General features: G+C 42.5%; 1 protein-coding gene across 13 annotated transcripts; it reads left to right on the forward strand.

Moving 5' to 3' along the window:
- Positions 1-13,803: 13,803 nt before the first annotated feature.
- Positions 13,804-217,088, forward strand: TRAK1 (trafficking kinesin protein 1). 13 transcript variants are annotated; one of them, XM_033930399.1, is made up of 17 exons: positions 39,889-39,906; positions 52,915-53,109; positions 117,710-117,786; positions 125,981-126,097; positions 137,638-137,738; positions 143,276-143,384; positions 146,679-146,757; positions 149,003-149,133; positions 155,943-156,017; positions 158,925-159,062; positions 160,017-160,093; positions 166,535-166,765; positions 175,944-176,260; positions 185,237-185,557; positions 199,080-199,182; positions 211,844-211,952; positions 214,162-214,296. In XM_033930399.1, the coding sequence occupies exons 1-16, from the start codon at positions 39,903-39,905 to the stop codon at positions 211,935-211,937; spliced, it is 2,169 nt and encodes a 722-aa protein (XP_033786290.1). In that variant the 5' UTR covers positions 39,889-39,902; the 3' UTR covers positions 211,938-211,952; positions 214,162-214,296. The 13 variants fall into 13 exon arrangements, with proteins under 13 accessions (XP_033786288.1, XP_033786290.1, XP_033786287.1 ...); XM_033930402.1 differs by having other exon boundaries at positions 39,890-39,906; positions 185,237-185,443; XM_033930397.1 differs by lacking the exons at positions 39,889-39,906; positions 211,844-211,952 and adding an exon at positions 13,804-14,075 and having other exon boundaries at positions 214,162-217,088.
- The last annotated feature ends 71,270 nt before the right edge of the window (positions 217,089-288,358 follow it).

The following is a 288,358-nucleotide window of genomic DNA, read 5'->3' on the forward strand; positions in this document are numbered from 1 at the left end:
TCCTTCTTTCTCCCTGCCCTCCCCCAAGCCACTGCCACTGCCATTACCATCAGGGACCAGGACCCAAACGTCACCAATAACAGGCCCCAAGCTCTCCCTGCTTCGGCCAACCAGCATTCCTCTCCCCGACGTCAATTCTGCCGTCGGGAAGAGGAAGGCTGATCAGCCCAAGATCGTGATCAACCTATTGGGGGAAATGCTGCCGGGTCCTGCCTTCGCGGAAACAGAAAGTAGGCAGGACCCGGCAGGAACAAGAACAAATGCTTCACTAACCTGTCTCCCGCATTAGCCCGTAGCGAACGCTTGCTTCAGGGCTCTCAACATATGCGTGCAGGCTTCCCTTCTCCCCCCTCCCCCTCCCCGGACATAACTTCCGGTTTCGGAGGGAAGAGAAGAGAAGCCTGCACGCACACGTTAGAGCCCGGAGCATAAGTTCGCTAGGGGCTGAAATCTCCAAGCCGGTTTTTTTGGTTTTTTTTTTTAATGTTCAGCAGCGGCAGATGACAGCTGGGCGGACCGCCCAGCTAAAAGGCCCTAGGGAGAACACTGGAGAGGAAGGCTGATCGGCCCGTAGATCAGGACGGCAACACGAGTGCGATCGACTCGAGTTGCCTTCCTGAGCTACTGGTCGATCGCGATTGACGCGTTGGGCACCCCTGGGCTAGATTCACTAAGCAAACCAATCGTGTACCGATCGGTTTGTGACCCCGACCCGATTCACTAACCTTCTGGCTGATCCTGTCCGCACTCGATCCGATCCACGCATGCAAATGAGGGAAATGACATGCCAATCTAGGAAGGCAGCGATTCACCAACATTTTTCAGGCACACCGACTGGGCTGGCCGATCCAAAACCAAGCGACTGATGAGGACCAGTTGCTCACGGTGTCAGGTCAAAACCGCGGAAGACAAAGGCGCGCGCCGACAACTGAGTGCAGCGTGGAGGCGCGCGCTGAAGAAAATAACTGTTTTTAGGGGCTCTGACGGGGGTGTGGGGGGAAACCCCCCCACTTTATATAGATCGCGCCGCATTGTGGGGGCTTTGTGGGGGGCTTGGGGGGTTATAACCCCCCACATTTTACTGAAAAGTTTACTTTTTCCCTAAAAACAGGGAAAAAGTTAAGTTTATAGTATAATGAGGGGGGTTACAACCCCCCAAACCACCCACAACGCCGCCGCGATCTGTATTAAGTAAAGTGGGAAGGCTCCCCAACAAAACCCCCCGTTGGAGCCCCTAAAAACTGTCATTTTCTTCGGCGCGCGCCTCCGTCTTGTGCTCAGTTGTCGTCGCGCACCTTTGTCTTCCGCGGTTTTGTCTATGAACCGTTGCTCACTCCTTTCCTGCTCTCTCCCGCCCTGAAATACCAGCCCTGCAGCCCTGAAAAAACCCTACTCTCTGCCGCCCTGCCTGCCTTGTGTGTTCAAGCAGCAAGCCTGCCTCTCCGTCCGTTAAACCTTTGTGTGTGGGGGGAAAAGTGTTGCCCCGACTGTCCTGCTCTCTGCCGCCTTTTCCTGCATTGCAGCCCCACTTTAAACCTGCGGGTTAAAACCACGGGCTCGCACTGCGGGAAAGGGCAGCAGAGAGCAGGAGAGTCGGGGTGGGTTTCGTGTTCTGTTCCATAATCAAACTATCCCACAGGTAAGCTGGACAGTTCCCCCCACCCTCGGCTTTTTTAAAAGAGGCTGCAGCAAGTCCTGTCGGGAGACGAGATCGGGCCTGGCTCAGCCCTCGACCATATCTGCCTTTGCCTGCCATTACTTCACCACCCCTTCCTCTTTGTTTTGACCTCGCTGGTGCAGGAGAGCGGCGCATGTGCGGATCGCATCTACAGCCATCAATGATGGTCTACGCATGCGTCACAATCAGTCTTCAGCGATCTGTGGGATTGCTTGTGGGCGTGTTTCTGATTAGGTCATTTGCATGGGGAGCCTTTAGTGAATGGGTCACCCAGCAAGACTAGGAAACGGATCGGACAGGTAAGGGGGCTTTAGTGAATCTAGCCCTAGTTCCTAGTTGCACTAAAGAAGATTGGAAAGACCATTTGGGTCTCTCCGATCCAATTTTTTGACTGATTCAAAAAGAGCCATCGATGCACTAAAACGCCTGCATGCAAATGATTCACGTGCAGATTTGTCATAATCTCCCTCTCTCCTGTCCAACTGATGGCTGTGAGAGCGACTCTCACACATGTGCAGAGCCAGTAGGGAAAGCCTGAACAGCTGAGAGGCAGGGGAAGCCAAACCCTAGTCCCTTGGGAGCCAAAGATAACACCCTCCCCCCCAATTTCCCTCCAAAGGTGCCTCTTCATACTGCTGTTTCCAAGTGGAAGGAGCAGCACTAGTTCTTTCTGGAAACTGACTGAACGTTCTGAGTCAAAAGTTCACACTCCTTACTTTGGTTGAGACCCAGTGATTACTGCCAAGTTGGCCCTGGCATGCAGAATCTGTATGCCCTATATAAATGTTTAAAGGAACATAAAACATGCCTAGATTGGAGTACTAGTCATTCTGTCAATTACAATAACTTGCCACAATGAAAATGTCTATAAGCCTTTTGTTTAGAGTTGTTTATATAATTGCCCTTTTGAAGGGTGTTAAATGTCTGAGAGCTTTCTGCACTGGTGATAACACTATACAAAGCAAACATTTAATTTAAGGTTCAGAATTTTGGAGAGAAAATAAATTGCTAGTTAGACTGAATTTTTTTTATATGATAAGGGATGGATTTCCCTTAGGCCAGTTCCAAATGTGGCAAGGTTTTGAGTGTTGACTGAATGCTGCAGTGCATTCACAGGGCCCTTTTCCTTGCCTATTTAGACAATATTTATTCATTTATTTCATTTTCTATCTCGTCTTCCCCAAAGAGCTCAGGATGAATTACAGGTTAACATACATAATATACAGTTAACAGATTACAATTTGCCATAGTTGTTACAGTACAAGTCTTTTTTTTTTAAAATCCTAACTCTACACAATAAAATTACACCTTTCTGTTGAGGGAAGCAGAGTAGTTTCATGTTTGTTGGTTTATTTATTTAAAGAGAAAAAAAATAAATTCCTGCACTTGTTAGATGCGGGTGTAATGCTTTTGATGGGTATTCTAAAATCATTCTATTTCATATCTTAAATAAGTGTACCTTCTTAAAGGTAGGTTCAATTAAAGCACATTATGCCAATGGTTGCTCCTGTAATATGCTCGCCCTTTTTTCAGTGGTGAGTTTTCAACCACACTAGGTATTTTCCCTGTCCCTAGAAAGCTTGCAATGTTATATTATGTTATGTTGTGGTACAATCTTATATCCCGCTCAGCGTATTGTTACTTCTAGTTCAATAGGAACCTCAGTCTTGAACCACTAGGTTTATGCACCTTCACCTGTGGGCTGTGTGTAGAGAAACTCATTTGCATTTTTCTGCTCTGCCTTCCTTCCCCCTGGGCTGTCCTGTACTCCTCCGTTAAGTTCCTACCACCTTGCGTGTAGAGAAAATATCTGTTCTGCTTGTGTTTATTTTATTTTGGGGGGTTTTCTAATCATCTGGTCGAAAGGCTTTTCAGTGCTGCAGAAGCTTCTGGCCTCGGGGCATCTCCGACTACTGGAGAACACAGAATTTCAGGTCAGAAGTCTGTAGTCAAGGGACTGACCGCCTGCATTGCATGGCACCCATTTGGCCAACCTGCACTACGAGTTCGGGAGCTTGAGTACTGGTCCCCTTGGTAGGCTTGCCCCATGTTCTATCCACAGTGGGCTTGAGCGCAGGCTGAACAACTCTGGGGCGGTTCTCCAGGATTGGGAATGACTGTGTTTCCTACCCCCAGCACGTGCGGTGAGGGGCTGAGATCTCAGTCTCACCGGAGGGGACTGAGAGTCAGTTGGAAGAAGAAAGCAGTCTGGTTTTCACACAGAGGTTCTCCCCTCCAGCTGGCTGCATAGTCAGCCTATGCAGCTTTCAACACAAAGCATGGCACAATTAATTTATGTTAAATTAATTGATCAAAGAAGAAGTATCTTAAGATTATAGAACAAGTTGCTAAGTAGTGTGTGTTTATATAATAAGACTGATAGTGCAGTTATTTGGGAAGGTTTTCATTATGTAGATGGATTTTTTTTTTTTTACTGCATCAAGACTTACAAAGACTAGGGGACACTCAATGAAGTTACTGAGTAACTTTTAAAACCAATAGGAGGAAATATTTTTTCACTCAGACATGGGGGGAAGCCATTGCTGGCCTTGGATCGGTGACATGGAATGCTGCTATTATTTAGGTTTTTGCCAGGTACTTGTGACTTGGGTTGGCCTCCGTGAAGACGGGGATACTGAGCTAGATTGGCCATTGGTCTGATCCAGTAAGGCTATTCTTATGTTGTTTTTATGAGGTAGTTAGATTGTTTATGTACACATAATTTAGGTATGTTCTATTTTGTAACCTGCCTAGGTATATGTAGGATATAAATTTTGAAATAACATTTCTCCGCAATTATTTATTCTTAATGTCAGTTAAGCAATAGAAGGACTTCATGTTGGCTGTGCGAAGGACTTTAGCTGGTCTTCATCCAGCCCTGATTAAGGTTCTCACATGTAAATTTTAAATATATTTATCATTGATGGGTAAATGTTTACTAAAATTATTTTGCTTAACCCTTAATAGCTGGAACAAACTCTTTTTTTTAGTAGTACTGATGGCCCGCTGGTGTGAGTGGGAATGGTTCACTCCATTCCTTCTCCCCTTCTTCAGTCACTGGCTCTTTCTATCCTTCACCCCCCTGCCTTCCCTCTTCTTATCCTCTTCCTTCCTTTCACACTCCGCTTACCCCTCTCTTACTTTTCTCCCCTCCTCTTCTCACAGCATTTCCCCATTTCCTGTTACTTCTCTTTCTTTCTTTCTCCTCTCACAAATGTCAGTTTAATAAAATGTAAGGATGGTCGCATCCCCACAATGTTAGGTTGGAGGGGTTAAGTGAAAGGCGTCCTGACAAACGCTGGTCCCAGGTTCAGTTCCCTCACCGATGACTCACCAGAAAGTAGAATAAAGAAGGCATAGCCAGAGGTGTTTGCATAAAGAATATATATTATAGAAATAGTCTTACAGAAAAGTAATATTTATAAGCATTACAATTAAGCAGAGAGCATTACACTTAAGCAGAGAGCAAAGCAGTCTTGCTGCCTTACAGAGTCCAGAAGGAAGTGTGAAGTTTCAGGGAAAGGCAGAGAGAAAGGGGGATGGGGTGATGTTTCGTGTTCCATAGATAAAGAGAAGGATAGACAGAGAGATAGAGAGAGCTCAAGAGAGAACCAGAGTGCCAAGCCAAGAGCCAAGAGATAGCTAGATAGAAAGAGAGAGAGAGGGCCAAGACCCCTCTCCTGATAGCTTGATAGAAAAAGAGACATATTGATAGAGCAGAGAGCAGGCTTTTATACCTTGGAATCTTATTCTGACTAGAGAAAATATTGTATCTCCCAGTATCTTTCTGTTTAGAACTTGCAAACTGTTTGAGACAATGGTCAATTTAATTGACAAAGGAGAGTGTGACATCTGCAAGCATGGTGATGGGATTAAGTCTCTGGCTTGATCTGTGCACCATGGTCCTAAGCACCCTCTTAATCAAACATTAACACCTTTTAGCTAGTCATGATTCAATCAGGGAAACTTAAAACATATCAGGGATACTTAACACAGTCTCCCTGCACTAAGGGTCTATCTGCCTTCCCATGCCAGGGTCAGATTGATATAATTTCCCATAGGCCTCTAGGCTGACATCTCCCATACTTTTTTTATTTTTATTTTTATTCTTTGAAATGAGGGCGAGCTTGTGGTACCCTTCTTTAAACAGCCTGCAATTAGCAGATGCTTCTTTTACCTCCAACAGTACGTCCCCTGTCTTGCAGAAATCTCCAAGCTATGAAGATAGGTTGTATAGTCCTTAAACAGTTCCCATTACGAGTTCAAACCTCTGTCTTAGGTCGTATAGGCCATAATCTGGGCGGGGATCCCAGTATGCTTATATCTTACCCGTCGTTGAGCGAATGAACGGTGCATAAGGGATGCAGGAAGCTTTTTCAGGAGGTTCAGGTATAAAGGTACCAAGATGTCATAAGAGAGAGTATCTAAGTATGGGATATGGGAAAATATTATGTCTGACCCTGGTAATGGTAATGCAATAGGCCATGCCAAATTAAAACCAAATTAGAAAGTGTCAGAGAAGATACTGGAAATACATGTATAACAGCCTTAAAAGATAGAAGGAACTTGGTATGATAAGCGTTGTAAAGAAATGTACACGTGTTTCACTTTACAGCAAAGGAAAATCATAATAATACATAGCAAAATGTGTACAATAATTAAGATAATGATAGGGTGAATTAAAACATTAAATACGTGGTTTGCAGTGGGCGAATCCCAAACTGAGACATGAGTGTCTCATAGCAAATTTTGAAATAAAGTCTGGAATGTCCATAGAATAGGTTAAATAGGTGGAATTATACAGCAAAGCGTTCTTAGGAAGGTGGCTATATCCGATGAACAGGAAACATTGTGTACAGCGTGTGTGGAAAAGTCTTTGCAGTCAGGGTGCAGGAAGATGAATTAGTCCAGCAGGAACCGGCAGTCTCTTTAAACTGGTGAGATGCACACTTGGGATGAAAGGATGTTTGCACAGGATCTGATGTTTGCACAGGATCTGTCAGTCACTGGACACCCTTGAGATGAAATGATGTCTGTGCATACAGGGAGGGATTTGAAAAGAGTCCCGATATCACTCAGCAGCTGTACTCCAGTGTGATCCAAATAAGAGATAGAAAATGGAGTAGAAACCATGTTGCCAGTACTGAATGTATAGAGAGAAAGAGAGAGAGAGAGAGAGAGACCAGTTGCCTGTACTGAATGTGGCAACATGTAACAATATTAATGCATTTACTTGGTATAGTTATGGCAAAAGAGAGGCAATATTCAGGTACTTAAGGTTCTTAATCAGACATTCCAAAAAGATATGTTTTTGTGTGCTGCATATAACTATTATGGCACTTCAGAGAGACCATAATTCTGTACTGAATGTATATATAAAAAAAATGATGTCAGAAATATGCACTGAATCTAGTGAGGATCATAGAATAAACACTGTATAAAGTGAAACCTTTACTTAAAAATATAACCCCTAAACTAAACTACATTTAGGATATGAAACAATAGGTATAAAGAACATTTGCGCAATTGGGCTAGTTAAAAAAAAAATGGGGAAATAGAGAGCACTAGAAATGGCCAATGTTATGTATCCTGGGGTACCCCCTAAACTAAAACAAATAGACAAAAGACAGACCACATGGCACAGACAACATAAAACACAAATTTTTAGGCGTCCATCTGTCAAGTGTTCAGGGCTGAATTTAACTTTGCAAATAAACACATAGTTATAGAAAAACACAGCAAAGATGAACACCTGAGTAGTAGAAATAATGCATATTATAACCATCTCATATTCAGAAAAGGCATAAAGCTAATATCTTCTTTGGAACGTCTCTATCTCTGCAGTGATAAAGAGGAACCTTGGAAAACATTAGAAATATCTTTGTGCCAAAATTGGTCTGGGGTGGCTATGTATATATATCCGAACTGATGCTAAGAAAAAGAAAAAACATTTTAAATTAGCAGCAACCTCAAGATCACTTAAAGCAAATTTTGTCCATGGTCCATTCAGGCCGACCTTGACCACTTGTCTGCCACCTGGGTCCCACTGCACTCGGAGGAATGGGCACTGCGGTGCAGAAGTCAGGTGCAGGCTAGATTTGTCTTCTTTTGTCTGCACTGTCGTGTCCTGGTATTCAGAGGCAAGGGGCAAATTCCGAAAATCATTAGTCATGTCTAGGACAGAGAAAAATGCACATTTAGGGTTAAATGTCACAGTAATGTCAGAGCAAGAGGCAGCCACTGGCACTACAGGCTTTGAAATCTTAGTTAGGGCCTGAGAGTGTATAGTGAGCCTAACAGAGCCCTCTGATTTAGCACATGACCCAGTTGGAGTGCCACATGCTAAAGAGCTAGGTCCCCTCAGACCTCTCTCCTCCATCTTGGGCACCAGTTCTGTTGCTGGAGGAAGTACTGGATGCTGTGTTTGTGGTTCAGGATCTTTGCCCTTAAACAAAATTTCTGTGTACCTTTTCCCACAATCTTGTGCCCAAATTGAAAGATCTGCAGCCTCTGAGTGAGTTACACGACGATCATGCTTCTGCATTAGCATGCTACACTGTGTGGCTAACTGCACAGGAATAACCTCATGAACCAAAGGTTTAGAAGCATTTAGAATTCCTGTACCTAATGCAAGACCAGCCACTTCAACTATTTCTTTGCCTGTATTCTCACTCGTGCTGGCAGTAATTTCTACAATGTCTTTCATTTGTTCCTTTTGTGGGATAGACACACACTTTTAAGATTTGTCATTTAGACCCTGAATCTCACAAATTTCTACATTTTTCTGATCTCCAGTAGGAGGCGCTCTATCTGTGAAACTGATTCTAGCCCCTGTATCAATTAAAGTTAATTTATCCTGACCCTCTAAGGTAGTATTAACATTGGGGCAGTCGGAAGTGTCCAATATCAAAGGTGCCACATACCTCAAGCTGAATTCTGAGTCTGACATCTTTCCCTTATCCTGCGTCTCCAAAAGTGAGTCCACAGGTAAGCGAAAGGAGTCTGGCTGGGCTGTGAAGGCCTGAGTCACCTTGGCATTCGGACACAGAGAGTCAGGACATTCCTATGCACTAGCACTGTTTTTCCTGGCTGTCAAATCACTTTTTACTCTGTCCAATTCTATCTGCATTGTGTGACGATCCTGTTCCCATTTCATTTTCTCTTTTTCTAATGCTTCTGTCTGTGCTCTGAGTTCATGGAAAGGAATGTAAGTGGAGGCATTTCTGTAACTACCTCTGCCATGCCCTCTATTTCCTGTGTGTGGTGTTTTCTTGTATTGGGGTGCTCCCTCAGCACGCCACCTTCTAGCTTCTGATACTGAAATAATTTGAGCTGGTTGGGTCTTCCACACAGACCCAATCCTGAGTAGTAAAGTGTCAAAAGGCGTAGTTTTAGGGTCCTCTGAGAACAACAGAAGGTGTTTAGTAATCTCGGGAGATAATAATTCTAATAGGAATTCTTTATGTTCTCTCTGACCATAATCTGAGGAACTGGGCCAATGTTCATGTTCCTTAAGTACCGCGTTGATTACCCACACTCTATATGCAAACTGCTCTGGTGTATCACTTGGCAGGGGTGAAAGAGTTCTAAGTACTTGCAAAGAAGTGCAGCGAAATAGTTGTTTGATGCCCATCTTTACAAATTGGTATGGATGAACAAGAGATCCAAATTTATAATAATGTGGACCCAGGGCTAGGTGCATAAGTTTATCAAAATCTGCATTGTTCCTTTTGTATTTCCCTAGACCCCAGTGAATCAGTATGTCAGTAGCCCATTTGCACCATTCATTTATGTTAAAAGGCATAGGGCCCACTTTCTCCACTATTCTTTCAAAGTCACTGTCCTTCATATGTCCCTGCAGCACTATAGTTACTGGAGCTGTGTCACTTATAGGGGTACTATTGGTATTGCTCTGGCCTGGTAATGAATTTTCCTCACTTTCATTTGTCGGTTCTTCTTCCTGTTCTACATCTGTAGCTAGTTTACCCTTTCTCTGACCTGCTACAAAAACGGTTTTCTGACTACATGGATTATATGGTGATGGTGGCACAGGTGCAGACGGCAGAATAGCCTGTCCCTGTGAGGCACATTTTGACTTTAAATACTTTAATTCTGCCTTGGCCTCTTCTAATTGTTCATTTACAGTTAAAAAGGAATTTGTGGCCTGAACAATTTGGGTTCTTAGCATGGATATATTAATTTGTGCCTCATCTAAGTCTTTGGACAGCTGATGGCACTGAGTGTTCAAGTCAGTATTATCTTGTCTTAGGCTAATAAGTCCTCTACAGAGGCCTTGAATGAAAAGGCATTTTCTTTTATCTGTTTTCTTTCTAAACTCCTGAGAAAGAGAAACCATTTGTTTCTGAATATCGTGCCATGTGTTTTCTGGAAAATTACCCTCATATGGACCCCCTTTCTTGTCAAAATATTTGTGTACAATATCTGTGAGTTCTTGAAAATCAAAAGGGTTCATATTTGAGGCTGCAGAAATCTGCCTTGGTTCGTGGGCAGAGCGAATGGGCTTCTAAATGTCCCTGTCTGTGTGTAGCCTTTGAGATTGAAATGCTCCCACTTATGAAGGAGGGAGACTTTAGTTAATAGGTAGAAAAGCGATATAAAGCGTGTTAGGCAAGAGTCATTGGCATAAAATAATACACTTATGCCTACACTTGCCCCCACTGGTTACTACCTGAAATTTACAGGCAGAAGTTTAGCAGTATAAAATATAGAAGAGCAGAGGTGTCAGCTGCACTGGGCCTTTCACCAGGGCAGAGACTGACAAGAAATAGAATTAAAAGCACAAGGTAAAAAAAGTAAAAGTTATTAGTACAGATGTGGCGTGTCTTAATTGAGTGACTGTTTTCACTTTGAACCCTGCTTTTCTTCAGAGCAGCTCAAATATTCTTACATGCAACACCCTAGCAAGCATATAATAGCAAATCATACAATGCAAACTGGCACAGGTAAACTACAAAGACTTTTGATAGTAAAATCTCACCAAATATAAAACCCAAAATATTACTGAAACTTTTCACAATTGTGTCATCCAGTCTAAAACAATTTAAGGGTTCCAAAAGAACTTTTGATTTCTATCTCACTCTGTCTATCAATCAAAAATAGAAATAAAATCTCACCAAGTATAAAACCCCACAATATTACTGGAACTTTTCAACAGTGTGTTATCCAGTCTAATGTACAATCAATCTAAGGGTTTCCCAAGGGCTTTTGATTCTATCTCACTCTTATACATTAAAAAAAAATTGAATTATACTTACCCAAATCATCAGGAAGGACCGAGACAAAGCCCCCAAAATGTCAGTTTAATAAAATGTAAGGATGGTCGCACCCCCACAATGTTAGGTTGGAGGGGTTAAGTGAAAGGCATCCTGACAAACGCTGGTCCCAGGTTCAGTTCCCTCACCGATGACTCACCAGAAAGTAGAATAAAGAAGGCATAGCCAGAGGTGTTTGCATAAAGAATATATATTATAGAAATAGTCTTACAGAAAAGTAATATTACAATTAAGCAGAGAGCATTACACTTAAGCAGAGAGCAAAGCAGTCTTGCTGCCTTACAGAGTCCAGAAGGAAGTGTGAAGTTTCAGGGAAAGGCAGAGAGAGAGAGAAAGGGGGATGGGGTGATGTTCGTGTTCCATAGATAAAGAGAAGGATAGACAGCGAGATAGAGAGAGCTCAAGAGAGAACCAGAGTGCCAAGCCAAGAGCCAAGAGATAGCTAGATAGAAAGAGAGAGAGAGGGCCAAGACCCCTCTCCTGATAGTTTGATAGAAAAAGAGACATATTGATAGAGCAGAGAGCAGGCTTTTATACCTTGGAATCTTATTCTGACTAGAGAAAATATTGTATCTCCCAGTATCTTTCTGTTTAGAACTTGCAAACTGTTTAAGACAATGGTCAATTTAATTGACAAAGGAGAGTGTGACATCTGCAAGCATGGTGATGGGATTAAGTCTCTGGCTTGATCTGTGCACCATTGTCCTAAGCACCCTCTTAATCAGACATTAACACCTTTTAGCTAGTCATGATTCAATCAGGGAAACTTAAAACATATCAGGGATACTTAACACAGTCTCCCTGCACTAAGGGTCTATCTGCCTTCCCATGCCAGGGTCAGATTGATATAATTTCCCATAGGCCTCTAGGCTGACAACTCACACCCTCCTCTCACTTTGCACATCTTCCTCTTTCTTCACTGGCCTGATGCTGTGATTGACAAAGAAAAATGTGGTGTGGTGTGTATTCAAGCCAGCTCCATCTCATTCTTATCCCATGACATTGCAATACATATAATCAGATAATGGGTGATTTCATTAAAATGAGCTATTTCAACTTAGTTATTTGTTCCTGTCTCTGGAAAAACATAACTAAAGTCACCAGATGTTAGTCATGTTTTCCCAGGGTCACATTTGTGATTAAATATATACCGAGAGAGGCTTTTATGTAGTAGGGTTTGGTTTGTAAATATTTGCATATGTCTACTTGCATATGCATGCTGTATGTGTGTGTGTGTTGGTGTATATATCTTTCACTTGATTATTTTGCAGCTTGCTGTAATTATGATTGTATACTGCTTATTAAACCTATGGATCACAACTTGCTGTTAGTTTTTGTTTCTTTAAAGTTTACTTGAAAAATTACTGTTTAAATGTTGCACACTAATTGACTCATACAGTATGACAGATAAAAGATAGTGCTTAGCTTATTATGTCTTACCTGCCATTTGTTACAAAATAAGGATGGCTTCTTTGGTATGTTTGTCATTTCTGCCTGTGTTTGTCACCTCACTCACTGTTGTGACAGTCCACTTTGGACCTGATGCTGCAAGGAGTCAATTTTCTAAGCTTTCTGGCACCTAAAATGCCATCTTTGAAAACTAACTAGACATGGGTGGGGTCACGGCATGGTCAGGTTTGGGGAAGTAGGTTAGGCATCTAACACTACCATTTAGGTGCCTATGTATTGGCCAGGGGTAGGCAATTCCGGTCCTCGAGAGCCGGAGCCAGGTCAGGTTTTCAGGATATCCACAATAAATATGCACGAGATAAGTTTTGCATCTCAAGGAGGCAGTGCATGCAAATCTATCTCATACATATTCATGGTGGAGATCCTGAAAACCTGACCTGGCTCCGGCTCTCGAAGGACCGGAATTGTCTACCCCTAGTATAGGCAAATAAATTGCAGGACTCAGTTGGATTTTCATCCAAAAACACAGATTCCTAGAACTGAAGCACTCAGGTTAGGTGCTCAGATTTCTCTGACTTATTGCCCTCTAAACTTTTCATCTATAGATAACAAAATGGGCAAAACCCTTTAGTCCAGGGATGCAGGAGTTCAGGACTCGAGTGCCGTAAATAGGCCAGGTTTTCAGGATCTCCCTAATGAATGCATGAGAGGGATCCACATGGATACTACCTCCTCTGTATGTAAATCTATCACATACATATTCATTAGAAATATCCTAAACACTCTTGGCCTGTTTGTGACACTTGAGGCTGGAACTCCTCATCCCTGCTCTAGTCCATAGGTCATAAGAAGGTCCTCTCAATATTTGGTGTTGCTGCATTTTTCTTCTATAAACCTCATACTTTGGCTACCCCAGTTTTCTCTTTTTGATTCAAGTAGTATTAAAATTCAGACTCTTGTTAGCTGCCTTGGATGGAAAACGCCAGCCTCGCTTTATATGCATGTTGGAAAATCAGAGCTAATATTGCATCTAGGAGACCTAGGTTTGGTATTGCCCTGGGCATGCCTTTGCTTCTAGAAATGGAAAACCAGACAAACTGTAGCATTTTTAGATGGTAGGTTGTGGGATGCGGGTTTTTATTCAATGTAAGTTTGTTGTTGTTATTTTAGATTTGGGTTATATACTGTAAACTGTGATTTTTAATATTGCAAACCGTTTACATTCTCTGTATAGTTATATAGTGGTATATTAAATAACTAAAACCTGTTTTGATTAACAAGTAGGTGATTTTTAAAAATTTTGAATGGATAAATAGTCATTCTAAAATATAGACTAACCCTGAGTTGAAATTGTAGAAAATAAATGTTTCCTACTTTGTGCTCTTGCAGGCATTTCGAGGAGCCAAACACTGTCTGACACACAGCCAGAGGAAAACCTTACCGCTTTCCAGAACACGTCTGCAGCACGAGAACTGCTGATGGCATTTCGTATATTCTGGTGAAACCTGCCAAGCTGGACGCCACAGCTTTGCACGACGACACTTTGGCCGCCATCGTGCCCCCCTCAGAGTCAAATGACCATGCAGTCCTAGCCTGTCATTCAGGCATTCACGAGGAGCAGTATGTAAGCGAAGCGGTGGTTGCTGAGGATGTGCCGGACATCAGAGAGTACCGAGATGCCGGCACCATTACGGGTATGTGCTACGTTAAAGTATCTTTTACAAAACTAGTGTCGCATCAGCTGTCACTGCACAGTATGCTTGATCAGAAAAACCAGGAGAAGATTCTCCACAATCCAAACAAAATCAAGCAAACCACAGTGGAGATACGCAAAAGTGTTACACCTCATAGAGGTGTTATGGATTCAGATGAAGACACCGTAACGTTCTCTGTGTGCACCGTTACGGTATCTTCATTTGAATCCATAACACCTCTATAAAATGTATCTAAATCTAAATCTAAACCTTAGGTTTGTATACCGCATCATCTCTACATTCATAAAGCTCGACACGGTTAACAAGAGTTAGGGTAGAAAGGAACTCCAGTGGAGGGAAGAGGCAAAATGAAGAGAAAATTTAGAAGACTAGAATAACCAGAGAGGGAGGAGGAGTTACATTTTTGAGAATAACCAGGTTTTCAGATGTTTACGGAAGAGTTGGAGGGAGCTCAGATTCCTAAGAGGGGAGGTAAGGTTGTTCCAGAGCTGAGTAATTCTGAAAGGGATGGAAGAACCTAGTTTTCCTACAAGTGAAACGCCTTTTAGAGAGGGAAAGGAAAGTTTCAGTTTTTGGGTGGATCTGGCAGAATTGGGGTTAGAGGAGTTCCAAGAAAGAGGAATGAAGGGAGGGAGAATACCGTGTAGGATCTTGAAAGTGAGGCAGGCACATTTGAAGTGGACTCTGGAGATAATCGGAAGCCAGTGGAGCTTGGATAAAAGCGGTGCGACGTGGTTGAATTTGCTTTTTGCGAAGATAAGCTTAGCAGCGGTATTCTGAATTCGCTAGAGTCTTTGAAGGTTTTTCTTTGTTAGGCTAAGGTAGATAGAGTTGCAGTAGTCCAGTCTGGAAAGGATGGTGGATTGGACAAGGACGGCAAAGTGTTTTTGGTGGAAACAGGATCTCACTTTTCTCAGCATGTGAAGGCTGAAGAAACATTTTTTTACTAGGGAGTTGAGGTGGTCGTTGAAGGAAAGTGTAGAGTCAATGATGACTCCCAGAACTTTACTAGAATATTCAAGATGCAGAGTGGGGCCAGAGGACAGTGGGATGGAGGTGGACAGTGGGATGGAGGTGGGCAGTTGGTCCAATTTTGGGCTGAGCCAGAGAAGTTTTGTTTTAGATTCGTTCAGTTTCATCTGCACAATGTGAGCCCAGGATTGAAGGTTCGATATACATGAGGATATGTTCGCCGAGAGGTTGGTGAGGTTCCGGTCGGTCTCGAGGAGGACAAAGATGTCGTCTGCGTAAGTGTAGAGTGTTTCAAGGGGGGAGAGATGGAGGAGTTTAAGGGAGGACATATAAATGTTGAAGAGGATAGGAGAGAGAGGTGAGCCTTGCGGGACTCCACAGATCGGATTCCAGGGGGAGGAAGAAGTGCCCTTCATGTTGACTATGTAGGAGCGGGAGCGTAAGAACTTCGAGAACCAGTCATGGACTGTGGAGTTTATGCCTATCTCGGTGAGTTGGTAAATTAGAATATCATGATGGACGACATCAAAAGCTGCAGAGAGGTCAAATTGAAGAAGGACAGCAAACTTGTTGCGAGAATGGAGATATTGAACTTTTAAGATTAAGGAGGTCAGAAGGGATTCGGTGCTGAAATTGGGACGGAAGCCGTATTGGTAGGATTGAAGAATGGTGAATTTCTCAAGGTAGGAAGATAGTTGAGTGGATATGATGGACTCTAGCATCTTGGTAAGAAGGGGAATGTTAGCTATTGGACGGTAGCTGGATGGTGTAGAGGGGTCAAGCTCAGGTTTTTTCAGTAGTGGGGTTAAGGAAATATGGCCCATTTCTGGGGAGAAGAAACCCGAATGGAGGGCGGAGTTTATGAGAATGGTAAGAGATGAGATGGCCTGAGGGGGAGTGTTCTCGTAGAGGTAGGAGGGGAAAGGATCCAAGGTACAGTTGCAGGATTTCAATTTGAGGCAGAGATTATAGACCAGGGATTCGGAAACAAGTTCGAAGGAAGACCAGGATCTGTCTGCTGGGATAGGGTAGGAGTCTGTTGGTATAGGGTTGGAGTCAATTGGAATCAGAGATTTGTAGGAGATTGCAGGTGGGAAGGAGCACCTCAAGGTGGAGACCTTATCGTTGAAGAACTTTGCTAGAGAATCGGCTGAGGGGGAGGAGGGAAGTATGGAGTCATTTTTGGAGGTTAAGGAACGCCAGATGTTAAATAATGTGCTACTCTGATTGTTGGATTTGGAGATTTTGTTACCGTAGAAGATTTTCCTTGCTTTTTTTAGAACAGTATTATAGATTTTAATGTTGACCCTCCAAGAGAGTCTGTCTGTAGGGGATTTAGATTTTTTCCATTTTCGTTCCAGAGCAAGCCATTTCTGTTTCAGTTCTCTAAGGTATGGGAGGTACCAAGGGGCCTTACGGGAGTAGGAAATGGTTTTAGTGGAGAGAGGGGCGAGGGAATGGAAGGTGGACTCGGAGAGGGCGACCCAATTTTGCCAGTTAGATTCTGGTTCTGCAGGTTTAGAGATGGGGGAAAATTTGTCGAGAAAATTGATCCAGAACAGATTGCTCGAGATTTTTTTACGGAAGGTAATAGAATTTGAGGTGCGGGATGGGGGCCCAAGATGTGACATGAAAATGGGGAGACAGAAGGCCCCTAGGTAGTGGTCGGACCAGGGGACAATTTCCCAGCAAATGTCGTCAGTTGAGGTTTTGTGAGTAGTAAGATCTAGAAAGCTGATGAGGTCTAGTGTGTGGCCTTTTTTGTGGGTTGGGGAGAGTGTGGGGGGGGAGGGAAAGCCTAAAGCGGAGAGGAAGCTATTAAATTCGGATGTATCCTTGTTGGTGACATCGTCAAGGTGGAGATTGATGTCTCCGATGATCAGTAATCTTTGAAATTTGAGGAAGGCGTTTGTTATGGTTTCAAAGACGAGTTCGGAAGAATTGTTCCAACGGGCAGGTGGGCGGTATAGAAGCAGGATACCCAGAGGATGAGGGTGAAATTCGTCATTGACTGAGGCTAATATATATTCTAATGAGGAGTGGCTGCCCTTTTCAAGGAGTTGGACATCGAAGAATGATTTGAAAAGGAGGGCCAGGCTGCCTCCTCTTCGGTTGGTTCTGGGAGAGAAGAGGCCTTGGTAGCCATGGGAACAGAGTTCGTTTTGAGTAAATTGGACATCTTTTGTGATCCAAGATTCTGTGATGAATAGGAATCCGGGGTCAGAATCCTCGAGTAAGTCCTTCAAGATTTATATCTTATTGCAAGCGGATCTGGCATTGCAATAGAGTGTTGGGACTGGGGTGAGAGAATGTGAGGTAAGGTTGGGGGGAGTGGAAGCGAGGACAGGTTTTAGAGAGGCATGATTGACTTTGCGAGGGTTTTTGTAGGATGGGTGGTGTTTGGGCGAATGAGCGTGGGAATTCTAATTGACAAAAATTAAGAAGACCGCAAGCATTTAACAGATTATAAGATTCAACAGGTATTTAAGATAATTTTTGATTACTTTTGCTTTATGTATATATATATATTTTTTTTGAGAGCTAGTAAATGAACTTTACAGTTGAATGGGTTCACGATTATGCTTAACGATTAAAGATTTCACAATTAGACTTAAACATGGGGAAACATTAGACTTAAACATTCATTATAGGCTATATCACTGACTGCCAGAGCCTTTCATCTACCACATTCTGCTTCTCTGATGCAACTTCATGTGAGCAAAATATGTCAGAGAGGCAGCTTTCACTACTGTCTCTGCTGTGACTCAGTGCAGTTTATGGGGGGGGGGGGGGTGAGAAGAAGAAATTAGAGTGATACCAGACCCAAGTTTATGTGTATGGGGGGAATGCAGCTTCATGTGGCCCCTACCCCTAGTTGGCCCTGGAAATTGTTTCAGGCTTGCTCTCCACAACTGGAAGGAAGGTGAAGATACAATAGAGGAATAAATGCACATGTCAAGCCTTTTGCAATAGAAAGGAAGATCTAGAACGGGGGATTACGGAATGGGGATGAAAGAATCCATGTGGCCATGGTGGTGGGGAAGAGGACAGGAAGGGAGAGATGCTGAACTGGCCAGTGGTGGGGGGCAGTAGGAAGAGAGAGAGACCTGGAGTAAAGGGGAGGGGGGGATGCAGCTTCAGATGGCCCCTACCACTGGATAGCCCTGGAAATTGTGTCGGGCTTGCTCTCCACCACTGGAAGGAAGGTGAAGATACAATAAAGGAATAAATGCACATGCCAAACCTCTTGCAATAGAAAGGAAGATCTAGAACGGGAGGTTTGATGGTCGGGATATTAAAAACTAATAATAAACTTGGTTACGGAATGGGGATGAAAGAATCCATGTGGCCGTGGTGGTGAGGAAGAGGACAGGAAGGGAGAGATGCTGAACTGGCCAGTGGTGGGGGGCAGTAGGAAGAGAGAAAGATCTGAAATAGAGGGGAGGGGGGAGAAATGCTGGACTTGGGCTTGGAGAAGAGAGAGACCTGAAGCAAAGGGAAGAGGGAGAGAGAGATGTCAGACCATGGAGGGTGGAGAAGTCAGGTGTAGGAGGTTTAGGAGGAAGGGAGAAAAAAGCTGGACATGGGGGATGGACAGGGACACAGACGAGATACTGATTGTAGCGGGAACATAGGAATAGGGTCACAGAGTAGCAAAGCTGGATACAAGGAGGGGATAGGGACACAGAGGCAGGGTGGACAAAGTAAAATAGGGACACTGAGAGAGCAGATACCGAACATTGGCAGAAAACAGGGACAAAACTCAGAGGGGAGATGCTGGTCAAGATGGATGGACACACAGAAAAGATGAATGTTAAAAGGAGAGAGTTAAAAATAAGCAGAAGAGAGGCACTAGGACAAAGAAATGCTCAGACAACAAAGGTAGAAAAAAGTATTTCTTTTTCTGAATTTATTAATTGTAATTTGCCAGCATCCTTCCCCCTCACCCTGGGTCCCCACTAACTTGGGACACTGGTGTTCTGGGGGAGGGGATTCTCAATTTTTCTGCCTGAGGTCCATTCAGTCCTACCTATGCCACTGCTTCCTTCCTTTCCTTTCATCTAGGTTCTCACTGACCTGGGCACTCTTTTAGCTTTCTACCTCCAAAGTCATGGAGGTGGATCTAGATTCTGCTATGGAATACTAGAGTAATCTGATATTGGTGCACCTAAAATATAGGTGATCGCAGTTGCACCATCCATAGTATGTGGCAGGGACACGAATAAAGGGAAATTTGTGTATGTGTACGTAGAAGGGAAAGGGATAGGACTTGATAATACTGCCTTTTTGTGGTTACAATCAAAAGGGTTTACATATTATATACAGATCTAATCTAATCTAATCCTTAGCTTTGTATACCGCGTCATCTCCACGTTCGTAGAGCTTGGCACGGTTTACTGTAGATGAAATAGGAAGGAACTAACACAAAGGGTTAGAGGTCAAAGTATGAAGAATATTTAGAGGACTTGGGATGCCAGATATGAAGAGTTTTTTGAGGACTTGGGATACCAAAGTTGGAGAGAGCCTTACATTTTTGAGAAAAGCCAGGTTTTCAGATGTTTGCGGAAAACTTGGAGAGAGCTCAAGTTCCGAAGAGGGGCGGTAAGGTTGTTCCAGAGCTCAGTGATTTTGAAGGGGAGGGAGGTCCCTAGCTTTCCTGTATGGGAAATGCCCTTTAGCGAGGGGAAAGATAGTTTTAATTTGTGGGAGGGTCTGGTGGTATTAGGGTTTGAACAATTCCAAGAAAGAGGGATAAAGGGAGGGAGGATACCTATTAGGATTTTGAAAGCTACCTTGGGTACCTTGGGTGATGGAGGGTACATTATTTTGGAATCTTCACCCATGCTTTTTCCATCTCCTGCTTCTGATGCAGATATATAAATTAAGCAGGGATTTGCAGAGTAGCCCTTAGGTAGCATGTTAGTGTATGTGTGCGTACACATGTATATGCTGGTATATATTTTTAAGTTTTTATTATTTATTAAACATCTTGCAAAGCACCATAATAAAAACAATTACAACAAAAAAGATCAAGAATCCGCGGATTCGGTTATTTGCGATTTTTTAACAAAAAAAACTATTTTAATTTTTTGGCTATTTTTAAGCCATCCAAGCCTCCCTGGAACCGTATCTGGTGGTCTAGCGGTAAAGCGGGGCAGGAGCGATCTTCCTATGCTCCTGCCCTGTGCAGAGCTGTCATCAGAATGGCTGACATGAGTTCCCATTGTAGGAAGATCGCTCCTGCCCCGCTTCACCGCTAGACCACCAGGTAAGGTTCCAGGGATGCAGGAGGGAGGCAGGGGTGGGTCAGAGCCGGCCGAGAGGTTATGGTCTGGCTCTGCACCTAATCCCCGCGAATACCGAGGGAGAAGTGTACTGTAATTCTTTGGTACAATGCGCATTGCCATCATGCCATTAAATCATAACCCTCCCTCCTATCCTTTTATCCTTATTCACAGCTCCCCTTCCATTTCTCAGTTCAGAAGGGGATCCCCTTCCTGGTGCATCATGTGATGTACAGGGAGGGGCCTAAGGCCCTATTGGGATGCAGAGGGAGGAGTCTAAGGCCTGATTGGCTCAGATGCCTTAGATCCCTGCTCTCAACTTCTGAACAGGAACAGGAGGAGGTTCAAGAGCTGGTGGGACCATCTGGTGGCAGTTGGGAGTGGGCATCCCTCCTGCCAATTTTTATTGGCATGGTGAGGGGGGGTTACCATGATAGAAGTGAGATGGGTCAATAAGACCCACTACATTCAGATTCTTTATCTGGTTTCAAAATTAGTCACACCTTTCTATACACCAAGAATGGGGAAACTCCATGCCCTCCTGCAAGCTATTTAAAAGGGTAGTTAAAAGTTCACCAATTACTTTTACATGCTAGTATTGTAAACATTTATGAGTATGCACAATGGTGTTAGCACCTAGTTTATAGAATTGCCCTTCAAATGTTCCTCATAGAAGGAAAATGTCCCTATGGGAGTCTGTTCTTGGACTGTATAAATATATATAACACATTCCTGCATCTCCCTCTAGAGGATATTGATGGCATCACATTTTAAAAAATCCTTTGCCACTTAATAGTGCTTTTGGATTGCAAAACTTTGGGTTCTCCAATTAGGAATAATTGTAGGAAAAATGATTTCTGCCTTAGCTGGAACTTTATAGTACCATATAAAAGTCTTTTATACCCTTGCACATTTTTCAAAGTTGCTGCTAAAATATACTGTATTAAGTAGAAGCTTGTTTCACTGATTTGTACAACTTACTCTGCGCTTTTAAAATGAAATAACAGGTTATAGCAAATCCTGATAATCTCTGGTTCAAAAAGTTAAATATAGAAACACAGAAAATGATGGAAGATAAAAGATGTATGGCCCATCCATATCATCTACTATCTATTCCTTGGAAACAAGATATTGGACTTGATGGGCCTTTAACCTTATAATTCCATTAAACTTATAACTAAAACTTATAACTCCATTAAACTTATAATTCCATTAAACTTATAACTAAAACTAAGAAATTTGATCACGTAACACCACTTTTAAAAGACACGCACTGGCTCCCAGTCTCACACCGGATAACATATAAGCTATGCATACTCACCTTCAAAACCCTTCTTAATAAAACCCCAGCGTTTATTTACAAATTATTGATACCATATTCTCCAATCAGAACTCTGAGATCTAATGAATAGAATCTATTAACTATTCTATCCCTTAAGGTCATCAATACAAGACGCCAATTTATTTTTTCTGTTACGGCACCTCAGTTATGGAACGCCCTTCCAATTTATTTAAGGGAAGAGCAGAATCTTGAGAAATTCAAAAGTAACTTAAAAACATTTCTCTTTAAAGACGCTTTTGATAATTAACGAAACTTACTGCAGCTCAGAATATTTTATTGTACTATATTACACTGCTTTTTTTGTTATTCATTTTGTATTTTTCCTTTTTTGTTCTACTTTCCTATAATGATTTGTATTTCATCTCCCTCCCTTCCTTGTGTTTTTAAGTTTGTAATCGTAATTTTTTTAATATTGTAAGTTAATATGTATTGTTCTGTTTTGTATTATTCCCCAGAAATTGTAATTTTAATTTGTTCATCGCTTTGAAATACGATTAAGCGATTAATCAAAACAATTATTAAACTTGAAACTTGAACCTGACCCAACATGGTAATGCTTATGTTCCCATACACAATTAAGATCACCTTTTTTGCTAAAAGAGTATGGAATGTGGGAAAATTCAATATTTTAAAGAAAATGTTTTTTATACATTTTCAGTGCTTTACTAACAATAAATCATGTTGATTTGAAATTACTTTTTTTCTTTGCATATATTTTTAATTAATTGCTTTTAGGCTTGTGATCGCTTGAGCAACTGGAAGGAATGGACTCCTCATAATATCGAAAGAGCAGGTTTTGAAAGAAGGTCAAAAGGAAATTTTTATTTCTGCTCAAAAAGGGAAGAATAAACAGGCTTGTTTCTTCACTGGTTCTACACTTTCAACAAAGTCTCTCAAACACAATCCTTATATTCTGCCCCCAACAGGTTTCATACTTCATTTTGTACTGTTGTCCCTCATGAATCAGGGCCCCTGCAACTTGTTCCAAACACAGCTCTCACAGATTAAACAGTTACTTCTCAGAGTCTCTTAACTTAGGTTTCACGGAACTTCTTCCTTATTGGAGCCTCTTCTTCACATAAACAGGGTAGCAGTGTCTACTCTACTGAAGGCCACTTCACTTCTCCAGACCTTCCCCAGGTACTACAGCCAGCAAGACATGTTGAGAGGATCCTTGCCTTCAGAACTTCCCCTTCTAGAGACTTCTTGCCTCCGGGACTCACCCTGGGAAGCCTCTTGCTTCAGGACACAACTGGTTCTACACTCTCTCAGGGCATTTAAGCTTTTTTCCCTCTGAGCCCTGCCTCTCGGACTTAGGACCTGCTGTGACAGTTTATCACCCCCTGCTGTTAGACAGCTAAATTGTACCTTCAGCGAGGAAGTGCTCATCACTCTTACCATTCACTTCCTCGCAAGGCTATACATCCAAAATAGAAAATATAATGGCAATAAAGACTACATTAGAAGAACATAAAATATTTAAGAAAATTAGCTTCTTCACACATTTAGACCAGATCATCTTTAACTAATTAACTAACTAGTTCTCCTGCCATCGGAAAAAAAATGCTCTAATTATGCTGGATCAAAGCATAATGATCAAAGAAAAGACAATGATTATTTAAAAAAAAAAAAAAAAAACCAACCAAAAAGTAACCCTCACTGCAAGTGATCCACGCCTTGAACTTCAAAAACACTTATTATTGCAGTTGCATAGCTCTAGCCATATCAGGAAAACCTGAACTGCTTGACCACAAAACTGAACATCCTTTCTCCAAAAATAAGGTATTCTTTAATGAAAGTGTAACCAGAAGGGTAGCTCTAGAAGAAATGATATCCTGAGATGTTTCTAAAGAGGTTGTTAGAATCAGCTACCCCCTCTTCTACCATCTTCAGCTTCAGAGACTTCAGTAACATAGTTTTAATGATCTATAATCGTAGAATCAGCATTTGACAAAAGCTGTTCCAACAGAATTTCTGGGAACAGTAACCAAAATACTGGAAAATTTGGAAAATGAATAGAAGAGAGTTAACATTCTGTGATTCACACTTAACTGGTTTAACTTCATGCAAAGAAATATAACTGTGAGCTTCAATCAACTTAGCCACAGTATGTTTTGAAAACATATACAATTAAAGGACCGAGGACTGGATCCACCTATCAGTCCTAGTCCTTATCTCGTCTGTCAAATGTCGATGGAGAGACTCAACAAACGGAAATTTTTGGAAGAGTCAATACTGTATTGCATTCATAAGAACATAAGAATAGCCTTACTGGGTCAGACCAATGGCCCATCTAGCCCAGTAGCCCGTCCTCATGGTGGCCAATCCTGGTCCCTAGTACCTGGCCAAAACCCAAGGAGTAGCAACATTCCATGCTACCGATCCAGAGCAAGCAGTGGCTTCTCCCCATGTCTGTCTCAATAACAGACTATGGACTTTTGTCCAGGCCTTTCTTAAAACCAACTATGCTATCCACTCTTAGCATATCCTCTGGCAATGCATTACAGAGCTTAACCATTCTCTGAGTGAACTGCAAGAACATTAGAATCAATAATGCATCCTTGTACACTTTGAAAAGATACTCTCATTGCAGAGCAAACCTTCTGGAGAAAGGATATTAGAAAGAGGCTTAGTCAGGAAAGATGCAGAATGACCCCTGAACCCAGAGGACCCACCGATAATGACTGATTAATAGGCACAGGTTCTTTATGTATCACATGCTTGTCCATGGCCCCAAAAAATTGTGGTGCACTAGAGGCTCCTGGTTTAGATTTTCCTTCCTGCTTTTCACACAGTGAGAATCAAGAGCAGTTTCACAATGTACCTTCAAAACAATCTCCAAAACAGCATGAAAACAGGGTTCCCGGCCCTTCTAGCTCCTCTGATGCCACAAAATGCCTCTCCCTTTCAGCTGTTCCTGATGGTGATGGCCGATGTCGCACGCTACCACTAATCACCTCATCAGGTCACACAGGAATTGCAAAGCAGTTCCCACTGGTTCAAGCAGGTAAAAGTAGATTCTGCTCTCTTTCTTTGTCTCTTAATGCAGAAAAGGTGGCCATTTACTACATAAGAAAGAACATAAGGAAAGGCATGCTGAGTCAGACAAAAGTCCATTGAGTCCAGCAACCCTGTCAGTGATAGTGGCCAACCTGGGTCACAAGTACCCAACAGATTCCAAAAAGTAAATCTGCTCCTTTCCAGGGATGAACAATGGCTCTCCTGAGTCTACCTGATTAATAACTTTTTTGTCCAGGAACTTGTTCAGTACTCTTTTCTTTTTTTTTTTTTTGTAATATCATGTTTATTAAGGTAGAGTACAGCCAGAAACACAGTACAATGCCAGACAGAACAAGAACCAGTCAATCCCACTGTGTTTGTTGCCTTGACCACATATTCTGGCAATAGATTCCTCGGCTTAATTATGTGTAGCATTAAAAGTCTTTGTATGATTTGTTTTCAATTTACTTGTTATTAGATTCATGAAGTGTCTTCTTGATTTTGTGCTGTTTCCCAGGTTAAACTGCCATTCTCTGTTTATCACATCTTCTCTTCAAGCTGAAGAGCCATAACCTGTTTAGCCTTTCCTTATAAAGGTGGTATTCATCCCCTTTATAATTTTTGTTGCCTTTTACTGATCCTTTTCTAGGTGCACTATCTTTTTTGAGATATGGTGGCCAGAATTGCACATTCTACTCAAAAGTGCAGGTGCATCAGAGTCTATACAGAGAGGCATAATGATAATAACAACAGTTTATTGAATACCTTATTTGTCCATTTGTATTCTCGCACACACTGGCAGCTACCCTATATGTTTTATATGTTCTGTTTATTTACTAAAATTTCAATAAAAATATTTGAAATAAAAAATATTATTTTTATACTTCTATACATTGTATATGAAAGAGATGGTCCCTGCTCAGAAGAGCTTACAGTCAAATTATGATAGATACACAGGACAAAAGGGGAGTCTGAACTTAGTGCTCAAGAAGGAAATGGGGGGGGACCACTGATGTTAGGCTATCTCTCTTGCCTTTTTTATTTGATGCATCACATGGTGAAAGGCCTATGACACACCCATGGGTCCTGTGCATGGCCTCTTTATTGAGCGCCTTTTATAGACTAGCACAACTTTGGGCCTGCTGAAATCAGGTATAAATCCTAGTGCACAAATTGGGCATGTGAGAAAAGCACTGCCCACAAGATGAGTAAGACTGAGAAACTTTGAGTAAAGTAATATAATCAAATTTATTTACTTTTTGGCCACAAAAAGGGTGCCCTTCTGCACAGAAATTGGCAAGCTGGACACACCTGACATATCAACAAAAAGAAGACCCAATATTCCACAGTAAGAACAATCCAACAATAAAAACAAAAGAACTGTGATGTGGATGTTCTGAAGATGATTTATTATTCGCTCTTCACAGTAAAATACAAATATAAGTCTAAATATGTAGTACACATGTGATTGTCCAATCGGATCCTACATGGTCCGTGATTTAGTGAACATGCCTTCCTCAGGGGGTCCAGTTGATATAGAGTACACAGATAAAAATATGGACTAAAAGCAGTGTATGTGTCTGAGGAGATAACCGAAAATGGCTTTGAGACAAGCAAGGTGGTGCAAAAAAAAAGCCTTTTGAGTCAGCAATACTTCTTACTGTCATATGCACACAATATTAGACAAACTCCTTCTGGTATTTTATCATTTAGTTTTCCATTTCCACTTTATTAATATATTCTTTATAATGTTACCTTTTTAGTGACCCCCTGCCTTATTAGAATTATATGTATTAGTAATATCTTTTTAGTTTCTCTATCGTTATTTAACCATACTTGATTAAATGTCTTATATGCAAAATTATACCCTTTAAGTGTTCACCCTCTTTGTGTTATTCTGCAACAATTAACAGCATTAGAAAATATTAGTATTTTCATTTCTCACAGGCATGCATCGTCAAAATTCTGTAACATCACATGGGGTTGCATGCAAGATGATTTGGGTGCAATTCATTACATAATTACACGTAAGCAGCTGCACACAACTCCAAATTAGAGCCAATCAATGCTAATAATGATCATTAGCAGCCAACCAATTGATTATTGGTTATTAAAGGCTCATTTGCCAATTTAGTTGTGGGCAAAATCGAGACCATGTTTAAATATGGGTGCCTTTTATTTATTTAAAATATTTATAACTTGCACCATCTACTATTCTGGACGATTCGTGAAAGAACATTCACAATAATATCAGCATAAGAAGCTAAAACATATACATTAATATAATACATTATGAATAAAATCATTACAGATTTTGAAGAGGCGGGCCATGAGGTAAGAGGGAGTGGGCATCCCTCCTGATGGTCTTCAAAATAAGGTACAGAGGGGTCAAGGGGAGTTGGGGTCTTGGCCAAATTGGGGAGGGGAGTCAGGCCCTCTAGACCAGTGGTTCCCAACCCTGTCCTGGAGGACCATCAAGCCAATCGGGTATTCAGGCTAGCCCTAATGAATATGCATGAGAGAGATTTGCATATAATGGACATGACAGGCATGCAAATCTCCATGCATATTCATTAGGGCTAGCCTGAAAACCCGATTGGCTTGGTGGTCCTCCAGGGTTGGAAATCACTGCTCTAGACCACCAGGATTTTCTTTTGGGGTGGGTGGGAAGAGAAAACTGGGAGGCATTTATGGTGGTTAAGGGGCAGTGGGGGGGGGGGGTTTGAAGAATTGAGTCTGCTACTAGACCGGGTCATTTTTGGAGGTTTCAGGGAATTGGGGGAATCAGCTTTGTTGACTCAGCGGTCAATATTTTTGGGGGTGGGATGGGGGAGCTGCCGGAAAATTTTGCCACCAATTATTCGGTGCTGGGATGGGGGAGGGCATTCCTGTTTGTGCATCACAAGGAAAGCTCATTAGAATACTAATGAGCTCTTTGTAATGCATTTGCATAGTGTTCTTGGTGGCTGCTATGAGGATCTTTAGCAGCCATAGAGAACCCTTTTGTGCATCAGGAGGAGAGCTTTCCATGCCTGCAATGAGTCTTACTGCCAGCATCGGGACCAAAGACTAAATATTTTGAGGGCTTCTTCCCTTTCTAGTTTTTCACAAAGAAAAAGGTTGTCCTTTAGTTCCCCAGATCATAAATCAGAAAGCAAGCTCTGAACTGTGACAGCAGTCCCTGGCCATGTAGCTCTGATACCCTTATGAGCTACTGCTTGCAGCATAAATCTAATGATGAAATTGTCTACAAATTGAAGTAAATGGCACATTTCCCAAGACTTGACTTCAGCCTCCAAGCAGTAGCATATTGTCCATGTGCAGAGACAGAACAGTACTGGAATGATTCTTAGGTTTTTTTTTTTTTTTTTTGGGGGGGGGGGTTTGCTTTCATGCTTATTCATATTAAATATAATTATTTTTAAATTGCTGTTTGCAGTCATTCTGCCCTTCAGGTTTTGCATTGGGGGCTTTTTCCCTCTTTTGTAATTCATTTTAAGTAACCTGGGGGTATTCTAATTAACATCAGCTATATCAGATCAGTCTGTGTCCACCTGTTTATTTCTGTAGTTCCTTGTGTTTTAGATTTATTGATTGATTTAATTTTCTATATCGTTCTCTCAAGGGAGCTCAGAATAGTTTACATGAATTTATTCAGGTACTCAAGCATTTTTCCCTATCTGTCCCAGTGGGCTCACAATCTATCTAATGTACCTGGGGCAATGAGGGGACTAAGTGACTTTCCCAGGGTCACAAGGAGCAGTGTGGATTTGAACCTACAACCTCAGGATGCTGAAGTTGTAGCTTTAACCACTGTGATCAAATTCCGAACATTTACATAACTTAAGTGATTCCCCATAGGGGTTGACTGACTTTATTGTATTAGCCTACAGTATATTACCCTTATACATATATGTGTTTGTATGTATAATTGTTGGACCAAAATCATTAACTGAAGAACAGTATTACCTTCAAGTAATGTTTATAGTTCGTTCTAATGTATATCTAGATTTTTTTTTTAAAGTGTCTTAACAGTGGATTTTATGTTAAATTCAATGTACCAAGGGGATTGAATGTTTATGAATGGGAATCATTGATTTAAACTGCAAAACTTGAGCTGTTTGGTTAGCAGGGAAGAACATGTGATTTAAAGGGTCTGATTATAGTATATACATTTTATTGGCCAATACAATCTATGGGTGGGGTTTAAAGTCTCGACTACTATTTTTTCTTGAACAGCAGTTGAACATGACATTCAATAAAGGCCGAACTGAAACAGGATAATATGTCCATGATGCAGATAATTTGAAACACTGTACTGTGTTGAACAGATCAGGAACAGTAGCACTTCCAGATGAGTAAAATTATAAATTAGTGTTTAGTACAAATGAGCATGAAAAGCGAAGGGTTAGACTGGACTTTTGAAACAAATTTTGTAGACATATTAAAAATAAACCATAAATGTTACTTAAGGGGTTCACACGCATGTGACATGAGAAAGACAGCAGCACAGTTGTAGGTGAATCTGTGGGTTTTGTTTTTTTTTTTAAATTAAATTATACATGAAGCAGTACATAGAATTTAAGTAAACGTACTAATAGAATGAGGAATTGGGCATTTGATGATTGTTTGGGTGATACGAATGAGGATGTGTTAGAATATGGTAGGGTGGATGTGAGACTAGATGGGAAAGGTTGAGGGATAGGGTTACCAGATGTCTGGATTTACCCGGACATGTGCTCTTTTTAGTGGACTGTTCAGGCGTCCGGATGAGTTTTCAGAACCCGGCAGTTTGAGCTCAGGGACGCATCTGGAGGGCATCCAGATGCCCTCCAAATGTGGCCCCAAAGAGACTAGGTTTGTGCAGGGCAGTGCTGTGGGCAGAATAGGGCAGGGCCATGGGTCCTCTTTTTTTGGAGAAAAAATATGTTGAGGGATGGTGTAAAGCAGTGGTTCCCAACCCTGTCCTGGGGGACCACCAGGCCAGTCGGGTTTTCAGGCTAACCCTAATGAATATGCATGAGAGAGATTAGCATATAATGGAAGTGACAGGCATGCAAATCTGCTCCATGTATATTCATTAGGGTGATCCTGAAAACCCAATTGGCCTGGTGGTCCACCAGGACAGGGTTGGGAACCACTGGTGTAAAGGACCTAAAGTGATACAGAATGGAGTTGAGGAACAGCTGAATGGGACAAGTCTCTAAAGAAGGCCAGTGATGGCAGAAATGGGGGAAGCAGGCAGGACAAAAGAACTGGAGAACAGGATGAGTGACAGGGAAAAGGCTAAGACTGCTAAAGAGGCAGACAAGGGCAGGTGAAGATTAGGGAGGATATGGGTGAAGAGAAGGGGAAACTTGGATGAAAGCAAAGGAAGATGTGAGTGGGGAATAGGGAGCTGGGGAGTGAAGTACGTGAAAGAGAGGTAAGCTGGTTTATTGGTAAGTTAAGAGGGAAACTGAGGACTGAAGGGTGAGAGGGAAGAAGGAATTGATTGAGCAGCATGGGAGCTCAATGGAGTAATTAATAGGAAAAATACATCTTAGGCATATATAGGAAAGAGAGGAGAAGGAAGAAATGAGGACACTGGAAAATAACATAGGGGAAAGTGAAAGAAAAAAAAAGAGACTGGGTCCAATTTGATTTAGAAAAATAAAATGTCCAGACATCAGAAGTAGAAGAAAATGTCTTATTTTCAAGGTTTAATGACTGGAATATTTTGACTCCAGGAATGTGCATTTCTTATCAATATATACAATGTGCTTAGACCAGATGTGGTATCAGTCTGTTGATAAGTGGCAGGATTGACACTGCAGATATTAAATGCTCAACAGCATAGACCACTGCTACTGTTTTCCCCAAAAATAAGACCTATCCCGAAAATAAGTCCTAGCATGATTTTAGGAATAGGTCTTAATATAAGCCCTACCTCCGAAAATAAACCTTAGTTGCTGGCAGCAACGCTTCCCTGTGTACCCCCCGCCAACCCCCACTGACCCCCCCCTGCCGACCCTTCCATCTCTCCCGCTGACCGCAAGACTGAAATACTGTACCTTGTAACAAACAGCAGCATCACAGCAATGTAGACAGGCTGCTTTGCGGGCTTTTCCTGCCCAGGTGTTCCTCTGCCGCATCACTGATGATGTCATCAGCAACGCGGCACATGCACCCGGGTAGGAGAAGGCCGTGAAGCAGCCTGTCTACATTGCTGTGATGCTGCCGTTTGTTACAAGGTACAGAATTTCGGTCTTGCGGTTGGCGGGAGAGATGGAAGGGTCGGCGGGTGGGTGCGCGGTGGTCGGGAGGGAGGGATACAAACTGCAAGGGTTCTGCTGCACAAGGGATGGGAGGGAGGGATACAAGCTGGAAAGGTTCTGCTGCACAGGGGGATGGGAGGGAGTGATAGAAAGACACTGCATAAGGGGATGGGTGAGAGGGGAGGGAAGATGCTGCACATTTGGGGGAGAGAAAGGAAATAGGAAGAATTGGGGTGGAGGAGAGGAAGGAAGAGATGATCATTGTACAGTACATGAAAAAAAAGACCTACCCCGAAAATGAGACCTAGTGCCTTTTTTTTGGCCCAAAATTAATATAAGACATTGCCTTATTTTCAGGGAAACATGTTACTTTCCTGGCTGTAGAGATCGCATAGGCCACTAGAGGGCAGTTTGAGGCTGATATAAGTGAGCTCGCTAATCATGAAAGCTGACACAACCTGTAAGACCTCCCTCTCCCCCACATAAGTGAAGCTGCTGGCTGCAAATATCACTATGTACTGACAGACATCTTACCCACCCTGCTAATAAAACCAACAAAGCCACTTAAAACACCATACAAAAATACTGTGCCTGTCAGGAACAGAGTCCTTGCTGGCCACTGCACTCAGCTGCTGATAGTGATACTAATGGCAACACTGTCAACCCAGCTGTTTCACACCTGCTTCAGATGCCAAAGACACTGACAGGTTATGTAACAGATGAGTTTACTGCACAAATCTTATCGCTGTAGCACAGCAGCTAAGAATCCACCCAATATACAGAACTATTTGTGTACACATCTGCATACATCATTGGGACAAATCAAATGACAGCACACCTGATTGTACTTGCAGGCCTACATGCTTCCACGGTATTGCTAACAATATCCCAAGGCCTGCATTCGGTGCACAAAATACTAAGATGCCTTTGTCTTTCAGTGAGTGTGTGTCTGCACAACAGGAAAGACATCAGCATTCCATTTTTAAATTTATATGCTACTGCAGTGCCACCACATAGCAAGCATGCAAGACACTTACATATGGTTAGCAATTTTACCTGCATCTACAGTTGGCACTCAAGAGTGCTTTAATCCTGGGGTGTGGCAGGGCTCGGTGCTTGGACCCGTGCTCTTCAACATCTTTATAAACGATCTGGACATAGGTACGACGAGTGAGGAGATTAAATTTGCGGACAATACAAAGTTATTCAGAGTAGTGAAGACACAGGGAGGATTGTGAAGATCTACAACGTGACATAATCAGGTTCGAGGAATGGGCATCGACTTGGCAGATGAGGTTCAACGTGGATAAGTATAAAGTGATGCATATCAGTAACAAAAATCTAAAGCACGAGTACAGGATGTCCGGGGCGGTACTTGGAGAGACCTCCCAGGAAAGGGACTTGGGAATTCTGATCGACAAGTTGATGAAGCCGTCTATGCAGCGAAAAGGGCGAACAGAATGCTAGGAATGATAAAGAAGGGGATCACGAACAGATCGGAGAAAGTTATCATGCCGCTGTACTGAGCCATGGTGCGTCCTCACCTGGAGTACTTTGTTTAGCACTGGTCGCCGTACATGAAGAAGGACACGGTACTGCTTGAAAGAGTCCAGAGAAGAGCGACTAAGATGGTAAAGGGGTTGGAGGAGCTGCCGTACAGCGAAAGATTAGAGAAACTGGGCCTCTTCTCCCTTGAAAAGAGGAGACTGAGAAGGGACATGATCGAAACATTTAAGTTAATGAAAGGAATCAACTTAGTAGATAAGGACAGGTTGTTCACCCTCTCCAAGGTAGAGAGAATGAGAGGGCACTCTCTAAAGTTAAAAGGGGATAGATTCCGTACAAACATAAGGAAGTTCTGTTCACCCAGAGAGTTGTAGAAAACTGGAACGCTCTTCCGGAGTCTGTTATAGGGGAAAACACCCTCCAGGGATTCAAGACAAAGTTGGACAAGTTCCTACTGAACAAGGACATACGCAGGTAGGGCTAGTCTCAGTTAGGGCGCTGGTCTGTGACCAAAAGGGCTGCCATTTGAGCGGCCTGCAGGGCATGATGGACCACTGGTCTGACCCAGCAGAGGCATTTCTTATGTTCTTATGCAACAACAATTTATATATAGTGGTTGCTATGAGATATGACAGTTTGTATTCACCAGTATTTAATAGTTCAATAGTTTAAAACAATTTTCCACCCTTCATATTATGTCAGAGTGTTTTACAATAAAAGTATTCCATAAAACCTAATAAAAGAAAATACAATTTTATAAATAAAAAGAAAAGAGGAAGAAAGAACCTGATATCACCTCTAAATAGTTTAAACAGTTAGTTTGCTTTTATATCTCGTCCTCCCAGATAGTGGCATAGCAAGGGTGAGTGGTGCCTCCCTTCCCTTTCCTCGTACCTCTTTAATTTTCCCGGCGTGAGCAGCATCGTGTTGGCTCTCTCCCTGGTGTCGCTTCCTAGGTGCAGGTCCTGTAAGTGACATCAGAGAGAGCTAACACCGATGCGGGCAACAAGTTGAAATGCTGCTGGCGCTGGGAAAATTAAAGAGGTATGAGGAAAGGGAAGGGGCGCATGCGCGCAGCAGGGGGGGAGTCAGGAAGGAGCAGGGGGTTGGAGAGGAGGACAGGTGCCGCCCCCCCCCCCCACCAAGATGGCACCCGGAGCAGACCATCCCCCCTTACTACTGCACTGCTCAGAACGGGTTACAAGTTTAAGTACATAGTAAAGCATATTTATACGAAGTGATTGCAAACATAGTGAAAGCATGGCAAAACATTTTTAGGCAAAAATGGTAAAACATAGTTAACAAAGCCTGGTAAAACTTAGTATGACAAAACATAGCATGGCAAACATAGTATTACAAAGCATGGCTAACCACAACATGGCAAAATAGTAAGGCAAGCGTAGTATGACAAAACATTACATGGTAGACATGGAATGGCAAACATAGCATGAGAAATCGTAGCATGGTAGACAGTATAGGAAACTATGGTATATTGGTACTAGATCTCAATGTGTGTCACATTAGGTTAAAAACTTGTATTGTAAAAACATGCACTGCCAAGGATAATTTTGCAAATTGTAACCTGGAAAATCTAATTGTTTAAACTAGATCCCTAGTTTGTATCGGGTTAGACTACAACCTTATATCATAAGCTTGTTCTGTAGTTATTTCAGATTGTAATCTGTCAACTATATAATATGTATGTTTAACCTGTAAGCCGTTCTGAGCTCTTCGGGGACAATGGGGTAGAAAGCAAATTAAATAAATAAATAAAATAGATAAATAAATAAATACGACATATAGTATAGTATAGTATGACAGGAATGGTGACAGTATGTTTAAGCGTGGCAAACATTGTATGAGGAAACATGGCATGGTCAGATATAGCAAGGTTGGACCATGCATAGCAATGAAAGCTATACCTTATACTACCGCGGGGACTTGGTATGTTAGAACATTATATGATCGGCAATACAATGTGCGACAGTACATGGCGTGGTAGGATGAAGCACATCAGTGAGATGCGAAATAGAGAATGGCACGGGGACAGTTTACCACAGTAAACCGTGGTGACTGCAGTAAATCTGCAGGAATGAAGACATTTGCAACTATTTTACTGCAGGAATGGGGACAAGACCTTTTATCGCCCTGTGGGAGTGGTGAAAAGTCTTGCTCCTGTGGTAAAAAAATTGTGCCCGTGTCAGACACGGCATCTCCTCCCCAGCTCCTCTTGCGCCTATTTTACCTTTTGGTGCCAGCCATGCCACGCCACACCATGCCACGATGAAGACAGAAAGAACCTAAAACCAAAGCCTGAGACCAATGTGATTTAAAGAATAAAATTACCAGACAGCAAAAAGGAGAAAATAAATTTATTTTATATTTTGTGATTAGAATATTTCAAATTTGAAATATGTATCCTGCTAGAGCTGGTATTAGACATAACTGGGAACCGCAAAGCCCAGGCTGTACTTTTATAACTTCCAGCTGGCTTAGGGCTTTCTCTCTGACCAGGGGGCAGTTGTCCTAGTTGTTCTCCCCTAACACTATTCCTGCCATGTGTGATTGAAGTATTCTGTTAGCTTGACTTTTCTATGTAGTAGACTTTTCTGTGGTAATTTGGTTTGTTCAGTTTTCACAATAGTGGAGGGGATATTTCTGAAACGGAAGGGAGAAAGTTTTGTTGAACTGTATTATTTGTGTTTATAAAATGACAATTGTACAGAATATCGTCTCTTTTTATACTTTCATAAAATAAGTTCAGTATAAAATCATAACTATTTGAGGCTTGTGCGGATGGTATCTAACAGTTTGCAGGATGGGGACATGGACTGAGCTCGCGGGGACGGGGCGGGAATGGTGATAATTTTTTTTCCCCTGTGTCATTCTCTAATTCAAAACTGTGGAGGGTTGGTGCCCTTTCTCAGAAGGTCTGGGGAATTTGGGTTGGCACACTCTATGGGTTAGGGGAAGGGTGAGTTTTTTATTGCCTTCCCGAAGTTCAGTAGACCTAATGATCTTATGTGGGTAGGTAGTTTGTTCTAGAGGCACGGTAGGTAGTGTGAGTAAGATCTTTTTCGAGCGTGTCCTTGGTGTGTGTGTAATTGTTTTTCTTCTTGCAAGTGAAGCGGTCGATTTGGGTATAGGGCAGAAGTTTGTAGGCCATATAGGTCGATACCATGTCATGGAAGAGTTTGTAGGCCATTACTAGGCCTTTGAATATACATCGTTTGTTGATCGGTAGCCAGTGGGCAGAGTGCAGCGCTGGGGTGATTGGGTCTTGTATGTGAAGATTCTTTAGGAGTCAGATGGTGGTGTTTTGTACACGTCCTGGTGGCCCTGACGCAGCGGATGCTTTTGATTAATTATTTCCGCGAAACGCTGGCCGCGTCGGCAAATCTACACTAGTGACTGCACTCTTCCATAAAGACAAATCAGCAAAGTCAGCAAAGTCAGCCATAAAAGCTAAGTAGTTTGGTTGCTTGTTTTTCAGTTTCTGGCTTGCACTTCTTTTCTGCAACCCGGCTGTGGGTTAGCTGTTTTAATTGCTTTTTGAAAAATGCTTTAAAAAAATATGCATGTGGGTCAATGATTGGAGTGGGAGCGATTGTACTACGCTGATTTTCCTCAGTTTGTGATTGTCACTGCTGTGCGTAGGCTCCGTTTCTGAGACCCGAGCCCTTCCAGCTGTCTGGGCTTATATTTAGAAGTGTATTGCTGGGTAATAGCAGTATTTGGATTGGTGTTTTGTACACACAATAGTCCATAAGGGAGAGGACAAAGGTGTAGATTAGTTGAGAGAAGTCTGGTTCCAAGAAGTATTGTCTGATTTTCCATAGTTGCTGGAGAGGTAGTAGAATGAGGTGGATACTACTTTATGGTCAATGAGCAAAAGGTTGCTATCAAGGATCACCCCCTAGGCTGCATACTTTCTTTGGCCATCCAGGTGGCGAATTCCCAAAAGATTGATGGGTGGATGAGTTTGGGAGTCACCTTTCCTTACCCAGAGGAGCTCGATTTTCACCACATTTGTTTTGGGTCATCCAGCTTTTTATTTCTGAGCAGCACTTGTGTAGTTTGGAGAATTGAGAGTAGATTCTTTATTTGTTATTTTGAGGTGATGTCTATTACCGGTCTGATATAGAGGTTGAAAAGCAGAGGGGACAGGAGGATGCCCTGTGGTACTCCATATTTTATCGGTTTAGGTTTTGATATAATAGATCTTAGTAGGACGCTTTGGGTCATATGCTTAGGAATGATGAGAACCACTGGAGCACTTAATCGCTGATTCCAATATTTGCGAGTCTGGTGAGAAGGCAGGGGTGATCAATGGTATCGAAGTTGGCACTGAGATCTAGAAGGACAGGTAGCCCTTCATTTACTTTGCCTAGTATGTTCCAGCAATCATCGACAATGTCTGCTAGGACCATTTCTGTGCTACAGAATTTTCTGAAGCCAGATTGGTAAGAGGAGAGGGCATTCTGACTGTCGATTATGGCCTGGAGTTGCAATAGTTTGGTCTTTTCAAGTATCTTAGAGATTAAGGGAAGGTTGGAGACTGGTCTGTAGTTGCTGGATTCGTTTGGATACAGGGTAGGTTTTTTTAGGATCGGCCTGATGATTGCTGATTTCCACCTTTGTGGTACTGTTCCTGATTGCAGGGAGGAGTTTATTAGAAGTAGGATTGATTTGATGAAGGTGTCTTTTGTGGCTGTCAGGAGATTTGGTGGGCATGGGTCAAGGATGGATCCAGAGGTTCATAGTGTGGTGATTGTTTTTGCTAGGTCATCATGAGAGGCTGGTTCAAAGTGATTGATGGTTTCATTTCCAGGTTCTCTCATTGTGTGTGTGTGTGTGGGGGGGGGTTGTTCTGAGTGTTTGCTGGGTTTTGAGGTGACAAATCAAGATTTGTGTGTGTGCAATCAATTTTTTATTTTTTATTTTTTTTTTTTGGGGGGGGGGGGGGTTGAAGTAGATGGAAAGGGTTTCACTGTCCAGGTTGGTTTGTAGGGTTTTTAAAATTTTCTTGTGAGGCACTGAGCAAGTTTTTTGTCAGTGTGAATAGGTTCCTTAATCTGTTAGGAGCTTTCGGTAGGAGATTAGTATGGTAGGTCTTTTTTGCATCATGGGTGGATAGTTTGTACTCATCTAGCAGTTTTCTCCAGTGTGCTTTGTTCTTTTTGTCTTTGAATTTGCACTACTTTCTTTCAGCTTTTCTTAGCTCTCTTCTCTTTTTCCTGAGGTTGTCTGTAAACCAGGGGTAAGAGAAGTTGCGTGTGTTAGGTTTTATTTTCTTGGTTTCCACTAGGTTTTCATACAGGGTCTTAACTTGTGTGTGCCAGTTTGATGCAGCTTCTTTGAAAGGTGTTGGTTTGATCCCAGTCATTTCAGCTATTTTAAAGATGCTGGATGATAGCTTTTCTAGGTTGATTGAGTTAGGTTTGAGTATCTTCTTAAGTAAGGTGTTGTCCTTGGGGGTTCTATAGGTGTGTTTATGAGATGGAACTTAATAAGGTAGCGATCAGATCAGGGTACTGGTTTGGAAATGTAGTGTTGGATGTGAGGATCAGTGGGTTGAGCTTTTTGCGTAAAGACTAGGTCAAAAGTATGGTGGTTGAGGTGATGATCTGGTGAAAGCCTAGGACTAATATTGTTGTTATGAAGTCAGCTGGTGCCCTGGTGATGTTGGATTAGTTCATAAAGTTGAAGTTGCTGAGGATGGTGATTCATTGGTGGGAGATAACTAGGTTGTTGATGACTGTTATGAGGTCATCTAAGGCAGTGGTATTTAACCCAGTCCTTAGGAACCATCTGGCCAGTCGGGTTTTCAAAGTCTCTGTCATCCATATTCATTGTGGATATCCTGAAAATCTGACTGGCCAGGTGGTCCCTGAGGACTGGGTAGAATACCACTGATCTAGGGTATTCATGGGGGAGCTTGGGGCTCTGCAGATCAGGGTGAAGGTGAGGCATTTAATGCCATTTAGTGTGATACTGTCTATCAGTCTTAATAGTTTAAATATTAAGAGAAATGCTAATAAAAAAACATCTAATGCGCCATTCCCCATCACTTCTTTTTGATCATATAAATAACTCTGCTAGTGCCGACACAACCCTTTCAGATACCATGAGCCAACTTACAGATTTTAGATAGCCACATATACCCGTACATACAGTCACTAATGTACTTTCCCAAAAATAACATACAAATACAAGCAAAGCCATATTATTTTTCTCAAATTCCATCTATGCTTATCTATATTAACCTTGTATCACAAAATATCATCCACAATGGAGGAACTGGGGTAAAAAAGAAACATAATTCTAACACACCACCAGTTACGCTGTATATTCTTGCAGGAATTTCACTCTGCCATATACCGGAAAAGGCCTCAGAAGCCACGGGATGCATTAACACCAGGGCTATGGGTGAGAGCTGAAACTAGATCTAAGCTCTCCCCACGCCTCGATCATCAGCCAGAAAAACCCTTTTTATGCTGCAGCGATTGTGCTGTACTTAAACAAATAACTTTAAATTGTACTTTGGATTCCTTCTCCTTTGCTTGTCTAGTAAATAGATGAATGGCATTCATTGCAAGAAAAGATCCCCTTGTACCTGGTACTCTGTGTGCACAAAGAGGGCAATTTTATAACTGAGTTTCTCTTATAGACTCCCCAATACTGCATGGGGTGCACCTATTCTAGAACAACATCTGGACACCCAGATTCCATTTCAGAATACTAGCGTAAAACCACATTGGCATGTCTAAAAGTAAGTGTGGGATACCAGTCAATGGCAGGTATTAATTGGTGCATTTAAGTGCAGCATGCAAGACGTGTAATCTACAGTGTTCTGTAAGTGATAGCCCCGCCTTTGCCTCACCTATGCTCCGCCTACACCCACCCACTTGCAGTGACATACGGTAGACAGCTGCTAACACATGCCCTTATAGAATAGCATGTACTGTGCTTATGTGCATTAGATGACATTTTCTGTGCACTTACATGGCCAGACATGTATAACTGTAAACGCTCAGTTATAGAACTGCATTTTAAGTGTTAAAAAGAACAATTTTTGAAAAAATACTGTCCACAGAGTAACCATGTGGGCAAAGTCCCATTGCTGCATGCTGACTTTTTTTGTTTGCAAGAGAGCCGTGCTACATGTATTTGGTGCAAGGCTTATAAGTGAGGCAGGGACAGAAGGCTGGGGCTGTTTGAAAGGGCAGCCCTATTTAGATGATCTGAAGTGATGGATCAGCAGGTCTGGCTTTATTCAATCTATGTTTAGTCAGGGACTTCATAACTTTGTGAGCCTGCGAGCCTCGGCATCCCCGGCACTGTCGCCTGATAGCACATGCTCCCCTAGCTCCTGTCCTCACAGTGCAGCTCCCAGCCAATGTGACTATGTAGCAGTCACAGAAGTGGGAGGAAAACAGGCAGAATGAGTAAGTAAAACACCATGTGGAAATTGGAAAACGATGGAGCATGCAACCTGACTGCTTTGTTCTTTACTTTGTTTTATTGTTTGTTTAGAATAAGGGAGGTTTTTTCCTAAGGCAGTGTTTTCTGAGCTCTGCCTGAATAGGGAATCTGTAAAGTTTGCCAAATCATGGAGGAACCAGATATGCATAACATGTCCAAATAGATTATTTTAACTTGATTTTTTTTTTGTACCAAAATAATTTGCTGCTTCCTTTTGCCGGGGTTTACTACTACTGCTGCTATTTATTATTTCTATAGCGCTTCCAGATGCATGCGATGCTGTACATTAAACACACAAAGACGATCCCTACTCAAAAACAGTCTAATTATGACAGATACACAGGACAAAGGGTAAATCAATATATGCTGCTAATGAAGGGAAATATAAAGGAATGAAGAGGTAGAGAAGGTAGGGGCTACAGAGGGAATGAGAAACAGATATAATGTATTACAAGTTGGAAGGGTTAGGACCTAAATGCAGCTTTGAAAAAGTGGGCTTTGAACCTGGATTTAAATACCGCCAGAGATGGAGCCTAACGTACTGATTCAGGCAGGTTGTTCCAGGCATATGGCGCAGCAAGGCAGAAGGGTCAGAGTTGGGAGTTGGCAGTAGAGGAGAAGGGTACAGACAAGAGAGACTTACCCAAAGAATGGCGTTCCCAGGGCAGGATTTAAGGAGGGAGAAGAGAACAGAGATATTGAGGAGCCACAGACTAAGTACACTTGTAGGTCAGTAAGAGGAATTTGAACTGTATCTGGAAGTGGAAAGGGAGCTAAAGAAGCGACTTTAGGAGAGGGGTAACATGAGCATAATGACACTGGTGGAATACGATTGAAGAGGGAGAGAGATGAGTTAGCGGGAGACCTGCGAGAAACACGTTGCAGTAATCCAGACGAGAGGTGACAAGGTCGTGGATAATCGTCTTGGCAACATGGATTCTTGCTGTTGCGACTGTTAACTGTTCTTTAATTGTGTTTATTTTTAGAATTCATCACTACTTGAAATGTACATGCAAGATTGCTTTGAAAGAAAAAAAAAAATATCCTGATTTGCAGAATCCTCCCATATTTGTCCCTTTAGGATATGTAAGATGACAATATGCCTCTTTTCTCCCTGTAAAATGAGGTTTCTTTACACATAGCATCTAGGGTTTTCTGTCCTGCTTATCTATTTCCTCTCTCACTGCTTTACTCTTCTTGCTGGTTCTGGCAGTCTGACAACAGTCTTTTAGGAAACTCAAGGATTGGAATTCATTTCTCAGTCACATGTGTGGCACTCAGCAGCTCAGCAGCAATGAAGCCCGTTGGCAGCAGGGTTCAGACTGCTGGATGTTAGGTGGCCTGTGCCAACCTGAAGTTGTTGAGGAAAGGTGCATACAACTTAAAAGTAAAGAAAACAGAACTGATTTAAATAAAGAAATTTAAAATGAAGTTGCTGGTACATGGAGACAAAAATGGATTTTAAAAGGAACTGTTTTCCAGATCATCTTTTCCAGTATACTTTTTGTCTTATGGAGGTATTGAGGTCTGGATTTGGAATTTAGGTTTGAATTACTCACCCTTCCTGATCTGAGTCCTAGGTGACTTCCAAGTTGAGGTACAGAGGGCTTATGGTCTAAGGAGAGGCTCCTGAGAAAATTAAAGAGTCATGGGGTTAGGTGGCAAAGTTCATTTGTGGATTAGGAATTGGTTATCGGATAGAAAACAGAGGGTAGGGTTAAATGCTCATTTTTCTCAATGGAGGAGAGCAAACAGTGGAGTGCCATAGAGAGCTTTTCTGGGACCAGTGCTATTTAATTTATTTATAAATGATCTAGAAATTGGAACGATGAGTGAGGTACTAAATTAAATTTTCAGATGGTACTAAACTGTTTAAAGTTGTTAAAAGGCATGCAGATTGTGAAAAATTGCAGGCAGACCTTAGGAAATTGGAAGATCGGGTGTCCAAGTGGCAGATGAAATTTAATGTAAACAAATGCAAAATGATGCACATTGGGAAGAATAACCCAAATCACAGTTACCAGATGCTAGGGTCTACCTTGGGGGTTAGCGCCAAAGAAAAGGATCTGAGTGTCATTGTAGACAGTACAATGAAACCTTCTGCCCAATGTCTGGCGGCCCAAAAAAACAAACAAGATGCTAGGAATTATTTAAAAAAGAATGGTTAACAAGACTAAGAATGCTATATAATGCCTCTATATCGCTCCATGGTGCGACCTCACCGTGGAATATTGCATTCAGTTCTGGTCTCCATATCTCAAGAAAGATATTGTGGCTCTAGAAAAGGTTCAAAGAAGAGCAACCAAGATGATAAAGGGGATGGAACTCCTCTCATATGAGGAAAGACTAAAAAGGTTAGGGCTCTTCAGCTTGGAAAAGAGACAGCCGAGGGGAGAACGGGTACAAGTGGGTAGATTCCATAAAAAATTACAAAGACTAGGGGACACTCAATGAAGTTACAGGGAAATAATTTTAAAACCAGTAGGAGGAAAGATTTTTTTTACTCAGAAAATTGTTGAGCTCTTGAATGCATTGCCAGAGGTTGTGGTAAGAGCGGATAGCATATCTGGTTTTAAGAAGGGTTTGGATAATTTCTTGGAGGAAAAGTCCATAGTCTGTTATTGAGAAAGATGGGGCAAGTCACTGCTTGCCCTGGATCAGTAGCATGGAATGTTGTTACTCTTTGGGTTTTGGCCAGGTACCTAGTGACCTGGATTGGCCACTGTGAGAATGGGCTACTGGGCTTGATAGACCTTTGGTCTGACCCAGTAAGGCTATTCTTATGTTACCTTACCCCGAGACCACAAGAAGCATCACTGGGATAAGCAGAATTTAAATCCTAGTTTCCTTGTCTTTAGCAGCAGATGAATTCAGAGACAAATGAGTTATGTCCATCTACCAGCAGGCAGAGATTGAGACAGAGCACCAAACTAAGTTCTGTCATATATAGGATGGTACACTCGTTGGCAGGCCAAAATTCTCTATCTTCAACAGGCGGATGGATAGTCATATCCAATGCTCCTGGCTTCATCTGTAGACTGGCTCCATTTATTAATTATTAATTTAAAAACTTAATATACCACCTGGAGTCACAGCGGTTTCCAATTAAACATATACAAAGTAAGAAAAACAAAACAATACAGAAACATTCTTGAAAACATCATCAACAAATCTTTCAATAACCTATTAAAAGAATACAAGAAATGGCCAACACAGTAGGAAAGACAGATCAGAAATATGTGTCTGCAAACTGTAATGATTTGCGCATAATCTTAATTGCCCAGTAAGATTGTTCCAATATGATATTCCAGCAATGGAAAACATTTGGAGTTGAGTTGCTACATATCTTATATTATCAGCTGTCAATACTACCAATTTCATTTTCCCCTCAGATCGTAGTACTCTTGGAGGTTTATTAATCTCCCATAAAGATTGAAACCAGAGTGGCACGGTTTGATATACTATTTGATGTCCCAGGGACAGTACTTTAAACTTAATTTTCTGCTCAATCGGCAGCCATTGCAAGCTTTTGAATGTGGGTGTTATATGGGCTGCCCTCATTATCCCACTGATCACTCTAGCTACAGAATTAATAAGCATCTGCAAAACCTTCAATTTTGTTTTAGGCAAACCCAGAAATAAGGAATTACAGTAGTCCAACCTTGTCAAAAGCAAAGATTGGGCTACAGTTCGAAAATCATATGTATTCAAAAATGGTTTTAGCCTATACAACATGTGAAGTTGGGCATAACCTTTCTGAATAATACATCCAATTTGTTTTCCAGTTTGTACGCATACCGCATGTTGAGAAACTCTGCTCTAGATCAGACAGTGGGCAGGAGATTCTGCCTTTTAAAGCCACGCTGAGCAGGCTCCCCTTTCAGGGTCAGATGCTGTTTGGCAAGGGTCTGTATGATCAGATGGTAAGCGTTATGGTCCATCATCCCAAGGCCTTACCAGGTAGCAGACCCTGGAAGGCTCAGGTTCCAGGAAAGGGTAATTTTTGAGGCTCTTGAAGATTCTGTTTCTTTAAAGCCAGCCAAGTGACACAGCAGTCCTTTCAGGGATCAAACCAGGTATCCAGTGGAGACAGGAGACACAGGCTGCAGGTTCTTGCTCTTCAGCCGCTAAGAAATCACAATGATGCCAGGACAGAGGCTGAGCCCACCCCCACCCCCGACTGTTGGCCTTCTGGTTGGTCTAGGCTCAGAATGGCGCAGACCATTGGGTCTTGAAAGTTGTTAGGGGCGGTTACAAAATTGAGTTCAGTGTCCCTCTTTCACACCACTTTGTAGATTCTCCAGCCGAATGACCGGAGAGAGTCCTTAGATTCAGGGCAACAGTGCAAATGCTACTGTCATGCCACAGAGCCAGTCCTGGATGCCAAATTGGGCTCGGGCAGATACTCCACCTGGCCTGCAGGAGGTACTTGCGGTTCCATGTACTGGGCTAACATTTCCAGTTCTCGGCGCTCCTCTTTACCAAGGTGATGGTGGTGGCAGCACACCTCTGCAAGGCTGGGATCCAAGTGCACCCATACTTGGACAAGTAACTCATCATAGCTTCTTACAAGGAGGAAGGGAAAGAGCAGTTTCAAGAGTGGTACATCTCATCCAAAGCTTGGGATGGATCATCAACTTCAAAAAGAGCCAACTGGAACCTATTCAGCTCCTGGAGTACCTGGAAGTCTTGTTCAACACGACCTTGGGCCAGGTCTTTCTTTCAGAGCCATGCAGACGGAAGCTCCAGAAGCAGATTTCAGGTATGCTCCAGAGGCTGTCTCCCACAGCATGGCACTATCATGGCACTATCTGCAAGTGTTGGGGGTCGATGGCAGTGGCCATAGAGGTGGTCCTTTGGGTGAGAGCACACATAAGACCTCTCCAAGATCCTTTCCTATCATGCTGGTTCCCTCAATTGGACTCACTTTAGCAAAAACTTCTATGGTTGCCTTTAGCGAAGACAAAACAACAAAATCCAAATAACACCGAAAGGTTCCACAAAGGAAATGAAGCAGCAAAACAACAAAAGATTGTGAAACAGAAGATTGGATTTGTAGTTTAATGAGCAATCAAATAACTTAAAAACAATCATAAAAACAATGCACAAAGGGTGTAGTCACAAGTGACCCACAAGATAGAAACCAAATAATGTATACAATAAAAATGACCCAACTCAGGCCATGTTTCAGCAAAATAAAAATGCCTTCCTCAGGGGTCTTATAGGGTCCTTGACTGTCTTAAATATAAAAACATAAAAGTCACAAAAATCCAAGTAGTTAAGAAGCAGCAAACAACTGCACAGTTCACAAGACTACAATGTAGACCTGTAGCGAAGAGCAGCATGCTGTGATGGCTGCCCTTTCCAGGTGCATGCCTCTTCGCATTTCCTTCTGGTAGACATTAACAACTGATGCCAGCCTTTGTAGCTGCAGAGGTCATTGTGATGGTCGCCCTGTGCGGGATCATTGGATGCTGGCTCAACAGAAGTGGTCTATAAATCTCCTGGAACTTGGGGCCATTCAACTAGTGCTTCAGTTGCTGGAGGAGTCTCCGAAAGGGAAGACAAAGTCTTCTTGGACAATGCCACATCGGTGCCTTATGTCAATAGGCAAGGAGGCACCAGAAGCACCCAATTCCACCTAGAAACTCAACTCCTCTTCCGGTGGGCGGAAGGCTCATCTGTAGGCTCTCTCAGCCGCACACAAGGAGGGAGTAGAAAATATGCAGGCTGACTTTCTCAGTCAGCAGACACGCGAACCAGGGGAGTGAGCTCTGTCACCTCAGGTATTCAATGCCATAGTTTGGCAGTGGAGGTCTTCACAGTTAGATCTGATTGCCTTGCAGTAAACACAAAGATGTGCTTCTACAGCTAGAGCCACTAGCACTGGTTCAGCCATGGCTGGAGGTAGAGTTCTTATACATGTTTCTCCCATGGCTCATGCTCGGGTGAGTCATTCGCAGGATTGCGAGGCATCCGGGATTGGTAGTCTTAGTGGCATCTGATTAGCCCTGCAGGCAATGGTATGCATACCTAGTCCGTCTCGAGGGCCAAAGGCCTCAGCTTCCAGTTCAAGTGAACCTTCTCACTCAGGGTCCACTCTCTATTGAGAATCCAGAACACTTTGGACTTATAGCTTGGCTCTTAAGCGGGCAGCCTTGACTAGACATGGTGATCACCACTTTGCTCAGAGCTAAGAGGCCATCTATGGTAGCAGCCTATGCTAAGGCTTGGAAGTCCTTTTGGCGCTGGTGTGCTATGGAGGAGGTAGAGCCCTTCCGAGCTTCAGATTTGGTAGTCTTGGACTTCTGGCAGGAGGGACTTCAGAAGGATCTGTTGATCAGTTCACTGAAAGTGCAGATCGCAGGCCTTTCCTGTTTCCAAATGCAGGGGGACAGAGGCTCTCTAGTAGAGAATGACACGGTGGTGGTTTACCCGCGGCCACCGCATTTTAGCCGTGGGTCACCGCCGAAAACAGGGAAGAAAACTAGCAGTCGCTGCGGCGACGGGGACAAGGCCATTCACCGCCCGCGGGGCGGTGAATGGGTCTTGTCCCCGCAGTGAGGCATGAAGGATCGCGCGGTCCCCGCAGCTCACACCCGCCTGCCCAATCGATTCTAGTGTTTAGCCAGCTCTCTCCCTTCTCCTCACCTTAGTTTGTAGATTTTCTTTTTCGGCGACCCGCACGCTATCAAAGAGCCGCTGCTGCTCAGTTTCGATCTTCTGCTCTGACGCAACCGGAAACAGGAAGTTGCAGCAGAGCAGAAGATTGAACACTGAGCAGCCGCGCGTGTGCGGCTCTTTGGGAAAGCGTGCAGGTCGCTGAAAAAGAAAGCCTGCAAATTAAGGTGAGGAGAAGGGAGAGAGCTGGCTAAACACTAGGATCGATTGGGCAGGCGGGTGGGGGCTGCGAGGACCGTGCGATCACCCGTGTTCCCGGCTCAGACTGTAAGGAGGGAGTGAAAGGGAAAAGGATTCTGGGCCAAGGTGATGAAAACGGAAAGAAAAACCCACAGCAGGAAAGAAAGGGAAGGACAGGCAGGTGAGCCAGATGCTAGAAGCAGGGGGGGGGAAGAAAGAGGGAAAAAAGCTAGATGGGGTTGAAAAGAAGAGACACACTGGTATGGAAGAGGAAGATAGGGGAAATCTGGACACAGGAAGGTAACAGAAAGAGGGGAAATTATGTGCATGGGGCATAGGGACAGAGACAAAAAGGGGACATGCCATGGGGATGGTATATGGACACAGGGGGGGGCAATGGCAGATACATAGGGGAGATATTAGAAAAGTATATAAAATCGTACCCGTTTGAGGCTTTTATGTATGCAGCGGTGACGGTGACGGGGCGGTGAATGGGGTTGCAGTGGCGGTGACGGGGCGGTGAATGGGGTGGCAGTGGCGGTGACGGGCAGTGAAGGGAATGACGGTGACGGGGCGGTGCAGAGGATGGTGAGACGGGGACGGAGAGGTGACGGGGACCAATTTTTTCACCGTGTCATTCTCTACTCTCTAGCCTCTCAGTCAGATGTCGCCTGATTCATTAAAGGAGCTTTTTGGTTATGCCCTTCTTTTCCTTCTTGGAATCTTAATGCCATATTGCAGGGTCTCAGCAGATCTCCATATGAGGCCTTGAAGAATGCTTCCCTTCTGGACCTTACAGTCAAGACAGTATTCTTGGTGGTGATTACAACAGCAAGACAAGTCTCCGAGTTGAAAATTATTTTCTGTAGGGAGCCTTTCCTCAAGATTACAGAAGCAGGCATCTCCTTATCACGGTTCTGTCCTTCTTACCAAAGGTTGTCGCGGCTTTCCATGTTAATCAAGAAGTTGCCTGTTTTCTCTCCCACCTTGTTCATATAGCTTTCAATCCATAACCCTACTCCCCATTGCCCACCAACCCAGCCAGTTGATTAACAGTTCCCCTTAACTATATCCATGATATCCTGTTTGTCTGTCTTGTCTGTTTAGATCAGGGGTGTCAAAGTCCCTCCTCGAGGGCCGCAATCCAGTCGGGTTTTCAGGATTTCCCCAATGAATTTGCATGAGATCTATTAGCATACAATGAAAACAGGGCATGCAAATAGATCTCATGCATATTCATTGGGGAAATCCTAAAAACCCGACTGGATTGCGGCCCTCCAGGAGGGACTTTGACACCCCTGGTTTAGATTGAAGTTCCTTTGAGCAGGGACTGTCTTCTTTGTGACTCTGTACAGCGCTGTGTATGTCTGGTAGTGCTATAGAAATAATTAATAGTAATAGTAATAGTAGCTTTAGAAAACAGTTAAACACCTATTTGTTTAAACAATTTCTTGAAAGTAAAGATTTTATTTTTTAAATTTTAGTTTAGTTCTAATGTCTGTTATATTTAACTCCCAGGAACTGCTTGGTCTCATTGTAAACTGCAATGAACTCTGTGTTTGGTATATAAGTGATTATATTGTATTGCATTGTATTATAAGGGTATCTGAAATTAAGACAAAATCCCAGAAGAAAAAGGAAGGAAGGGGACTTATATACAGTGGTGCCTCACACAACGAACTTAATTCGTTCCAGGAGCAAGTTTGTTATGCGAAAAGTTCGTTATGTGAAACGCGTTAAGCGCAGTGACTAACGACTGCCTGCAGTGCCTGCGCGGAAGGATGCAATACACCGGCAGCGATCGTGGAAGCTCGGGCGACTTCGTTGTGTGAAACGAAGTTCGTTGTATGAATCGTGACATGAAGTTCGTTGTGTGCAGCGTTCGCTGTGCGAGGCACCACTGTACTGCCTTTTTATGTAGCTATACAACCACACTCAAAGCGATTTACATACAGGTACTTCAAATACCTATCTAATGTACCTGGGGCAGTGGAGGATTATGTGAGATGCCCAGGGCCACAGGGAGCAGTGCAGTGTTTGAACCTACAATCTCACAGTGCAGAGGCTTGTAGCTCAGAATATCGCAAACTGTGTGCTGCAGCTGATTCCAGATGTGCCCCGAGATGCCAGTAAGGAGGAGAGTTGCCGGCGAGAGGCACGTCCTGTAGGCAGTCAGCCGGTGCCAATGACTCTCCTCCTCACTGGCATCTCTCCTCGTCTAGGATCCTCTACCAGCGAAGTGACAGGTTCGGGGTCGCGACCGGAAGGCTTTCGCGAGTGTGTGGATGTTGATGTGATGACATCATGCGTGCGCATGATGTCATCGTGTCAATGTCTGTGCACGTCCGGAGGCTTTTTGGCCGGGGCACCCGGTTTAGTGTGCCGCCACACAGAAAAGTTTGTGGGACATTGATGTAGCCAGGGCCGGATTTTCCTATAGGCTAACTAGGCTTCAGCCTAGGGCCTCAAGATCAAGAGGGGCCTACATTCAAATTGTTAGCAAAATTAAAATTACACTATTCTAAAAACAGTGAACACTAAAACACTGAACCGAAAATAAGGAGAAATTCTACACATATGACTAATAAACAAACATAAAAATGTATTGGTTAAGATCAACACGTTTGGCTCATTGGGTCTGTTCGTTTGTATATACTAGATTGCACCAAAGTATACCGTATTTTCTCGCATATAACGCGCGTTATACGTGGTTTTTACATACCGCGCATACCCTTGCGCGTTATACGCGTGAGCGCGTTGTACAAAATTTTTTTTACATAGTTTCCTTCCCGATGTCCGATTCACCCCACCCCCCGCAGGACCGCTCGCACCCCCACCCCGAAGGACTGCTCGCACGCACCCGCACCCGCATCCCCACCCCGAAGGACCGCTCGCACGCACTCCCACCCGCACCCCCACCCTGAAGGCCCACTCGCACCCCCACAGCCTCCCGAACCCCACCCCCCATCATGTAGAAGCTCCTACCGGTGTCCTGCTGCTTCCTCTTGGCGGTCCCGACACGATCGGGGCAAGAGGGAGCTCAAGCCCTCTTGCCCCAGCCAACCGCGGCACCCCCGACACGATCGGGGCAAGAGGGAGCTCAAGCCCTCTTGCCCCCCCGACTCCCCGACACAATCAGGGCAAAAGGGAGCCCAAGCCCTCTTGCCCCGCCGACTCCCCAACTCCCCGACAATATTGGGCCAGGAGGGAGCCCAAGTCCTCCTGGCCCTGGCGACCCCCCACCCCCCGCTAGTTGTTCGGGCCAGGAGGGAGCCCAAACCCACCTGGCCACGGCGACATCCTACCCCCACCCCACACTACATTACGGGCAGGAGGGAACCCAGGCCCTCCGGCCCTCGATGCAAACCCCCCTCCCCCCAACGACCGCCCCCCCAAGAACCTCCGATCGCCCCCCCCAGCCGACCCGCGACTCCCCTGGCCGACCCCCACGACACCCCCACCCCTCTTCCCCGTACCTTTCTGTAGTTGGCCGGACAGACGGGAGTCAAACTCGCCTGTCCGGCAGGCAGACAACGACGGAATGAGGTCGGATTGGCCCATACATTCCAAAGCTCCGCCTACTGGTGGGGCCTAAGGCGCCTGGGCCAATCAGAATAGGCCCGGGAGCCTTAGGTCCCACCTGGGGGCGGGGCCTGAGGCACATGGGTCCAACCCGGCCATGTGCCCAAGGCCCCACCCCAGGAGGGACCTAAGGCTCCCGGGCCTATTCTGATTGGCCCAGGCGCCTTATGCCCCACCAGTAGGCGGAGCTTTGGGACGGATGGGCCAATCCGGCCTCATTTCGTCGTTGGCTGCCTGCCGGACAAGCGGGTTTGGCTCCCGTCTGTCCGGCCAACTACAGAAAGGTACGGGGAAGGGGGGTGGGGGTGTCGTGGGGGTCGGCCAGGGGGGTCGCGGGTCGGCTGGGGGGGGCGGTCGGAGGTTCTTGGGAGGGGCGGTCGTTGGGGGGAGGGGGGTTTGCATCGAGGGTAGGAGGGCCTGGGATCCCTCCTGCCCGTAATGTAGTGCGGGGTGGGGGTAGGGGGGTCGCCGTGGCCAGGAGGGTTTGGGCTCCCTCCTGGCCCGAACAACTAGCTGGGGGAGAGGGGAGTCGCCAGGGCTAGGAGGACTTGGGCTCCCTCCTGGCCCGATATTGTCGGGGAGTTGGGGAGTCTGCGGGGCAAGAGGGCTTGGGCTCCCTTTTGCCCCGATCATGTCGGGGAGTCGGGGGGGCAAGAGGGCTTGAGCTCCCTCTTGCCCCGATCATGTCGAGGGTGCCGCGGTTGGCTGGGGCAAGAGGGCTTGAGCTCCCTCTTGCCCCGATCGTGTCGGGGAGTCGGGGGGGCAAGAGGGCTTGAGCTCCCTCTTGCCACGATCGTGTCAGGGGTGCTGCGATTGGCTGGGGCAAGAGGGCTTGAGCTCCCTCTTGCCCCGATCGTGTTGGGGGTGCCGCGGTTGGCTGGGGCAAGAGGGCTTGAGCTCCCTCTTGCCCCGATCGTGTCGGGGAGTCGGGACCGCCAAGAGGAAGCAGCAGGACAACGGTAGGAGCTTGTACATGATGGGGGGGAGTCGGGAGGCTGTGGGGGTGAGAGCGGTCCTTCGGGGTGGGGGTGCGAGCGGTCCTGCGGGGGGGGGGTAAATCGGACGTCGGGGGGGGGCATCAGGCTTTCAGGGTGGGGACAGGACTTCAAGGGGGAGAGGAGAGTCGGGGCGGGCGAAAGGAGAGTCGGGGTGGCCAGAGGAGAGTCGGGGCGGGCGAAAAGAGAGTCGGGCAGCATGCGCGGTATACGGGTGTGCGTGGTATATAAAAATTTCTGTACATAAATTTGTGTGGGTGCGCGTTATCTACGTGAAAATACGGTAGTTCATACGTTCACTGATTAATATGGCAAATATTGATGTGCCTTATGCTACTAAGCTCTGGTTTGTTCTTGCATAAATAAAGTGCAAATTGGTGTAGATTGGAACAGACAAACGAACAGACCTATTGATATCCCGACGTTCGGTTATATTCGTGTTACTTTGATAATATGAAACACGTGTTAATGTTATTAAAAAAGATTCATATTTTAGGATTGCGTACATGATCATTTGATTCTCGCCTTTTGAGTTCAGTATGTTCAATACTTTAGTGAAGTGTTTATAGACTATTGAAAAAAATTTTTGTGACAATCTTCATTTCGTGGAATTCTAAGTAAGTTCTTAACATGTTTTAATTTGCATATTTTAAAATGTATATTACGTGCTTTATTTTATATTTTCATGATTATATCATAAATAATAAAATCCTAGAGCGCGCATGCGCTGTTGAAATATCGTGAGTCCTGGTGGCGTGAGGTGTGCTTCTGTGTCACTCCTCACGGCGCCTGCGCCAGCGACTCATCAAAATTCAGCCGGGGATGGGGAATCCGAATTGCACACGTGCTCCAGCTCTAGATCGGATCCCGCTGCTCCTCTTTCTCTCCCCCAGCCCTTTCCCGGCTCCGGAGGGGAATCGGTGGGGGCGCGCACCGGTCCCCGGTCCTGCCTCCGGTTCAGATTTTAGCCGCTCCCCAGTTACCTCGGTTCTGCTTCGGGATCGGAACCAGCTCCGGCTGCAACGGGGTGCCTACTCGGCTTCTCCCTTTCTTTTTCTCGCCCTGGGAGGAGGATCGGGGAGGGAAAGACGTCAGTCCGGAAACAGCTGGGCAAAGCCCAGCCCCGCAGGGAGAGAGGCAAAACGTGGAACCGTCAGGACAGGGCGGCCCAGACTGGCATCGGGGGGGGGGGGGGTTCAGTGGAAGGGGGATGGGAGGCAGGCAGGCTGGCATCGGAGGGGGTGGGGGGTTCAATGGGAGGTGAAAGGGCCTCATAAGTGGAATAGCCTAGGGCCTCTTTTCATCTAAATCCGGCCCTGGATGTAGCTCTAACCACTATGTCACAAAATGGCAAAAATGATTGTGCACTGGATTTCACTCTTGTCCTTGTGACATATACAAATACCTTGTTCCCTCAGGTCAATTTAACTTTTATGCTACTGTATCTTGTCATGACAAGGTTCACATGTGCATTTAAAACAAGCTGTATGTAGTTCATTGCTTTTCATTTGTGTATTCTCCTGTTCTCTGCAGATGTGTGCAACAGTACTGATCTTCCAGAGGTTGAAATCATTAGTCTGCTGGAAGAACAGCTACCCCTGTACAAGCTAAGGGCAGACACCATCTACGGTTATGATCACGACGACTGGCTCCTAACACCTCTCATTTCTCCTGATGCTAGTATCGACTTAACCACTGAGCAAATAGAGGAGACGCTCAAGTATTTCCGTAAGTTAAACATCTTTTTTGTTGTTGTTTTTGCTTGAAGACTCCTTGGTAATGGCTAGTCAAGTGAGTGGGAGGAATGAGTCACTTCTGTGGAAAGGTGTGTGGAAGATAAGGAACACTCTGCAGAAGTCTCTTGAGATGCAGGTTCTTGTTTTCATTCCAGCAGAGCTCAAAGAGTCCCTGAGAGCCCAGCTTTATTCAGTTCTGTATGTGTAAGCTTGCAGGTGCCCAACAGATGCTAGAACTCCCTTGAGGAAGAAATCAAACATTTTTAGAATGGTTGTTAGGTCCAGGACCTTAGCAGGCTTTTGGGTCACAGAAGTCCATTGCTACCAGCTATGTTTAGACACAAATTAATGTAAAGGAGACTCTGTCACCATAGTAATAGTGTGTGCCAAATGATCAAAGGTAAATTGCAAACTCCATGTAGAAAGAAATTAGTATTTTTATTTCACATGCCATATATACTTTTCAAATAAGTCTTATCTCATGTATAAGTCAAGGACAGTTTTGCGATTAAAAATGCCATGATCCATGTACTGTATTAGCTGAAGCTCTTTCCAGCCCTCCTGTACTGATTTGGTCCAACACTCCTTTTTCCCTCCCCTCCACCTCTGGGTCCAGCTTTTTTTTCCCCCTTCCATTCTTCTTTCCCATTATCAGCATTAATCTTTCTTTCTTTCTAGTGCAATAGGCACTTCATTCTTGAACTTGTGGGTTGTGTATCTCTGATTGCGAGATCTGGTATAAAGAGCCTCATTTACATTTTTTTGCTCTGCCATGTCTGCCAGTTCCTCGGTTTTACTCTCTATATGCAAGAGGTAGGAGCCTGTCTGTTCTGCTCATATTTATTTTTCTATAATTTTGGGGTTTTTTTGTTATTCGGTCATGAGGCTTTTCAGTGCTGTAGAGCAGTGGTTCCCAACCTTGTCCTGGAGGACCCCCAAGGCCAGTCTAGTTTTCAGGTTAGCCCTAATGAATATGCTTGGAGCAGATTTGCATGCCTGGCACTTCCATTATATGCAGATCTGTCTCATCCTGAAAATCCGACTGGCCTGGGAGTCCTCCAGGACAGGGTTGGGAACCACTGCTGTAGAGGCTCCCCAGAGGCTGCTATAGCAAAGAAGCAGCCAGCTTGTCCAGCCTACATTAAAAGTCCAAGAGCTCAGGGACTATTTCCTTTGGATCAAGGCTTACTCCAGGTTTTGTCCACAGAGAGCATGAGCTCAGTCTGAGTGGCCCCGTGATGGTTTTTCACTAAGATTGGGTGCTGACTGTGTTTCTTCCCAGCGTTTGAGGTCTCAATCCAGCTGTGGTAGGACTGAGGAGCGTCTGGTGTTCTGGCTTGTCTGAGGCAGAGTTTTCAATGCAAGCAGCTCCCAGCACCAGCATGGCACAGTGAGTACAGGCAGTTAGGCTCTGATTTTGCAAAGTGCTCTCGATTGTAGCCAGCTGTAGGCGTCCTACAGCTGTCTAATCAGCCAATTGGGAGGCACTTTTTCTAAAAAAAATAATGCTCCCCAGGCAGACCGCCTATATTGAAGGCGCCTCCAGGGAGCCTAGAGAGGCCTGCAAGCCCGCCTAAGGCTAGGCGTTAGCCTTAAGCGAACCTAGGTGGTGCTACACATCTCCCTACCAGAACGGGAGAAGCTTACAATGTAGGCTAGCAAAATGCTGGCCTACATGGTAAGTAGACGCGGCCGCTGTACCTAATCTTGGCAAGGATCTCTCTGCCGTGATTAGTATAGCGGCTGCGGCCGCAAGTCTCCCCTCCCCCCCAGTGATCGCGGCAGGAGGGTGCCCAACCCCTCCTGCCGACCCCCCCAACGGCCATCCCAACAATCGCAGCAGGAGGGTGCTCAGCCCCTCCTGCAGGTTCCACCAACAGCCCCCCTAAGATCGCCGGAAGAAGGATGCCCAACCCCTCCTGCCGGACCCACCCCAATGAATCCCCCCACCCTGGAACCCCCCCTTGGTTTTACTTTCAACTTGATCCGGACGACTCCGTTCACGTCCGGCCAGCAGGCCCGCCTCCGTCCAAATGAGGCAGGCCTGCCCCTCCCCTGCCCAACCCACAGGATCCTAGGGCCTGATTGGTCCAGGCGCATAAGGCCCCTCCCGCTATAGGATGACATCAGTGATGCGGCAGAGGGAAGGCCTCAGCGGGGAAGACCGCAGAGCAGCCTGTTCAGAGTTCTGCAACTGCTTTAGGAGGCTTCGGAGCAGAGGTATGTCAGGTCTCACCAGGGTGGGGGGGGTCACTGAATCGATGAGTCCGAATTTTGGGGTGAATTGGGCAGCACTAGTGTCAGGGGTCTTTGGGAGTTGATCTTAACTAGGGCTTATTTTTGGTGTCGGGCTTATATTAGGAGCATCTTTAAAAATCATGCTAGGGCTTATTTTCAGGATAGGTCTTATTTTCAGGAAACATGGTAATGATGCTATAAGAAGTTGCTGAACTATGGTATCCTGAGCCACAGTAACGGAATCTCCCAGTGTTTTTTGTTAATGGTATTTTTTGCTGTAAAGCCTTCTTGTTTGCTGCATTCTCTCACGGATAAAGGCCCAGAACAGGGATGGTACAATCAAAGAATATGCTCAGACTGCAAACTAATGTATTAAAAATGATCCAGTTCCCCTTTCTGGAAGACTAGCACATTGTTCTGGCAGATTTTACTGTCATAACTTGTAGTCTAATGATAATGTAAAGAACTTCTTTGTTTCATGTATTTTTAAAATAGGCTGCTTTTCAAATGGCAGGTTGACAGAGTTCAGTCCAGTCAAGGGCATTGATTTGGCCACTGTACAGTTGTGAGCAAATGATTTGAGTCTTGTGACAGTGCTATTTTCTAGAATGTAGATATAGGGCTCAATTTACTTAGCTTTCTCCTTCCTGCATAGACAAGGAATGTGAGAAAAGTCTTTGTAAACCAGGCCCTATTGTGTTCCGATAACAGGACCTTTTGTGTGCAGGTTGCAGAAAGCCTGGGCATAAACCTCATTTAGTTGATGATAAAAATAAAAAAAATGACAGTGAAAGAAAAACCAGGCAGTTGTCCTAGTTTTGTGTCCTTAGAGACAAGACAGCGACATGACAGCTAATGAAATTAGATCTTTTTAAAGAGTGACTACTGGAGCGTGCTCTTAGAGATGACATGGAAAGGCTCTGCTGCACGAGTTCACATTCTTAATGCCAGATTTAGTACCCAGGTCCCAAAGATTTATCAGGCAGTGAAATGGTTGGCATACCAAGCTGAATGAAAGCCTGGGCATACTTCCAAATGCATTTAGTGGCTATGTCTGTCCTGTGGTTAAAGCTTGAACCCCTGTTTTAACATACTGAAATGAACTCTTGTATAATTTAATTTCTAATGCAATAGGTGTGTCATTATGGACGGACGGGTAATATCCCCATGCTCGCAGCCATGATAGATATGGTCCCTTGGATGAGGGTTCACATATGCATCTTCTCCAGAGCGCATTACTGTTGAGGTAGTCTCCTCAGTTGGACTCCTTTCACATGTCTTTGCCATTGACTCCGGAAGCCTGATTCAGTATGAGCTGGTGGCTCTGTCCACAGTTATTATCAAGGGGCAAGCCCCTCCGAATAATCTTGTAGGTAATTGTGACAACAGTTGCCAGCCTGTTCAGCTGGGGAGCTCACTGCAATGGATGCAGCATCTACCAAGAATTGTCAAGGCTCAAAGTGAATAAAGCCATGGGACTAGACAAATTGTACTCCAGAGTGCTTAGGGAACTGAGAGATGTCCTGGCAGAGCCGTTAGCCGTGCTCTTCAGTCTTTCTCTGAGCACGGGAAAAGTTCCATTAGACTGGAAAACAGCTAACGTCATTCCACTCCACAAAAAGGGATGCAGGTTAGAGACTGCAAATTACAGACAAGTAAGTCTCACGTCAATAGTGTGTAAACTTATGGAAACATTGATTAAACACAAATTAGATACGGTTCTGGACGATGAGAGACTGAGGGATCCCCACCAGCATGGATTTACAATGGGGAGATCCTGCCAATCCAGCCTAATCAGCTTCTTTGACTGGGTAACAAAAAAACTAGATAAGGGAGATTCCCTAGATGTAGTGTATCTGGACTTCAGTAAGGCTTTTGATAACGTCCCACACCGTAGACTTTTGAACAAGATGCGTTTGTTGGGGCTAGGAGAAACATTAACTGCATGGGTTAAAGACTGACTCAGTGGCAGACATCAAAGGGTGGTGGTAAACGGTACTCCCTCTGAAAAGTCGGAAGTGCACAGTGGAGTACCGCAGGGCTCGGTCCTGGGTTCAATCCTATTTAATATCTTCATACGAGATCTGCCTCAGGGACTTCGAGGTACATAAGAACATAAGAACATAAGCAGTGCCTCTGCCGGGTCAGACCACAGGTCCATCCCGCCCAGCAGTCCGCCCCCGCGGCGGCCCAACAGGTCATGACCTGCCTGAATCACCAGAAGGGGCCCCCTTGCCCCCTAGGTATCTCATCGAAGTCCTATCTTCCCATCAAAGTCCTAACCCTCCGGCCTTTCACCTACACGACCTGGTGAGCTGTCTATACTTATGCAACACCCCAGCACCTCCCTCAGTACCCCACGATCCCCTTTTCCCTCAGGAATCTGTCCAATCCCTGTTTGAATCCCTGTACTGTACTCTGCCGGATCACTTCCTCCGGGAGCGCATTCCATGTGTCCACAACCCTTTGGGTGAAGAAAAACTTCCTTGCATTTGATTTGAACCTATCCCCCTTCAGTTTCTCTGAGTGCCCCCTCGTACCTGTCGTCCCTTTTAGTCTGAAGAACCTGTCCCTGTCCACCTTCTCTATGCCCCTAAGTATTTTGAAGGTCTCTATCATATCCCCCCTGAGCCTCCTCTTCTCCAGAGAGAAGAGCCCCAGTTTATCCAGCCTCTCGGCGTATGGGCAGTTTTCCAGCCCTCTTACCAGTTTCGTTGCCCTCCTTTGGACTTTCTCAAGAGGTAAAATTGCATTATTTGCCGATGATGCTAAATTATGTAATATAGTGGGCGGAGGTACCGTGCCCAACACTTTGACACATGACATACTTTTACTGGAGCACTGGTCTACTATTTGGCAGCTGAATTTTAATTCAAAACAAAATTGAGAGAAAAATAATTCAAAAAGAGGATTTAATTGTAGCATATAGAATCATAATATAGAATCCCTTATAAGAAAAATATGTTCTTATGAAAATCAAATCAAAAATAGTGTAATGCAATGAAATAATCAAATTAATAAATAACATACACTTTATTAATTATAAATTTCATTCATATCATCCAAATTGCATCAAAATACATATGTATACAAAACTTAAACAGACTATAAGCTAAAAATCAGTAAACTAGAACACATACATAAATACAACAATACAAAACCAAGACAGCCAAGGGATTTAACTTAGTTCATCAAAAAAATGTTCAATGAGTCACTTAGCTTAAAATCCAGTAGAGTCAAGGCCACAGCTAGGCATCCTGGCCATCTTGGGATCAAGTGAAACAGGTCCAAATCAAGTCCAATCCAAATTCAAAATGAAGCAAAGTGCTGAAGTGCTAAGGTGCAGATGCAAATGTAGTGAAGGAACAACCGTGTATCAATGGGATACAAAAGTAAACTCAAAACGCAATCCACAGTATGAAACACAGAAGAGAAGCCGAATAGGCTACCAGTCTTCTCACCCTTCCTCGACACAGGACGTGTTTCGATGGTATCTTTATCAAGAGGAAGACCTGGACGGGCAGAGAGTCAAAGCCGGAAATTACAGAAGCAAAGCTTGGCTTAGAGCGCCGTACGGTGCTTCTGTAATTTCTGGCTTTGACTCTCTGCCCGCCCAGGTCTTCCTCTTGATAAAGATACCATCGAAACACAGCCTGTGTCAAGGAAGGGCGAGAAGATTGGTAGCCTTTTCGGCTTCTCTTCTGTGTTTCACACTGTGGATTGCGTTTTGAGTTTACTTTTGTATCCCATTGATACACGGTTGTTCCTTCACTACATTTGCATCAACAAGAAGAGTCTCAAAGCTACAGGCTCTTTTTTGCAGAGAGCCTTTCCTCAAGTTCATAGAGGCCAGAGTTTCTTTGCACACTGTTCTGTCCTTTTTGCCGAAGGTTGTTTCAGCTTTTCATGTAAATCAAGAAGTCAGATGGCCGGCATTCCAGTTCACAAGTTCTAAGAAGGACCAGATTCTAAAGAAGCTGGATGTGAGAAGAGTGCTTCTGTGATAGCCTGAACTTGTTGGTGATCTCAAGATATCTGACCATTTTTTGTGCACACTAGTTAGGCTAGATGTGATAGTGTCCGAAGATCTAAAGGCGAAAAAACAGTGTGACAAGGCAGTGGCTGCTGCCAGAAGGATGCTGGGCTGTATAAAGAGAGGCGTGGTCAGTAGAAGGAAGAAGGTGTTGATGCCCCTGTACAGGTCATTGGTGAGGCCCCACTTGGAGTATTGTGTTCAGTTTTGGAGACCGTATATGGCGAAAGACATAAAAAGACTTGAGGCGGTCCAGAGGAGGGCGACGAAAATGATAGGAGGCTTGCGCCAGAAGACGTATGAGGAGAGACTGGAAGCCCTGAATATGTATACCCTAGAGGAAAGGAGAGACAGGGGAGATATGATTCAGACGTTCAAATACTTGAAGGGTATTAACGTAGAACAAAATCTTTTCCAGAGAAGGAAAATGGTAAAACCAGAGGACATAATTTGAGGTTGAGGGGTGGTAGATTCAGGGGCAATGTTAGGAAATTCTACTTTATAGAGAGGGTAGTGGATGCCTGGAATGTGCTCCCGAGAGAGGTGGTGGAGAGTAAAACTGTGACTGAGTTCAAAGAAGCGTGGGATGAACACAGAAGATTTAGAATCAGAAAATAATATTAAATATTGAATTAGGCCAGTTACTGGGCAGACGTGCATGGTCTGTGTCTGTGTATGGCCGTTTGGTGGAGGATGGGCAGAGGAGGGCTTCAATGGCTGGGAGGGTGTAGATGGGCTGGAATAAGTCTTAACAGAGATTTTGGCAGTTGGAACCCAAGCACAGTACCGGGTAAAGCTTTGGATTCTTGCCCAGAAATAGCTAAGAAGAAAAATTAAAAAAAAAAAAAAATAGAATAAAATAAAATAAAAAATTTAAATTGAATCAGGTTGGGCAGACTGGATGGACCATTCGGGTCTTTATCTGCCGTCATCTATTATGTTACTATGTTACTATGTGGCGCACTGGCTTCCAAGACCACGATATCCAGATGGATCTGTAGTGCCATTTCATCAGCATACTGCATGGAAAACAGCTAATATGCAGTATGCTCCAGTCTCTGTAAATGCGCATTCGACTAGAAGTGTGGCTTCTTCATGGACAGAAACTCAGGCAGTCTTCCCCGAGGAGATTTGTAGGGCAGCGACCTGGTCTACTCTGCATACATTTTCCAAGTTTTACAGAGTGGATGTAGCATCAAGGGAGGACTCTGCCTTTGGGTCCTCAGTGTTACAAGCTGGCACAGTGGTCCCACCCTAGATTTCTGGGACTGCATTTTTATGACCCGTCCGTCCAGAATAACACACTTATTGCACTAGATAAGGAGATTAGGTTCTTACCTTGCTAATATCTTTTCTAGTACTGTAGATAGGTGTGTTATTCTGGAGCCCCACCCTATCAGTTATCGCCAGTGCCTGCCTAACTGAGAAACATAGAAGATGATGACAGATAAGGGCCATAGCCCATCAGGTCTGCTCACTCTACTGACCCACCCCCAAGTCTACTATCCTAGGGATCCCACTCCTGGTGACAGGTTCCCTTGGCTTAACCCTCTAAGGGATCCCACATGGGCATCCCATTTGCTCTTAAATTCTTGCACACTGTTTGCCTCGATCACCTGCACAGGGAGCTCGTTCTAAGGATCAACCACTCTCTCGGTGAAGAAATATTTCCTGGTGTCGCCATGAAATTTCCCACCGCTGAGTTTGTGCGGATGCCCTCTTGTGGCTGAGGGTCCTTTGAGAAAGAGAATCTCTTCTTCCATCTCGATAACACCAGCTCTGGAAGGATACACATTTCAAATCTGGAGAGGGCATAGGGGGTGAAAAGGCAATAAAATAAACCGAAAATAAACAGTGGGAAAATGGTAATAAATATGTGGGCAAACGTGAGCGGTCTAACACCAGCCAGGGGAACTCAGAACAGTATGCATGAATTTATTCAAGTACTCATGCATTTTTCCCTGTCTGTCCTGGTGGGCTCACTATCTAATTTACCTGGAGCAATGGAGGGATTAAGTGACTTGCCCAGGGTCACAAGGAGCAGCTGATAGCTCAAGCCATTTTAATAAAGGTTCAAGCCATCTTAAAGAAATATTACACTTGGCAGCATTTCCGCACTAGGCTCTGTGGATAACATCAGTAACCTGTGAGAATAATTGACCTGCTGTTCTCGGAGAACATCTGAAGTACCTTTGCTCTATTTTTCCTCCAGGAACTTGTCCAGATCTCTTAGAATCCAGTTATGTTTATTGCCTTGAACATTGCTTTCTGGCAAAGATTCCACAGCTTAATTATGCGCTTCATTGAAAAATACTTTCTACAATTAGTTTTCAGTCTGCTGGTTGTTAGCTTCACAGGATGCCCCTTATTTTAATGTTAAAAAAATCTCCCCTTTTTACTGTTGTATTCCATTCATGATTGATTTTATAAATTTTATCATATCTCCTCTGACATTGATTTCCAGTCTGAAGAGCCCTGCCCTATTAACCATTCTTCTCTACATTTTTACCAGCTCTGTTTATAACCTTTCTAACATGCAGTGACCAGAACTGCATACAGTACTCAAGGGTGTGGTCACACTGTGTACCTATGTAGAAGCAACTATATTTAGTTTTGAACTTCATTCCTTTTCTAATCTCTAATGTTGATTGTTTGTTTTTTTTAGTAGCTGTGACACATTAGTCTGAGAACGTCAACATATTATACACATTGGGGCTCATTTTCAAAGCACTTAGACCAGGGATCTCAAAGTCCCTCCTTGAGGGCCGCAATCCAGTCGGGTTTTCAGGATTTCCCCAATGAATATGCATTGAAAACAGTGCATGCACATAGATCTCATGCATATTCATTGGGGAAATCCTGAAAACCCGACTGGATTGCGGCCCTCAAAGAGGGACTTTGAGACCCCTGACTTAGACTTGCAAAGATCTATAGGTTACAAAAGAACTTTGTAAATCTAAGTGCTTTAAAAATATACTTCATTGAGTCCAAACTCAGAGTCCAATAATGTTGCTGCTCTATTGAGATTATTCTTCCCTATGTTCATCACTTTTTACTTGTCCACATTAAATTTCATCTGCCTTTTAGCTGCCTAGTCTCCCACAACATCCTTCTGGGGAAGGGGTAAAATGCGGACCTCACGGATCCAAAACCGCACATCCTTAAAAATCTGAGATCCGCGCCACTTGTAGTTTCTGGCTCTGACAGACCTCAATGACAATTTAGCTCTGATGGATCCATCTCAGCATAGGGAGGGTAAAGTATTAGGATCCGTCAGCGCTAAAATGTCATAGAGGTCTGTCAGAGCCAGAGACTAAAAGTGGCGCGGACCTCAGATTTTTAAATTTACTTAAAACAAACAATGTATATACTCTTTAAAGAGCACAGAAAATCTTATACGTGCTAATGCTAATCTGTGAATGCAAATTTCGTGCTACTTTGCTGGCAATAATTGAATGTTTATAGATCCCGGACGGTTGGGCTGGGTCCCCGCCACTGTTATCTTTTGCAGGAGAGATTTTCTGCAAAAGTTCATTAAGGGGAATGGTTTTAGTCTCTGGCTCTGACAGAGCTCTATGACATTTTAGCACTGACGGATCCTAATACTTTTCCCTCCCTATACTGAGACGGATCCGTCAGAGCTAAATTTTTCATCGAAGTCTGTCAGAGCCAGAAACTACAAGTAGCACGGACCTCAGATTTTTAAGGACATGTGGTTTTAGATCCGCAAGATCTGTGAGGTCCGCGTTTTACCCCTTCCCATCCTTCTGCACCTTGCAATAGTGCTGCTTGATTCGCTAATTTGAATCAATTCGTTTCCCCAAAATCAGACTCACTAATTCAGTTAACTAAAGCAGCAACAGCGGCAGTGGACAGCAAGCAGACGTAGGCTCTGAACAGGCTTGTTCACAGCCTGCTCAACCAGGGCTTCTCTCTGCCATGTCATGAGTGATGTCATTAGTGTTGCGGTAGAGGGAAGCCCTGGCAGGGCAGGCCGTGAACAAGCCTGTTCAGAGCCTGCGTCTTGTAGCCATCCACCGCTGCTGCTGCTGCTGCTGCTTTAGGAGGCCCTGGAGGTATGTCAGGCCCCACCGAAGGGTGGGGGAAGGGCTGTTCACTGAGGTGGGGGGGGGTCAGTCGTGAAATGCTGCACCCCTCTGTGGTATGGAAAGCTGCAGCACAGGGAGATCGGAGGGAGAATCGATTCGAGTTGATTCAGGCTGAATTGAATCAAACATTTTTCCCCTGAATCGGACAGAATTACCTCACAATTTTTATGTTGTTTTAACAGTTTGGAATGATTTTGTGTTACCTGAAAATTTTTACATCTTGTTTTTTGTTTCCAGATTAGACTGGGGGCCAAACAACAATAAGCTCCCTTCCCACCTCTCAGAAAACGGTATAGTGCATTTCAGTAGAAGAAACTATTCTAGCTTTTGCAACAGAGAGAAAAAAATGGATTCAGTGGAACATAGCAGCTAGGAAATTGCTCTTTTCAGATGTACTCTCTCCTCTTTTTTACTGTTCCATCCAGACAGACAAGTGCACACGCTTGCATGTATACATACACAGGTGGATTGGAAATATTCAATTACACATATTCTGTTTGCTTTTTCTACTAGACACCCTTACAATGCTGCCATAATCTTAGCTTCTCTGGGCTGCCTCTTAGTGATTAAGATATGTATTTTTTATAAACTCTACTGTGAAACTTGTTGATTGAACAACATATCTATCTTAATGGCTTCTTTGTGTACATGACAATAATACCTGTTGCTGTGGGACAGGGGCGTTCTCTGGTTAAATTATGAAACCATGCTTCTAAATCTGTTGACTGTGACATCTAATGGTTTTATATGTTATCACACTTTGTTTTCATTGTATAATTATTTTCAAACCATGTTTTTGTGTGCCTCTTTCTCTGGTTTAAGACACACAAGAGGCACAAACACTGAATTCAAGTAATATCTACTTTGGTATGGTGGGGGAGGGATGTACTAAACTGATATATTTTCCTACTTTTTTGATGTGGGTAAATATATCAGTTTAGTGAGATATAACATAAAATAAAATGTTATTTGTATACCGCAATACACCGTGAAATTTTAGATGTAGTTAACAGGAATTAAGTAGAAGGCTGTACATGAGAGGTCAGGATACAAGTACAAATAAAACAGGATCATGACAAGGTCAGAGTCAAATATAATTATAGTATGGTAATATGAGAAGAACTCAAGTAGGTGAACAGCTTTCGAATACCAGTGCAGATAGATACAGAGACCCAAAAGAAGGTGGTGGGGGCGGGGGAGGTAGTAATTGTTGAATGAGTCTGTGCATAGAGATTTTTCCATCATCTTGAGAGCATGTGAAACACACAAAAAGGACACAGGGTTTAATGCTCTAATAGGAATCTGTTGAACAATTATGTTGTCAATCCTTGCCTGAAATGCATGTATGATGAAGACCCTATATATAATTGGGAGTACCGTATTTTCGCGGATATAACGCGCGCGTTATACGTGATTTTACGTACCGCGCATACCCCTCGCGCGTTATATGCCTGAGCGCGGTATACAAAAGTTTTTAAACATAGTTCCCACCCCGCCCGACGCCCGATTCACCCCCCCAGCAGGACCGCTCGCACCCCCACCCCGAACGACCGCTCGCACGCGCTCCCACCCGCACCCGCATCCACGATCGGAGCAAGAGGGAGCCCAAGCCCTCTTGCCCGGCCGACTCCCCGACGTCCGATACATCCCCCCCCCGGCAGGACCACTCGCACCCTCACCCCGAAGGACCGCCGACTCCCCAACAATATCGGGCCAGGAGGGAGCCCAAACCCTCCTGGCCACGGCGACCCCCTAACCCCACCCCGCACTACATTACGGGCAGGAGGGATCCCAGGCCCTCCTGCCCTCGACGCAAACCCCCTCCCCCCAACGACCGCCCCCCCCCAAGAACCTCCGCCCGTCCCCCAGCCGACCCGCGACCCCCCTGGCCGACCCCCACGACACCCCCACCCGCCTTCCCCGTACTTTGTGTAGTTGGGCCAGAAGGGAGCCCAAACCCTCCTGGCCACGGCGACCCCCTAACCCCACCCCGCACTACATTACGGGCAGGAGGGATCCCAGGCCCTCCTGCCCTCGACGCAAACCCCCCTCCCTCCAATGACCGCCCCCCCCCCCCAAGAACCTCCGACCGACCCGCGACCCCCCTGGCCGACCCCCCCACCCCCCTTCCCCGTACCTTTGGAAGTTGGCCGGACAGACGGGAGCCAAACCCGCCTGTCCGGCAGGCAGCCAACGAAGGAATGAGGCCGGATTGGCCCATCCGTCCTAAAGCTCCGCCTACTGGTGGGGCCTAAGGCGCGTGGGCCAATCAGAATAGGCCCTGGAGCCTTAGGTCCCACCTGGGGGCGCGGCCTGAGACACATGGTCGGGTTTGGCCCATGTGCCTCAGGCCGCGCCCCCAGGTGGGACCTAAGGCTCCAGGGCCTATTCTGATTGGCCCACGCGCCTTAGGCCCCACCAGTAGGCGGAGCTTTAGGACGGATGGGCCAATCCGGCCTCATTCCTTCGTTGGCTGCCTGCCGGACAGGCGGGTTTGGCTCCCGTCTGTCCGGCCAACTTCCAAAGGTACGGGGAAGGGGGGTGGGGGGGTCGGCCAGGGGGGTCGCGGGTCGGTCGGAGGTTCTTGGGGGGGGGTGGTCGTTGGAGGGAGGGGGGTTTGCGTCGAGGGCAGGAGGGCCTGGGATCCCTCCTGCCCGTAATGTAGTGCGGGGTGGGGTTAGGGGGTCGCCGTGGCCAGGAGGGTTTGGGCTCCCTTCTGGCCCAACTACACAAAGTACGGGGAAGGCGGGTGGGGGTGTCGTGGGGGTCGGCCAGGGGGGTCGCGGGTCGGCTGGGGGACGGGCGGAGGTTCTTGGGGGGGGGCGGTCGTTGGGGGGAGGGGGTTTGCATCGAGGGCAGGAGGGCCTGGGATCCCTCCTGCCCGTAATGTAGTGCGGGGTGGGGTTAGGGGGTCGCCGTGGCCAGGAGGATTTGGGCTCCCTCCTGGCCCAATATTGTCGGGGAGTCGGCGGTCCTTCGGGGTGGGGGTGCGAGTGGTCCTGCCGAGGGGGGAGAAGAATCGGACGTCGAGGGGGGGCATCAGGCTTTCAGGATGGGGACAGGACTTCAAGGGGGGACAGGCAGATCTTCAAGGGGGACAGGCAGACCTTCAAGGGGGACAGGACTTCAAGGGGGGACAGGCAGACCTTCAAGGGGGGACAGGCAGACCTTCAAGGGGGGACAGGACTTCAAGGGGGACAGGCACGGAGAGGCGGGGCAGTGCACCGAAAGTCAGGGCGGGTGAACGGTGAGTCGGGGCAACCAGAGGAGAGTCGGGGCAGTGCACCGAAAGTCAGGGTGAGTCGGGGCAACCAGATGAGAGTCGGGGAGGGCGAAAGGAGAGTCGGGGTGGCCAGAGGAGAGTCGGGCAGCATGCGCGTTATATGCCTGAGCGCGGTATAGAAAAGTTTTTGTACATATCATCGTGATTTCTGCGCGCTATACCCCTGTGCGCGTTTTACAATGGTGCGCGTTATATCCGCGAAAATACGGTAGTTTTGTCATATAAGCTTTTTTAGGCTTTAGGCTTTTCCTTGCTTTTAGGCGAAAATGGAGTTGGATCGCAAAAGGCGGGTTGGGAGGTGGGGAGTAAACTCAAAAACTTCTGTTATGTAGTTTGGTAGGAGGTCATAAAGAGACTTATATACGTGAAACCACCCAGTTTGAATAGTGAGCGGGCCTCGTTTGGGAGCCAGTGCAGTTGCTTGTAGTAAGGCGTGACGTGGACAGTTTTCCTTAGGCCGAAGATAAGGCGCACAGCTGTGTACTGAATCGTCCAGAGTCTGTTGAAGTGTTTCTTGGGGCATGAAATGTAAATGAGCTGGCAGTAGTCTAGTATGCTGAGAATCAGGGCTTAATACCACAACTATATCTCTCAATGCTGCTCTGTCTTCTTAATAAATTGCTTTAGTCAAACTATCAGGGCTTCAGACATGCCATTTGGTCACCACACAATTTTTTGTGTTTGCTTGGTTGCCAAAATTCTTCTCACTGGCTATGGCTTCTTCACTAGCCCCTACTCAATATGTTTCACAATTTTTTGGGTTTTTTTAAGTGCTTCATTATATCTCAAACTTATTAAAGTGCTTAATGTCAATAACTTAACCGTTATAAAAACTGGTTAAAACTTATCTTATTATATTCTTTTTCTTGATGATCTTATCTCATCGGAAAAGGGACCTGTCATATCCGACATGTTTCGCCGACAGGCTGCTTCAAGAAAAGGTCCCCCCTTCACAACTTATTCTGCACCATCCCGATCCACCATCGACTCTCCATGGTACTCTTCCTAAAAAGTGGAAGACAGCTGCTATAAGACCAATACTTAAACATCCGACCTTTAGCACCGACTGTTGACCAATCACCATTTCTGGCCAAACTAATGGAAAAAAAAGTAGTATTTAACCAACTACCTCCTTTCCTAGAACAAATGAAAGCATTACATCCTAATCAAACAGGCTTTAGGCCTCATCATTCAACCAAACTATCTCTGCTAAGCCTCATCACATCTATCCGATACTTTCTAGATCAAAGAAAATCAGTACTTCTGGTATCTCTAGACTTAACAGAAGTGTTTGACATGATTGATCATTTTCTGCTATTAAAGAGACTTCAGTCATTGGGAATTTCAGGCATGGTATTGGATTGGTTCAAATCTTATTTCTCCGAACGTGTCTTATCAGGTCAATCTTCCTAACTCAGCATCAGATCCATATGCTCAGAATTTTGGAGTTCCCTAGGGTTCTGTACTGTTGCCCATGCTGTTCAATCTTTTCCTGGCTCCACTATTAACAATACTCAATCAGTTGTTTTTTTTGTTTTCACACACGCAGACGATATCCAGGTTCTTCACCCTATCCAAACACAGAACACCTGCGCGATTCATGAAATCAATCAAAATCTTGACCTAATCTGTGACTGGCTTACAAAAAAATATGCTTTCCCTAAATATTGATAAGACTAAAGCCTTCTTATTTTGCAACAAGAAATAACAAATCTTTGAAGACTCCAATCTGTATCAGATCAACCCCAATCAAATTCAACACAACCCTAATGATCCTCTATGATAAGCTTTCCTTTAACAGATTAGCTCAGTCGTTCGCAAATGTTTCTTCAAACGTAAAATGATCCGTTCTCTACATTCTCTTTTAGACGCCAAATCCCTTACTATTCTTATTCACTCACTAGTAATCTCTCATTTAGATTACTGCAACTCACTCTACTAAAAGGAAATCCGAAGGCTCCAAATCATACAGAATATGGTGGTTAAAATTATCTACAAAGCCAAAAAATACGATCATGTTACACCTCTCTTAAAAGACGCCCACTGGTTGCCAGTAGTGCACTGGATCACATTTTAAATATTGTTCTTCACATTCAAGGTACAATCCAATCATTCTCCAGCATTCATTGACAGATTTTTGACACTATATACTACCTCAAGGATGCTGTTATCCACTCAACAATATCTTCTTGCAATTCCCTCCATGCGCCAAATAGTATACGACACCCGTAAAACTATCTTCTGTTGTAGCACCTACACTGTGGAATTTCCTCCCTAGCAACCTTAGACAAGAGCACTGTGCCTCTAAGTTCAAATAAGATCTTAAGACTTTTCTATTCAAAGATGCTTTTGAAACCTAAAACACTACATCAGCCTTAGAATTAATCTCAAAAGGCATTTTTCTCCCTTCTCTTTTCTTCTCTTCTTTCTCTCATTTTTCCCACCCTCCTGGCTTGTTCCTTTCCCATATTCTTTTTTTTTTTAATATGATATATTCTTTTACCACTTTCCCTTCTGTGTCTTGTGGTATCTTTTTATTGTTTTATTGTTTATTGTAAGTCTGTGTAAGTACCCTCCTATATATTTATACTTTTGTAAAAATATGTTTTTTTCTATGTAAACCACTTAGGATTTAATTAGGCGGTATATCAAATGTAATAAACTTGAAACTTGACCGTGATGTCATCGGCGTAACTATAGCTCTTAACTCCTGATGAGGGTAGGAGGTTCCCCAGCGAATATAAGTATATGTTGAACAGGATTGGGGACAATGGGAACCTTGCGGAACTCCTCAAGAAATGGTCCAGACAGGGGAGAGTTTGTTGTCGTGGAAGACTTGGTATGAGCAACTTGTTAGGAAGCCCCTGAAGCAATTTAGGACAATTCATGTGATGCCAATAGCGTTCAGGAATGAAAGAAGTATGTGGTGGTCTATTAAGTCACAACCAAACCCTACCTGACTAATAACGACACTCCCCCTCCTTCAGCCACCCTTTTAGCGGAGTTTTTTAAAAACAAATTCGCAACTTCCAGGGCTACATTCACTGGACCCCCTACCTATCTAGAAAAGATTTCAATACCCCCCACAGAAAAAGAATCAGTTGCAGCAGACAGAACCTGGTCCTACTTCTCCACTATACATGGTCTAGTGTAAACAAACTCTACAATAAATACAGCCACACAACCTGTGACCTCAGCTCCTGCCCCAAACCTGTTAAAAACCACCAGTATGTTATTCTGTGCCCTCCTTTTACAATGGATACAAATCTTGCTCACAGACGGCCTTTTCCCGCAAGATCTCAGCGAAATCATCATCACTCCAATCCTAAAAGACCCCAATAGATCAACCCTCCAACTACAGGCCCATAGCCTCAATACCACTTTATGTCAAGCTAATGGAAGGCCTCATAGCTAAACTCCTAACCATATACCTAGAAAACCACAACCTACTCCACCCTACACAGTCTGGTTTCAGAACCAATTACAGCACTGAGACACTACTAAGATCCCTCGTGGACACTGCTAGACAACACCTCAGCACAGGCAAAAAAAAAAAAGCTAATTATTCAACTTGATCTAACCTCAGCTTTTGACCTGGTAGACCATGACATCCTACTTCAAATATTAGACTCAATAGGAATCACAGGCAAGGTACTATCATGGTTTAAAGGATTCCTACAATCCAGAACTTACAGAGTAAAGACAAACAAAGAAAAATCAGAACCATGGTCCAATCCCTGTGGCATACCCCAAGGATCACCTTTATCTCCCATACTCTTCAACCTATACATTGCTTCCCTAGGCACCTGCCTTGACAAACTAGGCCTGACCTCTTACAGCTACGCAGATGACATCACCATCCTCCTTCCTTTTGACCAGCACCCTCCATGACAGACACGCTGCACAGAACACTAGAAACAGTAGCAACATGGATGAAAGAGCACAAACTGAAACTAAATCCTGACAAAACAAAATTCATCTTCCTTGAAAATAGCAAAACCCCAACCTTAACAAACCTTGTAATAAACTTTATCACATACCCCATTCAACCAACTCTAAAACTTCTGGGAATGCACACACACACGCCCATACCCACAAATACACACCCATACCCACTCTTCCCCACATAAACACACACCCATTCACCCCCCCCCCCACTTACCCACACCCCTACAAATACACCCCCACATACCCACACAAAGAAATACACGCTCATATGCATACACACACACCCATACACACCCATATCCAAACCCACACACACATACACCACCATACCCACACATACACACCCATGCCCACTCACACATACATACCCATGTCCCTCACACATGCACACCCATGCCCACTTACCCCCACATGTACAGATACACACCCGCCCACACATACAGTGCTGGATAGTATCTAGTTACAATATTTTTACAGCATTAAAAAAATGATTCAAAGCCAATGCAGTAAACTGTTTTGCGACATTACTTTTAGCGCTGTGACTGTGACATTTTTCACTTCATCAATTGAAGAGAACTTCTTTCCACGCATGATGAAACATACAAAGTTCTTCCTCTCACTGTGACCCAACAATGAAGACTATGGCAGTTCAATTGGTTCAGAAACATTGATGTATGAGCTTCACAAGAACCAGCACATCATTGCCACATCTTCTTGTCAAAATAATAGAGGCAGCCTCATTACTTTTCAGTTATTTATATCCCGCAAATCCAACATTGTGAAGCGGGTTCTAAAATTGCATATATAATCAAAAAACAAAACAGAACAAAAAACATCACAAAAATTACAAAAACAATCCCCCTCTTTTACTAAGGCGCACTAGCCATTTTAGCATATATATATAATGGATATAATATAATGGATGCGTTAGCGTTTAGTGTACATTAATATTTAATGTGCGCTAAAACGGCTAGCGCACCTTAGTTAAAGGACCCCTATATGACAAAAGCTAAAAACAAATTTAAAACATCAAAAAAAGGCATAAAAAAAGAAAAAGCAGATCATACAACTAAAAAAGGTATTCAGTTATCATTTGTAGATGTACATCAAGGGATCAAGGTCCCTTGTACTTTCTAAGGATTAATAAATTTAATGGAGTCATAAAAAGGATGCCTACCTAAAATTACTGTACATCTGTTTCCTGCATAATCTGATTATAATCAACGAGGCAATTATTGGGCGAAGTGGGTCTTTGCTTATATCTGGGATGATGATAATGGTATATAAGAGTTTGAATAATTCACAGCCCGGGAAACTTCCCCAAGATCTCCCATCCCAAGCACAAAGAATAGGCAAAATAACTACCAAAAAACCAAGAAAGAAACTGCAGATGGAAATGTACAAGGACAGGATTCTTTATTTAAAAAACATATAAATTTGTAATCCTTTGAAAATGGCTCTCATGTACATGGAATGCGGACCCATGTATTTGAGAGCCATTTTCAAAAGATTACAAATTTATATGGTTTTTTTTAAATAAAGATTCCTGTCCTTGTACATTTCCATCTACAGTTTCTTTCTTGTTTTTTGATGTTCACTTTTCACTGCAGATTCGTTGGAAAATAACTACCAATACATTGTAAATGTACCTATTAAAAACAAAACAAAACTGAATTGACAAGGAAAATAAAATCTACTAGATTGAGTATATTAAGATGTGCCTCAATATTGTCCTCAATGATTTTGCAGGAAGTGGGTGGAGCTTGCTGCGATTAACATGTAGTCACAGTAGATGATAAGGAACTCCGGGCACGGCAGAAACACTAGATGTAGTATAGCAGATGTGTCCAGAGGATCCTTGAGCTCAATCAGCAAAAGTTAAAAGTGTTTTATTCTGAATTTATTAATTTGTATGTGCATCTCTCATAACTTGCATATCAGTTTATATTGCTCTAGATTTTTTCTATATGCAGAGGTCTGACTTCTTGAGGTTTCAAATTAATTTTTGCCTTCATATTTCTATTACTGATGTCTGCTCTCTCCCTTCCACCCCAACAGTCCTCATTTAGGAGAGATAGTGTTATAAGGAGCCATCTTAATTTTTCTGCCTGGGGCCATTTAATCCTGGCTATACCACTGTCCCTGTTACTATAATAAATCGTTTGCTGTACATCACCCTGAACACAAGGAAGTAGAAATGTATAAATGCTTAAATAAACAACATTTCTATTGTTCCAAGTCTGACTCATGGATCTCTGGACTGGTTCCTAGTTCTTATGAAAATTTGGTGAGGTCTGCCTTTAAATAAATTTGTTTATTATAATGAATGTATGAAACAAAATGAAAAAAAAAGTCCAGTTCTGGATGTATATTAACAGTCCCATTCTATTAGGAAGAGGAATAATAATAAAATGTCAAAAGCATAGTTTTGTAATACTGCTTACCTATTCTTAGCAAGCTTTCACACAGAGTAATTGTCCTTGACATTACATTTGGATTCTGTCACCCCCAGTTCAAGACATCTAGCTTAGAGCCTTCTTTCTAAAAGTGTACCATGAAATATGTAGACAGAAATTAATCTGAAACCTCAGGAAGCCAGACTCTGCATACAGCACAACACTGGAGAAATAGTGGATTTCCTTCTTACTGTGCAAAATCTAAAGATAGCAAACATCAGTTTCCAAAACTGACATATTCTAATCATTAACAGGGCAATTCTGTAAACTGGTACTTAGAAATACATGCCACATATATACACCAGAGCTGCCATTAAATTGGCAGATGCCTGTATGCACTACATGCTGTTCTGTAAGGTAATGGCTAAGTGCCATAGGGCCTGGTTCTATATACCACACCTAAAAAATATTGGTGCCACCTTGTATGGCACTAAGTGCAATTCTAAAAAAGTTACGCCTAGCTTATAGAATCACGCTTAGTGCCGGTTAGACATCATAACTTTTAAGCACAGAAGCAATATCACTAATTAGATTTCTGTCTAGTTCTTCGTTTGCGTTGGAGATTTGTAGACTACATCTGTAAAGATAGAAGTGTTCTATTGTGTTAAGCACATGCTAATTCATTTAACACACACTATTAGTAATCAGGTCCAATTACAAAAAATAGGACCTTTGCTGATGCAAGTTAGCACACGTAACATAGCAGGGCCTGTTAGTAAATTTAGCCCAAGATATCTTGTGTATAGTTCCTTTAGAAATACTGCAAAATTAAAAGTGCAGTGATTATTTCTCAATAAAAGTTCTCCTTAGTTGGAGAAGCTAATTGTTATTTTTAGAGAGATCCAACCTTATTTGAAACATTGCTGTCATTTTCAAAAATCTGCAAGGTTTAGCAGGGCTGGCTTAAGAGTACAATGTTAGACCTTCTTCTTCTTCTTCAAAGCCCTGAGTAGACTGACTTCCATAGATTAATGTTTCTTAACCACAATATTTTCACATGATGTGGCAGGAATCATCATAATATATATTCAAATTGTGTTAAATACAGTATTGTCTCAGTTTACTGGGACTCTCACCCAAGTGGCAAAATAATCGCCGGTGGAAAAAAATGTCTCTCAAAGCACCAGCTGCAGTGGCCCTGAGCCACAATCCCCCCCCCCCTCCCTCAAGCCCCAAAGAACTGCTAGTGGCGGCATTCCTGAGCAGCGAACCACACCTCTTTCCCAACCCGAAGCACCAGTGCGGCAGCATCCTGAGCCGCAAATCCTCCCTTCCTCCCTCAAGCCCTCAAGCTCCGAAGCAGCTATGAACCCCCTTCCCTCCTGCCCTGAAGAACCAGCACAGCAGCGGTCCTGAGCTGCAAAGCCCTCCTTCAAGCCCCCAAGCCGCAATACTCTAGTCCCTCCCTCTCTCAAGCCCCTTAGTGGCAGAAGCAGGCAGCGGTCCTGAGCCGCAACTCCCTCGCTCCCTCCCTTCCTCTCCTCCTTACCCAAAACGCAGAAGTCAGCAGGAGGCAGCCTCAAAACAGGCTGCTTGCAGCCAGCCCTGGCAGAGCCTTTCCTCTAACGCGTCACTTCAACGCATCAGGAAAGGCCCTGCCAGGGCTGGCCGTGAGGAAGTTGCGGCTCAGGACTGCTGCCTGATTCTTCCACAGAGGCTTGACGGAGGGAGGGAGTAGAGTTTTGTGGCTTCAGGGAGGGAGAGGGGGGAATTGAGACTGTGTTAAAACACTCTCAATTAACCAGAAAAACAGTTATCCAGTATCCACCAATCCCTGTGGGTGCCGGATAATTGAGATTCTACTGTATATTTCTTTTAGATACAAGATCTTTAGCACAAGTTTTGCAGGTTATTCCTTTTCAGTTACATAGATTTGACATTTCATTTTGCAGGAATCCATCTGCAATGCTGATGTAGGACTGGGTGTATAGGAAGGCCTACAAATCCTAATGTTGCAGTGAGTCAAAAATGTCTTAAATCAGTCCTGACATTCAGATCGATTTTTTTTTTTTAATGGTATTTCAAGGGGATGATTTTTTATGTGTGTTCCATAAGATATCAGTGACTCTGTGTTAAGTTCCCAGGAACAGAGTATAGGGAAATGTATGTAACTTGTACTGAGCTGGTCAATTGCTTGTGGCATTTTATTATGAAGGACCACACAGGGAAGTGTTAAACAAAGCAGTTGGAAGGATACAGGTTTCTTTGTGTCCCACTGAATAGTTTTATTTTGTTTTTCCAGTCTGAGGGCTTTATGCAGAAATTAACATTTGTGTACGGGTTGTGACAAATTCTCCTAACAATAAGAGGCCAGTGTTAAATCCAGTTACAATAAGGGTGCTGCTGAAAATAAAACTGTTAGTAAGTCAACAAGGTAGCATCCAACAGCAGGGGGATAAAAGCATCAGTTATAAAGCATCTTTTAGAAGTCAGATCTTTCCAGCCATCATGTGCTTCTTAGAAACGGCTCCTTATTGTGGAGAAGGCACCTATTAGTTACAGAAACCCGGCACTGATTGGAGACGTCGTCTGCATCCTTTCGTGCCAGCTGGTCTCCATGGTAACATGTGAGAATGAAAGATGTGCAGAATGCAGCTAGAAAGGAAGGAGCTGGAGGCAGGCAAGCGGTGGGGTGTGTGTGTCTCTGACGTCAGCTACCGGGCCTCTCGATAGGATGGCTCCGTTGACTCCCACCTTGGACTCCTCGCCAGTGCTTTTTTTTTTTTTATTAGATCATGCTACCACAGCATCTGTTGTAAAAGTGTACCTCCTTCCCTTTTTCCCTTCCTTGTTTTCTTGTCCCCCACTCCTCCTCCTCGGCTCCAGCATCTCGTCGAAAATGTGTAGCTGTGTTCCAGCATATTGTGAGTCTGTTTGTAATCCAGATCTGTGCAAAGGATTGGAAGCATGGCTGCGTCTTACCTGACCTCGGCAAAGTGAAAACTCTTTCGTCCATTGCACAAAAGGATACCGACTATGCAGAAATTTATCGAAGCGGATTACTACGAGCTAGACTGGTACTATGAAGAATGTTCCGACGGTAACAAATGTTAAGTTCTGTCATGCCACAGTGGGGTAATGGAGGAACTTGCAAGGCTAATGTCTTCATCTCCCCATTTGGGAGATACGTATAGTGGTATCAGTGGGTTTAATTAAGTGCATTACATGGCCTGTTATATCAGGACAGCCATGAGCACCTTGCATGCAAGTCCACAGACTCTCGGTCTTTCATATCATTGCACACAAAGGAAACTAGTACTGCAAGACTCTCTCTATATTTGCAGAACAACTGCAATTTAATATCAACAGCCAGTTCTAATAAATGTTCCATTTTCTCTTGGAAATGCTATTTCAGTTCAGTATAGGTATGCAACATAAATGTTTATTGCAGAGATATTAAAAAAAAAAAAAATCAACATTTTAGCAGTACCTAATTCAAGTAGACCTTTTTTTTTTAAAAAAAAAAACCCTGTATCATGCTGGTGCAGTTGGATGATGTAACAGAAGAAAGAGTGTACTCAGATCAATCAACTCCACATTTGGAAGAATTGGATGTATTCAATTGTGTATGTATATATTAGCCAGTAATTTTGTTAATATATCTCTGACTTATCTACTTATCATTTGTATATGTACATATATATGTGTGGGAAACATAGATATTTATATCTAAATCTATATCTGTCTATATACTGACAGGCAGAGTTGGACGGATGTGATGTGTGTGTTTGTGTTTCTATATATAGCTATAAATGGATTGATATAAAATTTTCATAACCAGTGCAAATGATAGAACAATAGAATTCTATCAGTGTATAACTTGAAGGAGGCCTGAACAGCAGTGTACTTATGAGCTGTAATTTGTTTGGATCCTGTATTCTGTACAGAGCTTTATGAGGTGTAATAGTAGGTCTGCCTGGTTATAGATAGCTTTTGTTCTCCAGTGCCTGCTTTCCTCTGCCTAATGTAATCTTATTTCGCCAGGAGTGTGAGTTGCTGCTCTTATAGCTATTGACTTTTCAGTAATTGACTCATGGTATTTTAACAAGGCAGCTCGAGCATTCCTGGACGTGGCGATACACTCTTGGGTGCAGTGCCTTTATGTGGCGTTGTGCTTTAATCAGAATGAGGCAGCAGGAGGCTGCTGCTTTAAGGCCTCACAGGCAGGCTTCTCACAGCTGCACTGATTTTTTTCCCCCATTGAAGCAGGGCTGACTGTGGGTCATAAGCCCATTTGGGTTCTGTCAGGGTCTGCTAAGCTTTTGTTTCATTCTGCATTAGAACATGGTTTATGTATGTGTATTTGTGCTCTTGTTGAGAAGCTGAGATGTCTGATGTGAGGAACGGAATAATTCCCTGCCATTGTTGGGGATACCTGTGTTGCATACCTTACATGTGAGCAAAAGGGAGAATAGGACCCACTATTTGCGCTCCAGGATTATATAAAATTAGGTGCCAGATAAAGAACACCTGTAATTTGGTGGGTAAGGTGTATTACTAGTGATGGGGCCATGGGAGAGGTTAGATTAAGGAGTTCTGTGCAGTGAGCTGGATTTTTTTATTTGCTGGCCTTTAAGTAATTACAGATAGGGATGGTTAAGTATGTAATAACAGATAAATGTGGTATGCGTGTGATAGATTTGTTAATTTGTGTTTTGGAATAGCTAAACCTATTTAATAATATTTGGTGAGCTCTGAGCATATACAATGGTGTGTTCTAAAAGGGTCCTCTGTATGCAGTCATGAATTCTGTAAACTGTGGAATAAAGCCATTGTACTGTGAATTCTGATTAATTTTTTTATTCTCGGCAGAATTTGGGAGGGGAGAGGGGTGAGAAAGCAAGACTTGGTATGTAGCAGAAGGCTAGGTATACAGGTAAAGAAAATGTATTGTACAGTCTTGTTAAGGAAGAATAAAAAGTCTTGTGATTTTTTTTTTTGTGTGTGTGTAGTTGGTGATAGTAGGGGAATTAATTTCTCATAATTAGCTGTTTCTTGGTTGAATTTTTCTTTATGTAGATGGAGCCTGATGGTGATAGCTCTTTGTGGAAATTAATTCTGTACTGGAATGACTTTATAAAGTAAAACAGTTATACTAGAATAACTGGATGGATTTCTAGTGCAGTAGGCACATCATTCTTGAACATGTGGGCTGTTTATCTCTAATCGCGAGATCTGATGTAGAGAGCCTCATTTACATTTTTTTGCTCTGCCTCCCCTCACTCTGGGCTGTCCTGTGATTCCTCACTTTTACTCTCTACACTCGAGATGGTAGGAACCTGTCTGTTCTGCTCGGGTTTATTTTTCCTTTAATTTTAGGTTTTTATCAAGTCATGATTTGGTGCTGCAGAGGATCCCAGTAATAGGACATCTCTGGATAAAAGAGAACACACACTCAAAGGGCAGTAGTCTGTAGCCAAGAGGCAGTCTGCTTTGCAGGGCACCTGCTTGGCCAGCCTGCATTTACATTCTGGGAGCTCAAGGACTGTTCCCTTGGGAACAAGGCTTACTCCAGGTTTTATCCGTAGAGAAAAAAAAGGAGTTGATCGTGGAGAGCAATCTGCCTGGTTCTTCAGGTGCTTGGAAGCTTACTTCAGGGCAAAGCAATATAGAAACATAGAAACATGACGGCAGATAAAGACCAAATAGCCCATCTAGTCTGCCCATCTGCAGTAACCATTATCGCTTTCTCTCTCTGAGAGATCCCACGTGCCTATCCCAGGCCCTCTTGAATTCAGATACATTTTCTGTTTTCACCACCTCTTCCGGGAGACTGTTCCAGGCATCTATCACCCTTTCCATAGAAAAGTATTTCCTCGGATTACTCCGGAGCCTATCACCTCTTAACTTCATCCTATGCCCTCTCATTGCAGAGTTTCCTTTCAAATGAAAGAAACTCGACTCATGCACATTTATATTACGTAGATATTTAAACATCTCTATCATATCTCCCCTCTCCCGCCTTTCCTCCAAAGTATACAGATTGAGATCTTTAAGTCTGTCCCCATACGCCTTATCACGAAGACAACACACCATTTTAGTAGCCTTCCTCTGGACTCCATCCTTTTTATATCTTTTTGAAGGTGTGGCCTCCAGAGTTGTACACAATATTCTAAATGAGGTCTCACCAGAATCTTATACAGAGGCATTAATACCTCCTTTTTCCTACTGGCCATACCTCTCCCTATGCAACCCAGCACCCTTCTAGCTTTTGCCATCACCTTTTCAACCTGTTTGGCCACCTTAAGATCATAATATACAATCACACCCAAGTCTCGCTCTTCTGTCATGCACATAAGTTCTTCACCCCCTAAACTGTACCGTTTCCCTGGGTTTTTGTAGCCCAAATGCATGACCTTGCATTTCTTTGTATTAAATTTTAACTGCCAAATTTCAGACCATCTTCAAGCTTCACCAGATCTTTCTTCATGTTATTCACACCATCCAAAGTGTCTGCTCTTTTGCAGATTTTGGTATCATCCGCAAAGAGGCAAATCTTACCCGACAACCCTTCAGCAATATCATTTATAAAAATGTTGAAAAGAATAGGCCCAAGATCAGAACCTTGAGGCACACCATTCGCAACATCCCTTTCCTCAGAGCGATCTCTATTGATCACTACCCTCTGTCGACTTCCACTCAACCATTTACTGACCCAGCCCATCACTTTGGGACCCATCCCAAGGGCACTCAGTTTATTTATCAGATGTCTGTGTGGAACACTGTCAAAGGCTTTGCTAAAATCTAAATACACCACATCTAGTGCACATCTTCTATCCAATTCTCTGGTCACCCAGTCAAAGAAATTGATCAGATTTGTCTGAAAAGACCTACCTCTAGTTTTCTTGGAGAGTGCAATGGTGCTAGCCTATGTAAATCTGCAGAGAAGGCACCAAGAGTGCTCCACTACAGCTGGAGGCCCAAATGCTGTTTCATTGGGTGGAGATCCACCTGTTGGCCCTCTCAGCAGCACATGTAGCAGGAGTGGACAACGTGCAAGTGGATTTCCTCAGCCAGCAGATTCTGGATTCCAGAGAATGGTCTCAGGAAGCATTCAACAGCATTGTGAGTCGTTGGGGGCATTTGATGTTCAAACTCATGGTGTCAGCAGACAACAAGAAAACGGCTCGATTTTTCAGTCGAAGATGCCTTGGTACAACCTTGGATGCCTTGGTACAGCCATGGTTACAGGCAGGGCTTCTGTATGTGTTCTGTGTATGTTCCCTCTGTGGCTCATGACAGAGACAGTCCTATGATAAATAATGTCACAACAACATAAGAATAGCCTTACTGGATCAGACCAGTGATCCATCTAGGCTAGTATCCTATTTTAATGGAGGCCAATCCAAGTCACAAGTACCTGACAAAAACTCAAATAGTAGCAGCATTTCATGCCACCAATCCAGGGCAAGCAGTGGATTCTCCCATGTCTGTCTTAACAGCAGTTTATGGACTTTTCCTAAAGGAACTTGTCCAAACCTTTTTAAAAACCAGCCACATTAACCGCTCTTACCATATCCTCTGGCAATGCATTCCAGAGTAAGCTCTTCTGAGCAGGGACTGTCTATTGCAGGGGTGCCCAAAAGGTTGATCAATATCGAGCAGTCGATCGCAAAGGCAACGCGAGTCGATCGCAACTCGCGTTGCCTTTGCATTCTTTCTATTCTCCAACGCCACAATAGGCCAGCAGCAACTTCAGAAGCGCCAGGCAAGCCAGCCTCCCCCCCCACCCCACGTTAATTCTGACGTCGGAGAGGAAGTTCCAGGCCAGCCAATCGCTGCCTGGCTGAGCAGAAAGAAAGGGTAGGGGGTAGGGAGAGAAGAAGGAAAAGGGGGAGGGAATGGAGTGAGTAGGGTGGCAGGGGGCAGGCAGGGAAAGAGGAAGAAAAAATTGGACTCATGGAAGACAGATATTTGTTGGGGAATGAAATGAGGTCTGGAGGAGACGAAGCAAGCAGGAGGCAGAAAGGAGGGAATAAATATTGTATGCACAGTCAGAAGAAGAAAGTGCAACCAGAGACTCATGAAATCACCAAACAACAAAGGTAGGAAAAATGATTTTATTTTAAATTTAGTGATCAAAATGGGTCCATTTTGATAATTTATATCTGCTGTCTATATTTTGCCATATGGCCTCCTTTTCACTAAACCACAGTAGCGGATTTTAGCGCAGGGAGCTTATGAGCGTTGAGAGCAGCGTGGGGCATTCAGTGCAGCTGCCTGCACTAAAAACTGTTATCGTGGTTTAGTAAAATGGGAGGGGGTATATTTGTCTATTTTTGTATGGTTGTTACTGAGGTGACATTGCATAGAGTCATCTGCCTTGACCTCTTTGAAAAAAAACCCCGAATATAAATGATAATTAATATTTTCTCTGCGTACAGTGTGCTTTGTGTTTTTTAAAATTTTATTGTTGATAGATCATTTTGACTTGGTCATTTTAAAAGTAGCTCGCAAACCAAAAAAGTGTGGGCACCCCTGGTCTATTGTATGTTAAAATGTACAGCGCTGCATACGCCTTTCAGTGCTATAGAAATAATAAATAGTAGTAGTAGCAGCTTAATTATTCTCTGAGTGAAAAAATATTTCCTCCCATTGGTTTTAAAAGTATTTTGATAGCAAGGGAAATTCCATTGGTGGCTGGTGCACCAAGCATGAGTTAATCCTTAATCAGGAGCTGTGAAACCTTCATAATTCCTTCCTATGGATTATTTTATTTCTTTTTTTTTTTTTTTTTTTTGTAGCTCCTAATCTTGCTCCCCTGAAATGATTATAATGTTAATTTCTTGTAGCTGTTGTGATTGTTATACTTGTTTTTCTATATCATTCAAGTGTTCTTGGGTATAGTAATCTTGAAAACGTGTTAAATTAGAAAAAAAAATGAAATTGATGGCAGGTTGTAACAGGATTTTCAATAGTGTGGATGCCTCATTTTCTGGTAGATTTAAAAGTACATCGGATGTGTCACTTAACGTATATGGAAAGGCATTACTTTCAGGAACTGGTTTTCTTGGGAAGAGATAGTCAAGCATTGCTATTGCCCATCTGGGCCACATCTTAGTGCTTTGTTTTCCCTTGGGCATAAGTATCTCTAGTAGAGAATGACACGGTGACAAAATTCATCACCGTTCCCGTCCCTGCGGATAACCGCGGGAAATAAACCCATGTCATTTTCTAGTGTCTATTTCATCTTCTGTCCTTCTACACCAGCATTCTTCAAAGCAAACTTGCGGGTCAGTGGTTGTGGCCATTCATACTGTGATTCTTCCCTCTTTCCTTAAAGAATGACATGAAGATGGTTTCCCGCGGTTATCCATGGGGACGGGAACGGTGATGAATTTTGTCACCATGTCATTCTCTAATCTCTAGCATTGGCCTTGGGTGCTTGTGTTTAGTTATCATGGTTCAGTTCTCTGTTAGATTTGTGAATGAGGCTGTACAGTTGTCTTTTGAGTATTCTGTCCTTCACACAGTTTTCTACTCTGTATGTGGCTTCTTTCAGTCTCTGAATTATTTGTAATCTCTAGAAGCCAAATTTACAGTCCTGATTGCATTTCCTTGGAAGCTTTATTAAGAGCACTTATAAAAACTAATACCTGCAGGGTTAATGTATAATTGACAAAGGTGACTTTGCAGTACTTTGGAAAGCATACAGTCCCCACCCAGATCTACCAGTACCTGTTTCTTCAGTTGCTATGAAACCTTTCAGGAAGCTACCATTCACAATGTACCCAGGGGCTGCGAGGAAGTGAACAATCATTAACCACAAAAATTAAGCAAAGGCCAGGTCCTGCAGTAATCAAAATCATATTTATTCAAAATATTTCTTTAACCAGGGGATGTTTATTGAGTCATGGTGCTTAATTGCAGCATTCTGCTAGTGCCTGGGAGTGACTCCCTCAGTTCCCGTACCAGGTCAGAAGTGCTGAAGGCAGTGGTTATGCACACAAACAGCCCGGTGGCACATTTCCTGCAGATATGTGACTGTGGCTGCCCAGGATGGTGGCTTTGTCAGGGGGAGTCCTCAGTCCCTTGACTCTGGCTCTGATGCAACCCCACAGAGATGGTGGGCCTCCCTCCTTTCCAGGACTAGGATGTGGTGATCTGTTTTTATTTCTCACACTGGAGTAATTATCAGAATGTCCTTAGTGGACTCTGTAAATGATGAAGAAAGCTTTGAATATGATTGTGACAGTGATCGCAGGGAAGTGCAAGATACCACCGAACAGTTGGATTTTATGGAAGAAGGTAATATAAGCATATAAATTAATAAAATAAAAAAACCTCTTTATATGTAATTGAAAGAAAGGATGCATATGATGTTACATCTGTGCATACATAGAAACATGATGGCAAATAAAGGACAAATGTCCCACTCAGACATGACAAAATCCTTTTTTTTCCTGTATGTGTGCTTACATATATATCATGCATAAAAGAAAAAACAGTTTCGATGTTAACAGTCTGAACATTCGATGTTAATATTCTGGAGATGTTGTGACTTTATTTGTTTTTCAGATGTTAAGAGGACGTTTTAAGTCCTGCTCAGGTTATTTTTGGTTTCTAGTTTCTGCCTTTTCTGCCTTGGTGACATTAGGCACTGAAACAAATGGCCTCTTTTACAAAGCCGCGCAGCAACGGCCCCGAAGCCCTTTAAATCTCTATGGGCTTCGAGGCCGTTAGCGCAGCGCAGCCGCTAGCGCGGCTTTGTAAGAGAGGCCGAAAGTGAATGTTTTGGGATGAGGAGAGGCAGTGCAGCTTTCTGGAGAAAATAGTTGACTCAAATATCATATTGTTTTACTTGATAAGTTTATGTGGCAGAACTTCATTTATTCATTGTTTTGAATCACTCTGTTCAGTTTCCTACAGTATTTGAAGCTGGTGTTTTTACATGAGTTTCTCTGCATGATTAAAACCTGGACTGAACAATAGAGTTAGTCTAAATTTGATAAATACTCGGAAATACTAATCTGTTAAGTTATTGTTCCAGTACTTACTAATCTGGCAGCCTGTAAGGCCCATTTAAAAGTCTACCTTTTTGAGAGTGTTTTCGACTCCTTATTCCTCTTACATTGGGTTCTGCATCCCCTACCCTCTATATCATGTCATGTGTGTCCAAATTAGATTATAAGCTCTTCCAAGCAGGGAACGTCTATAAATGTCAAAATGTACAGCACTGCGTATGCCTTTCAGTGATAAGTAATAATAATAAAGCTTTATTTATATCCTGTCATACCGTTTCAGTTCAAGACAGTATACAATCGCAGAAAAGTACAAAGTGGATAATGAACTTTTTCGGTTCTAGACAGTATGCGGTAATAATAGTAATGCTGTTGGGCTTACTTGAATAGAATATATAGACTTTCAGTGTTGACAGGGTATGATTTTATGATATAGTGGTTTGTCTGCTGAGATTGCCCCAGGTTCCAAGCTATGCTCTTTTTAGATTGGATGGTATCAGCATGGTCTTTTGGAAATCTCTTTACTAAGAATTTGTTTTTTAAGCACAGTGGTCTGATAATGTTTGTTGGTCATATTATGCATTGGAAGCCTATTTATTTACTGAGGTTTACTGTCTTAATGGCAGAATAGGATTTACTACGATGGACCTCTGGCAAGTAACATGCTACAAACAGGGTCACAGACTCTCCCTGAAGGCAAAGAGAGCTCTAACCTAGAATGACCCCTAATCACAAACATGTAGAGATGCCCATCACTGTAGCAATGCATATATTTTTTTATCTCTACAAACTTGTGAATCCAAGTACATTAGACTCCACTCCCACTGCCATAATCCTATCACTTCCCGCATCTCACTAACACTTCGGCAGAATGCAATTATCTTTCCCATCACCTCCCACCTCAAGCAGCATAGTTTTGGTGGTTCTCAAAAATTGTCAATAATATATACAATACAGTTCACAAGCAATACATCATAATGCTATAACCACGTTCATAACTATTCCTCGTTTCATTCAACAGAAGTTGCCAGCTCATGTGGTTGTCATTACAGAGGAAACTCAGCAGAGCATACGAGATTAGCAGTATAAGAAATGCTGCTTGCTTTCTCCAGCTGAAAAACATGTATGGAGCAGGGAGGTTGCAGAAGAGGGAGGGAGGAGGGTAAGGAAACAGAGAATTTCTGGGCCTTAGAGGTGGAGGAGAAGGGAGAAAAAAACAGATAATTGCTGGGCCGTGGTGGTTGAAGGGCAGGGAGAGGGTACAGGGAGTTGCTGGACGATAGGAGTGGAAGAGGAGGGTATGGGGAGGGACATAAGAATTGCCGCTGCTGGGTCAGAGCAGCGGTTCATCATGCCCAGCAGTCCGCTCATGCAGCAGCCCCTAGGTCAAAGACCAGTCCTTAACTGAGACTAGCCTTACCTGCGTACGTTCTGGTTTAGCAGGAATTTTTCTAACTTTGTCTTGAATCCCTGGAGGGTGTTTTCCCCTATAACAGCCTCAGGAAGAGCATTCCAGCTTTCCACCACTCTCTGAGTGAAGAAGAACTTCCTTACATTTATACGGAATCTATCCCCTTTTAACTTTAGAGAGTGTTCTCTCATTCTCTCTACCTTGGAGAGCGTGAACAACCTGTCTTTATCTACTAAGTATATTCCCTTCATTATCTTGAATGTTTCGATTATGTCCCCTCTCAGTCTCCTCTTTTCAAGGGAGAAGAGGCCCAGTTTCTCTAATCTCTCACTGTACGGCAACTCCTCCAGCCCCTTAACCATTTAAGTCGTTCTTCTCTGGACCCTTTCAAGTAGTACCATGTACTTCTTCATGTACGGCGACCAGTGCTGGACACAGTATTCCAGGTGAGGGTGTACAGCGGCATGATAACCTTCTCCGATCTGTTTGTGATCCCTTTCTTAATCATTCCTAGCATTCTGTTCGCCCTTTCGCTGCTGCCGCACATTGCGCGGACGGCTTTATCAACTTGTCGACCAGTACTCCCAAGTCTCTTTCCTGGGAGGTCTCTCCAAGTACCGCACCAGACATCCTGTAGGCATGTATAAGATTTTTGTTACTAACATGCATCACCTTACACTTATCCACGTTAAACCTCATTTGCCATGTCACAGCCCATTTCTTGAGTTTGTTTATATCACGTTGCAGGTCTTCGCAATCCCCCTGCGTCTTCACTATTCTGAATAACTTCGTATCATCTGCAAATTTAATCACCTCACTCGTCGTACCAATTTCCAGGTTGTTTATAAACATGTTGAAGAGCACGGGTCCAAGCACCGAACCCTGCAGCACTCCACTCGTGACGTTTTTCCAGTCTGAGTATTGTCCATTCACCCCCACTCTCTGTTTCCTACCCGTCAGCCAGTTTTTAATCCACGTGAGTATTTCACCCCGATTCCATGGCTCACAATTTTCCGAAGTAGTCATTCATGCGGAATCTTGTCGAACGCTTTCTGAAAATCAAAATATACAATGTCAACCAGGTCAGCCTTGTCTATCTGCGTGTTTACTCCCTCGGCTTCCAGTATGTTGTGTATATCCTCTTCGCTAAATACAGACGCAAAAAATGTGTTCAGTTTTTCGACTATCAAGTTTCAAGTTTATTCGTTATTTGATTGATCGCCTATCACAATTCCTAAGCGATTTACATATACAAGGAATACATGATAAAATAATAACAATAATATAAAAAAATAAAAATCATTTAAAAACTAGACAGATTACAACAGGAAACACTGGGATAGAGGGGAAAGAAATACAATTTATAATAGGAAAGGAGGAACCGCTAAGGGTAAAATACAAAAGGAAAGGGAAAACAAAATAATTTTTGGAAATAATATACATAGCTGACTAGAATGAAAGGGAGTTATAAAGAGCAATTGGCATTTCAATTAAATATTGAAAGCTATGGCTTTGTCTTCCTTTAGCACTCCCTGGAGATAGAGAGAAGATATGCTGAGCTACAAGGGTGTAGGAAGGGAAAGGGAGGAGAGTTATTTGGCATGGTGGAACCATGTAGGAGAGACCTAGAAGGTATCAAGGGGATGAAGATGAGGATCGTGAGTTCACAGGGTAGAAATATAGAAATGGAAGTAGGTGAAAGAGAACAGAATAGGTGGTTAGGAAAGAGTGAGACGAGAGCTAGGGGTGAGAAAAGAAGATGGACAAGTTAATAGGTAAGTGAAATATAGGTGAAGGACTGGAGAGTAAGAGGAAGAAATTTGAATGGGCAGACAAAAAAAGAGAGAAAGGGAAAGTTGCAATATGGGGATGGAAGAAGATAAAAGTAGAGAAAGAATAAATGGATAGCTCCCACTGGAAAGCAAGCAGAAAAGAGAAAGTGGGACCAACATGTTTGCTAAAATAAATTGCCCAGACAACAAAGGTAGAAAAAAATATTTTATTTTGAATTTATTAGCTTTAGAAAATGTGTAACACAGATGTCTGTATATTTGTTCAGTAGTTGAGGAAATCAATTTCTGATTTTATTTCTCCTATGTTGTGGTGCATGCCTAGTTTTTATTGGGTTTTCTGTTTCAATTTTTATCTTTATATTTCTATTTTAAACCTGTGATCCCTTGTTCTGTATTTGGTGAGGGAATGTTTGTGTTTTGTGTGTGACTGAGGTGTGGTATTCTGTTTGCATATAGTTTTTCTGTATAACTCTGTAGCAGTCCTTCTTGCTCTGTTTTACCAGTAGTACGTGTATTGATGTTTTAGGGCCCTGTGTAATATTTATAGTGCTGCCTAGTTTTAGGTTTACTTATATGTATTTTGAGTTAGAATCTTTACAGGTTTTGTATTATTTCATAATATGCCTGGTAGTAGAGAGATTTATATTGCTGTTACTCAGATGACTTGAGAAATGTGCTAGTTATGATGTCTTTCTGTTGTTGGGGGAAGATGGGGTTTTGTGGATGTAGAACATGCTTACATTTAATTAATAAGAACTGCCATATTGTGTCATTCATCAGGTAGGATCCGACTGGAATAAAAATATTGAGAACCACTGATCTAACAGGGTTCTTAATCTTTAGAGGATATTCATACTGCCCAAATTACCTGTCCTCTAGGTTCAGGCTGAGTTTGTTGTTTTTTATCCATTCTTGAGTTGCTGTTAGACAGGCAGTCAGTTTACTTAAAGCTGTGGATAGATCTGGCTCACTGGATATGAGTAATTGTACGTCATTGGCATAAATATATAATTTTTTTGTTCATTAGCTGAAGCAGCTCAGCTAGCAGCTTGATGAAAACATTAAATAAAATAGGTGACGGTATGAATCCCTGTAATGAAGCCTAGATTGCTTGCCTACTGTGTTCACAACCTGAGTTCAAATCCTGTCCTGGAATTTCTGTCTAGTAGCCAGCTTCTGGCCAACTAAGCCATCTATTCCCTTTTGGTTGGTAAATGGATACTGAGAATTTTTTTTTTTTTTTTTGGGGGGGGGCGGTATAGATGACTGGGGAAGGCAATGACAAATCATCCCACTAATAGTTTGCCAAGAAACCATCACACAAGTTGCAACCCCCCATAAGGTGTTTTTTTTTTAAGTACTTGTGTCCAAGGATATGGATTCCTGATAACTCACAGTTTAGTGTCCAAGGTGATGAAATGCTGTTACTGAACGGAACTGCTTATTGTCTGTTTGATTGGTAGGATTTGAACCATGGAAACAGATACCTATGTTCTTCCAAGGGCCACTGAGAAATCAGCAACATTAGTATTGAGGCAGATTCCCTGCCTTTGGTTTCTTTGGAGATTGCCAAGTAGGGATACAAGAACTTTTTGGTCTGTTCTAATGTATGTATGTATTTCTGCCTTTATAAAGAGATTCACCCGAGGTGGTGTACAGCAGGTGCAGTTTAACATAAAACTTACAATTTTATTTACAGCATAGCAATAGTAAAATAACCAAACATTTTCATGCTCCTCACCTTGAGCAGCAGGATGGCAAAGTGAGTGTTAAATTGAAAACAATAAAGTCTTCTTGAGGGGAGAGTGGACTAAAATATTAACTTAAAAATGCTGGAAGTGAACGATGAGGAAAAGGAAAGAAAAGAGAAGTACTACTATTACTACTACTACTAATAATAATAACAGTTTATATACCGCAGTTCCGTGAAGTTCTATGCGGTTAACAATGATTAGAAAGATGCTACAAATTGAGTGGAACATATATAGTTAAAGATTAGTGGCTAACAGTTTACGGAATCAGATTTAGGGGACAGATTGTGATGGGAGCTATTGTACAGATTAGTTACCTAAGTAATTCAAGAACAGGTATGTTTTTAGGTGTTTCCTAAATTCACCATAGTTATTTGCGGGTATAATTAGTTTTTCCAGGTCTTTGCCCCATAAGGCTGCTTGATACGATAGAAGTTGTTGATGGTGTCTCTTAAATTTACATCCTCTAGCTGATGGGGAAACAAACTTCAGGTGTGTACTTCTCTTATGTCTGTTGGTTGAGAAGGAGAAGAGGTCAGTTATATATTTAGGGGCTAGACCGGATAGTATCTTGAAGCAGAAACATCCCAGCTTGAACTTCGCACGTGCTTCCATTGGCAGCCAGTGCAGGAGTCGGTAGGAAGGGGTTATGTGATCGGACTTCTTCAACCCAAAGATCAACCTGACTGCCACATTTTGTACCAGTTGTAGTCTCTGCATGTTCTTCTGGGAGATTGCCAGATAGTCAATGTTACAATAATCGAGATGGCTTAGTATTAGGAATTGTACCATAATTCTGAATGATGAAGCGTCGAAGTATGCTTTAATGGACCTAAGTTTCCAGAGAGTAAAAAAACCCTTTCTGACTTGGGAGTCCACTTGGTCTTTCATGGTTAGGCCTTGGTCCAGTATTACCCCCAGAACAAGGCTATATGTCGATAAAATTGACAATTTGAAAAAATGGAATGGCAGAAAGGTCAAGGTTATCGGGGCTGGCAGCAATGTTGTCTGAGCCCTGAGGCAGAGAAACAAAAGAAAACCCTCAGAGCAGTGTCCAACAGGCTGGTGAGTACCAAACCCAACTAGTAGAAGAGGAGGCACCTTTCTGCAGCTGCACTGTGATGAGTGGACTAGCGCTGGTGGAAGAACTGACAGAGGAAGGAAAAAATGAAGATTAGGGGAGGTCAGCGGGATGAGTGAGTACACAGGGGAGGGAGAGGAAGAGGCGGATAGTGTAAGGGTGGTTGAGAACATCCATGCCCCCCCACAACCCCAAAGCACCTACATACCTACACCTAAGTTTAATTTCACTATTACATGCTAGGTAGTTGTTCTCTCCAGCTCCTTTTCCCCTTACATACGCACATCTGATTTACTTAAAGGATTGCTAATTCAAAATACGGCGACCAAGCTGATCTTTGGCAAAGGCAAATTCGAACATATATCCCTGCTGTTTGCTAAACTACATTGGCTTCCAGTATTTGCCAGAATGCATTTTAAATGTACTTGTCTCATTTTCAAACTCCTATTTCGCATCTGCCCTCTACTAACTCCTTTATCTTGGATTGCCAAAAAACACGGTCCGGTTAGAACTTAATTTATCATTCCTCCCTCTATGAATTGCTTTGTCTCTTCTAACGAATTGGGTAAGTCCTTCTCATTTAAATTAACTCAGTTATGGAACAATATTCCTTTGCGACTAAAAGACTTGAGTACTCTTCAAATTTTCCGCAAAAATTTATAAACCTGGTTATTCACCTTAAATTACTGTAAATCGAGTCGAGCTTTATTCTCATAAAGATGACATGGTCTATAAATTTAAGTTTTAGTTTAGTTTTTGTGTGTCATCTTGGTCTGTATTTTGCCTTTTTATTTCAGTGTTTGTATGTTTATATGTGTTTTAAAAATTGAGCTGTACATAAGAACATAAGAATTGCTGTTGCTGGGTCAGACCAGTGGTCCATCGTGTCCAGCAGTCCGCTCACGCGGCGGCCCTTAGGTCAAAGACCAGTGCCCTAACTGAGACTAGCCTTACCTGCGTACGTTCTGGTTCAGCAGGAACTTGTCTAACTTTGTCTTGAATCCGTGGAGGGTGTAGAACAATTTTGGATGTTACATACAGCACATAAAATTGTAATGAAACACTTCTGTGGACTCACTGCAGCACCCCTTCACACTCACACATATCCCACCACCTCAAACTCTCATACATGAGCTATACTCCCAAAACTTTTTGCCCTACACTTATACATATTCAGCATCTCCTTGGTGGCACATTCATACACCTCACTGTTGCTTCAGGCGGACACACAAAGCAGACGAAGCAAGGGATTCTCGAGCTTTGCTGGTTTCCTGGAACAGCCTGTCTTGTCTCTTGTCAGATACCTGTTGGTACAGCAGGACCTCCATTTTGTGCAGGCCTCATATGTGTTAAGAAAGGACAGGGACATTAATTGCTATATAGACTCCCCTTTCAGGTTTAGTCCTTTAGCTAACAGTCTTAAGATTCCCTGCGTATTGAACAAGTAATTCAAGTTAATGATCTATAAGCTTTCTTACATACCAGGCTATCTCTCTGCTACTATCTATTGGATTTCCCCATCTTATAAGAATGAATGCTCAAGAGCAGCACTAAAACCACTGGATTTAGCATTTAATTGTGAGCATGTTATTTTATTACCGAGATCATCACATTCTGCAAGACTCTTAGAACAGCATGTAGACATTAAGGATGCATGTGATCTGGGGCTATGTAGATGCCAGATTCAGTGGGAAGCCTTTCAGGTTTAAGAAAATTAGTGTTTTATATAGCAGATGCATCCGATGCTCTTTTTTTTATGACAGTTCAGATTTTTTGTGAATGTAGTTTTTACAAGATAGCTTTAACTTTTCTTTTAACACGGCATACGTGTTAAGCTTCTCTTTGATATGTTTTAGACATGCTGCAAGATTGGAAGTGCCAATTAGTAGTGATTGAGGAGATGCAAAACTAACAGATAAATGGAGGGGGAAGTTTGATAAGGAGAAAGAAGAATGAAATTGACTTTGGAGACCGTTGGGGTGAGTAGGGGCATAAGAGCATTGAGGTAAAGTGAGTGCTGAATAAATTGAGGAGTAGTGGGGGAAATGGCTGAAGATGGGACTAGGAGTAAGGGTGCAAGGATAGAGCTGGGTAAGATTTGGTGCTACTGGAGTCAGTAGCCAGACGGTCTAACTGGCAACCATCTATGGCAGGGGTGTCAAAGTCCCTCCTTGAGGGCCGCAATCCAGTTGGGTTTTCAGGATTTCCCCAATGAATATACATGAGATCTATTTGCATGCACTGCTTTCATTTTATGCTAATAGATCTCATGCATATTCATTGGGGAAATCCTGAAAACCCGACTGGATTGCGGCCATCGAGGAGGGACTTTGACACCCCTGATCTATGGGAAACATATTTAAAGTTCTGTTTACAGTAACATGTAACTTGGGGAAGGTATAGTAAAATGTGCAAGCTAAGATTAAATTAGTCTGAAGCAAGGTTATGGATGTTTCTGTAACTTGAGAGATTTAAGATAAAAGTTAAAATTTTAACAAAAATTAATAAAACAAAAAAAATTGAGAGAGCTGCGACTCTGGACCCATATACTTCTGCTTATCAATATCGCATTGTCTGATTTTGAGATGTCTTTTGTAGTATTTCATTTGTTCCTCCTCTTTGGGTACACCTCCCCTGGCTCGCCACAAGGTACAAGCAGTGCTGGCAGCCATCCTATTTTTGAGCTTTGTCTTCAGGGAGAGTCACTGACCCTGCTGTGTGAATGTTACTTTGTCTTGTGATATTTTAACAGAAGAAAGGATGTAAATAACTCACATTACCCACACCTCGTGCCATGCTATAATGCTTGATAATAACCATGAAGGATTGGCTTTGAATATATAGATAGGAATCCCACCCTTAAAGTATTAATGCTTAAACAAAACAAACCCAAACCCTTGTTCTGAATGTATAGGGGGTCAGTATTCAAAGCCAGTTAACCGAGTAAGAGCCCCTTGTTTGCTTGACTGGCATTGAGTGGACCCCAAGGAAATATTCAGCAGTACTTAACCTTGATAGAGGGAAGTTCAGTGGCATTTAACTGAGCATACATGAAAATCACTGCCTTCTACATTCAAAAATCAGTTCTAGAAAGAGTGGAGCAGCTCAAGAACTGGCTGATAAGGCTTCGACATCCCCACCAGCTGTTTAAAGGGGTGCTACAGTTCTAGAGGGAGTCTGATCCCAAAGTGGGAGGACCCAGGAACCCAAGGCACCCCCCCCCCCCCATGATTCCTCGTAGTCCTCCATGATTGACCTTTAGAGAAAATAGTGAGGATCTGATTCTTTTTTTTTTTCCTTTTGACATTCCTTCCAAGCAATCTGATTTTAGCAATACACCCCCTGTACCTTTAATCATACACCCTTTTATACCTTTTTAATCATACCCCCTTGTACCTTTTTTTTATCATACCAAGTAATCTGATTTTAGCAATCTGATTTTTAGATTTTATAGATCAGATGTCTCACTGCAATTTCTAGAAGGCCTTAGACTGGCATTATTTACCAAAGAATAGTTGCTGCATGGCTGCAGAAGTACTAGGGACAACGAAGGGTTTGGGGAGGAGAGTCTGTTGCCTATGGACTCCAGTAATTGAAATCTGAGCCTGCGTACTGTATCAGTTGGTCAAAAGCATAGTTAGCTATTCTCAGAGCTTAAAATATTTCACTATGCATGCATTTAATTATGAAAAAATATTGATGGCTTCAGTGAAGGATGAATTAGTATCTCAGACACAGTCCCAGTTCTGTAGGGAAATGTTATGTTCTCTTAGGCTTCCACAGCTGGTGTCATGGTTGTTGCTGTTTTCCGGGTCTCACCACGTCTGGGTAGGTAGAACCAACGTTTCAGCCAGAAAACAGCAACAATAATGTTATGCTATGTTATGTTAATCCATTTTTCTATTTTGCCTTTACCTATTTAGTTTAAAGTCGGATTACATTACAAGAGGAAGTTACAATTTACATTTTAACACGGACATTCAATAGGGTTGCTAGTATAGGTAGATTAGTACAACTATTAATCACAATCCCAGAGAAAAGCCCAAATCTGTTTAGAATCAAATCCATCCATGCCTATCCCTGCTGGAATAAAATCCATCCCTGCCCATCCCTGCAAGTAATCTACTCTGTCCCCAGCCATCCCCATAAAATTCAGACATAGGACTACATTCACTGAGCCCACAGATCTGATCCGATCTGTGGCCAGGGGGCTTATTCATGAAGCGTCCTCATGCAAATTATTTCAATCGGAGGCACGCCTCAAACCAACCACTTGGATCGCTGAAGAGCGATCCCGACGCATGCACAGACCATCTTAAGAACATAAGAAGTTGCCTCCACTGGGTCAGACCAGAGGTTCACCGCGTCCAGCGGTCTGCTGCAGCGGCGGCCCATCAAGCCTATGACCTGTGAAGTGGTCCCTGACTATTCCTATAACCTACCTCTACTTCTATCTGTACCCCTCAATCCTCTTATCCTTTAGGAATCTATCTAAACCTTCCTTGAACCCCTGTACTGTGCTCTGGCTTATCACAACCTCCGGAAGCATCTGCGCATGCTCAAGGCCTTCTGGATCTCACCCTCTCCGAGATTCTCATGAGAATCTCGGAGAGGGTGAGATCCAGAAGGCCTTGAGCATGCGCAGATGCTCAAGGCTCAGCAGCAGACCGGCGGCAGGCACTTTTATCACCAGCGGTGCAGGGGTAAGGACAGGGCCAGTCGGGGAGGGGGGGGGAAGAGGTGATAGAAGCGCCGGTGGCCTCGGGTGGAGCAATACTGTTGGTTCCCGCGGTCGGATCGGGTCGGGTGGGGGCTCGCAAATCGAGTCAATGCTCGGTTTACGAGTCAAAAGTTTGCTGAGTGTTTTGCTCGTCTTGCAAAACACTCGCAAACCGGGTTACTCGTAAACTGAGGTTTGACTGTACTTGAATACTGGAGAAATAAAACCATAAATGTATTTCCTTTTCTGTTGAACAGAATTCAAAGAACACAATGTAAAGGGTCCCTGTGGAGAAACAGAGGGAGTATGGAAGGTGTACAATATACCATACAAGTTTTTATAAAATTTTTAATACTAAGGGACTCCTCAGTGTGGGGTCATGAGCTTTAGAGAGCACAGTCTTCCAAGGATGCAAAGCAGCTCCTACGCTCAGAAACCAGAAAGAGAGTAACCCCTGTCTCTTAGCCGCACACCATCATCGCAAGTCACTAGTGCACTCCAAAAAAATTATAATCTAAACAAAAAATCATAACCTTCCTCATTTCCATGTCTCCAAAAATACTTTAACACGCAGGCGGCCCTTAAACCATCTGTTAGAGAAACAAAAATGCAATAGAGAAAAAAAATTATCTTGAAGTAATGCTGCATATATGTAATCAACCAGAAAATCATTAAGAAGTGGTGTTCAGTGTTTCCACCCGCAAAAGTGTCTTGCGCTTGAGAAATAGGTTCAACTAAGCTCAGTTTCAGGGAGCAACCCCTTCTTCAGGAACCTCGCTGTCAAACTAATGATGTTATAAAGCTTCAAAAAGAAAAATTCAACAACACTATTGCTCTGTAATATCTAATGCTTCCAGTTCAAAGGGGCATTGTTTATTTATTTTCCTTTTCTTTTTTTTTCCTTGCTCTTCCCTCCTCCACCGGCAGCAGATCTTTCCCTCCATTCCCATCACCCCACTCATGCAGCATCTCTTTTTCACTCCCTTCCTAACCTCCCAGCTCGTGCAGCACCTTGTCTTCCCTGCCTTCCCAACCCCTCCCCCCACCCGCACTGCATATGTTCTTCCCTCTACAGCGGGAGCTCCTCCACCTGCCTCCTCCACGGCCACTGTAATTTTAAATCTTCAGACAGACAGCAGCGGCAATGAGATGAACCTGCTGCCGTCAGCTGCCCCAGAAGTCTTCATTCTGCAGCGACTTCCTTTTCTCATGTAGGCGGGGCACTGCAGAATGAAGGGTTCCGGGGCAGGCCGATGGCAGCAGGCTCACCTTATTGCCACTGCTGGCTGCCTGAAGATTTAAGTTATAGTGGCTGAGGTAAATGGGGAGAGTCAAGAGAGCCACAACTGATTTTTCTGACCTCCAACCGCAAATTGGGGGGATGCCATAGCCCCTGTGCGCCCACCTCCAAGTTCCGACATCCATACTTCCCACACACGGGTCTAGCCACACTTGCTCTCTTTAGGTTGATAGCAGCGTTCCTTCCTGTACATGGCCAGTGGTTAACGAAAGCCTTCCCTCTGACACATTTTACGTCAGAGGGAGGGCTTCCCTCTCTTGCAAAATACATCAGAGGTAAGATTTCTGGGTTAGCCGCCGGCCACTGCTGATGGCCTGAAGAGAGTGAGTGCGGCTAAACCTGAAGGAAGATAGTACACCCGTGGGAGCCTTGATCTAATCACTCCCATCCCTTTGGGATCCTCAAAGTCCTGGAGGGAATCCCCATGGATTCCCATTACCCTTGTTCTTGTGGAGCTCTCATACTGTAGAAATGATTAATAGTAGTAAGTTGGCTCTTGCTATATGCATCTCAGATCACCTGGTCTTCCTTGGCGAATCCCCTCCAACTAGTTGCCAGACCTGACCTTCTTAGCTTGTAATTTGAGTAGGGATCCTCCAGGTCTAGTGCTATTGTGGATATAAATGGATAAATAAGAGTTTCCCAAAATTTTTGATGTCACAAAATCTGTGGCCTCTGCTGTGAATAAGTTTGCATGGGGGATAATGGCAGTAACAGGTACTGTGGGAGGGCCAAGAATGACCAAACTGAAGAAGCGTAGGCCACTGGGGACCTTGTGTTTTGTAAGAGATTGTAGTTAACAGAAAGTATGATAAGCACTAATGTAGATCCTTAATGTGATCTCTCACTTTCTCTCTCTGGATACTGCAGAAGGAAAAAAAAAAAAAAAACCAAAACAAACTATGGCTGATTTACAAGAATGGAAAAGTGCTGCAGATAATTCTGGCTAGCTCTGTATTGTCTGTCCTTGGTTTGCCCTTTTTCCCTACAGTATAACATCAGCAGACTCCTGCTGGTTGAAGCTCATCTGATACTGGAAGAATCTGGAAAACATTTTAGTATGTGGAGAAAACTTAAGACAGGGGTAGGGAGTTGGGACTTGGGTGGGGACAGTTAATTGCACTCATTGGAACTTCTGCAGAAGGGCTGTAGGTGAGACTGCCTGCTAAGCTTTTTTGGTAGCAGAAAAATGCTGTCTAGAAAGCTACAGGATAAATTGAGATACCAAGTTTTATTCCATGTTATAGTAGATGCATGCATATAGTAGATATCTGAAGATCCATCTAATGTGTCTTAATCTCTGCAAAACTGATAAATGTCCAATAAATTTCCTGAAAAATCTCCAGCATGCAAATGAAAGAAGATGGGCTGCACTGAATCGAATAATGTTTCTTGAACATCCATATCTGTTTTTTTGTGAAACAGTTGTTCAGAGATGGGCCCCAGGCAAAGCACACACTGCTAAAAGACTATGGAAGACCTTGTTTCCAAAAGGTCTACCTGTAGCAAAAACACTTTTAAAAATAATGTTTACTGAAGTTCAAAGTTTGTAGGTTGATTTTTGAAAAAAGGAAATCATTTATCTGATAACTCTTCTTTTTTTTTTTTAACTAAATCAGAGAAGTATGATATAACGCTTCTTTTGAAGTCATCCTGAAGCATTTTTGCCCAATATTTATCTGCAATGGCCCTGGCAGGATATTATCGAATGATAATTTTTCCTTATTGAGAATATGCCTGCTGCCCTTGAAGTAAGAGAGTACTACACTGAAAGAGAGAATGTTATTTCAGCACTTTTGGCAGGCGGCACTTAAGCCATTGATCACTCCTTAGGTGTGTCTTATGATTAGTGATGCTAGAGAATGGACAATTGAATCCTAAATAAACCCGAAAAAATGGGAGAAAAAGTAAAACTCGAGCAAAGAAAATCTCCCAAGCCCCAAGGCGGAAACTGAGATGAGAGGGAGAGACCACGTATAGAGAGGAGAGAGTAAATACCACTCGAAGAAATAAATATTAAAGTGAAATTTTCAAATATATTAAATATTTGAGAGAGCCCTCAGTCACACAGCCATCCTCCAGTCCCCCAGAGGTAACGGCTGTCACTGGTTTGCACCCAGAAAGGTGTCAACTGTGAAACATCCCCGGGCTCTCTATGAGTTTTTAGTGATAAATAACACAAAAGTGCAAAGGAGTGCAAACAAAATCAAAACACCCTCTCTACAAGTAGTCTCTGCCCCTGATCCAGGGGGGCCAAACAAAAAAGTTCAAGTGTCCAATTTCAACAAAATAAAACCAATGGAAGATACTTAGCTTCTCTGAAAAAAAGCAGCCAGCAGATAACCAAGCATCCTACGGGACTCCGTTTCGGGGGTGGACACCCCCTTCTTCAGGAACGGCTGACACTGAGCAAAAGCCCCAAACTCATCGGGTTGTAGCAATTTGGCGATATATTTATAACATACCATACTTTTTTTAATGGGCACAGATGCTGTGCGTGTGTGGACTCCTTTCCCCCCCCCTGTTCTCCCCACACTCCACTTGACACCTTACACGAAGATCCCCCCTCCCACCACCCCATTAACAAGACCCCAAAAGACAGTCCTGGTGGACTGGGAGAATCATCTCAGAACCCTCCCAGCACAAGCACCCTTTTCCCTCCCCCATACCTCATTATAGAAGTCAGGAAGAGGGATGCCAACTCCCTCTTGCCAGCAGGCCTGCCTATTCAAAATGGTGGGCTTTCCCCTTCCCGGTGCATCGGGGAGGAGCCTAAGGCCCTGAGTGGTTTGGATACCTTAAGCCTTAAGCTCCTCCCAGTGCATCCCAGGATGGGAAGGGGAATGCTTGCCATTTTGAAGAGGTGAGCCTGCCAGCAAGAGGGAGTAGGCATCTTTCTTGCTTGTTTTCATTAGAAGGTACAAGGGGGGTGGAGTCCGGGCAGCAGTGGCTGAGGCGGGAGGGAGTAGGCATTCCTCCTTCCAAACCTTTCCTTTGGTGTTGGGGGGACTATGGATGGTTGGGGAGGATTGGTGGGAGGAAGGGAGGCATGGGTGTGTTGGTGGCATGGTTAGGGTGGATATGGTGGTGGCTAAAGCAGGAGTGAGTGGGCATCCCCCCCCCTGCTGATTCCACACCCGGATGGGGGGGGGCAGGGCTTGGCATGGAGGTCTGGCATGACTTTCTTCTTTCCTTCTTTTTTTTTTTAAATGGGCACAGATGTGCATGTGTAATACGTATACAACGTCTGCACTCATTTAAAAAAAAAAAAGCTGATTTTCCTGCCCCAAAGAGCTGAGCAGCAGGGGAAGCCCTAAAGCATGGGGGCTTCAGGGAATCCCTATGGCTCAGTTGATTGGGGAAGGGAGAGCAGCTTGACTGGAGGGAGTAGCTCTTTCTAGCAGTTGCTCTTCTGAGCAATCACTAGGCACAGTTCCTCCACCCTGTTACTGATCATACTCTGCACAAATAGCATGTCTATAATTTGCATGCTATTGTGCTAAGCATTACTAGTAAAAGAAAAATCGCTCCCACCATGGTATTTTTTTTTACTATGATGTTAGAGCTTTGTGCATCTGGGCCACAGTGTTCCTATCATTAAGGTGAGGTGAGGGTGTGAAGTCTCCAGCCAGCAAGAATGCTATTTTGCTAACCCCGGTGCCCCCCTCATGCTCCCTGCAGAGCTGAAGAAATGTGGTAACCAAAGGAAACAGTGCTTTGAAGTGTTGTTCAGAAAGAAATTATCTTGTAGGTTATGCCTGTGCTGATGGTTGTTAGGTTGGAAATTTGATTTGCATGTTCTATTGCAATGTTTACATTAATAACACTACTTAGAGGCGTGTTCTTTTTAGAGTAAATAAATACTATTCAATCTTTCTTTTTTCTCTGTCATTACAATGAAGATATTCATTGTTCTCCATTTAATATCCCTTAGTTGCCCTATTTATTTTTTGTGTTTGCTAAACTTAATTAGTTTTAGTGTATTTAGTTAATATTTTACATCATATCCATTCCTGTTTAAAACCAACAAAATGATTATGTTCCCTCTTTCCCCCCCTGATTTATATATAATTCCAGAGTCTCTCTTAGGGGTCTTTTACTAAAGCTTAACCCATGCTAAATGATAAGAAGCCAATTTTATACCTATGGGCTTCTTTCCATTCTCTGTTCCTTTTCTAGTTCTGCTGTTTTTTTTGAGATGCAATGACCAAAATTGCACACAGGTACGACTGCACCGTGGAGCGGTGTCAGGTCAAAGGCGCACTGCGACAAAGGCGCACCCAGACAATTGAGCGCAGCGCGCACCGCCGCGCCACTCTAAATTACTGTTTTTAGCGCTCCGACGGGGGGGGCGTGGGGGGGCAACCCCCCACTTTACTTAATAGACATCGTGCCGCGTTGTGGGGGGTGTGGGGGGTTGTAACCCCCCACATTTTACTGAAAACTTCACTTTTTCCCTGTTTTAGGGAAAAAGTTCAGTTTACAGTAAAATGTGGAGGGTTACAACCCCCCAAACCCCCAATGCCGGCGCGATGTCTATTGAGTAAACTGGGGGAATTCCCCAACAAAACCCCCCGTCGGAGCCCCTAAAAACTGTAATTTACAGCGGTGTGGCGGCGCGCGCTGCGCTCAATTGTCGGCACACGCTTTTGTCTTTCGCGCCGTTGTCTATGAACCCCGTGGAGCAATACAAGGGCATTATAACATTCTCATCTTCGTTTTCCATTCCTTTCCTGATAATTCTTAACATTCTATTTGCTTTCTTAGTGGCTGCCGCACACTGAGCTGAGGGTTTCAACGTATCCTCAACAATGACACCTAGATCCTTTTCTTGGGTGGTGACCCCTAACATAGCTATAGTTTGGATTCCTCTTTCCCACATGGATCACTTTGCACTTTTACACATTAAATATGATCTGAAATTTTGATGCCCAGTCTCTCAGTCTCGCAAGGCCCTCTTGCAGTTTTTCACAATCTTAACAACTTTGAGCAACTTTGTGTCATCGGCAAATTTCATTATCGCACTGGTTATTCCCACCTCTAGATCATTGATAAATATGTTAAAAAATAGAGATCCCAGAACACGACTACTGGGGAACCCCACTGTCTACTCTTCTCAATTGAGAATATTGACTATTTAATCCTACTGTCTGTTTTTTTAAATCTTTTTTTTCAGTTCAAAAAGTTTTTTTTTAATATTTTCAAATATGAGAACAGTACATTAATATAAATAGCTGCACACAAGAAGTCTGATACGTATACAACCATAGTAAGATAGGTAACCAATACAGGTAAAAAAAAGGACATATGTGGATGCAACAATTGCTCTTTCTTGAATACCATCACAACCTTTCTATCCTATACATGGATAACATTTCTGCTATTAGTATTGGATTCTATTGTTTTTTCTGCTTCAATGTACTACATTAGATGTCCTTGAAAATTATCTCCTTAAATACCAAAGGTCTAAATAATCGTATCAAATTGAAAAAAATAATGTCTTACTTAGAAAGAGTTTTTCCCCAGACATCATATTATTACAGGAAACCTTACCTTAATTTGGTTTTTTTAAAATCTTTTAACCAGTTCTTAATCCATAGAGGTACTTTAAATCCTATCCCATGACTTTCTGATTTTCTCAGAAGTCTTCCATGAGGTACTTTGTCAGATGCCGTATGAAAATCCAGATACACAATATCAGTCCTGCTCACCTATACCCACATGTTTATTCACCCCTTCAAAGAAATTTAATAGATTGGTGAGGCAAAGATATCTAAACATAACATAGAAACATAGAAACATGACGGCAGAAAAGGGCTATAGCCCATCAAGTCTGCCCACTCTACTGACCCACCCCATTAAGTCTGAGTACTAATGACCAAGTTCCTTAACTCGACCCTCGTAAGGATCCTACTAGGGCATCCCATTTATTCTTAAAGTCAATAACGCTGGTGGCCTTGATCACCTGCTCTGGAAGCTTGTTCCAGTGATCTACAACCCTTTCTGTGAAGAAATACTTCCTTATGTCACTATCGAATTTCCCTCCTCTGAGTTTGAACGGATGCCCCCTTGTGACCGAGGGTCCCTTTAGAAAGAAGATGTCTTCTTCCACCTCGACACGTCCCTTGATGTATTTAAATGTCTCAATCATGTCCCCCCTCTCCCTGCGCTCCTCTAGAGTGCAATTTGTTTAGTCTTTCTTCGTACGAGAGACCCTTGAGCCCCGAGATCATCCTAGTGGCCATCCGCTGAACCGACTCAACTCTAAGCACGTCTTTACGGTAATGTGGCCTTCAGAATTGCACACAGTACTCCAGATGAGGTCTCACCATGGTTCTGTACAGTGGCATTATGACTTCAGATTTGCGGCTAACGAAGCTTTTGTTGATACATCCCATAAGTTGCCTTGCTTTGGATGAGGCCTTCTCTACTTGTTTGGCGGCCTTCATGTCTGCACTGATGATTACTCCCAAGTCTCTTTCTTCTGAAGTCCTAGCTAGTGTTTCTCCATTTAAGGTGTAAGGTATGCAAGGATTTCTGCTACCGAGATGCATAACCTTACATTTCTTAGCGTTGAAGCCCAGCTGCCATGTCGAGGACCAGTTTTCCAACGTAAGCAGATCCTGCGTCATACTATCCTGCAGATTGCTTTCACTTACTATATTACATAGTTTGGCGTCATCAGCGAATAGAGTTACTTTACCCTGAAGCCCTTGGGTCAAGTCCCTTATGAATATGTTAAAAAGGAGCGGACCCAGGACTGAGCCCTGTGGCACTCCGCTGGTCACCTCCGATGTCTCAGAGAGGGTGCCGTTGACCACCACCCTCTGACGTCTTCCACTCAGCCAATCATTGACCCATGCAATTAGTGTCTCACCTAACCCCATCGATTTCATCTTGTTTAATAGTCTACGGTGTGGGACGCTGTCGAAAGCCTTACTGAAATCCAAGTACACCATGTCCAGAGACTCTCCCGAGTCTAGCTTTCTTGTTACCCAATCAAAGAAGCTGATAAGATTGGATTGGCATGACCTACCCCTAGTGAATCCATGTTGACTAGGATCCCTTAGATTCCCCTCATCCAAAATTGTATCTAATTTACATTTAAGTAATGTTTCCATGAGTTTACACACTATTGATGTGAGACTCACTGGTCTGTAATTCGCAGCCTCCGCTCTGCAACCCTTTTTGTGCAGAGGAACGACGTTAGCTGTTTTCCAGTCCAGGGGGACTCTCCCCGTACTTAGGGAGAGATTGAAGAGCATGGTTAACGGTTCCGCCAGGACATCGCACAGCTCCCTGAGCACTCGTGGGTGCAATTTGTCTGGTCCCATGGCTTTGCTCACCTTGAGTCTTAACAGTTCGCTGTAAACATCAGCTGGTGAGAACCCAAAATTCTGAAATGGGTCTTCCTTGCTTGGCTTTGCTTCCAGCTGTGGCCCGTGTCCAGGTGCCTCACAGGTAAAGACTGAGCAGAAGTAATCGTTCAGTAGTTTGGCTTTTTCGGAATCTGTTTCCACATAAATCCCGTCTGCTGTTCTAAGGCGTACTATCCCGTTTGTGTTCTTCTGCCTGTCACTAATATACCTGAAGAAGGATTTGTCCCCTTTCTTAATGTTCTTTGCTAGAGTTTCTTCCACTCGAAGTTTGGCCTCCCTGACTGCTGTTTTGACCGCTGCAGACCTTGTCTTGTATTCGATGTTAGCTTCTTTCTCCCCGGTGCGTTTGTATGAAAGAAATGCTCTTTTCTTGTCCTTGACTAGGTGTGAGACCTCATCAGTGAACCAACGGGGTTTCCTCTTTCTTTGTTTGTTTACCAATTTTATGTAGCGGATAGTTGCTTCGTGTAGTGTCCTTTTCAGTGTTGACCACATAGCTTCCACATCATCCGTTATTTCTTGAGCCTGTAGCGTCTGATGGACGAAATCACCCATGCTTGCGAAGTCAGTGCCCCGGAAATTGAATAACGAACCTCTATTTGGCTTGGTATAGTTCGATCAACATATATATCAAAGCTATTTTGAACCTCGGTGGAGAAAATACTAGACACATTTGTTTTTTTAATTTGCTTTGCTATCTTTCTTTAAGAAAAGGTAGGTCTAAAAATTAAATTTTAATTAGGCATTTTTCTTGTACCAGCTGCACCTCTTACTATTATGAAACTCCAGCATGACTAGAATTTCTGTACCATTTAAAGGGTGGTTATACTTGTCAGATATATTTTCTGTCTTATTAGTTTGAGCAATAAAGCAACATCTTAAAGAATAAATAATATTGTAGTGACCAGGCTTATTTATGCATCTATTTTTACATGTGTGTGTCTGATATATGAGAGAAGTGTATCAGTTTGAGTAGAAACCGAAATAGTTTACCTACCGTATACTGTATATTCGACTATAACTGCACTGGTTACCTATGCAGCAGAGAGTACAATTTAACACATCCAGGGGAGGGGAGGGTGGGGAAGGGGTGTATCTTTCATGTGACTTTATTCTCTGATGAAAATGTTGGTTGGGTGATGGGGGTTTATTGTTGTATTGATACTAATTGGTTATGTCTATTTGTTTATTTTTTTTTTATAATCTTTATTCATTTTAAAATAATTTCAATAAGTGAAGAACAATAAATAAAACATTTACACTATAGACATCACTTAAAATATTACAAGATTCTTACAGATCCCCCCACCCAAATTATTCTTTATCATTCAAGTATCTATAAACTTAACATAATTCCGTAATTCACTACATATTTTAAACATAAAATTATACATTTATCCACTTAGACATACTGTATTTAAAACTTTATAAACCACCCTTCCCCCATCCATAATAATAGTTGATTATAACCCTTATATTCCTTCCACCCTCCCCCCTCCCTCCCTGGATGTGCAATTCTTCTAACACCAAAAATGTATAATTATATTAAATCTACAAAAGACGTCAAAGGACCCCATATTAGATTAAAGTTTTTAAAATTCCCTAACTGATCAGCTCTCATTTTTTCATATTTATATATTTGATATAAACTAGCCCACCAGAATGCAAAATTGAGACAATCCCAGTTTTGCCAGTTACGTGTAATCAATTGTATAGCTGTACTTGTCATAATTAAAAAGAGACTTCTTTTATATTTATCTAGGGGATCTTTGATATACAAAATAGTACCACAGATTACTACTTCATAAGCTAAAGGAATTTCAGATTCTAAAATATTAGTAATATGTCCCTCAAATCAATTTCCAAAAAACCAGTATCTTAGGGCAATAAAACAGTAAATGATCCAATGTTCCTATGTCTAGATGACAGTGCCATCTAGACACTGTCATCTAGACATAGGAACATTGGATCATTTACTATTAGATTTTGAATTATTATCTATTAGATTTTGAATTATCCAACTTATTCAATCTAACCGGGGTCCAAAAAGAACGATGCAACAGAAAAAAACAAGTTTGTTTCATAGATGCTGAAGCTGTACACCTCATCCTCCAAGACCAAATACGTGGCCATCGAGATGCATAAATATACTGCTTAATCTCAATGCGCCAAATGTCTCTTAAGAGCTTTTTTAGGTTTCTTATACATAAGTTCAGATATTAATTTATACCACTTGGCGGCTTGATGTCCTAGCATGTCTGCCTGAAAACAGAGGAACTGCAAGCTGTAATAATTTTTCAAATTACGCCACTCAGGGAACCCTTTCTGAATAGCCTGCTTCAGTTGCAACCATTTATAAAATTGAAATTTTGAAATACCAAAAGATTGTTGCAGCCGTGAAAAATCCAGCAGTTTCCCATTTAAAATAACATCCTCTAATGTTCTTATGCCTACTTGCATGCAATCTTTCCAGGCAATTTTAGAGCCGCCTATTTGTATCTTGGAATTCAGCCATAGGGATTGACACAAAGACTGTTCTATAGGTATTTCGGTTAACTTATTTATACATCTCAGGGTCTTCCAAGTATTGAAAATAATGTTATTATCCTTTGCATAACTGGGTAGTTTAATGTCTAATATATGAGATAGACGCATTGGGGACATAATTTTCCATTCCAAAATTAACCAATCTGGATAATGGTCCATGAGGTCAGGCAGGATCCAGTACATACCCTGACGTAGTATATAGGCCTGATGTTACCTATAAAAATTTGGAAAATTTACCTCTCCTTCCATAATTGATATTTGTAAAGATACTAAAGCAATTCTAGCAGTTTTGCCCATCCAAATAAATTTTATGAGAATACTATTCAATTTCTTGTAAAAAAAAACTTTGAAAATAGATTGGTAACATTCCCATTTGATAACATACCACAGGCAAAATCATCATTTTCACTGTTTGAACTCTCCCCCATCAAGATATATGTAATGGATTTCATTGCTCACACATTTCTGTAACCTTTAATAATAAAGATTTTTCATTTATTTTCATTGTTTCTTCCAAAGTCTTATAAATCCATATTCCTAAATATTTTATACCCTCTTCTTTCCAAAGAAAAGGGAACTGATCAAACAAACCTTTTTGAGAATGTATATTAAGCAGAAGAATTTCAGATTTATTCCAATTTATTTTATATCCTGAAAATTTTCCAAATCTTTCAATCAAGTCCAATAAATGTGGAATAGTAGATTCAGGATTCCTCAAATGAAGCAAAATGTCATCTGTATATGCAGAAACTTTATACTCTCGACCAGCATAAGGAATACCTTGAATCTCCTCTGTTTGTTGAATAGCCAATAATAAGGGTTCCAAAACAATATCAAACAAGAGAGGAGATAAGGGACATCCCTGCCTAACTCCCCTTTCCAGACAAAAACTGTCTGAAAAAGAATTATTTATATACGATCTAGCCAAAGGGGAGTTATATAAAGCTTTGATCATTTGTATAAATCCAGAACCCACCCCAAACCAATCCATTGCTTGGTACATAAAGGTCCATTCTACACGATCAAATGCCTTCTCCGCATCTAAAGATACAGAGAAGGCTGGATCCTCCATGGATTTTGTCAAAGTCAATATATAAAGAGCCAATCTAGTATTATTTGAGGAATGTCTATGAGCAACAAATCCGGTTTGATGCATACCTATAATATAAGGGAGAGCCTTAGCCAAACGTAGAGCCAATAACTTAGCCAACAGTTTTCCATCAACATTTATCAACGATACTGGCCTGTAATTTAAAACCAATAAAGGATCTTTATTTGGCTTTGGCAAAACTATGGTCATAGATTCTGCCATAGTACCTGAAATGCAGCCTTTATACAGTTGAACCTGATATAACTTTAATAAATAAGGCAGTAATGTATTTTGAAATGATTTATAAAACTCCACAGTGTATCCATCCCCTCCTGGAGCGGATCCAACTCTAAGGGACTTCAATGCAGTCTGGATCTCTTTTAATGTATTTGGAGCATCAAGAGATCCTTTTATATGCTCAGGAATTTTAGGACCCTCAATTAATTTTAAAAACTCTAAACCATCAAGTTCTTTATTTGTTTATTATTATTGATATGTATATTGTATTGCACTTTTTGACAGCTTTGAAAATTCAATAAAGATTAAAAAAAAAAAAAAAAAAAAAAAACGATTCAATCATGCAGCAGATCTTATATCACGTTTCCCCAATGGCACTAAAGGAGTTTTTTGAAATCTTATCAACCCAGAAAATGTTTGAGATCTGAAAATGGTATGAAGTTGAATTTGGAAGGTTAAAATAAGGCAACAATGCTGTTTGTAGCAGGTGCCAAGCTTTGGAATGCCCTGCCCAGTATTTTGCGATTTTGTGATGGGAGGCTGAATTTTAAGAAAATGTTAATGCCTTCATGTGCTAATGCTATTTGCTGCTGAAGCCTTACCGTCCTGTAAATGTTTTTATGGGATTTTGTCTTTCCATCTTGTTGGATGAATTTGAAAAAAGGTTTTAATAATGATACTGTTAGTTAATGTTTTATTGTGTTTGTCTGTGGAAACATATTTTATTATTTTTAATATGTATGCATGTAATTTTGTAAACCGCATAGTTTTTATGCAGTATATAAATTTTTAAATAAATAAATAAGTTGACTTCATGCATATGTCGAGAGGCAATTTTAGATCTAAAGTCCATCGACCCTCACATAGGTTGACCAGCCCTCACTTAGACCAGCACTGCTCTCTCCCTCTCTTCCCTCCAGTGCCATGGAGTAGCCTTCACTCCCCTCTCTCTTCATCCCCTCCTTTCAGCATCCTGCAGCAGCGATCCTATCTCCCTCCCTCCCCAACCAGCCTCTCTCTCTTCCTCTCCTCCCTCTATGCCAGTCAGTCCCCCCTGCCTGTATCTTACTAGCTTTGACTGCAAGCAACCAGTGATCCTTCGAGGTTGTTTGTGGTCTGTCTCAGAGCCATCTGTGACTAGCATGGAGGGAGAGAGAAAGGATCTCTTCCACAGGGTATTGGAGGGAGGGACACAGAGAATCGGCAGTGGGTTGCGTGCATAAGCTGACCCTGGAGTTTTTAGATATTTTTTTCACCCTAAATTTCTCAACTTGTAGTTGAGTATATATGATAATTACGTTTCTATTATATTATTCAATGACGACTATTTCTGTGTTTTCTGTACATTAAGAAGGATAAAGTGCCACATTCCCTTTTAAACAGAGAGGAGAGTGTGGTGTAGTAGTTAGAGCTACAGCCTCAGCACCCTGAGATTGTGGGTTCAAACACTGCGCTGTTCCTTGTGACCCTGGGCAAGTCACTTAATTCACCACCACCCCATATTATATAGATTGTGAGCCTGCCAGAACAGATAGGGAAAAATACTTGAGTACCTAATTGTAAACTGCTTAATACAACTTGTCCAAGCAGTGTATCAAATTCCATTCCCTTTCCCATGTTTTTACTTTGCAGTATGCAGGTGAAGATGGTAAGTAGAGAATGACAGGGGGACAAATTTTTCCCCATCCCCGCTGGAGCCAATTTTCTCGTCCCGTCCCTGCAAGTTCTTTTCCTGTCCCTTCCCCATTCCTGCAAGCTCCATCCTCCATCCCTCGAGGCTTGTGCAGGTAAGGCAGAGCAGCAATAAAACTCATGGGGATGGGGAAATTGAGTTCCTGCGGGGCTATGGAAAACTTTGTCCCCGTGTCATTCTCTAGCTGTAAGTACTACAAATAATGGCAAGCGAGATGTCTATACAACCTTGTGATCTAATTTATTATGCAAACAGTCCTTTTATTGTTATATAATCTCTTCTTGTCTCTCTCATGAAAATCTTCACTCTAGAGGTACTGACATTGCCAAATGCTGTTGTAATACATCTCACTTGCGCGTGCTCATCAATATGTATTAGCCCATTATCTGTATAGCTCGGTTTCAAGCATGCCCTTTCTCCAGCACTTTCGATGACGTCAGACGCCAAAACGGTAGGATTCATTGTCAAAGCTTGTGCTTCTCTTAGGGTCTGTTCCTTTTTACCTTCACTTTATTATTTATAGGCTTCGCTTTGTCGTGATTTTTCTGCTATTATCTAAGTACCGTATTTGCTGGCGTATAAGACGACTTTTCAGTACCTTAAAATCCTCCCCAAAGTCGGGGGTCATCTTATACGCCGGGTACTGTTTACTAGAGAGCTGCACGGGAACGGGGACGACGGGAATCCCGCGGGTTCCCCCTTTGGGTCACGGGGATCCCGTGGGGACGCCCCTAGGGTCGCGGGGATCCCGTGGGGACGCCCCCTAGGGTCGCGGGGATCCCGTGGGGACGCCTCCGAGGGTCGCGGGGTTCCTGCGGGGCTGGATGTACTCAGTCGCGCGGCTCTTCTCCCTACCTTCTCTGCTTGCAGCACAGAGCCGAACGGAAGTCTTCCCGACGTCAGCGCTGACGTCGGAGGGGAGGGAGGGCTTAAACAAAGCCCTCCCTCCTTCCGACGTCAGCGCTGACGTCGGGAAGACTTCCGTTTGGCTCTGTGCTGCAGGCAGTGCAGGTAAGGAGGAGAGTAGCCTCGCGGTTCGAGTGGCTACCAAGGGAGGGGGCGGTCCGCCCCGCCACACCCCGCCCCGGTTGCAGCACAGCCGGCCAGGTCCCCTTACTTTTGTGGCACTTCCCCGACCGACCGACAACAGCCCCAGTCCGACAATCCTCCCTGCCCTGTAGCCGCGAATCTAAATTATCTTCTTACAGCAGCTGTAATAAGGTAATTTAGATTCGCAGTTAAGGGCAGGGAGGTTTGTCGGACCGGGGCTGTTGTCAGTCGGTCGGGGAAGTGCCACAAAAGTAAGGGGACCTGGCCGGCTGTGCTGCACCCGGGGCGGTAGAGAAGGAGTGGGGAGAAGGACGCTGAAAGGCCATGGGGAAGACGGGAGGGGGGGGGAAGGACTCTGAAAGCACTTGAAGACAGAGGAGGGAGAAGGACGCTGAAAGCACATGGGGAATACAAAGGGGTGGAGAAGGACGCTGAAAGGCCATGGGAAGGGCGGGGGGGAGGACTCTGAAAGCACTTGTGGAACACAGAGGGGGGAGAAGGATGCTGAAAGCACATGGGGAAGACAAAGGGGTGGAGAAGGACGCTGAAAGGACATGGGGAAGACGGGGGGGGGTGGAGAAGGACGCTGAAAGGCCATGGGGAAGACAGAGGGGGGAGAAGGACGCTGACAGGACATGGGGAAGATTGGGGGAGAAGGACGCTGGAAGGAAATGGGGAAGAGAGAGTAGGGAGAAGACGCTGGCAGGGAAGAAGACAGATGCCAGACTATGGGGGGAGCGGAGAGAAGAAGATGGGTGCCAGACCAATTTGGAAGGGGGAAGAAAGGGAGAGGCACAGTAACAGAGCAAATGGAAGATGCAGAAGGAAGAGAGACAGTGGATGGAAGGAATTGAATGAGAACATGAGGAAAGCAGAAACCAGGCAACAAAGGTAGGAAAAGAATTATATTTCTTTTTTTTTATTTTGCTTCAGGATAAAGTAGTATATTAGTTGTGTTGATAAAAATTTATAAACATTAGAGGCTCTGGTAGAAACCCATTTGCAAAGTATGTATTCTTCCCAATTAATATTTTCAAATTAATAAAGTCTTTTTGCTTATTTGTAAATGGGTTTCTACCAGAGCCTTTAATTCAGTAGCATAATTAAATGAAATAACTATTTCTGAAGTTTATATGGACGGGCGGGGACGGAGGGGATTCCTCGCGGGGACGGGTGGGGACGGAGGGGATTCCTCGCGGGGACGGGTGGGGACGGAGGGAATCCTCACTGGGACGGGTGGGACTTTGGCGGGGACGGGTGGGGACGGGTGGGATTTCTGTCCCCGCGCAACTCTCTACTGTTTACATGCCCTTACTTTACATGCCCTAACATCTCCTTCCTTACCTCCTTACGGTGCTTACGGTACTAGTAAACCTGCCGGGACATCAGCGGGGCCATGGCGGGACATCAGTGTGACAAGGGTGCCATCTCCTTCATCCTGCGCAGCGGGAAGCAGCGGCGCTCTGGCCCCACCCCTTTTCTCTTTACTACGTCTCTCGCACATGCGGCCGTGTGTGGAGTCTAGCCCTTAAGGAAGTTGCGGGGGCGAACAGGAGGCTTTTGAAGGCTTTTAAAGGGAAACTGTCATGCCAGCAAACTTGCTAGGGACTTGCCTGGCACTTGCTCTCTCCCTCTATGTGTTATCTTCCTTCTATCATTGACAGTTTCAGTTTGGTTAACAGTTTAGAAAACAAATAGCATGGCAGCTCCCATGGGTTTATTGTTCTATTCAGCTTTAGTGAATTAATTAAAATTGTTGAAATAAATTCTGATGTTCTTTTAAGTTTTATTTGTTGTGCAGAAGGTGTGCGGAAGAAGGGGTAGTCTTATATGGCGAGTATATAACAAACTCTATATTTTAACTGTAAAAGTTGGGGGGTCGTCTTATACGCCCAGTCGTCTTATACGCCGGCAAATACGGTACATTTTCTACTGACGGTTCTTTTTAACTGCATAACGTTTTATCATAAATAATAAAACCCTAGAGCGCGCATGCGCTGTTGAAAGTCCGTGAGGTGTGAGGTGTGCTTCTGTGCCAGTCCTCGCAGCGCCTGCGCTAGCTGGAGGCGCGTGTGCCAGCGACTCCTCCCTCCCGCTGCCGGTCCTCTTCAAAGCAGCCGCTGTAGCGAACCTTGCAGGCCGCTCTCCACCTTCCCAATGCAATGCAAAAACAGAAGGATTGGTGAAGAAAACTATAAAGCAAATCCAGGTAGGCGAAGGCGGGACAAAAAACAATTTTATACAGGAAGAGGAGTCTCTAGCACCCGTTAATGTAACGGGCTTAAAGGCTAGTTATAGATATATTTTAAAATTATACTTACCTTCCTTTTGATCCCATTAAGATAAATGTTGGATTCTTTGTACATAACTACCGTATTTTCACATAGATAACGCGCACCCGTGTAAAACGCGCACACGGGTATAGCGCGCAAAAAACACATATTTATGTACATAAATTTTTATATACCACGCACACCCGTATACCGCGCATGCTGCCCAACTCTCCTTTCGCCCGCCCCGACTCTCCTCTGGAGACCCTGACTCTGTTTTCGCCCGCCCCGACTCTCCTTTCCTCCTTGAAGTCCTGTCCCTACCCTGAAAGCCTGATGCCCCCCCCCCCGACGTCCGATTCACCCCCCGCAGGACCGCTCGCACCCCCACCCCGAAGGGGCGCTCGCACTCCCACCCCGAAGGACCGCTCGCATCCCCACCCGAAGAACCACTCACACCCCCACAGCCTCCCCCCCCCTCCCCCATGGAGAAGCTGTCTACCTTGTTTCCGGATGCCAGTGAGCCCAGCTGTTTCCTCTGCCGGCGGTCCCGCCCCTTCTCTGAGCCCTGCTGTGCTACTTTTTCTTCCGGCGGTCCCACCCTTTCTCTGACATCAGAGAAAGGGCGGGACCGCCTGAAGAGGAAGCAGCGCAGCACAGGGCTCTGAGAAGGGGCAGGACCACCGGCAGAGGAAGCAGCTGGGCTGGCATCCGGAAACAAGGTAGACAGCTTCTCCATGGGGGAGGGGGGGAGGCTGTGGGGGTGCGAGCAGTTCTTCGGGTGGGGGTGCGAGCGGTCCTTCGGGGTGGGAGTGTGAGCGCTCCTTCCGGGTGATGAATCGGGCGTTGGGGGGGTGAAACTATGTAAAAAAAATTTTGTACAACGCGCTCACGCGTATAACGCGCAAGGGTATGCGCGGTTTGTAAAAACCACATATAACGCGTGCGTTATATGCGAGAAAATACGGTACTATCAGGTATGCCTTTATTCATACACTCATTTGAGTTGAACACATTTGTGGTTTGCGAAACGGGACGGCTTGCTTGCAGCGAATTTCACCTATGTTCTTTACATATTCGCAATGGTTCGCCGCAACATTTCTAGACATTATGTCCAGCTGTCTCTTATCTTCTAAGCATATCATGCTCACTATAAATAGAACATTTATAACCTTCTTTGGGATTCGGTTACTCTCTGGCTCCACCACCACTTAATGGTTCTTACTTCTTTGTATGTGGTCTTTTTACATTGTTTTTAGTTTTTAATATGTATGATGTTTTAAATGTGCATTATGACTTTTAAAAATTTGCATTATGTTATTTACAGTGATATTTCTAGATTTTAAGATGTATTATTATTTTCATGTGCATTATGGAAATCAAACTCAGTTCCCCAGATTCATGCCCACTGCACTAAACTGTAGACCAGAGTTGACGTCAAAGGGAAGGATTGTGGGCCAGCCACTTGCAGGTTGTGAATTGCTGCTTGTGCCATCCCTGCACGGAGTTCACTGGGGGAGGAGGGAGCGAGTGCGGCTCCAACAAGTAACTGGGTTGGCTTTGGGGGGGGGAGGCAGGCAGGGATCCCCGGCAGCAATTTCAGCGGGGGCGGGCGGGCAGACAGGGATCCCCGGCGTACAACTTAATTTTGGGACAAAGGATGGAAGGCAGGGAGGGGGCACGAACTTGGCACAGAAGGAAGGGAGGAAGGGGCCACTAACTTGGGACATAGGAAGGAGGGAATAGAAAGGAAGAATTGTTGGGCATGAGTGTGTGAGTAAGAGATGGTGCACATGGGGAAAAGAAGAAAGGAAAATTGGGCATAGAGAGATTAGAGTGAGGTAGAGATGCATGGGGAATAGAAGGATGAGAGGGAGAAATGTTGGATATGGTGGTGGAGAGGGACCAGAGGAACAGATTGAAGGGGATACAAGGGGGAGGAATGTTGGGCATATTGATGGAGGGAGAGATATGACATGGTGCTGGAGAGGGGTGATAGAAAGAGAAAGGGGCCTGGGGCCAGTGAGCAGTGGTGAAAATGCTGCACATGATCTGGGGGATGAGAGAGAGAGAGAGAAATATTGAATGTGATAGTAGAGGGGGTGGGAGAGATGCCTGGATCTCTCAAGACAGATGGACAGTGAGAGAGAGAGGGAGACTTGTTGCCAATAGGGGTGGAAGAGAGGAAGAAAAGTTGAACTCATGGAGGGACAGAGAGAGATGTTGGTTGGGGAAGGGAATGAGGTCCGGAGAGGCAGCATGGAGGAGGCAGAAAGTGTTGGACTCGTGGACAGAGAGAGAGTGAGAGATGGATGGGGAGGGAAGGAGAAATGTCACACTTAGGGGAAGGGGGAGAGGGCTGAGAGTAAAAAATTAAACTCATGGAGGGAGAGAGAGAGAAGTTGGTTGGGGGAGGGAATGATGACTGGATGAGAGGAAGCGTGCAGGAAGCAGAGAGAAAAAGATGTTGGACTGATGGAAAGGAGGGAGAAATGTTGGATGTGGCAGTAGAGGGAGTGGGTGAGGTGCACCCTGGATCTCTTTCTCTCTTTCCCCACTCCCTTTGGAGCGGGGGAGGAAATGAGAGAGAGAGAGAGACATGCTGCCAATGGGGGTGGAGGAGAGAGGAAGAAAAGTTGGACTCATGGAGGGACAAAAAGAGATGTTGGGGAATGGAATGAGGTTTGGAGGAGAGGAAGCATGCAGGAGGCAGAAAGAAAGAAATATTGGATGCACAGTCAGGAGGAAGTGCAACCAGAGACTTATGAAATCACCAGACAGCAAAGGTAGGAAAAATGATTTTATTTTCAATTTAGTGATCGAAATGTGTCAGTTTTGAGAATTTATATCTGCTGTCTATATTTTGCACTATATTTGTCTATTTTTCTATAGTTGTTACTGAGGTGACATTGCATATTTTAAATTCATTTGCCTTGACCTCTTTGAAAAAAAAACCCAAATATAAATGATGATTAATATTTTCTCTGCGTACAGCATGCTCTGTGTTTTTTTTTAATTTTGTGGCTACCATTATGTATTAATAAGATTATGTTGTGTGTATATGAAAAATGGATGGAAGAAATTGCATTACAATTAGTACTATTATGGGGTGGAGTCTGGGGTGGAGCTTGGACAGATCTGAGGCAGAGCTTGGGTGGGGGTACTCGGTTGGTATTTGTTAGGCTTAGGGGGTACTTGGCTTGAAGAAGTTGAGAAACACTGCACTAGACTACTCCTCCACTTTAAGTGCACAGTATCCTAAACAAAACTTTAAAATTATTTGCAGTATAAAGTAGTGTTACTACTGCTGGTGCAACTCTTTTATTTACTATTTTTCTCAGTGCAGTTTAGTCGAATGTTGATGAAGTAAAACATCTCAAAAATTTGTAGTCAATGCAGAACAGATTTGGTTCTATATTTACTAAAAGATGGTACTGCATTTGTACACATTAATAGCTTATATTTACTGCATGACCCAAGGAGGAACATATCATTGGTTGGTGGGAGAGACTCAGGGGTCGGGACCCCTCCCCTCATTTTTAGGCTTAAGTTTTCAAGTTTATTCAACACTTAATATACCGTCTATCATCTAGTACCTAGATGGTTTACAACAGGGATCTCAAAGTCCCACCTTGAGGGCCGCAATCCAGTCGGGTTTTCAGGATTTCCCCAATGAATATGTATTGAAAGCAGTGCATGCACATAGATCTCATACATATTTATTGGGGAAATCCTGAAAACCCAGCTGGATTGCGGCCCTCAAGGAGGGACTTTGAGACCCCTGGTTTACAATGTTTAGACCCTCTCCAGAAGTGTGGCATTGGATGTCTGTCTAGCAGGGGTGCTCAAGCCCCACCAGCTGAAGAGATTTTTTGCCAGCACCCCAACCTATGCTGCCTGAATATGTACATCAAGCATTATTAACACAGTGCACATAAAATCATCTTACCAGTTAGAGTAGGAATGAACAAACCAATCTGGATTTGATTTCATTCTTCATTTAAAGATGAGAGCAGAAGATGGGGTTATTTATTACTGCTAGTACTCCTTTGCCTTCATGTGGATTGAATTAATTTCCCTCTGTCCTTTCCATCCCAGAAAAGTCAAAATAGTACAGAATCAAGTGATTGGCTGAGACATTGCAAGATCTTACACCACTAATTTATGAATACTTTAGAATTTGTTTACTATGTTTTTGAATATTTTGACATGATGTTAGCTGACATGGAGGGGAATTTTTGATAGGATGTCTAAGTCTGAGTTTGGACATTTGGGGAAAGACATCCAGAGATACAATAGAGAAAATGTCCATTCTCAAAACAGCAAGCTGTCTTTTTTTTTTTTTTTTTTTTTTAGATTGACCTATGCAGACGTTTTGTTCCTTAGTACGTTTATCTTTTATCTTTTTTGGCCATTCTCAAATATAAAGACGTCAACATGAAAAATGCACAAAAGCCAGTTTTTCGGACATTTAAGCAGCTAGCATTCTTAGCAAACTGTTCACAGAGTACTGAGCATTCCTCAGCACAGCAGAAGGATTATTGCAGAGAATGTCATATTAAAAGTCCCAGGTACAGATGTCACTTTAACTTCCTTTTATTGTATGGTGAACCCTCCAAAGCCCACCCAAGACTTACTGTACCCACCTGTACACCACAACGATAGCCCTTAGGCCTGCAGGTGTTATCTTAATGTAGGTACTCAATGTCTGAGTTAAAATCTGAAGCTGCTTGAGCTGAGAACTTTTCAGCACTCCCTCATAATACAAGCTTGAATATACTGTTTTTTAAACATCTTTGGGTGGTGGAAGGGGGGGTCGGGGACCACTGGGGAAGTAAGGAGGACGTCATGCCTTAATTCCTCCAGTGGTCATCTGATCAGTTTGGGCACCTTTTTTTTTAGCATTTAGATGCTCTTAGAACAGATCTAGCGCCAAACGTAAAAAAAAAAAGAAATATCCCAGGATCTTTTGTTAAAGGTTTGATTATACCTGACGAGCGTCCAAGTCCTAAGCCCACAGAAAACACGCCTCTTAATACACACCCATAAGATTTGGATGCACTGGGACAAAACAATCAGAAAGTCGTCTAGAAAGTCTGTTTTGAGAATGCCCACTTGGATGTTTTGACTAGTAAAATGTCCAAGTGATGGCTTATGCTGTCTTTTGGAAGTCTATCTTTTTTAAAATTGAGCTCCATAGTCTATAGATTTGCTATTAATAATGTCCTTTATTCTTTTTCAGTTCTCTGTGCGGAAAGAGTGGGCCAGATGACTAAAACATACAATGACATAGATGCTGTTACACGTCTGCTTGAAGAGGTAAGTATCTTTTGCCCGGAACATCAACCCCCTCGTAACACCATCACATAACTAAACTCGCAAACTGTTAACCCCAACCCCTAATCACTATCCACGAACACTCTATTCAAGTCACGGAATATTTCTACTTCTGAACAAACAGCTTGGCACTTCCGGGCCTTACAACACACAAACTGTTGTTAACATTATTAATATTATCAGATGTAACCTGCTTTACTTTATAAGTCATTGTACGAGAAGTATACTGCTATACTCTTTAATTCATTGTACGTAAAGTTTCTCTTTATTATATTGAGATGTACACTGCTAAACTCCTTAATTCATTGTACGTAAAGCCTCTCTTTATTGTATTTACATTTTCTTCATTGTATTCACAATCTCTTTTACTGTAAACCGCCTAGAAGTCGCAAGATAGCTGGCGGTATATAAAAATAAAGTTATTATTATTATTATAAGAACCTCATTACTAGGTCCTTCCCAAAATAAAGAAATGATACAAGGATGCATGGTTTAGATCAGTATTTCACCATACGCGGTACTTGTACCCCTAGGGGTACGTGAGCCACTTGTGGGGGGTACGCAGTGTGGGTCTCCCTCCCCATTTCCTCCAGCAGCATGCCCCCTCTGTCGAGTCTTCACATCCACGGGAAGGACCTTTTGGGACGAAGCATGGGCGGGGGTACTCGATTGAGATTTGTTATACTTAGGGGGTACTTTCCTTGAAGAAGTCGAGAAACACTGATTTAGATACCTCAGTGCATAGAGAATGACATGGGATAAATTTTCCCCATCCCCATGGGACCTCTCTATCCTCGTCCCCGTGAGCTATGTTCCTGTCCTTGTCCCATTCCTGCACGCTCTGTCCTCATCTGCACAAGCCTTAAATATTTTAAAATCATAAGTGTTCAAGGCTTAAGTGGTTAAGGCAGAGCTTAGAGGAATGTAGCAGGGACAGAACTTGTGGGGATGGAGATATTGAGATTCCGTGAGGATGGAGACAAATTTGGCCCCCTGTCATCTTACCTTTGTCCTTGAGACCCACCTAGTCGCATCGTGTTTTCAGGATATCCACAGCGAATATGCACGAGATAGATTTGCATGCACTGCCCCCATAGTATCTAAATCTGTATCTCATGCATATTTATTGTAGCTATTCTGAAAACCTGATGAGACTAGGGGCTCCTTTTGCGAAGGTGCACTAGCGGTTTTAGCGCACGCACCGGATTAGCCGAAAAACTACCGCCTGTCAAGAGGAAGTGGTAGCGGCTAGCACGCACAGCATTTTAGTGCGCGCTATTCCGCGTGTTAAGACCCTAACGCTCCTTTGTAAAAGGAACCCTAGGTGTGCCTCAAAGACTGGGTTGCGAAGCACTGCCTCAGTGGGCAGTAAGATTACGCATCTATGCTGCTTCTGATTTTCATTTCATTTTTCAGAAAATATTTATTTAATATTTTTTGTTTTTGTTTTAAGTTTTTTATTGATTTTTTCATATATCAACAAGTGTTATAAATTTTCCATACAATTATCTTAACAATACACTTGATATCTCTATAATGTACTTTATATAAACCATATTTTATATTATTTTTCTTATGAATTTATATAACATATATATTGTAATGATTTTATCAATTATTATTTAATTATGAACCCTTTTCCCTCCCTTTATCACGTTAATTTCTCATAAGACTATCACTCATTATGATATATTTTTTATAATGTATAATAAAGAGAATAAATTCCTTACCCCTTCCTTCCCTCCCTTCTTTAACCATTATCTTATTATGGGAAAAAATTAAAATCAGTCATTGCAAAAATCTGTTAATGGTCCCCAAATCTTCTTGAACTTATCCATATATCCTTTTTGTGTTGCAAATGTACGCTCCATTTTATATATATGGCAAACTGAGTTCCACCAAAAATTATAGTTCAATCTGTCATAATTTTTCCAATTATGTATAATTTGCTGTACTGCTATTCCAGTCAATATAAATAAAAGTTTTTGTTATTTGATGAAATTTGACTTCGAGCTCTCATTGCAGTACCAAACATAATCGTATCATATGTCAAGGCTACCGGATTTTCTAACATCCTATTAATTTGAGGCCAAATTGATTTCCAAAATATTAATATGAATGGACAATAGAATAAAAGATGATCTAATGTCCCTGGTTCAAGATGACAATGCCAGCATTTATTAGACTTAGAGCTATCTATTCTATGTAAACGTGTAGGGGTCCATAAAGCTCTATGTAAAATAAAAAACCAAGTTTGTCTCATAGAGGCTGACAATGTACATCTTAACCTCCAAGACCAAAGTCATGGCCATTGAGATGCATTAATCTGATGCTTAATCTCAATGCTCCAAATATCTCTAAGACCATTTTTTTTCTTTTTATGTACAAATCCAGATATTAATTTATACCACATTGCGGCCTGGTGACCCATGGAGTCTATCTGAAAACATAAGAATTCCATACTATGATAGTTATTAAGGTTTTTCCATTCAGAGAACCCTATCTGAATGGCCTGCTTCAATTGCATCCATCTGAAATATTGTGATTTATTCAAACCGAATTTATTTTGCAATTGTGAAAACTCAAGCAGTTTACCTTTATTCATTGCATCCTCTAAAATACGAATTCCAGCAATCATCCAATGTTTCCAGATAATTTTAAAACCGCCAACTTTGATCTTTGGATTGAGCCATATTGTTTGAGTCGTTGATTTAGTTATTGGAATAGGAGTTAGGTTACTTATATATCTTATAGTTTTCCAAGTATCAACAAATATTTTGTAATCCTTATATAACCTTGGCATTTGAATACTGATAACATGACTCAGACGTAAAGGAAACATTAATCTCCATTCTAACCAGAACCAATCTGGTATATGTTCAATGGGCTCTGGGAGGATCCAATACATACCCTGACGCATAATATAGGCTTGATGGTACCTATAAAAATTTGGAAAATTTACCCCTCCCTCCGCAATTGGTCTTTGTTAATTCTGGGGTTTTTTCCAAGCCAAATAAATTTTGTTAACATCTTATCCAATTTTTTGTAAAAAGACCCCTGAAAAAAAATTGGTATCATACCCATTTGGTAACAAACTACTGGTAATATCATCATTTTTACAGTTTGCACTCTCCCTCACCAAGATATGCATAAAGGATTCCATTGTTCACACATTTCTGACACTTTTTGTAATAGATTTTTTTCATTAATTTTCATAGTCTCATCCACAGTTTTTGTAATCCAAATTCCTAAGTATTTTAATCCTTCTTCTTTCCAAATAAAAGAAAATGAGTCAAATAAACTTTTTGTACAATGTACATTGAGTGGAAGCACTTCTGATTTATTCCAGTTTATTTTATAACCTGAAAATTTTCCAAATTTTCAATCAATTCAAGCAAATTTGGAATGGTTGTTTCCGGATTTCTCAAATAAAGTAAAATATCATCCGCATATGCTGATAATTTATATTCTCTATCTGAATGCGGAATACCCTGTATCTCCCTTACCTGTTCTATAGCTAATAACAAGGGTTCTAAAACGATATCAAAAAGCAAAGGAGATAGTGGGCATCCTTGTCTAACCCCCCTCTGTAGTATAAATTTTTCTGAAAAATTATTATTGATATATAATCTAGCAGCAGGGGAGCTATACAATGCTTTTATTATTTGTATAAATCCGGATCCTATACCAAACCATTCCATTGCCTGAAACATGAAGATCCATTCCACTCTATCAAAAGCTTTTTCAGCATCTAATGAAATAGAGAATGCTGGGTCATTAATGGATTTTGTCAAATATAACATGTGATGTGCCAGTCTAGTATTATGAGATGAATGTCTTTTAGCAACGAAACCTGTCTGATGCATATCTATAATGAAAGGGAGAGCTTTAGCCAGTCTTAATGCTAATGCCTTAGTTAAAATTTTTCCATCCACATTTATTAAAGAAATTGGTCTATAATTTGAAACCAAAGTGGGATCTTTATTTGGCTTAGGTAAAACTATAGTTATTGATTCAGCCATAGTACCTGTAATACAACCTTTATTTAGTTGTGTCTGATATAGTTTTAATAAATAGGGCATTATAATGTTTTGAAATGATTTATAAAACTCCACTGTATAACCATCTCCACCTGGAGCGGATCCAACCTTAAGGGATTTCAAAGCTGTATCTAATTCTTTTAAGGATATTGGTTCTTCTAAACTTCGTTTTATATGTTCAGGAATTTTTGGTCCTTCTATTAACTTTAAAAAATCTAAACCATCCTTTTCCTTTTTCGAATAAGGTTCAGAAGAGAATGGTGAAATTTTATCTCAAATTGATCCCATTATAAAACAATTTTTAAAATTTTATAAAGATTTGTATTTAATATTTTTTGAAGGTTTTGTCTACTTGACCAATGTCACATTTCTGAATTTGTCTGCCAAGGTGCTGTTGTTTATGATTTCAATCGGAACCACATGCAAACGTTACTTTTTTTTCTTGTAAAACATTAGTACAGTAAGAACAACAGGAGTGGAATACTGTTTCAAATATATATTTTGATATGGTCATCTTTTGCTCATATCCGACTTGAAGAAGAAAGTTCTATCTTAGAAAGATTGTGTAAGTTTATTGACTTTCTTTACCGCTTTTCTCACTTAAAAAAGGAATATAAGAAGTTTACAGTGTTAGAAAGGAAAAGAATAATTAAAAAAAGAAATGCAATAATAAAATAGAACAGACCCTTCCCAAAGCCACCCAAAGGAAAAACAGCCATAAATTAAAAACAATTCATAGCAAGAAAACTCCCTCTAAAAACAAAATCACAAATACTGAGGCTTTGCATGATAATTCTAACAAAATAGCAAGAATGAAAGTCATACTCGCCATAAAGGCAACTAACTAACTTCCAGTAAAACCCCATAGGCTTTTTAAAAATCATACTTTTAACAGATTGTCAAAAAATGTATTTTATTGTGTTTTGTTTCTTCTTGTTCCCTATAATCTCACTAACATTGCCTCTATAGCAACCCTTATATAAAATCATATCAGTATTCTGGGCTTGGGCTATTAACATCAAACAACCATCCTCCCTTGCCAGTATTTATCTTCATGCACTCTTCTACCCTATGCCACATTAATAGATTACCCCCAGCATCCTCCATCACCACTATTATTTCCTTCCATATCGACACACATAGAAGGGAATTCAACAAACAACGCTGAAACTTAGACACCGAAAAAATTCAGCTCAAAGCACTATTCTATAAAGGGCACAGATCTCGCACCTAACTTTTGGGTGCCAGATTTACACCTGCTGAAATTTGGTGAAAATGCCCCAGTTAGATATGATCAGGCAGTATTCTGTAATTCTGTGCACAGCATGCTCCTTTTGAGATACACATCACTGGAGTTAGGCACTTTGCCTTTTAGAATGGCACACATCCAGACATGGTCATGAATTATATTGAGTGCCAATTAATATAATTGGTTGTTAGCATTCAGTTATTGATGGTTCAGACCTCATTATCCAATTTATTTGTGCCTGCATCATAGAAGCATACCCAAAGTTGGGCATGCTATTTTGGCACCATATTTAATGCAAAAGGATAAATGATCCCATGATATCAGTGAAGAATCAGAAACAAATGTTTCAGATCCTGCCTTCTAACCCTTTCCCTTCTCCACCATCAACCTACTATCTTTCTTGAAAAACCTTTTCTGGGACTGCCTTGTCTACATCAGAAAATATTCTGTTCCTGAGTGAAGCAATGTTCTGCTTGTTAATAATTTACCTGTCTTTCCCTCATTTACTGTATAAATAAGACCTATTGATCCATGAAAGTACACTATAACCTTTCAAAAGATACTATGTTCCTATATCCGTTTCAGATTCCTCAGGACACTGACTTGGTGAAGGGACCCCATGCTATATGTCTCCAAACCTTTATAGTGCCATTGGAATGGAGATGCAACCCTTGTCAGCATCTGATACTAACCCACTCAAATAAAACTGCTTAAAAAGAGAAAGTGAGTTAGCAATTTCATTTCAAACACTTGGGATGATTCTTAGTCTCATCAACATGTTTAAGAATAATCTGTTTAGCAGGATCTTTATCAGTTAAAAGCAATTTGATTACTGCTCAGCAGTCTTACTGAAGTCCCTCAGGAGAGAGGACCAAGAGCTGGATGCAATAAAAACGGTCGGTAAGACCATGCGGGTCGCTATGGGCCGATTTTATATTTTTATTTTTTTTTCCGATTTCAAAATGGCAATCGATTTTCAAATGGCTTCCCATGTAAATAAGTTTTGTGGAAGTCTGCCGTAATCCCATCCGATCAATCATTCAGAAAGTGACTCTCACACATGCGCAGAGCTGGTAGGGGAAGCCCGAACAGCTGAGCGGCAGGGGAAGCCCCAAAGCAGATTCCTACCACTTAGCTGTTCGGGGCTTTTTTTTTTTTTAATTGCACAGATGTTGTGCATGTGTTACACATGCACAATACCTGTCCCCATAAAAAAATGCTGCCCCCCCCCCATGAAATAAATTGTAGCAGGAGGGGTGTCCTTTTCCCCTGCCAAACTGGTTCCTCCATGCCAGGAGCTCCCTCCCCTTCCCCACTCCCTATACTTAGAAAAAAATTCAGCAAGAAGGATGCCTACTCCCTGCTGCCTCCGGGTGCCCCCCCACAACCGAACCAACCCCTTCAAATGAGGACCCCTCCTCCCCTTCCCCACTCCCCATATTTAAAAAAAAAAATTGGCAAGAGGGATGCCCTTCCCTCCTGCCTCAGCTCCTTGGCTCCCCCCGACCCACCCCCATACCTCTTATCTGAAGAAGATAGCAGGAGGGATACCCAGTCCCTCCTGCCCACATACCCGCCTCTCCAAAATGGCGAGCCTTCCCCTTCCCAGTACATCCTGGGAAGGGCCTTAGATATTTGAGCCAATCAGTGCCTTAGACCCTCCCCGTGCAGATACACACACACACACATCTGTTCCCATAGGATCGGATGGCTCATTTTAATATTAATGACCTCATTTTAATTCTAATGAGGTCATTTGAATGGCAGAGTTGGAGCATGTACAAATGCACGAAAAACCACGCGGTGAAGACATTAGGTCGTCACAAAAACAGCCAAACTGTTTTAGCGCCGATTGTTAGATGATTTTGTTTATCCAGACCCAAATGAGGTGATCTCCCCTTTCTGACTTCTTTACTGTGATAAAGTGGTACTTGTATGATCCCTGCTATAATTGATGTTGCCTAAATGAATAATCTCCCAGACAAAGTTTAAATTATATCAGTCAGGAATAATAGCATTCCCAGAATTCTTGACTCTGCCAACAGTTTAAAACATTCTTCATTGCAAGACATGGGGGAGCTAGTATTAGCCCTCATTCATCCTAGGTGTGGCTCTATCTTCTCGAAGGTCATGCCAGGACCCCGTGTCAGACCCCCACACACATACACCATCTCCCATAGGATCAGCAGGAGGGATGCCCACTCCCTCCTGCCTTGACCGCTGCTGCCCGGACCCCCAAGCCCCCTACCTTCTAATGAATTCTTCAGAATGGCAGACCTTCCCCTTCCCGATGCATCCTGGGATGCACTGGGAGGGGCCTAAAGCCCTGATTGGCTCAGGCACCTAAGGCTCTTTCCGCCCAGTTTTATTTTCAAGGAAACCTTTTGTGTATCGGGGCCTAAGTGATTGGGAGAGTGTTCCAGGGTGAGTGTGCTGTACAGAGAAAAGTTATTTTTCTTGAGGGTAATACACCTAAGGAACAGGTGACTGGTCATTCAGAGAACAAAGGGCTCATAAAGGGCGGTAGGGAAGAGTAAGGAAAGAAAGGTAGGCAGGTGTCCTGGAACACAGATCTTTAGAGTGAGTGGATCTTAAACTGAACTTGTGCTGATATAGAAAGCCAGTGATAGTGCATGAACAAAGGTAAAATGCAATCAAACTAGCTGGCACAAGAAAGGATATGAAGGGCATTGTTCTGAGTTGTTTGGAGATGTTGATATTGAAATTGAGGGAATCAAGTGTAAAAGTGTTACAGTAATTTAAGGGTTGTCTTCAGCGATTTGCTCCTTTTGACTCTTTCCTGTTTCTTTGTCCAGGGATGGCAAACAAAATTTCTCAGGATAAACAAGAACATCTATGTTTGTTTGTTTTTTTCTGCCTTCTGCAGAAAGAGCGGGACCTAGAATTAGCCGCACGCATTGGCCAGTCATTGCTAAAGAAGAATAAAACCATAACTGAAAGAAATGAATTCCTGGAGGAACAAGTAGAGCACATTAGAGAAGAGGTAAGGGTCTTTCTTCTGTTCTCTGTTTTTGCTGTGTTTTCCTACAATTGGTACCAGTAAATGTTATAATAGGTAAAATATGAATAAAACAAGAAAAACACTTGATTTTCATTTCTGAGGAGGCACTGAAGCCTAACGTTTTTGAAGTTCCTCCTTCCATCCCAGCTTCTTCATGCAGCCTGTTTTACAAAACTGTACTAGTGGCTGCCACGCGGCAACAGGCCTGAAGCCCTTTAAATCTCTATGGGCTTCGGGGCCATTACCGCGCAGCAGCCGCTAGTGTGGCTTTGTAACACAGGCCCGTAGATTATAAAATAATAATAATAACCCCCCCAAAAAAAACTAGACCTCTGAGCATACAATACAGAGCTGTCAAGTTGACCAGTTTCTGCAGTGAAATTTTAGTTGAATCTTGGTTTTCTGAGAACCTCGTTCTGATCCGTTATTTTGTGTCAATATACAACTGTCAGACTTCTTAAACTGAACAGATGGATTTCACAGTTCACAACATGGCTTCAGAGTGTCGCATAGTATAGAATCATTATTGCTTGAACTGATATCAAAGGCAAAATCATATTTATGGAGAGGTAGATGATCCATGTTGACATTTCTTCTGCTTTTGACACGGTAGAACATTCTCTACTTCTACTACTACTATTAATTATTTCTCTGGTGCTACCAGACGCACACAGTGCTGTACAGAGTCATAAAGAGTAAGAAAACAGTCCCTGCTCGAAAGAGATTACAATCTAAACAGGCAAGACAGACAAACAGGATGTCATGGATACAGTTAAGGGGAACCGTTAATCAGCGGGGCTGGGTTGGAGGGCAGAGGAGTAGGGTTAAGAATTGAAAGCTATATCAAAAAGGTGGGTTTTCAGTCTGCTTTTAAACAAGGGAAGGGGTTTGATGGAAAAACTCTGGTAATTTATTCCAGGCATATGGGGCAGCTAGATGAAAGGAACAAAGTTTGGAATTGGCAGTGGAGGAGAAGGGTAATGCTAAGAGTGACATCTGAGGAACGGAGTTCTCTGGGAGGTGTATAAGGAGAGAGAAGCGAGGAGAGATAATGAGGGGCGGCAGAATGAACACACTTGTAGGTCAGCAATAAGATCTGGAACTGTCTGCGATGGCAGATAGGGAGCCAGTGAAGTGACTTAAGGAGAGGGGTGACATGAGCGTAGCGAGGTTGGTAGAAGATGAATTGCGCAGCAGAGTTTTGCACAGATTGCAAGGGAGAGAGGCGACACTGAGGGATACCAGTTAGGAGTAGATTGCAGTAATCTAAGCGTGAGGTTACAAGAGCCTGGACAAGAGTCCAGGTAGTGTGCTCAGCGAAGAATGGGCAAATTTTGGTGATATTAAAGAGATAGAAGTGACAGGTCTTAGGAGCTTGTTGGATATACGTAGAAAATGAGAGGTCAGATCGAAGATGACTCCAAGGTTGTGAGCAGAGGAGACTGGAACAATGACAGTATTATTTACAGAGATGGAGAAAGGAGGAGGAGGAGGAGCAGAGGGTTTAGGAGGAAAGACGAGCAGCTCGGTCTTGGACATATTTAGTTTCAGATGACGGAAGGACATCCAGGCAGCAATGTCAGTCAAACAAGCAGAGACTTTTTCTTGGACTTTAGGTGAAATTTCAGATGTAGAGAGGTAGAGTCATCAGCATAAAGGTGATACTGGAAGCCTTGGGAGGAGATCAGGGCACCGAGGGAAGAGGTGTAGAGAGAGAAGAGAAGAGGTCCTAAGCTAGAACCCTGGGGTACACCAACCGCTAACAGGGTAGCAGTAGAAGAGGACCCACCAATACATACACTAAAGGTGCGTTGGGAAAGGTAGGAGGCAAACCAGGACAGGACAGAATCAAGGAATCCAAACAAGGACAGCATGTCAAAGAGTAAGCTGTGATTTACAGTATCAAAGGCAGCAGACAGGTCAAGAATGATAAGGATAGAGTAAAGGCGCTTAGATCTGGCCATGAACAATTAACTGCAGACCTTAGTGAGGGCAGTCTCTGTGGAGTGTCAGTGGCGAAAACCAGATTATAGAGGATCAAGAATCTGTCGAGTTGAAAGAAAGTTCAGGCAGTGACGGAGAATAGCATGCTCAAGTATCTTGGACAGGAACGGAAGAAGGGAGACAGGTCGATAGTTGGATGGGTAGGACGAGTCTAGCGAGGGTTTTTTGAGAAGTGGATTAACCACCTCATATTTGAATGCAGCAGGGACAGTTGTAGTAGAAAGAGATAGATTGAGAATATGGCATATGGGAGGGATAACAGTATGTGAGATAGGGTCGAGTAGAGGGGTGGGAATAGGGTTTGAGGGGCATGTAGTAGGCTTGGCTGAAGACAGAAATTGTGCAGTTTCTTCCTCTGTGATTATAGAGAAGGTAGAAAAGTCATCAGTAGTTGACGGGGGGACAAACGGGCATGGAGAAGCTTCCTGAGCTGTTTGGGTGAAGGATGAAGGGGAGGTACAAGGTTGAAGTTCAGGAGAGTGGATGGTAGGTAGGGGAGAAGGATGTTACTTTATAGTGAACTCAAACGCAATCTTGTGGACCTTGTCATGGAAGTAATCAGCCATAATCTGGGAAGAGAGAGAGGGAAGGGTCGGAAGTGGGGGGCGCCTTGAGGAGGGAGTTAAGCATGGCAAAGAGATGACGAGGGTTGAATGTAGTAGTCTTGCTTGACCCGTGTAAGTTCAGAATTAATGGAGGTCATCATAAATTTAAAGTGAAGAAAGTCAGCACATGTGCGAAATTTCAGCCAAAGGCGCTCAGCACAGCGGGTGCAGGAACATAAGTAACAGACACTGGTAGTGAGCCAAGGCTGAGGTTTGGTACACCTGACAGAGCAAGAAACAGGGGGAGCAAGGGTGTCCAGAGCAGAGGACAGAATAGAATTGTACGACGAGATAGCCTCGTGGACAGACTTAGATAACATAGTGGAGGCAAGGAGAGGTGAAACAGTGGATGAGAGCGTGGAAGGATCGAGGGCTTGAAGATTTTGAAACCTCTTAGAGGTGACTGGGCGGAGGGGGAGGGTGAGTAATGGTGAATGATATCAGGTGGTGATCAGAGACGGGGAGCAGTGAAGTAGAGAAGTTAGAGAGAGCAGTTGGTGGAAAAGACAAGGTCAAGGCAGTGGCCATCCTGGTGAGTGGTGGTAGTAGAGCAAAGTTGGAGGTCAAATGAGGAGGTTAAGGCAAGAAACTTAGCAGCATACTTGTCAGTGGGATCATCAGGGTGAAAGTTAAAGTCTCCAAGAATGAGGGAAGGAGAAGATGGCTCAAGAAAGCCCAAAAGCCAGGAATCAAATTCAATGAGAAAGGAGGAAGGGGGGCGATAGATAACTGCTATCCGCAGAGGTAAAGGAGTGAATAGGCGGACGGAGTGGACTTCAAATGAAGAAAGGCTGTGGTTTCAAGGGTGAAGAGGTTGGAATCTGCAAAAAGGAGAGAGAAGAAGCCCAACACCTTTGCCTCTACCAGAAGGGTGAGGTGTATGCCAGAAGTGGTAGCCACCATGGGAGAGGGCAGCAGCTGTGGTACAGTCCTCAGGGCAAATCAATGTTTCAGTTAGAGCAAACAGGTGGAGGGACTGGGAGATAAAGAGGTCATGAATGTAGGGCAGTTTGTTGGAGGTAGAATGAGCATTCCATAGCGCACACGAGAAAGGGAGAGAGGAGGATTGAAGGAGAGGAATAGGTATAAGATTAGGGCGGTTACATACGTGGGGAAGCAGCTGGCGTGGAGGGCCAGAGTTTGGATTCTCATTCCCAGCAGAGAGTAGAAGAATATGAATGAATTAGGCATACAGAGATTAGTCCTAAAATGGTTTGCAGAATTTTTAGGAAATAGGACCTATGAGGTAAGAAAAGGAAATAAGAGGTCCTGAAACAATCAGTCAGACTCCATGCACGCTCCCCATACATTCTCCCCCCCCCCCCCTCCAGGGAGGTTTGTGCCTCTTTTTTCATTCCTGCATAAGGAGCCTGATCTGTTACGCGAGCACACACTCTTTTGACTCTGCTAATGTTCTCCTTTTGGGCTATAATCGGTGGGGAGTGTTGGGCTCCTTCTCCTCCTCTCTTTTGTCTTTGGTATCTGTATTACTGGTACCCTATGTGTTCTTGTTGATGGCTATTGTATTGTATTTTTCAAATGACACTTCTGTTTGTACACATCTTCCTTGTACTTTGCTTGTTTCTCTTGTTGACTCTTTAATAAAAATGATATTAAAAAAAAGAGGTCCTGAAAATGGTCTGCTTTTTGCAGAGTATCTCAAGGATCCCTGCTGTCTCTCTTAAGAGTCTTGACAAAAAGATTCTCCTCCCCTTAAAACCACACATTTTCTTATGTGGATGGTATCTTCCTACTTTATGTTGCAAGAGACACTTTTGAGGCCACCCTACAACACCTAGTGAGGACCACAGAGGACCTGAGCACGTGGACACAAAAGAACTTCCTTATACTTAATAAACAGAAGACCAAAGTGCTTTGGTTTGGAGACTTAACTTGCTCCACACACAGATCTAGTACTATCCACCAGTGAAATCCTCACTATTGAAAAAAAACTAAAAAATACTGGGCATTATCCTCAATTCCCAACTAACCTTTGAAGATCAAACCAATTCCCTGATCAAAAAATTCTTCTTCAGGCTAAGACAACTAAGAACAGTACGATCCCTTCTGAGTCAGGCTAATTTTAGAACTGTAGCACAGGCCATCTTGCTACCATACCCGGACTACTGTAATTTCTTGCACTATGGCATCACTGAGAAGGAACACAAGAGATTGCAACTACTTCAGAATACTGCGGCCAGATTAATTTTCAGAGCAGACAAACTTGAAAGAGCTAAACTCACTGTTGGGAAAACTGCACTGGCTACCAGTGAAAAATAGGATTCTTTTCAAGATGGCCTGCATGGTTATAAAGCGGATTAAGGTGACAGCTCTGGCAGACATCAAGCTGTCCCTCTTCTCACCTCAACATGTTAAACAAAAGAACCCCCCAAACCTATTCATGTCCATCTTCAAATCCCTGGGCCCCAGAGTCTGGAATAGACTACCCGTATACTTATGTCAAATTCCGTCCTATTACAGCTTCAGAAGATTATTAAAGACTTATCTTTTCTCATCATCATGACTGATCTCTACCCAATTTGCTTTCTAAAATGTAATTGCTAATGTAATAACTGATTTATAAGCCACAATGATTCCTTGTTGAAAATTGCAGAATGTAAGAAACTATATTAACTTGGCAGATCTGGACACAAAACGAGCAAGCCCTGAGGGCCAGATTCTGCAAACGATGCCGTTATGGGCAGCCACTTATAAAAGCAGCGCAGTTTGTGGGTCAGTCACGGTATGGCGTCGTTTGCAGAATCGCAGCCACATTAGAAGTAGGCACCAGAAATGTAAGCCAGGGTTTTATAGGCCTACATTTACAGTGCCACACCTGCTTTTGACGTAGACTGGACTTGACAGCGTTCTTTGTAGGCACCTGCAAGCACCTACATTTTTTTAAATTGCTTTTTAATTGGTTTTAAACAATGTGGTCAATTTAGTGTGCCGTTTACCACTAATTAAACCAATTAACTTATGGCACGGTTTTGAGAATCAGGCCCTGAAAATCAAATGCAGTTTAAAAGTTTAAAATGCAGAGAAATAGACTGGAAAGGATTTTTTTTTTTTAAGCTTTTGTTTATGTTGTAAATCAGCAAATCTGTTCATGTAATTTGATGTCTTTGTCACAATAGATACTCATTTGAGTGATGTTCATTGCTCTCCAATGCAGGGTTCTCCCCAGGATCTTTTGAATGGCCACCCCCCTCCCACCCACCAATTAGCCTGACAGAAACTTTTATAATACAGTACAGTATTCCCCTGTCCCCACCCGGCAAATCTTTCATGCTGTCTGGCAAAATTTATATGGAGAATATTGCCATTGTAGTGAATATATTTAAGTTCATTTTTTTTTTATGTCTCACAGATTTTATTGCCTGTTCATAGTTTTTCTTTTTCAGAATATCACTTGCTTAAATTTTCTGTCTTATTTGTCCCAAATATTAGGAGTGGGTTCTCTCTCTCTTAACCATTTCTACCTTTCTTATCCTAATTTCTATGCCTCTAACTTTCTTGGTTTTTTGTCATGCTATTCTTATTTTCCTTTTCTTTCCCCACCTCATCTCCTTTTTCTGGGCAACCCGAGTCCCCCATAACCCACTGCATTTTCACTGTCTTTCTCTGTCTTCCTGTATTTGTAAATATTTCCTACTCGTCAAGTATGTTTCCCTATCTTGTCTTTTCCCATCCCAGGAACCTGACAGCCCCCTTTTCCATATAGTGTTCTGTTCTTAACACCACTGTTGCTCCCTTTTCCCCTCCTACAACACTGCAGTGTGACTTGCACTGCTTTCTTATGCTGAATCACAGGGTTGCAATGCATCGGTTTTCTGGAGATTGCTAGACAGACCCTGACATCTTTCCATCAGTTTTTGAAGGAGAGAGGGATATTAGCTATACAAAGCAGGTGAAATATAGCTTATTTTTCCAAATGCGGCTAATTTACTCTCCAATCAAGAGCTGAAATGGTTCAAACTATCATATAGTGGGAGTCTTAACTCAAAAAGCTACAAAATATGTTATTACCACTGGCTGCCTCTAATTTAGTGGTAGCTGGAGATTTTAATGCTGTAATGGATCCATTATTGGATAAAAAACCAGGTAAAAATATTAAATCTTTAGGTCTAGATAATTTAGTTCGATCATGCGATTTGAAGGATATATGGCGTATTCTTCATTTTAATGATCAGGAATATTCATTTTGTTCACAGGTTCATAAATCATTTTCAAGAATAGATTATATTTTTGTTTCAACAAATAAAGTGCAACAGGTGATTAAAGCCTCCATTGATCCTATTATTATTTCGGATCATGCGGGAATATGGATAGAATTACAATTAGATCAATTAGAAAATAATAGACCTCTTTGGAGATTTGATAATGCATTACTTGTGGATGACAAATTTTTGGAAAATTTTAAAACACAAATTAATGAATTTTTTCAAACAAATTTAGTGGAAGATACATCTATAGAGAATGTATGGGATGCATTTAAAGCAACTATGAGGGGTAATATTATATCATATTCAGCTTTTATTAGGAAACAAATTAAAAAACAATATATAGAATTAGAAAAAGAAATAAAAATATTAGAAGCTAAATTGATAAGTAAATGGGAATATGAAGTTTTGCAAGCTCTTTTGAAAGCAAAAGGTAAATATAATGAATTAACTTCAAAAATGATAAGAAAAGATTTGTTTTCCAAGCAAACAGTGTATTATGGAAGTTCTAATAAGGCGGGAAAATTATTGGCAAATTATCTTAAGGCAAAAAAAAGGAGAACTAATATTAATGGAATAAGAGATGATAAAGGTATAATAACAAATCAAACAAATATAATATTAAAACAATTTTTAAACTTTTATAAGGATCTATATTCCTCCGAACCTTATTTGGAGAAACAAAAAGATGGAAAAAAATTTTTAGATTTAATTAATGGACCTAAGATTCCTGATCATATAAAACGAAGTTTAGAAGAACCTATATCATTAAAAGAATTAGAAACAGCATTGAGATCTCTTAGAGTTGGATCCGCTCCAGGTGGTGATGGTTACACAGTAGAATTTTATAAAACATTTCAAAATATCCTCTCCCCACATTTATTAAAATTATATCAGACACAACTTATAAAAGGTAATATAAAAGGTACTATGGCTGAATCAATAATAATTGTTTTGCCTAAGCCAAATAAAGATCCTACTTTGGTTTCAAACTACAGGCCTATATCTTTGATAAATGTTGATAATAAACTTTTGGCGAAAATTTTGGCTTTGAGATTAGCCAAAGCTCTCCCACATATTATAGATATGCATCAAACGGGTTTCGTTGCTAAAAGACATTCCTCCAATAACTCTAGACTATTATTTCACATGCTAAACTTGTCAAAAAAAATGGATGAACCGGCTTTTACAGTTTCATTAGATGCTGAGAAAGCATTTGATAGGGTAGAATGGAATTTTATGTATCAGGCTTTAGAATGGTTTGGTATAGGTTCTGGATTTATACAAATGGTAAAAACATTGTATAGCTTCCCGATTGCAAGATTAAATATTAATAATATGATATCTGATGGTTTTCAATTGCAGAGGGGAGTTAGACAAGGCTGTCCTTTATCTCCTTTGTTATTTGATGTTGTATTAGAACCCTTATTGTTAGCAATACAACAAACGAGGGAGATACAAGGTATTCCATATTCAGATATGGAATATAAAATTTCGGCTTATGCTGATGATATTTTGCTTTATTTGAGAAATCCAGAGTCTACCTTATCTTCTTTATTGGAATTAATTGATAAGTTTGGCAAATTTTCAGGTTATAAAATTAATTGGAATAAATCTGAAATTATACCCTTGAATGTTCACTGTGTAAAAGGATTATTTGATACTTTTCCATTCATATGGAAAGAAGAAGGATTTAAATATCTAGGCATTCAAGTTAAAAAAACAATTGAAGATACTGTAAAAGAAAATGAAAAATATGTATTAAAAAAAGTTACGGAGTTATGTGAGCAATGGAACCCATTACATATTTCTTGGTGGGGAAGAGTTCAAACTATTAAAATGATGATGTTGCCTGTAGTTTGCTACCAAATGAGTATGATACCTATTTATTTTCAGGGGTCCTTTTATAAAAAGCTTAATAGAATTTTAACAAAATTTCTTTGGCTTGGTAAAACATCTAGAATAGCTTTAGTAACCTTACAAAAATCAATTAAGGAGGGAGGGGTAAATTTTCCAAATTTTTATAGGTACCATCAAGCCTATATTCTACGTCAGGGTATGTATTGGATCCTCCCAGAACTTATAGATAATGCACCAGATTGGTTATATTTGGAATGGCGCCTTATGTTTCCCCTAAATTTAGTTCATCTACCAAGTATTAATATACCTAAAAGATACAAAGAAAATAAAATAATAATGGATACTTGGAAAACATTGAGATTTACTGATAAATTAACACCCATCCCAATATACAAATCAACTAATCAATCCATATGGATAAACTCCAAGATCAAAATTGGCGGAGCTCAAATCCTTTGGAAGAACTGGATTAATGCAGGCATTAGATCTCTAGATGATATTATTTCAGAAGGTAAACTGCTGGATTTTCCACAATTGCAACATAGATTTGGTCTCAATAAAACACAAAGTTTTAAATGGTTGCAATTGAAGCAGGCCATTCAGGTTGGGTTCCCTGAATGGAAATCATTAAACAATCAATATAGTTTAAAGTTCTTATGCTTTAAAGCAGACTTCCTAGGACATCAAGCCGCATTGTGGTATAAATTAATATCTGGATATTTAAATAAAAAACCAAAAAATGGTCTAAGAGACATTTGGAGCATTGAGATTGGACATCAAATTAATGCATCTCAATGGCCACTAATTTGGTCTTGGAGAATGGGATGTACAGTGTCAGCATCTATGAGACAAACATGGTTCTTTTTATTACATAGAGCTTTTTGGACCCCTACTCGTTTACAAAAATTAGACAGTTCTAAGTCTAATAGATGCTGGCACTGTAATCTAGAACCAGGGACATTAGATCATTTATTATATCATTGTCCTTATATTAAAATTTTTTGGAATTCAATTTGGCCACAAATTAATAAATTAATGGAAAATCATATTGCAATATCATATGATACAATTTTATTTGGAACAATGATGAGAATAAAAAGTCAAATTTCACCAGAAAATAATAAGCTTTTATTAATTATGACAGGGGTTGCCATTCAACATATAACTAACAATTGGAAAAATTACAACAACCTAAATTACACATTTTGGTGGAATACAATATGTCATATTTTTAAAATGGAAAGAACAATAGCAATACAAAAAGGGACATATACTAAATTTATAAAAATATGGGGGCCATTGACAAAATACTGTAATGAATAAATAATATGATGTTTTCTTCTTCTTTTCTTCTTTTAAGGATCTTTTTATGACACACATAGAGGGGGGGTAAGAAAAATTAATTTATACATAGTATGTTATAATATATTATACAAAATGTAACGTATGAATAAAAGGTAATAAAAGGGTGGGGGGAGGGAAATGGGACAAAATTTGTTTAGATTATATTGTATTAGATATAAAAAAGTTATAGAATATTTATCAATTGTATTCTAATATGTTGTATACTGTTTATAAAAATTTGAAAATTAAAATATTATATTAAAGTAATGAAAGGGAGGGGGGAGGGTGAGGGGGAAAATCAAATTCAGATATATAATGTATTAGATATAAAAGTGATAATATGCATTTATCAATTGTATTTTATTATTATGTACACTTTATGAAAAATTAGAAAATAAAAAATAATGGAAAAAAAAAAAAAACTTATTTCTCATGGCATTGCTGACGAATTTTACTGCAGTGTCATCATATTATAGATATAAAAGTTTAATTCTGTCCACAGAAATCCTGTCACCAAGCCACAAGGGAAGCATTTCTATACTTACTACAAATTTATTTTATCCGCATCAGAAATTAATGGTAACAGAGTGCCTGAACATGCTGTCATTCTTTTCTGCCTACCAATGTTATAACTGTTTTTCAAAACATTACAGTTGCTTGTCAGGGTATTTTGTAAGCATATAGTTTTATATTGCATTAGCAAGAGAATATTAAATTCTAAGATGTACTTTTACCCAGAATAAGGTTGGGCAGATTCCAAAAATGTCTATTTGACTCGAGTATAAAAAACCATTGACACCAGGACAGGGGCCGAGCCCCCCCCCCAAGGGAGGGGGCAGGCTGTTGGCCTTTTGGTTGGTCTCATCTCAGATTGGTGTAGACCGCGGGGTCCTGGACACTCACTCCTGCCCATGCTCTGTCAGTGTTGAAAATGGCTGCTGAGACTTCCAGGGGCAGGCTCGCGAGGCTATGAGTATCCTCACGAGACTGCCACTGTTCTCAGCAGCTATATTTTTCATCACTGACAGAGCATGGGCAGGAGTGAGTAGGATCACTCCTGCCCCAGAGCTGCTGCTAGACTACCTGCTAGACCACCAGGGAAACAAGGTAGTCCTGGGGTCTTTTCTCTGGGTCTGGGAAGGGGGTTGGTGATGCATGTTCAGGGAAGGAGGGAGAATGCATACTTTTCTTGTCAAGGGGGGGTGCGCTGAAGGTATGTTTTATTAAAAATTATTAAAGCCAAAGAAAAAAATTAATGTCCAATCATTTTGGGAGGAAAGTTTCCCAGTTCGGGGGGGAGGGGGGCTTTGGGCTGGGCTGATGATCCCCGAAGCATTCTGGATAATCGGTGTTCCAGATCTAGGCACCTAGCTCCTTGAGTGAGATGCCTAGGTTTTCTGATCTGCTTACTAGGCTACAAAAGAGAGCAGGGACAGGTGGCCTTGGAGCTGAATGTGACTGCGGTGTGTGTCTGTTATTTGCGCAGGTGTCCCAGTTGCGTCATGAGCTTTCCATGAAAGATGAGCTGCTCCAGTTCTACACTAGTGCTGCTGAAGAAAGTGAGCCCGAGTCCATCTGCTCAACACCGTAAGGCAGCAAAACCAGTTCCCTTTTTGGTTTTTTTTTTGCTCTGTGCTTCTTTCTCATTTGAATGGGAACAGGTGGGGGTGTCAGGCTACATGTTTTGTCTCTAGCAAGAAATTGGATGTTCTGAGTTTCAGGGAGCTGCTTCTTCTCCATGTGTGCTCTATGTTGGTTCAACTTGAGCTAGTACATTTCAACATTTTTTGATGCCATCTTCATTAGGCTTCAAAATTGGTCTGGGAAGATAGGTTTTAACTGTCATGCTATCCAGATTTAGATGCTTCTACAACCTGTAAACACATCTTTTCCCTAAACCTGATGACCGATTTTAAATTAACCCTTGTTGACCCAAAACTAGACAACTTACACTCATCATCTTACCCCATCACAAACCTCAGTTTTTCGTTTATTTATTTTATGCGTTTGTAAAACTGTATTATTCTAATTTGTTAAAAATTACTGTTCCTGATTTTTTTACTACCCTGTACACCGCCTTGAACTGAAAGGCTAATGCGGTATATAAATAAACATTTATGTTATATTATTATATATGTTCCTGACCACATTGTGGTAATCATCAGTCTCTAGTATTGGTATGCCGGAATTGGTAGAGCTCTCCGTTGTTTTCCCACAGCTGCTGTAATGGTGGGCCTGGAACCCTTGAGCAGATGTTTATTTCCTGTCTGAATGGACAGTATACACTATCAAAAGACATGGCCTAGAAGAGGTGATTAGTAACCCAGAGATGTTGTCTTCTTACAGGGACTCTGGGAAGATGAGAACACACAAGCCCGATTCCTTATTCAGACTGGGTGCTTTGAAAGAGGCAGGATTAGAGCTTTCAATACAAAAAAAAAGACATAAGTGAGAGCATCAAGAATTGTTGCTAGAAAGAAGAGAAGAGGAGTGAATTTGTTATCGCATGTCGAGAATGTGTCGAGGAAGAGATTTGTTGTAGATTCACCTCACTATGGGGTCCTTTTACCAAACAGCAATACAAAGTTGACTTAGCTCACCCTTACACAGGTCATTCCTGTACACTAAGGCCACTTGTACTGCTAGATAAAATGGCCAGTTTTCCTATTATCCTTATTAATAGCTATACACTAATTTTCCCGTTATTGTGTTGTCGTTAGCACATCAACTCCTACCACCATCAGGGCTAATTAGACATGCTGGGTCCCAGATCAGAAACTAAAGAGGGAATCCCCAGTCACTCCACCCACCATTACTATCACTTATAAATGAGTTCTTCACATATAAAACACAGACAGACCTTCACCAAATAGAGCACAAGATAGCATAATTAGAAATATAAGCACCAAATTTGAACCGAGAAATAAAAACTGAAATGCACTTCATTTAGTACTGAACACAATCAGTGGCATAACCACGAAAGGGAGGAAGGGCTGGGCCCCTATTTTAGGATTAGGCCCCCCAAAATTAATCTCCCTTGCTGTGGCTGGTGGAGATCCCCAAGTCTCACCGATAACCACTTCCTCAAGTCGAGCAACCAGAACTTTCCAAACTCTGGAGCCCGCAGCAGTATTATAGCGTTCCTGTTACTCCCCCTTTCCACACCTGCTCGGCTTTCCCACATATATGAAAACTGAACATGCATGCATTTTTATCTGTTTCTATGTATCCCCAATCTGTTTCTATGTTTACCACCAGTCTATTTCTCTGCATCTTAAACTGCATTTGATTTTCAGGGCCTGATTCTCAAAACCGTGCTATAAGTTAATTGGTTTAATTGGTGGTAAACATAGAAACAGATTGGGGATAAATAGAAACAGATAAAAATGAAGGCAGATAAAGACCATATGACCAATCTAGTCTGCATAACCATGTCATCTGCCATCCCCTCCTCTCTCTTTGAAATCCAACATACTTGACCCAAGCTCTCTTGAATTCAGATGCACTTTCCATCTCCACCACCTCCACCGAGGAGTTATTCCAAGCAATCATCAATGTTTCTATGAAAAAGTATTCTCTGAGAATTTTGAATCTATCCCCTTTCACCTTCATCCCATGCTCCCTCATTCTAGAGTTTCTTTTCAGTTGAACGAGGCTTACCTCATGTACATTTATGCCACATAAGTATTTAAACATCTCTATCATATCTCCCCCTCCTGCTTTTTTTCTAAAGTATATATATTGAGATCTTTAAGTCTTTCCCCATATGCCTTATGACAAAGACCACCAACCATTTTAGTAGCCTTTCTCTGGACCGACTCCATCCTGTTTATATCTTTTTGAAGATGAAGGTGCAGTCTCCAGAATTGTACACAATATTCTAAATGAGGTCTCACCAGAATCTTATACAGGGACATCAATACCTCCTTTTTCCTACTGGACATACCTCTATCTGTGCACCCAAGCATCCTTCTAGCTTTTGCCATTGCCTTTTCAACCTGTTTGACCACCTTAAAGATCATCACATACAATCACACCCAAGTCCCGCTTTCCATGGGTTTTTGTAGCCAAATGCATGACCTTGCATTTCTTAGCTTTAGATATTAGTTGCCAAATTTCAGACCATTTCTCAAGCTTCACTAGATCTTCCTCATATTATCTACATCATCAGAGGTGTCTACTGTATTGAAGGTTTCATTATCATCTGGAAAGAGCAAATCTTACCTGACAGTCCTTCAGCAATATCGTGTACAAAAATGTTAAAAATAACAGGCCCAAGAACTGAACCTTGAGGCATATCACTGGTAACATCCCTTTCCTCAGAGCAATCTCCATTGATTGCTACCCTCTGTTGCTTTCCTTTCAACCAGTTTCTGACCTAGTCTGTCACTTTGAGGATTTATATGGAACACTGTCAAAGGCTTTGCTAAAATCTAAATATACCACATCTAGTGCTTTCCCTCTATCCAATTCTCTGGTCACTCAGTCAAAGAAATTGATCAGAATTGTCTGACAAGACCTGTTTCCTCGGGCCCTGTACTCCACTGGTTTCCAGAAACTTACTATTCTCAGTTTTTTGGGTTTTTGTTTTTTAAAAAAAAATCTTTATTCCTTTTTATATCTTACAACAAGTGTATCAATAAATAACAATTTAAATTAAATACATCACTTGAATCTCTATCATATCCAACATTAAATCATTAAAATTTAACCCCTTCCCTACCATAACCTAAGCAATCACAAATATCATATACAATTTTCTTTCCTATTGATCTAAACATTTAATAATATTCTAAAATCCCTTCCTCCCACCCCCTCATTTGCATTCTCAGTTTTAAAAGAGTTTACGTTAGCTGCCAGTTGCATTTAGAGTTCAGTACAAAGTAGTGATGATTTGGCATCAATTTCTGCATGGCATGATTCCTGAACTACCAACCGAAAAGATCATTGTGCTCTGAAAATTCAGTTCAGTTAAAGGTAGATGTTAATCCAAAATATGTTGAAACCAATGCAATGACTTTTTGATGTGCAGGGGTAAAATTGTGGAATTCTTTGGTAGGGCAAATACAGAAATGTGGTGATAAGGGCACATTTAGGAAATTACTTAAAACTTAATTATTTGTAAATGGGTCATTCCATGTCAAGTGGACCAGGAGCCCACGCTCGACCCTCTTGAAATCCAACCAAATTTTACAAGGGTGTTATCTAGGGTCTCAAATGAAACTCTGCAAATTTTTTTGGATCTATCTCAATTTGGTCAGGAGCTAGGAGTGGTTGAACAAAAGCAATCGATCCACTCCCATGTCTCATGTGACCTAAAACGCCAACTTTGCTTAAGCACTGCAGCAGAAGGAAAGTACCTAGGAGTCTGAAATTTTGCAGTTTGGTAAAACACCTTGGGGCAAGTTTCTGTACCAAATTTGAAATCTTTTGCGAACGTGCTTCCATTTCTACAGGTCAGCAAAGTAGGCAAATAGGATAGCTTCTGTGGCAAAAAAAAAAACCATGCTCTTTCAAATGATATAAAAAAAAGCAAAACAAAAAACTATACCTTAGAGATATTTGAATCTGAAAAACAGTGAAAATTTGCATAAATGCATAAAGCCATTTTTTTGGGATGATCATATCTTCAGCTTCACTTGACTGTAAAAGCTCATATTGCAAATCTTGGAAGTACCTCATGATACATGTCTGCTGGTAAAGTTGTACCCTCAGCAGACATACCTACCAGCAGCAGTATGGAGCCAAACTGTGCCAAAAATTTTCATTCGTGAATTTTTTTTGCCTACTTTGCTGACCTGTAGAAATAGAAGCAGTGCTTAAGCAAAGTTGGCGTTTTAGGTCACACGGGGCATGGGAGTGGATCAATTGCTTTTGTTCAACCACTCCTAGCTCCTGACCAAATTGAGCTAGATCCAAAAATTTTTGCAGAGTGTCATTTGAGACCCTAGATAACACCCCTGTAAAATTTGGTTGGATTTCAAGGTGGTCAAGTGTGGGCGGTTTTCAGTATTGACATGGAATGACCCAAATGCTTTTTTTTTGTATTGATTTCTCCCAACCAATGATCTTCTGAGAACCTACTGACAATGGTTTGTAATATCTTTTTAGGTATTGATTTTTCTTAATGCTGATTTTGATGACTTGTTTACTTATGTTTGTGTTTTATTTTGTTTTACAAATTTATATATGTAATATCAAGTAAACCGTTTAAGAATTACTGTAGACGGTATAGAAAATTTTAAAATAAATAAAATAAAATACTTATCACAGAAGTCAGACTTACCGGTCTGTAATTTCCTGCTTCTTCCTTACTTCCACTTTTGTGGAGAAGGACCACATCTTCCCTTCTCCAGTCCTCTGACACCACTCCTCACTCCTGACATCAAACTCATGTACTTCAATCATCACATAATTTCATAAATTGTAATGTAATTTAAATGAAAATCTTCATGCACTCATTGGTCAATAATTCACGAGGCACCATGCAATAAATAGCTATTTTTACCAGTGGTGCATTACAGATTTCAATCATCGCACATGAACTTTTCAACCAGTGCGCTTTGTATATAAAGTGAAAAAATATTTCAAACACTTATCAGAGCAAAGGCTGTTGAAAAAAAAAAATAAGTTGACCCTGGCTTTGACATGAGCCGTGTTTCACAATCGCTGCCTCAGAAAGCCGAGCAAAAGCGTTTTGTCTAAAATGCCTGAATCCTCTGAACTTGTTGTCTCAAACCAGGAATAAGTGAAAAGACGCAGAACTATCTCAGTTTCAGGAAAAAGCTGAAAGCCTGGCTATTTGTTAATTATCTAGGATAGTCAAATTTATGGATTGCTTTATCCCAAATCCTTTTGCATTTTAATCTCTTGAATTGTAATACTTTTTGTTTGTAATTCCTAATCTTTTGTGAATCACTCTTGAGCTTCTGGTATATAAATGCTCTATGGTGGAGGTGGTAGTTCTGTTTTTCTATGGGCGACCTGGCTGTCTATGTTCAGTTCTTGTGATATTGAAGAATTAGCAGAGGGCACATAAGGTATTAGAGATGTGCAGTAGAAGATCTTTATGTCTTTCTATGGCATTATATTCAACGTATTTTGTGAATGTTTTATTTTACTAGGCTGAAGAGGAATGAGTCCAGCTCCTCCGTCCAAAACTATTTCCACTTTGATTCTCTTCATAAGAAACTGAAGGACCTTGAGGATGAGAATATTGTGCTTCGATCAGAGGTGAAACTTGCAGTAGCACAAGCGCTGGCTCTGTGGGTGCCTGAGCACCCCTAATAATCTCTCCTCAGGGTAAAAGAGCCGAGAATACCATGTTGTAGTGGAAGGTAGGAAAGAAGTATTTTACTGCTTCTGTCTCCCCCTGCAGCCTGTTGGCTGCCTAAGGAATGTCTGACCAATGAGCTGCAGGAGGAGCAGAGAACAGCTGTAATGTAGACAGGTTTCCTGTCTTTGATCTGCCATAGAGAGAGGAAGAAGTGCTGAGAGAGATACCAGGAAAGGGGATGTGAGCAAAGATGGGAGAAGTGCAGGAAGAAAGGTGTGTGTGTGTGGGGGGGGGGGGGGGGCTAGTAATAAAAGACAGTACTGGCAGGAACATATAATATTGCTGTGAAGGTATGGGAGAAGAATTGAAAGAAGAAATCCTGGCTGGGAGATGGAGTAAAGAACTAATGAGAATAGGGGGGAAAGATAGTGGGGCCATGAGAGAGGTGGAAGAATCAACACGTACTGTGAGTCATGAATTGTGAATCAGAGGAAAGGGGATGCAAGCTTGGAGAGCGGCAGAGGAGCATGAGCTGTGGTAGAGAAGAACACATGGAGTTAAGCAAAAAGGATTTGAGAGGAAGAAGAATCAGCTGAGGCAAGTGAAAAGGGCTGGGAAAGGAGGAAACTGAGAAAAGAGTTGTGAGATTGTGGTGAAGAGAAGAGACAAGAAGAGTTGAGGATACTGATGAAAAAATGGCAGAAGTAGTGAGATTAGGAAGACATGAGAGCAAGCAACAAGCTGTGGAGAGACAACCTACATATAGAAATAGATACACAGATGAAGGAAAAAGAAAGGAAAGGAAAATGGAAAAATAAATTTTAGAAGAGAAGGATGAACAGAGAGAATGGAAGCAGAGAGAGGATAGATTCAAACTACAGACACAAAGGTCTGAAAATTGTTCACCAACTGCCTCCAAAAGCTGATCTAGCTGAATCAGCACTGGCTGAGAGATAGATATAGTATTATTGATCTGGATCAGATGAGGAGTAGGGGGGAGGAGTAGTTGGCATCTGTTCAGGCATTGGGATATACGAGAGGTATTTTACAGGAAGAATGGAAAATCTCTCTTTTAAAAATTGCTTTCCAGCAATTGAGAGGTTCTCTGGTCAGAGGTAATATCATTTTCCCTTTACAAAAATAGAAATACCATTCCCCTCCATTATTTGTCGGGGTGGTAGCAATGATGGGTATAATGAGGGACATTGGGCTATAGGGTCTAGCAAGTGATGGTACATAAGATTACCAAATGACATTATTATAGGTTACAGGTTTCTTTTATTTGATATGCCACTAGTAAATAAAGTGGTTTACAATAAAAATATTTTTTTAAAATCTAAGGTAGAAAAGAACTCCATCCTTAAAAGTAAAGCCCTTCCCAAAACCTTCCACATAGCCAAACCCAGAAAAGACACCATCATACCCATACAACCCCCCCCCCCCAACACACACACACACATCCAAAAGGCCTGTTGAAAAATCCTCCAAAAGGTCCAGTATGATAGAAAAGGTGCCACTAGTCCCAAAATAGATCCACATATCACCAAGTTTAGGTTTCATCAGGGGATTCACATTAATATGTCCATCCCTGCAAATCTAGGCAGTTTATCCATGTCTCCTTCTGCTATATCGTGCCTAGAGTTGCCCAGACGGAAATACATTGGATGTTTAAGAGGATTTTTTTTTATATTGTGGATATAATGAATACATGTATTCTCATTATGTGGAATGCATTTTAATGCGCAGTGAGAGATAAGGTTGCCTGGATTTGACTGAATAAAGGCACATAATGATTTTCTTAGCCCCCAGCTCCCACCGACTCTTTCCCCGGTACACAATCTGCCCCATTCCCTTGTACCTCAGACTTGCTGCTGGTATTTCTCCATAACAGTATTCTGTTTAATACCTGTACCACATAGCTGTCAGTGTTTTTGACCTATATGCAGCTCAAAATCCCACTCTGTTCTCACAAGATGGAGAGAGAACCCTGCGGTGAATTTATCATGAGCTATGTGGTGCTGGAAAGAAACAGCAAAATGTGTCACCATAAACAAGTCTCCAGATAAAATTATAGGGGAGTGTGAAAACTGAAGAAGGGGGAAAGCCAGCTTGAAGAAAATGGAGGTGGAAGATGGACAGTGGTCAGCCACTTTGTCCGGTGATGGTCTTGGCTCTAACATTGAGAATGTTTTGGCATACTGGCCCCAGCTTGGAAAATGGTGAAGGTCTAAACCTTAAACACAAATCACCTTATTCTTTATTGTCTTGGGTATAGACTTCATATTGTTCAAGATTCTTGCAAGCCTTATATTCAGGTTTGGATAAAAGTAATTAAATCCATATCCAGGGAGATTATTAAAATTCCTGTCTATCAATAATTGTTTTCTAATTTGTATGCCAAAACTATGTTTGCCAGCACAGTCATTGGCGTAGCAAGGGTGAAAGGCACCCGGGGCGGTAGTGCCCTTCCCCCGCCCTCTTCTCCACCCCCCTCCTGCCTCTCGTGGCATGCACACTACTTCCCTTCCCCCATACCTCTGTAACATTCCTGGCACGAGCAGTAATAACCCCCAAGCTGCTGTTGCACCAGTGTCGGCTCTTCCTCTGATGTCACTTCCTAGATGTGGGTCCAGGAAGTGGCATTAGAAGAAGAGCTGACGCTGGGGCGAAAGCAGCTTAGGGATTGCTGCTCATGCCAGGAATGTTACAGAGGTACAGGGGGCGGAGAGGAGCACGGGTGCCTGTGCCCTCATGAAGACGGTGCCTGGGGCAAACGCCCCCCCCCCCCCCCACACACACACTACGCCACTGAGTACAGTGTTTCAACAGCAGTAAAAATGGTCTATCTTCAGTCCACTGTCCTTATTTTCATTCACTCCTCAATGTTTGTTATCCGTGCTATAGACCTATGACGACACCTAGTGGTTATAATGAGATCAAATCACTATAGCAAAGGTTTTATTCACTGCTGCTTAATTATTTTTTGTGTGTCTTTGTGACCATGTCATAAAACTAGCCTACAGAAAAGAAAGTGGATTACAAAAGATGGAACTCATTTTAATAGCAGTGATTTTACACCATCTTGTGTGATCTACTTTCTTTTCTGTGATTACTTACTTGGGGGATCCATTTGCCTTTTTAATGTACTGATACCGTAAAACTAGTCTGGTCATTTGAAACACATGAACTTGCCACAAGGCTTGTACAAAAACAGATTAACCTGGAACATGTCATTCTGGGCTTTCCAACAGGCATGTCATTTGCAGAAAGAAACCATCACCTATGAAGAGAAGGAGCAACAGCTTGTGAACGATTGTGTGAAGGAGCTAAGTATGTTCTTTTGTAATGTTTCCTTTAGCCATGTTGGCTGTTTTTTATTTCTCTTTCTCCCCTGGTAGCAGTAGTCATGTAAAGTGACCAGGTACTTAATATCTATTTTACCACTTTTGTCATTCCATGTATGCTTTCTAATTGTCCTACAGTACTGTTTATGAGACTGAACTGCGGTCTGGTTTTGCATTTTTTTGGAGTTGGCGCCAAAACTGTTTAACTATTTCCTATATTCTTTCCACATATCAGTTTTATGAAGTACATATACTATGATCACTTTGGACCCCTGATGCAGGCAGATTTGCCAAAACAGAGCTTGTGTTGGGTTCTCTTCCAATCTGATGTATATGCTGGACTTTAATTAAAGTTTGATTGGCAGCTTGATTTCCTTTTTCTCATTTTTTGAGGCGCTTCACTTCTGGCAGTGACCCTTAGCGAATTGAACACACAGGCATTTGCTGTTACCCTTATTCTTTGGGTTATATCTTATATCTTATTTACCATGGACCCCTGACGAAGGTGTACTGTCCGAAACACAGACCGTGTTGGGTCACTTGGTTGGTAAAAAGGTTTTTATATTACTGCATTTTAATTTGTTACAATAAATGCCTGCAACTTGTACATTGCCTGCAGTTTCTGTTGGTTTTTCAGCTTGATTTCCTTGGCCATTTATGCTATTTTTCTTTTATTTCTTTTCTTTATATTTTCTTTTGATCATATTCTTATAGCATTTTGTAAGTATAAAATCTGGGAGTTTACTCTGATGATTGAAACAGGATGAAATAAGCCTATTGGCCAGTGGCATGGTAAGAGAGGGGGGTGGACTGTCCCAGGAGACAAACTGGTGAGGACTCTGGTGCTTCTCTTCACACCTCTGCTCATCTCAATTATGCTGACATCACTGCTCCCCCACCACCATCACCACCACCATGTACCTCTTTACAACTTTGCTGGCTGAGAGCAGGCTGTCCTACATGCTGCTTGTGCCATCTCCCTCCTTTGACGTCACATTTTGTGCATGCAGCCAGGAATGATGTCAGAAAGAAGCCTCAGCCGATGCGAGAGGTGGCTATTCCAGATTGCTCTCTGCCGGCAAAGATGGGAAAGAGGTATGTGGGGAGGGCACAATGCAGTAATTTCTGGATAGCAAGAAAGAGCAGGGAGGATGGTGATGTCAGGGTAACGGAGAAGAGCGGGGGGGGAGCAATGTCGGCAGCGGGGGCAGTGATGTCAGGGCAGCAGGGAAGAGCAGGGGGGGCTGTGATGGAGCAGCGGGGAAGAGCAGGGGGGGCAGTGATATCAGGGCAGCAGTGTGTTTTCAGGGGGAGGAAGCAATGCATGGGAGAATTATTTAAGGAATCTGGATTTGGTTTGAAGACTAAATGTGCCGGGGTTTTTGGTCCTGAAAAGGGGGGGTGGGGGGGAGAGGAAAGGGTGGAATATTAGAGATATGGTATATCAGATTACTAAATAAACTAAACTAAAGGAGAATTCAAACTACTGGAAATGAAATAATACCCTAAAGAGTTGGTTTATAGAATCCCTGGCCTAGCGGAGTTGCTTCCACAGCAAGGTTAGGTATTTAAAAGTGGTGATTTCATGAGCCTAATGGATTTTAATGGGTATGGTAATGGCCGTACATTACTGAACAGAGTGACTGTAGTAGACAGCGGGAAGATCTCTAAAATTGGACAGTCTTAAAATGTAATTTGATATTTATATTTCACACTTGACCAGTACAGTATAAAAAAACACGCTGACTGGATGCTGGTTTGGTTGAGGGACTTCCTGCTTGTAGGACTTCTACTAATGCCAAATTAGTGGTGGAAATTCAAAATCGAGAGTTTTTTTTTTAAAGGAACTTTACACTTAAGAGGTCTCTCTGAATGTGAAATCCTCCTTATAGGTAATGTAATGTAATTTATTTCTTATATACCGCTACATCCGTTAGGTTCTAAGCGGTTTACAGAAAATATACATTAAGATTAGAAATAAGAAAGGTACTTGAAAAATTCCCTTACTGTCCCGAAGGCTCACAATCTAAATAAAGTACCTGGAGGGTAATAGAGAAGTGAAAAGTAGAGTTAGAGGAAAAATAAAAATAAAATAAACATTTTAACAAGACAGCATTGATCTAAATACTTTGGAAGGTAGAAGAGAGGAGAGAAAGGAATAGAAGTGTCTCAGTCTGCATGAGCATACCAGTAATTTTGCCTGTTTTCTTGTTGCTTGTATCTTGTTCAAGGAGATGCAAACATCCAGATTATCACCATCTCGGAGGAGTTAGCAAAGAAGACCGAAGATGCTGCACGACAACAAGAAGAGATCACGCATCTCCTGTCTCAGATAGTGGATCTCCAGAAAAAGGCTAAAGTTGTAAGGAGTCTGTATGTTAAAGGTTGAAGCTGTAATTGGATCCTGTTCATAAGTTTGCAGGCAGTGGCATAGAGAGGGTAGGAGGTGCCTGGGGTGGGGGGGGGGTGCCCCCCACACACCCAGAAGTGATTTCAGAGGGAGCAAGGCCAGTGCGAGCTACAGCCCAGAGTAGTTGCTCGTGCTGGCGAAGATTTAAAGTGGTATGGGGGGGGAGGGAGGGAGTATGGTTTGGGGGGTGGCAAGGTGTTGGCACCCATGCCAAGATGGCACTTGGGGCAGTCTGCCCTGCCCTCCCCCCCTTACTATACCACTGTATTCAGGGCTGGTATCTGACAACCTAGGCCAGGGGTTCTTAACCAGTGGTGCCCAGAAGGATGTGGAGAAGAATTCTGAGGCAATTTACTGAAACTTCTAGACAGAGTGAGAGTGTGGCGCAGTGGTTAAAGCTACAGCCTCAGCACCCTGAGGTTGTGGGTTCAAACCCACGCTACTCCCCCCCATTGCCCCAAGTACATTAGAAAGATTGTGAGCCCACCGGGACAGACAGGGAAACATGCTTGAGTACCTGAATAAATTCATGTAAACCGTTCTGAGCTCCCCTGGGAGAACGGTATAGAAAATTGAACAAATAAGTTAAGACAGTTATTAGGACAGAATTCATGTTTAAGTTTTTTATTGAATTTTTTTTCCATTTAACAACAAGTGTCATAAATTTTCATACAATTATCTTAACAATACACTTGATATTTTTATAATATATTTTATATATAACATTTCTTGTCTTATTTTTCTTATGGTTTTATATATCATATAATTGTAATTATTTTTCTTTTTGCTCAAGTAACTTGTTAGCTTGATAAACTCCTTGGTTTGGAGATGTTAGCAGTCACAGTTAGTGACATGTCTGTGTGCAGTATGGCCCCGATTATATATCGATCATAATAAAACCCAAGCGCGCATGGGCACTTCAAATGCCAAGATACCTAACTCTGTGATCCGTGCTTCTGTGGCACCGCATGCGCAGTAGGACCCTGCGGCGGTTTCTCTATCAGCCTCCGTTCTCATGCGCATACGTGCCAATGGCTTCCTCCCCTCTCCCACACCCCAGCCAGCCTGTGCCTCGACGAATGACACACAGACAGGGACTAGCAGCATTTCCCCAGCCCAGACCAGCAGCGCAAGCGGCCGCGGGCCATTTGCTAGGCTGGCCCACTTCGCTAATGTGAGGCTAGGAATATGCCTAGCACTTACACACGTGACCCTCATGTGCCTCTCCCAGGTCCATGATGTCATTGCAGTTGCACGCTGTGGATTTTGTACTTGCAGTTTACAGAATCCCAAGGATAGTTATGTGTGTAACTGCTAATTAATGCCAGATAACACCAATTAGCAGCTAACCATTAAATTAAGTTTTATGCATACCTGACTCTGGGCTAGATTCACAAACCTTACCAATCTTGTCCCAAGCAGTTTGCGACCCCGACCCAATTCACTAACCTTCTGGTCGATCCTGTCCACACCCGATCCAATCTGCACATGCAAATGAGGGGAAATGCATGCATAAGTAGGAAGGCAGCGATTCACTAAACCAACGAAGGAACACAGATTGGGCTGGCCAATCCAAAAACAATCGACTGCTGAGCACCAGTCACTCAGTTCCCTGCCGACTCTCCTGCTCTCTGCTTCCCTGCACTGTGAGCCCGTGTTTTAAACCTGCAGTTTTAACCCGCGGGTTTAAAAAGAAGCTGCACTGCGATGTGTTCTGCTACTCCAGAGAGAGCTGGGACTTGTGAGAAATGATTTCTTGGCCGGGGTGCTTTCGGATCTCTGAGGCATTAACAAAAATGTCTGCGGTGCCAGGTGCACTGACTCCAGAGTCTGTGGGACCAGCTTAGCTTATCCCGGGCAGTCACTCGATGCTCGGATCCTGTCTGGGCCTGTTGCATGTCTCTAGCTCCTATTCCCTGCCCTGGGCTCTTCGGCTCCCCCTGCCTAGTTTCTCAATCTCCCACCCCTCTCCCTTCCTCGCTTGTGCTGAGAGCAAGCGCATAAGCAGGCCATCTACAGGCGAAAAAGATGGTCTGCGCATGCATCAGGATCGCTCTGCATGATCGCTCTGGGTTCAGTGTGAGATGTGCCTCCGATTAAATTAATTTGCATGAGGAGGTGTAGTGAATCGGTCGCCCGGGAAGACTTGCCCACAGATCGCCCAAAAAAAGGAGGTTAGTGAATCTAAAATAGAAACATAGAAATAGACGGCAGATAAGGGCCACGGCCCATCTAGTCTGCCCACCCCAATGACCCTCCCCTACCTTTCTTTGTGAATAGATCCCACGTGTCTATCCCATTTGACCTTAAAATCAGGCACGCTGCTGGCCTCAATAACCTGAAGTGGAAGACTATTCCAGCGATCAACCACACTTTCAGTGAAAAAGAATTTCCTGGTGTCCCCGTGCAGTTTCCCGCCCCTGATTTTCCACGGATGCCCCCTTGTTGCCGCGGGACCCTTGAAAAAGAAGATATCTTCTTCCACCTTGATGCGGCCCGTGAGATACTTGAATGTTTCAATCATGTCACCCCTCTCTCTGCGTTCCTCGAGTGAGTACAGCTGCAACTTATCCAGCCGTTCCTCGTACGGGAGATCCTTGAGTCCCGAGACCATCCGGGTGGCCATTCTCTGGACCGACTCCAGTCTCAGCACATCCTTACGGTAATGCGGCCTCCAGAATTGCACACAGTATTCCAGGTGGGGCCTCATCATGGATCTTTAACTCGAGCACAGAAAATTGCACACTAAGCGTAAAATTGTATGAAAAAGTTCATAGAATTAGATGATAATGGTTTATCTAAATTCCATATTCATAAAAAAAATGTAGCCTGTTTCTTTTATGTAAGGTTTGTGCAATAAACTTGAAATGTAAGTAAACGTGACAGGGTTGTCCAGAAAAACCTAAAGTTGGAAAAACTGTGCGAATTCAAGTTTTCCTATGAGTTTGATTGAGCTTGATCAGAAAATAATAATAAAAAAAGTTTAAAGCTCATCCTGGGGTCCATCAAAGCCACTGTATACATAAAGCTCTGCTTTCTTAAAATTTGCTATTATTTTTGCTTAATGGAGCAAATTTCTTGGTATTATAGTTATAACTTTTATGTTTTCATACCCAGCAATGATTCATTAAAAAAGACATTTTGGGCCTCATTCTGGAAATGCCACCTACCACATGTCAATCACCAGTAGGCGCTGCATCCAGAATCGTGTCTTATTTTCTTTTACAGACACCTTAAATGTAAACTAGCATTTTACAGGTCTACATTTAAGGTGTCTGACTCACACCTATGAATAGCACCTAGACATATCTATGAATGCCTAAGGCCACTTTTGACATAAACCAAGCCTACGCTGGCTTTAGACGTCTGTAGGGCATGCCTGTACATCTCTGTATGCAATCGAACAACACCTACATTGTAGGCATCCTTCACCCCATCAAATTTTTTTTTTTTTAATTCTTTATTCATTTTAAAACTTTCATCAAGTGTACAAAAATTCATATTTATTATAAGATCATATACTTAAAACCCCTCCCCCCACCCAATGCTAAATTATGTATAAATAATAGAAAAATGGCCACAAATTTGGTCTTGGAGAATGAGATGTACAATGTCGGCATCTATGAGACAAACTTGTTTTTTTTTTTGTTACATAGAGCTTTTTGGACCCCAGTTAGATTACAAAAGTTAAATAGTTCTTTGTCTAATAGATGTTGGCATTGTAATCTGAAAGTGGGGACTTTGGATCATCTTTTGTTTTATTGTCCCCACATCTTAGCCTTTTGGAACTCAATCTGGGATCAAATAAATTGTTTATTGGAAAACCATGTAGCGTTGTCTTATGATGCTGTGATTTTTGGAATGTCGATGAGAAAAAAGAGTCAAATATCAGTGTGTAATAACAAACTTTTAATGATTCTGACTGGAGTTGCCATCCAACATATTACTAATAACTGGAAAGATCATAGTAGGCTTAATTTTAATTTTTGGTGGAATTCAGTATGTCACATATACAGAATGGAAAGATCAATAGCGGTACAGAATGGAAATTATAAAAATTTTATTAAAATATGGGAGCCATTAACATCTTTTTGTCATGATTAAATGCCATTTTTCCCATCAAATTTTAAAAAAAACATGCGTCCCAATTGGTCCTTTATATGAGGGTAAGGCGCCTACCGCTGCCTACACTTGGGACATCATTTTTAGAATTGGGCCCTTGATATCAAGTCTGTTTTATTTAAAAAGAACAATAAATCAGCACAGAAGTAACACTAGATCTCCAATATGTTTATTATAACAAGTTTCAAGTTTAATAAAAATTTGATTGATCGCCTATCTTAATTCTAGACGATATACCATAATATTTAAAAAAGATGGGCATTACAAGTTTAAAATACTCAACAAAAAAACTAATTACTAAGACAAAAACAGACGAACGAGAGACAAAAAGGAGAAGGGTAAACTAAATAAAGTCAAGAAAAGAGAACAAAAAAGGAAAAAAAGGAGGGAGGAGTGGGGTCGGATTCCATAGAACCTCACTAATGCAGCGTTACAACCACAAAAGAATAGGAAAACATTCTTCTGTCATCAAATAATGGAAAAGACAGTTTATGCAAAAAATCTAGCAGTATTTTATTAAATGAACCTTCAATATCTGCACTTTATTGTGGAAAATAACAGAAATGTAACATACTTTGCTAGTAGCTAAATGTATACTTTGGTGTAATCTACTAATAGCGTTCTAAACACTCAAACATTCAATGTCTTTTTGAGATAGGATAAAAAGACTGTGATGCTGTTCAGTTCCTTGCAACAAGGCCTCATGCTGCACAACATAAGGCCTTGTTGCAAGGAGTTGAACAGCATCGCAGGTTTTAACCCGACTATTTCAAGAAGACATTTGCATACTTGAGTGTTTGGAACACCATTGGTAGATGACTACACCATGAGTCAATCTATTTTAGAATGGATGCGTCGTCTAGACTTGCTTCTAGAGAATTGGTTAAGCATTACTCAACCTCTTAAGAATTGATACTCCAAATATTGCCCAAGTAGCAGAAATAATAGCAAATTTTAAGAAAAACAGAGCTTTATGTAATCAGTGGGTTTGAGAAATCCCAGAGTAAGTGTTAAATTTTTTTAAAATTATTATTGTTTTCTGATCAAGCACAATCAAATTCATGGGAAAAACTTCAGTTCGCTCAGTTTTTCCAACTTTACATTTTTGTGGACAACCCTAACATAACAGTTTTTTTCTTCTGAGATAGCAACTCTAGTGCAGACAATTGGTTGTAGAGGGATGGGAATGGTGCAACAGCAAGCATTGCAAGCGATGGAGTAAAGCATGGGGGTGGGACAGGGGAGGGGCTTGAAAGAGGGTAAGGGTCAGGTTTTTCTTTGTCAAAAGATTTGCAGCCCTAGTGTCAATTCTTTTCTGGCTGCTTTTGCTATTCCTGAACCATCTTTGAGTGCAGGTGGGACTGGGGTGGTGAGATATCAGTGATTAGCTCATTTTTTAATTTCTTTCTAACTTACTCCCTGTTTTACTAAGGTGCGCTAAATATATGCGCGCGCTAACCGCTAATGTGTCCATAGACTAACATGCACGCATTAGCGTTTAGCGTATGGTTAGCGCGCACTAAAATGCGTAACGCACCTTAGTAAAAGGAGCCCTTAGAGCAGGGGTGTCAAACTCAATCACATTAAGGGGCCGAAATCCAAAACACAGGCTAAGTCGTGGGCCAGACCCCGCCCAATCTTTACCCAATCTCTGCCCCAGATCCAGATCCCACCCCCATAATAGTACTAATTGTAACACCATTTTTCCATTCATTTTCATATATACACAGCAAAACAGAAAAAGTAGACAAATGAGATGTCAAAATTCAACCAAAACTTTTAAAAAGGATAACCTAAAAACAATGAACAACTAAAAGTATATTCTGCAATCTATAAAAACATATGTATCAACAAATGGCAAACAAGTCAATGTATAATGATTGAAGCTGTAATATGAAAAAGCAAATAATATGACTTGTGGTATGAAAGGCACCTATCCAGAAACAGAAGCACCCAAGTGAAAATGAATGCAATAGAGCAGGAAAACAACTAAAAGCATGGGACGTGTACAAGCAAGCCGGGAGAAAATGAAACCAGCAGTGAGCCAGCAGATATAATGAAGTTTAAAGGCAACGTGTGGCACATATAAAGAAATAGCATATAACTGAAGCAAGAAGGCGCGTAATAGTAAAACAGCTGTATACCAGGAGAAAACAAAATGGAAAATACCTGCCGTTGATGATGACAATATAAAACAGCAGATGGGAGCTGCAGTGTGCACAAAGCTGTGGTTGGCAGCTCCTCGCGCGTCCATCACCTGACCCGGAAGCCTTATCTCTGACGTCGCAACGTCAGAGGGAATGCTTCCAGATGAGGCGTGGGACACGTGAGGAGCCGCCACCCGCGGCTTTGTGCAAATTGTGGCAGTGAGGAGGGAGCCGGCCAGAAGATAACACCGGGGGCATCTCACCAAGGGCCGCATAAAACAGCCAGGCGGGCTGGATGTGGCCTGCGGGCCTTGAGTTTGACACCTGTGCCTTAGAGTACTATTTGCAGAGCATTTTTCCCCTGTAAATGCAAAATGGGAGAAAACATTTAGTAAAATGCCCACCTAGTAATATAGTAGAGGGTGACAGATAAAGAACAATGGACCCTTCTTGTCTGCCAAGTCCATTAATTAATTAATTTTCATATTTTAGTATGCAGTTGAAAATGAAGAACTTGTTCAACATTTGGGAGCAGCTAAAGATGCCCAGCGGCAGCTCACTGCAGAGGTAAATGTATTCTTAAATATTTTGTAAGTCAGTCTATTTTAGAATGGATGCATCATCTAGACTTGCTTCTAAGGAATTGGTTAAACGTTATTCAACCTCTGGCCCTTTTGTATGGCCAATGCACCCTTCTTTGACCTCTTAAGAATTGATACTCCAAATATTGCCCAAGTAGCTTCAGGAGCTACCTGGACCAATCTTTATTCTTCAAATATTTAGCCTGCAGATGTGTAAAAGGTGTGAAGGCAGAGTAGTTATATTTTAATTAAATATTGTTGTTATTTATTACTGTTCAGGTAACTATGTAATTGAGTCGGGTCATATAGAGAACTATTGTAAAGTCATCTGGAAAAGATGTGGGATTAGTTTTAGGAAAGCATATTCAACAATCCATTTTAGCCATGTAAATTGAACTGACTATCTGGTTAAAATCAGCCAGTTTATTTATTTGGTTAATCAGATAGCATGGCTGCTGGATATCAGCCCTATAGTTTTATTACATTACATTACATTAGTGACTTTTATTCTGCCATTACTTTGCGGTTATGAAGAAGTTTCTAGGGCCGCAGATTAATAATGCTTAATGCTAATAAAATCAATTGCCCCCTCACTGGCACTTCCTCTCTTACTGGCTCCCCTGTATTTTTCAAGTTGCTTAGAGAGCAGAAGCATCTTATATATGCTGCCTGCTCTGGAGGATCCCTCTGAGCCGTCTTATCCCTGAAGAAATAGAGAATTGTATCAGAGGGACATGGATGGCTCAGAGGGAGCCTCCAGAGCAGATGGCAGGCAATCTAATCTAATCCAGTCTTCGGTTTTGTATACTGGGTCATCTCCTGAAGGAGCTCGACTTGGTTCACAAGTAATTAAGATCAGAATACATAACAGAACTAGTATTTTAGCCCGTTACATTAACGGGTGCTAGACTATATGTCTGTCTGTCTTTATTTCTGTTTCTCTCTCTCTGTCCCGCTGCCTTTCTTTCTGTCTGTCTCTCTCCCTGGCCCCCTTTGTCTGTCTGTCTTTCTGTGTCTCTCCCTGTACCTGTGTCTCTCTTCTTTTCTTTCTGTCTCCCTTCCTCCCGCTGGTGCTAGAATATATGTCTGTCTTTCTTTCTGTTTCTCTCCCTACCCCTGTCTTTTTCTTTTTGTCTCTCTCCCTCCCTGGCCCCCTTTCTTTCTGTCTCTCTCCCTCCCTGGCCCCCTTTGTCTGTCTGTCTTTCTGTCTCTCTCCCTGCCCCTGTCCCTGTGTCTTTCTTCCTATCTCCTTCCCTACTTCCCTGTGCAGCAGCCGCTGCATTCCCTCTCCCTCCATTTCCCTGTGCATCATCATTTTTTCCCTCAGTCTAGCTTCTCCTGCCCCTCCTACACTCAGTACTTTAAACTTCGGCCCGGTCAAGGGTTTCTCGGGCTGACCGCCACCCGCTGCTGGTGGCTCCATGCTCCGTGCTCGGCCGCCATGACCTGCAGTCGCCGACAGCCGCCACGGCCTGCAGCCGCCGACAGCCACCGTGGCCTACAGCTGCCGTGGCCAGCAGCCGCCGACAACCGCCGCAGTCTGCAGCTGCCGACAGCCACCTCGGGGGGAAGAGAGAAAGAGAGAGATTTGCGCGCATGCGCCCTCCTACCTGCGGTGCCCTACAGCTCACAGAAAATAGGAGCATGCAGGTGGGAGTGCGCATGCGTGGCTTAGGGTTTTATTATATTAGATATAATCCTAAAAAAATAAAGATGCTTTTAATGCATCATTTCATAAATACACTAATAGTTAAGACCAAGAAATAAAATACACTATAAAACTAAGGGCTCCTTTTACTAAGGTGCGCTAGCGTTTTTAGCGCACGCACCGGATTAGCGTGCACTAGCCGAAAAATTGCCCGCTTAAAAGGAGGCAGTAGCGGCAGCGCGCGGGGAAATATAGAGCGCACTATTCTGTGCGTTAAGGCCCTAACACACCTTTGTAAAAGGAGCCCTAAGGTATTGCATGAACAACCACGTTTTTAGATCTTTTTTGAAATTGTTGTAGCTGACTATCAACCTTTCAGAATCTGGAAGTTTATTCCAAATTTCTACCAATTTGAACACCATAGATTTTCTAAGCTTCCCAACAGACTTAAGTCCTCTTAAAGAGGGAAACGATAATATAGACATTGTTGCATTGCTGCTGCTTTCTGAACAACTTGGAAGGTTTGGAGGGGGGTGAGGGAAGCAGAGAGAGCTTGATTTGGAACCGGGAGGGGGGGATGCGGTGAATCAAAGAGAGTGCACTGTTGGACTGGGTGGGGCTGGGGAGGAGAGAAGGGGAGAAGTTAGACCTGTCGGGGGCTGCAATGCAGAATGAAGTAGAAAGGGCATTTGAATTCAGCTGTTGAGGAACTCAAGAGGTTGCATTTTTTGGAAATGATGTAAAGGATTGGGTTTTTCTGGCTGTTTCTCTGATCCACATTAACAAGTTAGCGTACCTCAGTTTTTCCTATTTTATGAGTTGTGCGACAGAGCTTTATCATGTAAATACTGATTCCAAAATTGAAAAAGCCGCAAAGAGTTGGCATTACAACAAGGAAATATAAAAAATTTTAAGAAAATATGGGATCCATTGACTAAATATTCTAAAGATCAGATATCTTAACACATTGATAATAATAATATAGGGTTAGGGTGGGAAATATAGAAATAAATATGAGGAAAATGAAAAAACAAATAACAGGGGAAAGGGATTCAATATATATGATATGATATTGTACATACAACTATAATTATTATAAACTATATATTATGCTATTCATTTATTGTAAGAATGAAAATTTAATAAATAAAAAATTTTAAAAAAAGAAAAAGCCGCAAAGCCTGTTCTTCCAGTGTATGTGTTGTGTGTTTCATGGCGCCTCTCTCCTCCCTTTATGCATTCCAGCTGCGGGAGCTAGAGGACAAGTATGCAGAGTGCATGGAAATGCTTCATGAGACACAGGAAGAGCTGAAGAACCTCCGGAACAAGACCTTGCCTAATGCCATTTCAAGGCGCTACCACTCCCTGGGCCTCTTCCCCATGGTAAGAAGGTTCGCTCAAGGCAAAGCAATGCTCCACATTAAATCTTCCTATTTCATCTCTACTTTTCCACATACACCCTAACCCTCATCTCTATGGAAGCTCCTTTTTTTTTAATTTGTTTGGCAAATTTCTGAGATTATTCAGTCTTTTTAGTTTGTTAACTGCATAAACCTGCAAGGTTTTGCAGTATAGAAATGTGATTTGATGTTATGGATCTAATCTTCCAAGAATGCCTCTTGTGCACTGATTCCAAGATATGTTTTTTAGCCATGTCAGCTTAATTGCTAGGTTACAATCATAATTTTGATATCTGGTTGCTGTACTGTAAAAAAAATAATATAAGGATAGGTTTGTGAGCTGACTTCAGTATAGACAGGTACAGCATACTGAAAGTCTTCCTTTCCAGGGCTGAAGTTGCAGGTATTGCTTAGCCTGGGGATTTTGTGAAAAATAACATGCCAGGCATGACTGTATTTTTTAAGCATGGTAGTGTTTTGGTGGTACATTAAATATTTGAGGGTGCAGAATAAATTAAATCAGTATACCTATATATAATTTAGAATTTCACTATTTATAAAAAATATTAACACATCTTAAAGACCAAAATTGGTAGTTCAATCTAACTCTTCCTAGAGGAACTGCATGGACTAGCTAGCTGTCAAAAGAAAGTGTATGCTGTCAGATTGATTGACTTGCTCTTCACTCCCAGTCCTGAAGGGCCCCAACAGGTCAGAATATCCTGCATAAGAGTTTTACTTGCCTACTACCGCCATTGCATAGAAATCTTTCTCATGCATATACATTTGGAATGTCCTGAAAGGCTGTCCCATTGGTAGCCCTCCAAGACTGGGGTGGAATGCAAAGGGCCTACAGGTTTCTCGCAGCTTCTAATTGTTTTCATTTTGTCCAGATTGAAAGTCATATCTATTGGTTTCTATGTCTTCTGTGTCCTAGGACTCTCTGGCAGCAGAAATCGAAGGATCGATGCGTAAAGAACTGAACATGGACGAGCCTGATTCTCCTGAACTGAAGTATGCACTTCCTACTCTGTGAAAGAGTCATTTTGACAAAGAGCCAAAAACTCTAAAGCATGTCTATACTACTTGATTTGTTCTACCATGCTTTCCTCTTTTTCTCCCTTGAATCCTTCTCCTGTATACTACCTCCTCTCTTGCTCTTTATCAGGAATAAGTTAAAGTTATGGAGAGTTGAGTGAATTTGAGGAATAATTACGTTAACCAAAACCTCCTATAATTTATTGATAAGTTCTATAGACCCCATAGTAGGTAAAAAAATAAATAAATAAAAACACTGTCTAATAACATAAAGAGCAAAGCAGACAAAGTCTCTTATGAGCACCATCACTGTTTTAAGAATACACAGAAAACTATAATCTGAAGCTATGGTGAAGTGATACAGAGTGATTTATGTGTTCTCTTAAGCAAATCATTTTGTTCCTGACAGTGTAGAGCCTTTAAATTATGTATAGGCTGCAAAGTCCAGAGAGGACAGGTAGTTCTGGAATATTTTGATCACAGAGTAGTTTCTTGTGCAATAGGGACGGATTGTCTTGACCAGCGGGTTAAACCCCCATTAGTTGTGAGGGTTGTAGAGAGCCCACTGTTGTTTTCATGCTCCACCTCCCATCACTCTGGGATGAGCTCCACCGCCTCAGTCTTACTCTCTACAAGTGAGGAGTAGAGAGCCTGTCTGTTTTGCTTGAGTTTAATCTTTATTATTTTCAGGATTTTTATTATTCGTTCAGAGGCTTTTGGTGCTGCAGAGGATGCCAGTCACCCCGGGGCATCTCTGGCTGAGAGAAGATACAAACTCTCAAGGCTGATGTCTATAGCTCACAGGCAAATACCTCGCATGATTCCTGTGTGGCAAGTCTGCATCAGTAATTCTCAGAACTCAGAGTCCGTACTCTTGGGAGTAATCTCGCCTCAGGTTCGTCCGCAGTGGGCTTGAGTGGCTCGCCCCAGGTTCTGTCCACAGTAGGCTTGAGTACAGACTGAGCAGGTCCTATGGCAGTTTTTCCAAGATCGGGGCCGACTAAGTTTCTCCCCCCACAATGAGGCCCAGTCCTATGTCAGGGACTGAATGGCAGTCTGAAGAAGCAAGCCTTCTGTTGGACTCCAGGTTTGTCTGCGGCAGAAATCTTCTCTCACCTCAAATCTGAGGTTTTCCTATGCAGCTCCAGCACAGCAGCATGGCACAGTGAGTTAGGTTATTGCAGTCTATGGGGAAAATCGAAGTGGAGGGGGTGGGGGGGGGGGAGGTTCCTTTAAAAGTTGGTTTTGAAGGTTTCAATTCCTAACCTCCCAAAACCCCTTCCCTACATTTTTTGTGTTTGTATTTTTTCTCCTCGGGCCATTTTAGGCACCAGAATCGCTAATGCGATGGCCATCTAGGATTTCTCAATTTTATTTTAAAAGCCTCCATTTGCCGAGGGGGGCGTGTCAAGATGGCGACGATGTGAGGAGCAGTGAGAGACGAGACGAGATCTCTCCGAGTTTGCATATCTTTAATAATAATTATACCTCGATGCCTCATACGAAGAGGAAAGGGGTGGTTAGGGGTCCTTCCTCGCCGGCCCTGGCGTCCACCCCACTTCAGCAAACCATGGACCACTTCTTTTCTGCTCTTCCGGCACCAGCATTTTCCGGAGTGGAGAGCCTGGCTTTGGGCGGCGAGTTGAGGGAGTCGCTTGCCCTTTCGGGCATTGAAACATCCTTGTCTCCTCCGGTTGCCCTCACACCTCCGTGTCCAGCGACCGCCGAGGCGCTGGGGAGGGAGGCACGCGATCCCGGAAGTGGAGGCGCGGGGTCTCCTGGCGGGGGTACGGCATCCGAGTTTGGTCAGCTGATGGAAGCAAGCAAGAGTGGGGAGAATTTGTCTTCACCGACGGAGGTCTCCTTACACAATATCTGGTCGTTGCTTCAGCGGATGGAGACAAAAATGGGAAAATCTTTGGAGGAGGTAACTAAAATAGTGGAGAACTTAGACTCATTGACTAAAACTGTGGAAACAATGAAATTGAACTCTGTTGGCTCAAACTAAGCAGATGCAGGAGGAGATACTGCATCTACAACAGTTTAAGGTGGCTTCTATTAAAGATAGTACTTCTATACATAAAAAATTAGAGCAATTTGAAAATTTTAATAGACACTTGAACCTCCGTATTTTAAATTTTCCCCAAATTCCGGGTATATTGCCTTTTGACTTATTGAAAAGATATTTGATTGAAAATTTAAAGATTTCCTCAAATTGTATTCCTCCAATAAATAAAATTTACTATTTACCAAATAAGAAGATACCTGGAAGAGAAGGAGGAGAGAATGAGATTGAGAAAGATAGAAAAAAAATAAAAATAAAGAAAGAAATAGAATTTGCTGACGTGACTGCTCTTCTTGAACAAACAATAACTGTGGACACTGATAGAGCTACGCTCTTAGTATCATTTGTTTTTGAACAAGATGTGAACATGATTATGAAATTGTTCTTTAAAAACTCACAAAAGTTATTTGGGAAACAGAAAATATGGATATACCCTGACGTCGCAAAGACTACGCAAGAACGGAGGAAATAATTTCTTTCTATGCATCAAGATACCATTAATTTTGGAGCAACGTTTCTTCTAGCATACCCCTGCAAATGCTTGGTTAAGTATTTGGGAGTCAAATACACTTTTTTTTTCTCCAAACCATCTGAAGGAATTCCTAGATGTGAAGAAGATCATTAAGGACTGAGGGATAACGAAATTTTAATAGCTGGTGCTTAGATACATTAAGCCTATTTGTTAATTAAATTCTTCTTTAATTTTTCTCTCATATATTTTCTTGAATGACCACCCCGCAAAAATTGAGGTCTAAGAAGGGGATAAAGAAATACTTTTTATTTTCATATGTATGAGTTTATAATACTTCTGTGTAGTTTGCCTCCCTGTGTTTATTGTAGCAAGATGTATTCTTGTAAATTTTGTTGAATATAGAAATAAACAATTAAATAGAAAAAAAAAAAAGCCTCCATTTGCCTCAATACCCCTTATTTTTGACAGAAAACAGTACAGATGTACTCCTCAGGTGGAGATACTTCAAATTCGTCAGATTTGTGGCGGATGCTGAAGGGAGTCGGCGTTCCGCATGGTGCATGAGGGGGGGAGCAGGAGTTTTGGTCTTCAACTCCCCTTCTGGTGGTTTAGGTGCTCAGTGGAAGCATTTTCTAGGCCAGAAATTCCAGCAAAATCCATAGAAAGCAGACTTGGCATCCCAGGCGAAGCGCAGTCATGTGCCGGTGGACAAACACCAGAATCCAGGCCGAGAGACCCTCTGGTAACCTGGGCAGTGGTTCGCTTCTGAATTCATATACATGATGTATGAAGCCTTTTTAGGTTTCAAAAGACGGTCTAACCCCGCGGGGACATCAATGGAGGTAGCGCCAGGATTTTTAGTGAAAGGCTCAGGGTTCACCCCAGGAAATCATGCATATTTCAAAGGGATCCAAGTTCTGATGGATTCAGAGGACGAAGGTTCACAGTCCATGCCTTTAATTTCTCATTCAGAGTTCTCCGCTCTGGGAGATTCAGCATCTCAGCTGTGAGGGTCTGACCATGATCAGGTGACATCCCTGAATCTCAAAGAGGATCCAAGGGTTGAAAGAGTAGTCAAACCCTCCGGGGCTGTAAGGTTTGATTAATTGTGGAGGTGCGCCAGGAGCTAAAGTTGGAGCTGCCTCAAGCCTCCTCGGCAGCACCAAAGATCAGAATGCCTGTTTTCCCTCACATTCAGAAATTACTAAGATGTTAACAGATCACTGGAATGTTCAGTGATAGAGTGCTTCTACAGGTCAGAACTCACCCAGGTCGAGTGATTCTAGTAGATCCAGATTGGCCAAGGTGGCCATGGTATGTAGATTTAGTACATCTGTAGAAGGATGAGGCTCTCAGTCTTCCTTGTCATCTGAATCTTCTCTCAAAGGGGTCCCATCATCCTGGAGGATCTGGAGCGCTTTGGTATTATGACATGGTGCTTGAGCACAAAGCCTTAGGGTGTAAGGCTATTCACCTGACGTTATTGCCACACTTCTGAGTTCTAAGAAGCAGTCCACATTAGAGGCCTACATGAAAGTCTGGAAGTGTTTCAGGAACTGGTACGAGCAAAAATTCTCAGACTTGGTGACACCAGTTTCAATGGTGCTGGACTTCTGCAGGAAGGTCTGAAGAAAGGCCTGGCAGTTGGCTCTCTCAAGGTTCAGATAGCTGTACTTTTCTGCTTCAGAGCACAGATTAGAAAGTGTTTGTTGGCATCCCATCAGGATGTATCCCTCCAGTGTGCCAGCCCTTTCCATCTTGGAACCTAATCTATTCCTGGGGGCCCTTTCAAAGGCCCTGTATGAGATTCTAGAGGAGACGCCCATGATAGATCTGATGGTTAAGACAGTTTTCTTAGTGGCCTTGATGTTAGCGAGAAGGGTGTTGGAGCTGTAGATGCTGTCTTGCAGGGAACCATTTCTTCGCATCACAAAGGCTAGCATCTTTATTTGAATGGTCCCTTTCTTCCTACTTAAGGTTGTGTCCAGTTTTCACATGAATCGGTAGGTGCAACTCCCAGTTTTCACACCTATGGGAGTAACAGATAGAATGTTGTAAATTTTGGATGTGCGACGAATTTTGATTCATTAATTGGCAGTGACCAACAAATTCTGGCTGCCTGATTACCTCTTGGTGCTTACGAATGAGGCACATCGGGAGAGACCGGCATCTAAAGTGACCATATCCAGGTAGATCAGGATGGTCATTTCTTCTGCCTATATAGGAAGTGGAATGCAGTCTCCAGTGATGGTGAAAGTGTAGTTCACTCGCAGCATCACGTCATTTTGAGCAGGGTTTAGAGCAGTCTCATCTGTAGAGATTTGCAGGGTGGCTACTTGGTCCAATCGTTACATGTTTACTACGTTTTACAGGATGGATATGGTAGTTGGGCTGGACACCGTTTTTGGGTCCTGAGTTCTAGTAGCAGGCTCATCTGTCCCACCCTAGGAGCTAGGAACTGATCTGATACGTCCCGCTGGTCAAGACTACCAGTCCTGTTGTTCAAGAAGAAAAGATTAGGTCCTTAGGTTCCATGTTCGTTCTTGTAAACAGGAATAGTAGTCTTGATGCCCGCCCTGTCTGATATATACTAGCCTGCTTTCTGCTTCAGACATGCCTGCTTAGTCAGGTGTCTTGTTTCTATTGCCTACCTAGTAGGGTCAGAAATGAAGAAGAATTCACTTATAAGAGCTACAGACCTATTGGTGCAGTTGGCACACTGGTAGCTGGTTCCTTTTTATTACCTCAAAACTACATTAAAATATCTAAATCCACTCTAATGGAAAAGTGCATTCTATAACGGCGAAAAATTTCTGCCCAATTGCACAGGAAAAGGCCTCAGAAATGGAGCCTATGCACAGTCATAAACTGAATAAATCAGCGTAGCTTATCAGCTCCTTGCTCCAGTCATTGGCCAAAAACCTGTTTACAGAAACTCTTCCTTTCAGCTTAATATGATTTTTTCTAAACTTTCTTTAACTTTTTTAATACTTTTTTTTTATTATTATTATTATTTTTAAATACTTAATTTTAAATACTTTTTGTCAATGACCTTCTTTGAATTTTTAAAGCACTCATCCACTCCACTGAAAAAGGTGACTAAAGTCAATTATTTATAAGCAATGTTGAAAAAAGCCATTTAACTGAAAGCAGTTTTTGCCTGTGAAAATGCCGGGGCAATGTTAGCTCAAAGAAATGCCGACGCGGCCAGCGTTTCGCGGGTTTATATTTTCATCCGCTGCGTCAGGGCCATAATTTAGGAATTCCAGGCTTTTCTCTCCAGTTCGTCTGTCTGCGGGGTTACTAGCGTTTGGCTGTGGTTAGCTACCATAGTTCTTTAATGTTTGCATGTTGAGCAGAATCGACTTATGGGGGAGTTTCCCTGCACCACTCTCTTATGTTTGCACTGTAGGACTCGCTAGAAGCTTTGGTACCGACTGAGTGAATGGAGCTCATCACAGAGTGATGGGAGAACATAAGAACGTAAGAAACGCCTTCGCCGGATCAGACCTAGGTCCATCTAGTCCGGCGATCCGCACACGCGGAGGCCCAGTTAGGTGCTCCTTATTGGAGACCTGGATTTCCCGTATCCCCCGATGTGATTTGTAAGAAGGTATGAATCCAACTTGCGCTTGAAACCCAGAACAGTAGTCTAGAACAGTAGAGGTGGCGCAATGAAACAAACACTGGGCTCTCTACAACCCTCGCAAGTAACGAGGGTTTAACCTGCTGGTCAAGACCGCCAGCCCTGTTTACAAGAAAGAAGATTAGCAAGGTAAGAACCTAATCTTTCCTTGTTTCCTTTCTTCCTTTTTTTAAAAGTGATGTTATACATTTTATTTATGTTTCGCTTGCCCTCGGTGTTGTACATGTGTTTTAGCTGCACGCAGCAGCGGCGGATATTTGAGACAGTGCGCAACGTAAACCAGGTTGTTAAACAGAGATCCCTGGCCCCATCCCCCATGAACATCCCTGGCTCTAACCAGTCCTCGGTGGTCTCCAGCTGTGCCAGCACCCCACGCTCCAGCTTCTATGGCGGTGATATCTCCAACATTGTAATAGACAACAAAACCAACACCATCATCCTAGAAACGGACGCTTTGGACATCTGGTCAGTACTTTCTTTACAATACAGTACAATAGGCACTTCTACCCCACAAGATCCCAAAAGAGTGCTATGTGACTACAAGCTTAAGAAACTGGGCATACTTAGGGAGAGTACAATAATAATTAGTTGAGGTAAATATTACATTAAGATGGTTTGTTAAAAAAGTGCAAAGAGATACTTCTTAAGTGTTTTTTCTAAATAGGGCGCAACGAGTGATCTTCCTTATTATTTTTTTTTTTTTATAGTTAATGAGTTTTTCCATAACATAACATAGATTCTTATATGCCGCAGCGACCTCATGGTTCTGTCAGTTTTACAGATCAAGAATTACTAACAATGTGTAGTAGATCACAATAGGAAAACGTACAATCAGTGTCCCATATATGGCAAGATGGATCAGGATCAAGTATGCGTATTTTATACCACATTCGTATCATCCAAGTACAGGTCTTGTCTAGCGTGGGGGGACATCTTATAGAGGAACTTAGCAAGTAGAATGAGTAATTACTAGATTGTCGTTTCAACATTGACTTGATGATGAGTTTGACTGTTGGGCAGACTGGATGAACCTTGAAGGTTCATTTACTATCTTACTATACCACCAAATAGATCACTCATTTTGGGTTATGGTGTTGTAATAAAGGCAATATAATGTATCTGTTAAAGCTGGATTCCTGTGTGTTGGGTAGACCATCAGAACTAAATACATTGCAGAGAAGCCTTGGAGCACACCTTAAAAAAAATAATTTGAGCTCTAACTGGAAGCCAGCGTAATTTCAATAAGAGCAGAGTACCTGATTGTAAATTGCTTAGGTAACTTTGATAAGCAGTATATAAATACCTAAAATGAATAAAAATAAAATAAAATAGCTTTGCAAAACTGAAGGTTAAAAAGATTCCATTATTATTTTCTTTGGCGGCTTTTCCTTTTGTATCCACTAACTGTAATAGCAAACCCATTTTGGTTGCCAGGACGTTGGCAAGTGTAGTGAAACAAGTCAAGATTTTGATGCATTGTTGACATGCTGTAGCAAAAACCACCACCTTTGCTAGTTTGCTCCATGAAACTCTTTAGCACACATGATGGTCTATGATATAGCTTACCAGTCCTGGGCTAGTAGTGAACACTCAATTCAGGGCTAGTGCTGTCCTGCTGGACAGTTAGTAATTTCTATCTGATGAGAAATTAACAATCTGCTTCTGTGACTAGGCTAGCAACAAGTAAATTTCATCTAAACTTTGACTTGGCTGTTAAGATAGTAAATGGAGAAAATTTGTTGGGCTAACAAAATGTTAAAACCTAATCATCAGCTTTGACTCTATCCCACCACTTCTTTCCCCCTTGCTGGCAGTTCTTAGTCGTTTGCCTCCTCTTTCCATGTTCTCTGCCCCTTCATTGCTGGCGACATTCGCATGGCACTGCTGGCCAGGAACTGGAGTCGTAGCTACATAGACCTGCTTTCCCTCTGACTTCAGGATTGCCATTTTGCTGTGCTCACTTGACTCAGTAGGGCCTTGTGCACATGCCAGACATCATTAAAAGTGGTTGCCCCAAACCATCCTGGAGTTCATACTCTACTTAGTAATGTCCCTTCAGATTAGGGTAACCATATAGCTCAGGAAAAATGAGAATGATAATAATAATAATAACTTTATTCTTCTATAACGCCATAGTCATGAGACTTCTAGGCGGTTCACATTGAAGAGGGCTGGACAGTCAGCGAGTTACATTATGCAGAGATAAGAGAAATACAGCATGCAGAATAAATTATTGTCTTATATGCAGGAGTGGACATGTTTGAAATATTAGAAATTGATTTAGAGGATTGTGTAGATACTTTTTAGATGATATTTCTGTCGAATAAGTTGAAATAAAATTAATAATAGGGATGGAGGGAGGGTAGGGTAAGGATTTCTTTTAAGTTAATAGAGGATAATGATAAGTTTTTCAAGTGTTTAACTAAGTGTTGTTTCTTATAATTCTTGTACACTTTATGAGAGGGTAAAATGAATTAAGAAAAATAGTGTTGGGAGGGAGAGTGGGTTATGGGTTTATATATATATATATATATATATATATATACAATTGTTATTGTTTTGATGGATTTATCAAGTGTTGTTTCTGAGACTATGTATGATTTTTCTTGTACACTTGTTGAATGATTAAAAAAGGAATAAAGAATTAAAAAAAAAAAAAAAGGCAGTTTTTATGGGTTTTACTTCCATTGCTTTCAATGGCAGTAAAACACAGATGTCTCAGTCCTTTTTCCGGAACCATATGGTAACCCTACCTCAGATAAGCAAGCATGTTTAGAAGATCACACAAATTAGATTTTTTTTTTTATATCAGATGATCTGTGTGGTGGAATATGCTGACTGAAATGGTTCGGTTATCCACAGATGTGAAAAAAGTTTAGCTTTACTCAACACCTTTTTATTTAAGGAAGTTTTTATGTGATGCTTATTTGTGAGGAAAGAATGGTACATAAATGTACAGCTTTGAGGAAGGAAGTGTTAGGGCTCCTTATACAAAGGCGCGCTAGCGGTTTAACGCGTGTAATAGCGCGCGCTAAGCCGCCAGACGCGCTAGCCACTACCGCCCCCCCTCTTGAGCAGGCAGTACTTTTTGGCCAGCGCGGGGGTTAGCGTGTGATGAAAAGTCACGCGTGTTAACCCCGCTAGCGCGGCTTTGTAAAAGGAGCCCTTAATAATTGTGATTTTATGTAAAAATATACTCTGTTCTTAAATGATATGCAGTAATAGATAGAAGATTACTGCACAGGTCCTGGACCTGCTGAGCCACCGCGTGAGCGGACTGCTGGGCACGATGGACCTCGGGTCTGACCCAGCAGAGGCATTTCTTATATTCTTATGTTCTTATGTCATCCGCCTAGAAATGATATGATAGTGCAGAATATAAATGTGATAAATGAATAAATGTGCATACGAGGTATTTTCAGTATGACTAATAGTCCATCTGTCACTGGGGTTTGGTTTTTCATTTGTTCAAATGTTTTTGATCTCATCTCTCATAATATTTCTAAATGAGTTGTAGAATATATTTTCACAGTAATCTAAATAAACTTGCATAAAATTTACAAAATATTAAACTCATTGAAAAGATTAAGGGCTCCTTTTACAAAAGTGCATCAGGGCCTTAACGCTCGGCATAGCATGCGCTAAAATGCCGCGCTCTAGCCGCTACCGCCTCCTCTTGAGCAGGCGGTGGTTTTTCGGGTAGTGTGCGCTAATCCGGTGCGTGCGCTAAAAACGCTAGCGCACCTTTGTAAAAGGAGCCCTAAAACAGACTGCTTAGCATTTAAGGCAAGTGCTATTGGAAATAAAAAGGTTTCTACGATTTCTATCGGCTGCAAGTGCTCAAAAGTTGCAGCTTGTGTTCCTGCACTACCTCAGTCCACAGCTGTAGAAATGAGGAGGAGGAGTTTTGGAAACACAACCTTTAGATTTGCCACAGAAAAGAAAGTTTATAACTGTTCGCAAGAAGCTGATTTCTGAAACGAGAATTTTATTGAGTGAGGATAAACAGGGAGTTTGACATTTCTGCCGCATTTGGTGCAGTTTAAGAACATAAGAAATGCCTTCACCAGATCAGACCGAGGTCCATCAAGTCCGGCGGCCCATTTAGTTCTCTATTATGAAAAGCTGAAATTACCGTATCCCTCAATATGATTTGCAAGAAGGTGTATATCCAACTTGTGCTTGAAACCCCGAAGAGTAGTCTCCGCCACAACACCCTCAGGAAGAGAATTCCAAGCGCCCACCACTCGTTGTGAGAAACAGAACTTCCTGGCGTTCGTCCTGAACCTGCTGCCACCCAGTTTCAGGCTATGACCTCTTGTCCGTGTCACATCTGAAAATCTTAGTAATGCTGCTTCTTGGTCTATTTCATCAAATCCTTTTAATATTTTAAAAGTCTCTATCAAATCGCCTCTCAGTCTTCTCCTCTCGAGTGTGAACAGTCCCAGTTTCCTGAGGCGTTCTTCATAGCTCAACTTTTTCATTCCTTTGGCTAGTTTCGTGGCTCACCTTTGCACCTTCTCCAACAGAGTTATGTCCTTCTTAAGATAAGGAGACCAGTGTTGGATACAGTCAGGGCCGCCATCAGGGCAGTACTACCAGTCCTGCATTCAGGGGCCCGGAGCTGACAGGGGGCCCGGGCTCCCCCAGGGTCCTAGGCCACAGTCTAGGGAGGGGGGCGTGCCGCCCCAGGTGCACAGGAGAGAGCTGGACGGTGAAGCCGCAGAGTTCAATATATCTCGAGCCGCGAGGCTCGTCTTCTATTCCTACCTGCCCTGCCGCTCACATATAGCCCATCGGAAGTGTTCCCCGATGTCAGCGCTGACGTCGGAGGGAGGGCTTAAGCAAAGCCAACCCTCCGACGTCAGCGCTGACGTCGGAGAATACTTCCGGTCGGCTATTTGTGCGCGATAGGGCAGGCAGGAAACAGAAGACAAGCCTCGCGGCTCGAGCTCCGTTTTGCTGAGAAAATTGCAAAGATGGGCTGGGAGGCAAACACGGAACACAAAAGGGGGGAGGGAGTACGTTTTTGGACACAGAAGGCATAGACTTGGGAGAGAGGAAGGGAGGGAAAGAGATGCTGAGGTGGGGAGGGAATAGGTTTTTGGACACAGAAGGCATGGACTTGGGAGAGAGGAAGGGAGGGAAAGAGATGCTGAGGTGGGGGAGGGAATAGGTTTTTGGAAACAGAAGGCATGGACTTGGGAGAGAGGAAGGGAGGGAAAGAGATGCTGAGGTGGGGGAGGGAATGTGTTTTTGGACACAGAAGGCATGGACTTGGCAGAGAGGAAGGGAGGGAAAGAGATGTTGAGGTGGGGGAGGGAATAGGTTTTTGGACACAGAAGGCATGGACTTGGGAGAGAGGAAGGGAGGGAAAGAGATGCTGGGATGGGGGAGGGAATGTGTTTTTGGACACAGAAGGCATGGACTTGGCAGAGAGGAAGGGAGGGAAAGAGATGCTGAGGTGGGGGAGGGAATAGGTTTTTGGACACAGAAGGCATGGACTTGGGAGAGAGGAAGGGAGGGAAAGAGATGCTGAGGTGGGGGATGGAATGGGTTTTTGGACACAGAAGGCATGGACTTGGGAGAGAGGAAGGGAGGGAAAGAGATGCTGAGGTGGGGGATGGAATGGGTTTTTGGACACAGAAGGCATGGACTTGGGAGAGAGGAAGGGAGGGAAAGAGATGCTGAGGTGGGGGAGGGAATGTGTTTTTGAACACAGAAGGCATGGACTTGGGAGCGAGGAAGGGAGGGAAAGAGATGCTGAGGTGGGAGAGGGAATGGGTTTTTGGCACAGAAGACATCGACTTGGGAGAGAGGAAGGGAGGGAAAGAGATGATAGTGTACACGGGGAATAGAAGAAAGGAAAATTTTTGGTCATAGGGAGGGAGTGAGGTACAGATAGTGGCATACCAAGGTGGGGGAGGGGGGGGGCGGTCCACCCTGCCCCGCACCGGGTTTATGTCGCAAGGGGGTGCACAGCTGGACATTCTCCAGTGTTCTCCCTAGGCTGGCAAACTGCGGCTCTTTAGCCACTTGAGTGCCACAGCCGCCATTGGGAGCAGGCCGGCGCCGAGTTCTCCCTGCTTTTCCCTGTGGGGCCGATCAACTCTCGCCACTCGTGTCAATTCTGACGTCGGAGAGGACGTTCTGGGCCAGCCAATCGCTGCCTGGATGGCCTAGAACGTCCTCTCCAACGTTAGAATTGACATCGGGTGGCGAGAGTTGGTCGGTCCCGCGGGGAAGAGAAGCAGGGCAAACTCGGCGCCGGCCTGTTCCCGATGGCGGCAGTGGCAGCTTATTCCCCAGTGGTGGTGGCAGCATTTTCCCAATGGTGGTGGCATAGGGGAGGGCAGGGAGAAAGAAAGAAAGGGGGGGGACAGGAAGCCAGAAAGAAAGAAAGGGGGCAGGGTGAAACAAAGAAAAATGGGGCACGGAGAGAGAGAGAAAGACAGACATACAGAACGAAAGAGGGTGTGGAGAGAGAAAGAAAGAAGGGGGCAGGATGAGAGAGAGAGAAAAACAGACATACAGAAAGAAAGGGGGTATGGAGAGAGAGAAAAAGAAAGAAGGGGCAGGGTGAAACAAAGAAAATGTTTGGGGAGGGAATGAGGTCTGGAGGAGAGGAAGTGCAACCAGAGACTGATGAAATTACCAAAGGTAGGAAAAATGATTTTATTTTCAATTTAGTGATGAAAATGTGTCTGCTTTGAGAATTTATATATGCTGTCTATATTTTGCACTATGGCCCCCTTTTACTAAACCGCAATAGCGTTTTTTAGCGCAGGGAGCCTATGAGCGTTGAGAGCAGCGTGGGGCATTCAGCGCAGCTCCCTGCGCTAAAAACCGCTATCGCGTTTTAGTAAAAAGGGAAGGGGAAAATTTGTCTATTTTTGTATAGTTGTTACTGAGGTGACATTGCATAAAGTCATCTGCCTTGACCTCTTTGAAAACCCGTGGAATATAAATGATAATTAACATTTTCTCTGCGTACAGCGTGCTTTGTGTTTTTAAAATTTTATTGTTGGTAGATCATTTTGACTTGGCCACAAAGGTAAGGGGGAGGGAGGGGAGCTGCTGAAAGACATCTAGTAATCCTTGCAGGCTTGACTGTGCAGGGAATTATTTTTGTAAAATCATGTTTTGTTATGTGACTGGCATTATTAAGACTTTAATTTCTATGAATGAATAGAATGAAAATGATATAAATTACTTGCTTGTTTTTATGTGCGTGCGCTGAAGGAAAGTGGAGAGAGAGTGGGCTGAGGACGCTGAAGGGAAATGGGGAAGAGAGAGTGGGGAGAAGACGCTGATTTATAAATTGACAATTGTACAGAATATTGTTTCTTTTTTATATTCATCCATAGCTGCATATTAATGATGTGCTCATATGCACTTATTTATCATCATAACATATACATCATCATTAACATGCAGCTGTGGATGTGTAAAGACAGGCTGAGGAGGATGGATGGGAAGGAAGGAAGGTGCACATATCAACATATCATAGATTTTTAACTTGCATGATGCAGCTATAGGCAAGCTTAGGAGGATGGGATCATACAGATGTGTATGTTCAGATATGCGCTCAGATGTGTAGTTTTTTCTGATATATTTATTAAGCTTACAGTATTTATAAAAACACATTTAATACTTGTTACAAAAAATATTGTGCAATTGTGATCTACTTCTGGCCTACAAAGGTCAAAAGAAATCCTTAACTGAGATTTTACATTCAAAAGTGAATTATAGTTACTAGCACTATTATTTATTAGTTATTTATTATGCAGATGTTTGTTAGTTTGTTATTAGTTCAGTATTAGACATATGTTAGTTTAGAATAGATAGGTATAGATTAGTTTAGTTTAGTTTAGGTTAGGTTAGGACCCTGCTGAAAGAGTCTACCTTGACGTGGTTGCAGGCTTACAAATATTTTGGTCAAAGAGTGCGGCGACAGAGAAAAGTATGTGTGTATTCGGCCCATGGAAGAAGGGGGGGGGGGAAGGGGTGCATGGAGGGCCCAATAGGATTGCTCAGTAAGGGGCCCAGAAATTTCTGATGGCGGCCCTGGATACAGTACTCCAAGTGTGGTCTGACCATTGCTCTATAAAGCAGCATTATGACTTCTTCAGATCTACTCGTGATCCCGTTCCTAATTATGCCCAACATCCTGTTTGCTCTCTTCGCTGCCGCCGCACATTGTGCCGATGGCTTCAGGGTTCTGTCAATCAGTACCCCCAAATCCCTTTCGTGTTCGCATTTTGCTAGTGTTACCCCAAACATTCTATACTCGTGTTTCTTTACTTTATATAAATCAGTGTTTCTCAGTTCAGTCCTGGGGTACATCCCCCTGCCAGACAGGTTTTCAGGATAGCCACAATGAATATGCATGGACTTGATTTGCATACACTGCCTCCATTATATGCAAATTTCTTTCATGCATATTCATTGTGGATATCCTGAAAACCTGTCTGGCAGGGGAGGTGTACCCCAGGGCCGAGCTGAGAAACACTGATATAAATTGAGTGAACTAGGAATTCAAGACAAAGTGCTAAAATGGTTTGAAGGATTTTTATGGAAAAGGTCATATAAGGTCCAGAAGAGATCCAATACATCTTCCTCATGGCAGGCGCTTTATGCTGTCTAGACTTTCGCCCACTTTGTTTAATATGTATTTAAAAGTGTTGAGTGGGGTGCTCGCTGAGTCTGGTGCAACTATTTTCATGTATGCTGGTGACATTTTTTTGCTATGTCCTGTAGTGGATAAAACTTAAGTTGCCTCGTTAACATTTCTCTTTCTGTACTTAATGTACATTGTATATTAAAATCAATAAAATATTTGAACTAAAAAAAACCAAAAAAACTTAAGTTACTGTGATGGTTTTCAAATTAATGATAGGCAAGGCAGGTACTTTGGCGCATAATAACTCTTTGAAACTAAACCATACACAGACAAAAGTAATCTGGTTTGGCAATTATGAGTAATTGTTGGAGAAACATCTGAAGTTATTGTCAGGTGTAAGCTTTAACAATAGAAGATAGGTATAGAATTATTGTAGATTTTAAACTTACTTTTGAATATCATATTCAGGCTTTGTCAAAATGAGGTGGGGTTTTTTTTGGGGGGGGTTCCGATAGGTAGTTGAGATATGTATGGTCAATGTTAAGTCCTCAAATGTTTCAAATCATAGTACAATTTATTATACTTCCTTACCTGGATTACTACATTTTGATATGTAATGGCATGGCTGGATAGAATGCAGTTATTACAAAAGACTGTAGTGAGATTGATATTTTTGTATGGGTAAATTTGAGAGGGCATCCCTATTATTGAGAATGCTACATTGAATACCTGTGAGATCTAGAATTAAATTTAAAGCTGCATGCTTAGTATTCAGATCAGTTTATGGTTTTACCTTAAAGAGATTAGCCCATTGTTTGAAAATTCTTATGTATTTTTAATACCGCACAGTGTATTCCTCTATTGAAATTAGACTTTCCTTCATTTAAAAATATTAGTTAAAAGACGCAAGTAGGGCTTACTTTTTTTTACCTAGGTGCTTCAGTTTGGAATTGGCTTCCTCCTCAAATGAGAGAACGATCTTTAAAAATGTGTCACTTTTGTATTTTTTTATGTTTTCAGCAACGATGAGAAGAACAAGAAGCCAGGAACACCAGGCACACCCGGCTCTAATGACTTGGAGACAGCCCTTCGAAGACTGTCCCTCCGGCGAGAGAATTACTTGTCGGAGAGGAAGTTCTTTGAGGATGAGCGGGAAAAGAAGCTGCAGGACTTGGCTGAAAAGGGTGAATTCCGCAGCGTCTCCATCACGCCAACAGAAAGCATCATGTCGCTTGGGACTCGCTCGAGGATATCAGAATTCACAGGGTATTCAGGAATGTCCATCACCAGCCGCTCATATCTGCCAGAGAAGCTGCAGATAGTGAAGCCCCTCGAAGGTGACAGCAAAAGCCTTTAGCCTTTCTCTGTTCTTCCTAGTGCCGCTGTTTGGGCTCTGATGTATAAGCAGAAGGCAGGGAGCCTTTTTAACATATCCTTCTTTTTATTTTAAAGACACCCTGTCCTGTTGATGGTTTGAACTAGTCTGATGTAACCTTTATTTCCTATCCGTTTTAGAAATAGCATGTTGCAGTATTTGAGTTATTTTCTTTCACCACCAGGTGAGATAACTTCCAGAACAAAGGTGGATTAGAATGAACATCTCTCATTGTGCTCTGTAGGGAGGGTAATTCTACAACCAACTGCTGTCCTTTCCCTTTAAATTTACACCTGCTATTTATTACATGCAAACACACATAATCTAACGTATGCCTATAAACACTAACCTCTCTCCAGTCCCACTTGCTGGGAACACCTCTGCTTACATTGATGAAATTAAGTGCATATCTGTAGTCTGAATAGGGTTATGCAAGGTTATTTCTGTGCATAAAATGTAGTTTTACACTTTGAGAACAGCACTAGATTTCAGGAATCATGTAACTCACACTAAGGGGTAGGGCACAAAATTCTGGTGCTGTAGAGGAACAGCGCTGGAGAAACACCGGTCTGAACATTACATGCACGCTGTTACTATTGAGCATTAGTCACTAAAGGGATCGGAACTTTCTTGGATATGTCCACAAGAGCTGTACAGTAGGAACAATTCTTGTATGCATATCAAGGGACCCCCCTGATCCCACCCTATCCTAAAAACAAAGAATCTGGGTGGTCCACTGGACCACCCTTCCCTCCCTCCCTCTCAGCCTGATTTGACTTGTCCCAACCTGAGCTTGAGCCCCCCCAAAAAAACATACCCTTATATGGTGTTTAGGCCCCTCCTAGGATGTACCATTCAGGAACAGGCCCTGAGGCAGGAGGGAGTAGGCATCCTTCCTGCCATGCTATGGAAAAGTTACAATGGGGAATCAGGAAGAAAAGGGTCAGGGTAATCCAGATGGGGGGGGCTGGACTCCGGACATTTGTTTTGGACCGGGGTGTGGAGGAAGAGAGTCATGGCCCAGCCCGGCCACTGGACCATTATGGATATTTTTGGTCGGGATGGGATGATCTGCTGGACTGCCAGGAATATTTTATTTTGGGTGTGTGCTTCAGTTTTCTGTCAGTGCTGACAATAGAGTAAAGGCTGGGGCACTACTGACAGCTCAGAGCTGTTGGTAGTTTGACAGGATATTTATGCGGCTTGTGATTCTGTGCATTGCACGGAATCTGCCAATGAGCGTGTTTTAATACAAACGAGTTCATTAACATGATAAAGCAGTGGCCAAAAACCTCTGTGCATTGGCTTTAGGATAGCATTTCATTTGGATTGGCTAAAACCAGTCTGAATGAAACATCATCATCATGGTGGGCTTTGTGCATCTGCTGCTAAGCGAGCTTTGCAGTGTAGGAAGGTTGCTTGGAGCTCAGGCGATGGAGAAGAAAGGCAGTCCATAGTAGAGAATGACACGGGGAAAAAAATCTGTCCCCGTCACCGCCCCGTCCCCGGCCCACCATCCTCTGCACCGCCCCGTCACCGCCATTCCATTCACCGCCCCGTCACTGTCACTGCCATCCCTTTCACCGCCCCGTCACCGCCACTGCCATCCCATTCACCGCCCCGTCACCGTCCCCGCAGCATCCATATAAGCCTTAGTACTCTGATATTTAGCGTATTCCATTCTTATAAATCAAAGTTCCTGCTGCTGAACTAGAGAAAGAGATGTTCAGCTGGCAGGGCTTTGTTTATAAATTTTTATTAACACAACTAATATACCACCATAATGTTTCCGACAGAGGACAAGTATGCAATAAATGCATTTTGCTGTTTCAATGCCAGTGCTCAGCAGAACAACAGACAGCAATATGGACATTCACCTTATGTAGTACTTTTTTAATATATAAAAATAGGCAAAATAGTTGCTGTTTTATCATTATATTTTCTTGCCATTATAGTATTCTTCATTGATCATTTTTCTTTTTACATTCAAAACAAATTCAACCTATCTTGTGTCCCAGCATAAATTCATGTTTCACTCAATTGGCTGTTTCAAGGGAATTAACCCTCCAACTTCCATTTGCAAAAATACCCAATGTTGTTCCTTCTATGAGCAATATTTAAATTATGAGGAACAACATTGGGTATTTTTGCTGAATTGTGTGACACCATTTGGGCTGAACATGAAGATTGAAAATGCCTGGTTAGCTCTGGACAGATGATTTGAACAGCCAGGAGCCTGTCCTGGCCATTTAAATCATTTTGAATATCTAGTCCAATGATAACAGAATTAGGGTGATTATAGAAACATAGAACTTTGTTGATCACTAAAAACAGTGGAGACTAAGGGTCTATCAAGCTCAGCATCCTGTCTTTGACACTGGCCAGTCTTGGTCTTTGGAACTGCCCATTGTGTCAGAAGCAATAGGGATTAAGTGACTTGCCCAGGGTCACAAGGAGTGTAGTGTAGCTCTAAACACTGGATTTAGAAGTTGGCTTCTTTTGGGATCTTTAACTCATCATCGCTAGGACTCGAATCTGAGTCCGTGGCACCTAACATAGAATGGAATTAGTATGGCAAAGTAATGAAGAATGGTCCAGCAGCCCCCACCCTCCCTCCACCTCACCTTATATTCGTTCCGAGTTTGCCGGCTTCCTTTTTCCCTAGCCGCACGCGTTCAAAAAGCCGTGCATTTAGCCAGCTCCCTCCCTCCACCTCACCTTAAATTTCGAGTTTTCCGGCTTCCTTTTTTCCGAGCCACACGTGTTCAAAAATCCATGCACGCGTGGCTGCGGAGTCAATCAAACTTCTCCTCTCCTGCAACTTCCTGTTTCCGGTTGCGTCAGAGGAGAAGATTGATTGACTCGCGCAGCCGCGCGTGCACGGATTTTTGAACACGTGCGGCTCGGAAAAAAGGAAGCCGGAAAACTCGAAATTTAAGGTGAGGTGGAGGGAGGGAGCTGGCTAAATGCCGCGGGCGGTGAATGGCCTTGTCCCCGTCGCCGCAGCGACTGCTAGTTTTCTTCCCCGTTTTCGGCGGGTGACCCGCGGCTAAAATGCGGTGGCCGCGGGTAAACCGCCACCGTGTCATTCTCTAGTCCATAGTAGAGAATGACACAGTGGATGTTACCTGTGGCTAGCCGCGAGTAACCGCGGGTAACCCGCCAAAATGGTGGAGGGGGGAAAGGTGCACACTGCAGGTATGGGGACAAGGCCATCCAGGCCCCGTGGAGTGGTGAATGGCCTTGTCCCCGCAGTTAAGGGAGGGAACGCGCGCGGCCCCCTCCCTCCTTCCTACCTACCCACCTGAATCTATCTGTCTCCCTCCCTCCTCCTTACCTTCGCGGCGTGTTTTAAGGTTTCAGACTTGTTGAAAGCTGCCGGAGTGTTTGTGCAGTTGCATGCGTGTGTGGGTGGAAGCTTCTCTAATGCAACCGGACGTTGTGTCAGAGGAGAAGCTTCTGCCCACACACTCACATGACTGCACGAACACTCCGGAGGCTTTTAACAAGTTTGAAACCTTAAAACACGCCGAGAAGGTAAGCGGGAGGGAGGGCAATGCATGGACCGTGCGAGGGGTGCCGAAGGGCAGTGGGGTGGCGAGAGGGAAGGGTGGATGCTGCGGGGACGAGGCAGTGAAGGGGACGGGGCAGTGAAGGGGATGGTGGTCCGGTGATGGGGCAATGACAGGGACAGAATTTTTCCCCATGTCATTCTCTAGTCCATAGGACAAACTGGAAAAGGAACATGTTGGGTGGAGTTAAATGGCAAGATAAGGGTGGGGGTAAACTAAGAGAGAATTTTTGATGGGGGATTATGAAGAGAGAAGGTGTTGAAACGAGGTGATGAGCTGTGGGGAAAAGATGACTAAAGAAGCACCGATAAAAAAACCAATTTTTTAAAAATGTAGGCGTCTAAGGGCGCCTCCAAAAAGCCACTATTATCCTACCTACAGAGGCGTCTTACAACGCTTAACGCCACTGTAGATGTGGTTAATGCATCATAGGGCGCTTCCATATGCATGATGGTCGTGAAAGGTAGACACTGGAAATGTAAAAACTCTGGCCTACATTTCCATTACCTACCTTTCTTATAGCACCGTTTACAGAATCCTGGCCTATATAGAGACCTTCTGTAACTTTTTTTTATTTTTTCACATTAATGGATGGGTTTGGACTTCTGTATTACAAATTGTTTGCTCCAACAAACTTCAATAAAACCTCATTTTTTGCTTCCAGAGACTTCAGTTACCTTTTGCCAGATGGTGACATTTGTCAAATTTTGGTCTGTTTTATAAAAACATATTGGCATCTATGTGCCTTTATAGAATACTAGCACAAATGCTGTCAGTTTAAAGACATGGACATTATACCTGCTCGAGAGTGGATTTAAATGTTTTGTATAATATCCCCTTAATTCTAAAAATTTGAGTGCCCTGATTTCCAACTAGTTTGCAAACTTGTGTACACAGTTTATAGAATAAGGTCAGTTGCAGGTATAACTTAATAACTATCTGTTCCCCTTCCTATTGTTCTTCTCCTTTACATGTTCTCTTTTCAGCAGCAAGTTGTCCGGTATTAGTGGGTCACAATACGCAAGGCGTGACAACACTTATTTGAATTTTGGTAACATCTATGTGAGTGGTAGTAACTTTCGTGCATCATCATTCTTGTTTCTCAAGACTCCTGTGGCAGGCCAGTTGGCCGAAACATGTACATGTCGAGTCATTGAGTTATAGAGTCGTGTGAATGTACCATTATGACATTGGAGGAATAAAGATCTTCATATCACCAGATGAGTTGGAGGACACTTTTGTAGTGCACATCATTCTGATCTGGACAATTCCATTCTGGTTTCTTTGTATTTGTGTCTGTGGTTTTGTTTTCCCCTGTTTGTTCTTTCTCTTCTGTTTTTTTTTTTACATATTGTAGTCCCGGCCCTCCTTTCCCGCTTGTCTCTGTTCGTTAATTTTTTGTTAGTTTATTAGTCCTTAAAAGCTAGTATTTGCCCAAGTGTTGTATGTTTTTTAAACTGTATTTTATTCAGTAGATGGTTTTTTAACATTTTTGGTACACCGTCTAGAAGGTTTGATTAGGTAGTATAAGAAATTTTAAATAAACTTGAATGCTAATTAGCCTTAACAATCAATTATTGACTATAATTGTTAAATGGTGCTAATTGGCAGTTATACATGTTAGTCAGTATTCTATAAGTGGCGCATTCAAATTCCAGAGTGCATAATTGCAAGGGAGTGGCATGGGGTTCAGGGGTGCATCAGCACAGTGGTGTAGTAAGAGTGGGAGGTGTCCTGAGTGGTGTCCCCCTCCCGCCCCCTCCCCCACCGCTCCTTCTTGGACACACGTGCCCTCCCTTCTCACTTTCATACCTCTTTAAATCTTTGCCAGCGCAAGTAGCTTCTCTGCCCTGCTGCTCACATTGGCGTTGGCTTTCCCTCTGACGTCACTTCCTGGCCCCGCGACCTAGAAGTGATTTCACAGGGAGCCAGTCCAGCGCGAGTAGCAGGCTAGAGTAGTTTCTCGCACTGTCAAAGATTTTAAAAGAGGTACCAGGGGATGGGGAAAGAAGAGCGGGAGTGTGGGGGGGAAGGCAGAGTGGTGCTGGTGCCCCCACCAAGACAGCGGCTAGGGTTGTCTGCCCCCCCCCCCTTTACTACGTCACTGCATTAGCAGTTATGCAATAGTGGGAGATAACCTAGGGGTTAATACAGTTGCCTAAGACCCTGGGGAACTGGGTTCAATTCCCACTGTAACACCTTGTGACTCCAGGCAAAATAAGTACAGTGGAACCTCAGTTTGCGAGTAACCCGATTTGCAAGTATTTTGCAAGATGAGCAAAACATTCAGCAAACTTTCGTCTCGCAAAACAAGTATTGATTCGCTACACAAGCTCTCACTATTGTGGCCCAGGGGTGGGTGCTCTCACTATTGTGGCCCAGGGGTGGGTATCTGCCTGTGGGTGCTGCAACCCTTGTAGCGTGGTGGCTTCCTTTCCCCGGGGTCCCCGTGCGGCTCTCCTCCTGCGTGCTTGTACGTGGTGCGCGTGTTGCTGGAACAGCGCCGGCTTGAAGGGGGAGTTCAGAGGTCCTGCGCATGTGTCAGAAGGATGGCGGCCTTGAAGCAGAAGCCGGGAGGCGCTGGTGAACGGAAAAGGCATCGGCCGAAGAGGGAGGAGACCCGCACGGCGACCCTGGGGAAAGAAGCCACCCATAGGCAGGTATCAACCCCTGGGCCATCATAGTAAACCTTGGTTGTGGAACAAATTTTTTCAGTTTACATTGTGGCCTATGGGGACATGTGCTTTGATATACGAGTACTTTGAATTACGAGCATGCTTCTGGAACGAATTATGCTCATAAACCAAGGTACCACTGTACCTGTTTATAATCTAATCTAATCTATTGCACAATTTATTAATTGCACTATACCAAAAAGGTTCAAGGTGATTTACATTCTTTTTTTTTTTTAATTTCTTTATTCAGTTTTTCATATTACAACAAATGTATCAGAAAAATTTATATGATCTTATAAATACATACTTGATTTTCCTTCATGTAACACTTTAAGTACAACATATCATTCTTATATTCATATTTTATAATAATTTAAATATTATGTAAAACATTTAATATGTATAACAATTAAAATAGAAAGGTGATTTACATTCAAAGAGGCCGTAAAATCTAAGGGAAAATAATATGTAAACCACTTTGATTGTAACCACTGAAAGGTAGTATATCAAATCCCATCCCCCTTTCCTTTCCCTTATAGAATGCTAGCATTTATGCGCCTAACTGCCTACGGTTTGACGCGAGTATTTGCTCTAGCCATTTCGCTGGCATAAGTGCTGACGCCTAAAGCTAGTCGCATAAATGTGGGCTTAATGCTAGTATTCTGTTACGGCAGTTACACATGCCACTGTTATAGAATCTGCAATTAGCATGCATCATCCTAGCACTTAATTTTTGTTGATTTATGAAGATACCCCATACATGTGTAAATTGTAGCTCCACCCCTAAGAACATCCACTGTAAAGTAAATAAATGCCAGCCTGCACCATGTGCACTCTTAGGTCTTAACTAATTTATAAAAGTCCTTTTACTTGTATGAAATAGCATTTTACTTGCAAAAACAGCTTATAATATTGCTCTTTGGAGGCGGCGGTAACTTCCTGAAATAACGCAGCTTGCAAGGTTTGCCACAAACTTTTATATTTGTAAAATAATGATCTCCTTTGCATGCCTTTATTTACAAGGTCATGCTGCTTATTATTTTTAATGCACAATGGGCCTGATATTTTGCTGTGTTTTGATAAAATGTGGATTAAATACAATTTTAACATGCATTGCAGGCTTTTAATGCATGCTAATTGCATAGGACTGCTTAGTAACATGGGGGCCTAATTTTGGACACAATGTAATGGAAGTTGCTATATCTTGCTCAGGATCACAAGGTGCAACAATGGAAGAATCAGAATTTGAACACTGCTGATAAACTGGTGGCTGGGAAAAATGAAATTTGACCATATGGCACCTATATTGGCTGATTTACATTGATTCCCCCATTGCAGAACAAATTGCTAGGTTTTAAGCTTGGTGCTTAAAGCTTTGCAGTGGAAAATTCCAGAGTGTTTGTCAGATAAGTCGAGTACATATGTATGCATCTCGATAAACATTTGCTCCAACTGCCATCCCTGAATAATGAGATTGACTGGAACACAGAAAAGAGCAGTTTGTTACGTTGGACCTACTTTGTGGAAGAACCTGCCAATTGAATCGCATTTTGAGAATTACAAAAATCAAACAGCTGTGATGCATCTTCTAGATAGAAAAATTGCCCTTGACATTATGACTGGATTAATGGAATTCATTCACCCCAAAAATTTAAACATTACATCAATATACAGCCTCGTACTATATAATTAAAAACTAATCCTTATTTCATAATGAATAACTTATGGACTATAATGTATCTTAAATAGAAAACTATCTTTACATAGATTTGTCCTCAAAAGAGCATTTTCATGTTAAAAATATCTGATTTAAATTTAAAAAAAATCATTGATTTCTATCCACCCGGGAAATGGGCATGAGTAAAATGGCAATGCAGATGATACTGAAAGGTCACAGCTTACTGAGATTTAGAGTAATTTCCAAAGGCATCTCGTGGGTAAAGCAGTGTGTTCCACATAGAAATCACCTGTTGCAAAATTGACCAACTCGTTTGTGGATATATGTGTCCGGCCTATGTTTAAATTTAGTCGCAGTTTTAAAAGGTGTTTCCAAAGGCATGTTTGGGACTTATGCACATGCTTTTGAAAATTCAGATGCTTCCAAGAAGATTTTTGTAATGACTGATTTTCATTTTTCCCATAATAAGATAATGGTTAAAGGAAGGAGGGGGTAAGGTTTTTATTCTCTTTATCATAAATTATAAATAATTTATCATAATAGATGTTATTCTTATGTGATAATAACAAAATAAAGGGAGGGAAGAGGATTCATAATTAAATAATAATTGATAAAATCATTACAGTTTATATGATATGTAAAATCATAATAAGGATAATATAAGATATGTTTTATATAAAGTACATTATAGAAATATCAAGTGTATTGTTAAGATAATTGTATGAAAATTTATGACACTTGTTATATGAAAAAAATCAATAAAAAACTTAAAAAAAAAAAAAGAAAATTGAGATGCTGATTTTCATTACAGATTTTAAAAATAATCATAACTGCAGGGTGAAGTATTAACAGTAGAATGGTTCATTTACCCCATTAGGTTTCTCCCCCTTCTTTCTGTGGAGCAGCCCCCTACATCAAGTACAGTAGTTGAGGTTTTTCAGATGAGGAGGGGTGAAAGGGCAGCGAGGAGGGCTTTTGCTAATTCTTTCTGTTTCTGCTTCTCTCCATACCAGGTTCAGTCACGTTACATCACTGGCAGCAGCTTGCTCAGCCCCACCTAGGGGGAATCTTGGACCCGAGGCCTGGGGTTGTGACCAAGGGTTTCAGGACCCTGGACCTTGACTTGGAGGACGTATATTGCCTCACTGACTATGAGGAAGATGAGACAGGTGACATTTCTTTCAAGAGCCTAACTACCTCAACACCAGTTCAGACCTCAGGTGAGAGGTCACAAGCACAAGTGACTGTTTCAGACACCAAGAATTGTCCAAGCCAGTCTCAGTCATGCACAGAGGAGACACAGGAGTCTGCGGCAGCCGGTGATGAAGGGTCTGGTGAGAGATCCTTGTTAAGTCCTGTGAAATGGCTATGTATACAGGATCTTAAATACTGGGCCATACTTACATCATCACACAGCAAAATCCAAACTGGCACTTCACATGCAGCTTCCGCACACTCGTTATCACAGTGTGCCGGTCTTAATATGAATACATAATGCCTCTCATTCACCCTAATCTCTTCATTTTCCCTTTTTCTCCCATTCTGAAGGACCCATGACATTTTTATTTTGTTTGGTCTTTGTTCTGACAGGGAAGGCTGCTAAAACAAAGGTCTTCTTTTACTACTGCTAATGCATAATATCTGCTGCCGGAGATATGGGTGTAGCAGTAGATAGCACATGCCGATGCTTGTGCAAGCCCTAAGCATTAGTAAAAGAGGCCCAGAGTGCTTAAATCGTTTATGGTATCTCAGGCAAGGTAACATGTTCTGGATCTGTGCAATTAGAACGCAGATGGGGGTCTGGTTCTCATACGTGAGAGAAGAGGCTGCAGAATCATACTCACATTTTTTGCCTATGAGCACTGAAGGATGAGAGGCATTTCCCACTCATTAATAAGGAGAGTTAAAATTAAAGGCTCACAGTCTAGATATTCATATTACCTGGATCTGGAAGCTGTGCTTTTATTATGTTATTGTTGCTGAATGTGCCAAGACGTCGGAGTTAAAGAAAAGAAATATATTCAGAAACTGTTTCCAGCTTTTTTTTGAGTGTTTCTGGAGATAAGGGAACCTTCTAGGTTTTGAATGCAGCCCTTTATCTGCTGCAAGTGTATTTATAGATTTTAATGAGCTCGGTTTCCTCTTGGTGCCAACTGAGTCAGTAGCATGTCTATAGGAAATATTTTTGATTAGTTAGAAAGAAATGTTATATTCTACCTTCGTTTTAAGTAGGTTTAATGTCTTGATTTGACCACGGTTGTAGTTTGTTAATGTGCCTGAGGTGTTGAGTGGCAGAGCAATAAACCTCACCCCTCATTCTGGGGGGTTCAGCCAACACTGTGCTCTGCTCACAGCTCAGACCTTAACCAAAGTGAAGCCAAAGTGCCACCAGCTTACTGTGTAGGGTTTTATAATGCATTTTAATGTGTGGTGCTTTTTACTAAGCATGATATATCAACTACTATAAAATACAAGGTGGATTGCTACCTCTTTATTTAACCTTGTCAAGTTATGTAGTTTTTAAAAATATAGATGCCATAGAAAATCCTTTTTAGTTTTTCAGGTTAAATAGGTCTAATGTTATTATGAGAGAACTCCTCTGTGATGAAATTGTGCCCTATGCTACTTGTTTCTTCTCTGGGTACAGTTTTGTGTATGTGTGAATGGGTGCTGGTTTATGAACATAAATATTTTTAATATTTTAAGAAAGAGCAGGCCTCACTATAAATAATAGCTTTGGATTATGAAATTTGTCTATAGTGGATTTTTTTTGTGCCATTTTGGATTCACAAGAATGATAAGAGCTCTCGTCAGGCCCCAAACAGCAAGTAGAATAGATTGTTTTTCATAAAATGTTCTATTATGTGTAGATTGCAACTAGAAGGAGAATATAAATGAAAGAACTGAAGAAAATAAATATTTTTTTTAATTATAGGAGTATTTTTCTCTTTCCACATCCTCTGTATGGGTATGTGTGTTTATAAATATATAAAACAGGTTTGCGTGATGTCAGTATACACTTGGACATATAGAGGCATATTTTCACAGCACTTAGACTTACAAAGTTCCATCGTAACTTATAGAACTCTGTAAGTCTAAGTGCTTTGAAATTGAGCCTCATAGTCTGCAGGGATTTTTAATTTTTTAAGGGTAGGATCTCAATGAGGCCTGCAAGCTACTTGTAGCACTATCACCAGCCTCCAAATTCTATAAATGGTGCCTAAAGTTGTGCATACAAATATGTCCAATTATAGATTAGTTACGTAACTTAAGTAGCTAGCTGGCACTTAATTGAAGATAAGTATCAATGATTGATTGACTTATGCCACTATTCATTGTACTGACCCCCAAATTCTGCATAATGCACTGAAAGTTCTGCACCTACATCGGTGTATCTAGCCAATGTAGGTGCACAACTTTATTAATAGGCTTAACTGGCAATTAACATCTCTCAATTGATAATTACAGTAGTATTGAAAGTTAGATGTACAACTTAGTAAATGCATAGCACAAAGTGGTATGTGCCTTGTGGAATGTGTGTAGCGAAAAGTGGGTGTGGTTATGGGCAGATCACATGTGTGTGCTTTTAAGCTCTGTGCATGTAGCACAGCCATGTAGGTCAAGAAAACCCTGGCGTAAATAAGAGTGTGCCTAAATGTCGGAAGTCAAACGACGATTAGGCGGCACTGAGCATGATTCTGTATAGTTTGTGTAACTTACATAGATTGCCCTTAGCACTGCACTCGTCAGCACCAATTTTTAGGTGGCATATATAATATCAGGCCCTAAATGCCTCCAAAGGGGATTTGGATGTTCCCAGGATTTAGGTGTGGGGTTAATGCTCCCATTTCCGCACCTGACGGAATTAGGGATGAGCATTTACACCAGTCTTTGGCGAGCAAAATGCTCACAGCTAAAGTTATCTAAAATATGTTGCCCTTGTTTTATGAAAATTACCAATATTTTAATTGACAGTATCAATAAACATTCATATTAATTTATTGGAAATATGCTCAGAGACCTGGAGACTCTGTGAGTTATTTATCTCCATTTAAAGCATCACCAACCACCAATCATTGCATATTTCCATAGTGAAATGTTGTGCAGTCAAAAAAGTAACACAAAAAACTTATCTTGAATTTTTTTAACTTGAGGGGGTCCCAACAAGGACCATGTTTCATTTCTGCCTCAGGGAAACCCAAAACTGGGATTCAAACACAGAGTATCTGGGTCCCTATGAGTTGAAAACATAGAACTCAACAATCAAAACACTGCACAAATATATCAAAAGATAACTTTACACTACAAATTTTAAAATAAATGATTGAGAACAACCTCAAAGAAAAATTTGTAGTGTTTTTCAATGTTTTGATCATTGATTCCTGTGTTTTCAACTCATAGAGACCCAGATCCTCTGTGTTTGAATATTATAGTAGGACACTTAGGGCTCCTTTTATGAAGGTGCGCTAGTGGTTTTAGCGCGCGCTACACACTAATGCCTCCATAGAGCTTGCGTTAGTATTTAGTGCGGGGGTTAGCACACGGTGATCTTCAGTGTGCACTAAAAACGCTAGTGTACTTTCGTAAAAGGAGCCCTTAGATTAAATGAGCAGGATGTCACCTATTATTGAATGATTGGTGCTTATGTGATTTATAAAATACTAGTGCAAATCCAGCAGCAGTAATTCAAAGTGTGGATATTTTGGGCTCCTTTTATCAAGGCGCGCTACGGGGGTTAGCGCGTCGGACATTTCATCATGTGCCAACCCCTGCGGCAGCCTAAAATCCTAACGCCTCGTCAATGGAGGCGTTAGGTACTAGCACGGCAGGCGGTTAAACCGCTACCACGCCTTTGTTAAAGGACCCATGTATGTACTCGAGAGTAGACCTTGATTTTTATTCAAAAATTTATATGCCTCTTATGCCAACCATCAAACAATTATTTGTTCAAGGCCGTTTATAAATACGACATATATATAATAGAAAAATAATTTAAAAAGCACATACCTTATTAAAAGCCACAGCTTTTTCACCTCTAGATATTTCTCCTCTTCCCTACTACAAGCATGTCTTAAACTGGAAAAGCTTGAACCCTGTCTATTTAATGTGAAACACACCAAAAATACCTAAATAAAGGCCAGTGCCAAAGTTGATTTATCACAATAGCTATCTCTTAGAGACTATGGATCTCAAGTGCTCACGGTTAGCAGCCGCTTGAACTCAGTCAAGGACTCACTAGCCCATATGTGAGCTATCATTGGTCCAAAATATCTCTATTGAGGGCTATTTAGTTTTTAGACGGAAGATCTCTGTTTTGCTCCCGTTTCGTTTTGATCATGTTTGTACAGGTTCGAGGTTAATACGTAACTGTGTTACATCAGTTCTGCTCACTTCGTACCGGATGTGAGGGAGTATGAGCCTTTATAATTAGAAGCATTAACATCAGTCCCCTGTTTGCATTTCCAAATGGTTCGGTAGCGGCGAGTAAGCGTCGGAGCATTGTTATTAGGTAAGCTAGGGGAGTACTCCCTGGCCGCCGGGCGCATAGCTGGCGGTTGTAGATAAAACTGACCTGATTAATTGGTCTCCTATAATTCAACTCTAATAACTTAAAAACGTCAAAATAGCTAATTGCAACACAGATGATTTGAAGTAAGTCACCATCGGATTTAACTCTTAGAAAATCTTAAAGTTAATCCTAAAGTTAATTTAAAATTTAAGAAAGTGAATTGAGTAGGTTTTATTAAATTCTACCGATTTCTCATTGAAGTCCCTTAGCAGTCTCCTAGAGTCTTCTGAAATGGCCAAATTGAGTTGGCCTTAGTATTGATTAGAATACATAATAAGGAATCTTAGTATGTATAATTCGTACTTTTATTCTTTTAATTTTGTAGTTCACGCATCTCCACCTATGCCGTGAAGAAGCCCCTGTGACTGTGGGAGCGAAATGGAGATCTTCCGTCTAAAAACTAAATAGCCCTCAATAGAGATATTTTGGACCGATGATAGCTCACATATGGGCTAGTGAGTCCTTGACTTAGTTCAAGTGGCTGCTAACCATGAGCACTTGAGATCCATAGTCTCTAAGAGATAGCTATTGTGATAAATCAATTTTGGCACTAGCCTTTATTTAGGTATTTAAACTGGAAAAGACCAGCACTTAATTTACAATATTTTATAAAAATACACCTGCAAATTGTGACACTGCCCATAATCTGTCTAAACTTTACCCCTATACATACCTGCTATAAAAAGATATATGCTAACTTGCACTTCACATAATTTTACGTATGATCCAGTCTTCAGAGAGCTCGCTTATGCCCATATGAAATGATTAATGGCATTACCCTTGTAATGGCACTGAAAATTCATGAATGTGGTTTATACATGTCGGAGGTAATTTTGGAGTCAATTTTCAAAGCAGTTTAAATGGCCAGAAATAGGTCCTGGCCCTTTAAATTGCTTGTCTAGGGCTAACCCAGCATATTCAGCTACTTTGGCTACTTTGTGGGTGTTCTGGATGTGGCGTTAACACTTAGCCGGTTAAGTGCCGATATTTATTAATTAGCTAGCTAAGGCAGGGCTTCTCAACGCAGTCCATGGGGCACACCAAGTCGCAATAGGTTTGCAATATATCCACAATGAGTATTACATGAGATAGATTAGCATGCACTTCTTTTTTTTTTTTTTTTTTAAATCTTTATTCATTTTATTTCTTTCAACAAGTGTACAATACTATTACAAATGATTCACATAACTCACTTGACATTCTTAAACAATGTTATTATACATATTTTAATTCCCCCCCACCCACCTCCCATCCCTCCCCATATCCACAAAATAATCTATCCAAACATATACATACCTAGACATCTCTCTTCTATATTACATATTACTATATATGCACTTCTTGATATGCAAAGCTATCTGATGCATTTACATTGTGGATAGAAAACCCAGTGGCATTTGGTGTGCCCTGAGGACTGAGTCGAGAGGTCTGGGCTAAGGTAACAGCATGAATAGGACCACATAAAACACAGTCCTTTCTTTGTCGTTCCTCTTCAACCTTTTAAGTGCTGAGCATTGCACTTAGCCAGCAAGGTTTTATCTGGCTGCATATACCTGGATATTCATTACCTGTGCCTGAACAAGGCGCAGCATTAACATCAGGGAATAAAACTGGTAGCAGTCAGCAAGACGCCAAATACCCCTGGCTGAGTGTCAAGCCCTTTGGGTATGTGGCCACATAAACTTGCAAGTGGCCTCTTATAAAAATTCCTGCTGGAGTAAAAGTTCACACCGTGATGTGATTGTGTGCGGTTTGAAAGGGGGTGTGCACAGGAGGAGTTTAGCACATATGCACATAGATTATCTGTATATATAGCACACGTGCACCTTAATCTGTGTATAAATAGATGGGTAATGCACACCAGTTTTTGAACAGCAATGGATGATCAGGTCTGTGTTCTGAGCACATTCTCTGCTGCGTATGCTAATGTTTTATAATAAAAATAAGCACCTAATACGGTGTCCTTTTATGAAATTACCATCTTGGCGGCTACTGTTTAGCAAAAAAACACTTTTAAACACTGATCTGATAAAATGTTTGTGTGTGTATATATATATATATATATATATTTTGTGTATATATATATATATATTTCCCCCATTAAATCATTGTAAGATTCTCACTGTAGAATGTATTCAATAAGATAATGGTTTTTTTTGGGGGGGGGTTAATATTGAGGGCTTTGAGTATTCTGCTCAGACATTTGCAAGTTCCTTACGATGACTAACAGAATAAAGTGGTCAGGCAACACGCATGTTTGCATGTGCGGGGATGTGAAGAAAAGAAATGTGAAACAGTAAATGAAGACCTTAGAAACACTGGAATCTTGCAACCATGGGCCTGATTTTATATGGTCCGCCTAAAAAAAAATTGGTGCCAACGAGTAAGGTGCGAAGCGCAATTCTATAAAAGTTAGGCACAGGGCATAAAATCACACTGAGTGGGTTTAGGCATCGCAAGGCGTCATAACTTTAGGCGCACCCAATTTATGCCAGGGTTTTCTTCGCCTAATTCACAAAGCTTGAAAACACCCTCCCCTAACTAAACCCACTTTTAGGTAGGCACTTTGGACTAAGAGGGGAAATTCTATAAAAGACGCCTAAGTTAGGCACATAACTTAAGTAGTATATTGGCTTTAATTCTGAGCTTTAATAAGCTCATAATTGAAAAAATATAAAAATTAAATGGGTGATAGACACCGTTTTCTTAGGCATAAGGTAGGCACCTAATACCAAAATAGGCATGTTTAGGGGCGAAGAAGGACTCAGCGCCATTAGATGTGATTCTCTAAAGTATTTAGGCAGCTATAATGTAGTCTTTTTAAACCCTGGCCTAAATTTAGTTAGGCACGATTCTGTAATGGGTGCCCAAGTGTGATTGACATGAAATAGGCGCCTATCTTTTTAGGTGCCCAATTACAGAATCTGTCCCAAAGCACCTACATTTTATTGAATTGTGTTTATGAGTTAGGCACCTAATTTTCAATTTTGTCCAATTAAAGCCAATTGTAAGGTGTCAAGTGCCAATTATCAGCATCGATTAAGCCTATTAATTGTTTATTAGGCAACCTACATTAGCTAGGCGCACCAACGTAGGCACCTAACTTTAGGCGGACTATGTAGAATTTGCCAGCGGGTATATAATTTTTCCAGCATAGGTAAGCGAGGTTCACATTCTAATTTCATAATTATTTACCAAATTAGCCTTAATGTTTTATGTAAGCTTTATTTCTGAGTGGGGGGAGGGCTTAGTTTCATGCATCCAAAAGCACTAATTATAAAATACACTTGCACTGAAAAACCAAGGTGGAGTAATATATGTATATTAACACATTAGCTTTTATTTTTGTTTATCATAAAAGCACTTTTGTAAAATAAAATAAGTTGCCAAAATATTATTTCTGATTTGATTTATTTTGTACTAATAGAGAATATTCCAAAATAAATCTTAGGTTAGGTTAGCTGACACTTAGTGATCATTGTTTAGAAATCTGCATTTAAATCTGGCTCAAAAGAACAATTTGAATTGAATGGCTTTTTCTTTTTCCCCCCAGTAGACTTTGGGCTCCTTTTACAAAGGTGCGCTAGCATTTTTAGCGCAAGTACCGGATTAGCGTGCGCTACCCGAAAAACTACTGCCTGCTCAAGAGAAGTTGATAGCGGCTAGCATGCGGCATTATAGTGCGCGCTATTCCACGCATTAAGGCCCTAACGCACCTTTGTAAAAGGAGCCCTTTATGTACTGCGTGAAAACTCTTTCTGGCTGCCACAGTTGGCTGCCTCTTTTTGGAGGTAAGATTTAGGAGGTCAGAGTTGAAAATCTGAAGTTAGCACAGTCCAGCGCTCGCATGGGTGTGTTTTCCTTCTCTCTTTACTGTCTGACTCTCGCTTTTGTAACCATTCAATTCTGCCAACATCATCCACAAATAAAGGCCCTCTTTTACTAAAACGCAGTGGAGGTTTCTACCATGGCCTGGAGTGCTAAATGCTCCAACACGCCGACGGAGCATTTAGTGCTCCGGGCTGTGGTAGAAACCTCTACCACGGCTTAGTAAAAGGGGGAGAGGAGGATAGTTTAGGATATGCAGTTAGAATTGGTATCAGAATGAAAAGAAGGATGTAAGCCCCAGGCTTGGTTTTTGGTGTGACATCGGCAATATAGGTAAGCACCTTCTAGCACCAAATTTTGTTAGGCACCAAAGTGCTATTGTCATGCCACAATTTGGGTTTGTTTGCATTCCTCCTCTTGATGCCACCATGTTAGCATCAGTAGCATCAACTTGAAGACTCAGCATGGGACCTGCAAGCCAAAATGAGCTCACAGTGGCAGCTCTGCCCCTTGAACCGGTTCCCATGGTGGTTTATGGGCCCCATGCTGGCTTTTTTCAAGTTTTTGTTGCTGCAGATAACAACTCTTAATCCCATGAATTTATGATCCCTGTCACCTCAAGTGAAGAGGAGATGATCGTGGGGAGGGGTTCTCCTACCTTTCATATTCTGTTTCTATGTATATACTGTATATCAAGATTTTATATTCTTTGGCAATCCAAGATTATTAAATCAATGAAAGAAAATAATACTTTACCTTCAGTGGTCAAATTCCAGCCAAGCAGCCTACTACAATGCAGGGAGACCTTGGGAAGGAAGGAATCCATTTCCTCATTTGCCAGTGTATAGGACACAGCGGCATATAAGACACACAAACCCCCCCCCCCCCCCTTTTTAATACACATTTTTAAGAAAAAAAATAATTTTCTACATTTTTTCAGGAATTTCAATAATGATTTACTGTCCTAATTTTAGAGTTATTTATGTCTACCAAAAATGTAACTAGGGAACACTGTAGTTAGGTACCTTTTAATCTTCATCCTCAAAACCCAGAAATAACATGATGCAGACCTCATAGCGTCGCAGAGAGAGCAGAAATAACATGACGTGCACGAACAGTGCGTACTTGTGAGACCTCAAGGCGTCCGAAAGATAGCAGAAATAATGTGAGGGTATATTAATATAAACCAGAAGTTTTAGACTGGCTGAAATTTCAACTCATAATTTTGATTACCGGCGCATAAGACACACCCCATATTTTAAGCGTATTTTGAGAGGGAAAAAGTCCTATATGCCGGCAAATACGGTAATAACTGTTTCTATAACTTCTGATGCAGATCTCTCCTTATAGGTCCTTAATTTAAATTCTGCCACTGCATAATTTAGTAAGCAGACAGACAGTATTGGTAGAGATGAGGAGTATACTCATGCATAACTAGAGTCAGGAGCTCACCAAAAGCAATTCAAAATCGTAGAACTTCAGCACATGATCATAAAACTAACCTTTAAAACAAAGAGCACAGAAACATGCACGTCCCTCCCCAGCATTCATTCATACTTGGGTGTGGATACTTACTCCCTGCAGCTGAAAAGCATCTTATTTCGACTTCTTATTTTAATTGAAGACCCTGATAGAACACAGGCCTCGAACATGCATATACAATCCGATACACTCCAAAACCAACCTGTGGCCATTTTCCAAATTATGAAACATGCTCAATTATTTTAGACAGGCTCTTCTCTTTGAATGGTGGTGGTGTTAAATGCTACAGCAATATTCCAGAGACTACCTTATTGACTCGATGGAAGATACGGTGAAGTAGGTTCAAGCTGCACAGTTTGTTCAGTCTGTTGCTTGGGGAGTTCATGGTCCTTCGGGTCTTCTAATGTTATTTGCTTTTGCTGGGGAAAGTGTCTTCTGTAATTTTTAGCAGCCTTTACATGTCCCAAAGACTTGCTCATAAAAAACTGGATTTTGCTAACGCATGCAATATCTTTATAATTCCTATGTTAGAACCTGAAGGAAAACCAGGTTTCTACAAAATAGGGGAATGGAGGCATCTCAAAAGCAGCACTGTCCTCTTCTCTGTGTATTCATCTTCTAACCAGAACTGATTTGTCCTGCATTTCTTTAGCTTTCTTAAGCTGTTTTAACATGAAACAGTGAACTATGATTGCTAGGTGGCAGATCATGGGATGCTCTTAGTGTTTTCTCCAAATTATAACATCTGAATTGTGCATGATCACGTTTCAGTGAAGAGAGAGATTTATAAACAAGTTATGGTTTTTAATATTGTAAAAAAAAATATTAAAAGTGTTCACATTTAAGGACTGCCCTGAATTTAGAAGCTAATTATCATACTTTAAAAATAACCTAAAGAACAAAATAGGAAGAATTAGAGTTGTGAAATTCTATGCTATATCTTATCACAAAGATTTCACTTTAATGCGGCTCAGTAGGAAATTGTTGTTCTCCTCCCCCTCTCCCCTTCCCCCTCCCAACTATCACCACTACCTTAATTAATTTTTTTTTTTTTTTTACAAAATATTTTTTCTTGATTTGGCTGTAATTTTTCCAAGTCAACACAAACAGGACATTATCGCTGCAAACATAGATCACCTTATCTTTAATCAGCAAATGCACAAAGCTGATGTAATGTGTTGGCAAGATCAGTGGTTCCCAACCCTGTCCTGGAGGAACACCAGGCCAATTGGGTTTTCAGGCTAGCCCTAATGAATATGCATGAAGCAAATTTGCATGCCTATCACTTCCATCATATGCAAATCTCTCTCATGCATATTCATTAGGGCTAGCCTGAAAACCCAATTGGCCTGGTGTTCCTCCAGGACAGGGTTGGGAATCACTGGGCAAGATAACGATTTAGCAAGCTTTTTTTGTCGTCATGTGTTCATTTTTCAAGAATACCAGTAAACATCCATTGGAAATCCAAGCTTTCCTTGCATAAATTTGCTAGTTCTCTGATGCAAGTGACTCCCCCGTTAAAAACATGCCTTCACTCCTATTGACTTCTGCATACCAGAAAAGGAGCACATAGAGCTCTGGAGCAGGACATTTTACATAAGGCAATTGGAGAGGGGGCAACTGTCCTTCCCCCAATCACTTCTGTTAAGATCTTTCCCTGTCATGACACCTCCCTTCAACTTTAAGTCCTCTTTACTCTGCACACTCATAGAAACAATTCCTAAATGGAAATTAAGGGCTTAACACACGGGCCTTAACGCTCGGAATAGCGTGCGCTAAAATGCCACATGCGCTAGCCGCTACTGCCTCCTTTTGAGCAGGCAGTAGAATTTTGGCTAGCGCGCGCTAATCCGGTGCGTGCGGCAAAACCTGTAGCGCACCTTTGTAAAAGGAGCCCTAAGTGTAGGGCAGGGGTCTCAAAGTCCCTCCTTGAGGGCCGCAATCCAGTCGGGTTTTCAGGATTTCCCCAATGAATATGTATGAGATCTGCATTGCTTTCAATGCATATTCATTGTGGAAATCCTGAAAACCCGACTGGATTGCGGCCCTCAAGGAGGGACTTTGAGATCCCTGGTGTAGGGCATGCAAGCCTTCTGATGGTGACAAGGCCCGAGGAACCCAAATAAGAAAAAAAGGAATTCGGCAAAACTGCAGTGGGCATCGAGTAACAGAAAACCAAAGAGAAATACTGCAGAAACAATGTACTTGATGACAAGTCTTTATTTCAATCAATAGCCGTTGTAAAAATGTGGTACACCTATGTGATGAAGGAACAGGGACCCGGCACAGTCCGTGTTTCAACTAGCACATCTTCCTCAGGGGTCCAGTGAGTTCCTGAGAGGGCCACACAAACAACGTTCAAATCATTAGTTATGTGATTTTTAACATTTTATCACTAGAAAAGTAGTCATGATTCAGTAATGGTAAGTATATGCTGTAATTAACACAAGAAACTAGCTGATTGTTAAATTGTCGCAAATTTACTAAAAATCGCCTTCATGGATCTGATTCCATCTTGATTCTGATTAATTAAATACAATTTGAAACGTAAATTAGGACATGCCACATTATAAGCATTTGGCATTTATCGTGACTATTTGACTCTCCGCCTGCCAAAAATAATTTGCTGTTTGCCAGTAGTAATCACGTAATAACTTTTAAATCATCCTGAGAGAGAAGGATTGGGTGACAGGTGTTTGTGTGGACCATACGGTCTAGTATGAGGAAGGTCAACTCTCAAACCAGAAAACCTATGCAATCATAGCACTGTGTAATTCTTTTCTGCCTTTGTTTCTCTCAGTAAGCTTTAATTATGCATGGCTTCACATATTTAAAATTACTTTGGAATGCCCTGTGCTAGGGAGCTGCATTTTATAACAATTTAATTTGTAAATTTCTGCAAACAAAATCAGACCTTTTTTTTTTCCAGTTGGTAAGGCAAGGATTATGTCAAGGCAAGGATTATGTCAAGGCAAGGATTATTGCCAGATAATCAGCTAGTGTACAACTTTAATTTTGATGAGGGCTCATATAATTTGAAATAAACATTTTATTCTCTGTAAAATGGACTGATTCTTCAGTGGTAATGCCACCAATGTTCATAACATAACATAAAAATTTATTTCTATACCGCAATACCATTAAGTTCTATGCAGTTTGCAAAATAGAATTAAAAAAACTGCACACATACAGTTGAATGTTAATACATTAATTTCCTAAGAATCTTGTAAACAAATGCATTTTCAATTGTCTCCTAAAATGCTGACATGAGCAAGAGGTCGCTGTTAGAGAATTCAGATCTTTATCCCATATTGCAGCTTGAAACGACAGAAGACGGTCAGTCTTTGCCGGCACTTTAACAAAATCACTGTTGAAACCCTGAGAGTGTTTCCCCTTGCCGTTAAGCCCACTCATACTTGTGAATATGATTGCATGAAAACTTGTTATAAACTGCAGCTGAGAAAGGAGGGTTTGTTATGGTGGGTCAAGTGGTGGAATCCAGAATTTTATAAAAGGTAACCTTTCTGGACATGAGAATGTCTTATGTTAAAAACACAACAGTAACAAAAAAAAAACAACCAAAGCTCACTAGTCTGATGCACTTGTAATCTATGAAGGTTGCAAAACAATTCTATCCTGCTGGTTACAACAGATTCATGGAGTTCTGGCCTACCACTGGGCCCTCCAAGTTTATGTGAGATAATGAGATGTTTAGTTCAATGACTCAGATCTACGTGAACACTGAAATGCAAGTGTTTCTGGGACCTCCAAAAATGGCTCTAAGATACACGAGGCTTAGAGCTGGAGGAAGGAAATCATTGTGGCAGCCCAGAACTACTAGTGTATTTCATGTGTTTTACACACATCACAAAAAAAGGGTATTCCATCATTTGCTACATCTGCTTTTGCAAAACAGAGCCTCTTGTGCCTTCACCAAGAATTTTTATTTTATTTTTTTTTTCATTTTTGCATTTTAGTTCCTCATCCTGGGAAGTGCATGTCACAAACCAGTTCCACTTTCACCTTCACCACCTGCCGCATCCTGCACCCTTCTGATGAACTGACTCGAGTCACTCCAAGGTAAGGGGCTTTGGTCCTGCAGAAAGAGCATTTCTAATGGTAAATCTCTTTGCTTTCTAGATAGGGGGGGTAGCACACAACTGCAAAATAATTTCTTAGAGCGAACAACCTCATTGTCTCCAAATGAATGAGCTTTCAAGTATATTTTTCCATATCACATGAGAACCGCTGCATTTTAGTTTGTAATCATCTTGATCTTGTATATGTCTGTTCAGAGTCTTTAAATGCAGTACACTTCATTTATCACTTTAAAAAATCATATTTTACAATATTCATTAGGGATGTTCTGTCCATGATGTAATATTGTATACCCACTCTGCATTGACTTCTAAACATTTATCATTGCTATCCCAGGAGCCCAGTTTTGTCTAAATGGTACCAAAAGTGGGGTATATGACTTATTTATAACAAAATCTTAAATAGGAGAAAGGCTGAAGTTTGACTAAGGACTAGAATCACTAACCTGCTCGATCGTGACCAATCCATGTCCGATCCGGGCAGGTCCAATGGGTTCAGAATCCAATAATATTTTATTTGGGACATTGTTAAATCTTAATAGTCCAATTGACAAATATAAAAAAAGACTTCTTATAATGACTGGGGTGGCCATACAATTAATTACTAGAAATTGGAAAAATCGGGTTAGATTGGATTTTTCTTTTTGGTGGGAAACACTTTGTTTATACTATCGATATGAAAGGATGTTAGAACAATCTGGGAATAGTAAGATTTTTAAAGTTATTTGGAGTCCTTTGGAGTCATTTGTTAAACAACGGAATGATTAATAACTCCGTTACCAGAATTAATTTGTTTTCCACCCACATCCAGGTAGGGAGGGAGGGAGAGGTGTAGGGGGGGGGAAGGGATGGGTAATTTGTTTCAGTTATTTGCAAGTATGTAAGTGCTGTTCTTCAGTATCTTTGAATGTATAATTGTTGCACTTTTTGAATGCTTATAAACTCAATAAAGAATTAAACACAGAAACCAACAATATTCTAATGGGAGCGATCGGAGGAACAATCCTGACGCATGCGCAGACCATCTGCTTTCCTTGTAGATGGTCTGCACATGTGTTCGTGTTTGTTTTTGCTTCGTTTGGGGGGGAAGGGTGCAACTCTCTTGCTATTTCTTCACTGGCCCCGACTCTCCTGCTCTCTGCTTCCTTCCCTGCAGTGCGAGCCCACAGGTTTAAATCGGGGCTCGCACTGCAGGGAAGGAGGCAGAGAGCAGGAGAGTCAGGACAGCAGAGATCAGTCTGGGTGGCAGAGAGAAGGGGGAGTTTGGATTCAGGACAGAGAGCAGGGCGGCGAGTTGGGGCACCCTGCATTACATATTAATGAGATGCAAAACAAACACATGCAAATAAAGCATCTTATTTTGTGTAAATATTGGTTTGCACACTGCAAGCTGCGTCAAAGCCAATAAAATTAATGTAACTAAAATCAAGGGTTATTTTAGCATCCTAAAGCGTTGACATCATGCCACAGCCCAGTGCTTTCAGGCCACATGTTAATGGGGGGTGGGTCACCCTTCATCTATAGATGTGGTAAGAGTGCTCCCTTCCACCTAGGCTGAAAGTTCCTTAGGCTCCCCCGCCAATGAAATCAAGGCCCCTTCCTTGTGCTACCCCAATCCAACAACCCTACTGGGCAGTTTCTATCTGCAAGTGTCTCCTCATACCACTGACCTCCCCTCCCTATTAGGCAGTAACACCTTCCCCAGTTGTTCCTGCCCTTGCCAGCTCCTTCTTTGAAAATAGTGTTGGTGACCCTTGGCAGTAGTCATATGGCACTACTGCTAGGGGTCAGGTTTCTGTATTAAGGCACCACTGTTGATGAAGGGCTCTGGCCTCTTTAACATGTGACCTGAAAGCATCAAGCTGCGACTTGGCCGCTCATTGCTCCTGGCTGATACCTTAACGCTATTTGAGAGGTGGTTCGCAAACAGCAATATTCTTTTATCATTGGAGTCAGGAACCTAAGGTACTGTGATACCACAGGTTGGTGATTCCCCTGATAAATCAAGATATGGTAAAAGCTCGCATTTTGCTGTATCTTTGTAATTCTTCTCCCCCCCCCCCCTTATTGTTATAAATTTTACTGGAACAGTATACAGATTTATATAAGTCCAATGTTGGGGTATCATTTTTTCTTCTTCTTCTTAAAGTCACATATGAGCTTTTCCTTTTAAGTTCAGATAGATGCAATGCAGTGTTTTACTGATTCCAGTATGACTCTGCACCCTGATCTTCAAGGGTCTGTTTCAGAAAATGCGCATTATAACATCTTATCTGATAAACAGGAGCTTCTTAACGATGAATGATTCTTCGCAGGTCATGTGAGCAGGAGGATGAAACTGAATTGTATCACACTTTGACGCCAGGCGATGTAGGGCAGACACTATGATTCAACGTGGCAGGGGGTGAGCAATGCCTGCCAGTGGTGCCTCTGTGCTGGCAGGGTCACGTAGAAGGAATGCTTAGTGTGTGTGAAACCAGCTAACCCCAACAGACTAGCCATTTACTCGAGGTCATCACTCTAACCTGACTAAATTTCATGTAGCAGCAAGGTGTCAATATCGAGACGGCTAACCTTGAGGTTGCGAGTGGGCGCAACAGTAATTCTGCTAGGTGGGTTTTGTTAGCCTCATTTAGACCAATAAAGTTATCTACTATGGTGATTCCTAAACCTCTTCTGGAAGCACCCCTAACTGGTCTGGTTTTCAGGATGTCCCTGTGAATATCCATATGCTCATTAAGGCTGCCTAGAAACTAGTTTGGTTGGATGTGTTTTAGGGCTGAGTTGGGAAGCACCTACTCTATTGTGGTCTCTGTGGTGAAAAATTATTGCTGTTGCAGGGGAGAGTGTGACACAGTGGTTAAAGCAACAGCTTCAGCACCCTGAGGTTATGGGTTCAAACTCGCACTTCTCTTTGTGATCCGGGGCAAGTCACTTAATCCCCCCATTGCCCCAGTTACATTAGATAGAGTGAGCCTGCCAGGACAGATAGGGGAAAATGCCCGAGTACCTGAACGTACACCACTTAGGTTATAAGTGGTATATAAATGCTAAAAATAAATAAGATTCTAAGTTCGTTCTTTCTTCTCATGGTGCAGCAGCTGCTCATAGCTTCTATATCATCCCGGTACTGCTGCTTCTGTACCCTACGGTTTAAAGGTTTTGAGATTTGGTGGTCAGTTATGACAAAGGAGATTGTTAGGATAGTTCTGGTTTTATTTAACTTCCTGTGAAAAGCTAAATGTTTTGAAAGTTTCTGAAAAATTTTATTTGCCTACGCATTAACTTTTCGCATCGTGTTAAATCAGGGTGCCATCGCGCCATCTGCCTTCATCAGATCCTTACAAAGGCATCATGCCGACGTGTGTGAGGCCTAAATGCAACAGGATGAAAGGTGTCAGTTTTGAAAATAAAAATAAGCAGCATGGCCATAATCACTTTTCATCTCATAAACTGAGAGAGAGGGCGAGAGAGATGATGCGGTATACAAACCTAAGGATTAGATTAGAAAGAGAGACAGAAAAAGGTGTATAAAAATATGAAAGGGGTTAAGATTAAAATTAAAAAGTGGCATGAATTTAAGGCTGAAAATCCAATGGGAACTAAAGAAAAACAGCAAAATGCTGCTTTGAGCAGTATTAATCCTTCCTTAGTATGGCTCGTTGTCTCCCAAAGACTGCTCAAAGGGAAAGTGACAAATGGGGTCTTAGAGGGACCTGACTCCCACTGCCTCCTTCTTGTAATTTAAAATAGCAAAGCAAAATGTCTTAGACTGAAGCCAAAAAGTGTGCTTGCTATTTTTAAAAGAAAATGAAAAGATATTCAACTTAGCTGACACAATATAGACCTAAGGCCTGTTTTACTAAGGCTTTTCTTCTATTCCATATCTATGACAGAAATACATAAACGTGGCAAATCAGTACTCCATGGATGTAATTCAGTTGTCCTACCAGTTGTGCCTTAAAGCGTAAAAGAAAATAGTTTATAAAAAGTAGATAGAGAGTAGTAATTCTGGCACTGATCAGAACAGGTTTTGCTACTAGGTTGCTCTTTACTTAAAAGTCCACAAATGCAATCAGTTTGAAAGTGCATCATTTAAGGATGGTACAGTAGTCTCAAACTTATACAATACATCATTTTTTAATGGGTCTTTTGAGCAGGGGCTTTCAAGCCTGATTTTTTTTTTTTTTTTTTTTGAGTAGTCTTCTAGGCAGACTGATTTTCAGGAGGCCATGCATGGAAATCTATCACATGCATATGTAGTGGGTATCGCGAGATCCTGATTGCCTGCATAAGTACCTGAGAACCAGGGGGAAAGCGTCATCTTTAGAACATATCCAGTCCTCCAGTTTCCTTCAGGATTGATGCCACTCTTAGAACGCTACATTTTAAATGATGTTGCACTTAGGGTTCCTTTTACTAAGGTGCGCTAGCGTTTTTAGCACACGCACAAGATTAGCGTGCACTAGCTGAAAAATTACCGCCTGCTTAAAAGGAGGCGGCAGTGGCTAGCACGCGTTAAAACCGCTAGCGCGTCTTTGTAAAAGAAGCCCTTAGTGAACCTGATTAGTGATGTCATAAGGGCACATAAATTATCTCCTTTTCACTTGTGTTGTGCATGATCTAATTCCCACTATTGTTGTTTTTTTAAAAATAAATATATGTCCAGATCTATTTAAAACAGAGTACTGTCATTTAGATTTTTATTTTTAAAAATTTTATTTCACTGTCTTTTTTTTCCCCCACCCCTAAACCAGTTTCACTCTACATTAGGAATGGAATGCAGGAAAGCTGCTTTAGTTAAATATCCTCTGTTCCTTTCCATTAGCTAGCATCCTAATTTCATGTATGTCTTTCTTGTTTGATTTTTTTAAATCTCTCTGTTGCCTGCACCTTTACTTCGTATGCCTCCTTTTCCTCATGGGTTATTGCTTGTGCATGGAGTTGTTGCAGTTCTTTCTGTTGGTGTCACTCTATTTGACTATGTAATGAAACAGATATGAATATTGTCAAAGCAGTCATCACAATGACCTGTGCCATAGAAAATGTTCAAACAGCATACACAGGAATAATATAAGCCTAACGTTGGGCCATAACATTTAACAAGAAAAAAATACCAGAATACAAAGAGGAAGAAGAAAACATGAGCGTGTTTTATACCTGGATATGATTTTTTAAATGCAATATTCTGCTCTCTGACCAGCTTAAAAAGAAGCTGGGTTCAGGAACTGGACCCAGAATCCTCCCTGTCCTCACCATGTCATTCAAGCAATGGAGCAGCCTCATTTTTAGTCTTTTCAAAATCACTTTTAGGCCTCTTGCTGTGAGGTATTGTATATATAACCTCACTCCATCACCAGACTCTAAATGTTCCAACCAATATCTTCCCTGTAATCTTCTGGATATGACTAGAATCTCATCTATTTGTAATCTGCCTAGAACCGCATGGTATTGGCGGAATAAAAGAAACTAATGGAATGTAATTTATATAGTGTTATAAGATGTTTACAGAACTTGACAGTCACAGAGACGAGACAGTCCATGCTCATTGGAGTTACATTCTAGTCAGTGAACAGACTCTGAGCACAGATGGACAGTAAAGAAGAAACATGCAGTGAAATGCAGTGGCATAGCTAGAAATGATTGGACTCTGGGCAAAAAAAAAAAAAAAAATTAATATGGGACCCCTATAATGCCATCTCACCCATGGCAGTAGGGACTGGGGGATGGAGAAAGGGAAATCCTCCATTAAACAGCTTGGACACAAGATGGCTGAGGGGAGATGTGATTGAAGTCTACAAAATCCTGGGTGATGTAGAATGGGTACAAGTGAATTGATTCTTTGCTCCATCTGAAATTATGGGGTCCTGGCTTCAAAAGTGCAGTTGTTAGGTGCCATCGACTCGTGTTTGAGTCCTAGCAACTTGATAATGATATCAAGATTTTGTGGCAGAATACATAAGTAGATTGCCAAGCCTTCTGCGCGGTATAAATTCATTGTTGTCGCCATTGTCACATCCAACGCGATCTTCCACCTCCAACAGTGCCCATCTGCTGCTGCCCAGATAGGTGGTGCATCGTTAGTCTGACATCTCTGCTGAAACCTGTCCACCTTGGGAGGTCCTACTGGTAGTGAAACTACTGATGGCATACCTTTAAGCGTCACAGATGCACACAAACCCCAGTGGCACGACAAGCCCATGTACAGTGATTGGAGAAAAGTACAATAACACCCTCCAAATTTTTTGCATCGGGCCAAGAAGAAAACTATGATGCAAAGGCAGGGGAACGGCCCTGTGAGTGGCATGTAAAAGGTATCTTACCTCACAGGGTGTCATTAAAGCACGCTCATATTCAATCCAAGTATAAATGGAACATCCCATGAACCAGTCATGTAGATGTCTCAGTAAGCAGCCTTGGCTATAAAGTCTAAAATCACGTCCCAATCCATATTTCCAACCACCATAAAGAAATTGGGAATGCATTTTTTTTTTTCAATTCTTTATTATTTTCAAAACTTACAATAAGTGTAACATTAAATACCACATTTATACATCAATGACACACTTAATATACCTTTAATATCCATTTTAGAATTAGTCCCTCCCCTACACATTCATAATGCCCATCACATAAAACTTCTATCATGAACCCCAATATATCTAAATTAATTAATCTATCAGACCCCCAACCTCCCCCCTCCTGGATGTGCATGTTATACGGAAAAACAATTAAGTATTACAATATTTTGTTAATGGCTCCCAAATCTCCTGAAATTTCTTAAAATTCCCTTTCTGAATGGCTAATATTCTTTCCATTTTGTACATATGACACAATGAATTCCACCAAAAACTATAATTAAGCCTCGTCCAATTCTTCCAATTGCTCGTAATTTGTTGTATGGCAACTCCTGTCATCCTATATAATAAAAGACTAAGCGCACATGCGCACTTAGGATTTCCTGTTCCCTGCCGTTGTGGTCTGTGATCCGTGGCCGCCAATCCGGTGGCAGGGAGCATTCTGGCCACTCCCCTCCTCCCGTCCTCACTCACCATGGAAGCCAGGCAAGCTCTCTCCCTACCCATGTTCTCAGCAGGGAACACACTTCCCGCCCTAACTCACTGCTGCCGCCGCCGCTGCTGCTGATCATCCTGTAAAGAGCAGCCTGCGATGGTGGCCGGCTTTAGCAAACCTCGCAGGCCGCTCTCCACCCTCGGCAGCACGTTCCCTCTGACGCATGGGATCGCGTCAGAGGGAACGTGCTACCGAGTTGGAGAGCGGCCTGCGAGGTTCGCTAAAGCCGGCCACCATCGCAGGCTGCTCTTTACAGGAGGATCAGCCACCACAGGGATCGTGAGAGGAGCCGCCGGTACTTTGAAACTTGAAAAAAAAAACCTTCAGCCACAGCAGGCCAGCCCGCAGGAAGGGGAGGGGCCGAACGGAGCAGGCCAGATTGCGTTAAGAGAAGGGAGGGGCCGAACGGAGCAGGACAGCTCACGGTAAGAGAAGGTAATGGGAGGTGGGGGAAAATGCTGCTACTGCTTCAGCAGGGACCTGGAGGGGAAGTGAAATACCGCTGCTTCTTCTGCAAAGGAAAGGGGGGGGGGAGAAGGGAATGGGGGTGGGGGAAAATGCTGCTACTACTTCACAGGGATCTTGAGGGGAAGGGAAATATCACTTCTGCTTCTGCAAAGGAAAGTGGGGGGGGGGGGGAGAGAGAGACAGAAAGAAATACAGACAGACAAAGGAGGCCAGGGAGAGAGACAGACAGAAATAAAGACAGACAGGGGACCAGAGAGACAGACAGAAAGAAAGACAGACAGACAAAGGGTGCCAGGGAGAGAGAGAAAAAAATAGCAGGAGGGAGAGAGACAGAAAGAAAGGAAGAAAGAGACAGGAGCAGGGAGAGAGACATAAATAAAGAAAGACAGACAGGCATATATTCTAGCACCCGTTAATGTAACAGGCTTAAACACTAGTTATTAATAAAAGCCTATTGTTCTTAGATGATATTTGACTTTTAGCTCTCATTGACATGCAAAAAAGCACAGTATCATAGGATAATGCCACTGGATTTTCTAACAAGCAATTTATTTGGCCTCATATTGATTTCCAAAAAGCCAAAATAAATGCATTTTTGACTTCTTTCCTCTCCAACAAAAATTAGAACGTAACCTATGTAAAAAAATCTTTCCGTAACAAATAGAATGTGAGGACTTACATAACATAAAGCCATCTTGGATGGCTTGAATTTAATTAAATTCTACCCAGTAATGAGAGCGGAAGCGAAGACCAACTAGTTAGCCATTGCTTGGTAAGATGCAACAACCTAGAGATATTAAGAGAGTAAATAGAAGATATAGAGGTAGAGAAAAGTATTCCCAAGTATTGAAAAGAATCCTCTGCCCAATGCAGTGGGAACGTGTCCCCTTACTAAGACTTAATTACATCATCTAAAGCCAAAGTTTCAGGTTTAAACCAGTTCAATTTATATCCAGAGAATTCTCCATATGCCACAAAACTGTCCATTAGCGTCCGTAAGGAATACACTGGGTTAGTAATGTGTTCCAGGAGGTTATCGGCAAAGGCCGCTAACTTAAATGCATAGTCTCCCAGTTTCACTCCATCTCAGGATTCGCATATATTTCCCATATCACTATTACTGCTACTAATCATTTCTATAGCGCTACTAGACATATGCAGTACTGTACATCAAAATATAGAAGAGAGAGTCCTTTCTCAGAAAAGCTTACAATCTAGTCATGCCAGATAAACTGGACAAGAAAGTGCATCAGTAAACAGTGTTCAGGTGGGGGAATGATAAGACACTATTAGTGCTTAGAAGGTAGGTTGGAGTTCAGAATTGAAAGTACCGTATTTTCACGCATATAACGCGCGCGTTATACACGGTTTTTACAAACCGTGCGCGTTATACGCGTGAGCGCATTTTACAAATTTTTTTTTACATTGTTCCCCCCCCGACGTCCGATTCACCCCCCCCCCCGCAGGACCGCTCGCACCCCCACCCCGAAGGACCGCTCGCACGCACTCCCACCCGCACCCTCACCTCCACCCTGAAGGACCGCTCACACCCCCACAGCCTCCCAACCCCCCCCCCCCTCATCATGTAGAAGCTCCTACCGGTGTCCTGATGCTTCCTCTTGGCGGTCCCGGCCCTTCTGTGAGCCCCGCGTCTGCGCTGCTTCGTCTACCAGCGGTCCCGCCCTTTCTCTGACATCAGAGAAAGGGCGGGACCGCCGGAAGACGAATAAGCGCAGATGCAGGGCTCGCAGAAGGGCCGGGACCGCCAAGAGGAAGCAGCAGGACAGCGGTAGGAGCTTCTACATGATGAAGGGGGGGGGTCGGGAGGCTGTGGGGGTGCGAGCTGTCCTTCAGGGTGGGGGTGCGGGTGCGGGTGGGAGTGCGTGCGAGCGGTCCTTCGGGGTATGGGTGCGTGCGAGCGGTCCTTCGGGGTGGGGGTGCGAGCGGTCCTGCGGGGGGGTGAATCGGACATCGGGGGGCATCAGGCTTTCAGGGTGGGGACAGGACTTCAAGGGGGAGAGGAGAGTCGGGGCGGGGGAAAGGAGAGTCGGGGTGGCCAGAGTAGAGTCGGGGCGGGCGAAAGGAGAGTCGGGCGGCGACGGGAGAGTCGGGGCAGCATGCGCGGTATACGGGTGTGCGCGGTATATAAAATTTTTTTTACATATATGTCGGTTTCCCGCGCGCTATACCTGTGTGCGCGTTTTACACGGGTGCGCATTATCTATGTGAAAATACGGTATCTTCAAAGAGGTGGGCCTTGAGTCTGGATTTGAATACTTCAAGCGACAGAGCTTGACGTACCGAGTCAGGCAGTTTATTTCAGGCATACAGTGCAGCAAAGTAGAAGGGATGGAGTCTGGAGCTGGCCATAGAGGAGAAAGGTACAGGTGAATGGAGTGCCGGGGGAGGGGGGAGAGTGTATGGAGATGAGAGAGGAAAGATACTGAGAAGCTGTAGAGCAAATTCACTTGTAGGTCAGTAAGAGGAGTTTGAACTGTTGCGGAAACGGATAGGGAGCCAATAAAGTGACTCAAGAGGGGTAATGTGGGTATAGCAACATTGGCGGAATATGAGGCGTGCAGCAGAGTTTTGAACAGATTGAAGGGGAGAGAGATGGTTTAGTGGAAGGCCAGTGAGAAGCAGGTTGCAATAGTCTAGGTGATGAGGGTATGGATGAGGGTCTTGGCAATGTGCTCTGAAAGGAAGGATCTTATTTTAATGATATAGAGAAAGAAATGACAAGTTTTGGCAGTCTGATATGGGAAGAGAAGGAGAGAGATGAGGGGAGATATGATTGAAGTCTATAAAATTCTTAGTGGAGTACAAGTGCATCGATTTTTCACTCAATCAAAATTACAAAGACTAGGGGACACTCGATGAAGTTATAGGGAAATACTTTTAAAACCAATAGGAGGAAATATTTTTTCACTCAGAGAATAGTTAAGCTGTGGAACGCATTGCCAGAGGTTGTGGCAAGAGCGGATAGAGTAGCTGGTTTTAAGAAAGGTTTGGACAATTTCTTGGAGGAAAAGTCCATAGTCCGTTATTGAGAAAGACATGGGGGAAGCCCCTGCTTACCCTGGATTGGTAGCATGGAATGTTGCTATTCCTTGGGTTCTGGCTAGGTACCAGGTACCTGGATTGGCCAACGCGAGAACAGACTACTGGGCTTGATGGACCATTGGTCTGACACTGTAAGACTATTCTTATGAGTCAAAGATTACCCCAAGGTTACACGCTGATGAGACAGGGATGATAAGGGTGTTGTTCATGGAAATAGAGAATGGGGAAGAGGAGAAACAGGTTTAGGTGGAAAGATAAGGAACTAAGATAAGGCCATGTTTAATTTTAGATGGTGGCGAAACAACACAAATAGAAGAGGTGAAACGGGACATCCCTGCCAGGTCCCATGAAATAAGGGAATTCTGCCGAAAGCAGTTCATTTACAAATAACCATGCTTTAGGACAGTGTCCCCTAAACTTTTCAGCACCGCAGCACACTAAACCTGCCAAAAGGCATCCGGAAGTGCGCGGACATCAACATGATGATGTCATGTGAAATGCGTGACATCATCACGTTGACATCTGCGCATATGAGGAGGCCCTCCTGCCACGATCCTGAACCTGTCACTTCACCAGTGGGGTATCCTGGAGGAGGGGAAGTGCGGGGAGAGGAGGAGAGATGCCAGCGAGGAGGAGAGTCATTACCACTGGCTGACTGCCTACAGGATGTGCCTCTCCTCCAGACCTCATTCCATTCCCCAACCAACATCTCTCTCTGTCCCTCCAAGAGTCCAACTTTTCTTCCTCTCTCCTCTGCCCCATTGGCAACAAGTCTCCCTCTCTCTCACTATCCATCTGTCTTGAGAGATCCAGGCATCTCTCCCACCCCCTCTACTGCCACATTCAACATTTCACCCTCTCTCATCCCCCAGATCATGTGCAGCATTTTTCACCACTACCTACCACCAGCTCCATGCCCATTTCTCCATCTATCACCCCTCTCCAACACCATGCCACATCTCTCCCTCTCATCCTTCTATTCCCCATGGATCTCTACCTCAGTCCTCTCTCTATACCCAATTTTCTTTTCCCCATGTGCATCATCTCTCACTTACACACTCATGCCCATCAATTCTCCCTTTCTATTCCCTCCCTCCTATATCCCAAGTTAGTGCCCCCATTTTATGCCCCTTTCCTTCCTTCCGTGTTGAGTTTGTGCCTCCGAAGGCGACCTGTTCACAGGCACCGCCATGGATCTCTGCCTGCCCCCTAATGAAGCCGCCGCAGTTCCCTCCCTGCCTCCATCTGCCTACACGCTGAACCACCCCCGAAGCCAACCCGGAGCTGACACGCTCCCCCCCCCCCAGCAGCAACTCTGCGCAGGAATGGGCCATGGCCATGCAGCGACTCACACACTACATACAGCCGGCCCACAAGCCTTCCCCCCAACGTCAATTCCGACGTTGGAGAGAAGGTTCTGGGCCAGCCAATCGCTGCCTGGCTGGCCTGGAACTTTCTCTTCAGTGTCAGAATTGATGTCGGGGGAGGGGGGGAAGACTTGTGAGCCGGCCACTTGCGAGTCACTGCACGTGTCCGGCTCACAAGCCTCCCCCTTCCCCCCCCCGACGTCACTGACGTTGAAGAGAACAAGGATGGGAATGCTACATCTGTAGATGACGTCCTACTGGTCATCCCAGTGAAGAAACAGGACATGAAGAACAAGCAGAAGATTAAGGCAGGCCTAGAGAAAATCTTTGGTTGGTTCCAAATAAACAGACTAATAGCCAACAGGGAAATGAACTACTTCTAATTAACAAATGGTGAGGGAAACAGCCCGAGTTACCAACTAACTCTGAACGGCAGCACCATAAAATCATCCATGGGGGGAGTGAGAAACCTAGGAGTATGGCTAGACCCAAACCTATTGCAAATGCTCAAATAATATAGCCACTGAACCTAGTACTGAATTTGCAAGTCCAAGACTGATAGTACCAGTGCAACTTGTTACAATACTGGAGCCACTCACACTTAAATATAAAGTGTATAAAGCTGATAAAAGCAAACGGCTAATTTTTTCCAATTTTTGTTTGGATCTTCAGAATGCAACTGGGCACAGCATACTTCCAGTTGCTAACGTCTCCATTGATCCTTTCATGTGCAAGGATACACTTTTATTGCCACACCATCCTTTGACTACAAGCAAGCTATGTAAGTTAATGATGCCATTTGCTTAGCTTGTTCTAAACCACCTTTCTGGTAGTTCAGTAGGGGGAACAACTAAAGAATATATAGAAATAATTTTTCAGTGCTTAAAAATAATATTTTATTGTGGTCAAGATTTATATTATTTAAAACCAATTGACCATTATTGACTATGTTTAAACAAATAACTTTCAACTTAAATCAAAGGTTCTTGTGGCACACGCATTCAGTCAGGATTTCAGGGTGTCCAGGATGAATTTGAATGAGAAAATGTACATGTACTGCTCCCTTTATATCCAAATCTATCTCATGTTTGTTCATTATGGATATGATTGGCTGGGTATAACACCGATTTAAATTTATAAGTGGATTTTCCACCAGCCCTAATGTGAATAATACTGATGATGTAGGAAAACAAAGGGAAACTGCAGACAAGCGTACAAGGATGCAGGCTATATTTATTATACCAGGTAATTGAGTGCGGTTAATATCACCACCTTTAAACAAACCAAGGGACCCGACACGGTCTGTGTTTGTTAATATGCCTTCATCAGGGGTCCCAGGTTGACAAGGTATCAAATAAAACCGCAACCAAAAAAAACATGAGCCTGTGTGAATCGGAGATGATCGCAAAACGACGGTCTCTGTGCAAACTGCTATGATGTTAACATAGGAATTGCCACTGCTGGGTCAGACTAGCGGTCCATCGTGCCCAGCAGTCCGCTCCCGCGGTGGCCCCTAGGTCAAAGACCAGCGCCCTAACCAAGACCAGCCCTACCTGCGTATGTTCCAGTTCCACAGGAACTCTTCTAACTTTGTCTTGAATCCCTGGAGGGTGTTTTCCCCCTACAACAGCCTCCAGAAGAGCGTTCCAGTTTTCTACCACTCTCTGGGTGAAAAAGAACTTCCTTATGTTTGTACGGAACCTATCTCCTTTTAACTTTAGAGAGTGCCCTCTCGTTCTCCCTTCCTTGGAGACGGCGAACAACCTGTCTTTATCTACCAAGTCTATTCCCTTCATTATCTTGAAGGTTTCAATCGTATCCCCTTTCAGTCTCCTCTTTTCAAGGGAGAAGAGGCCCAGTTTCTCTAATCTCTCCTATACGACAGCTCCTCCAGCCCCTTAACCATTGTTACATATACATTTAAACAGACAGGCAAACAGAAGAGCACCTCACCTTGGAATTTATACAGTCAAACAAAAAGGCATTGGTTGGAAAGACACACATAAATGTAAAAACATAAGTTATGTATTTTAAAGTTAAATAGCAGCCACAGCACAGAATAATGGCCTTAAAAAACAGAATAAAATTATACTTAAAATAAAAGATTTAGGGCTCCTTTTACAAAGGTGCACTAGCGTTTTTAGCGCATGCACAGGATAAGCGCGTGCTATAGCGCGCGCTAGCTGAAAAATTACCACCTGCTTAAAAGGAGGCCTTTGTAAAAGGAACCTTAATTTTAATGTACACATAAAATAATGTAAATCCACATAAAAACATAAATTGCAATAGCATTATAGCAGAAACATTGGTATTTCCAAGTGGTATTTGATTGCATTTCCTGACACTTTTATTATATCAATGTCATGCTCGTGTTTTTCTCTTTTACTGCTATGGCCAGTTTTCTTGCATTCGTTTTATTGGTTGGAATGGGAATGTCCCAGGTGATCCACAGTTCTCTGTGGGTTTTACTTAAGCTACTCAACTGCTTGATTAACAGGTGATACTCACTAGTGCTTTGCCTCCATAGCACTGCCCTAAGGAACTAGAGCCACCAACTGCTATTGGATTAGACCCATTTAACTGCAAAGTATGCTTTCTTTGAATGTTTTTGCGTTGTGGAGAGAGTTAAAATTTTCAGCACAAGATAATCAATTAATTGATTTGAACTGGCATAAACCTACCGGTTCTGTTATTTTTTACCCCAATCATTAAATACCCCCTTAGTTTTTACCCCAGTCATTAAATACATATTTCTAATATATAATTTACTATATCATTGTTATTAAATGACATTATTTAATAGGTATAACACATGCATTAGATGTTTAATACAGTTGCATGTTGTCTTGTACTATTGAGATGTTTACTAAGTGCATACCTTACTAAAATGAATTTAGTCATTTATATAAGTTCATGCCTTCTATTTGTCAATATAGTTTTAATTTTTCAAATGTGAATGCAAATAGTAATGCATCTTATTTTTTCTATAGCCTTAACTCAGCTCCTACAGCAGCTTGTGGCAACTTTAACAATTTGAAATCCACTCCAGTAGCTACACCGTGCACCCCTCGACGTTTAAGCTTGGCTGAATCCTTTACTAATCTCAGAGACTCTACAACCACTATGAGCACATCTTTGGGATTAGTGCGACTTCTCAAGGAACGGGGAATTTCAGCAGCAGTCTATAACCCACAAACCTGGAACAGGGCCAACAAAGGTGACATTTTGAATCCGTATCTCCCTAAAATGGCCATAATCCCATCCACTCCTCCAAACTCGCCTATGCAGACTCCAAGCTCTTCCCCTCCTTCATATGAATTTAAGTGCACCAGTCCACTTTATGACAACTTTTTGGCCTCAAAGCCTGCCAGTTCCATTTTAAAAGAGGTCAGAGAAAAGAAGAGCAAAAGGAGCAGTGAGAGTCAGACGGATGTGTCCGTCAACAACCTTAACCTAGTGGACAAAGTGAAGAAATTTGGAATCGACAAAGCATCTGGGCTAGCCCAAGCTCCCACCATCCATGGCGACCAGGGGCCTGTTCTCTGTGCGGGGCAGGGACCTGTTATGGGCTTTGCTCCTGGTGTGCATATACAAGAAGGCCTTCCTTTGGGCTGCCCTGTTGTAACTAATGCTATTGGAGGCCTTCAATTAAACACTGGTATTCGCCGGAACCGCAGCTTTCCGACCATGGTGGGTTCCAGCATGCAGATGAAAGGTGCTGCAGTCCTAACTTCAGACATACTAATAGGAACCAAGTTGCCCAAACAAACTAGCTTACGATGAGAGGCTTAGTTTTATATGTGCTATTTTAAGAAACCAATAACTCCCCTTCTCTTTCTTCCCCATTCCTCTGTGTTCGACAAATCAACTTTGTGCCTAATGGAAATAGTGTACACTTTGTATAATTATGTAAATAAGTTTCAGATATAATGTAACTAAACTTGATTATTTTACTGCCTAAAATGGGAGTAAGAAGCACTTGCCGTACTAAATGCTAAACTTTTGAAGGGTAGCATATTTTTTTAAGATGCACTGAATAAATTATGATTTGGTAGACAGGATGTAACAATATTGTTTATAGAGTGGGTTGCCATCAGTAGCCCAGCAAGATGGACTTGTAGCTGCTGGAGGCTCAGACTCGTATTGTAGCCCTTGTCATAGGCAGGGGATCACCTTTGTACAGTCAAGACTAAATTTGTATAATGTATGTTTGCAAACTGAATTGTTTTCTTAAAGCATTTCAAATAACTTGGATGATGTTCCATACAAATCAGAAAGCAGGAAATTAGTGCTAGGTCTTACATGTATCCATGCTGTACGTTAAACCATGTCTAGATATCACTGTAGTGTAACCATATGCATATATACAATACAGTACATACTCTTTTAGTGTTGAATATAAACAGATGGAATCATGACATCAAATGAAAAGTGCTGTTACAAGGGAAAATCTTTGTGCTTTGCAGTGAGAAAGTTAGTGCCCTTTGCTGCCAAGATAGAAAATGGCCTGCTTTCCACTGCAGGGCAAGCCACTTGCCCCAGTCATGTTGCATATTGTATTTAGACTCTACACTGGACTGTGGAGGAAAAGCTTTACCACAGAGTTTATCAACTTACAGTGAAAACGCTGCTCGTGACTGTTATTTTCAAGAAGCATTCGGGTGGTTTTCACGTGTAAGAAGGGGTCGTGGCAGCCTCCTTTTTAAAGGGAATTGAGTTCTCTAGAAGGGGTGAAAATGAAAGTGCTTTAACAAGGAGAAGATTATATGCAGTGTTAATGAGAGGCGTGTGCTTGAAGGGGGATGAACCACAATCAAATTGAGTGACGGAATGGTACAGATGGAATGTCGGTCATAAGTCTTTCATTGCTCTTTGTCTTATTTTTGCTGTTTTATAATGAAAACTTCAATAGAGCAGAATTATTGGTTTATGTGTAGAGATGGCCATTGTGATTCTGAAAAAAAACCCCACATCTTTCTTTCTAAACAACTTGAGATACTCTTTACTCTGCGGAATCTACTTTAAAGGCATGGATAGTGCCAGAACCCAGCACCAAATCACATTCATGTCATACCTTCATTTTTAACAGGCCATCCTATCACAAACGCACAGCAAATATTCACAGTAGAAATGTAGCAAAGCCTGTCATTCTGTGAATGATGGTCTGCCAGTCTTCCTTCTTACTGAGATATGTGGTAAGCTCACAACCCTTTGAGTTTTGAACAGCAGGTTAAGAACCATTACTTCACTCTTGTAGCATTAATTTAATGTTCAATTTAGTTTTACTGCTACGAGATTATTCATGGGGATTATAGCATGACTTTAAGGTGGGATAAAGAATAATTGCTCATGCTGTAGAGTAAGGAGGTACTCTTATGATGCATCTTTATTTTAACTTTCCAGAGAGATCTGCCAGAGATTTCCAGAGAAATATGCCAGTGTCTCAAGGCATATTTGATCTCTTAATAAGCTTATGGTTTTCTGCCCTTGTCCCAACACTGACCCTCATTCACTTACCACCTATCACATAATCCTTAATCCAGGCAAAAATAATTTTTGAACTGGTACCTCCTTTGAGCTTCCAGTTCATTTGGAACCAGCCTGCACAAGAAAGACAGCACAGCGAGCCTTTGTTTTTGACTACTGAGGAAAGGGCACCCTCCTCCTCCTACTACTGTTTAGCTAAGCCTTTGCTGTGACTGTCCTGGGGGGGAGGGGGGGGGACAGATCCAGGCACTCTTTGAACCCAGTGCATGTGTATCATAATCTGATGGCTGGAAATCTCATCCCAAGGGGTTCTGATGTAACTTACAGGACTGAGGAATCGTACCAGATCATACATAACAATTCACGGCAGTGCCACTGAGTCATTGGGCCAGTGCATTCACAGGAAATGTATTGACTACTGTTAGATTGCCAAACAGAACCCTTAGTTGTTTTCACCAGAGTTTGGATTCTTTAGAGCAGACAGCACTTTATAGATATCTGTAAACTTACAGCCTCAGCTGTATAACATTCAACTTGTGAAAATTTCCACAAATGGACAGGCTTGAAAACTGCTGCTTACTGCACTAAATTTTACCTGCACCATACCGTTTCTAAATCAACACTGGTATGTACGTGTATTATTGTCTCAGTCTGAGACAAGAATTAGCTTGGGATTCATTGGAACCATTTTTATTCTTTGAATAAGTTAAAATTCGGCTTTATGGCCATTAAGGACACTTTGAGAGACAATATATGAGCAATTGCATGAGTTTTTGATGTCTGCTTATTTTCAGAATGTAAAATGTTTTATCTACCTTTGTCATCCACCCTCTTTGCTGTTTTATGTATATACTCTTTGCAAGAAACGTTAAATATATTTTTATCTGAATGTATCTTAAAACAGCAGAGTAGTAATGAGACCTGAGAATCATGGACTCTTATGGACCAGTTTGTGTACCTTGATATAGAAAAAGCTTCCCCTCCAATAAATAATGTCAAAAGTGACGGAAACAATTGGAAACAGCCTCGTTATTGTAATGTACGACTTATGTAGTATCCAATATATACAACTGGGAAGAATTTCAAAAAAAGGTTTGTTCCCAAAATATCTGGATAGGCAAACAACTAGTAAAGGAACAGGCTACTTTAAATACCTTTTTAAATGAGTAAAGGTGCTCAGAATCCAAGATGGAAAAAAACTTCAATTTGGGGTACAAACCCCTAAAAGGCGTTTTTTATAGAATCAATCATTGCACCATTTTGAGTAAAAAGGTAATAGAGAGTGCTTGTTGAGAAACACTCAAGTTAAATGTCCTTAAATGTCCAATAAAGTGAATATTCTCCAACTACTATATGAATTCTATGAGTTTGAGTTCAAAAAATCTCGCCGGGTCAACGCTATCTGAACCTACTTAGATAAGTTCTCATTATTATATTTTTTGAACTCAAACTCATAGAATTCATATAGTAGTTGGAGAATATTCACTTTATTGGACATTTAAGGACATTTAACTTGAGTGTTTCTCAACAAGCACTCTCTATTACCTTTTTACTCAAAATGGTGCAATGATTGATTCTATAAAAAACGCCTTTTAGGGGTTTGTACCCCAAATTGAAGTTTTTTTCCATCTTGGATTCTGAGCACCTTTACTCAAGTTTCAAGTTTCAAGTTTAAAAAGGTATTTAAAGTAGCCTGTTCCTTTGCGACTTATGTAGTAGACACTACTACAGAACAATGGGTCATAGGACTTCAAAAGGCACAAAACATTCTCCACTTACAAATATCAATAAAACCAAAATGAAATGAAAGAGTTGTGCCTTTTTATATCTTTCTATATGTGAACATCTTTATGGGGTTCATTCTCAAAGCACATAGATGTCTCAAAATAAACAAAAAAAAGTCAATCTGCCTACAAAGTCCAAATTGCAGTTTTGGAATGGCAGAATTGGACATCCTATATCAATCAGAGCATCCGCCCCATAGTCCCCAGGACTCCCAGGCTGGAGCCAGTTCAAACCCCAGCTTCGCCTCTGCAATGCAATGCAATGCAATCTTATTTTATTTTATTTATTTATTTATTTTTTTTTAAAGCCTCCAACAATCCACAATAATGTAGTCTGCTTACAGTGCCAGTGCTAGAGGGCAGGGCCGCCATCAGGGCAGTACTATCAGTCCTGCATTCAGGGGCCCGAAGCTGACAGGGGGCTCGTGCCAGTAGCGTACCTAGGGGGGGAGCAGTACGCCCCAAGGGGGTGCACAGGAGAGAGAGCTGAACGGGGACGATGGGGGACCCGCGGGGTTAAATATAACTCAAGCCGCGCGGCTTGTCTTCTACTCCGACTGCCCTGTTGCTCACACAGCCGATCGGAAGTCTTCCCCGACGTCAGCGCTGAAGTCGGGGAAGACTTCTGGTTGGCTATGTGTGCGCGGCGGGACAGGCAGGAAATAGAAGACAAGCCTACGCGGCTCGAGCTACATTTTGCTGAGAAAGTTGCTAAGATGGGCTGGGAGGCAAACGGGGAACACAAAAGGGGGAGGGAGTGTGTTTTGGACACAAGGCATGAACTTGGGAGAGAGGAAGGGAGGGAAAGAGATGCTGAGGTGGGGGAGGGAATGCATTTTTGGTCACAGAAGACATGGACTTGGGAGAGAGGAAGGGAGGGAAAGAGATGCTGAGGTAGGGGAGGGAATGGGTTTTTGGACACAGAAGGCATGGACTTGGGAGAGAGGAAGGGAGGGAAAGATGCTGAGGTGGGGGAGGGAATGGGTTTTTGGACACAGAAGGCATGGACTTGGGAGAGAGGAAGGGAGGGAAATATATGCTGAGGTGGGGGAGGGAATGGGTTTTTGGACACAGAAGGCATGGACTTGGGAGAGAGGAAGGGAGGGAATGTGTTTTTGGACTCAGAAGGCATGGACTTGGGAGAGAGGAAGGGAGGGAAAGAGATGCTGAGGTGGGGGAGGGAATGGGTTTTTGGACACAGAAGGCATGGACTTGGGAGAGAGGAAGGGAGGGAAAGAGATGCTGAGGTGGGGGAGGGAATGGGTTTTTGGACACAGAAGGCATGGACTTGGGAGAGAGGAAGGGAGGGAAAGAGATGCTGAGGTGGGGGAGGGAATGCATTTTTGGACTCAGAAGGCATGGACTTGGGAGAGAAGAAGGGAGGGAAAGAGATGCTGAGGTGGGGGAGGGAATGGGTTTTTGGACACAGAAGGCATGGACTTGGGAGAGAGGAAGGGAGGGAAAGAGATGCTGAGGTGGGGGAGAGAATGCATTTTTGGACTCAGAAGGCATGGACTTGGGAGAGAGGAAGGGAGGGAAAGAGATGCTGAGGTGGGGGAGGGAATGTGTTTTTGGACACAGAAGGCAAGGACTTGGGAGAGAGGAAGGGAGGGAAAGAGATGGTTGTGTACACGGGGAATAGAAGAAATAATTTTTGGTCATAGGGAAGGAGTGAGGTACAGACAGTGGCATACCAAGGTGGGGGTGGGGGCGGTCTGCCCCGGGTTTACGCCCCAAGGAGGTGCACAGCTGGCCACCCTCCAGTGCTCTCCCTAGGCTGGCAAACTGCGTCTCTTTAGCCACTTGAGTTCCACCGCCGCCATTGGGAACAGGCTGGTGCCAAGTTCTCCCTGCTTTTCCCTGTGGGGCCGACCAACTCTCGCCACCCGCGTCAATTCTGACGTCGGAGAGGACGTTCTAGGCCAGCCAATCGCTGCCTGGCTGGCCCAGAACGTCCTCTCCGACGTTAGAATTGACGTCGAGTGGCGAGAGTTGGTCGGCCCCGCGGGGAAGAGAAGCAGGGCGAACTCGGCGCCGGCTTGTTCCCGATAGCGGCAGTGGCAGCCTATTCCCCAGTCGTGGTGGCAGCATTTTCCCAATGGTGGTGGCATAGGGGAGGGCAAGGAGAAAGAAAGAAAGGGGGGTACAGGGAGCCAGAAAAAAAAAAAAGAAAGAGGGCTGGGTGAAACAAAGAAAAATGGGGCACGGAGAGAGAGAGAAAGACAGACATACAGAATGAAAGGGTATGGAGAGAGAGAAAAAGAAAGAAGGGGGCAGGGTGAAACAAAGAAAAAGTTTGGGGAGGGAATGAGGTCTGGAGGAGAGGAAGCATACAAGAGGCTGAAAGAAGGGAAGAAATATTGGATGCACAGTCAGAAGAATAAAGTGCAACCAGAGACTGATGAAATTACCAAAGGTAGGAAAATGATTTTATTTTCAATTTAGTGATCAAAATGTGTCCGTTTTGAGAATTTATATATGCTGTCTATATTTTCCACTATGGCCCCCTTTTACTAAACCGCAATAGCGTTTTTTAGTGCAGGGAGCCTATGAGCTTCAAGAGCAGCGTGGGGCATTCAGCGCAGGTCCCTGCGCTAAAAACCGCTATCACGATTTAGTAAAAAGGGAGGGGGAATATTTGTCTATTTTTGTATAGTTGTTACTGAGGTGACATTGCATAAAGTCATCTGCCTTGACCTCTTTGAAAATCCGTGGAATATAAATGATAATATTTTCTCTGCGTACAGCGTGCTTTGTGTTTTTAAAATTTTATTGTTGGTAGATCATTTTGACTTGGCCACAAAGGTAAGGGGGAGGGAGGGGAGCTGCTGAAAGAGGTCTACCTTGACGTGGTTGCAGGCTTACAAATCTTTTGGTCAAAGAGTGCGGCGACAGAGAAAAGTATGTGTGTATTCGGCCCATGGAAGAAGGGTGGGTCGGGGGGGGAAAGGGATGCGTGGGGGGCCCAATAGGATTGCTCAGTAAGGGGCCCAGAAATTTCTGATGGCGGCCCTGCTAGAGGGACCCCTGTGGTGGCTCATCAGTCAGAGCATCCACTCCATAGTCCCCAGGGCTTCTAGGCTGGAGCCATATCAAACCCCGGCTTCACCTCTGCAATGCAATCTTTTTGTTGTTGTTGTTGTTAAATCTTTATTCATTTTAAAACCAGCACAAAGTGCAACATAGTATCAATCAATTAACACAATAGACAGCACTCAATTCCTTCAAATGATACAATAAATTTATAACCCCCTCCCCATCCCTCCCCACCCTTCCTAAAAGTGTAAAAACATTTAATATAATGCAAATGATCAAGATAAACAACCTTGCAATCAAATAATAAATTAATTACATACCCACCCATCCTGAATGTGCAGAATCAAAGGGCAAAACTAATAATCAGTTCTTCCAAATTTTGTGAATGGGTCCCAAATTTCCTTGAACTTATAATGTCCCAAATTCATTGAACTCACGTTCAAACTTATAAGTTTGGCACAATGTTTCCCACCAAAAACTATAGTTTAACCTGTCCCAATGTTTCCAATTCTTCATAAGCTGTATGGCAACGCCTGTCATGATGAGAAATAATTTATTGTTATGTGAAGTTATTGGACTCTTGGGCATTAATAACATACCAAACAGCACTGCATCATTTGTCAATGCCAATGGAACTTCCAATATCCTATTGATTTGGCCCCAAATGGATTACCAAAATTTAAGTATCAGAGGACAAAAGAGCCAGATGATCCAATGTCCCTATATCCAGATGACAATGCCAGTAACTATTAGACTTAGAACTATCTACCCTTTGCAACCAAACAGGGGTCCAAAAAATTCTATATAACAAAAATAACCAGGTTTGTCTCATAAATGCTGATGCTATACATCTCATCCTCCAAGTCCAAATCCGTGGCCATTGAGTAACAGAAATTTGCTGCTTTGTCTCAGTGCTCCAAATGTCTCTTAGACTAGTTTTTGTTTTTTTTATTCAGATGCTCAGATATTAATTTATACCACTTGGCTGCCTGGTGCCCTAGCAAATCTGTCTGGAAACACAGGCCCAGCAAGCTATACTGAGTTTTAAAATTGTGCCAATCAGAGAACCCCTTCTGAATGGCCTACTTCAACTGCAACCACTTAAGTGCTTGAAACTTTGAAATACCAAATGAATGTTGCAGTCATGAAAAGTCAAGCATCTTCCCGTCTGATAACACATCATTCAATGTGTGTATACCCACCTGCAGCCAATGCTTCCAGAGGATCATAGACTCACCAATTTGAATCTTGGAGTTTAACTTTAAGGACTGACGTGGATTAATGAATTGAAATAGGTATTATGTTATTAATAAATTTTAATGTCTGCCTTGTAAATAATAAAATTATATTGTCCATATAAATCCTTGGTAATTTGATACTTAAAATCAATCGCAATGGGGACAGGAATTGCCATTCTAAGTAAAGCCAATCAGGGAGATGTTCCATGAGCTCAGGAAGGATCCAATACATACCCTGATGCATTATAAAAGCTTGATGGTATCTATAAAAATTGGGAAAATTATCCCACCTTCCGCAATTGGTTTTTGTAAAGATACTAAAGCAATTCAAGCAGTTTTCCCCAGCCAAATAAATTTCCTGAGAATACCATTCAATTTTTTACAGAAGGACCCCTGAAAACAAATCGGCAACATGCTCATTTGGTAACAAACTACAGGCAAAATCATCATTTTTACAGTTTGGACTCTCCCCCACCAAGAAAGATGTAATGGGTTCCAATGCTCACACATTTCTTTAACTTTCAGCAATAAAGATTTTCAATTACTGTCACTGTGTCTTCCAATGTTTTCTGAATCATAATACCTAAATATTGTATACTCTCTTCCTTCCAGAGGAAAGGGAATGAATCAAATAGTCCTTTCGTACAATGCACATTTAACGGAAGAAGCTCCGATTTGCTCCAATTTATTTTGTATCCAGAGAATTTACCAAATCGGTCTATCAATTCCAGTAAATGTGGATGGTGGATTCAGGATTTTTCAAATGAAGCAAGATATCATCTGCATAAGCAGAGATCTTATATTCCCGACCTGCATAAGGAATCCCCTGTATCTCCTTTGCCTGCCGTATAGCCAGTAACAAGGGTTCCAGAACAATAGCAAAAAGCAAAGGAGACAAGGGACATCCTTGTCTAACTCACCTTCCCAGACAAAAACATTCAGAAAATGTATCATTAATATATAGCCTGTACAATGTTAGAATCATTTGAATAAATTTGGATCCTATACCAAACCAATCCATTGCTTGATACATGAAAGTCCATTCCTCACGATCAAAGGCCTTTTCTGCGTCCAACAAAACAGAGAAGGCCGGAACATCCATTGTTTTCGCTAAATTTAACATATGTAAAGCTAATCTGGTATTATTTGAGGAATGTATCTGACAACGAACCCCATTTGGTACATACCGATCATATAAGGGAGAGCCTTGGCTAATCTTATAACCAATAGCTTAGCCAGAAGTTTTCCATCAACATTAATTAAAGAAATAGGTCTGTAGTTTGAGACCAGCATGGGATCTTTATTTGGCTTTGGCAAAACAATAGTTAAAGATTCTGCCATAGTACCTGAAATATAACCTTTAGTTAGTTGTGACTGATATAAATTTAGAAGATGAGATAAGAGAATAGTTTGAAATGATTTGAAAAACTCCACAGTGAATCCATCACTACCCGGAGCGGATTCAACTCGGAGGGACTTCAATGCTGTCTGGAGTTCCTTAAGCGATATAAGTGCTTCAAGATCACTTTTTATATGCTCGGGAATTTTTGACCCTTGAATTAACTTTAAAAAATCTAATCCATCTTTTTCTTTACTTGAATAAAGCTCGGAAGAATATAAAGCCTTGTAATATTTCAAAAACTTTTAAAATATTTCCCAATCTGGGTATGAGATTGATTATTCTCATCCTTAATGGCTGCAATTTTTACTTTTCTTTTTTTAGCTTTGAGATAATTAGCTAATAATTTTCCCTCTTTATTCGAGTTTCCATAATACAGAGCCTGCTGTGAAAACAAATCTTTCCTAGCCAATTGTGAGGAAATCTCATTATATTTGTACTTAGCTTTCAAAAGGGCCTGAAAAGTATTGTGCTCCCATTTTGATGCCAATTGTGACTCTAAATTTAAAATGATTTTTTTCCAAATTAGAATATTCCAATTTTAACTGTTTACTAACATATGCCGAATAAGAAATTATTTGCCCTCTAGTTGTAGCTTTGAAAGCACCCCATGTTTCCAATGAGATTTCCTCCAAGGCATTAAGTTGAAAATACTCATTCATTTTTATTCGCATTTCCTCAAGAAAGTTTGAATCTACAAACAATGCATTACTGAATCTCCATGACAGCATTGAAATCTCCAGCTACAATTAATTTATTTGCAGCCAGTGACAGAATAAGCTGTTGGAGTTTTATAAAGAAATCAGCCTGATTTGAATCAGGGTATCTTTTCCTTAGGTCATTTCAACATAAATCCATCTACCTAAAGGATCAGCTTTAACCGTACCAAACATCACCTATTTACCAAAATAGCCACTCCCGCCTTTTTCCCCAATGCAGGAGCATAGAAACATTGCTTAACCCAGTCCCCTTTTAATTTATCAGCTTTGATAGATGGTAAATGTGTTTCCTGCAAACAGCAAACATCTGCCTCTTGTTTCTTAAGAAAGTTCAATATTTTTTTCTGCTTTACAGGATGATTGAGACCATTAACATTGAGAGAATAAATTTTTAAAGACATCTTTGTTTTACAAGTAGAACCAAGTGAACACTAACTCATAAAGAATTCCATTAAATACCTGCCTATACACATCCAGGACCCCAAAAATCCCATATCCCACCCAACCCAACCCTAATAAATAATTAATGTGAACTTGGAGGCGCATCCAATAGTCATGCAAACCTACACCCCCTCCACCCTGCAACTTACCAAACCACATCTATCACTTTTTAACCATTTCATTCAAAAAATAAGATCCCCACAATTACCCTGTATACATTCACAATAAATAGGAAACCAAAAGCCAATTTATAAAAATAGCAAATTAAATAAATAACATTAAAAATCTACATTAAAGTGGTACAAATCAATTACATATTGTAATTCCATAATAACTTTTCCTTATATAAGTTGAATTCCAATATATACCCACTTCTTTAACATAAGGATTATCCAAACCCTTTGAATTAAACCTATTAAAAAAAGATTACATATAATTTTAACCTACATATTGTGGCGGGGTTGAGCCCCAGCCACACACGCTCGGATCTAGTTCCCATAGAGTGGCCAGTGAGGTGCATAGGTTTCACCAAATACACAGTCTTTTTTTTTCCTTTTTGTACTTTCAAAATCAAAATTTTATTTTCTTTGACAATTTCCTAAACAGAGCAACTGGCCGCAAAATCCATTATCCAGGCTTTCAACTCAGTCCATACTGCAATATACAGCCCACTCTACAATTTCCACACAGTTCAGTATTTCTCTTATTTTCCAAATCCAAACAAATATTCTTTTCCAAATCAAAAGCAGACAGCCAATTGGTTTCACAGTCCTTGCCTCCAGGCTGCTGCCTTATCTCAGTCCAAGCAGCCTGGGCAAATAGGCTCACATTGGCTTCTCTCAGCTTTGCAAGCCACTCCAAGCAGTGCTACTGCCTGCATTCAATTCACAGACTGCTCCTATGATCCATAGTCTAATTAAAGCACACACTCTTGTGCCCTGACTCTCTAGCTGGGGCCAGTAGGTGTAGGAACAAGCTCCACCCGAATACAGACAAATGAACCCTGTACACCTCCCATGTTCCCAAGTAAACAATATCTCTGGACAGGGACAAACTTTGGCACTTGCAACAACCCTGGTTTTAAATCTGGCTTCAATTGCGCGGGCGCCGTGTTCCCTCTAAGCTGAGCAGGTGTCCTCCAGCTGCATTGCTACCACTAGGGGGTGGAATATTTTCAGTCGCTAAGGACAGGTATGTTCCCTGGAGTCCTGCAGAACTTGCCTGTCCCTCACAATTGAAAAATGTGACAGTAAAACAGCACCCTCTATTGGTGAGACTGTGGGTGGAGGACTCCTGCTCAGCTTAGAGGGAACTGGAACTGTTGGGATTTTCTCCCCTCCCACCCCCCACTACACTAAAGCTCATTCAAACAACACACCTGTCCCCACATTCAAACAATCCTTGTTTGCAATCCTTTCCAGTTACAGGATCCTTGTTTTACTTTTAACCAGGAAGGCTTCTTAACTAAGGCTTCTTAACCAGGAAGGCTTCTTAACTACACCCAACCCCTTAAACCCCACCTCTACCCTTCTTTCTCCATTCTAATCTACTGCCTAAATTTCTGTATAGTCCACTCTCAGCCTATACTCAAATAACTTGTATCTAAACTAAACTACTTATATTTAAACTACTGTTCTTAATTTGCTGTATAGTCCCTATATTTACACTTCTGCACAGTCTCGTATGTCCAAGTATTTAAATCTACTGTATAATCTTGTATGTCCAATTCACTCCATTGTGAATGTTTACTTGTAAACCGTTCTGAGCTACTGGGAGGATGGGATAAAAATCGAAATAAATAAATAAGGTTTGTTCTTCCATGCCTTCCTCACACATTCTTTCCTCTATTTCATAATCAAATTCCATAGGATAAATTACAATATCATTCTCAAACTCTTGTTCATATACTTCCATAGGAGTTACTTCTCTGCCATGTGGTTCCCTTCCCTCACACTGCACAAACTCCCATTTCTCCCAGCCAGCCTGCTTGCACTTCTCCCCGGGAATCTCCTGCTTAAAAGCTAACCTGGCTCTGGGACTATGATTCCTGCTCTACCAGGAAGTTGCAGATGGCCACCTTGAACAAGGTAAAGGCTTTGGAGAGCAGCAGCACTTTCCAACCCTCTTGGCAGATCTCGTTTCTCTTCCTGCCTTGGCTCTTCCTGTTTATGCCACTCCCCTCTCAGCTGTGGAAGCTTTATTCTTCCCGGGCTATAGCCCTGCTTGAGACACGTCAGCCCTGCTGACTCCACCCCTTTCCTTAACCCTGTGTGTGTCAGCTTGGAAAGCTGCAGGTTTAAAGGGAGTTTTTATTTCTGTAGTTTTGAATAAGGAGTAATAGGGTTCATTGTAGGTATTCTGAGCTCTTTCTGCACTCTATCCTATTTTCTGACTCTATGATATGTTAGCTACCTGCCTGCCATACCTTACTGTTTGCTTTCAGGTCCTAGGAATAGGCACTAGTTTGTCAGGAATAGGGGTTGGGACCTGTCTGTCCAGACATCTTTTACAGGTTTGGGGAGGGGGATTGGGGGTCGAGGGGGAGAAAAACATGGAGGAAGCCCCTGCTTGCCCTGGATTGGTAAACAAGTAAAAAGTCACTCCATATATATTGAATCAAAAAAAATCTAAACATGTTCTTCTTTACTGTTTTTAGGAACTGTGCTCAAAGACATGAAGGCTATAAAACCGCCTCATCACCCAATCATTGCATAGTTCAATAGAGTGTCAGAAAAATGGTATATATCTCTCTAGTTGATTACGCAATAGCAAACAGGTTATAGCTTTATCATTTTGGGTATGAAACTCTAAAAAGAATAAAACTTAGCTTTAGAGAATCGCTGGTTCCACAGGGTGAGCTTGGGGCGGCGGTGGCTTGGGGTCCTGTTCCCTGATGACGGCAGCAAACCTAGTGGCTTGGTGGAAGGCAGGAAGAAAGAAAGAAAGGGGGTAGGCAGGGAGACAGAAAGAAGGGGGGCAGGGAGACAAAGAAAGAAGGGAAACAGAAAGAAAGGGCAGACAGAAAGAAAGAAGGGGGCAGGGAGAAAGAAAGAAAAAGTTGGGGGAGAGAATGAAGTCTGGAGGAGAGGAAGCATACAGGAGGCTAAAAGAAGGGAAGAAATATTGAATGCACAGTCAGAAGAAAGTGCAACCAGAGACTCATGAAATCACCAGACAACAAAGGTAGGAAAAATGAGTTTATTTTCAATTTAGTGATCAAAATGTGCCTGTTTTGAGAATTTATATCTGCTGTTTATATTTTGCACTATGGCTCCCTTTTACTAAGCCACAATAGTGGTTTTTAGCGCAGAGAGCCTATGAGCGTCGAGAGCAGCATGGGGCATTCAGCGCAGCTCCCTGCGCTAAAAACTGCTATCGCGGTTTAGTAAAAAGGGAGGCGGTAGATTTTTCTATTTTTGTATGGTTGTTACTGAGGTGACATTGCATAGAGTCATCTGCCTTGACCTCCTTGAAAAATCCCCGGAATATGAATGATAATTAACATTTTCTCTGCCTTTCAGAGTGCTATGTGGTTTTAAAAAAAAAAAAAAAAAATTATTGTTGGTAGATCATTTTGACTTGGTTATTTTAAAAGTAGCTTGCAAGCCCAAAAAGTGTGGGCACCCCTGGGTTACATCATAGCTACTTACAATAAAGAGATTGATAGCCCATAGTATGCCAAGCTCCTCTAAGAAGGGCCAGTTTTAAACAATGTGAGAATATACTCTTTATCTAAATCAGTGGTCTCAAACTCACAGCCCGGAGGCCAAATGCGGCCCGCCAGGCCCTACCTTGAGGCCCTTGGCATGTTCATCATAATCGCAAAAGTAAAATAAAATAGTTTCTTGATCATATGTCTCCCTAGCTATAAATTACAATATTATTATTAAGACTTAGCCAAAAGGAAAGATTTATAAACTACAAAGAGTTTAACCTCATGCAAAATTGCCATTTCTTTAATAAGGCATTGACCATTTTTTTCTGAGGCCTTCCAAGTACCCACAACTCCAAAATGTGACCCTGCAAAGGGTTTGAGTTTGAGACCACCGATCCAAATGAACCACATTCCATATCAAGAGGGAGATAGTGCGAAATAATTAGTAGTAGTATGAGCATGAAGGAGGTGGAACATCATAAAACAATAAAAAGAGCATAGTTTAACACGTATAGTATATGGACAATGTAAGTAAAGTTTATTATATGAAGTGAAGGCTATTGGTGCCAACATATGAATAAGAGAGATTATTCGGAGAAGGTGGTAATGAGTATGTCAATAGTGACATAAGAAATAGGGAATGATATCAAAAACATCAGCAAGTCAAAGAAAAACATAGCCAGTACATTAGAAAAATAGTATATGGAGGCAATGTAAGCTACTTAATAGATGAGATATCACTTAAAACAGAAGATGCATATCAGTCTGTACTGCCATATTCTAGAATGGACCTGCAATGTTGTTTAAAGAGACATAGGGCTCCTTTTACTAAGCTGCAAGAGCAGTTTTAGCACACGCAGAATTGCCACGCGTGCTAGATGCTAACGCCAGCATTGAGCTGGTGTTAGTTCTAGCCGTATAGCGCGGGTTTAGCGTGCGCAAAAATTATGCATGTGCTAAAAACGCTAGCGCAGTTTAGTAAAAGGAGCCCATAGTGATGATAAACTGAGACGAGCATAAATAACCTGGAGATTAAATATGTAGGTGGGCCGTGCCTATAATACGCAGTGAAAATCTGCGTTATCCCAACTGAAATAAGAAATCTGCCTGGTTATAAAAGATAGGATACAACTTCAGCAGGAAGCTGTTAGCTCTACGCTTGTGGAGATGGCGCGGTATACAAACCTAAAGTTTAGTTTAGTTTAGTTTAAAACAATCCAGGTGCTGCGAAAACTTGTAGAAAACTGTATGAGAGAACCAACTGTGTGGAGGCACGGTGGGATAGAAAGCTGAGCATAGGCAGAGTAGGAAATTTGAGCAGCTTAGGCATATTCACATCCGTTACACGTAGAAAATGCAGTGCTAGGAAGTGGTAGATTTGCAAAAAAATAAAAGGAAAACTCTGAGAGGTGGCATCAAATAATAGGAAGAAAGCGAGCAGTGTAGTAAATAAAATAAACATTAAATGGGGGGTTTATAGTAAAAGACTGCATTAATGGAAAAGAAAAAAAGACCAGAGCAAGTTTTGTCCATGAAACTAGAGCCTAGATGTTAGCGAGGTGGCTAAGTAACAATTAGAGGGATAATACGTTTGCTTAATGGAGTCAGTGAAAATCACATTAGCGAAGGATTAAAGCACAAGCTCAAGGAAATCAGTAAAACACGTTAGCTAAAAGACAAAAAAAAAACCAAAGGCAGCCACAGACAAAATAAAAATAGGAGAGCAAAAGGCATATTCATATGCTTCAGGGGGATAGAAAATCAGCACTGCCACAGGAGAGAGAGAGCGATAACAAGCCCCGAGAAGCAGCAAGTCGTAAAAAAAGCACAGTGAGGCATAGGAGAGTGTAGATAAGAGATAGGACTTGATAAGTAAGGGCAGTTAAGAAATCTAGTTGTGGAGATATTAGGCAGAAGCAGGAAAGAATTTCTCTAAGCACTAATTGTAGTTAGGGCTAGATTTACAAGCCTGCCCGATGGGGCCCGATCCGGACAGGTCTGATGAATTCACGAAGCCCCAATATGCAGATGGGGGCGATTAGAGGAACATCCCTTCCTGGATCGCTCGATAGCAATCCCCACGCATACGCAGACCATTTGTAGATGGTCTGCGCATGCGCTGGACCTTAGGGCTGGCATAGATTTTTTAAAAATAAAAATAGGCAATCGTTTTTTTTGGAGCCCATGGTTTTAAACTCCTTAAGCCCATGGGTTTGCAATGCAGGGAAGGGAGGCAGGCAACGGTGTTCGGGGCAGGCAGGCAGGCACGTTTGGGGCTGACAGGGCAGCGAGCAGGGCACAGAAGGCAGGGCAGCCAGAAAGGGCTTCAGCGACTGGTCCTCAGCAGTCACTTTTTTTTTTGATCAGCCAGCCCAGTCGGTGTTGCAGGGTTTTGTTTAGTGAATCGCGTCCCTGCCTACTTTGCATGCTGTTGCCCTCATTTGCATGTGTGGATCGGAGGATTTTTGGCAGAGAGGTAAGTGAATCGGGCCGGGGTCGCAAACCAATCAGTACACGATTGGTTTGCTTTGTGAATCTAGCCCTTAGTAAGGAGAGATCGAGAGGCGAATTGACTAATTATACAGTGGAGAGTGTACAACTAAAGCGGGAGCAGCAGCAGAAAGTTAAAGGCGGGAGCAGGCTCAGTACATGAGACATGAATTTATAAGGGAGCGTTAGAAAAATTGCTAAACTATTAATAGGAGAGCATAGCCGTTTTGTTAAAAATCATTGGGAGGAAAAATAGTATCGGTAGAGAGCATGAACTTAAGGCAGGCTGGAGTGTGTAATCGTAGATAATAAAAATATATTAAACCCAGTAGCATATTTTCCAAGTGTTACAGGGAGTTTAGCAAAGGGCGCCAATCAGGAAAGTTGATAAAGAGATAAGAGATGAAAAGGCATTAGATACCATCGAGATTCATATGAAAAGATTAATCAGAGCCATTTACAGAAAACAGTGAAAATAGACCTGCAAGAGTCCAAAGAGAAAAACCCATCTGTGAGAGGAACAAGCACAAGGTCACAACAGAGCAATATTATTAGCAGCAATACCAGCAGAGAAAAATAAAGCGTTGTCAGCAAGATAAACATGATAACCACCTTTTTCAGGTACATTAGCGACAGGAAGAGAAACAAAAATGGAATAGAACGCCTTAGGCAATCAGATGGAAACTACGCAGATTCTGATACTACCAAGGCAGAACTGCTAAACGAATACTTCTGCTCAGTATTCACCTGTGAAGCACCGGGAGCTGGTCCACAACTACAGATAAGAGACAGCCAAAATTACCTGTTTCATGATTACGAGTTTACACCCAGTAGCGTCTACCATGAACTTTCAAGACTCAAAGTAGACAAAGCCATGGGACCAGACAATCTACACCCCAGGGTACTCAGAGAGCTGAGTGAAGTTTTGGCTGAACCACTATCCGTGCTCTTCAATCTTTCCATGCGCACAGGAAAAGTACCCCTAGACTGGAAAACAGCTAACGTAATTCCACTCCACAAAAAGGGCTGCAGAACAGAGACAGAAAATTACAGACCAGTGAGTCTTACATCCATAGTGTGCAAACTCATGGAAACACTGATCAAACAGAATCTTGACAAAATTCTAGACGAAGAAAATTTACGTGATCCACACCAACACGGATTTACCAGGGGAAGGTCCTGCCAAACTAATCTGATTGACTTCTTTGACTGGGTGACCAGTCATCTGGATGCCGGGGAGTCCCTGGACGTGATATATTTGGACTTTAGCAAAGCTTTTGATAGCGTCCCACACCGCAGGCTGTTGAACAAACTAAAATCAATGGGTTTAGGGGATACATTCACTAAATGGGTAAGGGATTGGCTAGATGGTAGGCTTCAGAGGGTGATGGTGAACGGTACCCCCTCCAAAACGTCAGCAGTGACGAGTGGAGTACCTCAGGGCTCCGTCTTAGGGCCAATTCTATTCAATTTATTCATAGGAGATTTGACCCAAGGGCTTAGAGGAAAGGTATCACTGTTTGCCGACGCCGCCAAACTATGCAACATAGTAGACAAAAGCAGTGTGCCTGACTTTATGACGCAGGACCTACGACAGCTAGAACAGTGGTCATCAACTTGGCAGTTAGGCTTCAATGCTAAAAAATGTAAAGTAATGCACCTAGGCAAAAAAAATCCACACAGAACTTACACACTAAATGGTGAAACCTTGTCCAGGACCACGGTGGTACGTGATTTAGGAGTGATCATTAGCAATGATATGAAGGCTGCCAATCATGTGGAGAAGGCTTCGTCCAAGGCAAGACAAATGATGGGTTGCATCCGTAGGGGTTTTGTCAGCAGAAAACCTGAAGTTATAATGCCACTATACAGATCCATGGTGAGACCTCATCTCGAGTATTGTGTTCAATTCTGGAGACCACACTACCGGAAAGATGTGTTGAGAGTTGAGTCGGTTCAACGAATGGCTACCAGGATGGTCTTGGGACTCAGGGATCTCACGTATGAAGAAAAGTTAAAAAAACTGCGGATGTACTCACTGGAGGAGCGAAGAGAGAGGGGGGACATGATTGAGACCTTTAAATATATCACGGGGCGTATAGAGGTGAAAGATGATATCTTCAGCCTTACAGGGCCCACAGTAACCAGAGGACACTCGCTGAAAATCAGGGGAGGGAAATTTCAAGGTGATGCTAGGAAGTACTTCTTCACCGAAAGGGTGGTCGATCATTGGAACGAGCTGCCTCAGCAGGTGATTGAGGCCAGCAGCGTGTCAGATTTTAAGAGAAAATGGGATATTCATGTGGGATCTATAGGGGAGTAAGAATCAGGGAGTGGGTCATTGGTATGGGCAGACTCGATGGGCTATGGCCCTTTTCTGCCGTCAATTTCTATATTTCTATGTAATGTGAGAAATTGTAAAAAAAACAACAGTTAGCAGTCAATCTCTACCGTAACTGGGACACACAAAAAGGTAGAATTACTCAGGAGCATAAGCAAGATGAAGCCGGTAGAAAGTCATCCCATTTTGGTCTGGTGAATCCATTTCTGTAGGAGGTCAGGGTCGGAGTAGTTATCTGTGTGGTTTCAATAAGTTACTCAAAAATGTGCTGGGTAGAAAAGTCCACATTGAATTGGCTCCAGCCTTGGGGACTACGGGGCGGATGCTCTGACTGATGAGCCATGACAGGGGGTCCCTCTAGCACTGGCACAGCAGACTACATTATTGTGGTTTGTCGGGGGCGGGTTTTGTGTTTTTTTTAATATAATAACAATGCATTGTAGAGGTGTAGCTGGAGTTTGAACTAGCTCCAGCCTTGGGGCCTACAGGGCGGACGCTCTGATTGATAAGCTACGACAGGGCTCTATCTTGGATCATGGGAACTTCAGAATGGTAATATCTTTAGATCTGAGCTCAGCATTTGATCTAGTTCAGTGGTTCCCAACCCTGTCCTGGAGGAACACCAGGCCAATTGGGTTTTCAGGCTAGCCCTAATGAATATGCATGAAGCAAATTTGCATGCCTATCACTTCCATCATATGCAAATCTCTCTCATGCATATTCATTAGGGCTAGCCTGAAAACCCGATTGGCCTGGTGTTCCTCCAGGACAGGGTTGGGAATCACTGATCTAGTTGACCATGAACTTCTATTGAGATTGCTCCATGAGATAGGTTTAATAGGAGTGGTTTGGGATTGGTTTGTAGTCTTTCTCCGGGATTACACTTTTAAAGTAGTTACGGATGGGTCAACATCCAGTGATAAATTATTGGCCTGTGGGGTACCACAAGGCTCAGCCCTTTCACCTATTCGGTTTAATATATTTTTGAGTCCTCTTGCAATACAAATTCAGGAATTAAGAGTCAGTACATATATCAATGCAGATGATATTTTGTTGGTATATGATTTATACCCTTCAACATTGGATCTGAGCTCTCTTTTGGATGGTTTGGATAGGATAGAACAGGGGTAGGAAATTACGGTCCTCCAGAGCCAGAGCCAGGTCAGGTTTTCAGGATATCCACAATGAATATGCATGAGATAGATTTGCATCTCAAGGAGGCAGTGCATGCAAATCCATCTCATATATATTGATTGTGGATATCCTGAAAACCTGACCTGGCTCCAGCTCTCGAGGACCGGAATTGCCTACCCCTGGGATAGAAGAATGGTTGGGGGAACATGGACTAATATTGAATATGTCAAAAACAGTAGCATGTTGTATTTCCGGTGACAATGTAGCACTAAAACTAGATCTTTCACTATGCCATCAGCTTATAGAGATAGTAGATAGTTTTAAGTATTTGGGAATTATAATTGACTTGTCATTTGAATTTTGAGAAGCAGGTTTCATCTACAGTTGCGAAAGGATTTGGGGCATTAGAGCTATTCGAGATTTCCTGGATGAGAAATCATTACATACTTTAATCCATGCTTTTGTTCTATCTAAATTGGATTATGGCAACTTGGTATATGCGGGAATAACAGTAGGGCAACTGAAACAAATGTGGCAATTTGACTGTTAGGTCGCACACACGTCTATGATCATGTAACTCCATTATATTTGAAATTCCATTGGTTACCAATGGAATTTAGAATTAAATTTAAAATCCTGATGCTGGCACATAGGGTATTATTTGATTTACAATCATCATATCTCTCTAATCTAGTGTTATTTTACACACCTAGTCGCTCGTTGAGATCTTTAAATGACAATAGAGTAGCTGTTCCCCATATCTCAAAGGCTCACCTAGTCTCAACCAGAAATGGTGCATTTTTCAACTTGATTCCAATATTGTGGAACAATTTACCAGTAGAGTTAAGGAAGGAAGAATCATTTCAAAAATTTTAAGAGACATCTAAAAGCACATTTTTTTCACATGGCTCTCTTGAATTGAATAATGGAATGGGGATCGCAATCTGCATTAATTTGTACTGATTCATGTTGGTTTGGGTTTATTTATTTCATATAACAGTTTTAGTGGATATGTTTTAGACATGTTAATTTCTTTGATGCTCTCAAGCTCTGCCAGTGAAGGATCTGTGAAGTGTGCTATGCCGGGAGTTGTATTAAAACCTGCATTAAAATATGACTGTTTGCTATCAGGCCACTTCAGAGACTTTTCTATCTCTTAAATTTGTTTTATTTTATTTTATTATTTTTTTATCTTCTTTCATTATTTCTATTTTCTATCTCTTTGATTTTTGATCTTGGAAATGTATTATATGTTGTTATTACATATTTTTAGTTTATCAGGTACTTTAGTTAGATTGTGAGCCTTTGGGATAGATAGGGTAGTTTTTTCTCATGTACCTAATTTCATTTTAGTTTGATATATTTTAAACCGCTTAGGACAGTAAAATGCAGGAGCGGTATATCAAATCTTAAATAAACATAAACATATCACACAGGTGTGATTTTTCTGGGATGCTTAGGCCTTGAAGCTTCAGTTAAAATGTAATTTAACTGTTAGCGGTAGACGATTAAGTTCCTTAAATAAGGGGACGGAGTTCTCCATTCACACACTATTTAGAGCAGCCAGTAAATGCTCGGATTTATGAGATGGTTTCTTGCTGTCGGAAGAGGCTGAGAATGTTCCATTTTTTTCTCAGTGCTCTTCCAGAGTGTGTTGACAAAGCAAATTGAGCTCAATAGTAGAGAATGACACAGGGACAAATTTATCCTCGTCCCAGCAGGAACTCAGTTTCCCCATCCTGTCCCTGCCCCCTTCCTGTAAGCTCTGCCTTAACTGCACAAGCCTCGAATACTTAATGATTTTAAAGTGTTTGAGGCTTCTGCAGATGAGGACGGAGCTTGCAGGAATGGGGCAGGAACAGGAAAAGAACTCACGGGGATGGGATGGGAACATGAGTTCCCGCAGGGACGGGGGAAAAATGGGTCCCCGTATCATTCTCTAGACCCAATCCATAGGTTGCCATGACAATTCATAGCAAATCCACTGCACACCTCAAAATACAAGGTGTACAGAACCCCCACAATATTGCACTAGATAGATTTTGCTTTGAAAACCAGGACAAGAAATCACTCTGCTGTGGGGATCTCCATCAAACTCCAGAACTGGTTCTAATGGCCTGGAGCCATGTGGTAGCTCTACTCAATACTACATTCCAAACTCACAATCCTGCCACACACAAGCTCCCATCCACAGAAAAACTTTCTAACAGATTAACTGATTAAATTATATCCATTGTACCCTTCTTTCCAACAGAGGGCACTCATGGACCATCTTGGAGAATATCAGAAAATGTTTCTGCAGTCTGTCAGTATGATAAACTGCACAAAAGAAGGATCCACAGTACTTAATTAAACCCAGACACCAAAGACTTCTACTTCATGCTGAATTTAATGAAACTACTATATTTGACTATGACAGTAACTATTGTTATATCTCCATTTTCCTTTAACTATCTCATCTACAATTTTAATATGTTATAGTTACATCACAGGTAAGATTTTTAAAAAGTAATAATAATATTTAATATAGTACTGTACCAAATAAATCTCATGATTAATTGGTCAGTGCCACAAAGATGACATAATCTGTGCCTTAAATGTAAAAAATATGTGTCAATTAATTTGTACATTAGTTTAGGGACGCTATTTCCCAATGATTAATCACCGTCTCCTACAGAAGTCATTCTTCTAAATAATTCACATGGATAAAAAGTGTATTACCTGCAATCATAAAAGTCGGATGACTCGTTCGGGGGAAGGAGAAGATGGAGCAAAAGGTGGTCCCCTTTAGGAGTGCCAGCATCATCTCATCCACTTGCTAGTTCAAGCTCCTCCCCTGACTCCATTTCTTTTTCTCTTTTTTAATGCCCTACCCTACACGTTCCTCATCTTTTTTCATTTCCTGCAGTCCAAATGAGCATCCAAATGGCCGATGATGTTTAATGTGAACAAGTGCAAAAGGATGAATGTAGGATAGATGAATCCAAACTATGGGGGTCCTTTTATTAAGGCGCACTAAATGCTATGGTATCCATTATATTCTACGGGCGCCTTAGCATTTAGCGCATGCTAAATCAGTTAGCGCACCTTAATAAAAGGACCCCTATATACAATAGCTGCATGATGCAAGGTTCCACGTTAGGTCTCACCACCCAGGAAAAGGATCTAGGTGTTATTGTTGATGATACATTAAAACCCTCTGCTTAATGTGCAGCGGCAGCTAATAAGCAAATAGAATGTTAAAAATTATTAGCAAAGAAATTTAAAACAAAAATGAGAATATTATAATGCCTTTGTATCACTCCATAGTGCGACCATACTGTTAATACTGTGTACAGTTCTGGTCACTGTATCTCAAAAAAAAAAAAAAGATATAGTGGAATTAGAAAAGGTAAAGAGAAGGATAACGAAAATTATAAAAGGGATAGGGTGACTTCCTTATGAGGAAATGTCTTAAGGGAGATATGATGGAAGTCCTATAAAATGCTGAGTGAAGTGAAACAGGTAGATGTGAATAGCTTGTTTACTCTTTCAAAAAAAAAATACAAGGATTAGGAATACACAATGAAACTACTTAGTAGTTACATTTAAAACAAATCAGAGAAAATATTTCTTCATTCAACATGTAATTAAACTCTGGAATTCTTTGCCAGAGAATGTGGTAAAATCAATTCAGTTTGGATAATTTTCTAAAATTTCCTAAGCCATTATTAAGATGGATTTGTGAAAATCCACTGCTTATTTGTAGGATAAGAGCATATAATTGCTTTACTCTTTGGGAGCATAGGAGGTACTTGTGACCTGGATTGACCACTGTTGTAAACAAGATATTGGGCTTGATAGACCTTTGGTCTGTCCTAGTATATGGCACCACAAAGAAAGGGATCCACAAATACACAAAGAGCAGCAAACCCAACAAAAAGTACACGGGCCTGCAGAACTGGGACTAAAATATTCTTTATTTGCCAAAGACCCGACACTGCCAGTGTTTCTGCCAAAGGCCTGCATCAGGGGTCTATCAAGTTATACCACATATAATTTGCTTCTAATGATAGTGTTCCAATATGAAAACAATCCTTGTCAAAGTGTGACTGATGAGAACCACAAATGCTAACTGTGTTCTTGAACTTTCATAGGTCTTTGGCAAATAAAGAATATTTTAATCCCAGTTCTGCAGGCCCGTGTACTTTTTGTTGGATTGGATGTATGTCCCAGTTTGACAATGCTTATGTTCTTCTAGTTTCATCTGTCTCACTCTCTTCCTTTCCCCTGCCTCTTACCTTTTCTTCAGTCTTCCAGATTTTTCCCACCATTGTTTGTTGTCTCCTCATTTCAGTTCTGATAATCATTCGTAGCAACAACTCACACCCCACTGTTACTACTCTCTAATTTGTCTTACACGTTTTCTCACTCATATCTCATAACCCTGCATAAAACCTCCACTCTTAGTGCCATCACCCTGTTTCATACATCCCTGTTCAAACTTTCAGCTCCTAGTGTCATACCTACGAAATCACTTTGTGGTCCCAGTAACATACATACTTCCCTCCAGAACATCAACACCTGGCATAGGAAAACCTAGTAGAGCTGCACCAGAGGTGACTTAAATACTCTAGGGGGGGTGGGCTAGTGAACCATATAGAGGAGGATCCAGGCCCATAAGCTTCTCTAACCACTACATTTATGGTGGAAAATGTGAGAACGTAAGACCAGTGGGTCAGACCAGTGGCCATTGTGCCCAGCAGTCGGCTCACGCGGCGGCCCTTAGGTCAAAGACCAGTGCCCTATTTGAGTCTAGCCTTACTTGTGTATGTTCTGATCCAGTAGGAACTTATCCAACCTTGTCTTGAATCCCTGAAGGATGCTTTCTCCTATAACAGCCTCCGGAAGAGCGTTCCAGATTTCTACCACTCTCTGGGTGAAGAAGAACTTCCTTACATTTGTACGGGATCTTTTCCCTTCTAACTTTAGCGAGTGCCCTCTCATTCTCGTCACCTTGGAGAGGGTGAACAATCTCTCTTTCTCTACTAGGTCAATTCCCTTCAATATCTTGAATGTTTCAAGCATGTCCCTTCTCGTTGTAACATAAATTATGCTTCTCGTTGTAAGGCATCTCTCCCAGTCCCTTAACCATTTTTGTTGCTCTTCTCTGGACCCTTTCGAGTAGTACTATGTTCTTTTTCATGTACGGTGACCAGTGTTGGACGCAGTATTCCAGGTGGGGGCATATCATGGCACGTTACAGCGGCATGATATCCTTCTCCAATCTGTTCATGATCCCCTTCTTAATCATTCCTAGCATTCTGTTTGCCCTTTTTGCTGCCGCCGCATATTCTGTGGACGGTTTCATTGACTTGTCTACAAGTACTCCCAAGTCTCATTCCTGGGGGCTCTCTCCAAGTATAGCACCGGACATCCTGTATTTGTGCATATGATTTTTATTACCGACATGCGTCACCTTGCACTTATCCACATTGAACCTCATTTGCTATTTCACGGCCCATTCCTCGAGCGTATTTATGTCTCTTTGTAGGTCTTTGCAATCCTTCTGTGTCCTCACTACTCTGAATAACTTTGTATCGTCCGCAAATCACCTCACTCATCGTGCCAATTTCTAGGTCGTTTATAAATATGTTGAAGAGCACAGGCCCGAGCACCAAACCTTGCGGCACTCCACCCATGATGCTTTTCCAGTCCAAGTATTGTCCATTCACCCCTACTCTCTGTTTCCTATCCGCCAACCAGTTTCCACCAAAAAAACCCCAAACCCTACTATAATGCCATATAGGTGGCACCTGCAGCATAAGGGCTATTGGGATTATAGACAGGTGGGAATAGTGGGTTTTGGGGGGCTCAACACTACTTATATGGGAGTTGTGGTGAAATGCTTATGTGGCACCCTTTTTGTGAAGTTCACAGCAGTGCCCTGTAAAGTGTCCCATTGCTGTGTTGCCATCTCTGGGTGGCCATTCCATCACTTTGATGGGCACTCCCATTCCCAAAAAGTCTTGTTCTAAGTGTTTGGGATTTGGACAGTTTTTTGGATGAGAATGTGATATAAACATAGACATACTAGTGGTCTGGACGATCAAACGGCTGGACGTAGAAGTAGACAATTTAAAAAATCCAAACTATTTTGGACATACTTTTCGAGAATGGACATTCTACAGCTGCCAATCTTGGGCAACTAGTGCCCTATGCCTAAATCAGACGTAGTCGTTTCTTTGATTATGGCACTCCACATCTTGAGATCAGAAATATCTACCACCTGCTTCAGTAATACAGGAACATAGCTTTGTCATAAAGAGGCCTCTGAAAATTTAAACCAGGAAATTTTTCAAAATGGAATGTATTCTGGCCATACAGCAGGGGCATTTAAAGAAATTTAGGATGGTTTGGGGACCATTAGAAAAATACTATAATGATTGATAATATTTTTCTTTTCCTATATTGATTGTACATATCCAGGGGGAGGGAGGGGGAGGGTGGGATACTTAAGGTCTTTGAATGAGGAAATGATGGTAGGGGAGGGAGGGTAATTGTTTTTGAAGGAATTTTGTAAGAGTTTTAAGTGATATTAAATGAATTTGATTGTATATTGTATCACACTTATTGAAAGTTTTAAAATGAATAAAGATAAAGAAAAAAAAAAAGAAAATTTAAACCAGGGAATTGTTGCAACTTTCCAAAGCGTTATCAGATTATTTGGTAACAGATTCAATTCACAATAGGAAGGCTTAAAATTATTGTGAATGAATTCAACTTCACCCTCAGCAGCTGGAATGAAATAAGAGAGCAGCTTTTGGCAGAGACTGAACATTTTCTATTAGTGCTTCCAATTCCATAGTATAATGAGTTATCCCATGAATTAAAGCATTCTGTGGAATCAAATGAAGTTTTCTAGACCCTTCTATCATTTATGTCACTGAGAAGAATAAAATCTGCAGAACCTTGATTCACATTACAATTTGCAATAGTAAAGGATTTCATGCTCGTCATGTATTACCTATTTTTTGCTATGCTGCTCTTAGCATTTATTTTGGTGAATTCAGTGCACAGATCAATTTTAGAAGTGAAAAAATCATTGAACTTCTGTGTGACAGGTTATTTCCTCATGACGGGGGGGGGGGGGGGCTGGATTTCAGTAAAATCTTTACAGAATTGAGGAAATTGTGTCCCCTTTTACTTTATTAATCACCTGTCTACAACATTTCAAATTACAAATTTTAAATTGCAATACAAATCCTAATAAATACATTTCAGCCAGATCTCATTTGTTTTGTATTTCCTCCACTTCCTCTCAGGCTGATGGTCCTGACATTTTAATAGTCTAGTCTATCACAGAAACATGGTGTTTCCTTTTCCATGGTACAATTTCTACCACTGTCTTTGGAGCAGGGAAGTCTATTCCCTAACTTTTCTTGCTCTTCCAAAAAAATATGAATCTATTCTCACAAATATCTTGCTATTTACAGATTTTCAGTCTCAATAAACTATTTCTCATATCTCCTGCTTGGTTTTTTTTTATAGATCTGTCAAAATAATTGGTCCAAATTGTTCTGAAGAAGGTGTAAGTATTTTTGTATATTCAATGAATAGATGGGCATATTTTATAAAATATAAGCCAGAGATCAAGATGGCTGCTAAGACATGAAGTATGGCTGTCTCCTGTCTTACTTGAACTTTTTCTTCATTTTTTTTGTAACTGTGGATCTTGACATGGGTAAAACTTACCAAGTATCCTGCCATTGGCCCAGATGATGATGTCCCAGTTTGTTGTATCTTCAATGCCTTTAAGTAGTGGTGGGGGCTTCCTTGCTACAGCAGTGGGAGAGAGGTCTCCCTACTCTTGTGGAGAAAGCAGTGCCACTCATTCTGTCTGCTCATATGCCACCTAACCTGCAACTACTAGTTCTTCGATGTCAGGAGAGACAATCACTCTTAGATTTGCGAGGGAGGAAGATACCATTGCAGTCATTGTTGACCTATTGTGGGAACTTTCTTTGGTAAGCATGATTCACATACAGTCGACTCCACCTAAGTACACGTCTGATAAGCGCATGCTCCGTTTATCCACACCTGAGCACCATACCTGACCACCATGGTCTCATTTTTTTTACATTAAAGTCAATGGATAGTTGCAATTTTGATAAGCACACAATCCACTTATGCGCACTGATGTCTTAGGTCCCACCTGTATTCTGTCACATAGCGTTCACTCCAGTTAAAAGCAATCACGTAGATGAGCCGCGTGTTTTGGAACAGCAGTCTAGGCCTGGCCATGTGTTTGAACTTTTGGAACTGCACCGTGGCGTTGCGTGGACAAAATTCATTGTCTTTAGCTGAATGTGTCCACCATGCTGATGTTAGACGCCGCTTAAGCGTTGTTATTACAGTATACTTGTACATAAATTGGAAGAGCCTGTACCCTGAGAATGCACTACTCCAGGTGTTTCTGCAGTTGCTCATACAGATGAACTACAGTATGGTCTCCCAATTAAAGCGATAGAGACTACCTATACACCGTTTTCAAACGTAGCAAAGCTGTTGGCTTCAAGGTGCCTGCCTGTTGAGCATGAAAGCAACAAAAACCAAGGGATAATCACAAACTTCAAACGTGATTACAGGTCACTCGTCCTAAGATATGTGATGGTAGTGATTGATGCAAACATGGAATCCTGCCCCCGAGCTGCTGATCTCGCGAGAAAAATGATGGTGCTCGACTCTCTTCACATGGTACTCCAATTAAGTGCATTCTCTGTTTAAGCGCACATGGCAAACCAGTCCGAAGGGCTTGCACTTAAGCAGAGTTGACTGTACCTTGGAATGTCTTATCCATAAGGTCAAATTTAACATCTGTTCTCAAGTTAGAACTGTGGATTCTGTTGGGACAGAAGATTTGGGGATTGAAAGACGATTAATGTAATCTACAATGGCTTTGAGGATTATATGGCAGGCGATCACCAAACCTGACTTAACATGAGTAAGAATTTGAAGAAAGTTGAGTTTGATTTACAGACTGTATCTACTAGAGTAACTGCACTAAAAAAGGGTTCTTTGGAGAGTCCATCTAAAATAGAGTGCTTGAAGAAGAAACTAGCTGAAACACAGAGTACATGAAATAAGATCATTCAAGAGTGTTACTTTACATCAGAAATATGAGAAACTGAACAATTTTGGAGAAAGTTTAATTTGAGAATTTTAAATTTTCCTTATATCATCTAGGGACTTGTTCAAGAACTAGATGCTGTAAATCCTAAAAAAATACTTATAGAAGCTCTCCCACTGATGAGCAAAGGGGAAAATTCTATAAGAAGCGCCTAATCTAATCTATTTGTGCGTCGCTCATACCTATATAGGCTGAAGGCGACTGTAAGGAGAGAGAGAGGAAGAGGAGGGGAGAGAGGAGAGGTGGAATATCGCTTATATAACTTCTAAGCGAATGACTTAGGTGCTGCTTAGCACAATTCTCTAAAGGACTTAGGTGCCTATAATGTAGGTCTTTAAAACCCTGGTGCCTAAGTTTTAAGTTAGATGTGAATTTGTAACAGGTGGCTAAGTGTAATTGACAAGAGATAGGTGCCTAGCTTTTTAGATGCCATTTACAGAATGTCCCCCAAAGTGTATTACCTGCCCTATAAGAAGTGGATAAGTACTGAACAGCTCACAAATGGGGAATTATCAGCTGTTTCATCTGACAATTTCAATGTTAATGATTATTATAAATAATCATTGGATTATTTGGAAAATCAGGCAACCTTACTTATTTACTTTTGAAGTTGATGTTCTGACTTTTTTCCCTTTTCTTTATGTATTTATTCCCTTCTGGATTTCTGAACTTTCTCTTTTATAGGGTTTTAAAGGGCTCATTTTTAAATATAGGCTTTTCTTCTTTTAATGTTTTCCTTATTATTGCCTAGATTTTAGTGATTAAGTAGTATTTGTATTTTTGACAAAAATTTCTATAAATATATATATATTTTAATATAAATATACATTATAGCTTCGCCGCAAGTATGTTTATGTGCTCTGTGGAAGTCTTTGTACTGTGCATAGGTGCAATCTTGTCAGCACACATATGCACATATTTGGACACAAACATTTTATAAGTGCTTTATGTGTATGTAAAGTATGCTTTAAATACAGAAAAATACTTCATAAAATTACCCTTATAGCATCTATTTATATTATAGGTCACCTATGTATGGAAACTGAATAGGTGCCTGTTTAAAGCATAGCTTATAACAAAACATAGGTATGTATGGAGCTTATTTTTGAAACATATGGACATTTCAAAGTGCCCAAATGGATGTCCATATGCATAAAACATCCAAATCCCAATTTTGCAAAAGCAGAAAATTGACGTTCTTCACTGAAATACTGCAGTGCAAATAGCAAGGGGGAGTGTGAGTGTATTTTGGGCAGGACTAGGGAGGGCCTGAAATCTGGATGTCCAGCAATGATTACCAAATGGGAAGATATGTCCAGGCCTAAAAAGGATGCCCTAAGTTAGACCTGTTTCAGTCATGTCTGGGGTACAAAGAGGTGCTCTGAGCAGCTAACCATTGTAGGGATTATGGCATGATACATCCTCTCACCTGAAAATGAACCTGAAAGGGTGTTCTGGGCTCTATGATAGCTCCAGGAATTATGAACAATTTTAGCAAAGGTGGAAGAAAATCTGAGGAGTAGCCTAGTGGTTGGTGCAATGGACATTAAACCAAGGTACCCAAGTTCAAATCCCCATTTAACTCTGTTATTTTGTAATTGTGAACCCTACAGAAACAGAAAAATATCTACTGTACCAAAACATGTACAAGGGGCCGCTGAAAAGTTCTCAGCCCAACCAATAAAGTTAGTTTAGTCTCCACCGAGGACTATACACTTAGGCCCAAATTCTGTAACCAGCGCCTATAGTTAGGCAACTATTTTGGAGGCGCCCAACTAGATAGGCACCTATCTAAATTGAATAACAAGCTCAATTAAGCTTTTTAATCAGCAATAATGGAAACTTAGGTGCCTATCAAGAAAGTATGATTCTGCAACAAGGCGCCTCTAAAAATGTAGGCGGCCTTCAAAAAAATAGGCACTATGCACGTTAGGCATGGGCGTGGCTACGTTAAGGGTCATGTTACAGAATTGCTGCTCTTAAGTATGCTTAAGCGCTCAGCTAGGTGCCTAACTTTTAGTTGTGCCTAGAGCTGGCCTATTTCTTGGGCACCTCCAAAATAGGTTCCGCTAAGCATGATTTATTAAATGGCACCCAATTTTACTTGAATCGCGCTGAACAGTGCCTAATTAGGCGCCTAACTTTTGGGCGCTTCTTATAGAATTTGCCCTTCAATCCAGCGAATTTTCCACTTTTTTGTTCTATATTTTTCTAATGGAACACAAAAAGTGGAAAATAACTGGACTAAGTATATAGCCTTCGATGGAGACTGTCCCAACTTTTGTTGGTTGGGCTTAGAACTTTTCAGTGGTCCCTCGTAAGCTATCTGCAAGCCTGAAGATTATAGAAGTGGTGTACAGGGAGAGATACCTGATTTGAGGTGCTATTAGTGGGGACCTGTTGCTGAGCCAGGATAGAGGTGCTCTGTGACAACTTGAGCCAGAGACATCGGGTGCTGAATCTCCGCGGGCACCTGCAGAGACAGACGCCCTGATGTCACTCGGGTCCTGCACCCACGAGTGAAAAGGACGCCGCGACTGCAGCGTGCAGCCGCAGGGCATGGCCAAAGGGGCATGTTAGGTCCCTTGGGAGCCCCTTGGAGACACTGGGAGACACGGGAGGCACTTAAATTGTATGTATGAAATTTGATTTATTATGGGGGAGAGAAAGGGGAAGGCAAAAGTCTCTATGCCTATTATCAATTAGCTAATATCAGGATATATTCTCCCATTATGTGGACTTGAGGAGACAGTGAATTTTTAATGTGATGTTTTATTCTTTGTAATTTTCCTTTCTTTATTATTATCTGTAGAAATGATAATGATGAAAAAATTTGATAAAAAAAAAAAAAAGAAGAAGAAGTGGTGTACATTTGGGTACAGTAGATATGTTTTTGTACCTGCAGGGCTCACGATTACAAAATAACAGAGTTAAAGGAGAATTTGAACCTTGGTCTCTTAGTTTAAAGTCCACTGCACCAATCACTAGGCTGCTCCTCTGCAATACACAGACACCCAAACATCCTCGATCCTGTTATTTTTTTGCAATTGATATCTTGGACATTCTAGTTTGTAAAATGGTTGTTCATGCTGAACAGCCTCAGCACATGGATGTCTGTTTTGGATGTTGTGAGCTGGATGTCTCTATTATGATTTGAACGTCCTTTAGAAAATGCCCTCCATAGTACCAAACCTGCAGAAATCTCAGCTAAAAAGATGCAGCAAACATTTACTCCTGCTTTATGTTTGGGTGGTCTTTTTTTTTTTGTTAATATCATGCTAATGATCTACAATTATGTCCAGTAGTAAATGAGCCCCATGTTAATTATCTGTGTTATGTTCTAGAAATATTGGGCGTCTTCTGTCCTTTCAAGCAGCATAGGTTTGGGTGATACCTTGACTACATGGGTGGAGGACTGGCTAGGAGGTAGACTTCAGAGGGTGGTGGTGAATGGCTCCCCCTCAGAAATGACAGAGGTGATCAGTGGAGTACCGCAAGGCTCGGTCTTGGGCCCAATCTTATTCAACATCTTCATAAGGGACTTGGCTCAGGGGCTTCAGGGTAAATTAACGTTATTCGCCGATGACGCCAAATTATGCAATATAGTAGACAAGAACACAACAGGACCTGACATCAAATCCAAGACCGATAGTATGGCACATGACCTCCCCCTACTGGAGAATTGGTCCAGGACCTGGCAACTAAATTTCAACACCAAAAAGTGCAAGGTCATGCATCTTGGTAACAAAAATCCATGTAAGACTTACAGTCTTAATGGTGAGATCCTAGAGAGAACTGTAGCGGAACGTGACTTAGGGGTAATCATCAGTGAGGACATGAAGACTGCAACTCAAGTGGAGAAAGCTTCATCTAAGGCCAGACAAATCATGGGTTGCATACGCAGGAGTTTCGTTAGCCGTAAGCCCAAAGTCATAATGCCATTATATAGGTCCATGGTGAGACCCCATCTGGAATATTGTGTGCAGTTCTGGAGACCACATTACCGCAAAGATGTGCTGAGACTTGAGTCGGTCCAGCGAATGGCCACATGGATGGTAACAGGGCTCAGGGAGCTCCCGTATGAGGAACGGCTGAATAAATTGCAGCTCTACTCCCTAGAGGAACGCAGGGAGAGAGGGGACATGATCGAAACATTCAAATACCTCACGCGTCGTATCGAGGAAGGGGAGGATATCTTCTTCTTCAAGGAACCCATGTCAACATGAGGGCATTCGTGGAAAATCAGGGGAGGGACATTGCATGGCGACACCAGGAAGTACTTCTTCACAGAGAGGGTGGTAGATCGATGGAATGGTCTTCCGATACAGGTAATTGAGGCCAGCAGTGTGCCTGATTTTAAAGCTAAATGGGATCGAAAGGTGGGATCTCTTCACAAAGGGAGGTAGGGGAGGGTCATTGGTGTGGGCAGACTTGATGGGCCTTGGCCCTTATCTGCCATCACTTTCTATGTTTCTAAGGATCTGAAGCATCTAATTTGGTCCTTCGATTCCTATCACCAATTTAGACTTGCTTAAAAACCTATCTTTATATTAAATCCTTTTGAAACTAGATATATTCTGTTTATTGCATTTATTTGTAGATTCTTTATCTTTTGTGAACCGCATAGAACTTAATGTGTTTTTATGTTATGTTACATTCATGCCAGATTAGAATGTCACAGTTGTTCAGGATATAGTCGAGAGTGCTGTGAAATAGAGAACAGCTTTTTCTCCGTCCCTGCAGAAACTCAATTTCCCAGTCCTGTCCCCATGAGTTTTGTTGCTGTTCCTGTCCCTGCCCCATTCCTGTAAGCTCTGCCTTAACCACTTATGATTTTGAAGAGTTTAAGGCTTGTGCAGATGAGGATAGAGCTTAGGCATTGGTGGAATAAGGCATTATGACATCACAATCTGAGCTCTACTTATTGTTGCTACTTATGATTTTAAAGTGTTTGAGGCTTGTGCAGATGAAGACTGAGCTTGCAGGGAAGGGGCAAGAACAGGAAAAGAACTTGCGGGGATGGGGCAGGAAATTGAGTTACCGTGGAGATGGGGAAAAATTTTTCCCCATGTCATTCTCTACTGTGAAACACTGACTTCACAAACTATTGCAACTTCCTAAGCAACATCATACAGTGGCTTTCTTTACTTCGGTTGACATCTCATTTGAAATAGGCACATAATTTCATTTAATAAAATTTAGAAACCACCTTGTTCCAAGATAAGATATGTATCCTCTATAATAAAACCCTAAGCGCACTTAGGGTTTTCTGATAGCTGCTGCCGTGCTTTGTTCCTTCGTGCCTAATTCCATTTTGGAACATGGAGGCAGGGAACACGCTGGCGACTCTCCCTTCCTGCCCTCACTCACCAACTGCTGCCCACGGTGCTGCTCCTCTTCAAAGCAGCCTGCTAAGGATTGCTGCGGGCTGTATAAAACCTCGCAGGCTGCTCTGCACCTTGGTAGCACATTCCCTCTGATGTAAGCGATTGCATCAGAAGGAATGTGCTACCGAGGTGCAGAGCAAACTGGGAGGTTCGTTACAGCCAGCTACGATCCTCAGCAGGCTGCTTTGAAGAGGAACATCAGCGGTTCAAAGACACCAGCAAGCCAGCTGCAGGGGGAGCAAGGAAGAGCGACAGGGGGAGCAGGTATAGAGTGCTGCTGGACAGGGGGAGCAGGTAAGGAGAACTGATGGACAAGGGGAGCAGGGGAGAGGAAGAGTGGGAGCAGGTAAAAAGTGCTGCTGGACAGGGGGAGCAGGGAAGAGGTGCTGCTGGACAGGGCAGGGAAGAGGTGCTTCTGGACAGGAGGAGCAGGGAAGAGGAACAGGGGGAGCAGGTAAAGAGTGCTACTGGACAGGGGGAGCAGGGAAGAAGTGCTGTTGGACAAGGGAGCAGGGGAGAAGGACAGGGGGAGCAGGTAAGGAGTGCTGCTGGACAGGGGGAGCAGGGAAGAGGTGCTGATGGACAGGGGGAGGTAAAACAAAGGGAGAAGGGCTGCTGCTGGACAGGGGGAGCAGGTAAGGAGTGCTGCTGGACAGGTGGAGCAGGGAAGAGGCGCTGCTGGATGGGGGCAGGGAAGAGGTGCTGCTGGACAGGGGGAGCAGGGAAGAGGAACAGGGGGTGCAGGTAAAGAGTGTTGCTGGACAGGAGGAGCAGGGAAGAGGTGCTCCTGGACAGGGGGAGCAAGGGAGAGGAACAGGGGGAGCAGGTAAAGAGTGCTACTGGACAGGGGGAGCAGGGAAGAGGTGCTGCAGGACATGGGGTAGGGAAGAGGTGCTGCTGGACAGGGGAAGCAGGGAAGAGGTGCTGCTGGACATGGGGTAGGGAAGAGGTGCTGCTGGACAGGGGAAGCAGGGAAGAGGTGCTGCAGGACAGGGGGAGCAGGGGAAAGGGACAGAAGGAGCAGATAAAGAGGGCTTCTGGACAGGGGAGCAAGTAAGGAGTGCTGCTGTACAGGGGGAGCAGGGAAGAGGTGCTGCTGGAGAGGGAGAGCAGGGAAGAGAAACAGGGGGAGCAGGTACAGAATGCTGCTGGACAGGGGGAGCAGGGAAGAGGTGCTGCTGGACGGGGGAGCAGGGAAGAGGTGCCGTTGGACAAGGGGGCAGTGAAGAAGGACAGGGGGAGCAGGTAAAGAGTGTTTCTGGACAGAGGGAGCAGGGAAGAGGTGCTAATGGACAGGGGGAGGTAAAACAAAGGGAGAAGGGCTGCTGCTGGACAGGGGGAGCAGGTAAGGAGTGCTGCTGGACAGGTGGAGCAGGGAAGAGGTGCTGCTGGATGGGGACAGGGAAGAGGTGCTGCTGGATAGGGGGAGCAGGGAAGAGGAACAGGGGGAGCAGGTAAAGAGTGTTGCTGGACAAGAGGAGCAGGGAAGAGGTGCTCCTGGACAGGGGGAGCAAGGGAGAGGAACAGGGGGAGCAGGTAAAGAGTGCTGCTGGACAGGGGGAGCAGGGAAGAGGTGCTGCTGGACATGAGGTAGGGAAGAGGTGCTGCTGGACAGGGGAAGCAGGGAAGAGGTGCTGCTGGACATGGGGTAGGGAAGAGGTGCTGCAGGACAGGGGGAGCAGGGGAAAGGGACAGAAGGAGCAGATAAAGAGGGCTTCTGGACAGGGGAGCAAGTAAGGAGTGCTGCTGTACAGGGGGAGCAGGGAAGAGGTGCTGCTGGAGAGGGGGAGCAGGGAAGAGAAACAGGGGGAGCAGGTACAGAGTGCTGCTGGACAGGGGGAGCAGGGAAGAGGTGCTGCTGGACAGGGGGAGCAGGGGAGAGAGAAAGGAGGAGCAGGTAAAGAGTGCTACTGGACAGGGGGAGCAGGGAAGAGGTGCTGCTGGACAAGGGGAGCAGGGGAGAGGGACAGGGGGAGCAGGTAAAAAGTTTTGCTGGACAGGGGGAGCAGAGAAGAGGTGTTACTGGACAGGGGGAGCAGGGGAGAGGGACAGGGGAAGCAGGTAAAGAATGCTGCTGGACAGGGGGAGCAAGGAAAAAGAACAGGGGGAGCAGGTAAGGAGTGCTGCTGGACAGGGGGAGCAGGGAAGAGGTTCTGCTGGAAAAGGGGAGAAGGGGAGAGGAACAGGGGGATCAGCCGAGGAAAGAGAGAGACAGGAAGAAAGAAAGAAAGACAGGCAGACCGAAAGCGGCCAAGGAGAGAGAGAGAGAGAAAGAAAGAAAGAAAGAAAAAAAAAGAAAGAAAGTCAATCACATCTATTCTAGCACCCGTTAATGTAACAGGCTTAAAGACTATTAAATATACATAATACAGTAAAACATATGCTACTAAACAAGTATGCTATCGACAGTAAGATGGTGGTGTTCTCCAAGAGGTATGCCATATTACATGTGGATATTGTATCAAAAGGCTCCTTGCCTAGGGCAAATAATTTACCCAAACAATTAATGATTGATGCTGTTGCTTTAACAAACACCACCTGGCAACTAGTAGCTGTGTTAGCCCTTAAGCCTGCTGTGGAGACTCATGCTTGGCTGTTGTCACTAGAGAATGGCTGACAGCTTTATAATTAGTCTGAGGAAATGGGTTTGTTTTTACTTTTAAGATGCCTGTGGCTGAACAGGAAGCTTTCAAGTCAAAGAAACTTTAAAAAATAGTACTAATGAACTTGTCAGTTCCAGCAGTATTGATCTGTGCACTTGCCTTACATGGAAATTTTAACTTTTCTTGCCATGAAATCCAGATGATACATACAGTGGGACTGCAGGCCCTCTTTAGAGCTCTCACTCTGTATAGCTCCCTTTCTTACTCTCAAATGACTTAGGCCTCCTTTTATCAAGCCGTACTAGGACTAAATTCCTATGAGTGTCGTAGCTTTCACTGCAGTGGCTAGTGATAAAAAAAAACCCTAACGCAGCTTGATGAAAGGGGGCCTTGATTTTTTGTTATAAATAAAAACACGGCGGAGAAGAGAAGAGGCATGCAGAAGTATTAAATGGTGTAACACGCAGTGATGTTTGTTAGAAATAAATTGACTCGACACATGTTTTGGCCACTAGCCTTCTATGTAGCAAGAGGTTGGCTACTGGTGGAGTTTCTGTTAAGATATCTTTTGGGCATTTAAACTAGTACAGTGTATGGACAAAGGGAGTGTGTAGATAATGGGACAGTATGGTGAAGTGGTTTAAGCTATAGCCTCAGCAGCCCATGACCTTAGGTATCTGACTAATCAGAGTCTTAGGACCCTCCCTGGTGCATCCCAGGATGAACTGGGAAGGGGAAGGCCTGCCATTCTGATGAGAGCCTGCCAGCCAGAGGGAGTAGGCATCCTTCTGGCCAACCTTGCTGAATAAGGTCTGGGGGGTCCAAGTTAGCTTTGGGGTTGGGGGGTTCAGGGGGGTGTCTGCAGGAGGGCACAGTCCCTCCTGTCGGGGACTATTGTGGGGTTTGCGGCAGGAGGGATTGGACATCCCTTCTGCCGGGGATTATTTCAGGGTTTGCAGCAGGAGGGAGTGGGCATTCTTCCTGACAGGGTTGTTTTGAGGGTTCCAGCAGGAGGAAGTGGGCATCCCTACTGCTGCGGACAATGTGTGTGTGTGTGGGGGGGGGGAGGTTCAGGGATGGAGGCAGGAGAGAGTGGCCATTCCTCCTGCCAGCCCACTTGCGGTGGGGTTTGGGGGTTCCCTGCCATTGCTGCTCAGCTGATCGCGGCAGGGAGATCCCCTTGCCACAATCAGCTCAGCTGCAATGTGATTCTCTAAATGGCATCTTTGACATGGATGCCGGTTAGAGAATCTGGGTGTTAAGACAGATGCAATTCTGTATAGGTCACCCATGTGTGATTTTCAAAAGTTGCTTAGACGACTGCTGAGACTGGGCGTTCTATACAGAATCAGGTCCTTTGAGTTCATTTGCACTCAAAAACAAGCTCATCCATCGCATTGACTTGCAATTCTATTCTATCTACTTTAGTTTCACCGTTGTTGCAATTACCCATACATAGCTTAAAAAACTTTAAATAAATAACTCAAATTTAATTTTTTGTTGGTTTTGCAATTTTATAATTTCAATTACAATGTGCCGTGAAAAACATTTGCTCCATTTAGTGTGCTGGAGCTAAAAAAAGATTGAGAAACACTGCTCTAAACTACTGTACCCTCAGGTTTTTGCAACCCAAATGCACAACCTTGCATTTTTTAACACTAAATCTTAGCTGACAAATTTTAGATCATTCCCTAAGCTTTGCAAGGTCCTTCCTCATTCTATCCACACCATCAGGGATGTCTACTGTATCACGAGAACTGGGAGAGCCATTCACAGAGCGAAGCAGGACAAGGCAGGAAGCAAAAAACCCGTACCTGCCTGTTTGCCACTCTGCTGCTGCTGGTGCCGCTCGGGGAGAGAGAGCAGGAGAGAAGGGCAGGAGGCTGAAAGCTCCTGCCCTACAGCGCTGGACCGCCATTCATGGAGCGGCAAGGCAGGAAGAGAAAAACTCACGCCTGCCTTTTTGCCACTTGACACTGCCGCTGCCTGGGGAGAAAGCTGAATAGAAGGGCAGGAGGCTGAAATCTCCTGCCCTACTGTGCTGGACCATCAGAGGAGTTAAGGTAAAGGGGGATCCTGCCTGCCTCCAGGTGGGGGACCCTGCCTACCTGCTTGCCTTGGGTTGGGGGGGCCCTGTCGGGGGGTGGGGGCCCTTTCTGCCTGCCCTGCCTGCCTGTCACTAGGCTTCTAGGCCTGCCTGTCATTAGGCTGTTAAGCCTGCCTGACTGCCACTAGGCCTGCCTGCCCTGTCCCGGCCTAGCACTAGACCACCAAAGGGGGGACAGGGTACAGAACCTGGCAGGGAGGGGGACAGAGTGCAGAGACTGGCAAGGAGTGTGGGGTTGGGTGCAGAGCTTGGCAGGGAGAATTTGTTTCAGAATGGTTTTTTTCTTGTTTTCCTCCTCTAATTCTTGGGTGCGTCTTATGGTCAGGTGCATCTTATGGAGCGAAAAATATGGTAAAAGGGGATAGATTCCGTACAAACGTAAGGAAGTTCTTCTTCAGCCAGAGAGTGGTAGAAAACTGGAACGCTCTTCCGGAGGCTGTTATAGGGGAAAACACCCTCCAGAGATTCAAGACAAAGTTAGACAAGTTCCTGCTGAACCAGAATGTACACAGGTAAGGCTAGACTCAGGGCATTGGTCTTTGATCTAAGGGCTGCCTTGGTAGTGGACTGCTGGGCACGATGGACCACTGGTCTGACCTAGCAGCGGCAATTCTTATGTTCTTATATTCTTACTTCTTCCAGGAAGCTATTCTATGCATCTACCATCCTTTCTGTAAAAAGGTATTTCCTTAGATTACTCCTGAGCCTATCACCTCTTAACTTCATCCTATGCTATCTCATTCCAGAGTTTCTTTCAAATGAAAGAGATTCAACTCATGCACATTTACACCATGTATATATTTAAATGCCTCTATCATATCTCTCCTCTCCCGCATTTACTCCAAAGTATACATATTGAAATCTTTAAGTCTGTCCCCATACAACTTATGATGAAGACTACACACCATTTTAGTAGCCTTCCTCTGGACCAACTCTATCCTTTTTATATATTTTTGAAGGTGCGGCCTCCAAAATTGTACACAATATTCTAAATGAGGTCTCACCAGAGTCTTATACAGGGGCATCAATTCCTCTTTTTTTCTACTGGCCATACCTCTTCCTATGCACCCTAACATCCTTCTAGCCTTTGCTATCACTTTTTCAACCTGTTTGGCCACTTTAAGATCATCATATACAATCACACCCAAGTCCCGCTCTTCTGTCATGCACATAAGTTCTTCACCCCCTAAACTGTACCTTTCCCGCAGGTTTTTGCAGCCCAAATGTATGATCTTGCATTTCTTAGCATTAAATTTTAACTGCCAGATTTCAGACCATTCTTCAAGCTTTGTCAGGTCTTTCACACCATCAGGGGTGTCTGCTCTATTGCAGATTTTGATATCATCTGCAAAGAGGCAAATCTTACCAGATAGCCCTTCAGTAATATCTATTATTTATGTATTTTAAAGATTTCTTCCCTGCTTAATGCCTATAAAAATATCGCTTATAAAAATGTTAAAAAGAACAGGCCGAAGAACAGAACCTTGAGACACATCACTGGTAACACCCCATTCCTCAGAGCGATCTCCATTGACCACTACCCTCTGTCGTCTTCCATTCAACCAGTTCCTGACCCAGCCCGTCACTTTGGAGCTTATCCCGAGGGCACTCAGTTTGTTTATTAGACGTCTGTTTTGACTTTTTTCCTGTGATTGCAGTAGTAATCTTTACCAGCACTAAATCAAGCACTCCTGATAAAGTACAGCTAGTATGAGTTTTTGTACCATCTTGCTGGTTTTAACATGTTGTAGATGTTAACACAGGGGCAGCCTAATGTTTAGAGCAGCGGGCTGGGAACTAGAAGGTCCCAGTTGAAATCTCATGGCAGATCCTTGTGGCCTTTGGCAAATCACTTAACCCTTCATGACAGGGTGTGGCAGCATCGCTAATCCAGGTCATGTTTGGCAGCTGCAGCATCGTGATCTATTTAGGTATCTATTTAGAAATACAGTCAGTTCATATCAAGGCATTACAGACTGTTCAGAACTTAACGGCTTGGATGCTGCTGGGAGTGTCTTGTTATGAACGCATTTCGCCCATTTAAAAAAAAACTTACATTAGCTTCTGATACTATTTGGTGTTCAATTTAAGATCATAAAACTTGTACAACAGGGTGTCTTTGATACCCTGCCTAATTATTTGGTTAAATGCCTGCTGTTGTACAGACCATAGAGAGCACTGAGATCTGAAAACCATCTGTTACTTGATACAGGGAAATTGAACAGTGTCCAATATGTGTGAACTAAAAAATCCTGTTTCTCTACTGCTGGGCCAGCCCTATGGAATGTCATGACTAGAGCAGGATTAATTCTTTGGCAGGCCCTAGGCGAACAAGCCCATTGGGCCCCTTATCATAATATAAATGCATTTCAAAAGTTTCAGAATGGGGTCTCCTTGGTTCTCGCTGAAGGAAAACCAGCAAAGGATAGCAAAGCTGGGAAGAACTGCTACTTGCTGATTCTCCTGCTGCCTGGAGAATGACGTCAGAGGATGGGAAGAGTACACACTGCTCTGGCCTCCTCCCAGCCAACCATTCTTTCTGCTTGCAACTTTCTTACCAGGACCTTGGCAGAAATTGAGAGGGCCCCTTCTATACATTTGGGACCTAGGCACAGGCCTAGTTTGCCTTTGCATTAATCCTGCCCTGGTCATGACTAGCACCTTGAGGTTTTGTGGGAACTTGCTGCAATTTGGAAAATTGCTCAAAACCTCTCTTTGCACAAGCCTTTATCATCTAGCTCTATGCCTAAGGTAACCATACGTCCCGTTTTGAATGGGACAGTCCCTTTTTCAGATCCCCTGTCCTGTTGTCCTCACTCACAGCTTTGGGATGCCGAAATGTCCCGTTTTTAGAGAGGGTGTTCCGAAGCTGTGAGTGGGGACAACGGGACAGGGGATCGCAGCCTGGATTCAGCAGCGGCAGCATCATCGCTTGGGCCCCACTGACCCTCCTATCTCTCCCCCCCAAGCGAACCCTTCCGACCCTCCCAGCGAGATGATCAAGCAGCAAATCTCCCTCCAGTAGTGTTGGCAGCCACAGCACGCTAAACAGGCTGCTTCGCGGTGAGTCCCTCTGCCGCGTCACTGATGATGTCATCAGTGACGCTTCACCGGCAGGAGAAAGCCACGAAACAGCCTGTTTAGCGTGCTGCAGCTGCCAACGCTACTGGAGGGAGGGTTGCTGCTCGGACTTCTCGTTGGGAGGGTCGGAAGGGTTCACTTGGGGGGAGAGATTGGAGGGTCAGTGGGGGTTCGACTGGGAGGGGGGAGAAGCGGTCTGCCTCGGATGCTGTCTATACTGTCTAATCTTCAATGTACTCAACGGTACAGCACCTGCCTATCTAATCGATCGTCTAAACCGTAACCTTCCACCCAGAATAAGAAGATCACTGACACCATTCTCATACCCACCACTCAACGGCACTCATCGCAAAAAGCTTTATGATAACCTCATAGCAACACATGCAGCAAAACTCGAACCCTCCATAACCAGATTGTTAACCTCAACATCTGACTTCAAAGCATTCCGTAAAGAAATCAAAACGCTACTTTTCAAAAAGCATATTCAAAACACCTAATCTCACTCTCCTCTTCCACGTACACCGACCAGGTTTACCCGCTCCCTGGCACCATACCCTCAACCGACCAAAAAAATAAAAAAAATAAAATAATTATAAATAAATAAAAAAACAATAAAATAAAAAAATGTACCCTACTGGAAATGTCCAGCTTCTTCTTATGTAATCCGCTTTGAACCGCAAGGTACAAGCGGAATAGAAATCACTAATGTAATGTAATGTAATGCTCCAAGGCCTGGCGCCATTACCTTCTTTGGGCAGCAGCAGTGTTTACAATTTGCTGCTGTTGCCGGCTTCAGGCCTTCCTCTCTGCCGGGTCTTGCCTACTTCCTATTTTCATGAAGACTGGACCCAAGAGAGGAAGGCCTGAAGCCGGCAACAGCAGCAAATTATGAATGCTGCTGCTGCCCGATGAAGTTCAGGACATCAGGCCTTGGGTGACAGAAGGAGGAAAGGGAGCAGAGGGGGACAGAATTGGGGAGAATGGTGCTGTACCCAACTGGAGGGACAAAGAAGATGAGGGAGGGAATGAAAGGAGATGCCAGGGCATTGGGGGGAAGGAGGAAAGTTTGCCAGACCAAGGGAAAAGGAAGGGGGAAAGGAAGGAGGAGATGTCATAGCATGGAGGGGAAGAGAGAGATGGAAGAAAAGGAAAGGAGAGAGATGCCGGGAATCAGGGAAGGGATGATGCAAGACAGTGAGGTGGGAAGGAAAGAAAGGAGAAGAGAGAGATGCCAGAGCATAGGGGAGGGGGTGGTGTCAGAGAGAGAAAAACGGAGAAGTGATAGAGCTGAAATCAATCATGTACAAAGGAAAGAAAGGGTACAGAATAGATAGTTTATGGAAGGAGCATAGAAAGAGGGAAGATGCCATATGGAAGAGAGAGAGAGAGGGTGGACACTGGATGGAAAAAGCACAGAGGGCAGTGAATGGAAGGGGCGAGATAGAGGGTGAACAGTAGATGGAAGGGGTAGAGAGAGGGAAACAGACACTGAATGGAAGTATGGGGGAGAGGAGGGACAGCTGCTGAATGGAAGTATGAGGGACAGGGGGAGCAGATGCTGGAAGGAAGTGGGGAGGAGAAAGAAAAAAAGGGCACATGCAGGATTGAGGGAAGAGGATAGAGTTAGTTACTAGAAGGGGTGAGGGAAAGAGGTGGCAAGCTATAGGTAGACACAGTGAAAGAGAGAAATTGAGGACTGAATAGTAAAAAAGAATTTAAACAGAGGCAGAAAATAAATTGAGAAGGAAGACCAGGGAAGAACTGGAGGAAGGGAGCGGAGAGAGAGATGCCAGAGCAAGGGGGAAGGAGAGGAGACAGATACCAGACCTGGGAGGAGGAGAAGAGGAAGGAGACAGATACTAGATCTGAGGGGAAAAAAGGAGAATAGAGATATGCTAAAATCTACTGGGAGGGAAGGAAAGAAGGAGAGAAAGAGGCAGAGAAAGGAGGGAGGGTTGTAAGCACATTAGAAAGACTACAGAGAAAAAGGCTTGGATGAAAGTGGAAAGACAGGAGGCAGATGCAGGACTATGGGAGGTTCACACAGAGGGGGAGAGAGAGGGAGACATGGAACAAAGGTAGAAAGGAATACTGACACTGAATCTGGTGAGGGTAACAGAGGGAAAAGAGAGAGAGACCTGGACCCAAAGGGTATGGGACTGGATTGTGAAAGAAATGTTGAATGCAAAAGAAAGAAAGATTGGATGCACAGTCAGAAGGAAGTGCAACCAGAGACTCATGAAATCACCAGACAACAAAGGTAGGAAAAATGATTTTATTATCAATTTAGTGATCAAAATGTGTCTGAAGAAAATGAAATGCTCCTGTATTATGCCAAAAGCTTGGGATGGGATCCCTCACTTTGTGATCATCAGGAGTCAATTTGACTCAAAGGCACATCTAGATCTAGAAACAATAGTACCAGTGTGCATTACTATGTAACACAAGGTAAAACCTGTGAAACTGCTTGACGCAGATTATAAAAAAAGCCCCTCAGTGCTTTCATCCAACAAAGACTACCGATCATCCGTATACCCAGGTCCACTGCTAGTACTACAGCAACATTCATGTGCTTTCCCTGCTATACCCACAGGTATAAAAATAATAATAATAACTTTATTTTTATATACCGCAATACCACAAACAGTTCAGAGTGGTTTACAGAGGAAGAGACTATACAGACAGTGATATTACAAAACACTTTCATAATTACATTAACATGGTAAGATTAATCAATTTTTCCTGGAAGTGTTTTAGAAGTACATCATGGTAGAAATGGAGTCAGAGAAATTTATCAAAGAGATAAGTTTTGATTGACTTCCTAAAAGTTCGGTAAGAAAGTCTCAGGCACCTAGCCACAGCCATAAGAACATAAGAAATGCCGCTGCTGGGTCAGACCAGTGGTTCATCGTCCGCTCACACAGCAGCCCTCTGGTCAAAGACCAGCTCCCTAACTGAGACTGGCCCTACCTGCATACGTTCCGGTTCAGCAGGAACTTGTCTAACTTTGTCTTGAATCCGTGGAGGGTGTTTTCCCCTAGGATAGACTCCAGGAGAGCGTTCCAGTTTTCCACCACTGTGGAAGAGCACTGTAAGAGATACCTATATGACCTCATTGTGATCAAATCTATCCCAAAAAGTTTAACAAATAATGTTGGAATAGAAAGCATGGAATCAAAATTATTCTTTGACAAAAATATATATAGGGTGAGTCAAGAAGAGACAGTGACAAAAATAAATAATTAGTAAAGTGAGAGCGAGTTCTCAGTAATCACAACTCTTGAATGGGGAACCAACCCCTAAATAGAGTTGACACAATTTAAACCCGAAATGGGTAAGTATATGATACATCTCTGGACCTCTCTACAGTGAGAATACGTGAAATAAGTGTATTAGTGAAAATTAAAACTATAAATAAAGCCACATAAGTCTCTTCTCAAAACACTTATATGAAAGTTTCCAAAGTCAAATGCCTAAAGGCTGGGTTTTAAACCGCAAAGCTGGAACCAAAGTCATTGAAAAGAACTCAGTACCTATCTTGAATAAATGTCACTTGAAAGCGTGCTCAATTTTCAGCTCAACGGGGCTCTGTTTCAGGTGGACAAAATCCCCTTCCTTGGGAACCACGGCACTGAAAAAAATCCAGTATAGAACACCAACAGCAAGCATACCTGTTAAATACTTGGTGGTCCAGTGGTGAACTATGGCAGGAGTGACCTTCCTTCGTTCCTGCCTGTGAAGAGCCACTATCTAATTGGCTGCTGCAAGTTCTCACAGAACTGCAAGAACTCGCAGCAGCCAATTAGCTAGCGGCTCTGTATGGAAAGGAGCAAAGGAAGGTTGCTCCTGCCACAGTTCACCGCTGGACCACCAGGGACTTAAAAGGTACATGGAGGAGGGAGGGGGGGGGCAGTGGTGTACCTAGCATATGTGACACCCGGGGCCCATCATTTTTTGACACCCCCCATCTATATGAAAAATATGATTTTTAGCAACAATCCACATATCGCACAAGAGTGTACCTAGGAAAAGGCAGCATCTTAAACACTGCAGTGAGCACTAGAACACCAACACATACATTATAAAACTAAACAAGCCAGATCCTGCAAAGTCAATTGATCCTGTACAGTCGATGCTATCAGAAAGCCATGTCCCTTTCATACACACAGACAGATATACCCTCGCCTAATATGGAACAATCACAAACTAAAAATAGAAATATGTAGACAAAAGTTAAATTGAACTGCTAAGAAACCAGACTCTGCATACAATGCAACACCACAACACCACAAAAACAGTAATACATGTCCTCTAATACTGTGCAAAATATAAAGACAGTAGATGTAAATTTGAAAAAACTGATACATAACAATCACCACTTTACAAATTAACAAATGAAAATAAAACAAATAATGAGAAATAAGAAAATACCATTTTATTAGACTAATCCCCATAAGCTCGGTCCCCATCCCCACAAACCACCTGATTCCATTCACACAAGCCTTGAATTGTTTTATATTGAACTTATATTAAAATATAAAAAGAAACAATATTCTGTACAATTGTCAATTTATAAATCAGCATCTTCTCTCCACTCTCTCTTCCCCATTTCCCTTCAGCGTCCTTAGCCCACTCTCTCTCCACTTTCCTTCAGTGCACGCACATAAAAACAAGCAAGTAATTTTATATCATTTTCATTCTATTCATTCATGGAAATTAAAGTCTAAATGATGCCAGTGACATAACAAAACATGATTTTACAAAATAATTCCCTGCACAGTCAAGCCTGCAAGGATTACTAGATGTCTTTCAGCAGCTCCCCTCCCTCCCTCCCCCTTATATTCGTGGCCAAGTCAAAATGATCTACCAACTATAAAATTTAAAAAACACAAAGCACACTGTATGCAGAGAAAATGTTAATTATCATTTATATTCTGCGGGTTTTCAAAGAGGTTAAGGCAGATGACACAGAGAGCTGCGCTGAATGCCCAACGCTGTTCTCGACGCTCATAGGCTCCCTGCGCTAAAAACCGCAATTGCAGTTTAGTAAAAGGGGGCCATAGTGCAAAATATAGACAGCATATATAAATTCTCAAAATGGACACATTTTGATCACTAAATTGAAAATAAAATCATTTTTCCTACCTTTGTTTGGTAATTTCATCAGTCTCTGGTTGCACTTTATTTTTCTGACTGTGCATCCAATATTTCTTCCCTTCTTTCAGCATGCTTCCTCTCCTTCAGACCTCATTCCCTCCCCCAACTTTTTCTTTGTTTCATCTTGCCCCCTTCTTTCTTTCTCTCTCCATGCCCCCTTTCTTTCTATATGTCTGTCTTTCTCTCTCTCTCCGTGCCCCATTTCTTTCTTTCTTTGTTTCACCCTGCACCCTTCTTTCTTTCTCTCTCCATGCCCCCTTTCTTTCTATATGTCTGTCTTTCTCTCTCCGTGCCCCATTTATTTCTTTCTTTGTTTCACCCTGCCCCCTTCTTTCTCTCTCTCTCCATGCCCCCTTTCTTTCTGTATGTCTGTCTTTCTCTCTCTCTCCGTGCCCCATTTTTTTCTTTCTTTCTTTGTTTCACCCTGCCCCCTTTCTTTCTTTCTGGCTCCCTGTCCCCCCTTTCTTTCTTTCTCCCTGCGCTCCCCCATGCCACCGCCATTGGGAAACATGCTGCTGCCACTGCCACCGGAGAAAGGCTGCCACATCGGGAACAGGCCGGCGCCGAGTTCTTCCTCCCTGCTTTTCTTCCCCACCTGACGTCAATTCTAACATCGGAGATGACGTTCCGGGCCAGCCAGGCAGCGATTGGCTGGCCCAGAATGTCTTCTCCGACATCAGAATTGACGTCGGATGGCGACAGTTGGTTGGCCCCGCGGGGAAGAAAAGCAGGGAGGGAGAACTCGGCGCTGGCCTGTTCCCGATGGTGGCAGTTTCAGCCTATCCCCGGTGGCAGCTTATTCCCCGATGGGTGGCCAGCTGTGCACCCCCTTGGGGCTTGCACCCGGGGCGGACCTCCCCCCTGCCCCTCCTTGGTACGCCACTGGGGAGGTTAGGGGGTGACAGGAGGGAGATAAAAATTGTTACAGTTGATTTGGGCAGGAAACAGGAGAGATCCCTCCTGTCCTGGTCCACCAGGACTTATGGTAGACCTAGTGGAGGCCTGTAAGGCATCGGGAGGGACGGGGTATAGGGTACAGAACCTGGCAGGGCAGTAAGGAGGGGGTTTGGGTACAGACACCGGCAGGGTAAGGAGTAAGGGAGGGGACTGGATGCAGAGCCTGGCAGAGTAGGGAGGGAGGGCAAACAGGGTGCAGAGTCTAATTGGGAGGGAGGGAGCTGGGTGCTGAGCCTGGCAGGGGAGGGATGGGGGACTGGAAACAGAGCCTGGCAGGGCACTGCACTTGAATATTAAACACTCACACACACCTCGGTTTATATTTGGATTGGTTTGTATTTAAGTATATATGGTAATTGGGTATTTTGGCAGCCCTGGTGTTGTTGGCAGGGGGGTGTAGTTTCGGCTCCCAAGCCTCTCTCCTGCATCATAGTCTCTGGGAAGCTCCCAGAAGAATTTAATTGGGGATGCTGTTAGCCCTGATGACATCAGCAGGGGGAGGAGCTTCAGTTCCCATGCATATCTCCTGCCTCATAGTCCCATTGGGGCTGCTCCTGGGTAAACCAGAGCTGCGATGAAAAATTTAATTGGGCATTTCAGTGGCCCCGATGATGTTGGCAGGGTTGGAGCTTCAGCTCCCAAACCTCTCTTCTACCTCATGGTTCCATTTGGAGCAGCTTCCGGGTGGACTGTAGCTGCCCTGAAGAACATAATTGGGGATTCCGGTGGCCCTGGTAAATGTCAGCAGGAGGTAGAGCTTCATCTCCTACTCATCCCTCTGCCTCATGGTCCCGTTTGGGGTGGACTGGATCTGCCCTGAATAACAATTACCTCTTTCTATCCTGTCACGTCTTTCAGAGGGAGGAGTGTCCAGAACTTGTGATGTCACTGTGGGTGGGGCTTAATGTCACACAGATGGCTTCCCGAGACTAGCTCACCCATGTGGTGGTGATACAGGTAGTAAGGAGGGTGAGATTCCGCAGCGAGTCAGGTATTGAAAGGAAGGAATAGTTACCTCTCTCAGTTCGGTTGGCACTGAAGGATTGATTGCTTTAGGCAGTTTGAGGAACAGATTTTTCTAGTTGTAAATTAAGCCCAGGCCTTTTTCAGTCTTGGGACTAAAGGATTGAATGACTCTTAAAGTCTTTTACAGTTTTCGCAGCAACCACAATGAGAAGTTTTACATACTTATTTAGCCATCATACTTAAATATTGCTATTAAACAACATTTAATTATCTTAAGCTTTGCTGATGTTACTGACATTTTAGTATTACTACCTAAAGATTTTTACGCATGAAAAATTTTTGAGCTAAAACACAGTAGAATAACATCATTCAAATTATACAATTAACAATGTGTCAGAATTTTGCAGTCTCTGAATGCTCAAAGTGTCCACCCCCAGCTTTAACACAGGCCTTCAGTCACTTTGAGAAGTTCATCACAGCTTTGTCGATTGGTCCCTGTGTCAGGCTGTCCCGGATCATCTGCTGACACCTTGTCTATGAATGGTATTCTGATCCAAAATGCTTTTAAAGAAATTATCTATCGGTTGTCATATTATCAAATCCAAATTATTGATTAAAAAAGTATAAGGTAAATTAGGGAAATCCCTTTTCTTCAAATTCACTGAGCTTTGGAATAACCTCCCTGCCCCGCTGCGGAACCTAGGCTCATTCCAATTATTCCGAAAGCATCTGAAAACCTGGCTTTTCTCCAAAACATAAAGCTCTCTATTTAAAATGTAAAGCTAGCTATCCTCTTCATAACCTCTAATTTCTTATTATTTCCTTCCCTCATTTATTGAATTACCTGTAAACCGTGTCGAGCTCTATCTTTATGGAGAGGATGCGGTATACAAACTTAAGGTTTAGTTTATAAGTCACTGTAGCATCATTACTACTACTACTTATTATTTCTATAGCGCTGAAAGGCTTACGCAGCGCTGTACATTTTAACATACAATAGACAGTCCCTGATCAGAAGAGCTTACAATCTAATTTAGACAGAATATTTCAGGGTTGGGGAGATTATGGTAGAGGAAATGATACAGTGGGTATAGGTATCTGACAGCAGTGAGTGGGAGTTAAGAGCTGAAAACAGTTTTTAAAAAGTGGACATTTAGCTCGTATTTGAATGCTGCTAGGGATGGAGCATGACGTATTGATTCAGGCAGCCTGTTCCAGATATACGGTGCCGTAAGAAAGACGGGACGGAGTCTGGAGTTGGCAGTGGAAGAGAAGGGTAAAGTTAAGAGGGGCTTGCCCGATGAACGGAAATCATAGGGAGGAGCATAGGGGAAGATAAGTGAAGAGAGATCTTGGGGGCTTCAGAGTGAATGTACTTGTAAGTCAGCAAGAGGAGTTTAAACTGTATTCGGAAATGGATGGAGAGCCAATGAAGTGACTTGAGGAGAGGGGTAATGTGAGAATAGCGGCTCTCACTAGAGAATGACACGGGGAAAAAATCTGTCCCCGTCACTGCACCGTCCCCGGCCCACCATCCTCTGCACCGCCCCGTCACCGCTGTTCCCTTCACCGCCCCGGCACCGGCACCGCCATCCCTTTCACCGCCCCTGCCATCCCATTCACCGCCCTGTCACCGTCCCCGCAACATCCATATAAGCCTTAGTACTGCAATATTTAGCTTATTCCTTTCTTATAAATCAAAGTTCCTGCTGCTGAACTAGAGAAAGAGATGTTCAGCTGGCAGGGCTTTGTTTATAAATTTTTATCAACACAACTAATATACTACTTTATCCTAAAGCAAAAAATAAATAAATAAATAGAATTTTTTTTTTCCTACCTTTGTTGTTTGGTTTCTGCTTTCCACATCTTCTCATTCAATTCCTTCCATCCACTGTGTGTCTTCTCTCTGTGTCTTCCATTTGCTGTTACTGTGCCTCTCTCTTCACCCCCTCCCACAATTGGTCTAGCACCCATCTTCTTCCCTCCGCTCCCCCATAGTCTGGCATCTGTCTTCTTCCCTTCCAGCGTCTTCTCCCCACTCTGCCTTCCACATTTCCAAGGAAGAGAAACTTTTCCCTTTCACCCCCTCCTTCCTTGTGTGAGCCGGAACACGTGGTCCCCGCAGCCCCGTTCCGGTCGCCGAAAAAGAAAGCCAACAAACTAAGGTGAGGTGGAGAGAGGAAGCTGGTTAAACGATCGAGCCGACGTGCGGGTGGGGGCTGCGGGGACCGCACGATCCTTTATGCCTCACTGCGGTGACAAGACCATTCACCGCTCCACGGGGCGGTGATGGCCTTGTCCCCGTCCCCGCAGAGGCAGCTAATTTTCATTCCCTGTTTTTGGCGGGTTACCCGCGGCTAAACACGGTAGCCACGGGTAAACCGCCACCGTGTCATTTTCTAGCTCTCATGGAATATGAGTCGTGTAGCAGAATTTTGAACGGATTGAAGAGGTGAGAGACGGGTGCACTGGAGGCCTGAGAGAAGTATGCTGCAGTAGTCTAAGCATGAGGTGATGAGAGTGTGGACAAGGGTTTTGGTAGTGTGTTCAGAGAGAAGAGGACGGATTTTGGTAATATTATAGAGGAGAAAGTGACAGGATTTAGCGGTTTGTTGGATCTGAGAGGAGTCAAGGATCACCCCAAGGTTGCGAGGTGACAAGACAGGGAGAAGGATAGCATTATCTATTGAAATAGAGAATGGTGGGAGGGTGGAGGTGAGTTTAGGGGAAAGATAAGGAGTTCAGTTTTAGCCATCATTAACAGTAAGCTGGTACCCTGTTTTGTTTTTTTCAAATAAGGGTATTTTTTACAGTGCAAACTAGTGCTGCCCGATTCGCGATTCGAATCGATTCTCTGATTCACTTTGGGTGAATCGATTCGAATCGGTTTGTTATTGCATAAAATCGGACTTACCGATTCATGGGCCCCTTGCTACCACTGCAGACCTGTTCGGGATTTCCTTCTGCCACTGGAAGTTACATCAAAGCAAGGACTCCGGCAGAAGGAAATCCCGAAAGGGTCTCTGCGTACAGATTGGGGCAGCAAGGCTCTCTCATTTCCAGCAGCAAGGCTCTCTCCTCTCCTCCCTGGCCAGGCAAAAGTGGTGGTAGCGAATGTGACTCACTACCATGCCACTACTCCGGGCGTCTTCTCTCCATTCGGCTGCCCAAGCGGAAACAGGAAGTTTTCACTGAGAGTGGGCTGCAGTGGAGAGAAGACGCGAGGAGTGCTGGCAGGAGTGGATCGCTACTGCCAGGGCAAACTCTTACCAGATGCATCCCTCCTGCCGGACTCTTTGGGAAAGGTGAGGGGGTGTGGTGGTGGTGGGGGCTTAGGAGTGCCATAAAAAATAAAAAAAACCCTAATGTATGGCTACAGTGTATCTCCCTTAATATCCGTCCAAAAAATACAGTAGTGTAGTAGCAATGTAGGACTGGATATTAGATCCTCTCACAAATTTACAGATGGATAAATGTGAATGCCTCAGTCCCAACACTCCACCGCTGTTTCGTTTCCAACCGCGGGAAGAATTTACATGGTAACCTTCATCATTGGCTGCTCTGCATTCACCAATTACATTTGGAGTCGGATGACAGCAGCTACCTCGGGAGACCCTTGATAAAGCGCAACAGCGTGAAACATGTCGGGTCTGGCTCCCAGGTTTTGGCGGATGTAAAGATAAGTGCATAATAATACTACTGAATTAAGAAAGAACCATAGATAACATTTAAATTGCATATTAAAGTACATTATAATTAGTTGTTTAACAATTGGTGAATGCAGAACAGCCAATGATGAAGGTCACCACGTAAATTCTTCCCGCGGTTGGAAACGAAACAGCGGTGGAGTGGTGAGACTGAGGCGTTCACATTTATCCATCTGTAAACTTGTGAGATGATCTATTTTCCAGTCCTACATTGCTACTACACTAATAAAAAATAAAAAAGGCAGATGGAGGGAGAGGGGAGATTGGAGTTGGTGGACTTGAGGAGAGATGGGGAGAAGATAGATGGGAGAAATGAACTTGGTGGAGGGGGGAGATGGACTTGGGGGAGATCATGGAGAGGGGAGATGAGGGGAAGGATAGAAGAAATAAAGATCTAAAAACAGGAGAGGGAGAGAGATGGTGGACAATGGGATTTAGGGAGGGAAGGAACAGAAAGGAAGAGAAGTTGGACACAAGGGATGGTGTGGAGGGGAGGGATAGATATACTGGATAGGAGGGTAGTTGGGAAGAGAAAGGGAGACATGGTGGACCCTGGGGTGGTGGGGAAGGTGAGAGAGAGATGAAGGATGAAAGGGTAATTCAGAAAAGGTGGATGGAGACGAAAAAAAGGAAAGATACCAGACCTCCAGGGGAGAGAAGGGAAACGGAAGGGGAGGACAGAGACAGAAGATGGATGATTAGCACGGAGAAAGAAGAAAGAAGGAGACCCTGGCAAGCAAGTTATCAGAAGACAACTGGAGCTGGGGACCGATAAAATCTGAATAATGATCAGACAACAAAAGGTAGAAAAAATAATTTTATTTTCTATTTTGTAGTGTTAGACCATGAACGTGAGCTAGGATTTAAGAGAGAGAGGAAAAGTCTTTTTTGTTTGTTTATTTTGTTTACACCACAGCGCAAGTGTGGGTAGGAGAGGGCAAAATGGGTGAAGAGGCTATAAAAAGGGTGAAGAGACTATAAAATAAACCCACCAGGATAATTGAAAAAAAACATCCACTTGGGCAGGAAAATCGAATCGAATTGAATTGAAAAATCGATTCAATAGGCTGAATCGAATCAAATTGAATCTAATTTTTTTTTCCTGAAGCGGGCAACACTAGTGTAAACATTTTTGAACACACAAAAATCACTGGGTAGTCATACTAAAAAGTCTGTAAATTTTCTGTGTTTAAAGATAATCTCATTCCATTTTGCACATACGAGGGGGTGCTGAAAAGTTCTCAGCCCAAATAACTTCCTAAATTCTGAGTACTATTTTGTCACTAGCCGAAAAGAGTGTTGCTTTGTTAAGTACCAATTTGCAGAAACGAAATGCTATGTTTTGACATTGTTTCAGATCATTGATTGACCCATATCCACATTATTCTCTTGGTTAGGCTGAGAACCTTTCAGCATCCCCTTGTAAAGTTAGGTACTAATAGCAAGAAATAAAGCTGTAAAATTTCACATTGACGTTCTAAGTGGTTGCTGAAAAAATCAGCCAAAAAACTCTAGGTTACTTTGTTTTGCATTGCCCTGTATATGTGTGCATCAGTTAGGATCTGCATACTGATAGTCTGGATTTGGTGCTAAGGCCCTGAAGCAGTGGTTACCGGCCACAAAATGATCGTCAGCCTGGTCTGGTTGTGTTCAGTGGTTTTTACCATTAATCATTCTCGGCTATTTTTGCTCCAACCTGCTAACTTTAAACTTGTGCGAAAGATTTTTGCCTATGATGCTTTGGTGGAAGAGTGTGGGCACACCTCTCCGTTTGTCTGAGGCTTTTCTTTCGCTTAAGTAATAAGCTAGCTTTCTTGGCTTGTGTGCTGCTTTTGTTTTGGAGTGATATTTTTGAATCTTTGTACTATATTTTCCTCCATTCCTCCCTGTTTTTTGTGCATCTATATACACACCCACACAAAGGGAAACACATGCACCCAAACACATATAAGTTAGCCCAAGAGCAAGTCTCAATGGGCGTATGTAACATGGAGCTAGAAGGCCCACGTGTCAACCCATCGGGATTGGCTCTTGATGGGGAGGGAGGAGGCTTAAGGGAAGAATAGGGAGTTAAGATAGGGTAGAACGTGTCCTGCCGAGGTTAGAGCTGGAGGATTGGTTAGCAGCAAGATGCTATGGCGGGCCTATATTTAGCCAGCAGTTGCCGAGTGTCGGGTCTCTTCCAGTTCTCGGTGGGGGCTTTCCCCTCTCCCTCCCTTTGCGGGTTGGTTGGTTTCTGGGTTGGGAGCTCAGGAGTTGCAGGCGGGGTTCGAGCTACCAAAAGCCGGGGCTCATTCGGAGATGAGCAGCTAGAGGGCAGCTGGTTCGGAAGCGGGTCCCTGGTGGGCTGGTGATCCTACCGAAGGGGCTGGGCGGCACCTGCCACCCCCCTCCCAGACCCTTGCTGACAGGGGCGGGGTCATAGAGCCAAAAAGCTGTTTATATGTAGTTGTGTGGTAGCTTGATGGTTGTTTATAATACTATGTTATTTTGTTGTTATAATAAACAGAGCTGCAACTCTATTTTTCCAAGATGTTGTTGTGCGACTATTAATGGTTATCTATGATAGGGGACTTTGGTGGGGGATGTGGGGGTGGGGAAAGAGACCAATGGGCCTTTCCAGATCCAGCTGTTAACACAAATGTGTTAACACCTCTTTGTAAGCAAAAGAGTCAAAAGCATGGTTATTCTATCTTTTGTGACAGGTTTGTTTTACTGATTAAATGAGCTTATTATAATTTTGTGGGTGTCATCTGAATTCTCTGATCTTTCAGGCCTGCCAGTATCAAATATGAAAATCTTTGCATTATTTTAATGTAGCTGGTATTTTTCTGTCTTTTCTCCCAAGATAACTGCAGGGGAGAAGAGGAGGTTGGAAGACATAACATCTGTCTTTATGAGCCTGGGGTCCTCTGTAAAATCTATTTCCTTTAATGCTGTATTAGGGTCTGGGCAAGGTAAGCTTCCTGAGCTGAACATATTCATTTATTTAAAAAAAAATAAAAATTGTTCTTTCAAAGCTCTCAACAATAGACCAATAAAATTTGTATAAAAATCTGTGTAAAAAATATACACAAAAATAAAATTATAATAGAATAAGAACTGGAGGCACTGTGGTAACCACTCCCTCTGGCAGGGTTGTTTCTGCTACCACTACTTTAACATCCCCATTTATTCGGTAAATTATTGAACCAGATTCATCCTGGATTAGAAACTGGTTGAGCAGGAGCTGAGAAAAGATAGTGGCAAATATAGTTCACTGTGAGGGATAGGGGTATTACCAGTACTGTATGTGCCACAGTGATTGACTCTGAGGCCCTCTTTTACTAAGGTGCGCTAATCGGTTAACGCACCTTAGTAAAAGAGGGGGTTAGTACTAGGCAATGGATTTAGGGCTGCAAGTGAAAGCGATATGTTTAATGTGGATTTTCATTGCATGATTAATCTTTTGCCAGAGGTTTTGCTCCCAATATAGTAAAGGGGGGGGGTCAGTCTACCCCGGGCACCATCTTCCTTGGGCTGCCAGCAATGCTCCTCCTCTCTGCTCCTCCCTTCCCACTCCCTCCCCTGTCCTGCACACACCCCTTCTTCTTCCGTACATTTTCAAGTTCGGCGCCAGCAGCCACCAACTTACTGCCCACGTCAAAGCCAATACGGGCAGTAAGTTGTTGGCTTCTGGCACTGAATTAAAAAAGGTACAGGGGAGGGGTGCACGCGAGTGGGCAGGGGGGGCAAGGAAGAGGGTGGGGGATGGGTACCACCGCCCCAGGTGCCGCTCACCCTCTCTATGCCACTGCTTGAATGTTCATTGTCCGTTCCCATTTCCTTCTGCACTGCTTGAAAGGATGCCATTAAGCAGCATATATCAATCTAATCTAATCTATTCTTTTTTTCAAGACAATTTATAAGTAAGAGAATCCTTGTTAGAGCAGGGGGAGCAAACAAATGAAGGTCATATCAGATATACAATAAACTCATTATACAGACTGAACAGAAATTTAGACATACATAGAGACAAAAAATTGGTACTATTGATACATAAAACATTAATGAACAGAACCCCCGCATTCTTAGAAAGACACCTGATTCCATACGCTCCAACTAGATCCTTAAGATTTGAGGAGAAATCCTTCCTTTCAGTCCCTTCCCTAAGATTCATTTACACTCGGAGGGACACGATCTTCTCCGTTATGGCACTGCAAACATGGAATTCACTGCCAATATATATCAGGGAAGAAAAGTTGCTTAACAAGTTTAAAGGACTTTTAAAAAGCTGGTTTTCAAATGAGTTTTTTGGATTCTTTTGAACTCATATATTCCTCAGAGCGCTATTATCCCTATAAAGGAAAATTAATGGTAACATTACCTATCCTAATGTCCTAACCCTTTATGTTCTCTTTTTCTCCTAAACATTGTAGTACAACCTGTTTCCCTCTTGTTTCGTGTATTGTCAGAGTCTTAAAGTATGCTTTTTTTAAAACTAAAACCCTGTTTTTATATTTGTAAATCGCATTGGATCATGATATTGCAATCAAATCAAATTTTTTAAATTAAACTTGAAAAAACAGCAAAACTTTTACAATTTGATCTGCTGGAGTGGAGCTGATTGTTTCGTTGTAGGCAAGCGGGTTTACTGTAATTAGTTACAGACTGATGAGTGTTAGGGACGAGAGTTGGATTCATAACAGGCATTGCCATGGTTGAGGTTCAATCAAGTCGTGGTAGAGGTATGTTTTTAGACTTCTCCTGAATTTTAGGTAACAGGCTTCTTTCCTTGTGTTTATAGGTAGAGCGTTCCAGATTTTAATAGCAGCATAAGTCAATAAAGAGTTGAATATTTGTTTGCATTTGACTCCTCTAGGAGAAGGGAGTATTATTAGCGAGGTATTGGCTATTCTAGATGAAGAGAAGTTAGAGTTCTGACAAGATATGAATTAATGCCTCAGATGAGTTGATGTTTTGTACCGTATATGGTATAGAATACAGAAAGTTTTAAATGAAATTTGGGAGTTAACTAGTGAAGTGTATGGTAATCTGATAAACTATCACATTTTTTTGAGCCTGAAAATCAGCCTGATTGCTGTATTTTATCAGTTGTAATCGGCGTATTTGTATTGCATTTAGCCCAGCATATAGTGAGTTGCAGTAGTCAAGTACTGTATGAACTACAAATGAGCATTTGGACCAAAACAGCAAAGTAGTGTTCAAATAAAAGCAGTCTAATCAGTTGTAAACACTTCATACTGTAGGAGGTTTTCTTCAATAAGTTGGAAATTTGTTGTGTATAGGAGAGAATAGTATCCAGAGTGACTACCAGCACTTTCAATGTTTTATGTACCTCAAGGTTGATCCTGAAAAGTAAAGTCAAGGAGTTTGAGACTGGTTGCTGGGTTGTGTGGAACCACAGTAGTTTGGTTTTAGTGGCATTAAGTTTGAGTTTGTTCTCGCTTGCCAAGGCTGATATTTTGTTTATTCCATTTAGGATTTTTTTCTGGGGCTTTTGTGGATATTAGATCTAGGTGAATGAGTAAGAAAATGAAATCTGCTTAGGTTAGTGGTTCTTCCCCTTTCTCAAATTCAAAGATCCTCAAGTGTGTTCATGAATAGGTTAAATAAGATGGGGGACAAGGGGAGCCTTGAGGTATTCTGCATCTTTTGGATTAGGTTTTATCCTTACATACCACATATTCCCTGTTTGTCATGAATGAGGGAAACCAAATACTGGTCCTCCTATACCAATTTCACTGAGTCTTGTCACTAATAGGTTGTGATCTATTGAATCAAAAAATGCTGAGATAATTGAATTGCAGTAAGATAGCTTGCTGTCCCTTGCTGAATGCGTGCTTGACTTTGGTTGTTAAACTATGGAGTAATAGTTCAGTGCTGTGTTGAACTCACAATCTATATTGTGATGGGTGGAGACATGAATGTTAGTTCATATAGGCCTTAAGTTGTTTGCATACTAAGCTTTCAAATAGTTTGTTAGTAGAGGTATTCCTGCAATTGGTCTGTAGTTAGATGGTGCTGATAAGTCTAAATCTTGAACTTTGGGCATTGGCGTTAAGACTATGCATCCCACTTGGTGCGGCAGTTGACTGTTACACAATAGGACACTGAGGAAGATAGTTTGCATGGTTACTGAAGTTTGATTGAAAGGATTTACTGTATGTCCTGCAAATCATGGATGGTGAGACCCACAGCAAAAAGGAGGACTCATGATGTCTATTACATAGATTTCCAGAAAAGTAGATTATTGTAGAACACCCCAGGATTAGGGTTATCTTTTCTCTTGGTTTTCCAGTTATATAAGGTCCACAACAGAGCAATTCTCCTAAATAAGATCCTTTTCAGAAAATATAGTTCTACACAATATAAACAGGAGTTCCTTTCTTGGAATTTGATTACAATACAGTTTAAGAACTAAGAATAGCCTTACTGGGCGGAGCTTACCCATGATGGCGGTCTGATGAATCTGCGGGGACGCCGTCGTGCTCTTGGTGGAGTGTTTCCTCTTATGGTATGGTGAAAAGAAAGTCAAAAATCCGGGTGTTTCTCGATGAAGCAGCAGCACCATTTGGCCCGTTGGATGCCTTCATGGATCGCGGCTCATGAACCCTACAACCGAAGGTTTCCACGGCTGGAGAGAACGCACGAGCTATGGCATGGGACTTCTCCTTCGAGGCTGCCACTCTATCTCTGGATGAGCGGAGTCTGCCTAGCTGCCCCATTGCAACGGAGGAGACGTTTTTCGACGTGCCAACTCGGGATGCCCTCTTGCCGGCCTCTCTATGTGTGGATTGGAAGACCGACCCTGGAAGAGGGAAGGAGGAGCTCTCAAGAACGCATAAGTCGGTGGTGAGATCGCAGCAAGCCCAAGCAGTTTCTTTGAGTACTAAGGAGGCTATAGGTACTTTGGGAGCCCAAGAAGTTTCCTTGATAACTGAGGTAGTCACAGGTTCTTTGGGAGTTACAGGGAATTCTAGAACTGAGATTGTTCCCTTACTATGGAATCCATATGGGAGGCCATATCAAACATGCAAACTTCACTGGGGAATCAAATTCAACAATTATCTTTGCATTGTACTACCGCGCTTTCAGAAAATTTGGAACTTAAAAATAAAGTATCAAGTCTGGAGAATAAAACGTGTGACTTTGAGACTAAGATAAAACGTTGGAAGTACAAGCTCGGACTTGGGCCAAGGACGGTGCTAGTTTGCACTCTAAACAGGAAATGATGGAAAACTCTATTAGGAGATGCAATCTCCGAATTATCAATTTTCCGAAAGTTCAACCTATAACTGCCTTAGCTATGTTTAAAAGATATTTAAATGAAATTCTGAAAGTACCAGAAACCTCGCATCCACCTCTCTCAAAAATATATTATAACCTTCCAACGAGAGTTAAATCTCAGAATCCAAATCAGCAGAATTTGTCTTCTGATAGTTTGGATTTGACACAGTTTCTAGAGAGATCCGATACTGAGGTTCAGGTTCTTTCTACATTAATAGTACAGTTTGCAATTGATTCGGATAGGGATTGGATGCTTAAGATGTTTTTTAAGCATAAAGATATTCATTTTATGACCAATATAATAAGAATGTATTCTGATGTATCTTGTTCAACCCAGAGGAGAAGAAAGCAGTTTATTATATTGAGACCTCAGGCTGTAAATTTCTAAGATATCCTTGTAAGTGTGTTATGTCATTTAGAAGTAATAGAGCGGGAGCAGGATGGGGGAGGGGGTATGGGGAAGGGAATTTTTATCTTTTGTATAGATACTGATTGATTATAAGTGCTTGGTTGATTTTCATTATTTCTATATAAATTGTATTGAACTTTTTGTTGGCATTAAAAACTAAATAAAGTTTTTTTTAAAAAAAAGAAGCAATAGATATGTATTTTATGAACCACAGCAGCTATCAAAGTTTATTTCGGATAGAGAGACTACATGAGTTTTGCTATTCTCAAGATGGCTCTGAAAAGAAATATTCATAAGCAGTCAGATCGACTCTTTAGTTTGCCGATATTTATTTTCTTTGATGTCTTATTTCAGTTTTTTCTTCAGCTATGTCTCCGATTATTGAGGACTAACTATACATTGTAATAAGGTGATATTCTTTAAGTAATTTGGAATGTTAGTTGTATTTTCAGCTTATATTGTATTTTTTCTTATTATTGACTAGTAATGATTGTCAATTGTTAAAACTTATAAATAAAGAATTAAAAAAAAAAAAGAATAGCCTTACTGGGTCAGACCAAAGGTCTATCAAGCCCGGTAGCCCGTTCTCATGGTTGCCAATCCAGGTCCCTAGTACCTGTCCAAAACACAAGGAGTAGCAATATTACATGCTTCCGACCCAGGGCAAGCAATGGCTTCCCCCATGTCTTTCTCAATAACAGACTATGAACTTTTCCTCTAGGAAATTGTCCAAACCTTTCTTAAAACCAGCTATGCTATCCGCTCTTACCACAACTTCTGGCAATGTGTTCCAGAGCTTAACTATTCTCTGAGTGAAAAACTATTTCCTCCTATTGGTTTTAAAAGTATTTCAATGTAATTTCATTGAGTGTCTCCTAGTCTTTGCAATTTTTGACAGATTGAAAAATCGATCCACTTGTACCCGTTCTACTCCACTCAGGATTTTGTAGACTTCAGTCATATCTCCCCTCAGCCATCTCTTTTCCAAGCTGAGGAGCCCTAACCTTTTTAGTCTTTCCTCATATGAGAGGAGTTCCATCCCCTTTATCATCTTGGTCGCTCTTCTTTGAACCTTTTCTAGTGCCACTATATCTTTCTTGAGATAAGGAGACCAGAATTACTCCAGATGAAGTTGCACCAGGGGCATTATAACATTCTTATTCTTGTTAACCAACCCTTTTTAAATAATTCCTAGCATCCTATTTGTTTTTTTGGCTGCCACTACACTATTAAGAACATAAGAACATAAGAAATTGCCTCTGCTGGGTCAGACCCAAGGTCCATCGTGCCCAGCAGTCCGCACCCGCGGCGGCCCATCAGGCCCATGACCTGTAATGTGATCCTTCTCTAATCCCTTTTATCCTTCTATCCATACTCTGTCTAAAACCTATCTCTACCTCTACCTCTATCTGTATCCTTCAATCCCTCTATCATTCAGGAATTTATCCAATCCTTCCTTGAACCCCCGTAGTGTACTTTGTCCTATCACAACCTCCGGAAGCACATTCCAGGTGTCCACCACCCTCTGCGTAAAAAAGAACTTCCTAGCATTGGTTCTGAAATTGTCCCCTTTCAGCTTCTCTGAGTGCCCCCTTGTGCTTGTGGTTCCCAATAATCTGAAGAATCTGTCCCTTTCCACCCTCTCTATGCCCTTCATGATCTTGAAAGACTCAATCATGTCTCCTCTGAGTCTCCTCTTTTCAAGGGAGAAGAGCCCCAGCCTTCCCAACCTGTCTGCGTATGAAAGGTTTTCCATACCTTTTATCATTTTCGTCGCTCTTCTCTGGACCCTTTCAAGTATCGCCATGTCCTTCTTGAGGTACGGTGACCAATACTGGACACAGTACTCCAGATGCGGGTGAGCCATCGCACGATACAGCGGCATGATGACTTCCTTCGTCCTGGTTGTAATGCCCTTCTTAATAATACCCAACATTCTGTTTGCTTTCTTAGAGGCTGCTGCACATTGTGCCGTTGGTTTCATTGTAGTATCTACCAGCACACCCAAGTCTTTTTCAAGGTTACTATCCCCTAGCACTGACCCCCCCATTTTGTAGCTGAACATCGGGGTTTTTTTCCCTAAATGCATGACCTTGCATTTCTCTATATTAAAGTGCATTTGCCATTTGCTTGCTCACTCTTCCAGTTTGTTTAGGTCCCTTTGTAGGTCTTCACATTCTTCCGTGGTTCTAACCCTGCTGCAGAGTTTGGTGTCATCCGCAAATTTTATAACTTCACACTCCGTACCCGCTTCTAGTTCGTTTATGAATACATTGAACAGCAGCGGTCCGAGCACCGACCCCTGGGGAACATCGCTCGTGACTTTCCACCAGTCAGAGTAGTGGCCCTTCACTCCAAACCGTTGCTTTCTGTCTGCCAACCAGTGTTTAATCCATCTGTGTACGTCCCCTTCCACCCCGTGGCTCCACAGCTTCCTAAGAAGTCGCTCATGGGGCACCTTGTCAAAGGCCTTTTGGAAGTCGAGATAGATGATGTCTACGGGTTCTCCTTTGTCCATCTGGCTGTTTATCCCTTCAAAGAAGTGCAGTAGGTTTGTTTGGCACAATCTTCCCTTGCAGAAACCATGCTGGCTCGCTTTTAGTTGTCCATTTTTTTCTATGTGTTCACAGATGGTGTCCTTTATCAGTGCCTCCATCATCTTGCCTGGGTCTGAAGTCAGGCTTACTGGCCTGTAGTTCCCCGGGTCACCCCTCGATCCCTTTTTAAAGATAGGTGTGATATTTGCTATTTTCCAGTCCTCCGGGATCTCCCCAGTTTTCAAGGACAAGTTGCAAATTTGTCGGAGAGTTTCCGCTATTTCGTTCCTTAGCTCTTTTAGAACCCTTGGGTGGATTCCGTCCGGGCCCGGTGATTTGTCGCTTTTTAGTCTGTCTATCTGTTTGAGGACCTCCTCATGGTTTATCTCTATATGCACCAGTTTTTCTTCTTAATCTCCACTTATGATCTCTTCGCGTTCTGGTACATTCGATGTGTCCTCGCTCGCATCCTATTGTCTACAATGACACCCAGATCCTTTTCTTGGACACTAACCCCCAAGGTGGACCTTAGCATCTGGTAACTGTGATTCGTGTTATTCTACCTAATGTGCATCACTTTGCATTTGTCCCCATTAAATTTTATCTGCCACTTGGACGCCCAGTCTTCCAATTTATAAGGGTTGCCTGCAATTTTTCATAATCCTTAGGCGTTTTAACAACTTTGAACAGTTTAGTGTCATCTGCAAATATAATCACCTCACTCATCATTCCAATTTCCATATCATTTATAAATAAGTTGAATAGCACCAGTCCCAGTACAGACCCCTGCAGCACTCCACTGTTTACTCTCCTTCATTGAGAAAAATGACCTTTTAACCCTACCCTCTGTTTTCTATCCGATAACCAATTCCTAATCCACAACTGAACTTTGCCACCTATCCCATGACTCTTTAATTTTCTTAGGAGCCTCTCATGAGGAACTTTGTCAAAAACTTTCTGAAAATCTAGATACAGTACATCAACCGGCTCACCTTTATCCATGTTGATTCACACCTTCAAAGAATTCAAGCAAATTGGTGAGGCAAAATCTCTCTCAGCTGAACCCATGCTGACTTTGTCTCATTAAATCATGTTGTCTACATGTTCCACAATTTTATTTTTTATAATTGTTTCTACCATTTTACCCGGTACTGAAATCGAGCTTACTGGTCTATAATTTTCTAGATCTCCCCTGGAGCCCTTTTAAAAAACTGGTGTATCATCAGCCTCACTCCAATCACTACAAAAAACCTCCTTCAACTACAACTAGTACAAAATGCTGCCATCCGACTCCTGAAAAACCTCTGCATATAAGATCTGTTCACCTTGGTGTTGCGTGATGCCCACTGGCTGCAGATTGACAAATAATGTATATTCAAAGGCCTAGTAATGGCCTACAAACTCTTCCATGACATGGTACCAGCCTATATAGCTTCCAAATTTCTACCCTATGCCCCGTACAGATTGCTTCGCACGCAAGAAGAAAAATGATTACGTGCTCCCTTGGGACATGCCCTCTGCCTTGAGAAAACCCAAAAAGATCTTATTCATGCTACCTACTGTGCCTCTGCAATAAACAACCTATCTGCTATAAAATTGTTAGAAGGTCTACTGAACTTCAGGAGGGCAATAAAAACTCATCTCTTCCCCTGCCCCTCTATGAGAATGCGCCAACCCAAATTCCCCAGACCTTCTGACAAAGGGCCCGACTCTCCATTGCCTTAAATCTCAAATGCTGATGTGCTTCGACCTATGTCTGACCATGTTTTTTCATCTAATATTCTACCACACTCTGTCACACTGTTTGCCATCCTTGTCCTACTATACGCCATACTGTATTTTCCATTTTGCCGTGCTATGTTGGCCCTGCAACAATCTCTCATATCACGTTTGCCACACATTTGCCATTCCATGTCTTCCATGCTATGTTTCATCATGCATGCTTGCCTAACCATTTTGATACTCATGTCATACTAAGTTAGCCATACTTTGTGATTCTATGTTTACCATGCTATGTTTTGCTGAACTATGCTAACCAGGCTATGTCTCACCTTGTCATATTATATTTTTATCATGCTTTATAAACTTTGTTTTGCCATCTTTATCAGACTTTCCCAAGGTACATTATATAGATTGTGAGCCCACCGGGACAGATAGGGAAAATGCTTCAGTACCTGAATAAATTCATGTAAACAGTTCTGAGCTCCTCTGGGAGAACTGTATAGAAAATTGAATACCGTATATACTCGAATATAGGATGAGATTTTTGGGCCTCAATACTACAATATTTAGCTTATTCTTTTCTTATAAATCAAAGTTCTGGCTTATATTCGAGTATATATTGTAATTAAATCGTGTGAAATGTTTCTGTCTCTGATAACCAGAGCTGGTATTGTGATGTCATAATGTCTCATTCCACCAATAAGAGTCAACCTCATCGTGACGTCACAATGGTTTCATTGTTCTATACTTGGCTCACTTCTGCTTCATTTTGATTTCTAGAGTGGCACAGTGGTTCATGATACAGTCTCAGCCCATGCTGAGGGTTCAAACCCACGTGCTCCTTGTGGCCCTGGGCAAGTCACTCAGTCCCCCCATTGCCCCAGATACATTAGATAGATTGTAAGCCCACCAGGACAGACAGGGAAAAATGCTTGAGTACCTAAATACATTAATGTAAACAGTTATGAGCTCCTCTGTGAGAACGATATAGAAAAGTCAATAAACAAATAATCTAATTTATTTGCATGCACCTCTCAGAAGCATGCCCAAAGATTTGCACACAACTTTGGGTTCCATATATAGAATCTAGGGGATATTGACCTAGACATATCAATTGCCTCCAACTGGTTTATTAAAACTCCTTTTTTATCTATAGCTTTTTCTTTTATCCAAGTCTGTAAAGAAGGTGCTAATCTGCAAAAACACTTCATTGGCTTTGTGGGCTACTCGTAGCAGAGGCAGCAGTAAAGTAATGCAGTCTTGTTTAATTCTACTGCATTGTAAGAGTCATATTCAAGCCTCAGATTATCAAGGGACCAAGAAACATGCATATTTAAATGATAAAATATGAAGCAGAAGCCACTTATTCTTAGCTTTAAATATTCATGTTTGTATTGGCTGGTTATTTGAAGCAAAGTGAGCTAATGAAGCTTCAAGGAATTATTCTGCGTATACCAAGTTTCCAAGTTTTATTAAAATTTGATATCCCGCCTTTCATTAAAAAGTCTAAGTGGCTTACAGTAAAAATCAGGAGGGGGTTTTGAAAGGACATAACATGACTGTGTGGAGAGGACGGAGAACTATAATATTCAAAGAGTGAAAGGGAAAAATGATAGGGCAGGTAGGGAGCCTCAGTGCTTAACCAGATGTGCCATGTCTGGGAGAAATAAAATAATGGAGATGATTATTTAATAAAGATGCTTCTTTTTGTTGCATTCCTAAAATGTTTTTTTTTATAAAATTTTACACCAATTTAATCAACTTTAATTGAACGAGAGGAAAGATGACAATGGAGAGAAAATGCTGGGCAGTTGCTTTTATGCTGACTCCCACTTTTTCTTCAATGTTTCCTTAAATAATTTCCTTTGTTTACTGCCTTATGTTAAAAAGATGTGGCAAGCAGTAGACTCTTTCCATGGAGCCTGCTACCTCTGTTGGCTGATGGATTGCTTTGCCACTCTGGGCATAGGAACTATGCCTGATGCCTCACTGCAGCATGGAGTGTTGAAAGGTAATTTATTATTCTGCCTCAGGGGGTCTCTCTATGAAGAGAGAATTGAGAGCTCCATGATGGGTCTTACCATGGCCAAGGAGGTGCTGAGTTTATCCTCTTTATCAACAGCAGTACAAACTAAATGCAGCTCTTTAGAAGCTGCAGCCCAAGGGTCATCATTTCACCTACAGATGATTCCTCCTAAACTGATACAGGAATTAAGTAAGACCTACTATACCAATCTCCTACAAAAGGCTCCAAACATATCAAGTAACCTCTTCACACTGACAAAAAAACCTGCTCATTATCTCACAAGGAAAACAAAATAACCTAGAAATTGACCTGGTCAGTGAAACCTTCTCTGCCTACTTCCAAGAAAAAAATAAATCATATAAGTGCACATCTTGATTCGATACCTCAAAACCCAGCAAATTCCAAGAACAACTCCTTCTATAAGAGAACCCCAAACCAAAACCCTTGATCGCTTTGAACTGGCCTCTCATGATGGCCTAGCAAAAACAATCGCTGCACTACGACCCTCTGGATCCATCCTTGACCACTAATAAATTCCTTCCTGTGATCAGGAACGGCACCACAAAGCTGGAAATCAGCAATCATCAGGCCGATCTTTAAAAAACAAGCCTGGATCCGAATGAATCCAGCAACAATAGACCGGTCTCCAACCTTCCCTTCATCTCCATGATCCTTGAAAAGACAGTACTATCACAACTCCAGGCTTTTGTCTATAGACAGAATGCCCTCTCCCCTTACCAATCTGGGTTCAGAAAATTCCATAGCACAGAAACAGTCCTAGCAGACATTATCAATGACTGTTGGAACATACTAGACAAAGGAAATGATGAGCTACTAGTCCTACTAGACCTCAGTGCCACCTTCCATATCATTGATCAACAATCAAGCATTCAAGTGGTTCTAATCATTCCTGAGCCATAGGACCCAAGGTGTCCTACTAAAACAGGGGTGCCCAAAAGGTCGATCGCGATCGACCAGTCGATCGCAAAGGTAATGCGAGTCGATCGCGGAGCCCATCCCGGGCTCCGCGATAGACTCACGTTACCTTTGCATTCTCTCTGTTCCCCGACGCCACAACAGGCCAGCAGCAACTAGAGAAGTGCCGGGCAAGCTAGCCTCCACCCCCCCCCCAGGTGCATGTGGAGTCGTTCGCGACGGACCGTGGGAAAGAGGCCCTACCCGGAGTATGGCCTACCACATGTCTCAAGCAGCTGCTGCCAACTCTAAGGCTCCATTGAGGAGCCGGCCAGGAAGAAAGGTTTTGCGAGAGGAAGGGCACCCCAGACCCCCATACCTGGCAGTGGAAGAGACAAAGGTCAGAGTAGCACGTAGAGGAGGAAGCGAATGCAAGTAGCCAGCCCGAGGTACGGTGTTCTGGACACTTGCAAGCCCGGAGAAAGGGACAATTAGGCATTTCCAGAGTGCAGCTGACCATTTAGCATCTACTGGTGTATGCTAATATATGTTTTGCACATTCAGAAAACCAGAGTGCTTGGGAGTCTCTAAGAAAGGTTGTAGAAGCCCTGCAAAACCAATGTGTCCTTCATTAGGTACCTTGAGTTTCAAGCTCTGATTCAGGAAGCATCAGACCAGGGTCTAATATTTTGCTGCTTCTACAGAGGACACCCCACCATTTCTCACTGCTGGGTTATGAACAGCCATGGCAATCTACCAGAATACATGCCTCTGTTGGACTAGTTAGTAAATAAGCTACCTATGCTTGCTTTCTATTAGCCAATATATTTGACCCTGCTCAAAGTGGAAAACCTGCCAAGAGGGGTGAAGTTGCTTTAAGAAAAGTAGATGCCTTTGAAAAGCGAATCTTTACTTTTCCTCTGGATCATCTTCCATGCAAAACTATTTTCCTTCAGCTGCACCTTTACTTCCAAAATCCAGTCTAAAATATCAGTATTGCATGCAGTCAGAAGAAGAAAGTGCAACCAGAGACTCATAAAATCACCAGACAACAAAGATAGGAGAAATGATTTTATTTTAAATTTAGTGATCAAAATGTGTCCATTTTGAGAATTTATATCTGCTGGCTATATTTTGCACTATGACCTCCCTTTTACTAAACCACAGTAGCGGATTTTAGCACAGGGAGCCTATGAGCGTCAAGAGCAGCGCAGGGCATTCAGCGCAGCTCCCTGCGCTAAAAACTGCTATTGTGGTTTAGTAAAAAGGGAGGAGGTTGTTACTGAGGTGACATTGCATATTTTAAAGTCATCTGCCTTGACCACTGTGAACCCCCCCCCCCCCCGAATATATATGATGATTAACATTTTCTCTGCGTACAGTGCTATGTGTTTTTTAAAATTTTATTGTGGTAGATCATTTTGACTTGGTCATTTTAAAAATAGCTCGCAAGCCAAAAAAGTGTGGGCACTCCTGTATTAAAATCTATCCTATTGCAACCTAAACTGATAAAATATGGAATATCACAGGGTGCCCTCCTGTCCCCTCTGCTTTTCAACATCTATATCAGACTGGTGATAGACATCGCCTTAAAATATCAAATAAAGATCCACTCATTTGCCAGTGATATAAAACTGTACCTACTGTTAGGCTCTAAATGAGATGCTCAAATCTCCAAACTACACGACTGCCTCTTGGAAATAAAAAGCTGAATGACCCAAAACAAACTGTAACTAAATGCAGTGAAAACCAAACTCCTCTGGATATGGAAAGGTGACTGAACTTGCCCGCACGTTCATCTCTTGAACGTACACAGCTTAGAGGTAATCCTTGATGGCGACCTCTCACTTTGATCATATCTCCCAAATAGTTTCCGTCTCATTCTATTACCGCCAACTAAGGAAAATCAGATGATACTTCTTGGAACTGGACATCTCCCAGCTACTCTACATCTTCGTCCTCTCCTGTATAGACTACTGCAATGCGCTCCTAAATGGCCTCAATACAAAAAATCCTTCATCGAGTACAAAGAGTACAAAATTTTGCCATCTAACTCCTGAAGAACCTCTACATATGAGACCCAATCAGCCTGGAATTGTGTGCTACCCACTGGCTGACAATTGACAATGTATATTCAAAGGCCTAGTAATGATCTACAAACTCTTCCATGACATGGTAGTGGCCTATATGGCCTCCTAACTTCTGCCCTATGCCCTGAACTGACCATTTCACTCACAAGAAGAAAAGCAATTACATACTCCCTTGAGACATGCCCTCCACCTTGAGAATGGCCAAAAAAGATCTTACTCACACTACCTACCATGCCTTTGGAACATGGTAAAACATGGTCCAAGTCACAAAAAACCACCTAAACTCACCAGATAAACACATAACACAGACCCCCACACACTACCCCAGTGATCACCAACCCTCCCCACCCCCATAAAAATTTTATTCACAACTTTAAATTTCAGCCTCCAGACCATCATCACCTGGCCGCCTGGCATAGGAAAGCCTAGTTATCCAGCCCAGAGGCAGCTTAAGTCATCTTGGGGGTGGGTTAAGGACCCATAGAGAGGAGGACCCATGCCCATAAGCCCCTGTAATCACTGCATTGATACTGAAACATGTGCACTGCCCTATACACCCCAAAACCCTTTTTGACTGGCATATAAATGACTCCTGCAGTCATACGGGCTATTGGGGTGGTAGATAAGTGGGTCTAGGGGATTCTGGAGGTGGTTTGGGGGGCTTACCATCACCTATAAGGGAGCTGTAGTGAGGAGAAGTCATGGCACCCTTTTTGTGAAGTTCACAGCGGTGCCCTGTAAGGTACCCCACTATTTAGGTGGCATGTCTTGGTGTGCAGTCCATCACTTTGCAGATCCCTCCCACGTCCAACAGGGCTTGTTCTAGGAGTTTTGGACTTGGACGGAATGTTGCACAGAAATGTGGTATAAAGATAGACAATTTAGTGGCTTGGACGATCAGATCGGCAGGACGCATAATTAGACGATTTTCGAAAGTAAAAAAAAGTTGGACGTATCTTTCGAAAATGTGTCTTAGGCTTTTTTAAACTTTGGACGACTTGCGATGTGGACATAAACGGACTTAGATGTCCCTTTTGATTATGCCCCTCCACATATATATATATATCTTCTTCTATATATATAAAATCGGAGGTATGTATGTGTGTATGTATGTGTGTGTGTATGTGCCGCGATCACGCAAAAACGGCTTGACCGATTTGAACGAAACTTGGTATGCAGATCCCTCACTACCTGGGATGATATGTTCTGGGGATCTCGCGGCCCACCTGCACACGTGGGCGGAGCTACAAACATACAATCAGATTTCACCCATTCATGTCAATGGAAAAAATGTAAAAAGCTGCCATTCTCACAGTAATTCAAAAACGGCTTGACCAATTTGAACAAAAATTGATATGCAGATCCCTCACTACCTGGGGTGATATGTTCTGGGGGTCTCGCGGCCCACCTGCACACGTGGGTGGAGCTACAAACAGAAAATCAGATTTCACCCATTCATGTCAATGGAAAATATGTAAAAAGCTGCCATTCTCACTGTAATTCAAAAACGGCTTGACCGATTTGGACAAAACTTGGTATGCAGATCCCTCACTACCTGGGGTGATATGTTCTGGGGGTCTCACGGCCCACAACTCTATTTTGCTTACTCAAGGGTGGGTTCACCCAAGAATTTATATGTTCTTGCTCCAGGAGGTGAAACTAAAACTGTTGTTTATAATCACGTTTTGCGTTAGTTGTATTGTATTCATTTTGTCAAATATTTCACTTTATAATTTGAATATTGTACTTTTTATTAAGCTGTAAAAAAATACTTTCATTCAACACTATAAAGTATCTTTATTTGAATCCATTTACAGTGTTATTGCTATAATTAAATACTCGTGCAACGCCGGGGCATCAGCTAGTATCCTATATAATAAAAGGCTAACTCATGCATGCGCACTCCTATTTGTGTGCTTCCATGATCTGTAGTTCCGTGGCCGCATGAGTGCGCATGCGTGAGTCCCCAGCCTTCTTCCCAGCCTACCTTGGCTGTCAGCAGCGGCGGCTCATCTCCTGTGGGGACCTGATGTGTGCTGTGTCCGTCTGTGGCCGTGGCCGCCGCTTGAGGCGTATGCGCCAGTTAGGTGCATCGGGCGCTGGCGGCGGATGGCGCTGGTGGTGGATGGCGGGAGGAGGGCTCATGGTCCTGCCGCCGCTGCCGCTTCTGTTCACAGCGGCCTGCACGTCGCCGACTCCCCTCCTTCCCGCAACAACCGCTACCGCTCCTGTTCAAAGCGGCCTGCTGAGGTTCGCGGCCGGCTGTAACGAACCTCGCAAGCCGCTCTCCACATGGTAGCACGTTCGCGTCAGAGGGAACATGCTACCGAGTTGGAGAGCGGCCTGCGAGGTTCGTTACAGCCGGCCGCGAACCTCAGCAGGCCGCTTTGAACAGGAGCAGTAGCGGTTGTTGCGGGAAGGGGGGGGAGTTTTAACAGGATTAGAATTTTAACAGGAGGAGTCGCCGAAAAAAAACCTTCAGCCCCAGCAGGCCAGCACGCGGGAAAGGAAGGAGGAGGGGCCGAACGGAGCAGGGCAGCTCAGGTAAGAGAAGGGAATGGGGGGTGGGGGAAAATGCTTCTACTACTCCGCAGGGACCTGGAGGGGAAGGGAAATACCGCTGCTGCTTCTGCAAAGGAAAGTGGTGGTGAGGGGGAGAGAAGGGAATGGGGGGGGGGGGGGGGGAAATGCTGCTACTACTTCACAGGGATCTGGAGGGGAAGGGAAATATCACTGCTGCTTCTGCAAAAGAAAGTGGGGGGGGGAGAGAAGGGAATGGGGGTGGGGTAAAATGCTGCTACTGCTTCAGCAGGGACATGGAGGGGAAGGGAAATACCGCTGCTGCTTTTGCAAAGGAAAGTGGGGGGGGGGGGGGGAGACACAGAAAGAAATACAGACAGACAAAGGAGGCTAGGGAGAGAGACAGACAGAAATAAAGACAGACAGGGGACCAGAGAGAGAGAGAAAGAAAGACAGACAGACAAAGGGTGCCAGGGAGAGAGAGAAAAAAATTGCAGGAGAGAGAGAGACAGAAAGAAAGGAAGAAAGAGACAGGAGCAGGGAGAGAGACATAAATAAAGAAAGACAAACAGCCATATATTCTAGCACCCGTTAATGTAACAGGCTTAAACACTAGTATATATATATACCCGTTACATTAACGGGTGCTAGAATATATGGCTGTCTGTCTTTCTTTGTTTATGTCTCTCTCCCTGCTCCTGTCTCTTTCTTCCTTTCTTTCTGTCTCTCTCCCTCCTGCAATTTTTCTCTCTCTCTCCCTGGCACCTTTTGTCTGTCTGTCTTTCTTTCTCTCTCTCTCTGGTCCCCTGTCTGTCTTTAT

The sequence above is a fragment of the Geotrypetes seraphini genome, chromosome 2, assembly GCF_902459505.1.
Source record: "Geotrypetes seraphini chromosome 2, aGeoSer1.1, whole genome shotgun sequence".
In the NCBI taxonomy this organism is placed as follows: Eukaryota; Metazoa; Chordata; class Amphibia; order Gymnophiona; family Dermophiidae; genus Geotrypetes; species Geotrypetes seraphini.

Excerpts from the sequence above, each read along its gene's own strand:
- TRAK1 (XM_033930392.1), top strand. The coding sequence starts at position 83,324 with ATGTCCTTAGTGGACTCTGTAAATGATGAAGAAAGCTTTGAATATGAT. Across the intron at positions 146,758-149,002 it reads CGATTGTGTGAAGGAGCTAA|GAGATGCAAACATCCAGATT; the intron begins GTATGTTCTTTT and ends ATCTTGTTCAAG. Across the intron at positions 185,558-199,079 it reads AGCCGGTGATGAAGGGTCTG|TTCCTCATCCTGGGAAGTGC; the intron begins GTGAGAGATCCT and ends TTTGCATTTTAG.